A 242,490-nucleotide genomic window follows, 5' to 3' on the forward strand; every position below is an offset into this window, starting at 1 on the left:
GAATCGGACCCTACTAATTTTTCCCGAGAACCAAAACTTAAGATCGCATGTAAAGGCAGCTCTGCGTCTGCTATTTGGGCGTGACTCAGCAGCTCCAATTACCATCCAGCAGGCGGAATCTGCCCGGGGCCTCACCATCTGCTGGCGCGCCAAGTTTCACTAATCACGATCGATCCGGGCCGTCCGCAAGCGGAGCTCTCGCTGATCCCACGGACGGGGGTCCCCTGAGTGCTCAGACAAAACGGCTTTTGGTTCCTGTGACCGTGTGTGGTGGAATCAGTTCGGTGGAGCAATCGAGTGCGTCAGAGCAAGTGCCCGGCGTTATTGGCTACAGTATAGTAGCAGAATATTTAAATTTTTTTCGACAATGGCTAGTAGGAGAGAATATATGAAAATATGAATCTGCAGCCTGGTTTAGATTTTTTTTTTGGTTGGGAGGATCAGGTTCGAGTGCAGTGGTGCACCAAACCCCGCCCCGGACCGGATCGGACCGGCCCGGCGGCGGCGCGCGCGACCGCATGCAACTGCGGGGGTGTTCACACCGCGCCCCGCGCCCCGCGAGGTCAGTAGTGGCCCGTGGCCGCGCGCGACCGGGGAGGAGAGCACGGAAAGCGGCCGGGCGTTCCATTCCGTGCCATGCCCATGATCACCTTTTCTCTTCTTTTTTTTTCCTTTTTTTTCCCTGAGGTTCGGTGCATCGCGTCGCGTCGCGTCGCACGCGCATTATTGCGAGAGAAGACCAGACCCGGCCGCCGGGCGGTCCCAGCTGGCGTGCCGGTGGCCGGTAAAGAATTATTAGCGCTACCAGCAAGCCCGTGGCTGGCAGGTCGCGCCATGCCGCCATGGATAAAGCAGCGACCTGGACGGTGGCGGCTGCGGATCTCCGGCGAGGCCAACGTGTTCAACGTTGGCACATGGCTCGTGACACATGGCGTGCGGCGCTGTCACGTGTCACCGAGATCCGGTCTTCTCCGCCTCTCGGGTCACGTGACGTGACACATGGTCCGAGGCTCCGAGCCGGGAAGGGAACACGTCGTGTTTGTCCCGGCTGCTTGGAGTGAAGTCAGGCACGCTGCTGCTGCTCTCTCTCTCTCCCTCTCCCTCTCTGGTCACCGTGGGATTCAGGATTTCAGGTGCTCGATCCGAAACGGAAAAAAAATTATGATCGCGAGCTAAAGCAACCCTTATAGATGTGCCGGCAGCGGACGAAATGAAAGGCCAGTGTGGCCTGCAATAAATGCAGCGGCGGCGGCAAGTGGGCAGCGCATGCAGCCAATTACCTGCAAGCGACAGCAGCAGCGTAGTAAATGGGAGCGCGCGTGCGCACATCCGCCGGCTCAGCCGGCGGGTCGCGAGATGTCCGCTTTTCTCTCTTGATTTCTCTCCCCGCCACGTAGGATTTCTCCGGCTCCCCGCCGGTTATAAGGCTTTCTCCAATAGCGCACCGTAAAGCGCCCCCAACCCTACGAAGGCGGGCTTGGGGGAGCGAGCGGTCCAACGGCTCCCCCACAGCTCCCTCTATATTTTTAATCACACCATTTCTTCATGATATTAATCTCGTTTGAGCCCCGTAACATGATGATAATACGTATCATGACAGTAGAAATATTACATGATTTTTTTAAAATTAAAAAATGATAAATAAATAGTTAGTTAATTAGTGATATAGAGGGAATAGATATGGGGGGAATGGTTGAAGAGAAGGAGTTATAGGGGGAGGAATCTTTTGGAGGGAGATAGTAAAATATAGTAAATAGTACGTTTGGGGGGAGTTGGATGGGGGAATGGTTGGAGATAGCCTAACAGCTGCTCTAAGGCTTGCTCCAACGGCACACCCTAAACCGCCCCCCACCCTACGTAGGGGGGCTTTCGGGGGAGCGAGCGCTCCAACGGCTCCCCCCACAGCTCCCCCTATATGTGGGGGGAGTTGAAACTCCCCCCACATATAGAGTGAGTTCCAACTCCCTCTATATCTTTAATCACACCGTTTCTTCGCGATATTAATCCCGTTTGAGCCCCGTAACATAATGATAATGTGTATTATGACAGTACAAATACTGTATGATTTTTTTAAAATTCAAAAACGTTAAATAAATAGTTAGTTAATGAGTGATAGTATATAGAGGGAATAGATATGGGGGAACGGTTGGAGAGAAGGAGTTATAGGGGGAGGAATCTTTTGGAAGGAGGTAGTAAAATATAGTAAATAGTACGTTTGGGGGGAGTTGGATGGGGGAATGGTTGGAGATAGCCTAATGGGTAACCTGAGTGCCGGATTGACTTTGGCGCAGAATTTTGAGTTCCGGGCTTCCGGCTGAAAGCGCTTGGACTGCTTTACAGGTCCGCCTCTGTTTCTCCTCCTTTTCCTTCGCTGGACAGGTCACCATGTGCAGGCTCTCTTTCTTTTTTATTATTTACTTGTATACTTCCTTTGCTCTACCGAAAATTAGACCTACAGAAAGAAGAAGAAAAATCTGGTCCCTGCAATCGCATTCCGCGATCGTGTGAAACGTACGGGCGCATATTAAACTGCGGCGGGCCCCCACTCAACTCGCCGGAATTGCAATGCAGCGCTGGTGGTCACTACTACTACTAACCACAAGCAGCAACAGCAGTAGTTTTTTTTTAAAAAAAAAAAAGAAGCAGCAGCAGTGCAGCACAAGGCACAAGCAGTGACTGAATGCTGCAGTGCAGTAGCCCTGGCCCAGCATTGTTTCGGCCCGCCCCCTTTTTTTCCTAGGTGGTCCCTCCCTCTCACTCCCCCCGCCTCCGAGGTGGGAGACTGGGCCCACCAAAACCCCGCTCCCCGTCCCGAAATTGGCGAGAGGGCCCATCAGCCCATCGCACCACCAGCGTCCAGCGTGCCATGCATCCACCCACTGGGGGGTCGCATCCAATTCGCGAGGCGCCGTCGCCAGTCGCCACCCTCGCGCACGCATCGAGCCATCGACCCAAGAAGCTAGTGCAAGTGAAGAGCAAGGCTCGGCGCGTCGGCCACGACGTTTCCATTTTCTGACCGCACCATCATCCTCTGCAGCGCGCGTCAGGTGACGACGATCCACATGCTGCGGCCGGCAATGTAGTTGCAGACTAGTCGCTAGTGGAGGCGGCATCAGCGATCGGCGTCGCCGCCCCTGTGCCACCGAGCCGGACGGCGACCGGTCGAGCGGGGTAGCCAAGAGTCAGGTCGCCGGCGACAGGCCGGAGGCACACCATGGCACACCATGCCTTACGCGCAAAGCAAAGCACAGCACTACCCGTAGGCCATAGCCAACGCGACACTGAAGAAAAGTGAGAGAGAGAGAGAAAAAAAAAACAAGCTTTGGCACGTCGAGGCCACCTGAGAGGCCGGCGGCAGATATTATACCCGGCGCCTCGCTCTCGCTGGCTGCTGTGTCCCGCCGGGACGAATCGGAGCAGCGAGGGGAGCGAGGCTGAAAAAGAGGGAGCAGGGGGGGCCACGATCCTACGCCAAGCCGGCCAGGATTCGGCCGCTTTATTCGGTCCGGCCCACCGCCAAAAGGAGGGCGGAACAACTTGCCGCGGAATCTAACGGCTCTCTCGCTCGGATCACTCCGGAGTCAGAACCAGCCGAGCACGTCAGATTCCTTGGAGGAGGGCGCGGAAAAGGAGAGGAAGGCCAAGGGTGACACTGTGACAGAATCCACTCCGGCGCGCGGAGATTCTCTCACACAGAGGCCGCCCCCACCCGAATACTATTCTCTTCCCCAGGCAGGTAGGCGGCAGTGGCGCCGGTGCTCCCGCAACTATGGATGGCTCTGGCCGCTCTTCCTCCCCGGCCCCGGCAACTTGCTCGCCCCCGCAGCTACGGAGGCAGGCGATCCGATCCGCCGAGGCGGGAGCTCTGCCGATTCCATATCTGCGTAAAGGGAGGGGCGGCAAGATCGATTCCGTTGCGGTGTTTATCCGTCACTGCCGTATCGTATTCTCTTCCTCGTTCCTCCCTAACGAATAACATAGGAGATTTACTCGGCATCAGTCGCTTGAAATTTGGTGCCGCATCAATCGAAGTATTAGTAATAGCTATAGGGCCTGCAGCAAACCTTTTTATTTTGCCCGTTGTGCACTATCGGATCCCAATGCTGGTAATTGGATCCATTTTATTTTTCATGTGAACCGCGGCTCTGTAATTGATGATCACTCTGTTCGGCAGCTCCAGCAGCCTCCAGTCCAACAGTGTTTTCCTCTCACACCGCTCCAGCACCAGCTTCCAGCCACTAGCCAACCAACAGTATTTTTCTCTCACACCACTCCAGCCACCAGTTCCAGCTCCAGCCCAGCGAACAGAGTAGATGGCTGCTGTGTGGGACCCACCACTTCCTCCTTTTTCAATTTTCACTTCTTCCCTACCCACTCTACCGATAGAAGCGGAGGGGTCGAGGCCCATCCACTCGAGCGAGGAGACGAAGGGGTCGAGTGGAGGGCGATTGCCTAGGGGTCGCTGATCTCAGTGATTTTTCGGCGACGCACTCCATCGGCTTGTCCCAGTGACGCACCAGTAACTCCAACCGGTGAGAGGTGGTGGCATCGGCATTTTTGCTGTATGTTCCCTTTCTTATTTGTTAGTATTTTTAGATCTGTTAGTGTTTGATCTGTTAATGTTGTCCGTTGTTGTTGGTGGTGGTGTGTGTGGGGAAGGGGGCCTGCGGTGGGGTGGAGGAGCAGAGTGCACGGTCGGGGTCAGCAGCGTGTTGTCTTTTTTCCCTCCATTTCATTCCACGAACGGATTTGTGCTTTCTGTTGGGGGTTTCAACCATGAGGGAGATGGGTAGTGGGTGGTAACACCATGTTAAATACATCTTTTGATTTTGTGAGGCTGAAGCGTGGGTGTAAGTGGTGTGATATTTTTAGTTGATTTTTTTGTCTTTTCTCTTTGGAATTTTTTTTGTCTTGATCCAACCCCATTTAATTGTAGTTTTTGTTGAGAGTGTGTATGTGTGTTTAGGGTTAGTGGCTTGCAGTGCAGATTAGCATCTTCGTTGATGTATCATAAGCAGTGTCTAGGGTTAGTTTGCTCATGGATCCTTGCCATGGATGTATTCGATTTGTTATCTGGTCAGATTTGAATTGGGGATTCCAGTTTGGCTTTCATCTCCGCATGTCATCTAGCCTTGGGCCTAAAAGTTTCTGTCAAAAGTTTGGTCCATTTCTTCACTAAGCAAGACAGTAGCAGTAGTTTCTTTTCATATCAACTGCTTGACTGGGTTTGTAGGTTTTGTTTTCCAATTTCCTTTGTGTCATTGTGTGTGCCATTCTGCAACTTTTACCGACACTGTTGGACTGGAGGCTGCTGGAGCTGCCGAACAGAGTGATCATCAATTACAGAGCCGCGATTCACATGAAAAAATAAAATGGATCCAATTACCAACATTGGGATCCGATAGTGCACAACGGGCAAAATAAAAAGGTTTGCTGCAGGCCCTATAGCTATTACTAATACATCGATTGATGCGGCACCAAATTTCAATCGACTGATGCCGAGTAAATCTCCTCTGTTATTCGTTAGGGAGGAACGAGGAAGAGAATACGATACGGCAGTGATGGATAAACACTGCAACGGAATCGATCTTGCCGCCCCTCCCTTTACGCAGATATGGAATCGGCAGAGCTCCCGCCTCGGCGGATCGGATCGCCTGCCTCCGTAGCTACGGGGGCGAGCAAGTTGCCGGGGCCGGGGAGGAAGAGCGGCCAGAGCCATCCATAGTTGCGGGAGCACCGGCGCCACTGCCGCCTACCTGCCGGGGGAAGAGAATAGTATCCGGGTGGGGGCGGCCTCTGTGTGAGAGAATCTCCGCGCGCCGGAGTGGATTCTGTCACGGTGTCACCCTTGGCCTTCCTCTCCTTTTCCGCGCCCTCCTCCAAGGAATCTGACGTGCTCGGCTAGTTCTGGCTCCGGGAGTGATCCGAGCGAGAGAGCCGTTAGATTCCGCGGCAAGTTGTTCCGCCCTCCTTTTGGCATAAAAAATTACATATATTTTTTTTGGAACACAACAAATAAAAGAATTACATGTAATTTTTTTTGAACACAGAAAGAGAAGTTACATGTAAATTTTTTTAAAAAATATTACATTTGAATCTTTTAGGAACACAACAAAGGGGAAAATGTAAAATTTTTAGGTTTACATTCTTCCAAGAAAAACCAACAAATACAATTCAATTACTATAGCTATCCAAAGATGCAATTGATGTACAAGTTATCCTATTATCCACTATTCACTCACAAGTGAGGCTTCCAAGGGCATAGTGGAAGGATTTTGCACCTGCAACATTATTCCTGGAGAGATTCATGAGATCTGCAAAATTTTGCAATGGGATTGGTGCAATTATATTATTCTGCAGCATACTGAAACACTAAATCCTATCTAAAGCTCTATTCTTGTATATGGTAAAATAATCTAAAATCATTGCAAAGCTACCGGAAACAAATACATCAGCTATGCCTACAACAAATTAGTACACAAATATGCTTACAAGAGAAAACAAAAGCTCAGAGCGGGAGAACTAGCATCGCGCTTGATTTGAGGCGTATATTGTTGATAAGAACCTAAGATGTAAGAGAGGACACATGGTCAGAATAAGAGCAATTGAACAATTCTATTTGCAGTAAGCACTAAAGCAATTTAGTGAAGTGTCTAAAATGTGATGCATCACAATGAAACCAATAATATAGTTGTTGGGTAACAATGATATAGCTAGCACCATTTCTAGCCTGATAACAATTAATACAATCACTAGCCAACTGCGAAATGATACAATAAATTCCTAATATGAACCTGGTTCACTAAACATTTAGCTAACACAATTACCTGACAAGAATACCAGAATCTGTGCACTTGGTAGAGCCTTCTAGCCCCCTGAACCAAAAGAAACATGAAAGTAGAACAAGGCAAAGGGGGCACTTTACAATACAGATAATGATAAAGGGGTGCATCCATTTTCATTAGAAATTGCAGAAATGAAAAATATAACACTATAAAATACTCTAAAATATAGAGATATAGCTACTTATACTTTGCCTTATGCACAAATTATCATTAGCAAAATGACTAGCTAACGGCAGTACTGAACCACTAAAAATATACTGCTAAACTAATAACATAAGTTTAAAACCAAGCATTCATTAGAATGTTGTAACCAATCTCAAAAATAAGTAAATGACATTATCACAAACTCAAGCATTCCACAGGTATGATACAGATTCTTACAAGAAAATTAGTTTTGTGAAAAAATATTATGTTTGCTAGAGCCTGTGACAACTATTGCCTTGCCTATGTGCAGTATTGATAAAAAGTGCATATGCGAATGCTTTCTCTCCCTCCCTCCACAACAAACACAAGTGCAAAGCTGGAGATTTATGCATGTTTTACGGATATATTTTTTCTCTATTAGATTTTCTGCACATTAGAAGTAATTAATAGAATGATCATGCAAGTTTATTATAGGAATATGCAAGAAGAATATACGCAAGTTTACTTGATAAAATAATTCAAAGGCACAAAAAATCTAATAAATGAAGTAAATTTACATAGGAAGAATATTGAAAATTAACAAATTTCTCTCGTTGTAAGTTTAGTATAATGACCATTCAAGTTTTCTGTAACACAAAGTGACTAGTCAATTGCTACCTATATTAGAGATTTGTTGGTTAGCCTACTGCTACCAAGAAATTACAAAAAAAGTCTTCCAATAATAAATAAAATGTAGCATAGCTAATATGGTCCTTGTACACTGTTGGCCGCCAATTGGTCCTGAAAATTGGACCCTCATCTATTCACAATTATGGAAAGAGCTATAATTGGAACACACAAGTGGTAGTGATGCAAAGTACAAGTGAGGAATCTACACTAAAGAGGCACAAACAGGCGACCAGAGAGAGTATGCAATGGTAGGTTAAATTTGGGAGAAAGGAGAGGCAGACATGGACATATGAGCTTCTCACAGAAAAATTCAATAGGTATTGAATCTAAGTATAACATGAAAAGTCTCATGTTAGCTGGTACCCTACAACCTGTCCTCCTTGATATGGAACAAACTTCACACATAAATCAAGTAAATCTTTTCGACATTATAATATAAAGAAAAGATTTAGGGACAGATTAGTCTATATTGTCACCTATGCATCTTACTCTATGCACAAGGCACTTTACACAAAAAAAGGTATATGACGAGATTCCAAAACAAATTGGAGCTCTTATGCAAAAATTAAGGGATACACAAGTGCTCACTACAAATGGAAAACTATCAAAAACCCAGTTACCTTATATGCCTTAAAAAATCTAGTCAAGTTATGCAAATATTAAAAACCGAGCCCAGATCAAACTAAATTGCAAATAAAAAAAGTCCATGATGGAACTGAATGGTCATCATCTTAAAGTGGAGATAATGTTGCCGGCAATTGATCAAGGTTGCCGGCCAGAGAACAAATTTTGGAATCTATATCTATTTATGTATACATAAGGATTAGTAGGAAATGGAGATTAACCTGAGCTCTCGCGTCTCTGCCTTTATCTGCGCGCTTTATCAGACATGCTGCTAGCACACAACAAAAAGAGGAATGCTCATTTAAGGCTCTACGCAAAGAACCACCTCAAAAATCTTCCTATATGTAAGATTCTTACCGCTAACTCACAAAACACAGAATGTCACTGATATTAGGGGTGGGGGACAAGCTAGTATTTTTTTATATTTCAAGGAACTCAACGAGAGAATGGGGATAGAATTGCTATGTCCAACTAATGACCATGACCGAGATTGGGGGTGATACAAAAAATGAGTTTGATGATATGCAAAGAAAAAAAAATCTGATTCAACTCACCTTGGTGATGATTTTTCAGCGAGCGCGATGAATGTAGATCCAAATAGCAGTAGGGGGTGTGAGTTTGTTCTTGCAGAAAAATAAGAATTAAAAAACACATTTTAAATAATTCGATCCATAAAAGAAGTATAAATTAACATCCAAAAAACAACTATCATATTTGCTACAACGCACTCAAAAAGAGGAATATGCCAAAAAAAAGTAGGAAAAGTGGTCCCACAATTTTGTCCAAAAGACCACCACGCCGGGATTACAGGGCCACAGGAGAGGAAGGCCGCGAAGAAAACCCAAATAGAAGTGCAATTTCGGTTTTCGCTTCCACCCCTCCCATGGCCACAAGCCACTCGGTGGATTTTTGTGGCCTCCCAAACTCAGCGTTTGGACCAAAAAGGAAAAAAACAATGTTGTTTTTTATCATTAAAAGTGGGAAAAAGTTGCAGAATATAGAACCAACGTTAATGATGTGCAAATAAGATACATCAAAATGAAAACACAAATATCATTGCTTTTTTATGGAGAAATCAGATAGAGTTGTTGTGGTGCTTTTCGTTTTGATTTATGTACAAATATCATTTTTTGAATTTTAGGACACATCAAGTCAATGACACAAATGGACACATAGCTGTAGATCTACTTTCCACGTGACATATCATACACTTTACATAGGACACACAATCTATTTGTTCATAAGCTAAAATACTTGAACGAAACATTCTTAAAGGATGAAGTAGAGAGACCTGAAACTTCCAATTTCTGGTGGAATTTTTCTCTAACTTTGTTCTCCACTTCTTTCCAAAAATCTCAATCGCAAATTCTATGAAGTTCCTAAAGCTGAAAAAAGAAAAGAGAAATTAAATTAGATCATAAGCACTGAGAAAAGGGCCACTGAGAAAAGTAGTAATGAAGCTACAAAATATAATTTGTAGTAATTACACAATGTAGTGATGGTAAAAGTTGCAGAAATGGCACACACAATGTGTGGCAGAACCGCCCAAATTAATCAGGCTCAAGTGCGCTAACCATCACCCTAAAGGTAATCCCGGTTAACACGCACTTCAAACGGAGTAATCCGGCAGTGCTGTCGGGTAAAGTCCCGAAGAATCCACCTGAGCGTCGATCGAACACAAAGCTTACATGCAACTCACACGAAGGCGAGTCCAGAGAGTACAACATTTCACAAATATATTACATTACTGAGTCTTAACTTAATTATTACAAACCAAGTTCGAAATCTCAGAAAGGTACTTGAAATTCAAAAATTTAAAGTAGTTCAGAGTTCAACTGCAGTGGAAATAAAGCGAGTTCTAAACGACGATACAAGATGTCATGATGAAGCCCGTACATGACATCAATCACATCCTCAGATGTACCACCTGAAAAACAAAGCCACAAGTAAGGCTGAGTATACTAATACTCAGCAAGGCTTACCCGACTAAGGGTATACTTAGCCCTGTATCTAGACATGCAAGGCTTTTGGCTTGAGAGGTTTGTTTTGCCGAAAAGCAGTAAAGAGTAGATCCTTAATTTTAGGTTTTAGCTTTCAGGTTCTAGTTCAATTAACCATTCTAGGTGAGCATCTATCCAATAGCATACATGGTGGAAAACAATTATCTTTCATCATCCAACCAACCATATTCATCATCATCATCTTTCACTTCTTACTCTATGTGGCAAAAGGGTTAAGCAGTCCCAAACCGTGAGAAGCAGACGATTCGAATCGAATTTGTTAACCTGGCCAGGCAGACCTAACACACACGCATGGGGATCGACATCTCGCTTCGCCTACGCGACTTTTCCCTTCAATTCCCGCTGCACGGAACAGGCCCACCGCCCTCGACTACAAGAACCCCCGCCACGGTACGGCGCCGGGTCATGAGCCTTCTTGCACCCGCATGTGGTCGTATGAGAACAACGTTCAAAGACGGTGGGGAGTATGTTTCGGCCTCGGTGCAATCCAGTACTTAAGCTTACCGATTACCATATTTCTCGGTATGTGGTTAGTCAAAAGCTTAACCACCACTACCACACACTGCGGCCTTATCCATTTTCACTAAACAGACGGGGTATCACAAGTACCACAACCCCATCCGTGAACCTTATAGTTGCAGTATGTAGTAAACATTCAACTCCTATAATTCTCGCGAGTGACAGAAAATCACTCGACTTCTACCGAACCATTAGCCTAGCCAACTACCGACCTACACATACTAGTGTTCAAGTATAGGTACCTAGGATCATGCAGCTAAGGTTCCAAGCAGCTCCTGTAAACTTAAATGCACAAGTAGATAGGAAAAAAATAATAAGTTGCATAAATTTAAAGTATATAGGACATGCTCTGGGGCTTGCCTTGCTAAGCAAAGTTAGCCTTGGGCTCTTCCGAACTTTGGTTCGGGTCTTCGGCGGCTTCAGTTAGATTAGCTTGGGCTTCACGCTGCTCACTCTCGGACTCCGGCACCAGCTCGTACGTACCGTCGGCGAGAGTAGGCGTATCTATATGAAATGTGCATACATGAGTTGTGTGACCGTAACAACTTTTATATACTTCACTATAAAGCTGTAAAATATTTCATTTACATCTACTTGGGCAATCGTTTATAGAGTATTATCTAGATTAACTATTTCTCATTAAGTGAGTATTTTGCCTTTTCGTAAAAGCTATTTTTCAATAGCATACATGGATTATTCATAACTGCTGTTAAATATAGTTTCCGGTGCTGAGATTTTTATACAGAGTACTTTGCTTAGACACAAACCTACTGTCAAAATTTCAGACATTTTCATCAAGCAGATTAATCACTAAAAAATAGCGTAAGCTGCTACTACTAGAATCAAGATTAATTTGTACAGGCGAAACATGCGAGTACTAGTAACGAAACTTTAACTAAGTGTTGAGGATCTGATGATGAACCTACTATAAATTTTTTCAGCTTTAAAAGAGAAACATACAAGACATGAAAAAAGAAAAAAAATAAAGCAATGTATGGTGGCATAGATCAAGATTAATTTATACAGACCATTATACTGAGATAATGAGCCTCAATTTTTTACAGAGTAATTAGGTGAACATAATAGACCTATGGTCAAAATATCATGTTTTTCCAGGCATAGGAACTATTTTCCTTGATTTAATGTATTTCTCCTTTTCAAAAATCATTTGGTCCAGTTGGGTTTAACTAAAAATTCTCACACTTTTTATGTAGAATCTGGGAACCAAACTAAAAGTACTGTAAAATTTTGAACCCATGAAGCATACCATAACAACTAGGATAAATAAAATTATTTATTCTAGGCATACATTAAGTCATAAATAAAACCTATATCTAGGTATGTCAAATGGACCTCAAATTTTTACAGAGTCCTACACTTGCAGTCTACAACAATCTGTCCAAAAATCACCTATAGACCATGGCTAGAACTTGAGATCTAAATAAAAGACTAATAAATTTGTATTTAATCAAGAACAAAAACCAGTGAGCAAATGAAAAAGTGCATGTAATGAAAGTTGTAGATCTAGTAACAAAGAAATCAGATCAATTGAGTTTGAATTTTTCCCATTTTTTACGAATTTATATTGATTTTACAAGTTTGCTGTTTTTGAAAACAAAAAGAAAATAATATGAGATCTTGCATCTAGGCCCCTGGAAAGATTTGGGCGATTACAAATAGGTCCCTGGCCGGACTTGGAGCAGGGGAGACGTCGGGCGACCTAAATCCGACGAGGTCGCTCACCAGCGGCGTGGGGTAGGTGGGGGAAAAGGAAGAGGACGTCGAGGCGCACCGGTGGGTGGTCTCGGAGCTCGCGGGGATGGCCGGACGGGGCTCGCCGGTGTGAAGCAAGGTGTGGCGGCGGGTCTGGCCGGCGGCGACGGCGCTCCGGTGGCCATGGGCGGAGGTGGCTGGGCTTGGGAGCTCCGTTGGGGCGAGGTGAAGCCTTTCCCGAGGTCGGTTGGAGCCGAGGGAGGGCAGAGGAGGGGTCTCCACGGCGGGGTGGCATTCGGCGGCGGCAATGGCGGGCGGCGAGCGGTGTTCTGGGCAGGGGAGCGGCGGTCGAGCTTGAGGAGGAGAGGAGAGTGGAGAGGGAAGGTGATGGCGCTTCCTCGCGATGTAAATGGGGAGCGGATGGGTTCTGCAGGGGGAGCGCGGGTGGAGGGGCGCTCGACGGCGGCAATGGCGGCGGCTGTGGCTCGCGGGCGCGCGAGCAGAGGCCTGCCTTGGCTTTTATAGGCGGCATGGTGAAGGAGGAGGGGATGGGCATGGGCAGGGAGGCCGGGGTAGCTCGGGCAGCGCGGGCAGCGGCCGCGGCGCTCGGCCGGACGTGGCTGTCGCCGAGCGGCGTGCAGCAGCGCGGCATCGCTGAGCGGCGCACTCATGGTGGGGTGCCGTGTGGGCGGGCGGCGCAGCGAGGGCGGGTGGGCGCGCTCGAGTGGGGTGGTGATGGAGCTCAGCAGGGCGGCAGCAGGGCAGCGAGCGTGGGCGGTGCAGCAGCGCGCACGCAGGGAGGAGGAAAGGGGGAGAGAGAGTAAGGGTTGAAAAGTCAACTGTTTGACTCGATTTAAATTTAAAATTTTCAATTGAAACTCGAAAAACTTTGAATATGAAAATTGTTCAAAATGTCGAAATCTACAACTTTTGTTTCAGGCATTTTCCCATTTGAGGTTTGGTTTGAAAGTTACAAATTCAAATTTTAATGTAAAAGAAATTACCCTATACACATTGTTTTTCGAATTTTTCTCCAAATTTTGTGTGCTAACTTGAAAAACTTTAAACATGAAAGTTGTTTATTATATGAAACTCTACAACTTTTGTTTTGGGCAAAAATTAATTTAAGCTATGGTTTGCACTTTGTATTTTCGGATCTTTTCAGCATTTTCTGAAATTAATTATGGGAGAAAATGTAATGTGGATCGACTTATCATTTCATGTGCAAAAACTCACTTTCTTCCCATGGCTTCAACTAGACTTTGGTTTATTATGATTTTAGTGAGGTGCCTATGAAATTTCACAAGCAAACTTGCATCAGTTTAAAAACTATTTAAAGTTTTCGACCTATGCACATATACACCTGGACACACAGACATTCAGGCATTTATTTCAAAGTTTTCTGATTAATAATGCATGATTTGGTGCTAACAACCTTAGATTAGCTAATTAAAAACCTGGGCTGTCACACAATGACACAAAGAAAATTGGAAAACAAAACCTACAAACCCAGGCAAGCAGTTGATATGAAAAGAAACTACTGCTACTGTCTTGCTTAGTGAAGAAATGGACCAAACTTTTGACAAAAACTTTTAGGCCCAAGGCTAGATGGCATGCGGAAATAAAAGCCAAACTGGAATCCCCAATTCAAATCTAACCAGATAACAAATCGAATACATCCATGGCAAGGATCCATGAGCAAACTAATCATAGACACTACTTATGATACATCAACGAATATGCTAATCTGCACTGCAAGCCACTAACCCTAAACACACATACACACTCTCAACAAAAACTACAAATAAATGGGGTTGGATCAAGAAAAAAAAATTCAAAAGACAAAAGACAAAAAAATCAACTAAAAAAATCACACCACTTACACCCACGCTTCAGCCTCACAAAATCAAAAGATGTATTTAACATGGTGTTACCACCCACTACCCATCTCCCTCATGGTTGAACCCCCAACAGAAAGCACAAATCCATTCGTGGAATGAAATGGAGGGGAAAAAAGACAACACGCTGCTAACCCCCGACCGTGCACTCTGCTCCTCCACCCCACCGCAGGGCCACCCTTCCCCACACACACCACCACCAACAACAACGGACAACACTAACAGTTCAAACACTAACATATCTAAAAATCCTAACAAATAAGAAAAGAGAACATACAGCAAAAATGCCGATGCCACCACCTCTCACCGGTTGGAGTTACTGGTGTGTCACTGGGACAAGCCGATGGAGTGCGTCGCCGCAAAATCACTGAGATCAGCGACCCCTAGGCAATCGCCCTCCACTCGACCCCTTCGTCTCCTCGCTCGAGTGGATGGGCCTCGACCCCTCTGCTTCTATCGGTAGAGTGGGTAGGAAAGAAGTGAAAATTGAAAAAGGAGGAAGTGGTGGGTCCCACACAGCAGCCATCTACCTTGTTCACTGGGCTGGAGCTGGAACTGGTGGCTGGAGTGGTGTGAGAGAAAAATACTGTTGGCTGGCTGGTGGCTGGAAGCTGGTGCTGGAGCAGTGTGAGAGGAAAACACTGTTGGACTGGAGGCTGCTGGAGCTGCCGAACAGAGTGATCATCAATTACAGAGCCGCGGTTCACATGAAAAAATAAAATGGATCCAATTATCAACATTAGGATCCGATAGTGCACAACGGGCAAAATAAAAAAGTTTGTTGCAGGCCCTATAGCTATTACTAATACATCGATTGATGCGGCACCAAATTTCAATCGACTGATGCAGAGTAAATCTCTTTTTCTATTTGTTATATTCCAAAAAAGTTACTGGCCTAAGTGCCATGTAATAGGCCGGTAACAACATCAAATTGTGCCAAACATCGCATGGGCCGGTAACAACGTCGAAATGCGCCAGACATCGCTGCGTCCAGTCTCTTAACGGGGTGTCATAGTAAATTGCGGGCCCAATAACAACTGAGGTTTGAGGTTGCTGAACAATTATTGGCACCAGGAATAACTGTTGGCTAAAGATCCAATGGACTAGAAAGGTGATTGACGGTTAATAAAATTTCAATCGATTGATGAAGAGACAGATCCTAGAGAGAGCTCTTGCGCTTATCCGGAAAATGGAGGCCAGCTGGTTCCCTGGAGCCCTAGGCGTTTGAGGCCAGTTGATGCATGCATGCTCCTCGCGCAGGTCCGGAGAACAGAGGCCCGTCCACAAGCCGCGAGATGCCCTTTCCTTTCCTGTGCGCCGTGGTGGGCGACGCCGACGCCCGAGCAATTTGGGCACTGCCGCGCGACCCCATTGGGCGGGAGAGGCATCGGGCTCGTCGCTACCGGCCACCCCGGGCGCACCTCGCTTTCCCCCTCTGCAGTCGCTGAGCGGTAAAGGAGCTCGAGCCCATGGCACGCTTGCACGGATGCAGTGCAGTACACAGGGAATGAAAAGCCTAATCATGGAGCGGAGAAAGCGTAGGAGAATGGTGGGAGGCGCCAGGGCCCAGGGGAGCGTACCATGAGTGAAGAGGGCACTTAGAAGCGACTGGAATTGAAGGTGTACTAGGATTCTCGCGCTGATAAAAGTCCTGACACCTGACACTCTGACAGAGAGCAAACATGATACAAGTCAACTATTCAAGCACCGGGGTTCTAGTTCTAAGCAGCACACCAGGTCCAGTTTTCCATTGCCAGGCAGCGATGGAGCACCTGGAATCCTTTTATTTCAAAAAAGAAGCACATGGAATCCTGGACACACAAATTCTCAGATCCTACGCACCTGGATACACCACACTTTGTTACGGAGATTCAGACTGGCTTAGCATACCACCACCGCCCTGAATAGTGCATGCAACTACAGGCCAAAGGATTTGGCGCCATACGCGTGTGTATACAAAGCAAAAGAATACGGTACCTTTTTTGGAAAAAAAAAGAGAATACAGTACCAACCATAAAATAGCGCCACTTTTTTTCAAAAAGAATACGGATACCTACCATGGGTTCATTTCTGGGATTTCTTTTCCATCTGAGATTGTAAAATACATATGAGAAATGGGCCAAATTACAAAAAAAAAAAGATATACCGAGACTAATCGGCCTCAGAAGGATTTCAATTTATCTGGCTGGAAACTATGGGCTTCTTCGCGTTTTGGGGGGGTGCAATCTTTTTTTCTCGGTCCGGCTAGCATTCTCGCGGGCCAAGCGGCCCAACATGGCGATGGAAAGTTCTTAGAAATTGAGATGCAAGTTAGTAGCAAATTTAAAGGTCCCCCCGGTAGTTAGGAACTGCCGCTACGTTATCGAATCCCACTTCTGATTTTCGCAAAAAAAAGAAAAACAAGAATCCCATTTCTGATCCAGAATTTTTGAAAAGAGATTTCTGATCCAGAATAAGTGGATTTATTCATTGAATGTGACCCATAATTTGTTTAACTCGGAGTTCAAAAAGTTCCTTTATCCTTTAACTCGGAGTTTGTTTATTCTTGAAGTTCAAAAAGTCTTAGAGCTGGGCGCTTAGTGTTGGTGATATGCCCAAGAGCCTATCATCACAATACGGTTTAAAGGCCCAAGAGGATATTGATCCAAGAGGAATTAGGGTTACTAATGGGCCTATGAGATAGAAGTCCATTAGTACGCCCTATATATACGAGGGAGGGGCTAGGGGGGCGATACCCTGTGAGCCGCGCCACCTCCTAGCCGCCGTCCCTCCCTCTCTCTCTCGGCCGCCGCCCTTGCCGTGCGTGCGGTGCTAGCACACCGACGCCCGGCGTTTCATCCCCGTACGTGTGGACTCCGTGGAGGCGCTGCTGCGACTGTTGCGCTGATCGGCTGCTGGGATCAAGTACGAGGAGCTCGATTCGTGGGACGTGATCGACTACTTCCTCTACATCGACGCGCGACTTCTTCCGCTGCGCTGCGCGTCTAGTGGTAACGATCTATGATCTTCTACTCGCAAGTATCTTGGGTATATGCGGTAGTGATGCTAGCGTAGCCCACCCGTTTCCCTACAGTGGTACCAGAGCCATTTTGCTTAGTTTTTGGTCTGGATCTTTTGCATATAGGTGATATGTTGTTGTAGTAGATTGGATCTATTACTTTTGCACGGTTTGATTAGATCAATTGGTCATAAGGGGTTAAAACTGGAGCGAGTTGATTGCGCAGCATGTGACAAAAGATTAGTTTGTGTTCTTTCTCTGTTATGCATACGGCATGTCCCTACCGGCTGGAATCACCATCGGGACTAACTGTGTGCATAGTCAGCAGATTGAACCAACAGATCGAGGTCATGTGTAGATGCAGTCTTCTCAAGTGCAAAGCTTGCACGGTCAATGTGATTGACCTAGTGAAAATTGAGGCATTATGAATGGCTCGGATTTGAGGTGATGCGATCACTCTGATGAGATTTTCATAGAGATTCCATAGATGCGATCTGTGTAATACCGTGAGGTTTTCAGGGCGCCGTTGCTTTCTCGCTGTAGCGGCTTCCTAAGCGCTACTTTGGTAGAACACGTCGTACGCCTAACTTGTTTTTGCAGGGTGTGATGTGAATGGTATGGCCTCAATGTCATGTGATGATGTATGTGATGATTTGTGCGGCCTGCGTGTCGCAAGTTAACACAACCGGGTTGAGGTTGCACCATTATTGTATAACGACCTGCGTGTCGACTTGTGATGTTTGAATCCTCATGTAATTATTTCACTAGCTATTAGATGTAGTAGCTTAGTATATTTTCATGGAGACTTCAATCATGATGGCGATGATGATCACCACAAGACAGGACGGATGGCAATGGAGGTCACCTTGGAGCCATGGCGATGGAGCCATTGTGATGCAAGAGGCCATACTATTCACAATATAATATGATTATATGTCTGTGATGTTTATTTTCCTGTTATACTATTCTTTCATGCTTTTACATATGGTGGATGCTTTAATCATGATAGAATAGCTTCCCTCAGAAAAGGTTGAGTTTTTTATGCCTTTTACCAATAGCTGCACCTATAAATTTTGATCGTTGTGTGGTAGGTTTACCAAAGTAGAGTACCCTCAGCTATCACTTTTGTATAGGGTGGATGTCGGACATTCACAAGCATAGTATTGGTTTACTCAGCAAAGCTATCAAAACAGTTTTGGGCTTTAAGACATAGGGTTGGGGCCGGGGCATTGGATGCCACCCAACAAACAAGAGTCGCATAGAGATGTGATTAGTAATTTGTTACTTACCTATATCACTACTTTTCTAGCCGTGATGCTAAAGCTCACTAGAATTTTAGTGATTATGGATCTTGAACCACTATATGTCATTAGAGGGAAGATGACATTGATATAGTAGGTTGTCTTTTGTTAAATCAGTTAATGAAAGTCTTTACATAAACTTAGTGCTGAAATCTTATTTTACTTTAATGTTGTAGATCATGTCTGCTAGTAACAATTCCGCTTTCAATTTGCGTTCTGTTCTTGAGAAAGAAAAGTTGAATGGAACAAACTTTATTGATTGGTACCGCAACCTGAGAATTGTTCTCAGGCAAGAGAAAAAGGAGTATGTTCTTGAGCAGCCATATCCTGATGATCTCCCTGACAATGCAACTGCTGCTGATCGCAGAGTTTATGAGAAGCACTGCAATGACTCACTTGATGTCAGCTGTCTGATGCTCGCCACCATGTCCCCTGATCTGCAGAAGCAGTATGAGCATGCGGATGCTCATACCATGATCGAGGGGCTGCGTGGGATATTTCAGAACCAAGCCAGGACTGAGAGGTTCAATATCTCAAAGTCTTTGTTTGCGTGCAAGCTGCAAGAAGGTAGCCCAGTCAGTCCTCATGTGATCAAAATGATTGGTTACATTGAGACTTTGGACAGACTTGGTTCTGAACTTCACCAAGACTTGGCTACTGATGTTATTCTCCAGTCGCTCCCGGCGAGCTATGAGCCTTTTATCATTAACTTTCAGATGAATGGCTTGGATAAAACATTGAGTGAGTTGCATGGGATGCTAAAGACAGCAGAGGAGAGCGTTAAGAAGAATCCCAATCATGTGATGCTGATTCAGAAGGGGAACAAAAAGAGGAAGCGTTGGACGCCTCCTAATCCCAAAGGTAAAGGCAAGGAAAAGAGTTCCAGTGGTGAGTCCTCGGGCTCTAAGCTAAAGCCAGCACCTAAGGCCAAATCTGGCCCTACTTCTGAGGATGAATGCTTCCACTGTCATGAAAAGAGACATTGGTCTAGGAACTGCAAGAAGTACTTGGAAGAAAAGAAGAAGAAGAAGAAGGGAAGTGAGACTTCCACTTCAGGTATAAATGTTATAGAAATAAATATTGCATTATCTTCTAGTGAATCATGGGTATTTGATACTGGATCGATGATTCACACTTGCAAATCGTTGCAGGGTCTAAGTGAGACTAGAAGATTTGCAAGAGGCGAGTTGGACGTTCGTGTCGGCAATGGCGCAAAGGTTGCGGTGTTGGCAGTCAGCACCTACCACTTGTCTCTACCCTCCGGATTAGTTTTGGAAAGATGACAGTGAACTCACCAGTTATGTTGAAGCCCTCTAATAAATATAAAAGGGTTCTGTCTGGCTGATCTGTTAGTTGTACCTATCAGACTGGATATGTACTACTTGTCAATTAAAAAAAAACCCTATTGGATACGGTGATGTCATCTCAGGCGCAGGTGAGAATAGCATCAATATCACATTATCACTTTCTCTATATTGGCATATAAAATAAAGGATGGTACAATACCACATTGTAGGAGCCTCTTTAAACTATTATAACACACCTGCAAACGCTAGCAATTTGCAATTGCTTTTCATTTGTAATATCTTTCCATATCCTTTCTCTCTTGGGACACTATCGTTTTCTCTACGCAACTTGTTGTTTCTTTTTCCTCTAACCCTGATATATTTTGTCACTGTTCAGAAATGAGAAATTTGTATGACGGCCTTATACTGATATTCTTGGGGTAACATCATGGGTGAAGAATGAAAGCCTAGTTTTGTTGGAATTAAAGTGTACGTCATTAGTTGGGCAATTATTGTTGGTCCCTGATGAACAAGCTAAGGCAGAATTGGACTAGTGACCTAACAAGATCTGTCATCTGGAATTTTAAGTGTGTGGCACATCAATACGCAAGCATGCAAATCTAGTACAAGATCCTTTGAAAATGGATCACTACCTCTAAAGTTCATAAAAAACGATTGTGTCCAAATTGTGCTGACCAGGATCGATCAGCCATCATATGACCACCATGCCTGACTTTCTATAGAATGAAGTAGACTCCAGAGCTGGTGAAAGATGGCTAAGTGACCAAATAAGTTACGTAACAGTGTATCAAACTTTTTAAGCAAAGTATATATACTAGCCAGTAGTAAGACAAGGTGACAAAACAATCAACGCACAAAGAGCAAGGAAACGTGCATGTTGCAACCAAGGACGCACGAATTCCTAAGACAAATTCAGTTCCCCATGTTGCAATTTTTTTTCTGTATGTGTAAAAAAAACTATTTGTAATTGTTGCAGACGGTTTGTGCCAAAGAACTACCAGTTTTGTAAAGGAATTTCTTTCTCATATACAGTCCTCTCTATAGCTAGCAGGTGCGTGTGTGTGGTGCAGCGGTTCGTTTTTCAGTAGCAGCAAAGGAACATCTAGATGACTAGATTAATTGATACCTCCTTATTGAACACACAAGCAGCAAGTAGCCAATCCAAATTGCAAGTAAAGCCGATTTCACAATACAAATGTATGCAACAGATGGTACGATATCATCCAAAGTGATGATCACCTCTGTCGAAGCTATACTGATATAGTAAGAAATTCCCCCTGTGGTCTGATGTGCTAATCCTTCAGTAAGACGTCATACACTTTTTTTTCATTTTTTTAAGCAAAGAAGGCCTGCATATTATATTCTACGTAGTCTTTCTCTTTTGCAAGCCAATCTGACCAAGCAATCGAGCATATGCCAAGAATATTACTAGTACCTCTTAGCAGGCTTACACTAGGATGAGGCTAGAGTACAAAGATTTGTATGTTGGCAGGCACTACTGACATGCATGACAAAGCTAGAAAATTTCGTGCTTCCGATCAACTACCGCCCGGTCGATGGAGGACCAAACATGCATCTTTTGTCTACCAGCGTCCAGCTACAATCATCAGACACCAAAACAGTGTCACGGATCAACATCAGGGTGACGATACACGGCGCCATCAACCTTCCAGCATAGCATGAGCTCATGAGCATGCATGTGGACGGACGCGGGAGAGAGACGACGAGGAGATGGGCCAATGCGGCGGCATGAACATGGGCGGGCGCCTTTGTTTTGCACACGCTACGCCACTAAACTCGGCGGCTTCTACCAACTCGTGGGTCCGGACTCCCCGCAGAGGCAGGGGGCGCGGCGCCGTCCCAATGCCCCGCGCAGAGATCGATCGCGAGCCCCATGGGCGCGTGTCTGCTTGCTGTGCTAGCTCCAGATGGAGGTCCATGGAATCCTGCGGTGTTCCAGCGGGCAAGCGAGCGAGAGAGGGGTGGTGACAGCCTGCGACGACGACGAGTCCACGATAGATGCAGTCATGCAACAGGGTGCCATCGCCAGCGCGAACGCGGTCGTTGTCGTCAGCGAGGTCATTGACCCGGCTCTGATGGCCGCCGGCCGGCCTCCCCATGCATGCCAACCAGACCAAGAAATCTAGCACAGCCATTCATACTGCTGGCCGCCCCCAGCTTGCTTTGTCCTGCATGTCACGTAAAACTTAAGACAACGGAAGAGAGGACTGGCACCAGCAGGCACCGTACCAATGCGGAGACATGCGTGTGTGGCGCGGCCGTGCGGGTCCTGGGCAGCCGGGCAGATGAACTGCTCAAGACTCATGATCGAGAGTGCCGAGCGGTGGCTGCTGCGCCTGCGTATCCTCGCTGCATGTGACTGCGTGAGGTCCCGTCCCGTGTGGCCGTGTCTAGATTTCCTCTGATCTTGCCGGATCTTGAGCACGTCGCACGGGCGGAGGTGTCTCGTCTGCCCGAACTCAGGGGCGCCAGATCTGACGACGCGAAGGGGGTTCGCTACGGCACCCGCGCTCCGTGTGCCGTCGCTTCAATTCGCCGCGCTTGCAGTGCCAGCACGTACGGTCGGAGGAGTGGTCGTCGGTCGGCACGGTGCCGGCGGATGTTGCGCGCCCCGTGCCGCCACGCGCGTGCACGGCATGATCGTGCGGCCTGTTGATACGGTGTGAGGGGCAGCCGGGCAGGGGCCGAGACTTCACAGGCTGTGAGTGCAGCCGCGGGGATGCTGTGTGCGTGCCTGCATCGTGCGCTAGAGTGAGGGGGCGCCATGAAAACAGCCAGCTTGACGCATGCGCCGCCGACTTGCCGAGCGAGCGAGAGAGAGCTCCGCCGACCGCCGGCCGTTCGTTGTGCAGAACCGGATCGCCGTCCGTGGGGGCGCGGGCCCACCGGAGCGGGTGGGGTCATCTCACCCACCTTTCAATCAGTCGAGGTAGACACGGATAGAGAGAGAGGTGATGAGAGGGCAGACCGCCAACTTGCAAGATCGCGCTGGGCTGGGCTGAAGATTTGCCGTGTATCCAGCGTTTTGTTTGCGTCTGCGCGGGCAGCTACAGCTTGGGCAGGAACAGAAGCGAGAGCAGCGAATACGACGAGGACCAGGCGTAGGGCAGCGACAGGCTATGCATACAAGTTGATCGCCTCTCTTGTTCTTGCAGTCTTGTCCGCTCAAAGACCTGGACTACTGTGGCCAGGATCTCCTCGAGGCCCATGCGGCCATGCCTGAAAAAAAGGGTAAGCCACCGCTGCGGCTGTTCCTCAACAATGGCGGTTTTATGCACATCCTGTGCTGTGATTACTGTATAAACTTTGAGCTAAACAGGATGCATTTTCGTACTAGACTTTTTAATGCATGTAGCTTGATAGGAATAAGAATAACTCCTTTTTTTCTAGCGGATAGGAAAAACTCGATCATTGCGGTTAACCTATATATGCCGCTCTGCTGATCCACTCCTGTGGAGGACCCAGATTTAAGCTTCGGTCTTGATCTTGGAGATTAGTTGATTCTATTGCAGGCCACCATGCGGAAAACTTTCACATTTCTCTCTTTCCAAACCTCCCAAGTGACCAGTGCAAAGAGCGTATCAAAACCGTAGTAGTTATAGTGATTCTAAAAAAAACGTAGTAGTTATAGAATACACAACAGACTCATCATTAGTATTAATTATAACTAGCAAGGTGGCCCGCGCAAATAGCACGGGTACCTAGTTCTTGCTTTCAATATTTAAGATTTTTATTCAAAATAATAGATGCAAATAGTTTGTTTAGACATATAATTATAATTCCTTTGTACTAAAATTACAGACACAGGTGTGGTGTTTTTACATGACTTTAGAGAGAAATGAACCTTATTTATAGAAATATGTCTTTTGGGTATTTACTGAAAGTAACTAAATATTTACTTTTTCAAGATTACATAATACAACTCAAACACTCACAAACGCATACACACTCACTCTTATGACCGCACGAATGCAAACCCTACCCCTATGAGCATCTTTGAAGACCAAGCTTGCAAATATTTTTGACATGAGTAAAATGTTTTAGTGCATGATAAATTATCTCTAGATTTTTATAAAAAGATTTAGGTATTTTGTGCTAAAAATAAAAATATAATTTATTTTCTTTGTCCTTCAATCACCCATTAATATAGCCCCATATATGCATACTCCTATGTTATCTTAGGTATAGCTATACCATGGTCATGGAAGATGCACCATTATAGTGCAGCACATCGTTTCCTTTAGTTGAATCCTACCCGTGGCTTGCTACAGACTGCATGCATGTTAAACATCAATTTCCTTACATGTTTTGCTCTAGATCGCATTGGCCCTCTACCATGATTGCATCAATTTTTTTTCTCTCCTAAATTTTTTAATCTCAGCTATCAACTAATCACCATGCTTCTCATTGTCGCTAGTGGTGATATCATACTTTTATAATAGCAACAGTGCAGTTTGCGTAAGGTAATGCTCAACCTAGTGAATGGGTTGAGATCATATTGTGGGTCACCGTCATGCTATCATTGCCATGCTCTAATTTTCATACTCTTATTATTGTTGTGCTTTTCAAGTCTAGACACTCTTGTTAGTTCATTGCTTTCCATGTTGAAATCGATTCTGAATAGTGTGCTTCTTTTTTCTATCTTCTGATTGTACAGTTAATTCGCTATATGTTGCTATCTGCGTAAACTTACTTTTTGTAACAAAATACTATTTTTCTCCATGATAATAATCACCCGGCCACCTTGTGTTTGGACCCATGCTGAATTTTTTCTCTATTTAATTTCTTTTTATCATAGTTCCGTATAAACTGTTGCTACTAAGTTGTGCTTCTCTGTAGCATCCTTACTAACATAGACATACCCCAAATTTTATTTCACAATGCACATTGTCCAACTTGGCAATTATTTTCCTCCATTACACATCCATAACATAGTGAGCATGGTAATGTGCAGGGCAAACAACCTAAATAAACTCTAGTGTTAAAAAATAATTTATAAATTTTAATTTGAAGGTAAGGCAGTCAACAAATTTTGACCATGTTTAAGTTTCAATTCCAAAAATTATATACCCTTGGGGTGTTCCTCTAGGTCAACGAAGGCTATAATTAAATTGTTTTATCGTAGGAAGCACATACATGTGCTATAAGCATCAGCTAAGATCATAGCTCGAGTATGTGAACCATCATTGCATCGTGTGATCTGCATTGCAGCTATCCATATAATCAGCTAGTACATTTTTAAGTTACACACCGGTACGTACAAAATGATTTGTTGCCTTTCCATCAGCGATGCTAGCGTTTGATTGGTCTCGTATGCTATGGCAAAAAATGCTAGATGTATTCTAGTTTTCTCTTAGGAATACGGTGCCGATTCAATCCATCTAGGATAAAAGTCTGGTTTTCTCTCGATTAGTTGGATCCTTGGTTGAGGGCAGCTTTACAGGTGAGTGTTTGCTAGTCACATCCCGCAATTGCTTTCTGGTACCATGACAATGCTATGTCTAATCGAACACGGAGCACTTGTTACACCATCACCATAAATTAACATGAAAGCATCATTCGGCAAATTATTATGTCAAACCGTTATTTGTAATTCAGGTTTGCTGAATTACTATCTATTAGTGAAAATGTATAAATATGAGGTTATCGTGTGGTAACTTTTAGCTCAAGGCTGAGCCATTGAAGCGACAATTTAGCTCGGGTGCTTTGTCTTTTGTGCAAGCTGGCTGCAAAATTTGAGTTCAATTATTTGGCGTGGTTTGTTTTTGCAATCAAATGCATATGCTTTTTCTCTGGCCTGACTCTTCTCTTTCCTTTCAACTTTCAATCCATATAGTGGATGCTTATAATGCATGTACTTTCTTTTTTGTTGTTTTGGTGCACCAGCAAGATGAGGCGACTGAATTAAACTATATAATGCATCTATTTAAATCTTGATCACACGATTAAAAAAATTCTAAAATAGATGGTCATATTTTTTATTAATGTAGGAACTTCCAGGTTGATCAGGACACCAATTAAGTTGGGAAGAGAAAGAATATTTGTTAAATTTTGAATTTATATATGTATTTATTAGATGTATCAGATATAGGTTAGTTGAGTAGACCCGATAGATTTTCATAAAAATCCAATAGTGTAACTCGTCCGTTTTCTTTGATTGACATGGTAATTTCTAGACCGAGCTAATTTGTAGACCCACTCGGTGAACATAGTGGCTTCTTAATCTTTTAATTTCAAATGTGTTAAGTTCTAAATTTTCTTATTTTTCTAGTTCCAAATTTAGTTATCTACTAATCATATCTGACATGGATTCTTTGATCATGTCTTATGTTTTCCTAATATTTTTAATTTTTAAGTTAGCTATTTACTAATCATTGTATTAAATCCTAATTTTCTTATTTTTCTAGCTCCAAGTTTATCTATCTACTAATCATATTTGGTACGGACTTTTTGATCATGTTCTAATTATTCTTAATTTTTTAATTTTGAAATTAGTTATCTACTAATCATTGTGTTAATGTCTAATTTTCTTATTATCCTAATTTTGAATTTAGCTATCTACTAATCATATCAATAGGGAATCCTTTGTATTGTAATAATTTTAATTAATTTTTTAATTCCAAAATTAACTATTTACGAATTAAGTTGTATGGACTCTTGAGTTAGTTTAGACTGTTAGATCATAATAAAATCTAAAGGTGTAAATTTTTTTTTAGATATGTGAAAATTTCTAGACCCTCTCGACGAATGTGGTGCATTATTTTAACACACTTTTATTAATATAATAGATAGATTATACTATTTCTTTAGCTATTTTCATGCATATTTTGCTTCTTAATCACTATACAATTTAACTACTAATTTTTTTGTTTTTTTAATTTATCTAGTTATTAGTCATATTTAATGTGGACTCTTTAGCCAACTGTTAAATTATTTATATAATTATAGATATATATCATATAAATGTAAGTAAAAAACTAATAGAGTCCATATTTCTCTTTTTCTTAATACAATCATATATCTTTGTTTCTAAAGAAAAAAAACAACTGTTGGGTCTGGTTTACTACTACCTCCGTCTTGAAAAGATACTAAATTTATACAAAACAATGTTGTAATTTAATCTACTTTGTAAGTATGTCATGTATATATCCTTTTTTATCTTTTTAATATAAATGAAAATTGAAGTGTTGTAGGGAACTCCTCCATAGTTTGCCCTTCAAAAAAATTATATGATATAGTATACCATTTAGATTTATATCCTATAATCCTACTAAAATAAGTATCATTAGATCTATCTGACGATACAAATGTTAGTAATTTTTAATATAAATTTAATCAAATTTAAAATTATTTGAATTTTTAGGAAGCGAGAGTTGCATTTTTTTGGAACGGAGGGAGTACATTGCACGGAAATTCACATACAATAGACATCTTATCCTAACCTGCACTAATCGAGCCTAAGACAATATATAGCTAGTACTCCATTGGATCCGTTCGCATCCATCCAACGATGTACTTTCGGAAGACGTTAATCGGATGGAGGATGGATTTATTAGCATGAGGCTGGTGCTGCTACATGGGTGATGGATGATATGTGAGGTTGATGGAGCCTGCTGCTGTAGGACCGGCCGGCCGCGGCGTAATGATCCGTGGCACAATGCGTTGGTTGGTGTTGGCGAGCGACGGGAGATGATGCATGGGCGTGGAAAGCAGGAGAGAAGTGGGCGGCACGTATTTGCTTCGGCGGCTTTTATTTCTGCCTGCGCTAAGCCAAGCAACGCCTGCATATTTCGACTGATCATATTCACGGTAGACTCTTTGGTCATATTCTTATTTTTCTTATTCTTTTAATTTTAAAATCAGCTATTTAGTAATCGTATTTGATATAGATTTTTCTCTTTTTTAGATTAATGTGGGAATTTTTAGACCCTATCGGCGAATGTGGTGGCTTCTTTTAACACTCCTTTAATAATATAATAGATAATCCCATAAAAAGAGCCCATAATTGTGAAATTAAATATTTCAAAAATAAATATATCCAAGGTACAAGAATAAATAACTTGGTGGAGCAAGAAGAAACGAATAGAACGATGGCCTTTCATCTAGAAAAGTGGGAGAATTTCTATTGGATCTTTCCTTATTTTTTAATTTGGTAAAGAAGATGAAAGATAGAGGAAAACATGTGGATTAAGCCAAGTGGCACACGCCTGAGGTGCTAGTTTTTGGTAGAGATGTAAATAAGGACCAGAGAAAATTGTAGTGATACCAGGACATGATGAATTCGATGGATCCCCGTAGCCACAATATTTATTGTGGAATATGCAAGAGGATCCTCTATCTTTGTATTTAAGATAGAACGAGATCTCTGTGTTGCCGGAGCAGTGTTTTTCACGATGCAATGCTCACTCGTCCGCAAAAAAAACCTAAACTCGATGCAGCTATGCCGAGCTTCACTACGATGCTCGCACGCAGCGGGTCTAAGGGGGCTAGGGGGGCTCAAGCCGCCCTACATCCCCAAGATCAATTATATCCCCTAAGCACCTCCCTTTATTTTTAGGAAGAAAAAAATGAATAAGAGGGGAAGGAAGAAAAAAAAAGAAAGGAGATGAGCCCCTATGTTGAGCGGATTCGTCATTACTCGTACACCTATGATATTTCTGTTGCATTCGTTGTTGCTTCTTGGCTCATGTTCGGGGAAGGATATTACATGACTAGCTAAGGAACATGCATGCTGTGTGTTGTTGTACTACCATATTTCTTCATGAGGTCACGTCGTGTTTTTTTTTTGCGTGGACGACGACAATCGACAGGGAAAGACGGAGGCGATAAACGGTCAAAGCTCGCGGTCGCATGTCACGCACAGGTGAGGTCGCGGTCCGGCGCTGGATGGAGCTCATCAATGCCTGTTCTGCGCAGGAGCGGGTCCAATCGCCGGGATCTCGTGGGATTCTCCGATGCCAGCGCAAGCGCAAGCGCCGCCCCGCTCGGCGCCAGGCAGCGCGCGCCCGGCGTGTGCGTGTCTGCTCCGCTCCGCTCCACCTCTACCCCTGCGCCTCGACCTCAGCTGAAAACCACGTGCGGATTTTGTACGCCTCACGTCTACGGCCGTCCCGTGCGCTCGTCTTCGTTTCGAGCACTTGCACAAGCAGATACGCTCGCGACCACTTGTGCTTGGATCATTTCGCGCGCGCGTCGTCGTGAACCCCGTCGTCTCGCTGCTGGCAAGGCGCGGCGCCAGATGGCAGAGCGCACTTGGGGCTCTCTCGACGGTGTCCGTTTCCGGGCGCCGTGCGTATCTGATGCCTTGCTTGGGCACGGCAACACGGGCCGCGTGTGCCGCATGCAACACGACGCCGCAGCCATGCGCACATGGCGTGGCAGGCAGCGGGCACGGTATGTTTGTACGCGACGCGACGTGCCTACGGATCGATCGTACGCTCGCCCCACGCGGCCAAAGGCTAGCTAGCTGCTATCCTGGCGCGCGGCGACGCCGGCCGCCGAGCGCTCCATGGACGAACCGCCGCCCTAGCTTTCTAGCTGCTGAAGGCGCGAGTGCAATGCGCGCCTGGCTCTGGCTGGTCACGGCGCCACCACCTGTCGGGGCGATTGAGAAGCCAGCCGGCGGGCGGCGTCGAAGCGCACGGGCGTGTTTGCGTAGTAGTGCCCCACGTTTGATCGGTGATCGATCGCGAGCTCGTCCCTTCCGCGCTCGAAGTCCAACGCTCAAGATACTGGCGCAGATCGGATGGCGATCGATCGACGCAGCCTTCGTCAGAATTCAGAAACATCGCATTCATCCCTCGATTCAAGTCCAAAAGGTAGCACGCCGCGCGCCCATGCGCCATTAATGTCGCCAGCATCAGCGGCAGCGAGCGGCGACCGGAGATCCTCTCTCGACTCCGTTCGTCGCCCCTGCTGTGAGTACTTTCTCCGATCAGCATCGGCCATTAAAAACATGAACTGTGTTGTAGCAGCAGCAGGCTAGCAGCCAGGCAGCACCACGACGAAGCGGAGCAGACGTTGCACGAGTGGTCTGCGCCGCGCACTTGACTGAGAGACCGGAGGACCGGGGCGTCCGGGAAGTGGAGACAGGGAGGTCCCAACTGCATCCTCTTGGGAGGGCGGGGGAGATCCCAACTGCATCCTCTTGGGTGGGCGGGGGCCAATCGGCTTCCTGCCGTGGAGGCGTCAGCCGAGCTGCTTTTTCGCGGCCGGAATCAGCACGACAGACATTTGTAGCCACCTGTAAAGAGAGTTCATCTTCATCCCATGAACGCATTTACTGGAGCACTACGGTCTCTGGTCTCCCAAGGTTAGAACACTAGGACCCACAGTGTCATTTTCAACTTCTCTAGTAAGGGCTTGTTTGGTTTCCAGACTTTTTTCATAAGTCCCTATCACATCAAAAAGAATCTTACTATTTTATAATATTAAATAAAATCTGTTTACAAATGTTTTTTTGACAGCTGAGTGCTAATTCGCGAGACGAATCTAATGAACCTAATTAATTCATAATTTGCTACAGTAGTGCTACAGTAAACATTCGCTAATCATAGATTAATATAGCTCGTTAGATTCGTCTCGCAGTTTAGCCCCAGGGTTCTGCAATTAGTTTTATAATTAACTTTTATTTAATACTTCTAAATACTAAAAAGTTCTAGGGACTTAAAAGAAGTCACTGGAGCCAAACAAGCCCTAAGGGCGTCTGCAATGGGTAGCTATTTAGTTAGCTAGATCTGATGTGGTAATGAAAAAGTAGGAGAGAGAGTAGTCACTAACGAGGAGCAAATAGCTTATCTATTTCACGTAGTCCAAGAACATGTGAGAGGAGCGTGTGGATCCAATAATATAAAATAGTTTTTTTATCTCTCACCTCCACATCAGCAGACTACATAGCTAGTACTAGCTATTATCATTGAGGCCACCCTTAGTGGCCAATGAATCCCTCTTACTGTTATCTACTATCTTACTATTACTAATTAAAAACTTCTTTTAAATCTTCACATGAAGCCAGCTAGAATCCCATGCTCTACATAAATAGATAACTTCTAAAATTCTCACGAAAATTAGAAATATCTAGCCATTAATTTGACAACTCTAATCATAATGGTCAATGGATTTGTATCTTTTCTAATAAATTAAACATCTCTGTCATATAAAATATAAAGTAACTCCCCTAATATTCGTGTAAATTACCCACCTACATCATTGTAAAATAATACAAATAACAACCTAAATTTGCATATAAATTATCCAATTATATTATTATTTAAATTTATAGTGACCTCTAAGTCTAAATCTAAATTATATAATTACATCAAAATATTAAAGTGTACCAATATAAAACAGTAAACTAGTATTTCTATCATTATTAATATATCAATTATATAGAAATACTACCCACAGTATGTGTCGGTGTTTTACCGTCGGGTTCTCCGAGGGATATCCCGAGGAGAGTGGTTGTAGGCAGAGACTTGCTGGAATCAGAACGCGATGGTGCAAGAAATACAAAGATTTAGACAGGTTCAGGCCGCCGGAGCGTAATACCCTACGTCCTGTGTGGTGGTTTGTATTCCCTTAGGTGTTGTTCGATGTGTCTCGTCCCCTCTGGAGGGATCTCTGCTCACTCTTATATAATCTAGGGGAACATGGTTACATGGAAAGTCCTAGTCGAGTTCTGTTTGGACCCTAGTCCGAGGAGTTCGGCTAGTTTCCGTATACACCGACTAGTTCTACTACTATTCGGGTAGATACAATAGAGGTATTACATATCCATGTACTACTCTCTAGTCTAGAATATTCCGCGCCGGTGAGCAGTCCCGCTGGCCCGGGTCTGACAGTATGTGTCAACATGTATTCATATATGATAAAAGAGATAAGAATACCAGCTCACAAATAAATGGCTCAATTAAATACATATCAAACACGTATGGAGGTATAATAAAAAATAATTTCCATTGCAACTAGATAATGATAAATATAGATTTCAGAGTATGTATTAGAATATTTAATAGATAAAAGAGGGTGTGAGATATATAATTATAATTATTAGCTATAAACTTTATGTTTATATTTACTCTAATTAGCCCATGCAGGAGTATGAGTTATTAGGCTAATATTTTCTAAAAACTTAACGCCATGTTTCCATACAATTTTTTTTTGAAACAAGTACAAAAATATATTGCAACATTTACATAAAAATGTTTTAGCATCCCTATTTAGACCACCATATTAAATAAACTAGCCTATCAACGAGCAGGTAATTTATAGTTATATGTGTTAACGCTCTCTCTATTTTAAATTATAGTTTATTTTATCTTTGTTCCAAATAAAATTCATCTAATTTTAATAAGTTTATGGAAAATATAGATCAAGATATATTTTAGTCTATCAAGTGAATCTTGTCAATATTTATTAATACAGTAGAAAAGTTTAACTTAGAATAAAACTAAAATACTTATGGTGTGGAATGAAGGGATTAGACAACTAGAGTTTTTATTTATACACCATTTGTAACACCCCAGGTGTTAATTTCATGCTTACTCGCTAATCTCGAGCCTAAACTTGTCATTACCGTTAACTGAGTTTGCATAGTATATTCCACTTTAGCTGAGTTTAATCGTGTTTTTCTCTCTAATTCAAGCCTCAAATCAAGTTTTGCTCATATCAAAGTTGTAGATCTTTCCTTCTTCTACAACTTTTGTTTTGGCCGAATTTCAAGTTTCTATATGAAATTTTGAGTTTTAGACGGTCAAAAGTGAGCCAAATTCGTTCAAACTCGTCACTGTGCTCTACTGTGCCCGTACGCCGCCCATACCACGACCCACCGCCGGAGACTCCACGCGTCGCCGCACCGGCGATCCTCACCCTCCACGCCGTGCTCGGCCTTATCCCTCGCGCACGACCTTATCCCCTCCTCCCCGGGCACCTTCTCTTCTTCTTCCTTCCTTTCTCTTCCTCCTCCGGTTCATGCCGAGCAGAGCCCCGCTGCCGGTGCTGCGCCGGCCAGCTCTCGCCGTCCCGCGCCTCGATTCCTCGCGCCCCAAGCCTCCTACCTTGCCCTCCACCTCCGTCTGCCGTCCCCGAGCCCGGCTGCGCCCTACCCCGGCCGGAATTGACACCCCCGCACCACCGGCCCCATTAAAGTTTCATCGAAACTCAGACCGCCGTCGAACTCCACCTCCCGACCACCGTTTCCACCAACCAACGGCTTAAATCGAACCTCGGTGATTCCCTAAAGGTTAGACTCGCCTCGTTCCATTGCGTTCACGTCGTTTCTGCGCTCGTTCCCGAGCCATGCCGCCGCCGGCATGCTGCTGCACACCATGGAGCCGCCCCTCCACCTCATCCCGGCCCGATTTGATTCCCAAGTCAGCTCTACCTCGCCTCCCTGAACCTCCCAGACCCGGCCACCGCCTCCTAGCGCCGCCGGACTGCCGCCGCCGGCCGCCTGCTGCCGCGGCCCTGCCTCCTCCGACCGTCCCGCGCCCAACCGAAGCCACCCCGAGGTAGCTCTCGAGTCCCTCTAGCTTTTCCCCAACTTTCCCCACGCCGCTGGCAAGCCCCTTCGCCGGAAACGGCCGGCGCCGCCCTCCCTGTGCGCCTCCTCTGTTTTATTTCTGCCCAAGGGCCTCGTGCAAGAATAGATAAAAGTCCAGGGGTCTTTTTGTGAAGTCAAAGACTCAGATGAATAGTGTCATGAAGGGCCTTTTCAATATTTTAACTGTAAACTTTGAAAATCTGTAGAAAATAGTAGAAAGATGCTAAAAATGCAAAACCAGTTTTGTTAGCTTCATCTTTTAATGCTCTATATGATAGAACTATTAAATGTGTTGTTTGACAAATATTTCTGTGCAGTTTTATTTATGTTAAATAAATGCTTTTATAGATTGTTAAATGCCTAAATGGAGTTAGGAGCATGAGAAAAATACAAAACTAGTTGGGTTAGCTTTGTTTTGACATGTAGTGCTTAGGAAAAATATTAAACCTGTTGTTTGGTTAATGTTTCTATGATGTATTGATTTAATCATGGTTAATGCTTGTTTTAGCTTGTTTATTTAATATTTGTAGTTCTGAATGTCCAAAAATCATGAAATTTATGAAGTAGCTTACTCTTTAAATGCTTAGTTCACTGTAAAAATTTCATATCCATAAGCTGTGTGCATGTTTGTAAATCTGTTTTTATTCTATTTGTCTTGTTGAGGCTAAAATAAATGTTTTCTATTAGCAATAATTGTTGGCAAAATATTGTTGCATGCTTGTCAATAGCTCATCATGCTGGTAAATTTTGGTTCTTAGATCATGTCCTCAAGTTAAGTTTTTGTATTTGTTTAGTTCCCAGCTATTGCTTTCACTTTCCAAAAGTATTGCTAAGCAATTCTTTTCTGCATGGTTCAATACAGCAGGTTATGTTATTTTTGGGTGAACCATGTTAACTTTTGTTGGCTAGAAGGTTTGGCTAATTCCTGATTGGTGAATGCTTGCAATGGTTTAAATTTTAAGTTAATTTGTATGGCATGCTTGATGTGCTTGCCATCTCCTATGAGATGCATGAGTGATGGTTAAATTAAATAGCTATATGTGCTTATGCTAGTAGGTTGTACTTTTATGAATGCCTTGCATGTTGCATTTCCATGCATTCATACATATGCGTTGTTGCATCTCATTTAGGTACGATAGATGAACCATATGCAGAATGTGTTGTTGGAGCCGAACCCGAAGACGATGTTTGGTGGACATATCCAGAAGACGGATGGATGGATCCCGACGTGCCTAACCGAAGGCCGATGCTCGCCAAGCGAGTATCATCTAACTAACACTGACTTAGTGTTACCCCAGACAAGCCCCGGAGCATAACCCCTAATTTGAGTAATCAATGGTTTATTTATGTATTTGTGTATTAAGTTTTGTAGGAGTTGAATGAAACTATAGATGCATGATCACTAGGGTTCCTCAGTCACTCTACTAGTGTGCAGGTCGTTAGTACTGCAATGCTTAACTAGGATTCGGTAGAAGTCGAGTGATTCCTGTCACTTGCGAGTTATAGGTTGTTGTTACTTATGGTAACGTGGCTTGAGAATGAATCAATGAGGAAAGAGAAATGAAGACCGGGCGGAGATGAGTTGGATTACGGATATGAAATGAATGGAAAGTAAATCTCCGCCTGTGTCGGTTGAGGATCGTACCGTTGTTGGCACATTGATCGATACTTGAACAGTACTGACCACATGCCGGGAGTAGGAGGTAGTCGAAACCGATAAACTAATTACCTGAATTGCAACGATACTTTGAATCGCGACCTGCTACTCTGGGAGTGGGATGATGGCAGGTGTTGGAGTGTATGTCGCCTCCGAGTTCTCTGGGAGTTCACCGTGAGGGACCCTTCACCCGGGTTTTGGCAGGCGTAATTCAGACGTCGGGGCGAGGATGGGAACAGTTGGCCTGTGTGGCTCGACGGGGTTTTCATGTGTCGTGTGAGTTAGGTCCACCTTGCAAGGTTAAATCGGATCGATTCGCCGTCTCTCTCGGTTAAGAGAACCTTGATCTCTCTGTCACATCATAGTAAAGGATGGAAATGAGAGTGGAATGAAGATGTTTGATTGTGTTTTACCAGAGGATTTCTCTGTTCTACCTTGTGTGCTCTAGAAATTCAGGGGAACCTAGTTGGTACGGTTATACTAAACCTAAGCTAAAATTTGAAAGTAAGGATCCATTGTTAGTAGCCTTTTCAGCAAAATAAACTCCAGAGCCGAAAAGCTTTGCATGTCTAGATAGTGGGCTAAGTATACCCATAGTCGGGTAAGCCTTGCTGAGTATTAGTATACTCAGGGTTTGTTGTTATCCTGTTTTTAGGTGTTTGTTGCTGGTTGGAGCTAACCAGGATTCACACCGATGGGCTCGATGTGGCATCCTCACGTCTTCGTAATATCGTGATTTTTTAAATCAAACTTCTATTTAAATTTCGCTGTATTTTTTGAACTCTGATATTTTAGGTAAACTTGTTTGTAAAACTCCGCATGTAAATTAAATTTGAGAACTTTTATCTGCTTGTAATCATCTGTGCTCGTCTTCGTGCGAGACTTTCAGTGTTTTTTGATCCTTAACCCGACAGACGTCCGGATTACACCATTTTAAGTGCGTGGTAACTTGATTAACCATTAAAGTGATAGTTAGCGCACTTAAGCTGGTTTAATTTGGACAGTTCTGTTACACCATCATACACAGAATTAGAATATATTTAACTCTTTTATGAGTAAATATACTTTAATTATACACCACAGTCATGGTTAATGCGCTGGTAGTTAAGCTCAACTCCATCTTAGTGCCAGTCATCTATGTCAACACCACGGCATGCTCTGCTCATTACAAAAGCACTGAATTTTGTTTTTGGAAAGAACAGTAGCTCTCTTTAAACATAGACAGGTGTAAATGTTTATCTGATTAGTCCTTTGGGATAGACTCTGTGAATTAAATAAGGAAAATAGATTAAGATGGATAGTTATGGTAGATGAGACTGATACTGTTTTATAGACTTAAATTTTTTAAGGTTCTAAATTATTTTTTCAATGGTCGATGTTGGTTATTAAGATATAGATATATTATCTAATTTAGGTTAGGTCTTTTTTCTTTATAACTAGCCTATCAACCCGTGCTCCCGCACGGGCCAACAACAACAACAACATAGCCTTTTTTCCCAAGCAAGTTGGGGTAGGCTAGAGATAAAACCCGATTAGAATTAATATAAAAATAAAATTTATAACTAATAATTATAATTTTCTACCATACGTGCTTTTCCTTCTATTAAATATTCTAGTAGATACTCTAAAATACATACTTACCATTATCAAATTGCAATAGATTTTATTTTTGCATCGCACCCCATATATGTTTGATACATACTATTTAATTGATGTTTTTATAAATTAATATTCTTATCACTTTTTTATATATATGAATATTTGGTGACTGGATAGTATTTTATATAAATAATATAATAATAATAATAATAATAATAATAATTTAAAATTTTATATTGGTGTTCATTGATTGCATGGCAATCACCCAAGATGGAGAGACACGTTTCGTGTTTATCCCCTGATTGATCACCAAAATCCAATGGCGAGCAGACGCAGGCAGGCGCGGGCCCGCGTGGATCCCCGTACCCCGATCCCGGTTTCGATTAGATCCTCGGGGCCCGCCCCGGCCGTGGCAGCGACGAGCCGGTGACACCAGCGGCTATATATAAACGCGCACCGCCCCTGAACACCTCAGCGGGCTTCGTGCCTTGGCCCTGTCACTCCTCTTATCTCCGGCGCCTTTCGCTGCTTCTCCCTTCCCGTTCCATCCATCCACAGTTCCTGTGGGAACCCAGGGATCGACCTTGACGGAGACGTTGCGAGGCGTCAATCACCGATCAGGACAGCACGACGCTAAATGCGCTTGTTTCCGTGAGCTGAGCTCTCCCGGCTTGGTGCTCTGCTAGGTATCAACAATCGAGCAAGAAGCTAGCCGAGCCATGGCGCTCAAGGCGGTGTACCTGTACGCCGCCGTCGTGGCGCTGCTGCTCTGCTCCTCCGCGAACTTCATCCAGAGCCCGAGCGACGTGCTGGGCCCCGTGGCGCTCCTGGAGCCCACGCCGTCCGCGGCGCGCGACTTCGGCGCCATGGTCTCCAAGGCGCCCGTCGCGGTGATGCGGCCCGGGTCCGCCGCCGACATCGCGCGGCTCCTGGGCGCGCTGTCCTCGGCGCCGCCGGGCACCCCCGCCGTGGCGGCGCGCGGCGCGGGGCACTCGCTCCACGGCCAGGCGCAGGCGCGCGGCGGCATTGTGGTGGAGACGCGCGCCCTCCCGCGCGCCGTGGAGGTGGTGGCGCGGCGCGGCGACGGGGACGGCGGCGCGTACGCGGACGTGGGCGCCGGCGCGCTGTGGGTGGAGGTGCTGGAGGAGTGCCTCAGGGCCGGGCTCGCGCCGCGGTCGTGGACGGACTACCTGCACCTCACCGTGGGCGGCACGCTGTCCAACGGCGGCATCAGCGGGCAGGCGTTCAAGCACGGCCCGCAGATCAGCAACGTCCTGGAGCTCGAGGTCGTCACAGGTACGCCACGCCCGTACGCACGGCCCCCGCATGCAGCTTCTGCATCTAATTTTGTTCCCTCCCTTTTGTTTGGTGGAAGAAGAAGACGAGGAAGAAAGCAAGGATACGAGCGATCATTGAGCTTTGTTCTTTCCGTTTGTTTTTGAGCTCTCTGTCCCTCCCGTCGGTTGCAGGCACAGGCGAGGTGGTGACATGCTCACCCACCCGGAGCCCGGAGCTTTTCTTCGCCGTCCTTGGTGGCCTCGGCCAGTTCGGCATCATAACCAGGGCAAGGATTCCGCTGCAAGCTGCTCCTCCCAAGGTACATGCACACGCCCTCCCTCTAGAAATAGAAAGAAATCTGGAAAGCTTCTCCCTCGATCCTGCTCGCCTTTCGTAGATCTTAAGCAGCAGCAGCAGCTCCGGTCGATAATTTTCTATGGTTGCGGTCCTGATCGGTCGATCATTAGGTGAGATGGGTGAGGGCCTTCTACGACAGCTTCGAGACCTTCACCCGGGACCAGGAGCTCCTGGTCTCAATGCCGGAGCTGGTGGACTACGTGGAGGGGTTCATGGTCCTGAACGAGCACTCCCTCCGCAGCTCCTCCGTCGCCTTCCCCGCCGAGGTCAACTTCGCCCCGGACTTCGGCTCCGACGGCGGCGGCGGCGGCGGCGGAGGAAAGAAGAAGGTCTACTACTGCGTCGAGTTCGCCGTGCACGACTTCCAGCGGCAGGACTCCGCCGCCGACCATGTCAGTGTCTCCCTCTCCCGGCAGCTACCACGCCAGCCACCCAGCACACGCCATGTTAACGTCCTTCACCAGTAGCCGCGAGAAGGACCCCCGGTCGATTGCTGAGCACTGACCCGGCCGGCCTTGTGGCTCTCGAAAATCTTCTCTGTGTGTGTGTGTGCAGGTCGTGGAGCTGGTCTCCGGGAAGCTGAGCTTTCTGAGGCCCCACGCGTACAGCGTGGAGGTGGCCTACTTCGACTTCCTCAACAGGGTGAGGATGGAGGAGGAGAGCCTCAGGAGCCGGGGCCTCTGGGACGTGCCGCACCCGTGGCTCAACGTGTTCGTGCCCAGGCACGGCGCCGCGGGGTTCAAGGACCTGCTCATGGACACCGTCATCGCGCGGGGGGACTTCGAGGGGCCCGTCCTCATCTACCCGCTCCTCACTGACAGGTGCGGCCCGCATCCCCTCTCTGCAAAAAAGAAAGTCCCGGCCAGTTCCATGCTAAATTAAGCAAGATAGCTTAAGCCGTTCGAGAGGAAAATAAAAAGATAGCTTAGACATGAATAAAAGCTGCTCGTATTTGCAAAGAGGAGGATTCACCAACAATTAACAAAACTGATGGCCACGACCACGAGGGTAGATATAAAGGGGTCCCTTTCACAATATTAGTTTGCAAGATGCACACAAAAATAAACTCGTTTGGATGAGGTGGCGTGATCGCCCTTTCACCCACAGGGAATCTCAAAGTATTCCAAAAAAACAGAAAACAAAACGCATGCCTTTTTCTGGGTGATTTGTATACAGGACAGGCTGCACATCATTCATCAAAGTGCAGTCTAGTAGCTTGCTTGAGGCTTTTGGTTTAGCTAGGTCTCTCTCTCTCTCTCTCTCTCTCTCTCTCTCTCTCTCTCTCTCTCTCTCTCGTGATGCTTGGCCTGTTGATATCGTCCCAGAAATGGGTTGCCAACCCTAGGCGCAGCATGTTGGCCCAATTGTGACAACGCCATGGCATCTCGCTCTCCCTCACAGGGGCCCTGCTAGCCGTCACCTCATGCCCCCTCCTTTCTCAGCAGCCATCAACAACTCACCGTGCAGCTTTGCATCGCCTGGGTCACGCTGCGCTGCTGCGTCTTCACTCTTCAGTCAATCAGGCTATGTTTAGATCCAAAAATTTTATCCCAAGAATCATCAAATCAAATATTTAGACACATGCATGGAGTACTAAATAAAGTGTATTTACAAAACTTTTTACATGGATGGGATGGATTGTAAATCACGAGACGAATTTAATGAGCCTACTTAATTCATGATTTGCAGCAGTGATGCTATAGTAATCGTCCACTAATTATGAATTAATCATGAATTAATTAGACTCATTAGATTTATCTCACGATTTACAATCCATCCGTGTAAAGATTTTATAAATAGACTTCATTTAGTACTCCGAAAAAACAAGATTTTGTTTCAAATTTTTTTGGCAAAATGAACTAAACACGGCCTCAGGCACAGTAAAAACTAGTTGGCTTTTACCTGCAGGCCTGTGGTGTAGTGTAGCCCGCGGGGCGTCTTGGCTTATAGCTGTCTACAGAATACAGGAGTCGACACCCCCACAGAATTCCTCTCCACAGCTATCTTGCCCTTACCTTGGGGTCTCAATCTCATGAATCTTTACGTTCAAAAATGAATCTCATGAATCTCTCTGTAGTGTGAGAAAGACAAACACAAGGGGGCAGCAGGAGGGAGGTGGAGGTTCCATGAGATGAGCGGACGTGCCTTTCGCAAGTTGCAGCGCTCGATTGCCGCAGCTGGTGTGGCGTAAACAGAGCACTGAGCGCAGCACAGCAGTTCCCTTTTTTTCCCCAAAAAAAATGTTACCAGTCGCTTGGGCTTGTAGTACTGAACTTTTGCGAGGCAAGTCCCGACTCGCGTGGGTATTCAGTGCAGTGCAGTCCCGACTCGCGTGAGTAGCAGCGACAGTGTCCGGTATGGCGCATTGGCCATTGGTGGCCCCTGGCCCCCTTCCTTCTCCCCCGGTCATGGTCATTGGTCAAGCACTCCCTCATTGTCAGGCCTCCGGCTCATAGAATTTTTAAGTCCATGAACAGTGTCAAATAGAATTTTTAGTCGATAAACAGTGTTAAAAACGACAGCTCATAGTATTTTTTAGTCAATGAACAGTGCCAAAAGTTTACAAGAGGATGGCGTGTGGAGTCAGATATGCAGACTAGCTACTGTAGCACGGTAGCTAAGAGGAATGCTGTGGTATCCATGGTGTTGTTTCTTCTATTATTTCCTCAGTTTCTTTTTCGAGAACTTGCAAGCATTTTGTTAAGAAGTATTTCTTCAGTTTCTGAAATCATGGTTCTTTCAATTTTTTTTCCTTGTTCGGAGCATGTGTTTAGGGCACCAGCAATGGGGTAAAAAAAGTAGTAAGCAATAAATGCACCCCTATTATTTGGTAGCAAACATTGTGAAAGCAGGCAATAACTAATATCCGGTAGTAGCCCTATGACCTGGTAGTATTCACTATGTTTGTTGTATTCAGTCAACAGTATTTTTCTCTAACACCAAAACAACACCAGCCAGCAGCCAACAGCAAGCCAGCAGTACTTTTCTCTCACAATAAATCAGCACCAGCCACCGGTCACAGCTCAACGAACAGAGTGAATAAAAAACAAATTAACCCCTCTCCTCTCGAGCTCTCGCCTGCCACTTGGGCATGGAGAATCAAAGATACACAGTAACGTGAGACCCATCTTATTTACTGGTTGGTAAAGATACACTGTGAAATTTTGAACAACTGTTATTTGCTTTTATTGAGTCTCACCTTACTTACTTGTAAGTATTAATATATTGCTGGTGCCTTAAGGACTCCGAACATACCTGCTCGTGAGTTTCTTTTTTTGTTTGAAAAACTTCTCGTGGGATTCAGAACTGGGGATTAGCAGACCAGCGCCAGGGGGTTGACATGCCCGCAGGCTCTGCTCCCGCTCTGCTCCCGGCAGAGAGGTTGGGCCAAATAGATTTTCTGCTGGTCAAATAGATTCTCTGCTCCATTCTGCTCCATTTATTTCCACACTCAAAGCCCTTCAGTCTTCAGAGCTGACATGATCCAGGCTCTGAAAAACTGTTCTGCCTTTCCCGGACATGCCGCCAGGCTCCACCCTGTCGCCGTGTCACGGGCCTCCTCCAGTCCTCCTTTGCCATTTTAGGAAGGAGTCCCAGGGCGCCACCACCGTCTAAAAACATATTAACACCGGATCTAGCTACCGCATCAATGCCGTGTCCACCACTGTCGGACCCTGCCTGATCCCTGAACGTCTTTGATGACTCTTCTGATTCTCGTCACATGCCAGGTCGTGCCACGGTGTTGTGATGTGATGCTCCGGACTGACCGTTCGTCTTCGCTGCTGCGGCGTTTCAGGTGGGACGGCAACACGTCGGCGGTGGTGCCGGCGGCGCCGGACGGGGTGGCGTACGTCTTCAGCGTGCTGCGGTCGACGGACCCGTCCCGGTGCGGCGGCGCCTGCGTCGACGCGATCCTGGAGGAGCACCGCCGGGTGGCCGACGAGGCCTGCCGCCGCCTCGGCGCCAAGCAGTACCTGGCCCGGCAGCCGTCGCGGGCGCACTGGCGCGACCACTTCGGGGCGGGCTGGGACCGGTTCGTGGCCCGCAAGGCCCGCTTCGACCCGATGCACGTGCTTGGGCCGGGCCAGGGGATCTTCCCCAGGGCGACGACGGACTCTGCCGCCGCGAGCTCGTCGTCGATGTGACCGACGGTGTTGGTGGCGGGCCCACCGCCCACTCACTCACGTAGTTAGCTGAGGACGGCATACTAGGCTGATGAGTAGTTGATGCTAGTTCAGACGAGATTATCATTGGTTCAGGTTGCTAGGTACTTTGTTGGCAAAGGCTCAAGGGAGAGTGTTTATTCCTTCTTTGTTTTTGGCACTGTTTAGAGTACTTGTGGATGGTGGGGTTGATGAGCAAGGGGGAAAAGAATTCTTCGCCTAGTATTCTATTATTGTTATTTTTATCGTGAAAATGAATGTTCATCGTTTTGGCCATATACTGCGTTGTAGTACTGTATTTGATGCATATAGTATGTTTTTAAGCAACGTAGTTAAAATAAATCTGTCACTTCGTTATTTTGCATAGGTGTCATGGTCTGCATCCCGCTGTAGTATATAGAGATTTTGATCAGCAACTATTAGGATTGCTAAATTTTCGGTGTGCGGCATCTCATATTGTATTGGATCTCTTTTTTTAGAACATAATATACGTATATTTATATCTATTTCATTATGTTCTTCTTGTAAGTCACGGGCATGGCGAAATATTTTTACCAATATGTTACATTTGTCAAGCATGTTTTTAAGCTCATGTACTATATTTGGGTCTATATCTGCTTCTTGTTGATCTTGTGTAATGCTTTTATCCTATTTTCAATTTTGTTCTTTGTATCAAAAATATATAGTTCAACGTATTGTATCTGGCCGTTGATACGGAATATATATGTTGCTTCTCCTTTGTTAATGTCTCTTATTATATTTGCTCCCACTGAAGTGAATGCAAAAATGCTATTGTATTGTCTTATTTGTTATAAGAAATGTTTTGATTCTGTGCTTTCTCTATCGTTAATTAATCGTGATAGAAATTCAGGAGGGTCTTTATATGGTGATATCTTTAGTTTCCCATTTTTACAACAGTTTGTGCATATAACTTCCTTCTTGCGTCAGCTCTCTGTTTGGTTACGTTCATTGTATCAGAATATAGCTTCACAATATCTACACTGGTAATTTGATTCACCTAAGTATGATCGTTTATCATATGACTCTTTTAATTTTTTGTAGATTGGTCAATAGGAGAGCCACCGGACATTGATTGTTCGTTTGGTACAGACCACATTTTGGAAGTCCAGGGTTGTGCATGATATGGTGTATCAGGAAGCAAGATCTGCAGGCATGAGAAATAGGGACGAAGGCAGCATAATTGTTGGAAGGAGGTGGTGATAACGGGCAGTGCACATGAACGATGCTGAGCTAGAGCTCGTCGGCCAGCAGCCCAGTACTGTGGCTCTGACTGCCAGCTACTCCAGCTTAGCTAGTCCAGTACCAAGCAGAGGTCGTTCAGTGGGAGCCTGAGAGGAGCATAACGCCAGTGCCGTTACCATGCCCGTCGCTTGGCCGCCGATCATCCGCCACCCCACCGCGCCTCACCGCTTGTCCCGTGCACCAGCTCTCCGCGCTCCCGCAGCTCCTTGCGCTGCCCCGCGGCTTGCTACCTGAGGGACAATGCGCCGCTCCCACTGCCCCTCGCGCCGCCGCAGCCTACGCGACCTCCGTGCTCCACCGGCCCTCCGCTGCCCCTCGCGCCTCCGCGCTCCACCGGCCCTCTGTTACCCCTTGCGCCGCCGCGGTCTTCGTGAGCCCGCCGGCCTCCTTGTCCTCGGCGGCGATGGTCGTGGATGCAGAGTTGCCGCACAAGGATGCCACGTAGCCAGCAGATAAGAAGCACGGATTTCTTCAGCCTGAAAATTGTCCAAGGCTTCAGGAAGGCTTTGGAACCGCCCAAATCTAGGAGCCACATTGAAGCGCTTGACGACGTCAGTTGGTAATCCAACGCTAGAGAAAAACGCAGGTGATGTGGCCCAATGAGATGCCCTCTTTTGATGCAAGAATCGTAGTTAGAGATTGACAGGGCTTAATGTTCGGTGCGAAATATATGAAAAGGATCAATTCGAGGACTAATTTCTGAAGAAAAACATTGAGGACTAAATATATTTGTTTTAAATAAGTTTAGGACCAGTTAAAACAAGGGCCTTTGTGGAGAAAATCAAAAGGGCACAAGAAGATTGTGATTGCAGAGGACTAAAAATAAATGCAGATATCCATTGATTTACTAACACAAACCTAATCTGGATTCAAGCTGCAAAGTGAATCTGGTTCATACATGATGATCCCACGTTCTCCAAGCCAGCTTTTGCCTTGGCCTTCAGCTCCTGAGCCTTGCTCCGACGATTCTCCCCATCGACTCCTCCGTCCTCCAGCTTGTTCAGGGCTCTCTTCACCTCATCTGTTCCCACCTTGGACACCGTTCGGAAGCTCTTTGTGGGTTTTGTCCTACCAATGGACACGCCGGTACCTAGCATGTCGACGATCAATTTCTTGTTCAGGAATTGTACGGCGAAGAACGGCCAGGTGGCCATGGGCATGCCAGGGACCAAGCGTCGAGCCCCACCCTCAGTGCGTGAGAAATCCACCGATGGCGTGGAGTGCCAGGATGGGAACATGCAGCGCCCACCCGGGAACTGCGAGGCGTCGGCTCCCAAGGAGGCCGTCAACGTCGATGTTGAGCTACAGCCACTCGTTGACATCGCCGGTCAGCAAGTCGGTGCTCTTGATGACCCACAAATATAAAGGATAAAGGGTCGTGGCCGATTTAAAAGTATCCAATCAATTAATGTATCTTTCTATCATTTTTACCTTTACCTCTCTAAATTCTAACTTTTTCAAACCGATATGCTATTCTTCCTTCATCTCTATGGCGTTTTAGGATGCTATAGGTGACCTGCCTATCCTACAGCAACCCAAGGTGTGGTTGCCTCGATGGGGTCCCTTCCTCCTGAGCGTTCATTGGATCTTCATTGGAATCTTGAAGAAAAACAGAAGTTCTGGTTTTCACAGAGGTGCTGCACATGCAATGCTCAAGTATTTGGCACGACATTTTCACATCAAAATCATTATTGCCTTGGATCAGAAAGGGCAGACCACTTTACTTGCTAGGCAAAAGGAGACTCTGAAGCTCTCTGCAGCACTTGTGCGCGCTAAGGACCAATGCCTGCAGCCCTGACCGCATGATGGAAATGACTCTAAGTCAAACTCTAGTTCAACTCGATGTAAGTTCGAAACAGTACTCTCACTCTGTCTCCACAAGCACTTCTCTCAACCCAATCCCCCACCTCAACCCAATCCCCCCTCCGCCTCCACTCTCCACCATGGAGGAAACCTCTCCCTGCCACCAGGCCACCATCAACTAGTCCATGCTGCCGCAAGTGGTGGCTCCCGCACTCTCCTTACCGTTACTACCCACAACCTTCCCTCCTAGTCGCACCGTGGTCAGGCGGCGGAGAGAGGCCAATGCTAATGCCCCATGGAGGGTGCGTGCCTGGTGGTGGATTTTGGACCATGTTATGCGTATCGTCAACAATAGGCTGTGGGTGGACATGACCGCCCACGATGAGTGCAAGACAGACCCAGAGTGGTGGAGCAGCTGCTGCCGATGGTAAGGGAGCACAGAAGGAGCGAAGAGGCATCTGAACTAGCCCACTTGGTAGCAGATGAAAAGTAGCCGGTATCGATTAGGAGCTGGGAGGAAGAAGGCCCTGGTGGATGCTTCGACCCTTCCCTCAACAACTCCCGACTCCATCTGCAAGCACATTGTCCGCTACCGTGCCCATGGCCACTACGTCTGTTGCGTTGGATCAGCAACAGGATGATGGTCCGCAAGGGTGAGCTTGGGTCGTACATTTGCATCAGCACCATCACTCATTAGGAAGAGGCGAGGGTCTCCCTCCGTTCATAGGAGAATGAAATTATCATTTTTTGATAAGTCAAACATATTTAACTTTGATTAAAGTTATATAAAAAAGTAGTGATACAAATAAGTACCATTAGATTAGTTATAGAATATATTTTTGTAATAAATTTATTTAGAGACAAAATTGCTAATACTATTTATTATAAATTTGGTTAAACTTGAACTAGTTTGATTGGCACGAATTTCATAGTTATATTCATTTGTGGATGGAGGAAGTAGATCGGAGGTGCTAATCAGCGAGTTTTTTTTTGCAAGAGTTTTTTTGCAACTACTAATTTTCATTTGGCATACTATGAAAGTAATATATCGAGAAATCAGTGCCTCTAACCTTGATACCGACTACTGAGAAGCGGTATCAAAGTAGTACAATACTACTTCTACGGACCATATATCTACAGTACACCGACGAGATCTTTGACCTAAACACCAGCACAAAAGATTAATTCTATACCAGAAAACTTAACTATTTATTCATTATAACTTAGTATAATATAATACTCTTGCACTCTTTATGTGTCTACCCTACCAGGACACAACTACACTTTATAGCTATCAATGCACCTCCTGCATGATACCTCTTGTGCTATGGTATGGCAAGAGAGGGGAGCACCTCTATTTGTAGGTGCTCATGGGTGTTGCCATATTGCCATGTGGTAACTTCCACACTCTTCTTTACAAAATGTCTAATTCTAAAATCTCTTTGTACTTATTCAACTATGCAAAATATCTAATGCTAGAGAATTCTTGTCTTGCCATGAAGCATGAGCATAGTAACTTCTCTCTTGCTATTTCCAAATGATTCTAGAATATTCTTAAATATACGTTGTTATTTCAACAATATATAACTAGAGTAGGTGTGACATTCTCCCTCTATCATAAAATAAATGCACTTCTAGAGTTTGGGCACAGATATCAATGCTAGTGTGAAATTACACACACAGATATATATATATATATAAAGATATAATTATTGCACCTTAGGAGGAGAGAAAGTACAAAAAGACAACTAGAGCTAGGTTGTTCTATTCATAGAAGTACATTTATTTTAGGATGGGGGAGTATGCTGTAGTAGGTGTGCTGCTCTTTTTGTTTGAGTGGGTAGTACTGTTTTTATGTCTATAATCCTTCACTATGACGGTGCGCGCGCAGTTCTTGAGCTTGTCTGTGGGGCTAGATTATTTTGCTGCTGGGTTGCCAGTTTTCTATGTAAGCGCTGAACATGTTGCGTTTCGATGAAATGGGGCAGGGCAAATGTTGCCTATTTTTCTAAAAGAAGTTATCGAACTAGTGTCTTATGCATTCCATATCAGTGCTCTATCCTAGCAAAGCAGACCGTAGACACTAGCATTTTGAGAGAGCTTCATTCCTGAGGCCAACCAGCTTGCACGCGGCTGCATTTTCTGACATTGTCTCCGACATGACAAAGACAGTGCTCACAGTGTCAGCCCCTGGCCGGCCGGCCCTGGTTCATGTTCTGGGCTGCGATAGCCCAGAGCTCGCCCAGTCTGGCTAGGTGAGGAGTTTGGCCCCCACCCCGTCCTCTCTCCACTTTTTTACTACTTGCACTACACTACTCTAGATGCATTAGGACAAGCTAGGGAGGGTGGGCGTCTGCTCCGGCCTCTAAAAACAAAGGACCCAAAAATTTTAACAGCATAGTGCCATATACTCAGTCACTCGATGCTCGTCTGGTAAATCCACGGTGACGATCAGCGTGGGGGCTAGCGCTAGCGGGCTAGCGGCCAAGACTCAAGAAGACATACGAGAGTTCGAGCGCATCGACCGCCCGGTCGTGCCATAAAGCATCTCCAAGAAATTTCATAAGATAAATTAAATAGCTAAAAGTAGCAAAATTAGAGTAAAACCGGACCCAACAGCCTTTCTATTTTCCTCTCCTCACTATCCACCAGGTATCCACTCCCCTTTGCTAGGAAATGTACCAAGCCACTCCCACTCGCTTTGCTAGGAAATGTACCAAGCCACTCCCACTCGCTATCGGCTCCCGCGTCCTCTGCCCGCACTCGTTGCTCGCCGGAGCCCTGCCCTGCCAGATCCCTGCTCGTCGGTGGAGGAAGCGAGGGAGGAGAGCAAAGGAGGTCTGGGAGAGAGAGGAGAGGTCCTACATGTCAGGTATATAGACAGGCGAATTGGCTAGTCTGTTGGAGTGCACTGAAATATAGAGAGGAAATCTTGGCTAAATGGATAGTTAAATGGAAACATGGGGAGTGAGATTTAGATAGGTTTTGGAGATGCTCTAACCACTCTCTTTGCTCCCATTTCTTTGTTCATCGAAATAAAAATGCCAGCCGCCGACATGGCTGGCCTTGCAAGGTGGTCCGGAAAGTCTGTATAGGCTCTACATAGCTCATATAAGACCGATCTAAATGGAAATGTTATAGAAGTATAATGACCTTTAAATTTTATGTCACATCAGCAAATTTATTGATGTGGGAGAGTTATTATAAGGAACGACAAGAGGAAATTTATGGGATGAGAGAGGAGTTTTATCACCATGATACTCCTTCGACTTGGTTATAAAGTTTTCAATTTTGGTACATGTGCGATGACAATTGTCGTTGATAGTGGCGTGAGGAAAAGAGAGAGAGAATGATTTTGGTATAAAAACTAAAGACCTTTAAATAAAAGTTGGATGATCATCACAGATTAAAAGAAGACCACTCTGATGTCTAATGTCTTAGGAAGTAGGCAAGTGTTGTAGATGGCAATGGTAAGTGGGTGGTTGTGCTATGTTGCCTTTTTAGTCTTGCAGATGAATGCTGAACGACGCAACTTTGAGTTATTTTTGGATGTGACAAGCCACGAGAACGATGCCTCATTTGTGCAGGAATGCTTGTGCTGTGTGTCCCTGAACTTTATACCAAATTGAAAATTGCAATATCTGCTTGTTTCAGGTATTTTATAATTCTTCCTTCCCAGCCGGACAGGCACATAAGCATAGTTCAAGCAAAAGCTAATCACTAGTACATTTAAGATCCAAATAGTGTAAACTATTACGCTGAAACCAACTGATTAATGAGCTGAAACTAATCCATTTTCAACCAGCAAACTGTATCAACTTCTGCAGATTTATAAATGACGAGCCCCCATGCTGCAACGCAGCCTTTGCTTTGGCCTTCAGCTCCACAGCTTTCGTCCTCCTAGCCTCCCCATCCACTCCTCCATCCATCAGCATATCCAATACTTGCTTCACCTGTTCCGTTCCCACATCTGCCTTCGCCTTGCCGCCACCGCTTTTGACACCGGTCAGCACACCCTCTGTGGGCTTCGTCACGCTGACAGACACACCGACCCGAAGCACATCGACGATCAGCTTCTCGTTCAGGAACTGCTCCGCGGTGGACGGCCAGGTGGCCATGGGCACACCCGCGGCGACGCTCTCCAGGGTCGATCCCCACCCGCAATGCGTCAGAAATCCGCCGACGGCCTGGTGCTCCAGGATGGCCACCTGCGGCGCCCACCCGCGAACTGTGAGGTACCGAAAAGGCGAACAGAGGAAGGGTGAATGGGAGCCGATTAAAATTTATCGCAATCGGAAAGATCGGCTTAGTCCCGAAGTACACACCCAATCCTAAAGTCCTAGGTACAGTGTGGAGTAGCTATGGTGGAGCTACACCAACACAAGAAAGCCCTAGGAACAAACAAGATCCAACGCAGAAGCAAGCATCGAAAAACAGCACAAGAACCAGCACGGTATAACTCAGCGGTTGATCCGACGCACAGTTTTGAACAGCGTCGGTTCAACCGATGAGCAGAGCCGGCAGCAGAGAGAAACGAGCACCGGTTGATCCGGCGTGGAGATTGACACGGCGTCGGTTCAACCGGTGTTAGCACACACCGGATAATCCAACAAAATCTAATCCAATCGCCGGTGCAGTTGTCCAGAGGGACTGCAAAAAGACTTAGTGGTCACCGATTTAATCGACGTTAAGAAAAACCTATACGCCGGTGCAACGGGCCAAACAGCAAAACCCTAGCAGCTGAAAAACATACTCACCGATTGATCCGACGCATCCTCTTACAAGCGCCGGTTTAACCGGTGATAGGAGAAAATCTGCCCGTGCCTAGAAACGATTTTTCAGTTCGTGACTCTTGGAAAACTTGATGATTGACGGATCAAATCAAGTCCAAAGGAGCTCAAATTTTGGGAAGATGAAGATGATGACTTCAAGAGCACATCTCCAAAAGATCTCAACGAGAGTCCTCACGGATTAAGAGGAATCGACGAGAATTGGAGCAAAAGCGGAGTTTTCTCTAGAAACGCGAAAGGCACAAGAACTCCGATCCTGAAGGGCTCGCGATTCCTAGAGGTTTTGCACTAGCCAAAATGGATTAGAATCACTTCAAAGAGCTCAAAGAACCACCATGATCTCATGCACACAAAGAATCAAAGCGGAATCAAAATTCAACGCAAACAAGGGTGCGCGGAGTATTGAATCGATTCGAAATCGAAAAGCCCCGATGGCACAAGGAGGATAGGGCCTCCTTTCCCAATCAAATTCAATACATGGTCTCAAAAATCCATCTCCATAATCCTACCCTAGAGAGGAGAAGAGAGGAAGAACAAGAGAGAGGGAGGTGGCGCACGGGAGAGAGAGCGCTACTGCTCTGGGCGCCAGGCAAGGGGAAAAAAAGAGAGGAAGGGAGAGAGGGGGTGAGGGGTTTTTTAATACCCCAACAACTCTCAACCAAAAAGACTAAACTACCCCTAGAGCTGAAAATAAACTAGAAGGCCCGTAGGGGCAAAACCGGAAAAGATACATGGACTCATCCGACAGCCGAGGTTCTTTCTTCGACTCGAAGCCTTCTCTGCGATGCCGCCATGTCGATGAAGATCCGGTTCGCGGTTTTGGGGGTCCGCGAAACCCGGGTAGGTGGCCGGTTTTGAGAAAACCGCCAAAACTCGCTGGAGGCGGGAAGATTCCCGCTGGACGCCTCCAGCGAGGCCTTCTGACGGCCCTAGACGCCGCCCGACGCCCGTCACCTCCTCGCCTACAGCGAGGCCCTAGACACCGTCGACGCCTGTCGCCTCCGTCAGTCCCGAGACCGACGTCCGTGCCTCCACGACTTGGCGTCTTCAACCGCCATCAGCCTCCTTGGTTTTGTGGCGCAAACCAAGAAACCCGCCTTCCGTCGCCGCTTGTGCCCTCGATCCAGGAGTGGACGCCACAGCTGCCGCCCGGCCTGAGCTCCTCCACGGCAACTCTCCATCGACACTTGACGCTAATGTACCTACAACCAAAGACCAATCGCACTATCACACCGCACGATTGTCAATTCACTCATCACAAACATGATAGAGTACTCAATATTCCTCAAACTGCGAGGCACTGGCTCTCCGGGAGGCCATTGGCATCGGTGTTGTCCTGTAACCACACGTTGACGTCGTCCGGCAATGAGTCTGCGCCCTTGATGACCAGAGGACAGACCAGGGGCACGACACGAGCGCCTTCCCGAGCTGGATCACCTGAGCTGGTGGCATGCGCCCGACGCTGCCGAAGCTGACGTAGAGCACGGACCTGGCTTTCTTGGCGTCCAGCCACGCCATGCACTGCCTGGCGTCATCCGAGTCGGCCCGCGGGTCGAGGAGGCCAGGCGCGCCGCAGAGCGAGACCGGGCCAACGGCGAACACGGCCTTGCCGCCCGTGACCGCCGCGAGGCCCGCGGCCGAGCCGTGTTCCAGCTCCTCGAAGCTGTTCACGACGATGCCGTCCACGGCCATCTCGAATTCCCGGAGCTCCCGGAGGCGGACCTCCGGGATGGAGCACGAAGGCAGGAACTGCAGCGGCAGCTGCCTCCTGGCGAACCTGAACTCGAAAGGCGGCAGGACCGGGACGTCGAAGAGCTCGTCCAGCGACGCGGCCGCCTCGTGGGGCTTGTGCGTGTTCAGGTACTCGCAGCACAGCAGCGCGAAGGCGCCGAACCCGTGGAAGATGAAGCAGGGCGTGCCGAGCTCGCGCGCCAGACCGTGCGCCCACGTGTTGCACATCCCGGCGACGATGCAGCCCGGCCGGCGCGCCGGCGTCGCCGTCGCCATGAGGAGGCGGCAGTGCCGCGCCACGGCGTCGCCGAATCGCGTGGTGGCGTCGAAGAAGTTGGGCACGAGGTCGACCGAGGGGGTGTGGTCGAGCCTCTCGCAGCCATCCGGCAGGCCGGCCTCGGCCGCCGGGAACGGTATCGCGGTGACCGTGAGTCCCGATGAGCCTGGCCCGGCGCGTTCCACGCGGCCCTGGACGAGCTGCGCGCTGGCGGGAGTGGTGATGACGGTGACCGGCGCGCCGTACCCGGCGAGGAGGCAGGCGATGTCGACGATAGGGATAATGTGGCTAGTGGCTGGCCATGGGATGACCACGAAGTGAGGCTTCGGGCACAGGCTGGCTGCCATTTCCAGTATCCCTGTCGGAACTTTGTGCACTTGTGGCTTGTTGCAAGGAATCCAAAGATGTGTTCGATACTAGCTACTAGCAGATCTTATGTAGGATTGCTGCCTCATCAGGCTTGCAGAGTTGCAGTGCACAAAGCCAGGCAAAACAAGAACAAGATTGGTGGCGACACATGCATTGTCGTTTTTGCATAGCCTGAACAACTGATAGGGACTGCCGGACTGGCTGGATCAGTCCAGGGTCCAGAGTATGGAAGAACAAGATTCGCATCGGAAGGTAGATGAAAGAATTAATTTTGGCATTGAAGGTATTTAATTTGACATTGATGAGGAATTAATAGGGAATTCGGAAGGTGCTTATTAATTTTGGAGAAGGATGCAATTCCACGGCACGGGAGAGACACGTTCTATTTGCATCTCTGGGCTATTTTTTTAGTCCTCTCTCAAATAGGCCAGATCCTATTTGGTTCCTAAAAGTCTTTGGACTAATTTTAGTCCTGGACTAAAACAAAAAGTCTCCTCCTATTTAGTTTGAGGGACTAGAGATCATTATTTGTAGTGGTAAAAGGACCCTAATACCCCTTCTTCTTCATAGGCTTCTTCTCTGTGTACATCCGCCGGTGCGGGCGCCTCCTCGAGCGAGCCGGCCATCCCGGCCGCCGCGCTGCTCGCGCTGTCGCGGCAGGAGCAACGGGACCAGTAGCAACAACAACGCGGGCTCGACCCCGCCATGCTCGCGTCGTTCCTGACGATGAGGTACACGGAGGCTAAGGAGCTCCGGGTCGGCGGCAAGGACGCCGCGCTCGAGTGCGCGGTGTGCCTCAGCGTTCGCCGGCGACGAAGAGCTACGGCTGCTGCCCCCGTGCAGCCACGCCTTCCACACGGACTGCATCGGGGAGTGGCTCGACAGCCACATCACCTGCCCCGCCTGCCGCTGCAACCTCGACCCCGACCAGGAGCTCGCCACGGCGGAGGGCGAGGTGGCCGCGGAGCAGGTGGCCATCGGCGTGGCCCCCGAGGGCGCCGAGGATGAGGAGGAGGAAACGAGGAGGGAGGAGGCCATGGAGCTGGAGTGGATCGGGCGCCAGCACGCCTCGACGGCTGCCGGCGCCGGCGGCGGGGGTGAGCCCTCCTCCTCCTCCTCCTCGCTGGAGGCGCTGGCGGGAGGTGGCTGGGTCTCGCCGCCGCAGGGGGATCCGGCGGGGACGAAAGGGAGCGCGCGGCGCCGGCGGAAGCGGCGGCGCCCGGATCCGCCTCGCCGCCCACAAGAGCCACGCGGGCGGCAAGGCGTAGGCGAAGTTTCGGTGTACGGCAGCAGCGAGCGGGATGCAACGGGGGAGCAGGCGCAGAGGAGGGGGAGACGGGTGGGGGTGGGGCCCGCAGGGGTAAACTGGAATCCTAGAAAAAAAGTCCAATAAGCTCCTCTTGAGAGTCTTTTTTATTTTAAACTCTAAGGGACTTTTAGCCCAAAAATAATCCCATTAGTTTGTTTTTTTAGACCTATAACTCCCTGGGACTTTTGCATAAGTCCCTCGAAACAAACAAGGCCTAAATAGTTCTAGAGGAGCCAAATAATAGGGTTGTTTCTTGGCTATTTGCAAATAGCCCATCCAAAAAACTATCATGCTATTTGGGGCTATTTCAAATAGGACCTACCGATTCTCTTACTCTCTCCTGAAAAAGTGGCAGCCAAATAATTGAAAAAATGTTTTATAAGTCAAATAGTCTTTGGTTCAAACACCTCAAGAGCTTTTTTTTATCAAACTTTAACCCTCAAAATAACTTTTGGCTATTTCTCCTAACAGAGGCAATTGACTACCTTTCTATTGGGGTCTATCTGCGTGCCCATGGTGGTAACTAATTATAGCTAGTGTGTTTAGCTAGTGTACAGCTCCTGGACTTACTGTCTTAGAACTTACGTAATCGGTGACGCTAGAACTTGCTAGAGGCATATACATTTTCAAATTTGGTTTTTAGAAAAAGACATCAGCATCAACATCAACTAGTCCCGAAAAAAGTACAGTGATCCATCACATCGCTAGCAATGTTTTATAAAATACTTTGAGAAACGACTATGTGCAAAGCAGTTTCTTCTATTTCACATCATGATCGTAGTGGTTTTGACTCGTTATGTATTTGTGAGTTGTGACCATCCATGCCTTTTTTTTCTTTTAGTTATTTGGTCTCCCAACTTCACCACGTAACCAAGAGATTCAAATTAAAACATTAAAAATATATAATGGAGCCATGCACTAATGCTTTGTGTAAATTTGGAAGCAGACATTGGAGTTATTTGAGTAAGCTTTTTTCTTAATGTAAATTTTAGGTTCTTTATTGGCAATGGTAAAGTAGGTAATTTAGAAACAAATATATAATTTTATGGCTATTTTTCAATGAGAACTCGCCCATTAAATAAGTGGATGGGTGCTCTATTCTTAGTCTCTAACAATAATAGTAAGATAGTCCCTTAATACCAATTCCAGCTACATTTTTCTTCATTGGAACTTGTCTAAGTGGCATTATAAGGGTTGTAAAGGCCTTCAAATTTTATCATAGATAATCTTAAGGTTCGGTCCTAAAAGTGCAGGCTCTTATCTCATACAATTGCGAGTTAAAAATATATAAAAACTAACTTAGATTGTGAAAAAATCGCTAGGACCATAATCCGTTACTTCCTCTATCCCCTCCACCTTTTTTTTGGCACATACGTACAACACAAGTACAACGTGTATTCAAGAATCCAAACACACACCTATAACAGATACAACGACTTTATCCGACAGAAAAATGACATGACATAATTTTAAGAAAACACTAAATGTCTGACGGTACGGTGAGGCAGGCACGTGTGCTAAAAAAAGATCATGTGTCAGTGAGAGGTATCCAGCTTCAAACGAAAGAATAGATCAAATTCTCCAAATTAACGTAGGATGATCCTCCCTTCTCCAAAGCGCCTTTCGCCTTCAACTTCAGCTCCCGAGCCTTCCTCCTCCTCTCCTCCCCTTCCGCTCCCTGATCCATCAGCCTCTCCAAGGCCTCCATCACCTGTTCCATCCCCACCTCCGCTTCCGCCTCGGCTTCGCTGCCATAGGTTTTACTAGCAGTGAGGATGTTTTCCGTTGGCTTCGTCACGCCTACGGACACCCCCACGCCGAGCACGTCCACGATGAGCCTCTCGTTGACGAACTGCTCGGCGAACAGCGGCCAGGTGGCCATAGGCATGCCGGCGGCGACGGCCTCCAGAGTCGAGCCCCACCCGCAGTGCGTGAGGAAGCCGCCGACGGCCGAGTGGGCAAGGATGGCCACCTGGGGCGCCCACCCGCGCACCACCAGGCACTTGGTGTCCGCGACGCCGTCGGCGTCGGTGTTCTCGCGCAGCCACTTCTTAGCGTCGTCGGGCAGCGAGTCGGCGCCCTTGACAACCCAGAGGACGGGCCAGGGGCACGACACCAGGGCCATGCCGAGCTGCACGAGCTGCGCGGCCGGCATGCACCCGGCGCTGCCGAAGCTGGCGTACACCACGGACCCGGACGCCTTGGTGTCCAGCCACGCCATGCACCGCCTCGCATCGTCGTCGGACATGGTCCGCGCATCGAGACCCGGCGAGTGGTTCAGCGAGACGGGCCCGACGGCGAGCACCCTTTTGCCCGTGGCCGCCGCGAGAAGCGCCGTGGAGCCGCGCTCCAGCTCCTCGAACGTGTTCACCACGACGCCGTCCGCGGCCACGTCAAACTCCCGCATCTCCTGCAGCAGCCCTCCGCCCATCGAGTTCGATGGCAGGAAATGCGGCGGCAGCTGCCTGCGCGAGACCCTGCACTCGAACGGCGGGAGGACGGGGATGTCGAAGAGCTCGTCGGGGGACGCCACAGCCTCGTGCGGCCTGTGCTTGAAGAGGTGCTCGAGGCAGAGCAGCGCGAACGCTCCGAAACCGTGGAAGGTGTAGCAGGGCACGGCGAGCTCGCGCGCCAGGCCTAGCGTCCACGGGTGGCACATCCCGGCGACGATGCAGGTCGGCCGGCAGGGCAACAACGAGGCGCCGCCGCGGCAGTGCCGCTCCACCGCCTCGCCGAACCGTTTGTTGGCGGCGAAGAAGCGCGGCACGTCGGCGGGGGAGCGGAGGAGGTCCAGCCTCTCGCAGCCCTCGGGCAGGCCGGCCTCCGCGGCCGGGAAAGGGATCGCAGCGACCGTGATCCCCGCGCCGCCGCACGGCGGCGGCGCGGCGCTGTCGACGCGGCTCTGCACGAGCGGCGCGTTGGCCGGCGTGGTGATGATGGTGACCGCCGCGCCGTGGGAGGCGAGGAGGCAGCCGATGTCGGTCATGGGGATGATGTGGCTGATGCCACCTTGCCATGGGATGAGCACGAGGTGAGGCTTCGTGGTTCGCTCCATCTCCGGTAGCACTCTTTGCAATCGGTGTGTAGCTTGCTTTCTTCTTGAGGTGCCAGATTGCTGGGCACTATATATGTGGTCTTACGGCCGGTGTGCTTTGGATGCGTTTGAGATATCCAAATGTCGACATGCTAGGTTCATGTCAGAGTTAGGGGCCGGGTCATGGTTGACAACTCTACTTTTCTAGGTGTTTTCTGCCTGTTAGCCAGTAACCTCGCGCCAGGAAGGGCACACAAAATGGAGAAGTCCAAGCTCCTGAAGAAAGATCCAGACTTTTTATATAAGCTGGACTTGGATGCGTTTGAGATATTCAAATGTCGACATGCTATTGTACGATGATTTCGTTTGTTGGGCAGCATTGCTGCACGTGTTTATACATTTTTTAGCTTTCTATGCATCTCTCGAGCGAGTTTTCTCTGCACGGGGTGTGTTTGACTATGCATAGATTTGTGAGGACATCATGGAAACATACATCATCAGCCCAGTCTATCTTTGACTTTGAGAAAAGTCGGCACTCAAAACTGATGGTGAGCCCAACAAACAGTAAGTGGCGTAAGTGGCCAATCTAGCAAACACATCTAGAGGGGGCTCATCTCCCTTCTCATCTTCTTCCTCCCCTTCTTTTCTTCTTCTCCCCTTCTTCTTCATAATTTCTTCCTAAAAATGAAGGGAGGGAGCTTAGGGGGTATCCATTGATGTTGGGGAGGTAGGGGGGCTTGATCCCCCTAGCCCCCCTGTGGCGTGTCGACTTGAAGAAGGAAAGACAGGAGTCATGTACGGACGTATGATGGTGTCATCAACAACTGGAAAGGAACTGAAGAATTGTACTTGCGCACACGCCGTACTGCATCGAGGCAGTTTACAAAACCAAACCACGGCCGTGTTTAGTTGCGCGTTGTAAAGTTTTTGAAAAGGCATCTTTCTACATTTGAAGTACTAAACATAGACTAATCACAAAAATAATTTCAAAACTTGTCTGTAAATCGCGAGACGAATCTAATGAGTCTAATTAATCCGTCATTAAAGGTTATTTACTGTAGTATTACTGTAGCAATTTAGCATCTAATTACAGTCTAATTAGATTCATTAGATTCGTCTCGCCATTTACAGACAGCAGTCGCAATACGTTTTTTATTTCGTCTAGATTTAAATCTCCATGCAGGTGCCGGAAATTTTTTTTAGAATTTTGATTTTTTTAACTAAACACGGCCCGCGTCGTGGGGCTCTCTGATCTCGTGGCCTGCATCTTGTTTCCCTTCAAACATACGTCATCGATGACGCCAACGACCAAAGTGCGTGGCCTTTTTATAGTGGAACAAAGTTCGATTAACCATGGGACAGCGATGCCGATGCGATATAGATCGCTCTGACCACCAGACATCCTATATTGGCTCCGAAATTTGTTGCCTGGGTTAGTCCGCGCCAGGAGTCAGTAATGAGTATTTCTTTTAAAAAATGCAACTTTTTATTTTTGAAAACTATAACACATTCACACGACATTATATTATTTGCTTATGTTGTGGAGAGAGAGAGAGAGAGCAGTAAACCCCAAGACCATCCCGTGTCATAATATGCAAACATATATTTTTTTGAGACAACTGCAAATATGTTTTTTATATTATAAATTCAGTTTTATTCTTAGTCGCGCGTTAGGAAGAGCCCTGGATAGATCCGGCCTCAACACATCTTTTAGTTAAAACCACCCCTAGGATCCGGCAAAAAAAAGAAGAAGAAAAAGTGGGTTCACCGGCTCCTAGTTTATTTGGCCACCGGAGAGCAAATTTCTTTACGTGCTACAGTGAATGAACAGTACATGTCGAAGGTTGCCAGTCGTCATTGCATGAGAATTCTCAAGCTGGCGGCAGCTGACAGTAGTTCACTGAATATTTTAACAACCTACCATTGTCAAGTAACACACACATCATTTTCCCTCCCTCAAGAGTCAAGACAACGGTTCTGATTCAGTTTTTAAAGCAGATTCAACAAAGCAGCTAAAATAGGGATGCAAATTAGATAATTTTTTGGTTTTGGGTCCACCCAACCCAAAAAAATGATAAAATAAATTAGAATAACATTTTGCGTAAATAATTTGGGAGGATAAATAAAATAGAATGACATGCCACCGTAATTAATTAGCTGACAAAAAAAATACCCTTAAATACCCACTTGCATCTTAAGCTCAAACATCAACACAGCTTGAATCTTTCTTCTAAAATGCAATGCTTGAACATTATTCAGCAAAAAGAAAGAGACCAAATAACTAAAGCGGCAAATCTCCATCACGGTGAGAAAGATAAGTGTGATGGGCCCACGCGTCATACGCCGAGCTTTTCAAACAAAAGATTGGACCAAAGTCTCCAAATTATTGTAGGACGATCCTCCCTTCTCCAAAGCACCCTTCGCGGCTTCGCCTTCAGTTTCAGCTCCTGAGCCTTCTTCCTCCTCTCCTCTCCTTTAGGTCCTCGATCCATCAGCATCTCCATGGCCTTCTTCACCTGTTCCGTCCCCACCTCTGCCTCCGCTTCCATGTCGCTGCCACCAGCACTACCGGCGGTCAAGACATTTTCTGTTGCCTTCGACACACCCACGGACACCCCAATGCCAAGCACGTCCACGATGAGGCGCTCGTTGATAAACTGCTCGGCGAAAAAAGGCCAAGTGGCCATGGGAACGCCGGCGGCGATAGCCTCCAGAGTCGAGCCCCAGCCACAGTGCGTCATGAAGCCGCCGATGGCCGGGTGGGCCAGGATGGCCACCTGGGGCGCCCACCCGCGCACCACCAGGCACTTGCTGCTCGCCTCGCCGTCAGCGTCGGTGTTCTCGCCGAGCCACCTCTTGACGTCGCCGGGCAGCGAGTCGGCGCCCTTGATGAGCCAGAGGACCGGCGAGGGGCACGACACCAGAGCCATGCTGAGCTCCATGAGCTGCGCCGGCGGCATGCGCCCGGCGCTGCCGAAGCTTACGTACACCACGGACTTGGGCTCCTTGGCGTCCAGCCACGCCAGGCACCGCCTCGCGGTGGCGTCGCCCGACATGGATTGAGGGTCGAGGCTCGGCGAGCGGCACAGCGAGACGGGCCCGACGGCGACCACTTTCTTGCCGGTGGCCTCGGCGAGAAGCGCCGCCGAGCCGCGCTCCAGCTCCTCGAAGGTGTTCACGACGACGCCGTCCGCCGCCACGTCGAACTCCCGCATCCCCCGCAGCGCCTCGCCGCCGACGGAGGCGGGCGGCAGGAAATGCGGCGGCAGCTGCCTGCTCGACAGCCGGCACCGGAGCAACGGCGGCAGGGCGGGGACGTCGAACGGCTCGTCGGTCGACGCGGCCGCCTCGTGCGGCCGGTGCGCGTACAGGCGCTCGATGCACAGCAGCGCGAACGCGCCGAACCCGTGGAAGACGTAGCAGGGCACGCCGAGCTCGCGCGCCAGGCCCAGAGTCCACGTCTGGCACATCCCGGAGACGACGCAGCTCGGCCGGCGGCGGCGCGACTCGCGGAGGCAGTGCCGCGACGCGGCCTCGCCGTGCCCCCTGTTGGCCTCGAAGAAGCGGGGCACCTCGGCGGGAGACCGGAGCAGGTCCAGCCTCTCGCAGCCCTCGGGCAGGCCGGCGTCCGCGGCCGGGAACGGTACCGCGGTGACCGTGACCGCGGCGCCGGCGCGGCCGACGCGGCCCTGAGCGATCGCTGCGTTGACGGGCGTCGTGACGATGGTGACCTCCGCGCCGTGGGAGGCGAGGAGGCAGCCGAGGTCGGTCATGGGGATGATGTGGCTGATGGTTCCTGTCCACGGGAAGAGCACGAAGTGAGGCTCGGTGGCTCTGCTCTCCATTTCTCGCGGCCAAGAGTTGGGCTGGAGAGTTAAAAAAAAAAGTTGGGCTGGATCAGTGGAGAGTCTGATGGTTCTCTGCCAAAGTCTAGCTAGCTTGCTGGGTTGCTGTGTGGCAGTGGTGTGCTGTCTGCTGTGGCAACCTGCTGAGCTCTTGGCACTATATATGCAGGTCCAGTGGCCCTGCAGTGGGTATGCATACAGTACACAAGTCCATGAGACCACCATGGCATCATCACTGATGCACGCCAATGGGGAGAAGAAGGAACACGATTTGGCAAGTGCCAACACTACGCGTTAAACTCATCAGAAAGAGTGAAAGACCATAGACCAGTCGTTCTTTCGTGTAGCAGAGCCGAAGTGAGCAAGTCCATCCTGGACGAAGACAATGCTGATGACCAGGGCACAAAAGAGGACGCCCTGGACTAAGCATCGGATCACAGTTTTTTTTAAAGAAAAAAAAGAAATCAAGAGCGCGGCTGAAACGCCCTGCCCCAGCTCCAAATTTGCTGCAGCTGGTGCAACCCGAACTTATTTTCAGCTATTTTGGTTCGTAGATTTCACCGGCCTCCTCCTCAAACAACACAGGCACTGGCAGAGCTACATGTAGATAAAAGTGGGCCGTGGGCCCCCCTTGTTCAAATGAAATCACATAGTCATGCAAAATTAAAGTCTTGAAGGTCCATTTCGTGTACAACTCACCTAGTCTGACAGAAGTTGCAGACAACACTGCATCCCTGCAAACGCTGAAAAACTGAGCTTCGACTGATTCATTTCTAGCTCCGCCATTGTGTCCTTGCGAATGCTGAAAATAGCCCCCCTACCGTTCATTTCTAGCTCCGCCACTAAACACAGGCGATTCAGTCCAGAACATTTTGCCGACACATCACTTGGAGAAAAGGTGAGCAGCCGTTACGACTCATTTCCATTGCAGTGGACGTGTTCCGGGGAATTTTCAGCAAATGAACGTTGATTGCCAGCACAAGAGACGTTTAGTGTGTGTGGACTTCTCCTTAGTTTTTTCCATTGCGAGCAGTTGCAAGCTGTCGTCTTGCATCGCAGGAGGTCCGAGCTGTCGCATGACGCAAGGACTTGCAAGTTGCATCGACAGGGAGTCGCGCCATGTCATCAGTGACGCTAAAATGGTTTACGCGATACGTTAATGTGGGGCCCATTTATGGTTGCTGCCTCTATTAAACAGAACCGCTCTTGGGCCCGATATACATACAGGCGCTCAGCTCAGGATGTAAGCGGGCCGGTCTGCAGACTGCCTGCAGGCCGCCGCAACTGCCGCATGCACAGATTCTCATCCTGCACGGGCCCGTGTGCTACATATAATCATCCTGCATTGACCCGCTAGGCCCGGCCGGAGCATGCAAGCAGACTTGCAGGCCGCCGCAGCCGCCGCATGCAATACTCCAATGTGCACTCACGTATCACATATCACTATATAAAAACTGCAGGACGATGACAGTTCAGACTTAATAAAAGGATACCACAAAATGATTGACGCATGTTGAGTTACCATCTACACTAAAAACAAACATCATTGACATCGTCTACACAACCTTAATTCATCGTCACAATGCTTGATGAATCCAAAATTCTACTGTGGATGGACCGTCACTTGACAAATACCACAACAGATGCTATCCCAATCACTTGACACTATTTTTTCCCTAGCATTGAGCTGGTCAGATATGAAGCCAGCAAGAATCCCACCAATGATTCCATCTCCATCAAACAAAACTGAAAGATATTCAGCAGATGCAGCTGATATGTGCTCGCCTCCAATAGCTGGGAAAAATAAAGTGAAGAAATATGTCAAGGATTACTCGAATCATGGCAAGATGAAAATAGCAAACGAAGTTCACAAGTCGTGCACAAGATAAGTAATTTCTGGAAAAAAGTGACAAAAGGCAAGACAATGAGACACCACTAGGCAGTATGACCAGGAGAGAGCTGAAATCAGTTAAACAGAACAGAACAATAGCGTCAAAATAAACTGGTAACTAGCAGAGCGTAAGAGCATAATATTGTTGAATTATGGTTTGTTCATTCTGAACCAGAACCAGGCAAAAACAGGACCAATACAAGGGTGGCTTATTCCCTGTAGCAACATGTAAATTTAAAATTTTAATGCATGTTGTATTCAGAAGCCAAGAGCCCAAGATACTAACCTCACAAACTGCGGTGCCAACAAAATCACCTTTTTCATCATCTAGCATCCCAGCTGGAAGCTCCAACAAGAATTTCCCAATAGGAACCCTTACCTGGAATTTTGATAGCAGCTATAGGTGAATTTGCTTACTGAATATCAAACCATGCGCTATAAATCATGCAGCTATAGAGACTGACCTTGTCTTTCAAGTCATCATGCAACTCCAAGATCTTCAATGCTGCTACCGGAGCTATTAATCTTTATGATGTCCAAGTAAGATGAACCTGCAGAATTTAAAAGTTAGTATGTTTTTAATTTGAAATGAACAAACCAATTAAAAAAGGTAGTAAATTATAACCTGATTCTCTAAGCCAATCCTGAAAGCAAATCAAACCTTCCACAGTGTTGCCTGACAGCCTAGTTCTATGGTCAGAGATGATTCGGCCTCCTGTACTGAACGCAGATTCAGAAGGTACCGTTGATGCAGGAGCAGCCAATACATCTCGGGCCATACGTGCTACAATCGGGTACTTTGTTGTGTGCATCTTCCACCAGTGCAAGATATCGAAGCTGTCATCGTCACATGGAAATAGATCATCATGAAGATATCTGTCGAGTTCCCCGGTGACTTGATTGCTTTCAGCACTCACATGTGTACTCCAATCAGCCCAGTGACCTTTTAGTGAAGATGCAGTGCCATTTCCTTGAGTAGAAGACTGCAATGACTCTCCCGTTTCAGATGAGTAACCACTGAACAAACTTCTTATAGCTCTATCTACTTTAGCAATATGAACACTGGCGTTGTCTCCAAAAGCTTGCTTTAAGCAAAAATCAACAAACCGAAACTTGAACCGTGGATCAAGTATTACTGGTATGCAATTAGATAAGTATGATATCATCCAATATTTAGCAAATTTGTTCTTCATTCGATGAACCATCGATGCAACAGTTTTGTTTCCACTTGATTCTTTCGATTCCAATGCTACTTTCACACTCCAAATTTCATGAAAGTATAGATTAGATGTAGGATACCTTGTACCAGAAACAACTCTAGTTGCTAACTCGAATACCTTCAAAAACTTATAAACTGCACAAGCTCTTTGCCACTCTTCAGCTGTTGGACAGTATAGGTAGTCTTTATCTTTCTCTGCTAACTCATGAAAAGCCTCTTGAAATGGGAAAGCTGACTCTAACATATCACACGTTGAGTTCCAACGCGTTGGAACATCTAGTGAAGGCCGACTCCTACAATATATGCCCATCTCTGCAATTATCTCCTCAAATTTTTCCTTTCTAGATTGAGAACTCTTGATGTACTTCACACTCTCTCTAATATTATCAATGACAAGTTCAATCACTTGCAGCCCAGCTTGTACTATAAGGTTGAGAACATGGGCGGCACATCTAACATGAAACAGGTCTCCTTTGCAATGCAACAAAGACTTTTTCACCAAATTAAGCTGTAGCAAATCCATCATTGACTTGTTTGCGCTTGCATTGTCAAGTGTAATGCTATAAAGTTTGTCCTCGATGTTGTAATACCTAAGTGTCTTTAGCATCACACTGTAGAGGTTAAAACCATCATGCGGCGTATTCACCGCACAAAACCTAATTATCTTCTTTTGAACTCGCCATTCATCATCAATATAATGGCACGTAACTACCATGTATCCACTATTCTGATTGGAAGTCCACAAATCAGCTGTTAACGAGACTCTAAAATTATAATCCTTAAACATATCTCTTAGTGATGCCCTTTGATTCTTATAAGCCTCCATGCAATTTTCTTTTATTGTTACCCTAGATACTTTTTCAGCAAGGGGATTCAAGCTGAGTGAATAGCTACGGAACCCATCGTATTCAACAAATGAGAAAGGCAATTCATGAAGAAAAATCAGTCTAACAAGTTCACACCTAGTGATTGTGCGATCAAATTTCCAATTTGTTAGAATTGTTGTCTCCGTTGACAATTCTGAAGACTTCAATTGTTCAACCATATCATGCATTTTAAGCCTTGGTTCACACACAACCAAATGTCTATGCATGTGACTAGTTCCTGAGTTACGGGCAGCAGCAAATACCTCATTGCAATGCTTGCATCGTGCTTGCATAAGTTTTCCACCATTGTAAATAGGATCCATATCATTCCATATTTCTGATCTCAATTTGCATGGTTTGCTTCTGGAGGAAGTGGAATTATCTGCAGCATTGGTGTAAGAGAGATGTCAGTGAAAAGAATGGCATGAAAGCTAGACAATCACATTGATTAGATAGTGATAAAGCATGGCATGGAAGCTAGTCTAGTTATTATTACCAGGATTATCCATTGATATTGTTTGATCATCCAAGTTTGGCGATGGCGATGTGGAACAGGATGGGGATCTCTCTGGAGCATGTGGTTCCAATACAGGACTTGTCGGACTGCGTGATGTCGACCTTGGCCGCATGACCACAGGTGACACAACCAACCTCATCATTGGAGAACTTGTCACTAGCGGAGACCTCATCACCAGCGGAGACACTTGTTTGTTTCCCACCATTGGAGGCTTGAACCGCTTTGTAGGCCTCTGTTTACTTATTTATGCACGCCTCTTTAATGGAGAGCCTGTAGGAGACTTTTGTTGATTTCCCATTGCAGGAGACTTCACTCGTTTTTGAGCCGATTGCTTCTTTTGACTCGTTTCTGCCCGCTTTGCAACCATGTGCCTTTTCTGATTTCCCACCGCTGGAGGCTTTTTAAGCTTCGTTGCTGAAGAGCTGATCAAAGGTGCGCCACATGAGCCCCAACTTCTTCAGGTAAAGATTGTGAAGCCAACTCCATCTGCAAAGAAGAAAATGCAACATTATTTCAAGATAATGATGCAATTACCAAAAACAAAATTCACCACTTCAGCAAATGATGCAAAAAAGACTCCCCTTTCATGCATCTGCATCTCAAATTGAATAGTTAAATGTACTAGCAAGTATGAAGCTATATTTTTATTAAAAAAATCTAACACTTCTGTAAATCAACAATGCTCTCAAACAAAACAAGCAAAAACAGATTGCCCAGAAACCTCTGGGAGCATAACAGAGCTACCATTTCCATTAGCATGCTGAACTTTATCTGAAGCTGCTGTCAGAGAATAATAAATAATCACTAATCTGAAGCTGCTGTCGACAATAGCATGCCACAAGAACAGAAAGATGCCGATCAGTAACTGCAGATACCATTTCCATTAGACTAATGTAATTTTGCTCTAGTCTTCTCTTTCAATACTAATGTAATTTTGCTCTACTACTTTTGCCTCTGATCCACAGCATCTCTATGTGCCTCCTAACTAAACTAAGATACTACTTTTGCTCTACTACTTTTCGCTGGATTAGCCAGGCTTCCTCTCTGGACTCTGCAGTAGTCCTCTCTGGAATAGTTCTTCTCTACTATTTTTCAACCAGCTGCATCAACAATCAAACAAAGTCGTACATGACCCAAAAAAAAAGAAAGGAAGTCGTATATTGTTGCAACTCTGTAGGACTGCATTGCAGTCTGAAAGTCTCAAAGGCGATATATAGGTCCTCTGAACGAAACTCTTCCTTCTCTGTTGTATTCATTCAAATCAATCTGATGCATGTAACCCTATTCAAATCAAGATATCTGCAATCAGTTATTCAAGAAGCAATCTGTTGCTTGCTGATTTACAGCGACCTATTTCCTATCTAATAGTTACCCTAGCCTCTTTCTGATGCATGTAACCCTAGGTAGGGATGAAAACGGTCGGGAACGGTCGGGAAAACCCCTTAACCGTTCCCGCAACTGTATTTTTTGGTGGGGAAAGGGAACGGGAACGGAAAAATCGGACGGGAAAACGAAATCGGTATTACGGGATATCGGGAACGGAATCAATCGGTCGGGAGCATGCCGGTTACGATCGGGAATCGATAACTCAAAACAGGAAAATACATACAACCACTTCAAACATTTAACTCGATAAAATAATTACAACTATGCATAAATAACATGGAAACAAGACTCGTATAACTAAGAAACAGAGGTAAAGTGAATCACGAATTCACAATTCACGTTGTAACACATGCAAACAACAATTCACGTTTCCAACACAGGTAACACAGCCGACTACGACAAATACGGGAATTCCCGCGGGAATTTTTCCGGCTGAAAACGGGAACCGTGAAAACGGTCGGGAAAACACCCCAACCGTTTCCGTTCCCGTTCCTGCCCGTTTTCCCGTTTTGTTTTCCCATTTTCCTATTTTTTCCGCGGAAACGGTTTACGGTCGTTTTAGACGGTAAATGGAGCCGGTCGGGATGGGATTTTCCCGTCCCATTTTCAACCCTAACCCTAGGCATCCAACTAAATGACTAATGAGTCAAGTACAGGTGAATAAGGCTGAATGCTTTCAGTCATCTAGAGAAAAAAAATCCACCCATCTAAGAACCCACGCATGACGCATCCACAAATTGTTTACCTGTTCTTGAACCGTGCAGGTAGAGGGAAGCCGGGAAGGAGAAGATTCGGTGGCCTGGCGCAACAAGAACTGTGCGGGTCCGGAGGGCATGGTGGCGCCATGAATTAGAGGCGGCCGTGCTTCGGCCTGCTGCGCACGAGACGGCGCGGGCACAGATGCAAGGGTAGCCGCACGGGCTGCTGGGGACGGAGGGAGGGAGGGCGGCGCCGGGGATTTTGCGGAGTTCTGCATCGCCGGAGTGAGGGAGGAGGCGGCGCGGACTGCAGGAGGGAGGGAGGAGGCGGCGCGGACTGCAGCAGGAGGGAGGCGGCGGCGGCGGCGGCGCGCAAGGCGCGATGCCGATGCGTCTGCGCCCCGAGCCCCCGATGCAAAGGGAAGGGAAAAGGAAGGTGGGCTGGCCTGCAGAACCCACTAGGCTTAGCGGGCTATACATTTGAGGCCCATTTGCAAAATGCAGGCTGTGGCAGGTGTTTGGAAATGTGTTTTTGCAGGGTGGCGGTTGCAGGCAACCAGGCCGGCCCGCACCTGCCTACATCCTAACGCTCAGCTCTAAAAATATTTCGCCCTTGGGCTTCATAGGTCGTCCGTCAAGGCTTAGAGGCCCATTAACAAAATCATAACGCATGCCAATAACTGGTGGTGTGTGACACGCGTGCCGGCCCGGGAACGGCCCGTTAAGGGCCTCCCAGGCTCACATGCCTATCCCATTAAAAGGTTGCTCCGCCGCCGCGCGCTCCAAACCTCCGGCCCTCCCACCTCCATTGCCCCAAGTGGCGGACCCAGAACTTTAATCTACGGTAGTCGTAGTCAATACTATAGTAATTTATATATAAATATAAAATAACTAAAAATGATTTATGTTTATTTAAAAGGTCACATAATATCTTGAATGCAATATTTTAAGTATAAAACTTACATAAAATGTAATAATGAGTGAAAATGCAATTGCCTACAACATTTTTTTAGAACTATCTTATTAACATCTTCCTGAAGTCTAAATGCTATGTGACGAACAATAGCAAAAATAATTTGTTGGTTCCACCGACATATGTAGTGCTTCCCACAGATGCTCACAATTATGAAGCAAGTCGAAAGTCTTAATCATACAAGCCGAACGGAGAAGAGTAAATTCAGATATGGAGGAAGCAAACAGATGTGCTCAAAATGTCCAAAATCATTAGTTAACCCTTGGGCTTTTGCGGAACCATATTCAATGCAAAAAGAAAAAGTAACAGATGAGGGACTGTGGGCAGGCTAGGCAGCTACAGAGTGGCAACAAGCCTGAACACGCCGCGGGGGTGGGGTGTTTAGTTGGTGAAAATTTTTGGTCCAAGTGTCACGTCAATAGTTTGACCAGATGTCGGGAGGGTTTTTCGGACACTAATTAAAAAATTAATTTCAGAACTCACTTGGAAACCGCGAGACGAATCTTTTGAGGCCTTTGACCGCAACATTAGCTAACGTTAGTTACTGTAGCACTTATGGCTAATCATGCAATAATTAGGCTTAAAAGATTCGTCTCGTCGTGTACATCCAAACTGTGTAATTAGTTTTGTTATTTAGTTACATCTAGTGCTTCATACATGTGTTTAAAGCGGAGGTGAAAATTTTTGGGTGAAAATTTTTTGGAACTAAACGGCCCCTATATGTCGCCAGAGGTGATAATAACGGGAACCACCGTATCAAGGTTAATAAATTAGCATGGTATTCAATGGGTCAACAGTCCACAAATCTATATAGATTGTTTATACATATACATGCATCGTTGCCAACAAAAGGAGAACATAGATTCCGTAGTATATGCGTGCATGCAAAAAAGACAGCAATGATGATGTCGTCACTCATATGCCCGCTACAAATTTGAAACTAAAAAAAGTGATATCTATTAACAAGATCTTCAAAATAAGACCACACTTGACTATGTTTATACGATATTTTTTATAATAATATTTTTTAATACTAAATAATTATTTTCATCTCATACGAACAAATATTTTAACTACACGAACAACTGATTATTTTACAAGAACAAAAAAGTTAAACATAACGAATAAATAATAATGTACAACAAACAAAATATAATATATCACAAACATTTGTTTGTATAGAATAAATAATAAAAATTAACAACACGAACAAATGAGTCAACATCACGGAACAATTTAATCCACTAAACGAACAAATAATTTGACCTTGCGAACAAATTAGTTATACACAGATAAATAATTTTACATGACAACAAATGCATCGACATTGTAAAAAATATTTTTATAAACACATATACACATGCTAAACAAGTTAGTGTATAAAAAATAAATTATTTCACACACACCAATTTTTTAATAATTTTTGTTGCTTGAATTTTTATGTACCGAAAAGAAATATCCTCAAACTATAAAGAAAAGAATAAGGAAAGGAAGAGATATAAGAGAAATAATAGAGAAAAACATAGACCAAGAGGAGCAGATAATGGAAGATTTATCTATGTTTAGATTAGAAATAAAATAATATAAAGAAGGAAGAAAGAAATAAGAAAGACAAAACATAGAAAAGAAAAAGAAAAAAATGTAAAGAGAAAAAAACTAAAGCAGCATGCAGCATGCATGCGTAGTGCAGCCAGACTACAACTAATAGGCTACAGCTACCTACGAGCATGTACAGCACCGACCGCAGGATCTATAAAGCTGGCGGTTTCTAATTTATTGGGCCGATTTCCTATGGTGGCCCATCTAATCCCTTCAGGCGATGGCAACTAACTTTCCAGGGCGCGCAATATACAGTCGCAGCGGGCCGGGGGTCACACGTCTGACCCCAGCAGACTTGTTACTCACTCCAGATTTTATTCTTTTAGGTCTAGATTGGTCGTGGTTTATAGTCAAATTTATTGTAAAACAAATTTATTTTGTTTTGAAATAATTTTTTAATTATTCTAGTAATACAAAAATTTATTTGAAAAAAAATTGTTCGAAAACAAAAAATAATTATTTGACTTTGTGCGATGGTTTCACTGCAAGCAATTCCTAACATTTGCCGGCGCGGGAGCCCGTGCGCCTCAATCAGGGGCTCGCAGTCCGGCAGCTCTCTTGAAGACTGCTTATTGGGCCTTTCGTTGTCTAAGCCGAAGTTAGCTGACCAGTAAAGAAAATACGGCCCAAAATTTAGGATAGTCGTGGGCCTATCTGAACTATTTGCCACCGCCGCTCCCCTCGGCCGAGCTCGACGGCGGCCGGCGGTCCTTCTCTCCCATCCCGACCCCTGTCCTCCCTTTCTCCGCCGGGCGCCGTCATCACCTCCGCGACCACCCGAACAGCGCAGCGCGTGCCTGCTGGGCGCTTGCGGTTCACCTCCTCCCCCTCGTATCTTTTCTTTTTCGAGCAAAGCATCTGTTGAGGTGTCACATGTTTGCATCGTGGTCAAAATTATACATTGATGTTCCCAAGCCCTCATGCAGTCAGGCATGCTAGAGCGGAGTCGCAAGCTCGATGCATCGGATCGTGTGCCGGCTCGCCTATGGCCTCACTGTCGCCGCCGTGTACTCGCTCCGTCCACAAATAAGTGGACATCTCATACTTCGAGGAGTCAAACGTTCTCAAGTTTGACTATATTTTTAGAAAATAGTATTATCATTTGTACCTTTAAATTGATTTACTATGAAAATATATGATGTGATTTATCTAGTGATGTTTGTTTGATATTATAAACGGTAATATTTTTCTATATATACATAGTCATACTTAGAAGTAGTTGACTTCTCGGAGTGCCAGTGCAATTATTTGTGGACGGAGGGAGTAGGGCTTTGTAGGCGTGGCTAAACAGGGGGACAATCCGGGCCCAATCTCTGACGCAGTGATACGTTGCGTGTGCTGACCACTGAACAGAGAGCGCGTCTAGTCAGACTGCAGACATTGCAGTGGCAACAGAGATAGTACAGTAGTCGCTGCAGTATCCAACAAACGGATCTTGCAGGCTGCTGCCGCCGCGCAGCATGCAGTCGGCGTCAAAAGATCTGCTCCCTGCGTAGGGCGCCTGCCACTGGCCAGGCCATCATTTCCAAATTCCAATTGGCTATGGCCGCAGGTGAGTCAAACCTCTAGTAGTACAGCATGCCTGCATGTGTAAACCCTAGCATACCGCGGTAGTTACTGCGGCCGCTGACTGGAGAAGACATCTATTTTTTGAGATATTTGGAGCGAGTAATCTTTCCTAACATATTTTTACCTATAGATAGAAGCAGCATTTTTGAGGATTTCATTTTGTTTTACATATTTTGACCTATGACCAGGAGGAAGAACGAAGGAAGAAGAAAGCCACGGTTCTTAGATTCTGATCTAAAGCTACAAAATCTAAGTGCTGCTAATGGTAAAAGAAGAAGAAAAACTTTTAGCACGAAAACGATGCCCCATGTTTAATCAAATCCCAGCATGCAAGTACTTATTTGCTCGTGCTTATGGAATGACCAAATGTTTTTATCCTCGGCCCTGGCCTGATGGCAGCGGAAACGCTGCACGATCAGCATTCCAATCTTTTGCTCACTGCAAGCTAGGCGCCTAGGCCTGCCAAAGATCTTCCACCCAACATATGCATCGTTGCCAATCCATGTTCAAACAAAAAAAAAACAAAAGCTGTCAACATTATCCTCGCTCAGTTCAATTCCAGTAAAAGAATTTGGGTCAACCATGTCCATCAAAGACCATAGACAGATTCAGATACCCTCCAACAGTGGCCTTGTTTGGTTGTGCTGGAATTGTAGCGCTAGTAATAGTAAATAACTTTGACAACAAATTATGGTGTCAAACAAAATCAGTTTACAAAAACAACTTCAGAACCCCCGCGCTAGTGACCCTGAAGAATCTAATGAGGCATTTGACCGCGCGATTAGACGATGGTACTGTAGCATCACTGTAGCTAATTATCGAATAATTACCGTCATTAGATTCGTCGTGAAAAGTTACGCCCATCCCTAAAAAAATTTTACAAATTGACTTCATTTAATACAATATGCATACGAGATTATCTTCTCAGAAAATGTGCGCGCTAGTATTCTTGCAAAACCAAACAAGGCCAGTCCAACGTCAGTATTTCGATCAGGTTCCAGCATACTACTGCATACCCACCAGTTTCGCCTCCCATCACTGACCCCAGAGACCAGAGTCACGAGTCAAAGGGAAAGCAGTTTCATGGCTCCATGGGCAGCAGCTCAGCGTCAGCTGACACGCCATGATGTCACGAGCGCGACGGCATGCAGCGTGCAGGGCACGGGAGATTTCTCTCGGAACTCGAGCTGCAAGATCCGCGCCCATGGCAGAGCGGAGACAGGCGCCTTGCAGGTCTCTCACCGCCGTGCTCGCCTTGCAGCGGGCGAGCTCGGCGCAGGACGGCAGGAGTGCCGCAGCAACCATAAATGGGCCGCCCAAATCGGTGCAAGGAGCTTCAAGTCAATGGCGTCCAGCCGCGGAGCTATTCTCCGACGGGATAGAAGGCGGCCTGGCGTGGGTGACAGCGTCAGCAGAGCACGAGGCAGCATGACACCCGGAAAAGCCTATGCAGGCCGCTGGCTGCAGGCATTGATCCTGTGAGCTTGGTGGCTTGGCTTCCATGGCGGGACTTCCGGTAGCTGTGTATAGCTGTGTGATCATCTCGGTTTGGTTCAGGTGGGACAGGTGCAGTCAACATTTGTTACGGTAAAGTGTACAGTGCTTTTATCCTTGGCAGTTGCATCCTATATACAATAAAAAGATAGAAAAAATGCAGCATTTGTTCCTATGCTCAACCTTTTTCCTGGAGACAAAGCGACCTGAAAAAGACAGGAGAGAGGGAGAGAGAGAGAGATTACTTGTTTATTTCTTAAGATGAACAGTAAGTTAAAGGTTGGCCACAAGAAATTTTTTCCAATGATCTCCTCACACAATGTCTGTGGTGCACCATAAAAGGGTTATTAATTGCTTAAAGCTACCTTTTCTCTGAACATTGTGGCTGCCCTAAATCAGCTCTTGGACAGCTGCACTTCACTCTCCACTGTTAATGGCGGGGAAGATGGATGGATGGATATGGGGAGAGTCGGAGAGAGAGAGAAAGAGCATCAATGAGTACTTCAAAGTATACTAATCCCAGAGTACACGTACCCGTGATCACCGAGATTGCGAGCTTAAACGTGCCCATCAATGCATCACGGCGCGTGTACATGGTATGATGGTATCCTCACCCGCTGTAGTTTGTCTTGGAGCCTTGGCAGCACACGTACTACTCCCATCTGTACAGTCCATACTCAACTGAACTGGCCAGTACAACATTTATACGGACAGAGAGATGCAGATGGAGGTGTAGAGAGTAGAGACGGAGCACAGTGTATGCTGGTGCTGCGATGGAACGCATTCAAGAGGCAAGATCAGATCCCTCGGGTCCGCGCTCCTGTTTGCAGCGACAAGAGATTTCGTCCCGGGGGGCGGACCGCCCGGGATGTGCACGCGCCGCGCCAGCTTTTGCCCGGGCGCCCCGGAGTGATCCACTGTGCCGGCGCGGCGCGGCGCGGCGTCATGCCTTGGCTAGCTGAGATGCAGGGGGCAGCCCCGGATCCGGTCGTATCCGATCAGCGGCGCCGGCCGTGTGCGTATCCATCAGATTGACTCGTAGCTGCTAGCCAGCCTGCTCGCTCGGCTACTCGCAGACAAGGATGGATCTGGATGGCTGAACATCTGAATTATCCGTATTCGTATCCGTTTAAAACGTAAATATGGATATCCGTATTCGTATTCGATTTTAATATGGATGTCATATGGATGCATCCGAATCCGATTTTAAGAATTTTTCTCTATCCGATTCCATATTCGTATTCGAGAAATATCCGATCACATCCGTATCCGTCCGTATCCGCAAAGAAAAAGTGACTAGGAAGACAATCTTAAACTTATCTTTATACCTAATTACTTAATGATGTACACTATTTAAATTATTTAGAAAGCTGGATAACTAATAATATATTTATTAAAATTAGTAATTATTAAAAATTAACTTTAACTATTTAATATATTTATTTCATGATTAAAATTATTTAATATGAGTCAAATTAACTATTTATTTAATGATAAATATTTTTTATATATTAATTATTATGTATTTAAATATTTATTTATTTTATATTTATAATTAGTATTATATATTTATAAAAGCTATGCATAAATAATTATATATTTTTTTATTAGCTATCTTCTAATCCTTTACTCTCTGCTTGTATAATAATTTTGATCTACTATAAAATTGTTGACAAAATAAACTGATACTTATGATAGCTCTATGTTTCAAATTGAGAAGGTATCCGGATCCGAATCCGGATTCGAACTATCCGTTTTATATTTGTATCCGATAAGATCCGCATTCGCATTCGTATCCGAATTAAAATATGATAAAAAGTGACATCCGGATCCGATTTCATCCGTATCGGATCCGAATCCATCCTTACTCGCAGAGACACCTGCCGCCGCCGCGCTCGATATCTCTCGGTCGCCGCACCGCCATGAATACGCGATCTCCTCCTTGTCCTTGGCTTCCAGTCTCCTCGGCTCCTCGGCTCTTTCTGCTAGCCTCCCCCTGTAGCCTCCACCTCCCAACCGTCCCGTGTGAGCGAGGGGTAACCTCACCTCTGGCTCTATATAAACGCACCCCGCCGAGAGGCTCTGACGTGCTCACATCGACCAGTGTCCTACTAGTGTCATCGTCATCGTCCTAGCTCTCGCAGTCCAGATCCCATTTTGAGGAGAGTTACTAGGTAGAGGTGAACCACCGATGGCGGCGAGGTGCAAGGGTATCGCCGGGGAGGGCAGCGCGGCGGCGGCGGCGGCGCCGCACGTCCTCGCGGTGGACGACAGCTCGGTCGACCGCGCCGTCATCGCCAGCATCCTCAGGAGCTCGCAGTTCCGCGGTGCGCAATCTGCTAATCTACCGCTCGTTTCTTCAATTCTTCTCTGAGTCTGCTGCGGTTTTTCTTCTGTATAAAGTTAAACTGATCGAAGCCGTGTCGCGTCTTGCGTGCAGTGACGGCCGTGGACAGCGGGAAGAAGGCGCTGGAGCTGCTGGGCTCGGTACGTGTCTCTTTAGACTCAACTCAATCTGTTGCTCTTTCTGTTTCAGATCCTCCCTTTTCTTGTACGCGTTTTCCATGAGAGGATGGCGTAACGTTGTTGATGTTGTTGTGTTTTCAGGAGCCCAACGTGAGCATGATCATCACCGACTACTGGATGCCGGAGATGACCGGGTTCGAGCTCCTCAAGAAGGTCAAGGTGTGTGCACGCATCGTTCGACTGCATTCAGCAGCAGCAGCAGCAGCAGCAGCAGCAGTACAACCGTAGATGCAGATCCCTCCGATCGAGATCTCAACCGGATGTATTGTCTCATTGTGTGCATGCAGGAGTCGTCCAGGCTGAAGGAGATCCCCGTGGTGATCATGTCCTCAGAGAACGTGCCAACCAGGATCAGCAGGTTACCTCGCTCCCATGCCCAACCACTGAATCTGTTCATATCTTTTCAGTGTTTCTAGTTGCATTGCTTTGTGCTGCTGCTTGTTGACATTGTTTATGTATGGCTTGTGATGTCAGGTGCCTGGAGGAAGGCGCCGAGGATTTCCTGCTGAAGCCCGTCCGCCCGGCCGACGTGTCGCGCCTGTGCCGCCGCGTCCTCCGATGAGCGGCGGCGATGGCGGCACGGCGTCTTTTGGAGGCATGGGCTGATGGTGGACTGGTTGTAGCCGCAGCGTTCCAAGTAGTGTGCTAGAAGAACTTGTAGGGCCTAGTTTCTCTTAGTCTTTTGTCGTCCTAGTTTCTCTTCTTAGTCTTTTGTCACCCTAGTGTAGTAGTGTGCTAGAAGAACTTGTAGAAGTTATGGCAAGGCACCATGTTTAGTGATGTTTCTGTAACCCTGAATGTTCAGTTAATCTCGGTTCGGTAGAAGATGCTGTGTTTCCCTTTCATTTGTTCAGTTGGCATGGGTTTATGCGGTTAGGCTGTAACAGCTTTATTTGTCTGGCATCGGCACGAGGTTTGCATGTTTCGTTTGCCAGGAGCAGCAGTGTCGAGCAGATGCTGTCCTACCAAGGCCATGTTTAGATCCCCACCACTCCTCCAAACTTTCCATCACATCGAAGTATTAAATATAGTAAATGACTATAGTAAATGACTCATGCATGGAGTACTACATGTAGTTAAATAAAAAAATTAATTGTATAGTTTTGATGTATATTGCTAGACGAATCTTTTGAGTCTAGTTAAGTCATGGTAGAACAATATTTACCACAAACGAAAAGTGATATAGTATGTGCATTTTCAGCGCTACAGTGTTTCCCCGCGAGGGAACTAAACACAGCCCAAGTAAATAAAGTAATGGCATGAGCATGGCGCATTCAATCAAGCGTGTACTGTGATCTCAATCTCACGTGCGAGCACTACGTCACTACGTCAGGGACTAGCAAGATCTGCTGCCGCGGAATAGGATTTCAGACTGTACTTTTGGTTAGTACATAGTGAGTTCCTAGAGCTTTTGGTGAGTACTCCGTACTGGAGGGTGCTACTGTCACTACAATAAATTTGTTGATCTATCAAAGATCAACAAGTTTATTGTAGTGTGTACTAGTATCTTGTACTATTCGCTCATTATGGTACTAGCTTTCGGTTCAATTCAAGGTCTAGAACTTTCAGTTATCATCTGATTCCTCTGCATGCGAAATAAAAGAACATGGACTTAATGCAGCTAAGCGTTGTTTGGAAGATCGCTCTATTTGATCTGCTCAGGTGTGCCTCTTCAACCACACAGTGTGAAAACTTCCTAGTGTTTTTTTTTCAAATCAAAAGTTTATAGCACTGGGAGTAGATTCGACTGTTCAACTTTCTTTGGCTTAGTTTGAAGTTAGAGCAACCTGTATCTAAGCTTGTGAATTTGTGATGCGTAGTTGTAAACTGACTTCTGGCCCATTCACATTTCAAAACCGAAGCACATTGCTGGCCTCCTCGTATGCCCTACCCTGGCCCAATGACTGGAAGAAACGAAAAGTGTCCATTGCTCCGGCCTGCAAGGGGCAGTCTAGGAGAAATAATCGGTTTTACTCAAATTTAGGCTACCAATTTACTAACCTGCTACCATTGTTGAACTACAGAGTTCATTTGATGTTGTTTCCATGAAATAGAAAGAAAAGAAACAGTGCGTATGATGAAGTGATGCAAATGAACTTTTTCACTCAAATCGCGAAAATTTACTCTTTTATTAGTTATTACTATTTCTTTCGTTTTAAATTATAGATCGTTTAACTTTTTTAATCCTAAATTTATCACTGTCTTATTCAAAAATTTGTACAAAGTATCTTTTTATCGCTTGCTTTACCTATATGAGTTCTTCGAGAATGACATAATTTAACTATATTTGCATATTTTTTTCGAACAAAATAAGCAATCAAACTTGATATTAAAAAATTAAATGATTTGTAATTTGGAACCAACGAACAAGCACCACGCATGTTCCACAGGACGAGTCGCCATCGATCGGACAAACAGAACGCAGCTCATCGTGACATGAACGCCAAAACAAATCTGTTAAAAAATTGTCTGGACTCGAGTTTGGTTCATGCCATCATCATCATTTCTAAAAGGAAAACAAAAGAAGAAGGTTAAAGTTCCTTTTCAAAACAGAATGAGAGAGAGAAAGGCCAGAACAGTCAAATCTCAAAAACCTAAACCCTTCCGCGCAGTACGCCACTGCCGTCTGTCCCTCCCTCCCACCATGGCCTTCGCCGCCTCCCCCTCCCTCTCCTCCCTCGCTTCCTCCTCATCTTCCGCCGCCGCCGTGGTCTCCTCTTCCACCTCCTCCTGCAACGCCTTTCGCGAGCCGAGGCCTCTCCACCTCTCGCTCAAGCCCGTCTCGCCGCTCCCCAAACCCCAGCCGCTGTCCTGCTCCGCGCCTCACGTCCCCCGCGCCGCCGCCGGCGACGGATCGGGCGCCGGGAACCGCGGGGACGTCTCCGGAGGGAACGGAGGCAAGGATGGAGGCGGAGGTGGGGGCGGCGAGGATGACGATGACTACGAGGAGGCGGAGTTCGGCCCGTTGCTCGGCTTCGACGAGGTGCTGCGCCTCGCGGCGGCGCGCGGCGTTGCGCTCCCGGGCGACATGATGGAGGCGGCCAAGGACGCCGGCATCCGTGAAGTCCTGTTGCTCCGCTACTTCGATCTGCAGGTAGCGGAATTGCTGGGAATTTGTATATGGAAGGTGTGAGTGTGGCCGTTTTTCCTCATTGCTTTTGATATTGATGATGATCTGCGCAGGCTGCGCCGTGGCCGCTGGGTGCGATGATCCGCGCCTTCTCGATGCTCCGCAACCGGATGCTTGCTGATCCGTCGTTCCTCTTCAAAGTTGGAACAGAGGTGGGTGCCATTGCTCTTGCTCATTTATTTCCCAATCGATCAGAGTATGAGAGGCTTCAGTTACAGTTTTGTAGTTGCTAAATTGAGTTTTGGTTTCGGCGCAGATTGTAATTGACTCTTGCTGCGCCACATTTGCGGAGGTGCAGAAGAGGGGGAAGGATTTCTGGGCAGAGTTTGAGCTGTACGCTGCTGATCTTTTGGTCGGTGTGGCTGTAGATATTGCGCTTGTGGGGCTTTTGGCTCCTTATGTGAGATTTGGGAAGCCGTCTGCTTCAACGGGGCTCTTGGGAAGGTTCAACAGGATGGCTGTGTCTTTGCCAAGCAGGTGAGATTTCATTTCAGTTGTTTTCTATGGATATTAGTAGCATCACCATGAGAATGGATCGAGCTTGACAGTCTATTCACTATTGTATTGTTCTCATGACCATTTCTTGATCGAAGAAACTGAAAGAGATGGTGTAGAATGGAAATGTTGCTGAATCAGTAATATAGCTTGACTTCAAAAATTCATTCCTGTATGACACTATGATTCTAAAACTGCAGTGTTTTTGAAGCTGAAAGGCCAGGCTGCAGATTTACAGTTCAGCAAAGAATTGGAACATATTTTTACAAGGTAACCAACCTTACTATGGGAAGTTTGCTCTCAACACGGAGACACAGTTGATGTTTAGTTCTAATTGCTGGGCCACTGCCTTTTTTTTTTCTTTTGCTGCCATGTTGTTTGGACTGGCTTTAAGACAAAACTGTTTAAATTGTAGGGTGTCTTGTATGGTTCGGTTGGATTTTTCTGTGGTATAATAGGCCAAGGAATCGCCAATATGATAATGACTGCCAAGAGGTAATGCCCAATTGTTATTAGTACTTTTGACCATAAAATCTAGAAGTTTTACAATTGAATGGCTAATTTTGTAGTTGCTTCTCAATTCTTTCGCGTGCTGAATGCTGTTGAACAACTGTATTGTTTGTGCATACATTTGTATATTCTTATTGATATTATGTTTATATGTTTTGTTCTCTCCCTCACTAATGTTAATTATTCTTATATTATCTGATTTTATCCCTACTTGTGTGTTGATGCTTGTTCCCTGCTCAGGAGTGTAAAGAAATCAGATGAAGATATTCCTGTTCCACCTCTTGTTAAAAGTGCTGCACTTTGGGGTATGCTTTTGTTTCCTTTTATTATCACCTTTACCTGGTCTGAGATACAAATTTTTTTGCAATTGCAATTAGCGAAGTGTTGGTTTGATGTATACCGAGACATGCGGCAATTAAAGTACAGCAGGGCATATTTCAATATTGAATTGCTGGCGCTTTGCTAATCTTGTAAATATTTTGTTCATATGACTGTATTAGATCAGATAATCTCAGACAATGAAAGTTACTTTTAATTATGTCACACTTCTTCTGGAATCCTTGCTTATACTATTTTTATGTAGCTAGCTGTGTCATTTGTATGTTCAGCTAGGATATAGTTTGTGTTCTTACTTTTCAACTGACAAAATGTGCTGGCATGTAGGTGTTTTCCTTGCAGTATCATCAAACACGCGCTACCAGATTATCAATGGTCTGGAGCGGGTAGTGGAGGCGTCGCCTGTCGCAAAACGTGTTCCACCTGTTGCTATGGCTTTCACAGTTGGTGTTCGTTTTGCCAATAATATCTATGGTGGAATGCAGTTTGTGGACTGGGCTCGGTGGAGTGGTGTTCAGTAATGGTGGGTATTCTTAGTTGTTGAAGTCACCAGAACATCATTAGATTTAGGTGGTGGAGAGCTTTATTGTTTGATTCTTAACATTTCCTGATAAGCAGCGGTGGGAGCTGGAGCTCTGTGAAAGTTAGGAACTCATTTGCTAGGAAAATCCAGGAAGCACTCATGGCATCATATGGTTGGCATGCATGAAGTGAAACAAATTCCATTTCTGTTGCTGTTGGGGCAAATGTTGTATGCGCTTTGATCATCTGCACTTTTGCCAGACTGAATGAATAAAGGCAACATGAATTACCCTAGACAACTGCTTCCTGTTGTGTTCAGCTCCAAGCTGATATCCCCGCAGAAATGTTTTGAAAAATGTTTACTGCTGTCTGCTGAATGTTTTCCTTTTCACATTTTCAGTTAATACCAGAGTGCTGCACCCTGGGGAAATGCAAAGCTTAGTGCCTTCTATAGATAATTCATTCAGCCAGCTATGGATTAGCTAATTCACAGTCATGTTTCGTAACATGTAAGGCGACTTTCACAATTAGCTGGTCTAGATAACAGAAGTATCCTGATGGACTGACCTGTTCAGTCAAAATTGTATGCTGACCAGATGTGCAGCACAAGTGAAGTCCATAAGCTGAAAACGACGTGTCTAAAATGATTCTGTGAAATGTTTAGTCATAACATGTATTCATGTAACATGATGACTTGGTGAGTACAAGGTAGCAGCCTAGCAGGTAGCGTGTTGGGGAAAAGTAATGCGATGTGAGGCGGTCCAATTTGAATTCTCCAAAGACTAAAAATTGCCCATGTTGAACAATGCAGCAGGGGAAAATGCAAAGGATGAGCTGAGCTGAGGCTCTCGACCATGGCAGTCCTCCGCCTCCTGCCGCTGGTGGTGCCGTTTCTGGCCGCGACGGCGGTCGCTCAGGGGGGCCGCTCCTGCCCGACGAGCTGCGGCGCGATCGACATCTCGTACCCTTTCGGTGTCGGCCCGGCGTGCTCCCGGCCGGGGTTCAATCTCACCTGCGACGCCACCACGTACAGCAACGACCTCCGGCTCGGCAGCCCCAACGCGACGGTCGACTACATGATCACCTCCGCGAGCGGTTCCGTCACCGCGGTCGCCGTCCGCATCGTGCGGTCCGTGAGCATGCCCGCCGGCGCCGGCGCCTACTCGGCCTCGTGGGAGGGCCCCGGCAGGCCGTTCGCCATCTCTAGCTCGTCGAACATGTCGCTGTTCGTCCTCGGCTGCGGCGTGGCGGCCACGCTGATCGACCGCGGCACGGGGGCCGCCGTCGGGAACTGCTCCGTCGTCTGCGGCGGGGAGCAGGTCATGGAGAGGCTCCCGGACGGGCTCTGCGGCGGCGTGGGATGCTGCCGCGTCGACGTGCGGGTGCCCCTGCGGGCGTTCACCCTGAACCTCTCGCGCGCCGGCGGGGGTGTCAGCCGGGACGGCGTGACGTTCCTGGTCGCCGGCCCGGACAGGTACGCGTTCCGGCCGAGCGACCTGGAGGAAGGCGTCGGCGCGGACACCGTCGCTCCGGCTCTGCTGGACTGGGCCATCCCCGACCGCGCCAGCTGCGCGCGAGCCGTGGCGGACAGGGCGACCTACGCCTGCGTCAGTAACCACAGCGAGTGCCAGGACTCGCCCATCGGTGCGTACGTCTGCCACTGCTCCCAGGGCTTCTTTGGCAACGCCTACGTTGTTGACGGCTGCGTGCCAAACCAGGGTAATCCTCGGCATCCATGCCTCGCTGCGCTACTCGAGTCTCTTGCACATTGAGTGTGACCGTCTGAAATTCTGCCTCATCTCCAACAGTTTATGGTTCAAACCAGCCGAAGGCGAACTGCCCGACGACGTGCGGGAACGTGCGCATCCCGTTCCCGTTCGGCATGGAGCTGGGCTGCTTCGCGAGGCTCCATCTTTACCTGACATGCAACCCGGGGCCTATTCCTCCCATCCTCCAGATGACCAAGAATTCGGTGGTCACCGACATATCCATCGACGAAGGCATCTTGAGGATTCAGAAGCATTCTGACTCAGGCGATTTCCTGGACGATCGGGATAGCACATTCTACGCCTTCTCTGGTGATTCAGGTGTGGTGAAATGGGCTGTGGATAACTCCACCTGCGAGGTGGCAGTGGCGAACAAGGACCTGTACATGTGCGTCAGCGCTCACAGCGAATGCATAGGCGTCACTGACGACAGAACGAGCCGGCATGTGGGCTACAGGTGTAGATGCTCGTCTGGTTTCGAAGGGAATCCTTACATGGAAGATGGTTGCACGGGTAAGTTTCAGGAGTGCTTAATTGTCATGTTCCTGGGTTGATCGTGGAAGAAAGTTATTTACCTTCCCTGTCTCCTGTCGTCGCACAATCTGCAGATATCGACGAGTGCTCGCAGCCAGATAAGTACATTTGCCATGGCATCTGTCAGAATAGCCTTGGAAGCTTTTCTTGCAATCGCTGTCCGCATGGAACTGAGTTTGACACTGCTGCAAGAAAATGCAAAGCATCCAGCACTATTTTAGGTAAAGCTATTTTTGAGCTATTTGGTTGCTGCAACTAGTAAGATCACCTAGTTAACTTCAGTTAACTCTTTTAGATGTGAAGAACTACTTACAAGTTGCAATTGCAACCAATGCAGGTGTCACCATTGGAATCAGTTCTGGAGGTGGCCTCCTATTTCTTGCAGTGATTGCGGGTATTCTTAGCCGGAGATGGAAGAAAGGTGTCCAAAAGCGGCTCCGGAGGAGGCACTTCCGGAAGAACAAAGGCATTCTCCTTGAGCAGCTCATCTCCTCTGACCAGGACACGAACGACAGCACAAAGATATTTTCCCTGGCCGAGCTAGAGAAGGCAACCGACAACTTCGACCGATCTCGCGTGGTTGGCCGCGGCGGCCATGGTACAGTCTACAAGGGCATCCTGACGGACCAGCGCGTTGTGGCCATCAAGAGGTCGAAGCTGGTGGCCGACGCCGAGATCGACCAGTTCATCAACGAGGTCGCCATCCTGTCCCGGATCAACCACCGGAACGTGGTGGCGCTCCACGGGTGCTGCCTGGAGTCAGAGGTTCCTCTGCTCGTCTACGAGTTCGTCTCCAGCGGCACGCTCCATGACCTCCTGCACGGCCAGCGAGACGGCGGTCTGTTGCCGCTGTCATGGGGGGAGCGCCTCAGGATCGCCACCGAGGTTGCCGGCGCGCTCGCGTACCTGCACTCGGCGGCGTCGATGTCGGTACTTCACAGGGACGTCAAGTCGACGAACGTGCTTCTGAACGAGAGCTACACGGCGAAGGTATCGGACTTCGGGGCGTCGAGGTCGATCCCCATCGACCAGACGCACCTGGTCACCGCCGTGCAGGGCACCTTCGGCTACCTGGATCCGGAGTACTACCACACGGGGCTGTTGACTGACAAGAGCGACGTCTACAGCTTCGGGGTGATGCTCGTCGAGCTCCTGACGAGGAAGAAGCCGATCGTCGAGAACGAGAACGGCGAGAAGCAGAACCTGTCGAACTACTTCTTGTCGGTGATGGGGGAGAGGCCCCTCGAGGAGATTGTGGACGATGAGGTTTCAGTGGAAGCGAGCAGTGGAGAGGTCATGAGCTTTGCTCGCCTGGCGCAGGAGTGCCTGAACCTGAGGCGAGAGGCGAGGCCAACCATGAAAGACGTGGAGGTGAGGCTGCAGATCCTGAACCTGAAGGGACACCCTGCTGGTCCGGAAAAAGACGAGGTGGTCCGGCCTGCCTGTGAAGCAGAACAAGGTGGGGTTGGGCGTCGGGGCGATGTTCCGGTGGCTGGTCAGGATGGCACGCGCCAGTACAGCCTAGAGCTGGAGTTCGCGTCGTCTCTGCGCTTGCCGCGCTAGGATGAAGCCGTCGTTGCCGCTGACAGTCTCTTGATTACTTGTGCACCTCAGCGCTATCTTTTTTAGGTGAGGCTTAGAGAGGCCGCCTTTAATTGAGCCTAACTAGCGTATCAACACGGGTTTCCCTACGGATTAATTAGAATTAATATAAAAATAATACTTATAGGTAATAATTATAATTATCTATTTCACATCTTCTTTCATCTATTAAACTAGTAAGGTGGCCTGCGCAAATAGCGCGGGTAGCTAGCATCTTTTATTTTAAAAATTAATTTTTTAATTCATCATATTTTTTAATATTTTAATATAATTATAGTTTTAAAATTTTTGACCTGCAATGTATATATTTTTGAGTTTTCGTTATGGTCAGTGATAAATTATCCTTGGACTTATAGAAGAAGATTTAGGTGAATGCCTATCATAGATAATAATCAAAAGTTATTTTTGAAATTGAATCGAAACCATTATGAGAATTGGATGCACCCTCTTTAGTGCTCAATCTCCTTTTCTTTTCTTTATTCTCTGATTTACAATTGCTACATCTCCATACCGTTCCTACCTTTGTCTGTTACTACCTTTATCTCGAAGCTCATGCACCTTTAAATTTTGCACCCGGAATCATGCGCCAATATCAAGAGATTAATTGTTGTGCTCGCAAAACAAACTCCTCTTTTGTAGCCACTTCAAGTTTTTTTTTTTTGAAGTAAACTCACTTCACGTTTTTAAGGTCCATGCTATGGATTACCTCACAAATATTCCACCTCTACCGAACGTTTTGGGGATGGAGACTTCCGATCCTCTAGTGCAATTTTATTGGATTTGGCAGATATAGCAGGTAAAAGGGTGCTTCAGCGCAGCTTCTCCACCATAGAGTTTTCTGAGTGAAGTAAAAAGTATAGAGTGGAGCAGAACACGCCATGTGCTCCCGTCCCCTCTCTTCTAGCTCTGCTTCTCCCAGAAATTTTGCCCACTATGCTACAATCATTGAGGATGTGCATCCTCGTCTCTCATTAAACATGACATGCATCTTGCTATGGATGGGCATGCATGCCAAATATTGATTTGAATTGATTGTTTAGACCACATCGCCAATACGCCATGACTACACTGTCATTCTTCTCTCCTAATTTTTTTTCATCCCTCGGCCAGACGGGCATCCACCAATGACAATGCTTATTAACGGCGAGATATATATCACCACCTCGGTGCTTTATAATCATCGCTAGTGGTGATTGCCATGCCTCGGCGGCAATAGTGGTACTAAGCTGTGTTAGGGTGATACTTGACCTCCCGACTAAGTTAGGATCCACGTCTCTGATTTCGAAATGACTATACAAATACAATGGAGCTTGTCGTTGTTGTGCCCTCATTCCCTTGCATTCATTATCATTGCACTCACCAAGCTGAGCACTCTTCAATCGCTTTCTAGATCTCTTAGCCCTTGTTGATCCCCTCTTCTATCTTTTGACCGTGGTGGTCTTCTCCGAATGTTGATGTATTCCAGCTGCACTTCTTCATGGCCAATGCACTGTTTTTATCCATGGTCATCAACCTCTTATAATTTTTAGAACTTAACATTCCTTATTGTGCATACACGCAGATGTTTTTCCTTTTTTTCCCCTTTCTATTATGTTTTTTTACTTGCTAAATATATATATGAGTTATATGGTGGAATCAGCATGTGCGTCATATAGATGTAGAAGCATGGACTTGTATCAGATACGTATACGGACTCACGTTCCTCTTTCCAATCATGAAATTATTTACTAATTTTCTTATTTTATTTATTAGTTGTATTTGATATAGACTTTTTTAGTTAGTCTAGAATGGTAGATCTTCATAAAATCCTACAGTGGATATTCTTCTCTTTTTTTATTAACGTAATAATTTTTAGATCTTATCGGCGAATTTGGTAGCTTTTTTTAATACTATATTATATTAAAATAATAGATAGATGCACATCGATCGAACCCATGTGAACTGAACCGGTCGATTCACCTTAGAGGCTTAGACTACTCTTAGGTAGCACAGTTTCTTTGGTCGCTTCTTTTTTCTTCTAAAGGACAAGGATGGCTCCTAAACTGGTCCCAACATATTTTCCACCATCCGAGTGGAGGGAGTCTTCGGTCTACGTCTGCTTTCGCTTAGTTTCCTCTGCGTCGTCCATGTTGCGTTAGTCGTTGATTAGTGAATGCTTTGCCTCCTCTCTTCGTTGGTGAATACTTTGCCGTTGTGCTATTCTAGTGGATGCTTTGCCGCCGCCGCTGGTTGGAGTTCACTTCGGGCGGATGCTTTGCCATCATTGTTGGTTGATTGGGTGGATGTTTTGCCACCTTGCTTGTGTTGTAGACCTTCGCACCTTTGATGGTGTAGATTCTTTTTTTTAGCGTATGGTGGTGTAGATTCTTTTAGCAGGTTCGGTTGTGTGGTTTTGGCTAGGTTCGTGGGTCCGGATGAGTCTTCTTCCCCGTTGTTTGCTGTTCTTGTTTGTTGTTGTGATCACCCGTCACTTACTTGGTGGTACTCTGTATCCGTCTTAATAACCTCTGACTATTAAGGTTTGTAGTTGTCGTATTGCTTTACTTTTAATGAAATACGTGCTCAGGCACGTTCGCGGAAAAAATAGCTATACTTGCCCTATATTTCAGCAGGAAAAATAAGTCTTGGGCCACTTTAACATGCGTACAAGTACGTGCTAAACTCTTGAGAAATTTCTGATCAGCAAAAGATTGGTTAAGTGCAATTCCAGAAATTTCCCCAACACAACTGGACCCAGCTGGCTACATACCACGCCGATCGTGAAACTTGGTTTTTGGCCATTTGTGAATATGTGATACACGCTGTAGCTTCCTGCTTTAGTTGACGCCCAACTTGGACGCGCGGAACCGGAATTCATCCGAAAATGACATGCATGACCACAATTCCCTTTCTTCCAATTAACTAGGCGATACCCCGCGTGTTGCTGTGGGATTTCTTAAATAAAATTTTAATATGAAATTTGAAAGTAGAAAAGTTAAGATGATTGCATAGCAACATTCACAAAAAAATCGATGAAAAACATAAACAGATGGCCCTAGTGGACGTTGATGTGGCATTTGATATAATGTATTCCTATATGATGCGGATAACTTGCATGCTAAGAGAAATAGAGTTAATGACTTTAGTGGGTGTCATCTATATAGGCTATATAGATTATATGAATTTTATTTGCATGTTTTTTTTTTCAGTATTGGGTAGAAATCGATAAACTAACAGAAGTAACATCAATAGAATATTTGATCACATTATAAAAGAATAGGTGCTCAAAGAAATAGAGTATGTATATGAGTCTTTACGTTAATAGATTAAAGATTAAAAGTATTGCAAAAATAGAGTATGTATATGACTTGACATTAATAGATTAAAGATTAAAAGTATTGCACATAGTAGAGGTCATATGAATATTTTCTTGTTTATTGAATCTTGTAAAAATCGATAAGCTAAAAGGAAAAACACCAATAGAATATTTGATCACATTATAGAAGAATAGGTGATGAAAAAATAGCGTATGTGTATGATTTTACTTTAGTTAATTAAAGATTAAAAGTATTGCATATTGTAGAGATGACATGAACATTTTTTGTAATTAATAAGGTAGTTGAAAGTTAGTGGGATATTTAGTGGAGAATGGGTGGACATTTTGTATGAAGAGAGAAATAGTTAGTTGGTGCTAGTGCGATTGCAGAAAATTGGGTCGTCTCGCCGGTCAATACAGGGCTAGTAGGTTGTATTGTATTAATATGAAGTAAATAAAGTCAGAGCACTGGTATCGTCTCAATTTATGGCAGATATGCATTCTCCGAAGATGATGAGCTGCGCCGCCATGGCAACGCTCGTGCTCGCACTGCTCGCTGCGCCGTCTCCGGCAGCTGCCGCGGCGAAGAGGGGCGGAAGGAACTGCTCTGCCAGCCGGCTGTGGTGAACTGGAGATCCCGCCGTATCCGTTCGGGATAGGCACAGAGTGCTCCCTGCCGGGCTTCAACCTCACCTGTGGGAACAGTAGTTACCTCCTGCTAGGCAAACCAAGCATCCAGGTGAGCGCAGTCGTCGATGCAAACTATTATTCTCACCTTATTACAAGCATCGGGTACTTGGTGAAGATGGCTCCTGGTGTCCGGGACAAATCCATCCACTGGGAGGCTCCAGGCAGACCCTTCGCCATCTGTGCCTCGTCTGGCACGTCGCTCTTCGTCGTTGGCTGCGGGGTCAAGGCCTCGTTGTTCGTCGGCGATACTGATGCTTTGATCGGTAGCTGCTCCGTGGTCTGCGCAGAAGACGAAATCATGAAGTGGCTGCCCCAAGGGCTAAGCGACGGCATAGGATGCTGTAACATCAGCATTACGGTGGACCTAAGAGCGTTCACCCTCAACATCTCGCTCGCCGCCGCCGGTCAATCTGCGAAGCTGCTGGAACAAGTTAACGCCTTGAAAGGGATGGTGGCCAAGAAGAGGGGTTGAAATATGATTTTTTTCAAATTTCTACCTAATCTTTAATCTAGACTAGTATTGTCCAAACTACAAATTTGAAACCTAGTCACTAGAGCACGCTAGCAAAAGGTCTTTAGGTAGGTAAACATACTATCATGATCATTTTGTCTAGATGGTTGCACACTACCAAGATCAAAACCTAAGCAAGAGTTCACACTACCATACAAGTTGTCTTAGTCAATCTACAAGCAATCAAAAATAAGAAAAACAACAAATGGATTTAATTGCTTGAAATAAAAATAAGGGACACGAGACAACCGGATTTTTTTTTCCGTGGTATCGAGGAGTTGATGCTCCCCCTAATCCACGTTGGAGCACCCACACAAGGGTATATCTCTCTTGCTTCACCAAAAAGCAAGTGATCACTAAGAATGCTCATTCTCCATCTCCAAAACAGGGAGCTTCACACAGTGTACAATCTTCTTGTCTTGGAGCCCCCACAAACTCCAAGAGCTCACCAAGAACCTCCCGATCACCAAGACCGGCTAGGTGCCGTCAAACACCAAGAGTAACAAGCTCTTAAGCCTTCACTTGACCTACACTCAGCTGGCCCTAGCTCAAGCACACTTGCTACACTTGCAAAGGTTGAATTCTTCAAGGTTGAAGCACAAACAATGTACTAGATCTTCTCTCTTTTGCTCAAAACACTTTCTATTCTTCTCAAGGGTGGCCTCAGGTATTCAAGGTGTCAAAGTCACTTCAAATGAGTCAGGGGGTGCCCTTATATAGAGTGGAGAGCGTCACATAGCCGTTGGAAGTCCACTGCAGAAAAATCGTGACCATCGGAAGAATCGACGGATGACAAATTTGAGGCATCGGTTCAACCGGTCTCTCTGTGTCCAATTAGTAGCCGTTGGGGTTTCTGATACAGTATTCAGGCTTGCGTCATTGCACCGGTGCATACTCCGTAGAGGCATCGGTTCAACCGGTGCTGAAGAGATTCACTGATCAATTCAAACAAGCTCTCTGGAACATATTACATCCAATGCACCGGCAGTTGATTCTGAGGTGTCGGTTCAACCGGTGCTGAAGACAAGTTGGTGCGGTAGCTTTCCCTTCATGTGAGTGCCAATGAACTTTGCCTCAACCTTGCCATTTTTAAGCTTGCTTAACAAGAAATGATGTTCATTGAATTGAGACTTGTAATTAGGAGGCAAGGTAGGAGGTGGACGAGTAGGAATTGGACACTCCCTTGTGTGATGCCCGGTGATTTGACAATGTTGACAATATGAGCCAACTTCCTTGTTGAAGCATGCCTTGAGCTCCGGCGACTTGGGACAATTTTCCGGAGGCTTGGGAAATGATCCAAGTCCATTTGTCCCAAAGTGCCTTGCATTGTGAAAGAGGATTTCCTTGTGCAAGTATTCTCCTCTTGTCACATTGAACATGCATTTGGTCATGCTTTCAAGTTCCTCCTCAAATTGTTTCTCCCTGTCATGGTTAATCTTTGAACAAGAAGGAGAAGTATGATGACAAGTAGTAGGGTGTGACAACTCCACAAGATCATCACAAGAAGTAGCTATATTGACTTTGATGACTTTCTTTTGAGTTTCTTTTAATTCTTCATCCAAGGCATCAAAGGCAAGGTCAAATTCTTGATACATCATACTTAAGTTAGCATAATCAAGTTTAAGATTCTTGTTGCATAAAGTAAGTGACTTGTTAAGCACAACTATTTCCTCATATTTAACATTCAATTCATCATACTTAACAAGTAGTTTGTCATGCTCCTCTCTAAGTTGCTTGCTAGGAACAATGCATGTATCATGAGTTTCTATTACCTCATTGTGCCTAACAATCAACTCATCATTTGAGGCCTTAAACTTGACATATTTAATTTCAAGAACTTTACATTTCTGATACAATTAGTAGCCGTTGGGGTTTCTGATACAGTATTCAGGCTTGCGTCATTGCACCGGTGCATACTCCGTAGAGGCATCAGTTCAACCGGTGCTGAAGAGATTCACTGATCAATTCAAACAAGCTCTCTGGAACATATTACATCCAATGCACCGGTAGTTGATTCTGATGTGTCGGTTCAACCGGTGCTGAAGACAAGTTGGTGTGGTAGCTTTCCCTTCATGTGAGTGCCAATGAACTTTGCCTCAACTTTGCCATTTTTAAGCTTGCTTAACAAGAAATGATGTTCATTGAATTGAGACTTGTAATTAGGAGGCAAGGTAGGAGGTGGACGAGTAGGAATTGGACACTCCCTTGTGTGATGCCCGGTGATTTGACAATGTTGACAATATGAGCCAACTTCCTTGTTGAAGCATGCCTTGAGCTCCGGCGACTTGGGACAATTTTCCGGAGGCTTGGGAAATGATCCAAGTCCATTTGTCCCAAAGTGCCCTGCATTGTGAAAGAGGATTTCCTTATGCAAGTATTCTCCTCTTATCACATTGAACATGCATTTGATCATGCTTTCAAGTTCCTCCTCAAATTGTTTCTCCCTGTCATGGTTAGTCTTTGAACAAGAAGGAAAAGTATGATGACAAGTAGTAGGGTGTGACAACTCCACAAGATCATCACAAGAAGTAGCTATATTGACTTTGATGACTTTCTTTTGAGTTTTTTTAGTTCTTCATTCAAGGCATCAAAGGCAAGGTCAAATTTTTGATACATCATACTTAAGTTAGCATATTCAAGTTTAAGATTCTTGTTGCATAAAGTAAGTGACTTGTTAAGCACAACTACTTCCTCATATTTAACATTCAATTCATCATACTTAACAACTAGTTTGTCATGCTCCTCTCTAAGTTGCTTGCTAGGAACAATGCATGTATCATGAGTTTCTATTACCTCATTGTGCCTAACAATCAACTCATCATTTGAGGCCTTAAGTTTGACATATTCAATTTCAAGAACTTTACATTTTGATTTGTACTTCTTGATCACTTATTGGTACTTATCTAGAATGTTTTGCACTTCATTAGGAGATAAACAATGTTTACTTTCATCACTAGAGGAGTCGTCGTCATCACTCATCTTGGAGTTACCTCTTACCATGAAGCACATGGGTGGTAGAGGTAGAGCTGCCTCATCACAATCATCATCATCATTATGCATAGCAATATCCACAATCTTTTTCTTAAATTCTTCATCACTTGAGTCATCACTTGAGAATTCACCATCCGTGATCCATTCTCCAAAGAAAGCCTTGACCTTCTCTTTTCTTGTGAAAGACCCTTTCTTCTTGTGGTCCTTCGTTTCGGACAATCATATGAGAGGTGGCCATATTTTCCACAATTGTAACAAATTTTCTTGACATTGTCCTTGCTTATCCGGGTACGAAACTTGTTTTTCTTGGGGTCATAGTTGTACCCTCTCTTGTTCAACCTTGACATCATCTTGGAGGTCTTTCTCATGAGAAGTGCTAGCTCAAGATCACCATCTTCATCACTTGAATCTTCGTTAGCTTCATCTTCGCTTGAGTTTGGTGATGGAACTTTGCACTTGTTCTTTTTCTTGGACTTATGATCACTCTTAGCTTTGAGTGCAAGATCTCTCTTGTCTTGCGGTGGATCAACTTCTCCCAAGAGGAACATCTCATGAGACCGAATCTTCCCAACAACATCACTCACTTCAAGTGTTTCAAAATCCTTCTCATAGAGCAATGAGGTGACGATGTTGTACTTAGGCTTGTGTAGACAATGAAGGATCTTCCGGATGATGTCACTAGTAGACAAAGGAGAAATTTCAAGAGCATTAATGTCCTCAATAAGCACATTCAATCGAGCATACATTTGTTCAACCAACTCATTTGAAAGCATTTTGAATTCATTAAGTTTTTTCTTAAGCACTTGATATTTTTCTTCACGAAGCTTTTTAGAACCAACATAGATAGCTTCAAGTGCTTCCCAAATTTCTTGAGACGTCTTTTTGCTGTGAACACGAGCAAAAATCTCCTCACTAAGAGCATCAAACAAAACATTCTTCGCTCTAGCACCATATTTGACTTGATCTTCGTTCCAAGGACCAACAATAGGTTTTTCCGTGACCGCCCAAGCAATGAGATTAATAGCCTCAAGGTAACCCGCCATGTGAGCTTTCCAATAAGCATAGTTTCTCCCATCGAGTTTGGGTGGACCACCACTTCCCTCGGCCATTCTCTAGGATTTTAAACCTAACAAGAGAGCCCTCGCTCTGATACCAATTGAAAGGATCGTGGCCCAAGAAGGAGGGGTTGAATTGGGACTTTTTCAAATTTCTACCTAGTCCTTAACCTAGACTAGTATTGCCCAAACTACAAATTTGAAACCTAGTCACTAGAGCACGCTAGCAAAAGGTCCTTAGGTAGGTAAACATACTATCATGATCATTTTGTCTAGATGGTTGCACACTAGCAAGATCAAAACCTAAGCAAGAGTTCACACTACCATGCAAGATGTCTTAGTCAATCTACAAGCAATAAAAAACAAGAATAACAACAAATGGATTTAATTACTTGAAATAAAAGTAAGGGACACGAGACAACCGGATTTTTTTCCCGTGGTATCGAGGAGTTGACGCTCCCTCCTAATCCACGTTGGAGCACCCACACAAGGGTATAGCTCCCTTGCTTCACTAAAAAGCAAGTGATCACTAAGAATGCTCTTTCTCCATCTCCGAAATGGCAAGCTTCACACCGTGTATAATCTTCTTGTCTTGGGGCTCCCACAAACTCCAAGAGCTCACCAAGAACCTCCCGATCACCATGACCGGCTAGGTGCCGTCAAACACCAAGAGTAACAAGCTCCTAAGCCTTCACTTGACCTACATTCAGCTGGCCCTAGCTCAAGCACACTTGCTACACTTGCAAATGTTGAATTCTTCAAAGTTGAACCACAAACAATGTACTAGATCTTCTTTCTTTTGCTCAAAGCACTTTCTATTCTTCTCAAGGGTGGCCTCAGATATTCAAGGTGTCGAAGGCACTTCAAATGAGTCAGGGGTGCCCTTATATAGAGTGGAGAGCGTCACATAGCCGTTGGAAGTCCACTGCAGAAAAATCGTGACCATCGGAAGAAGCAATATATGACAAATTTGAGGCATCGGTTCAACCGGTCTCTCTGTGTCCAATTAGTTGCCGTTGGGGTTTCTGACACACTATCCAGGCTTGTGTCATTGCACCGGTGCATGCTCCGTAGAGGCATCGGTTCAACCGTGCTGAAGAGGTTCACTGATCAACTCAAACAAGCTCTCTGGAATATAGTACATCCAATGCACCGGTGGTTGATTCTGAAGCGTCGGTTCAACCGGTGCTGAAGAGGAGTTGAGGTCCACCAAAACATGCACTCTGGAACATAGTACATCTAATACACCGGTGGTTGATTCTGAAGCGTCGGTTCAACCGGTGCTGAAGAGGAGTTAAGGTCCATCAAAACATGCTCTCTGGAATATAGTACATCTAATGCACCGGTGCTTTGCTTGGTACCATCGGTTCAACCGGTGCTATAGAGATTGTTGATTTGATTTCTGTTTGCATCCAGAGAGATAGACCGACAGGGGCGTCGGAACTTTCGCCAAGCGTCGGATGCACCGATGCTAAGGCATCGGTTAAACCGATGCTGCTATTTTTCTTCGTTTTCAACTGAATTGACTTGGATTTGAATGTAACTTCGATTGTTTCTTCTTCCAAGCGTTGTGTTAACTTCTATTGACCATCTTGGACTGTTTTTGAGCGAGTGTGCAAGATTTCTAAGGCCAACTCAATTTTGGTCAAGCTACTAACTCATGAACCCCTCTTAATAGTACGGTCAAGAACTAAAAACTATAAACCCTAACTAAATCAAGTGATCTTCATCTCCTTGTGACACTTGAGACTAGAAAGGTCCTTAATCTTTAAAATTGAGTCCTTGGCACGCATGATTGTTCCGAATTGAGAGGTCTCATTTCACATTTCATATGAGACTAGACTAATAACTAATTTTTCCTTCAAAACACACGTTAGTCGCATATGGTTGTCATTAATCACCGTAATTTACTATTAACGTCTATTGGCCTAGATGAGCTTCAGCATCGCCTATAAAGACGGGTATTCGTTCCAGTTATCTGATCTCGAATCTGATCTAACTAGGAATGAGTATCCAGTCGACCTGACCTGGGCTATCCCCTACCAGCGGGACTGTAAACGCGCCATGGAGGACAGAGCCAACTATGCGCGCGTTAGTAACCACAGCGAATGCCGGGATTCGCAGATCGGTGGATATGTTTGCTACTGCAGGGAAGGATTCGATGGCAATCCTTATGTCGTCAACAGCTGTGCAGGAGAAGCCGAAGCCTCAGGTCAGTTTTCTGTACCGCAACACCACACCCCCAACCCACGCACACCCACTTGCATACACCAACCCACGCACACCCACTTGCATACAGTTTCATAGTTGAAGGTTCAAAATCAAATTTTTACGGTAGTTTGAGAGTGAAAAATAGACTTTTATCCCTATCTTTCGTTCGAGGGTCAAATTTGTTTTTTGATTATCAGATTGGTCAGTTTATTTATCAAACTTTTAATCTAATAATATGCATGGCACACCTACAAATTATGCAGAATATGCCAAGAGTGCATATAAAGTTTTTGACAGGCATCCATATGAATTCAAATGGTACACCGATACAGAGTTTGCTAGCATAGCGAAAAATGTGAGAGGCGGAGTGTCTGATGTTATTTATTTGTGCATTCATCTTGACTATTGAACAACATGTTTTATCATATAATTCTTAGAAAGGTATAAAGATGTATCAAAAATGGAATTCAGAAGGTGCTGTCCCTTTTGTCTTTGCAACGAGCCAAAAACCATTAGAGTAAGTATAATAAGAAGGGTTAGATTTGTGATGGGGTGGGAGGAGCGGGAGGGAGGGGGCCGGGGGAGACAGAGGAGAAAAACGGACTGCAAGTATACCGTGTCTGCAACACAAGCTCCAATAAATTCAGTGAGAAAATGAGATAAGGGATTTAGATTCTATAATAATGGTGGAGTCCATGTATATAGCCAATTGTTATATAAATTGGCTATTAAATTGGTTCAAAATGATAATCAATAACATATATATAGTCAACAGCTAGTTAAATTATTAGCCATTCTTTTAAAATAACTACTAGTACTAGTCTAGTCTAGGATGCACCTTCTGCTAAATCTCGGACCGTCTGATGTGTGCACAGTTGCCCCCTGAATCTTTTAGCGTGAAAGTTTATTATTTCTTTCATTTGATTGTGGCATTTTTTTTCATTAGCTAAATTCATTTGGAGTGATACACTGTTTTTCTTCTTCTCGGAACACAGTTTACGACTTTGTGCAGCCAAAGGCGAATTGCGCGACATCGTGTGGGAACGTGAGCTTCGCATTTCCCTTCGGAACAGAAGTAGGCTGCTTTGCAAATCTCCAACTGTACCTGACATGTAGTAACCCGAGGTCTTCTGCTCCCTTCCTCCAAATGTCAGATGGTTCAGTGGTCACTAGTATTTCCATCGACGAAGGTATACTGAATGTTCTCAAGCCATCTGACCCGAGCCATTTCGTGGAAACTCCTCTGTACGCCTTCTCTGAAGAATGGGGCGTGGTGAAGTGGGCCGTGGACAGCACGACCTGTAAGAATGCTACGGCGATCAAGAAGGGTTACAGATGCTTCTCTAATAATAGTGACTGTGTGGATGTTAGGGACGATAAAACATACAGAGAGGTCGGTTACCGGTGCAAGTGCTCTCGAGGGTTTCAAGGGAATCCTTACCTTAAAGATGGATGCACAGGTACGATCTTCTCGAGCTTTGGAGAGAACGCCAATTTAACACTTTGAAAGGATTTACAGAGTGAGCCTGCACATTGCAGATATTAACGAGTGTCTGCACTCTGCAGCCGGATAAATACATCTGTAATGGTATTTGCCAAAATACTTTTGGGAGCTATACATGCACTCATTGTCCACATGGAACAGATTTCACTGCCAACACAAGAAAATGCCGGCCAGCTACTATAATATTAGGTAGGCTATTTGTATATGCTTTTTTTTTTTGGAAAAAGTCCAATTTACACCCTCGAACTATTATAAAAGTTCAATTTTCAACTTTCAACTACAAAATCGGACAAAAGCCATCCAACTGTTGGAACCGGACAAATTTGGCCCTTTAGGTGGTTTTGAAGTTGGTTTTCCATTTTGTGAGAATTTAAAATATTCAATTTTAAACTAAAAAGTTCATAAGTATTTATTTGAAATAAAAAAATAAAATGGGTATCAAAAGTTTTCTAAAAATGTAACCTATCTATTGGCATGATACTTTTCAGTTATTCATATCTATTTTTTATTTTCATAATATTTGTTTGATTGTAGTTATGTGTATTATTTTTAAATAACCAAAATTCAAACAGAGTAATAATATGTACTACCTCCGTCCCAAAATATAACAACTTTTTGACTTTTCAAAGTCAAACATTTTTATATTTGACCAATAATATCTAAAAAATAATTACTTTTAAATAGAAAAGATTACACATTAGGATAGTTGGTTTCATTATGAATAAAGTAATATCACTTTTCTATTGTCAATCTTTATATATTTTTTACCATCTATGGTCAAAGATAAAAAGGTTTGACTTTAAAAAGTCAAAAAGTTGTTATGTTTTGGGACAGAGGTAGTAGGTTATATTTTAGAAAAAAAATTATACTAGTTTCAATTTTTTTTATTTAAAATGAATTAGTTTTGATTTTTTAGATCTAATTAGAATTTTTATTTTTTTAAAAAATACATAACTACCTTGGAAACCACCATAAGGGCCAAATTCGCCGATTTTGATAGTTGGATGGCCTATTTTATCCGGTTTTGTAGTTGAAGGTTAAAAATCAGACTTCTGCAATAGTTCGATGGTGTAATTCGAACTTTTCCCTTTTTTTGGAAAGTAACATCCAAACTGCCTATACTAGAGAAAGAGTATTTCATCCACCACAAAAATATCCATGAGAACTAGATCTATTTCTATGGTGGATTGAAGGCCCTAGAGGTCTGTAGTACTTGTTTTTTAGATGGCGAGGTCTTTAGTATTTGCCAACACCAAAAGATACTAAAGGGCCCTTTAGTATCAGGTCATGCAACCAAGTCTTAGATTCATGGTATTGGTTGCGAATCTACTATTGAAAGTAAACCGGTATTAAAAGCATGTTTTCCAGTAGTTATATGATCATGTCTCAAACTGTATAATTAACTAGTTGGGTTATTGATTCTATTTCTCAGTAGTTAAAGTTGTTCACAAAATGCAGGTGTTTCCATTGGACTGAGCAGTGGAGGTACCATTCTATTTGTTGCTGCAATTTTTGTTGTTCTTACACGGAAATGGAAGAGAAGCGTTCAAAAACGGCTGAGAAAGAGATTTTTTCGCAAGAACAAAGGCATTCTCCTAGAACAATTAATCTCCTCGGACCAAAATGCAAGTGATGGCATGGAGATATTCTCACTTGAAGAGTTAGAAAAGGCAACCAACAATTTTGATCATGCCCGTGTGGTCGGTCGTGGCGGCTACGGCACAGTGTACAAGGGCATTTTAACTGACCAGCGTGTGGTGGCTATCAAGAGATCAATGCTTGAAGCAAGCACCGACATCGAGCAGTTCATCAACGAGGTGTCTATCCTATTGCAAATCAACCACAGTCGTGAAGCTCCATGGGTGCTGCCTTGAGGCTGAGGTCCCTCTGCTTGTGTATGAGTTCATCTCCAATGGCACATTGTATGATCTCTTGCACTGCGAGCAAAATGGCACCTTAGTACCATTGTCTTGGGAGGAGCGCCTAAGGATTGCTGTTGAGATCGCCGGCGCTCTCACGTACCTGCACTCGGCGGCTTCAGTGTCAATTCTCCACAGAGATGTCAAGTGCATGAACATTCTTCTGAATGAAAGCTACACGGCAAAGGTTTCAGATTTCGGGGCGTCAAGATCCATCCCAGTTGATCAGACTCATCTGGTCACAGCCGTGCAAGGAACATTTGGGTACTTGGGCCCAGAATACTACCACACAGGCCAGCTCAACGAGAAGAGCGACGTTTACAGTTTCGGAGTGATACTTCTCGAGCTATTAGTAAGGAAGAAGCCAATCTTCGAGAACGAGAACGACGAGAAGCAGAACCTGTCGAACTACTTCCAATGGGCGACAGGTGAAAGGCCCCTCGAGGAGATGGTGGATGAGCAGATCCTAGGGGAAGCAAGTGAGGAAGCGATCGCGGGCACAGCTCGGCAGGCGCAGGAGTGCCTCAGCCTGACGCGAGGGGAGAGGCCTACAATGAAAGACGTGGAGATGAGGCTGCAGATGCTGAGGAGCCGTGGTCGCAGTGAAGCAGCGGAAGCCAATGGGATCAGTGGCGCCGTTCCTGTGCCGGCCAGCCACCACGGCACATGCCAATACAGCCTAGAGCAGGAGTTCGTGTCGTCCGCGCGTGTGCCCCGGTAGGCTGCTGGCACCGCGCCTCTGTGTTATATTTACTAGTCTATCAACCCGTGTTTCTGCACGGGCTAGTTAGAGATATCTAATAGTTATCTATCTCACGTTTTTTTAGCTAATTAAATATTCTAATTCAATACTATAAAGTTATATATTTATCATTATATAATTGTAATAGATGTGATAGGTTTATTTACAAATATTTTTTTCTCACTTTGTATCGCACATCCATATATGTTTGATATGTATTTAACTTAACACTTTGTTTGAGCTATGTGAACAACATAAAAATTAGTATTCTTATCTTCTCTTATACATGAATATATGGTGACACACATCATGGTTAATAGTTTTATATAAATAATAACATAAATAATATATTAATAATGATAGAAATAGTAATTTAGAATTTATATTGATATGCTTTAATATTTTATTATAATAATTTTTATTCAGATTTTGGGTTTATTTTAAATTTTTATTATGTTATCATTGGATTATATATATAAATACTATATATATATATATATAAGTTAGGGAGTTATTTGATATTATTTTATAATGGCGGAGGTGGGTAATTTAGATACATATTTAGGGGGTTACTTTAGTTTATTTTCATAATGCCATAGGTGGGTAATTTATTAGAAAAAAATTACAGATTCAATGGCTATTATGATTAGAGTTGCCGAATTGATGGCTAGATGTTTTTTATTTTTGTGAGAATTTTTAGAATTTCTCTATTTTTTTAGACTGTCCACTTAGGATCCTAGGTGGCTTTACCTGGAGACTTTAAAAAGAACCTCCAATTAGTAATAGTAAGATTTTTAATTTTTAATTGCTTGTTGTTGTGCTCCTATTATTTTGTACTACAAAACTCATACTGAGGAACGCATGTACCATCTTCAGGATTGTTATGATCAATCTCAAATAAGAGGGCTTTACCTCTTCACCTACTGTAAAGGCCATACACACTAAGGAAAAGTAAGAACAGATCAGCAGGTGAGTTTCCTACTGACAGAGTGATGACACACATAAGAAACACATGACTTAATCATATTTTTTTAGAAAGGTCACCGGAAGAGGAGAATAATCATATTTAGTAAATCAACCTGTACATCACTTCTTTTATCTGAACACCTATCTTCTTGCTGCCCCGGATTTACTGAAGCAGAAGATGACTACCACTTATCTTGGCTTTATTAGTCATAACTGACACATTTCATTTCCACCAAACGTTCTACTACGGCGTTGTAAGGAAAGCATCCACCTTGTCATTCATCGCCCTCGACAGGAACTTCATGCAGATCGGAGGCTTCACCTTGGCGAGGGCCAGCACCGACTGAGGGAGGACCCATATCCTATCACCGCAGATCATGCCGGACGCAACCGCCGGCGCGAACGCGTCCGCCTTGGCTCTGTCCAGTCTCTGCCACACGAACAGTATCGCTGTCCCGATGAACATGTCCACCGCGAAGTAGGCATGTAGAACGGGATGGCCATCGCCATCGGGATCGGGATGAACCGTGACACCTTCTTGGGCACCAGGTCTCTGATCAGGTTGATGACGATCGCCGCAGGGAAGAACACGTAGCAGAGGGTGAGGCAGTGCTTCGGGAGCGAGGAGAAGCCGTCCACACCCAGTATCGCCATGCTCCGGAAGACGGCGGCGTTCGGCGCGGGGTACTCGCTGCCGTCGACGCCAATGTTGCCGAAGGCCTTGTAGAAGAGCCAGAACACGCAGGGAGCGATGACGCAGCCCATTGCCGTGCCTATGACCTGACTGATGAACATTGACCTTGGTGATGCCAGTGGCAGGTATCCTGTTTTGAAGTCCCCCATCAGGTCAGCAGCAGTGCCCACGATGTTCATCATCACGCCACAGGCAGCCAGGCCAGCAAGAACACCACCATGTGAGGCGCCTACTCATGCACCGAATGCGAAGATCGCCGTAGGTGGTAACTAGAGACCAGTCAGTGAGGCCAGCTCCATAGGCATTGCAGAAGGCAAGTACAGGAGCAAAAATGTAGGCTACCAGGATGTGGTACCACTTGAGCTGTGAGAATATCTGTGGGACAGTACCGATAGATATGGCAGCAATAACAACATAGCCTCCAAGTGCAACATACCAAGGAATTTGGTCTTTGAGGAAGAGTTCGTTTCTTCGCTCTTCGTCGTATGAGATAGGTGCGATGTCAGTAACTGTGCCATCATCAGAGATTGGAAGTGTACTAGCGTTACTTTTCTTGAGTTGAGATCTTAACGAGACCACTGTAAGAATGAATATCTTTAAGAAGTTGTATATACCATCCCCAAGAATCAAGGCAATGGCTATGAAGACCTGTAATACCGGCAGAATTTAGTAGCTGAAAGGAAAACTGAATCCCCAAGGAAAGAACACATAACATAGTCTTACCCGGTAACCTTGCATTCCGTGAAGACTAGTGTCCGCGAGATCAGCAGAGAACCAAATTCCCCTTTTCTTGGTTAGGAGGGGCCACATATTATTCCCCATGAGAGGATGGCTCCCAGGAGAATAGATATGTTGACAATATGTGAGCAAATCATTCCCACTCCAACATATGTAGGAGAGAAATCAAAGTAAAACCTTGAAAATAAAAAAATAAAATGTTTGATTATGAAGAACATAAAAAAGAATATGTACCATGGAACTGAAAGAAACATCAATTTTGGGATTGATGGAAAATACCCCTTACCGGTTTTTGTAAGCTTGCAGGCCTAGTGATGGAAACTTTTGGAATCCACATTCATCTGCATTAGCAGTATAGAACCACTGAAAGAAACCCCAAACAAAGCTAAGGACAAAGAATGTACCCAATTTCTTCACTTGCTTCCTGTAAACGACAAGAAACACCAATGAACTTCTCATCTTTTGGGTCCTACTAGAATATAAATGGAAACTACTGTATATCCACCTTGCAAGCTTGGCACCCTGGGGCGTATGGAAGCCATTTCTATCTATCCATTAAAGCACGAAGTTTTCTTTGCTACGGCCACCCACTAAATCTACCCCCACTGAGATGCTCCAACTGTTCACCCATCCAAATGTACCCAGAAAAAGTAACTCCATTGAAATGTACGGCGGAGATCTTCTCCTACCCGACTTCCACGCGATCGAGCGACTGATGTTGGCCCCGTTTGGGAGGGCTTCACCAGCGGCTTCACGAGCAGCTCCAGGTGAAGCCCTCCCAAACGTTTGTTTTGTAACCGGCTTCACGTGTGAAGCCGGTCCTGAAGCCATCGGCGGCTTACACAGGGTGAAGCTGTTTTGCCAAATATTTTCTAAAACGGCTCCAACTCCACCAGAGAAGCCGCTCCATCTGAGGAGCCAGAACAGGAGCTGTTTTTGGAAGAGCCGGAGCCCTGCCAAACACGCCCGTTATATGGATCCGCGGCTTCAACGCACCGCTTCACCCCGCCACCCGCGCGTCCGTCCCTGCCGGCCCCCTCCCCCACCCCCCCCACCGGCGCACCCCACCCCCCACACCCCGCCCCCACCCCCCGCGCTCCCCTCTCCCTCTGGCGTCTGCCCCCCCTCTCTCTCCCCCCGCCGCCTCGCCCTCCTCAGCTCCGGCCTCCGGCCGCCTCCTTCCCTCCTCCCCCTCCAGATCCGGCGAGGGAAAGGGGTGGGGGCCACCCTGTCCACGCTCGCGACGCCTCTCTCGAGCTCCTCCCGACCCTAACCCTAGGCGCCGCCTCCGCACTGGCGCCGTGCTTGTCGGCTAGATCCACGCCGGCGCGGCCTTCTCCGACCTCGGTACAGAGTCAGAGTGGATCTACTCCGACGCCGCCTCCTCCTTTGGTCCCCCGCCGCCTCCTCCGCCGCCGGCCGGCCACACCGCCGTAAGGGCCGGCCTCCGCCCGCCGGACACGCCGCCGTCGGGGGCGGCTCAAGGGGCTCCTGCGCCCGCCGGGAACGCCGGCGTCCGGCCGTGCCGGCGGGGCGCGCGTGCGTGCCCCGTGCCCGGCGCTGGTGGCCGAGGCTGCTGCGGGCGGGGCGCGAAGCCGGCGGCAGAGGCCGCCGTCGCTGGTGGGCGAGGCCGTGCGGGACCACCGTATGCTTCTCTTATATTTTCCATGTTCCATCATGCAAACATAAACTATTACAGTTGTATTCCATCATCTGTGGGCTCGCTTTCTTGCAATTGCCTTTGGTTTGTCTCTGCTATCACTGCAGATGGATGACTTCCTGGTGTGATGCTTTGAAGATTGTATGGTGACGGGTGAGTTCCTGTATCTTGGCTTTTGGATGATGGCTCTGCAATATTATAATATCTTAGCTTTTGCATAATGACTCTGTCAATATTAGAGTATCCTGGCTTTTGGATAATGGCTCCGTCAACTTTTGCAATAGCTCTGGTCATTAAAATTTGTGGATGCACTTGATCAGTTGTTCAGATGAATAAATTTTGTTAGGAAATTTACTGCACCTCTTCTCGAAAGTGTCAGATGAGTTCTTTATGGTCCCCATGCCACCAACCACATAGCTGGAGTTCTTAATAATTTTGTTTGAGTTAACTATATCTGGTGCTTGACGTATATAGTCCTGATCTTTGTGGGGGAAAAAGCATATGGATGTTGCTTTGTATTTGCATAACTCTAGCAATTTAGTTTCTACAACTAAAAATAGCAGCTGATGTTTGTATTCTCTTATTGGGTGGACTCAAGACTGTAATTCTCTTAGATGGCAGGCAAATTCTTGTGATATTATTGTTAAATGAACATAGCAGGTGATATCACCTCATCTCTTTCCCTTTCTTTTGATTTGATGTCAATCTGATTAGTGTAAGTTGTCATGCTTGTTTGTTTCTAAGCATGACTCAATCTTTAGTGGCCATATGCAGTGATGATTAAATCAGTGGACTGATGGTTTCATGGTTCAATCAAATGATGATAATATTTTTGTGAGACCCCTAAGACCTGTTCTTTGTCTTGTTATGTTAACAAGACATGGTGGATAACTGGATTTGCTCTGATGATCAAATATCTTGTGATGTACTAGGCATGGTCCTTTTTTTTCTCTTTACTGGACTTCCTACCATGCCGTGATGCTCCAAGTTTACGATCATATGATGACTCATAAAATTTCTGAAACATGATGTTCTACCTGTTCCTTGTCTCAATCTCAACTTTCATGTACCATCTTATGCCTATGATGAAAATGTACAACTGTACATCTAAGTTGTTGCCTTTTTGTTGTGCCATCTTCTTTTCCGTGTGATAGTTTTGTTCCAGATCCTTACCTTACAAGGTATATGAACTGATGATGAAGATGTTGTGAGGTACTGGGCGCCGATTATTCCAACTTTTTCACTCTCTTTGTGCCCTTAGGCTTCAACATCATGATCAAATGATGATAATATTTTTCTGAGACCCCTAAGACCTCTTCTTTGTCTTGTTATGTTAACAAGTCATGGTGGATATGCTCTGATGATCAAATATCTTGTGAGGTACTAGGCATGGTCCTTTTTTCCTCTTTACTGGACTTCCTACCATGCCGTGATGCTCCAAGTTTATGATCATATGATGACTCATAAAATTTCTGAAACATTATGTTCTACCTGTTCCTTGTCTCAATCACAACTTTCATGTACCATCTTATGCCTGCTTTTTTTATTGACAGGACCATGCGGATGCATGATATGTGCAGAGTTAGCGCATCTTCATATAGCACTTATAGTTTTTTAGTTTGAACAGTTCTATTCTACTTTATTCTTTCAGCTTCGATAGATCAGTCACCCTCCATCAGGAACAGGTGGATTGAGTCCAATCTTTTACTGGTAAGAAAATGAATTCCTGCATATATTTTTCTTGAATTTTGCAGATATATAGTGGTTCTTTCATTTTGCAGTGATCAAGACATGCTTAATTCTTGAAACTGGATAGCTGCATGTATTAACCAGCTAATCTTTGCTGTTTAGGTCCCAGGTGAACTTGATAAACATATGGTCCATTGTGAAGGGATCTTGTTTTGCGGTAAGATAACTTCTATATTGTGCTATTTTTTTAATGCTCTGTGAGCAAATGCTCTTTGAACAGAGATAAGCTTGCTGATTGGATAAGATTAGCTGATGGACTGATAGATGCTTGTTTCAGATATCTGATTGTGTTTGTAATGGCTTCTTCACCTAGCTGTTTGCCTGTTCCAGTGGCCATTACAAAGAATTATGCTGAGTGTCATTTTTGGTTTTTGGAGTTGACAGAAGCCATGGCTCAAAATTTCAAGCTCCTGTGGCAATGCAGGTTAGCATATTTCCCTCCTATTCTTCTGTGTTTGAATTTTCTTTTTGTTTCTTAAGTCCTATACACATGATCAAATAACATGCTCTGAGGATTGCAGAATTACTGAATGGCAGATTATAGAATGCATGTGAGTGCTTGGTCCCAGCCTTTGGGACGTGTGGAATTCAATGGGGTAGGCATAAGTGTCTTCCATTCTTGAGAAGCTCCATTCTAAAGGGTGAGCTGAAATTATCTATACTCAACCGAACATCCTTAATAGATATATTCTACTTCCTGTTGCTCGGTTCATCCTGAACGCCACCCGTGGCAAAACCATGGTCATTTCCTTTGAGAAATATTTATCTTGCTAGGCATCGATGATCTTCAGGCTTTTTGTAGCTTTATGTCTGCGTGTTTTTAAGGAAACAATGCCAATTAAAGTTTTAGACTTTAGAAACTTCCAGGAGTGCATTATAGGAATGAAAATTGAAAAATGAAAATAAATGAATGCTTGTATAAAAATTTTATGAGGTGCATTGTATTGGTAATCACTGAATCGCCATTTATTTGGTGCTCTCTTGCACAGCGGCACAGCTCAGTTGTCATGATAATGAAAGACCCTAATCTCATTGACAATATTTTTATTTGCTCTGATTGCTAATTTTGTCTACAGCTTGATATGAAACTTTACTGATGGCACTGTCAGGGCTGGAGGTACATTACTGTTGGTCAGCTCTCCATCGCAAGAAAAAACATGCAGAGGTTAGTTCCATATTGGTCAGCACTGACAATATTTTTTTTGTTTCTGCATATTTCTTCCATGCATGTGATGTTAGTTCTATTTAATTTATCAACAAATCCCATTGACATCTAAATTAAAACACATTCAATATGTGGAATTGTATAGATGGATTTTTAAGAGAAGAGATGCAACATATTTGCTCGAGCTCCTGGTCTTTTTTTTTTTGGAAGTTAGACTCCTGACCATCACAGCCCTGTATGCATTCTTTCTGAGTATAATTATATGATGCTGCACTTAAATATGTTTATTTTTTTTAATCCGTAACGTTAGCACGGGCCAACTTACTTAGTATGAGGTAGGCTGTTGCAGTGCCACTGGGATACGTCAGCTTGTAGTCAACGATCATAATCTGAATAAATCATAGTAATTTTGTTAAAATTGTGTTGATGGGATTGACTGGCAAAGAGAGTTGGTCGGTTGGACATAGAATTTGACCTTTCTCAGTGGCACAAGGCCGAATAGCCCGATGAAGCTGACAAGGAACAGGAAACCAATTATCCATCCAAGTTGCGGATTTTTTATATTTTAAGCGTCATTTGCCTCAGTTGACATGGCGGCAATTTTATCACTCATAGCTAATAGGTAGCTACCAAAGCCCCCTGGAAAGTCAGCAAGTTAAAACTAAGAATGCCAACCTATAACTACTTTCATTTGGCATTTTGCAATAAAATCTGCAAATAATTTATTGGTGGACAACTAGCACATGTTAAACATAACTAGCATGCACCATGCAGTCCCTTATTTGCGAAAATAATAAGGTTTTAAGGTTACATTTTTCCACTGAAGGGTCTGTAGAAGAAAACAGTTTTCACTATGCTACCAACTTTCCACTACTTACGAATAGTAAAGCAACATGTTTGACAGCAAAAGTTCTGTTAAGATTTTTAGATTTTTTCTGATCTTTCCGCAAGATGGTTTTGTGAAAAGCACAATCAGGGCCCTTCTCCATATCACAGCAGAAAATACATAGGAGGTTCACATGTTAGTAAAAAGTTAATGCAATAAACAAATACTGCACCATTAGAAACAGGTGGTGAATTAGGTGCTACTGAAAAACAAAAATGAATATAAAAATTGATCCATACACAGGTCTACAACTTTTTGAACCAAATGCATACCATGGTATATTGAGGTTCTATATTTGGTATCGCAGAAGTGTAAATGAGTTATTCAAAATCCTAACCGATAAGCCGTGTTGATATCTATCTAACTTTTTTTATTATAAAAGATAGGAAGTCTTTACAGCAAAACAGCTTGGTTGTTCTAAGATTGTGACAGCTAGAAGGGAGCTTGATGGTCTAGAATTTGCCGATCATTGTCATGAGCAATTGCTTACGGAGTCCAGCAAACTGTTTAGAATTATCAATTGCACGAGCAAATTAAATAAGCATTCGTATTATAATAATAATAGCTGCAAACCAGACGCTTCCTCTCATCCTCTTGAGTAATTAGTAAAGCAAGAAAATGCAATGCTCCTTTCAAATTGTCCTAATACGGACAGCTACCCAGGTATACTTCTGAATTGTATCACTTCCAAGCACATTCTTCCAACTTTGCGCTGTACTATGCTTCCACACTATTTTCTTTATTCAGACATTGACAGATTCTATGGGTCAAGGACCATTGTTTGTATCTATGGGTCATCAGATATGGTGCAAGGAAAGCAGCAGCCTTGACAAGAATCAGCCTTATTTGTATCTCTTATTTAATGCAGAAAATAACTACTATAATCTGCCTATTGCTGAGATTATTCTACGCTGAAAATCAGCTAGCTCTAAAGACTCTGCGTGTATAGCCACTGGCACGGACCTGGACACAAAGTACAAGATTATTTTCCAACAATTTCGTTGCAATTGCTTTGTTCGCTGGGCTGGAGTGTTGTGAGAGAAAAATACTGTTGGCTGGCTGGTGGCTGGAAGCTGATGCTGGAGCGGTGTGAGAGAAAAATACTGTTGGGCTGGAGACTGCTGGAGCTGCCGAACAGAGTGAATATAAGACACACAAAGTACAGTGCACGTGGACAATAATACGAAACCCCAAGCAAAGCAGCAAAAAATCAGTAGTATACTGACTTTGGTACCCTGCAATAATCTTAGCCAGAACAAAGTAACAAACACAGAGAAGGAAACCAGGCAAACTGACAGCTGTGAATTATCGAGGAAGGCTTCTATAAACGAAATCACAACCATAAATACTAGTAGAAGCACGCATGTAAATGGACTCTGACAGCTGTGAAATGGTAGTAGATGCCTAGATTGGAAATGGGTTGTTGGTTACCGCTGAAGGCGATGCCGTAGGAGGCGACGACGCAGGTCTGGATGACGGTGTTCTCCTGGCGCGTGAAGGGCTGCTTGAGCAGGCCGCAGCTCTCGATGGCCTTGGTCCAGAGCCGGACGAAGAAGAAGCCGAGGAGCCCCGCGGAGATGTTGAGCGAGGGGATGATCCCCGTGGTGAGGTTGAGCTTCATGACGATGACGCTGAACAGGACGGCCAGGAAGAAGCTGACCACGAAGGCGCGCACCGTCACTCGGTCAGCTGCTCCCGCCACGACGGCACGGGCTGGTCCGCGAACGCGCGCTCCACGGACGGCGCCGCCGCCACCTCGTCCTCCGACGCGGCCGGCGGCGGCGACGCCGCGCGGTCGTCGCTGGCGGGCTTGCCCCGCCGCCGGAGGTCGTTCGCCTCCACCATCTCGACGCCCCCGGCGCTGTTCGAGCCCGGGGGCCCGTCGTCGTGCGTCGCGGCGGCCATCTGGTCGGGGACCCGCGGCTGCAGGCCTGCGGCGGAGCTCGGGAGAGGCGGAGGTGCGCACGTGCTCGAACTGATCAGCTGCACGCCGCGGGCTGGGGAATTTATGGTGGGTTCTGCTGCCGTTGCGGCGTGCTTTTTTTTTTGAAAAAAAAAACTAGGGCTCCGGCCTGCTACTGGTTGGGGTTGGGGGCGAGGCGACGGCGGGGCCGAGGTGACGTGGCTGGAAGTTTGAGTGTTTGACTGGTGCGGCAGGGCGGTGTCTGACGTCGGAGCCAGACTGTGCATGGAGCTGGCAACGGGCATGGTGAACTGTCAGCCTGTCACCAGCATACAGAACTTGTACAGGCCCGGCCGGCGGTGAGCTGTCTCCGGCGAGCCGTTGCGCGGTGAACTTGAACAATTCAATTATTTTGGAGCTAGTCCAAAAGAATTTTATGAAAATATATTTTGTTTGGACTTCAGACAACATAAGAGCATCTCCAAAAATTTGATATCTCTACTTCGCATCTATTTGTTTTTGGTAAATGAAAAAAAATCTCTAATAATTTCGCATTCAACTTGACAAGTTTGAGAAGTTGGCAAATCTCACCCTCTCCCCGCACAAATATACGCGCTCGGAGAGGACTTGGCATCGGCGTCTCGGCGCGCGCGAAGCCTGTTGATCTCCTTCTCCCCCGCGCGAGAAGCCCGTCAATCTCCTTCTCCCGCGCGCGAAGAAGCCCGTCGGTCTCCTTCTCCTTACTCCGCCGCTGCCGCGTGCAAGACCAAGGGCCGCGGATTCCGCGATGAGCCATCCTCCTCACGCGGTCGCGCCCCCTAGCCGGCCGCGCCGATTTCGATTCCCTTGGCTCCGACGACGGCCCTGGACTCAGATGTAAGATTCTTTGGGCCTTGCCCCCTTTCTCTCTCCAGCTTCGATCCCCTCGTAGCGTAGCTTCTTGATGTGGTTCTGGCGGCAGTTCCTCCTTTCTTGCCGGATTCGACTCTGGCTATGTTCGCTGTGCTGTGACTTGTGTTTGGTGGATTTGTTGTGAGAGAAAAATATTGTTGGCTGGTTGTTGGCTGGTGCTGATTTGGTGTGAGAGAAAAATACTTTTGGCTGGATGCAGCGAATAGAGTGTCTGACTGCTGGTGTCCTACGATCTTGCTATGGTTGAAATAGATGCTGCGATCTTGCGAGGTTTGTAGGTTTTGATTTTCTTGGGCGATTCGCCGATTGTAAGCTTACATGTTTCCTGCTGGTTGTGCTAGTTTGCCTTGCTCAGTCGTCATTTTTAGGAGCAATTCTTTGTATAGAACAATTGAAGCATGGCAACAGCAAGGAGCTTTGATCTTGGCTATTAAATTGTGATCTGGGAGGAGGTGATGGCCGGCCGGAGTAGATGATGGCCACCAGCGTTGGAGTCCGCGGCAGCTGATTAGGCGACGACGATGGGACGACGGCGTGGTGCGTGGCTGTATCACACGACGGATGGAACGTGCGACGGATGTGAAGCGGCACGGTCGGTAGTTGATCCTGTATTTTTTGTGGGTCTGTTTTTTAATTTTACCAAGCCCAAATGACATATTTTTGGAGATAGTCTTCTTTTTTAACTTGATATATATTTTAGTAAGTTGTCAAATCACAAGATTTTCCAAATTAATTTTGACAAACTCTTGGAGATGCTCTAAAAAAAGACCGGGCGTTTAGGTTTTATAAGTTCAGCAGCGTTTTAGAGTTTTTTTTCAAACCTCTGTTTCTGTCTTATTCACTTTTGTTACTTGTCTATGATTAGTTGTAAAGTAAATAAAATATCCAAACGATCCGGTTGACCACAATGCAGGAAGATGCAATCTTTCGCCAATTTATTGTGAAGATACGCATGTATATGGGCGGATCCAACGGTGGATCTAATCCACGAACAATGGAGCCCCCATCTTCATTTGTGAGGAGGAAGGAGGAAGAAGGGGAAGAAGAAAGAAAGGGAGGGAGGGAAAGAAGAAAAAAAAGAAGAAGAAAATAAAATGAGCCTCTCCTTAATTTCATGGCTAGCTCCACTACTGCATGCATGGCGATGGAGGGCAAGGTGCCCGTAGTATCTAGGATTATTACTTTTGCATGACACTGAATAAATCATAGGATTTGCTACATGATATAATAGCACGGCACCATGTATCCCTAGCTAGTAGTGGGCAGATGTTGTTGTGCCCATTCTAGACGTTATTTTTTTCTTTCTAATATAATTGGCAGTTCTTCTGCCTAATTTGTTTTTAGTAGTGGCGCTGGCATCTAATCGTCTATTGGTAGGCCGTGATGAATGAAATATATATATCATCATAATGGAACTAAGACGCTCCATGGAATATTATGATTTGACAATGTAATGACCATTATTTTTTTGAAAGAATTATAATACCAATACTACAATGAGAGATATGTGGAAAACATATTTATTGGTACAACTTCAGATGAGCATATAATTTTACCATGGCCAAAATTTATAAGTTAGAATTTTAAAAACTAACAAATACACTCGATGTAGAAAAAACATTCCAGTAGAGAAAGTGAAAGTAGACGACTCTGGAGAAAAAGTTTAACATGATAGAATGATTTTTTGATATTCTTCTTTCTTTCTTCCCACCAACCACCATGGTCGGAATTTTTGTTTTTTTTTCAAAAATCGTTAGGAACATTATTGTTGGGGGCTTGGGGCAATAAATACGGAGTATTTTGCTTGAACGCGCGATGGAAATGAGAGGTTCCAGCACAGCATGGGAAACAAGAGCTATATGCTTGTAGCCTTTTTAGGTCAACGGGGGGGTAGCCCCCCTGATTCATTTTTATTATGGTCTCTAACTGCCCGCATGATAATCAAATGTTTACATTATTTTCCATTTTGCTTGCGGTTCTTATATATTGCTAAACTAAAAGCTGCACTCGTGTTTGTGGTTACGTCATATGATTGTAGTTGGAATGGAATGGAAGCCCCTTTTCTCGTGGGATGCATTAGGAACGAATTAGCAACCTACGCAACCAACATTTTTCAACCAAAAAACCACAATGCAAACCACTCATAGTAAATAAAACTTCAAAAATGTCTTAATTAGGCTAGATATTCTAAAAAGACCAATAATTGTCGACCATTCAGGAAAAAAGAGCATCCAATTCATCGCAAAAAAAGAGCACCCAGTACACAAGGTTGTTAGGTCGATCAGACCGTAGAATGGTTTGTAGGTTGTGATCCTACCATTTTTTTTTGCAAATTTATACTTATTTCTAAAGCATATAATATTTTCACCAAATTTTTAGTTTGGCCCTCTGGTGTCATTGACAGGTGGGTCTTAGTCTAACTCTCTATTTAAAACTCGATCACGTTGATCCCTATAAATTAACACACGGGCAACTACATATCCGTATTTAGTACTTATACCAACTTTAATTTGTTTGTGGCAAGGCACGGACGTATTTGGCTAGTATAGGGTGAAAAGGAGATCATATAAACCAAGATCTCATATATCAATTATTACATTACTAGTAATGTATCACAACACGATAAAGGGTTTTATGGGATCCCATGGAATAGTTGGTGGGATCCTATATAAACAAAGGTGGATCTACGATAAAACTAGGATACACAATATAGGGGATTGTTCCGATTAAAGCAACTCCAGCAATAATCCCTATTTTAAGATTCTTATTTTTTAAATAGAGATTCTTCCTATTTTTAGGAGCTCTATTTTTTACACATAACTCCAGCAAGAATCCCTACTTTTCGGTCTCTACTTATTTCTCTCTTCTATTTTTATATAGCAGCATCTTGAGATGTGAACACCAACGCTAGCACCTAGTAGAAGCTCTAGCACAAATCCACCCACAACTACTAGCTCTCGCAATTGAGAAAAGGAAAAGATTCATCATTTTGGATTAGACAAAGAGGGCCATGCTGGTGACGGACTGCTGCTCGTGCTCATCGGGGTGGGTATGCACGGAGAGGGCTCGAGCAGCTTTGTGCGGCAATGGAGGATGGCCATTGGTGCTCAATCTGCAGCCGTGCCTCGATCTGTGGCGCGGGCGGTGGAGGTGTAGGGATGCGTCGAGCAGCTCTAGCTCGTGTGGGAAAAGACGCCTGCGAGGGAGGCACATCGTGCAGCTCGCGGCGGCGGTGGCTTTGGCTTCGGTTTTGGAGATGAGGAGGTCGGGCGGCGGCTTGTTCTGCGCTCCGAGGCAGTCGATGGAGCGGCGGCGCTCGCGGGGGAGCGAGGGGAACGGGTGGCCGCGTTGAGGAAAAGAGGGCCTCCTCCTAGAGGCTGATTGGTTCGCTGCATCTCGGCCAACCAAATCCGCTGGATGTAGGTAAGTCTTGATTGGTTGTCTAGAGAGGGTACGGGTCTGGTTTCGTGTAACGAACATGGCACTATTTATGTCATTTCGAGTGATTTTGGTGATCGTATGACAACGTAATCAATGTGACTAATGATTTTGTTAAGTGAACCTTTCTAGATCCCAAGGATGATGTACAAAGGCCATACAAACAAATACACGAAGAAAGAACTCAAAGAAACGTTGAATTGGACGAGTTCTACTGAAACCAGTAGCACCGGAAGAACCGATGCCTATAGCATCGGTGCATCCGATGGTTGTCGGAAGATCCGACGGCCTGGCTTTAGTGCAAGACTGAGCGCCTCTGGAGATCAAGTGAAGAAAGAATGAAACACCGGTTGAACCGACGGTGTCAAAAGAAGCGTCGGTGCAATCAACGTACTATGTTCCAGAGACGATCGGATGCCACACCTTCAGCACCGGTTGAACCGGTGGAGTGTCAGAGCAAGACGTCGGTGCAATGACGTCAGCAAGGACAACGGCTACATGGAGATCAAGAGGCACCGGTTGAACCGACACTAAGTCATCGGTTAAACCGGTGGTTGCCAACTCAGCTGCAGAAGTGTCAGAGAAGCCAACGGCTAGTTCAGAACGCAGAGTGACCAGAAGAACCGATGCACTATGCACCGAATGTTCCGATGCCTACGCAGAAAGCTGCTAGCGGCTAGTTCGACTTGGAGGCCTATATATATGAGCTCCCCCGGCCATTTGAAGATTGCTGGAGTTGCTGAACATCCCACACACACCCAAAAACATCTCCAAGCCATCCAATAGCATAAAGATCAAATCCTTAGTCCTTAGCACAAGTTTTGTGAGTATTAGTGCAAGGTTAGCTCTTGAGTGAGTGATCAAATAAGGTTTAGATCCTTGTGATATGGTTCTAGAGTGAACCATCCTTGTATCTTGGTGTGCCGGTTATCTTTGAAGTTTTGGTGGCTCGCCGGCAAGTCAACGACCCTCCGGTTTGGTGTGGAGCAACGTCGACGACATTGTGCGGGGGACGGAGACCCCTCCTTCGTGGACAATCTCCCTTAGCGAAGATCGGGATCAAGGTGACTATGATTGTGTTCACGAAAAAGACTTGATTGCCGGGAAGCGATACTCTTCGTGAATGCTTCAACAACGTGGATGTAGGGGCGCCTTTGTGGCAATCCGAACCACGAGATAAATCCTCGTGTCGAGAGTTCGCTTCCTCTCATCCCTTTCTTTAAATTTCCGCATTTCTTATTGCAATTTGTATGCCTTTACTTTCTTAGTGTAGTATCTTGTTAGGATTGACTATAAGTTGTAAAACTCTTTTGGGATGAGGGTTATACACTAAGGTGAACCGTAGTTGCACATCTAGATAATTTATTTTAGTTTAAGTTTTGTGCAAACTAGTTGGAGTCATAGATTAAATTTTTTAATAATGCCTAATTTACCCCTCCCCTTCTTAGACGGAGTACCCGATCGCTTTCACTCCGCTGGTGCAAAAGCAGCGCTGCGGCCTGGCTCCCGAGATACGCCAGATTTGCTCGTTTCTCCCGAGCCAGGCTGATGCGGTGCGAGGTGAATACTCGGTAAACATGCAGACAGAGTAAAAAGCAGTTGGGTGCGCTAGCTACGCAGCTAACCAAACAAAATCACTAGTGAGCCTGGCTGCGAAAGAACGGAAACCAACAATGGGCATCTGCACCCAGGGTTAACCTAACCGGTGGGAACCGGTCCGGTTTGACCGGTTACCGGTCAAACCGGTCCGGTCCGGTTCCGGTTCCGGCCGGTACCCAACCGGCCAAAATTCAAATTTTAAATTTGAATTCAAAAAATGAAAAATTCCTAAAAAATTCCTAAAAATACTTCAAGGTGTGATGAATCTAATGATGTCAAATTTTCTCAAAAATTCATTCATTTAGTATAGTTTGTGGGAATTTAAAGTTAAATCAAAAAAGAAAAAGAAAAAAAATGGGCCGGCCCATGAAGGCCCACCGATCAAACTGGTCAAACCGGCCGGTAAACCGGTCAAACCGGTCGGTAAACCGGTAAAACCGGCCGGTAAACCGGTTGCACGTGAGCTTTTGAATTTCAAACCGGCCAAACCGACCGGTAAACCGGTAAAACCGGCCGGTAAACCGGTCAAACCGGCCGGTAAACCGGTCGGAACCGGTTGCACGGGAAAATTTGAATTTATTTGAATTTGGATTTGAATTCAACCGGTTTCCACCGGTAACCGGTCAAACCGGTCCGGTAAACCGGAACCGGAGCCCGGCGGTTACCGGAAACCGGTTGGGAAGTAAAACCCTGTCTGCACCTCGAACGCCTGGCCGGCGGGGCCCTAGCTCTCCAATGCGAGTCAGGCTTACTCGAGAAGACAACCAATCAGCCTCCTACTGACCCGCGGGAGCACTGGAGAAGGCGCTTGGTGGGGAAATTAAAGTGGTAGCCTCTCCAGAGTAGGGCGAGTACAGACTCTGCCAGAGTGGATTTTTTTTCGCTCTCAGCCTTTACTCTATAAATAGAGATTTAAGTATGGACTTTATTGAAAATGCCCTTAAGTTTTTTGGATCGTATCGTCAGATCCTCCAATCGGGATCAGAATTATGGGAAAATATTGTACTGTGGTAAATCTAGGTAGGTTAACTCTTAAGAGCTAGACTAATAGCTGCGCCCGCTTGCCGACAAGAACGAGCGTTGTGATAGTGGTAGGGTCCACTAGATTTAATGCCCAGCAATGAACTCGGCCAATAGCAGGTGGGCACAGTGCCTCTCTCAGCTGGCTGCCCGCTCTCTCCTCCACGTCAGATCCAGCCGGCATACAACTACTTATAATATTTTCTCTAAGAAATAATCTTACTTGAAAAAAAGAAAAAAGTCCAATTTTCACCCTCAAACTATCGCAAAAGTCTGATTTTCAACCTTTAACTATGAAACCGGACAACATAGGCCATCCAACTGTCAAAACCGCACAAATTTGGCTCTTGGGGTGGTTTTGCATTTTTTTTTAAAAAAAAATAAATAAATCTAATTAGATCTTAAAAAATTAAAACTAATTCACTTTAAATTAGAAAAATATGAAACTAATACCAAAATTTTTCTAAAAATGTAACCTATATATTATTGCTCCATTTGAATTTTAGTTATTAAAAAAGAACAGGCATAATTGTAAGCAAACAAATATTATGAATATAAAAAAATTAAATCTGAATAGCTCACGGACAATAGATAGGTTACATTTTTAGAAAACTTTTGATACCCATTTTATAATTTTTTGACTTAAAATGAATTACTTATAATTTTTTAGTATAAAATTAAATATTTTTAATTCTCACAAAATGGAAAACCACCTTCAAAACTAGGGCTGGAATCGAGCCGAGCCTCGACTTTTTTCGAGCTTTCTTCGAAATCAATATATTCGTATTTATTATAGTCTCCCGCGTTGTTTGATGTTCAACTTCAAATCGAGCATAACGAGCCGAGCCGAGCCTGCAAAAATTGACTTTTGTTCCAAATCAACTAATCTTTATTTAAAAAAAAAAGAACGAACGTAATCGGAGTAATTTTGAAACGAGCCACCGAGCCAGCTTAACGAGCTTTTTTCCAGCCCTATTCAAAACTACTCCAGGAGCGAAATTTGCCCAGTTTTGACAGTTGGATGGACTATGTTGTCCAGTTTCGTAGTTGAAGGTTGAAAATCGGATTTTTTTTTATGATAGTTGGAGGGTGTAAACCGGATTTTTCTAAAAAAAATCGAGAATCTTAATCTGCGAGTGCTGTACGTACACGCAAGAAAGATTCTAGTCTAGATGAGTCTAAGATAGAGTTATCATAACGAAAAGAAATTTAATTAAACCTAAAATATGACGTGTAGCAGCTGCTAGTAGTCAAAGTCTTCGCATTAGAATCCAAGGAATCTCGGCAAGGATAAGAGATGCATGGTACGCCTTACCTAAGCGATGTCATCGCCGGCGTGTCCACGCACTTAATTTCAATAAGACGTCGCGAGCAGCAGCGGCGTAGCCGGCATGGCCAGATTGGAGATTTCCAATTATCGCGCTGCTGCTTTCACACGCCAGCCGGCCGGGTTGCCGTCGTGCGTGTGCACGCGAGCCTTCACACGGGGGGCGCAGGAGCAGGACAAGAACTCGAGAGAGGAACCCAGCGAAGGAAGCTAGCGGTGGTTTTCAGAGCTGTTGCGTGGATTAGTGGCGTTCCGTTCAGTATTAATTTAAGCCATTTTATTGTCGTATCTCGAGTCAACGCCGGCGTGTGATGCCCCCCCCCCCCCCATGCTCGTGATTTTGATCAACGAAGACGGCCTGATTATTGCTTGAACTCTTGTACTACGACCTTGGAACTTCGTTCTTGCGAGGTATGGACGCCGACTAGCCGTGCCGCTGCATGCCGAGGTTATTCAACTCTGACCGCGGATACTGATGCGATGGAATCCAAGCTCAGCTTGACTTTGAATGAAACTGCAGGGAGTGAACAGAGAAAAACAGTGCTAGCTAGGGAATAACGATCCAGGTTTTCTGCTGACGCGGAGGGATGATCCTGTGGTACGATCAGCAAATCCAGATCACGCTGCCTGCTGCAGGCGAGTGTGCTGATTCACGCAAACTAGTAGTACAACTTCAGTGCTAGCTGCTTGTCGACTGGGAATAATTGTTCTTCATGTCTGCTTCATATTGCTGAATGCTGAGGCAGCAATGCCACCACAGTGATTGAGCTGCCTTGTTATGCTACAGGTTTAGGTTAGGAGAAGGGAGCTCTCGTCTTAGTGAGAACTGAGATTGAGAACTCTGCCAGCACCAGTCGCCCAGTTGGACGATCAAACATAATGGCCGTCAACAGAAAACGACATCCAAATTCATCCGACTAAACGAAAATAAAACCACTTCTAGAATGGAATAATAATCGTGAACGGCCGCTAGACCGACTGACTAGCCGGCTCAATAGCGCCCCCTGCCTGCCGGTTGGGGTTGGATCCCCTCCGGAGCGGATTTTTCGGTGGGTAGTGCAGGAGTAAAAAAAATATCCCTCGTGCTTGCCGCAAGGTATGGTTCTTGTGAGCATGGTCAGAGTTCGAAGAATTTTTCCGCGACAGGAGAAGCTGTGGTCGCTTCGTCTTAATAAAATATGGTGGGGCCATTTCACCCTGGCCGCATTTTTTTAGAATGGAATAATAATCAAGGTTGAGAGAAAAAACAATGCAAGGCCGGGGAGTAACCTCTAATCCGAGCAGTCAGCAAGTCAACTGTCAACGGACGCCCAGCCAGCCTGTCTCCCACTCCAACGCCAGAATGCCATCCCCATCCTCGCCGTCCGATTCGAAAGCAAGGGCAGCGAGGTAGTCCCGCTGTGTGGGCCCTCCCCCGCACGCACGCGAGCGATGTTTTTTTTAAAAAATAAACCATCCCAACGTTCCAGCCACGATAAATACTCACGCCACCACCTCGAAGCCCACGCTCCAGTCAGTTCACAAAGAGACACAGCCTAGAACTCAGAACAGTGCGCGCGGCCAATCCGAGATTCCGACCGAGATGGCGACGCAGGCCACCGCAGTCGGCGGCGAGGAGGCGGTGGAGGACGCGAGCACGCTGCGCCACCGGCACAGCGCGGCCAAGAGCGGCGGCGGGGAGGAGGGGCGGGCCAACGGCGCCGGGGCCGCCCAGCAGGGGGAGGACGAGCCGGCGGCGCTGTCGGTGGAGCGGGCGTTCGCGGACCGGGCGGTGCCGTCGTGGCGGGAGCAGCTGACGGTGCGCGCCTTCGTGGTGAGCTTCTTCCTCGCCGTCATGTTCAGCATCATCGTCATGAAGCTCAACCTCACGACGGGGATCATCCCGTCGCTCAACGTCTCCGCGGGGCTCCTCGGCTTCTTCTTCGTCCGCCTCTGGACCGCCGCCATCGAGCGGGTGGGGCTCCTCAGGCAGCCCTTCACGCGCCAGGAGAACACCGTCATCCAGACCTGCGTCGTTGCCGCCTACGACATCGCCTTCAGCGGTATGCATGCCTAGCTTAGCTCTTCTCTGCAACCTTCTGTCTTGCTGCTGCTGCTGCAGAACAGCCCGTGCGGTTTCACTGCTCGAACTGTAGGAGCACCGCACGTTTGGTACACGTATTTGCGATTCTTTATGATCACTTTTTACATGGGTTTTGCAGCAGATTCTTCTTTTATCCTCAAAAGCCCCTTCCCAAACTGCAGAAGCTTCTTCTGAAACATACGGCTTTCTAGGCGTATATGACGATTCTTTGGTTAATACTACAACAGTATAACTGTATAAGGATGAAGTCACGAACACTACTACTAACAATTTAACTAGTGTATTGAAGTCAACTTGGAAAGGAAAATTCTCGCAATCAGTCATTAAGGAAACGTTTATGGAGTAGTACCTTGATTCTAATGTAACAACTAGCTGTCAAGATGGTACACGAAAGTTGCAACGCGTCTGAATTCAGACGACCTCGGAGCTGAAATCGATGATCTAGAAATCGGAAGGGCTAGATCCTGTATAACTTTGAATTATTCAGTACTTGCTTGCCATGATGAGATGTGGGCATGTGGCCCAGGGAATGTGACACGTCAACTTGATAGAGGCGTCTGCGCCTATTACTAACTCGATCCTAATTGCAATCGGTTGTTGGGGGTTGCTTTCTGCTTATCATGATTCGGAACAGTATATTGTTCAGTTGCATAATTAATTTCCTGTGGACAACTGCATAATGAATTTCAAGTAACAAGTACACTATTGCTTGTCACAAGGGGATAGTGATGCCTCGATTTTTCTTCTTCTTTTATTTTAGTAGTACATTTTTTAAAAAAAAAGTAGGCAGGACTACTGTTGTTATCACGTATCCCCATCTTTGTTTGAAAAGAAGCGCCTTGTTCGGCTGGCAGCTCCAGCCAGCCAGCAACAGTGTTTTTCCTCTCACACCAGATCAGCTCAGCCACCTGCCAGCCAGCCAGCCAGCAGTACTTTTTCCTCACAATAAACCAGCCACCAGCCAGCCGAACGAGGCGAAGATGTGCTAAATTGTGCACTAAGCCGTTCTGACTGATAGGTGGGTTTGGCACTTACTTGTTTGGGATGAGCGAAACCATCGCCAACCAGGCGACAGAGGCTAACGATCCTCAGAATGTCAAGAATCCTCACATCGGATGGATGATAGGGTTTCTCTTCCTTGCCAGTTTTATCGGCCTATTTGCTCTTGTGCCATTAAGAAAGGTAAATCTTCGACTTGTTTCTGCACTTAATACTCTGGCAGCACCACTAATAGTGTGCACCAACTAATAATCAGCAACTGTTATCATTGGTACAGATTATGATTATCGACTACAAGCTCACCTATCCAAGTGGCACGGCTACTGCTTATCTCATCAATGGTTTCCACACGCCAGAGGGTGCCAAGCTTGCAAAGTAATTGTCTGATTTTTGTTTTCTTCACAATTCTAGTTATTGTGTGTGGCACTAGGTGTAAAGCAATGTTATTGATTGCACTAAATTATATGTTTCAGGAAACAAGTAAAGACACTGGGAAAATTCTTCTTGTTTAGCTTCCTTTGGGGATTTTTCCAGTGGTTCTACACCGGTGGAGATAACTGTGGATTTCAAAGCTTCCCTTCATTGGGCCTCCAAGCTTATAAGAACAAGTCAGAGCTTTACATTGTCTTGATAATAGGATTATACATCTGAAAACAGTTTTTACTAGTTTATGACACTAAAAATCTAAAATTGCTTGGAGAATTACATGCCTTATATCTGAAAATAGCTTATTGTAAAATCATTTGTTTGGTTAGGAGAATGAAACGGCTTACATTACTGAACCTGAACTTCGCATTTCACCTTTCAGGTTTTACTTCGATTTCTCTCCTACCTATGTTGGAGTGGGGATGATTTGCCCACACATTGTGAACGTGTCTGTTCTACTGGGAGGCATCCTTTCCTGGGGAATAATGTGGCCTCTAATACGCAACAAGAAGGGGAGCTGGTATTCTGCCTCTCTATCAGAAACCAGTCTCCATGGGTTGCAGGGTTACAGGGTAAATACCGGCATGATCATCCCTCTTTTGTTTTACTGCTGATTAATGTTGCTACCTGCAACCCAGCAGCTAATCTGGAGTTTCTGATTACTGCAGGTTTTTATATCCATCGCTATAATTCTTGGGGACGGCCTGTACAACTTCGCGAAGGTGCTTGTTCGCACCACTGCAGGCTTTATATCCATGATGAAGAAAAACAGCACCCTTCCAGTTTCAAACGACAGCAGCCCCATTACCGAATCTGTTTCACTCGACGACGAACGCCGCACCGAGATGTTCCTGAAAGATCAGATCCCCAGATCAGTTGCCTATGGAGGGTACGTCGCGGTCGCCGCCATCTCCATCGGCACCCTTCCTCAGGTGTTCCCGCAGCTCAAGTGGTACTACATCCTGGTGGCGTACATCTTCGCCCCCGTGCTGGCCTTCTGCAATGCCTACGGGATGGGCCTCACGGACTGGTCCCTGGCGTCCACCTACGGCAAGCTCGCCATCTTCATCTTCGGCGCGTGGGCGGGCGCCTCCAACGGCGGCGTCCTCGTGGGACTCGCCGCCTGCGGCGTGATGATGAGCATCGTGTCGACGGCCGCCGACCTGATGCAGGACTTCAAGACCGGGTACCTGACGCTGGCGTCGCCGCGGTCCATGTTCATCAGCCAGGTGATCGGCACGGCGATGGGCTGCGTCATCGCGCCCTGCGTCTTCTGGCTCTTCTACAAGGCCTTCTCCGACATCGGCCTGAGCGGCAGTGAGTACCCGGCGCCCTACGCCATCGTGTACCGGAACATGGCCATCCTCGGCGTGGACGGCTTCTCCTCGCTCCCCAAGCACTGCCTCACGCTCTGCTACGTCTTCTTCGCTGCGGCGATCGCCGTGAACGTGGCCCGGGACCTGGCGCCCAAGAGGGTGGCCAGGTTCATCCCGCTCCCGATGGCGATGGCGATCCCGTTCTACCTCGGGCCCTACTTCGCCATCGACATGTTCATCGGCACCGTGATCCTGTTCGCGTGGGAGGTGATGAACGAGGCCGAGGCCCGCGCGTTCGCGCCGGCGGTCGCGTCGGGGCTGATCTGCGGCGACGGCATCTGGACGCTGCCGCAGTCGGTCCTCGCGCTCGCCAAGGTGAAGCCGCCCATCTGCATGAAGTTCCTGTCCAGGTCGGTGAACGCCCAGGTCGATGCCTTCCTGGGGAATTAGCTGCGGCCGCGGTGCGATCAGGAAGATTTCGAGCGCGATTTGTGTTGATGATGCTGTAACCAATGCTGTGCCACGTCGTCATCTTTTACTGTCTGCTTTGCTATGCTGTACTGATCGAAGTAAAGCATAACCACTTCGTAACCACTTGGATCTCGTCACCTCGCCTCTATCTGCAAGGGCAAAACCAGAGAGTTTTGACCCGAATCTGCCTTCCCACGCGAGAGAACATCTGGGCCGTGCAGTTCCGAATCGGAGGGCTCCCCTCCCCGCCTTGGTTAACAAACCAGGCCACCAGATCGTACCGTCCCGGATTCCCTGGCTCCCAATAAATACGCCGCTCCCAACCAACAAACTACCAAGTCACGATACTCGCGAGTAGAGAGAGTCACCATGGCGACGGACGCCGTGGCCGCCACCGCTCCCGGCGGGTCCGCCGTCCACGACGAGGCCGACGCCATGGAGCTGGGCTCCAACCTGCTCCGCCGCCGCCACGTTAGCGGCGGCGAGGGCGAGGCCAGCGCCGGCAATGCCAAGGAGGAGGCGGTCTCGGTGGAGCAGGCGTTCGCGGACAAGCCCGTGCCGTCGTGGCGGGAGCAGCTGACGGTGCGCGCCTTCGTGGTGGGGGCGCTCCTCTCCGTCCTGTTCAGCGTCATCGTCATGAAGCTCAACCTCACCACGGGGATCATCCCCTCGCTCAACGTCTCCGCCAGCCTCCTCAGCTACTTCCTCGTCCGCCTCTGGACCAAGGCCATCGAGAGCTGCGGCCTGCTCAAGCAGCCCTTCACGCGCCAGGAGAACACCGTCATCCAGACCTGCGTCGTCTCCGCCTACGGCATCGCCTTCAGTGGTAAAAGGCTTAAACCTCCTCCTCAGTGCTTCCGCCATTAGTTTCTCTTTCTGCGCTCTCTTGCTTGCATTATCAGATTTATTTTTTCTTTGAATAAACCATTGTCAGATTTATGAGACCAACGAGTTTGGTGCATCTCCCACACGCTCTCTGTTTATTTTTGTCTTATTCTAGATTAGATCTATGGCATGGTGCCTGGTGGTATTCACTGCATGTATTTATCAGAAAATATTTTTTTCACGAAACAGTCTTCAGATATCGATAAACCTGGTGCATGTTTCAGAAATTAATCGTGGGTGTGGGAAAGACATTGTTCCCTGTGAAAACTTCAGATTTTGCATTGCCTGATGATCCCGACAACTGTTCTTGTTACGTTTAGGACGGCATGATATTAAAACAATTTCGGATTCCTGATTCGCAAATTCCGATTTGCAGGTGGGTTTGGCAGCTATCTGTTTGGTATGAGTGGAACTATTGCTAAACAAGCAACAGAGGCCAATGATGCTCAGAATATCAAGGACCCTCACCTAGGATGGATGATAGGGTTTATGTTTCTCGTCAGTTTTGTTGGCCTGTTCGCTCTGGTTCCTCTGAGAAAGGTACGTGCTTTCCCTTTCCAACTCTAATTCTCAATGTTCAAACAAACTTTCTATGGTTATCAACTAAAAGTCTGAAATAAATGTTTTCAGATTATGATTGTGGATTACAAGCTGACTTACCCTAGTGGAACTGCGACCGCATACCTCATCAACGGATTCCACACGCCCGAGGGTGCCGAGCTTGCAAAGTAAGTGACGACATGAAGTCTGCTAGCCTGTCATTGTAAAAAAATCAGTATGTGTTTATTGATAATATCATCACCTATTTCAGGAAGCAAGTTCGGACGTTGGGCAAGTACTTCTCACTTAGTTTCCTTTGGGCCTTCTTCCAGTGGTTCTATACAGCTGGGGACGATTGCGGATTCAGCTCCTTCCCAACGCTCGGCCTTGAAGCTTACAAAAACAAGTCAGTATCACTACATCCTGGTTTTGAATTCAAATAGTGCTAAATTGACAAAAAAGGGTGGCTCCAAACTTATGTTAGACCACAAAGTTATGACTAATGCATTATTAATCTCTCTGAGCTTAGTAATCTGCTTTTGTTCGAAAAAAAAAACTTTGTAGTCTGCTGTTTATTCGATCTTTATAATAACGCTCTCCTGTTTTCCAGGTTCTATTTTGATTTCTCAGCTACTTATGTTGGTGTTGGAATGATATGCCCATATATCGTAAATGTGTCTCTTCTTCTTGGAGGCATCATCTCGTGGGGAGTAATGTGGCCACTGATCAGCACAAAAAAAGGAAGCTGGTACTCTGACTCTCTTCCAGATAGTAGTCTGCATGGACTAAATGGTTATAAGGTAAATACTTGCCCGTACTAGCATGCAAAGCTTTTCTTTTCACAACTGTCCAGAAACTGATGGCGTAAAACTGCAGGTGTTTATAACCATAGCAGTAATTCTTGGGGATGGACTGTACAACTTCTTGAAGGTATTTATCCGCTCAATATGTGCACTCATATCAGTGTACAGGAATAGAAATGCAAACACGCTTCCTGTGTCCGAGGATGGCACCCCCGTCACTCCCATTGAAGCTGAGTCATTTGATGACAAGCGTCGTGTTGAGCTATTCTTGAAGGATCAAATTCCCAAGACAGTTGCATTTGGAGGCTATGTCGCTCTGGCAGCTATAACCATATGTTGCCTCCCTCTCATCATCCCACAGCTCAAGTGGTACCATATTTTGGCTGCATACATCCTTGCTCCTGTACTGGCCTTCTGCAATGCCTATGGGTGTGGCCTGACAGATTGGTCCCTCGCCAGCACCTATGGCAAGCTCGCTATTTTTATCATTGGTGCATGGGCAGGTGCTTCCCATGGAGGAGTGCTTGTAGGATTAGCTGCATGCGGTGTCATGATGAGCATTGTGGGAACAGCCTCTGATCTGATGCAAGACTTCAAGACCGGGTACCTGACTCTGGCCTCGCCAAGGTCCATGTTCATCAGCCAGGTGATAGGCACTGCCATGGGCTGTGTTATTGCGCCCTGTGTCTTCTGGCTGTTTTACAAGTCCTTCGACATTGGTTCGAGTGGTGGCGCTTATCCAGCACCTTACACCATTATGTACCGCAACATGGCGATCCTTGGCGTGGATGGCCTGTCCTTGCTTCCAAAGAACTGCCTCACACTGTGCTACATTTTCTTCGCCATTTCCTTTGCCATCAATTTGATCAAGGATCAAGTGCCAGCGAAGGTTGCGAAGTTCATCCCCATCCCCATGGCAGCAGCAATTCCTTTCTACCTTGGGCCATACTTCGCGATTGACATGATCTTGGGCAGTGTGATACTCTTCTTTTGGCAGTGGAAGAACAAATCTGAAGCAGAATCGTTCGGACCAGCAGTTGCGTCGGGCTTGATGTGCGGTGATGGGCTGTGGGCGCTGCCCCAGGCTGTTCTGTCTCTTGCCAATGTGAATCCTCCGATTTGCATGAAGTTCTTGTCCAGGTCTGTGAATGCCAAAGTGGACTCCTTCCTTGGGAACTAGCTAGTGATCGTTTGATAGAGTAGAACTACATTTGTTTCGTAGTTGAAGTGGTTAAATAATTCTAGTCATGTAAATTTATTAGTATCATTGTGCAGTTATCGTATTTTTTTATTAGTCAAGCACAATTGGAGAAGCTGTCTGAGTTGTTTAGTGCTGCAGTTGACTGGTTGCTCTCTCTGAAATGAAATTTCCATGGTCAAGATTGTCTCCTGTGAAGCAAGATTGCTGTTTATACTGAACCTTACATTTTGTTGAGATACACATGTGAAGCAAGATTGCAATTTGTTTTTAAATATATATTTAGTTTTTGAGAAAAAATAGAAGTAATTTTGGAAAATCGAAAGTACTAAACATCTGTTGCATGAATTCTGAAATCGCAAAACATCGGTAAGTCAGTGGGACGGTGATAAAAGGTGGCCAGTATGCCTACATTCTACTCTGCTTTCTGTATCTAGTGTATCGTTGGCTGTTGCAGAATTGCTTGTCAGTGTTCGACAATAGATTCTCATTCTTAGTCAGAGCATTTTTTTTGGGCGAACGTAGATCGTCTGGGTTCTGCACGTTGAACCAATGAACCAAACATACGGTTGGCCGAAAACTAACATGAGGAGCGAGCCGATTCAAACCAATTCAGTAAAAGCACCCCAAAATTAGGCCAGCAATGCATCTGGGAAACAGAAATCATGCTTGGAATCTTGACCAAAATTTCCGAGCCCCCATGCATGAATCTTGACCAGAATCTCCCGAATCTCCAACATCTACCCGGCCACCAGATCATATCAAACGCTACCCGGCCCTCCACTGCACAGGAACACGGTCCCCTTTTGCCTTTTAGGATCCAGCAACCTCCACTGCCAACCACGACGCACAGTGTGAGACGGCATGGCGCCGGGCACCGCCACCGCCATCGCTTCCGGCGGCTCAGCCGTCCACGACAACGCCGACGCCCTGGAACAAAGCACCAACAACAGCCAGCTCCGCCGCCGCCACGCTGGCGGCCAACAGGCGGGCGAGGCCGGCGACGGGAGCGCGGGCAAGGAGGAGCCCGCGCCGCCGTCGGTGGAGCAGGCGTTCGTGGTGGGGTCCCTCCTCGCCGTCGTGTTCAACGTCATCCTCATGAAGATCGACCTCGCCACGGGCATCAACCCCTCGCTCAACGTCTGCGCCAGCCTCCTCAGCTACTTACTTCCTCGTCCGCGTCTCGACTCTCGACCAAGCCCATCGAGAGCTGCGGCTTGCTCAGGCAGCCCTTCACTCGCCAGCAGAATACCATGATCCAGAGTTCCAGCCAGACCTGCGTCGTATCCGCCTACGGCATCACCTTCACCGGTAAAACCCCAAACCCCAGCGCTTCCCTCATTATTAGTTTATGTTTACCGTGGGATCACCTTCACCGGTAAAACTAAAACCCCAAACCCCAGCGCTTCCCTCTTGCTCGTTAAATTTCTCAAAATAAAAAAATCTGATGTCTCGTGTACCGTGGAATCTTTAACGCCTAAAATCAGGTACTTGGGGAAAAAGACACCCATTGTTTTAAATCCATGTTTGTTCCTACTTGTGAGAGGAAAGAAAGAAGAATATTAAATTAGACTGAAGAAAAAGCAGAGTAACTAGAAGTGAAAATTTTAAAAATGAAAATCTAAAAGACAAGAAAATCACTTGAAGATATGAGATAGGTTAAAAAATATATAAACAAGACAAATAATCCTACTAGAGTCAACACAAACACCTGAAACAAAGGAATTACTACTTGGTAAAGTGCAGAAATTAAAATACAATTTTCAGAAGATAAAAGAATTGATATCCTGGAAATGTATAATATGAAAATTTAAGGAACCCATCATGAACCCTTTTCTCTTGCATATGTACATGGGAGCCTTAGGAATTTGCAGTCTTCTACAAATGTAACTTCTGAATAAAGTTAAAATATTTGATTGATCGAATAATTCAAATTGGTTTATGGTAGAAGTGGAGATCTTCTGCGTGGATGAAAAGCTGCATAGTTGGTACAGTTTGTCTGCTAAGTATTATAGCAGCATCTGCTTGCATGATGGACTTGGTTCGTCTTCCAATTTTGAGATGATTCCTAAAATTTATTTTGTGGTCCATTTAGCATGGTGAGATACCCATGACAATATAATCATAGCATACATTTGTGATTCACAAATTCTAATCAACAGGTGGATTTAGCAGTTATCTGTTTGGTATGGGTGGAACTATTGCTAAGAAAGTAATAGAGGCCAATGATGCTCAAAATATCAAGGAACCCCACCTCAGATGGATGATAGGGTTTATGTTCTTTGTCAGTTTTGTTAGCCTTTTCTCTCTGGTGCCTCTGAGAAAGGTAGATGCTTCTCTTTCCGACTCTATTCTTCAGAGACATTTTGCAAAAACAAACTTTCTAAGATTATCAATGGGGATGCATGTTTTCAGGTTATGATAGTGGATTACAAACCGACTCACCCAAGTGGCACTGCGACCGCTTATTACCTCATCAATGGATTCCACGCACCTCAGGGTACGTAGCGTGCAGAGGAGGCAAAATGAACTCTTGTCACTTGTGATTATTAAAAATCAAACATTGTTACTAATAAGATCATATTCTGTTTCAGGAAGCAAGTTCGTATGTTGGACAAATACTTCTCACTTAGCTTCCTTTTGGCATTCTTCCAGTGGTTCTACACAGCCAGGAAACACTGTGAATTCGAGCCCTTCCCAACACTTGGCCTTGAAGTATATAAAATTAGGTCAGTATATATGTGTCCTTCAACAACAAGGCAATAAGCAATTCTAATGCCAGAAAGATTTTATCCCAACTTATTTATATAGTGACTATAACGCAGTGATAGACTAATACGTGCAGTATTCATGGGCATCAACTAATCTCTTTGGCTGAGGAGATGTCTGGTGGCTATTCTAGATTTTATGATATTTCTCTCCTGTATGGTCGTACTCCAATTTTTCTCAACTTAGTTGGCATTTTTCAAGTTCTTTTTTGATTTCTCACCTACTTATGTTGGTGTTGGAATGAATGATCTGCTCATATATCGTAAATGTGTCTCTTCTTCTTGGAGGCATATCTCGTGGGGGAGTAATATGGCCATTGATCAGCACAAAGAAAGGAAGTTGGTACCCCGAGACTCCACCAGATAGTATTCTACATGGACTGCAAGGTTACAATGTTGCTGCTAAAGAATATGAAGAAGAAGAATGGGATGCATAAGTTGGTACTTAATAGAGGAAGATACTAGAGATGAGAAGAAAGAGTCTTATCTAAATGAAGAAGAGGAGCCACAAGAGCATGGTGAAGATAAAGATTGAACATCGGCAATTCATAAAGAACTAAGGGCACATGATGGGGATGTTTGGAGATCAAATATATTTGACCTCATGCATGTCGATCCTTCACCGGCTGAAGTTATTTTACCATCATACAAAGAAACGTTGAGAGAGAAAATACCAAGAAGATTGAAGATACAAAAAAGCATCAAGTCATCAGGGAAGCTCCAACTGAAGGTTGAGAAGTACCAGCTGAAGGAAGATCGGATCATGTCACTAGGACAAGAGAAGAAGAAGGCTTGGAGTGGCAAAGCTCACAAGATCCAAGGGCAGTGTCACACTGGCTGCCAGAGAAAAGTATGGAACATTCTAGAAGATTGTGGATAGCGGTGCAAATGGGTGCCCCTTAGGGTATCCACCGCCTCTCTTTAGTTCAAAATTTTATACTAGTTTCTCAAAATGAGTTTCCATTTTGGAAAACTAGTACAAACTTCTGAACTAAAGAAGGGCCGTGGATACCCTTAGGGGCACCTATTTGCACCCCTAATTGTGGAAATCACAAGAAACTAAATTTGCAATGCATGTGGATAGATCATGGCAATGTAAGAAGGTTCTAGAAGAGTGAAGAGCAAGTATGAGTAATAGTTGTCATGCTTCATGGTGAAGTATGTAACTTTTTAGAGAAAAAATATTTGTATAATAGGATAAAGATAGAGAAAACTCTAAAAATGTAAAAAAGTGTATAAGGTGGACACATAACAACACCATATAAGCCATGGAGTCACACTCCTCCCCCAAATAATGCCAAGTAGAAGCCGTTTGAAGATAGCATAGGTAGCCACCATAGAGAGTTGAGTGACATGACATTGGATGGCATAGGTAGAGAGTTGAGTGACATGACATTGGATGGCATGGGTAGAGTGTAGTAGGGTAGCCACATAAAAAGTGTAAGAGTTGTTGTGTTGTACTAAGCTCTAGTGAATAAAAAGTTGAGTCTCCATATAAAGTTGGTCTCTCATATTGGTGCCTAGGTGAAGATACCTTTGGTATAGTGTAGGTATAGATTCCACGGAAGAAGTGATATCACACTACTTTGGTATCACTTTTCGAAAGTCGGTGTCAAGGAGCACCGATTTCTCAACAACCAGAAAATCCCAAATAATACATAAACAATACAAATTTGGTTGGGAGAGAAACAAAAAGACACCAACCACTTGTTAAAAGCCAAGAAATATCGTTTAGCAATCATTTTCATATTAATATTCTAGATATCATGTGTCCAACCGATCTGTACTTCCAGTCATATAGGAAAACACACCAAGACTTCAGCTCTTTCAGATGAATGGCAGGCACGAGCGGCCACAATGATCAAGTAGCCACAACTCTAACACTCACAACAGTTCCAACTTGTGTTGCTATATGTGTAACTTGAGAACATTTGCAATGTTTCAGAGCATCTTCTTCCAAAATGACCTTTCCTTCTGCAGGCATACAAATAAAAGGGTCAAGAGATTGTGAGGGAATTGGACATGCTATATCTAAAGAACATAATATAAATATCGTGGATGAACCAGCCGACCTTTGCTTTGTGTAAGGTTGCTGATCAAATCTTCAAAGCTCTCCTCCGGACAAGCTACAACTTCTGCGACCTCCAACTGAAACTATTACAAAATAAGGGTCGAGCTGGATTACTGCATGATCTAGAAACCATTATAATGATTGCATTAGTGTGTTTAAATAGAAACAAATATGCACATGATCAGGCAAATCACCTAAACTCTTGAACGAGCAGAGCCATGGCCCCACCCCCTCTGCTCCACTTCCACCATTGCCGTTGCTGCCATCGTCGTTGCCACCACCCCAGTGGTGCCAGAGATACACTGCCCCTCCCACTACAATAATGATGACAATTAATGATGTCGATGATAATCCAACTACAACTCCAATTGTAGTGGGAAGTAGTATTCTCTCTGGCATGAGCCAGAGCCACACCCACAACCATCCAATCCTTTTGGAGTGATTCAATCTTCTTGCGCAACTTATGGATTCATTCGTCTTTCAAGACTCATGGGATAGTTCCTCTCCATCCTTATTGCTTCAACCATCAATGACCACGTTGTCTAGCAATGGCAAATGATACAGGTCGCCCTCTTCATCCTTCACTTCCTCTGTGCGCGGTTCGTAGGAGCAATTGTCGTGAAGGATGTTAAGGATGACTTTGTCAATGTCCTCCTTCACATACTCATTGGCATCCTCCATTGTCTTGTTGCTGCTGAATATGTCTACACAATGATCATTGCGGCCATCGCATCTTCCTAATCCTCTTACTTGGTGTCATTGAGCAAATACTTGAGAACCTACTGAGTGATCTCCTTCGCCAACTCCTCTACGAACTCAACCGCAACCTCTTTGTTGGTTGCTCTAGCCAACTCTTTTGCCACCTCCATGGCGACCTCCTTGACCTGCTCGGCAAAGCTACAATCAATCAAAAAATGAAGTCGGGATTAAGAATTGTTGATGCACAAAAATAAAAATGAGCAGTACTCGAGGAACACGATGAGTGTTTAGCGAAACATTTGAGTGCGGCGGCGAGTTCACTGCGGCACCGCGCGCATGGCAGAGGTGCGGGGGCGTAGCACAAAGGGTGCTCTGACCTCAAAGCGCGAATGACCACCGCAGCGCTCATCGTGTGTTCGCTTTCATCCCCCACCCCCCACCCCGCCCACCCACCCCGGCCTACTCCTTCAACCACGCTATGGCGCTCCGTGCTCAAATTGTTCCGCCAGAATCACATATTCAGCTCCATGAACACCCTCCTCCTCCTTGAACTCGCCATCCTCCTCCTTGAACTCGCTTCACTTCTCTCTCTCTCTCTCTCTCTCTCTCTCTCTCTCTCTCTCTCTCTCACACACACACACACACACACACACACACACACACACGAGGCTAGTCCAACCACGGAAGGCACGACAAGCTTTCTAGGCTCGAATTGCTGCAATGAGCTCGAGACAACGCAATTGAAAAGGGGCGAAGGGGGAGCGGGGATCGGAGGGAGGGAGGCCTCGGATAGCCACGATGAGCTCGGGACGACACAGATTGAAAGGGGGAGAGGGAGAGAGGGAGATGGAGATCGGCAGCATGGCATCACGGCGGCGGAGGAGGACGACAAGTCCACGAGGCATGGAGGAGGGAGACAAGGACGACGAGGTGGTGAAGTGGTGATTGAGGAGGAGGGGCAGCAGCAACTGCCTCTCTTTATAAATACCAGCCAGCCCGGGAGCATTGGTATTTGGCATAGACACGGTTCAAAATCGAAATGGGATGGTTGAGGCGGGCTGGGCTTGGGCCACGCAGCAGTCGATCGCCCGGCTCTCTGATGCATGAGCGCGTCGTCGGGCTGCACCTGAACGCTTCGATCGGTGATCATAAATCTATTTACAGGAGTCATGTGGGCACACTAATGACTGATCAAGTGCTCCATGACCAGCTTTCTTTGGGGCTTCTTCCCGTGGTTCTACAAGGTCATGAAGGGCTGTAGATTCAGGCAGTTCTCTGTACTAGGTCTGACAGCCTACAGAACTGGTATCTGAACATAACACATTCCTGTTCTCCTTATTTTCTTTTTGAAATAGTTCCTTTTTTATTCACTTCAAATGCCGAATGAAACTACCTCACTGTCTTCGTGGTGTTAGGTTTTACTTCAATTTCTCCATGACCTACATCGGTGCAGCCGTGTAGGAATGATCTTCCCGCACATTGTGAACATCTCAGTCCTGGTCAGAGCAATCGTGGATGCAAGAGGTGGAGCCAAAACGGGTCCGGAGATTCGCCACCCGGCCACCCTTCATCCGCACCCGTGCCAGTCGCCAGGCAAGCAGGCATCGCCGCTGCGGTGAGGCGGGCGGCGCCCGCCTGGGCGCCTAGCCGTCACGTGTGTGGTGGGCTGCTTTTTCATTGGACCTTACAAATGGCAGAAACAGAGGCCCAACCAATCATATTGGAGGCCTTGTGGGTTTAGATCTTGTTGCAGTCGCACAATGCTGGGCTTTGTTTGGTCCGATTGAAAACGGATCCCCAGTCTGCAGCAAACGATCTTTTCCTTTTTTTTTAGATAATGGAAATAGTACCCGGCTTTGACCTCGAGAGGCTACAGCCAAAACAAAGTTTGCAGCCCGAAAGACTGCAATCACTCACACATGACTAAGCAAGAATTTTGCAGCCAGCCAACAGTTTGCTGAAAACACTTATTAAGAGCAAATCCTATTACTAAATTTCCAACCATGGTTGGAAAAGATCTGCATGACCAGAACCTCCATGGTTCGACACGCCTCCTGTAGCTCCTCCTTGTCTTCATCACACCTTTGTAGCAGAGCCCATAGCCTGAGCCAGTGTGTGCCCCGATAAAGTACTTGCATATAAGTTTTAGATGGTGATCTGTTAAACACTATGTCATTCCTACTAAGCCAGATAGCCCAACATAAAGCAGATGCTCCTGTTAGCAGTTTTAGTTTTAACTTGGTTCCCACACTTCTAAGCCAATTACCAAATAAATGAGTAATACTTTGAGGTGGACTTAAATCAAAGGTATAGTGTACAACTCGCCACAGGAATTTGGCCACATGACAGTCAAAAAAGAGGTGTTGAATAGTTTCATCACTAGAGCAAAAGCAGCACAGTTTGTTACCATTCCAGATCCTTCTTATTAAATTATCTTTAGGAAGGATAACACCTCTTTTTAGGTACCACATAAAAATTTTAATCTTCAGGGACATCTTTAATTTCCACAGATGTTTGTCAAACTGTACATTACTATTGCTAATAAGTGCATTATACATTGAGCTAACGGTGAACGTACTGGCTTGAGTCAGATTCCAACGAAAAGCATCGGCATTATTATTTAACTGAACATGACTAATGCGAGCAACCAAATCATGCCATAAATATAGATTGTGACCTATCAACGTTCGTCTAAAGGACACGTTAAGAGGTACTCGATCGAAGACTGATGCTACCGTTGCATGTTTTTTCCGCACAATATTAAAAAGAGAAGGGTATTGCTGTCTAAGTGTATGACTGCCTATCCATTTATCTTCCCAAAAACGTATTTGATTGCCATCATTTAACTGAAATGACCCAAAAGTCAGGAAGGAATCTTTTACTTTCATGAGACCAGCCCAAAATTGAGAGTCCCTGGTTTCTTTTGAACTTGAGCAATAGTCTCGTTCTTTAAGTACTTCTTTCTTAATAAGCTCTGCCAAATACCCTCCTCATTAATGAGTTTAAACAACCATTTACTCAACAAGCATCAGTTTTGTATATCGAGGTTCTTAATGCCTAACCCCCCCGACTTCTTTAGGTTGACATAAGATATTCCATTTGGCTAATCTGTATTTCTTTTTATGTTCTTCTGATTGCCAAAAGAATCTTGACCGATAATAGTCTAGTCTTTCAAGTACCTGTTTCGGTACTTCGAAAAAGGATAACATAAACATCGCTAGGCTAGTTAAGACTGAATTTATCAGAACCAAACGTCCACCGATCGACATATGTTTTCCTTTCCAACTACTAAGTTTTTTCTCAAACTTTTCCTCCACGATCTGCCAATCTGCATTCCTTAGCTTCCTAAAATGCATTGGTATGCCAAGGTATCTAAAAGGATACATCCCAGATTGACAACCAAACAATTGCGAGTAATGGTGTTCCATCTCCTTAGCTTGTCTGAAACAAAAAATTTCGCTCTTGTGAAAGTTGATTTTAAGCCCAGATAATTGCTCAAAAGCACATAATATCATTTTCATATTAGTAGCTTTTTTCAATATCATGGTCCATAAACAGAATGGTGTCGTCAGCATACTGCAAAATAGACAAGCCACCATCTACGAGATGAGGAACAATCCCATTAACCAGACCCTCTTCCTTGGCTCGATTTATTAATATTGCTAACATATCTGCAACAATATTAAACAAAATAGGTGATAGCGGATCTCCTTGTCTCAAATCTTTCGAAGTTTGAAAATTTTGTCCTATCTGATCATTAATTTTTATGCCCACATGACCCCTTTGAATGAAAGTTTCAATCCATTCACACCATTTTTGTGAGAAACCTTTCATTCGCAACGCTTGTTGGACGAAACTCCACTTTACTTTGTCATATGCTTTCTCAAAATTTATTTTAAAGATGACTGCACTCTTTTTTTTCCTATGTAGTTCATGAATGGTCTCATGTAAAACGACGACCCCCTCCATGATATTCCTACCAGGAAGGAATGCCGTCTGTGTAGGACTAATAACTTTCTGTGCCACCAGCGAGATCCTATTAGTGGCCATTTTGGTGAAAATCTTGAAGCTTACATTAAGCAAACATATGGGTTTGTACTGTTGGATTCTAATGACGTCTTTACACTTTGGTAATAAAATATTTGTTCCAAAGTTGAGGCTATAAAGAGGTAGCTCCTGTTTATGAAACGATCTTTTCCTATCTCAAAAAAAAGAAGAAGCAAACGATCTTTTCAAAAAAAAAAAAGTCTGCAGCAAACGAAAAATCGCGAGCTCGCTGTAATCCTCGCCCTGGCGTCTCGGTTCCTCAGCTGCTTTGTTGGTTGCTCCTTGCGAGACCAAGAGCAGCAGCATTTTGTCCTCACGCAGCCATGGTTCGCTTTTCACGATGCCATAGCTCGCCGAAACTACTGGCTGCTACGGCCGGCTAATAATTCTCAAATCATCAGGCTTCAGCTGACAGAAAGATCATCAGCTCATAAGTTTCGAATCGTAGCTTGGTGGTAATCGCGAAGCCATGGCATCCGCCTACGAGCCGGCGCGAGGTGACGCCGCCTGTGCGGGCGGCGACGTGGACCTGAGCGAGGTGAGGCAGAGGAGCAGCAAGCCTTGGAAGAGGCCGCGGAGGCGGGCGACGGCGACGAGGGGAAGAGCGCCGCCGCGGCGGGCGGCGGCTGGGAGGTCACGGACTCCATCGAGCGGGTGTTCGAGTCGGAGCCCGTGCCGTCGTGGCGGGAGCAGGTGACGCCTCGGGCCCTGGCGGTGAGCCTCCTCCTGGCCGTCGTGTTCAGCCTCATCGTCATGAAGCTCAGCCTCACCACGGGCATCATCCCCTCGCTCAACGTCTCCGCCGGCCTGCTCGGCTTCTTCTTCCTCCGCGTATGGACGGCGCCCGCCAAGAACCCCCGGCGGCCCTTCACGCGCCAGGAGAACACCGTCGTCCAGACCTGCGTCGTCGCCGCCTACGGCATCGCCTTCAGCGGTAGCGATACGCCGCCAGCTTTGCTCTGCTGTTCGAAGCTTGAAATTTGGCTTTGACTGTTCCGCCATTGCTATGCTTGGGATCAGGTGGATTTGGGAGCTACCTGTTTGGCATGAGCGAGACGATCGCCGCCCAGGCAGCTGAAGCAAACAGTGCGGACAACGTCAAGGAACCCAGGCTGGGTTGGATGATAGGGTTCCTCTTCCTTGTCAGCTTCATCGGTCTCTTCGCTCTCGTTCCCCTGAGAAAGGTGACTATGAATCCATCCAGCTGACGGCTTGCCGAAACAAATATTTCCTGATCACAATTTTTGCTTCAGGTGATGATCGTTGACTACAAGCTCACGTACCCGAGCGGCACCGCGACTGCTCACCTGATCAACGGTTTCCACACACCCAGACGGCTCTGAACGCGCCAAGTAAGTAGTACTGCTAGTACGGCGACATGTTGCAGCCATCACCAGCTTCCATCCGTGATCACAAATCTATTACAGGAGCCAAGTGGCCACACTCATCAAGTGCTCCGTGGCCAGCTTCCTTTGGGGCTTCTTCCAGTGGTTCTACACGGCCAGGGAGGGCTGCGGGTTCGGCCAGTTCCCTGCACTAGGCCTGACAGCCTATCAGAACAGGTATCTGAACATTCACAGCAACCTACCCCTGTCTTCAGTTTCTTAACGTTCTGTTGTCAGTTGTCACATGGAACAGCTTCACTATCTTCGTGTCGTCAGGTTTTACTTCGATTTCTCGACGACCTACATCGGTGCAGGAATGATCTGCCCGCACATTGTGAACATCTCAGTCCTGCTCGGAGGAATCCTGTCGTGGGGAGTCATGTGGCCTCTAATAGCCGAGAAAAGAGGGAGCTGGTTTAGTGCGGAACTTTCAGACAGTTCACTTGAAGGAATGCAAGGCTATCGGGTATGTACTTCGGTGCCTGCAATTGAGATTTTATTATCTTCTGTTCAATATATCTGATTCCTGTTCACGTTAAAAAGGTGATATTTGAATCTGATTTAAGCCAGGCTATCTGAACTGTTGCAGGTGTTCATTGCCATTGCCATCATACTAGGAGATGGCCTCTACAAGTTCGCCATGGTGCTCCTGCGCAGTGTCGCCGCGATAGCAGAGTCAACCGAGAAGAAGAAATACTTCGGTGCCCTCCCCGTGAACAGCGACGAGCCAACGACACAACAATTTCCGGCAACGGCGCCGCCCCCGCGACGCCACCCTTGTTCGATGACGCTCGCAGGACCGAGTTCTTCCTCAAGGACCAGATCCCGACGCCGGTCGCGATCGGCGGCTACGTCGCCATCGCCGCCATCTCCATCACCGCCGTGCCTCACCTCATCTTCCCGCAGCTCAAGTGGCACCACGTCCTGGCGGTCTACCTGATGGCGCCCGTGCTGGCCTTCTGCAACGCCTACGGGATGGGCCTCATGGACTGGTCCCTCGCGTAGTCGCGTCCACCTACGGCAAGCTCGCCATCTTCGTCTTCGGCGCGTGGGCCGGCGAGTCCCACAGCGGCGTGCTGGTGGGGCTCGCCGAGCTCGCCGCGTGCGGCATCATGATGAACATCGTGTCCACCGCGGCGGACCTGATGCAGGATTTCAAGACCGGCTACATGACGCTGGCCTCGCCGCGGTCCATGTTCGTCAGCCAGGTGATCGGCACCGCCATGGGCTGCGTCGTCGGGCCCAGCGTCTTCTGGCTCTTCTACCGCGCGTTCGACGGCGTCGGCACGCCGAAGAGCGCGTACCCGGCGCCCTACGCGCTCATCTACCGCAACATGGCCATCCTCGGCGTCGACGGCTTCTCCAAGCTCCCGAGGCACTGCCTCACGCTCTGCTGCGTCTTCTTCGCCGGCGCCATCGTCCTCAACGTGGCCAAGGACCTGGCGCCGAGGAAAGTGGCGAGGCTCATACCGCTCCCTATGGCGATGGCGATCCCGTTCTACATCGGCTCGTACTTCACCATCGACATGTTCCTGGGGAGCGTGATACTGTTCGCGTGGGAATGGGTGGACAAGGCCCAGGCCGACGCGTTTAGCTATGCCGTCGCGTCCGGCTTGATCTGCGGCGACGGAGTATGGACTCTGCCGCAGGCAGTGCTGTCGCTTTTCAACGTGAAGCCGCCGATCTGCATGAAGTTTCTGTCGAGAGGTGTCAATTACAAAGTGGACGGCTTCATCGGAACATTGTCTTAGAAACCCGGGGAAGCAGCCACCTTTCCACCACACACACACACACTCTGCTCTGAATTGAGTGTCATACTCTGATTACGATTGAAACTGTTATACTACCTTGCATTGAGCACCATACTCTAGTTAAGGCTGAAAATGTTATATCCTGCACTGTGAAAACTGCAAATGAACAATTGTTATGGTGAGCCACTTAGCTGGAAACAATACTGAATAGTACATGATTGTGCCAACAAGTATTGGGTTCAACAAAAACTTGTTGAATTCATTTATTCTCCGAACTGACTAAAGAAAACTGTGTTACCCTGTATTTGAGTTCTGAAGCCTGAACATGACCAGTCAATGGCCAATCAAGCCCATTGATATTTATTCTTTACATTACAAATGGCTATCTAAGATTCACGTATATACCATTCAGATCAGATAGCCAGTAGGTTACAACCATCAATCTATCTGATTGAGACAGGTGGTCATAACTTTCAACTTGCATATCAGCATCATTTTGGCAGTAGTATCTGGCATATCGAATGCACTCTATGTAGCATTGCACGATGAAGCTCCATCTGTAATTCAATGATGCACAGTACTAATTCAGTTAGACGCTTTATCCAGGGTTTTCTTTAGATCAAGAAGTTTTGACCATCTTTGACTGGAACTCTTCTTCCTCCGGTTACTACCATCTGTGATTTTTAAAGATATACAATTATGACAAAGATCTCTACATTATCTGCATCACCAACTGAAATAAGTGCAGTAAATTTGAACAGGCACTTACATTGCCATACGACTGTAGACTTTTCACAGGTCTCTGAACAAGAACTCTGCATATAATGTAAATATACTAATCAGCAACATATATAGAAGGTAGCCTCATTCCAAAAAGTAAAGGAGTAGTATAGCAGTAGTGAACACTAATCAACATGGCATGCTGTAGCATGTAATTAGGGCAATTGTTTTCACCTTAGCTGATGCCGTTAATCGTACAGTCTCTTGGATTACCGAGTCAAGATCAACTTCCTCTCCTGGTCTCACATAGATGACCTGTTAGAGGTGGAAAGAAGCTGTAATAATATCGCCTCACACTGATGTGTGAATGCAGGTTCAGAAGTTGGGTAACATTGTATGTATCTGAGTAGTGCTACTTCAGAACTCATACCGACGGATCGCTGTCACCGAGATATGGCAGCCCGCTCTGATCTCTCCTTGATGAAGACAGAACTGTGAGATTGAATTTCTCATCGATCTGTGGAGTGCAGATTAGTGTCATCATGTCAGTGGTTCTGTTGACGTGATCCAATGCTGAACTGGCCTAAATGTAACATTTTAAATCGTATCATAAAACGGAGAGGATTTCAAGTGACAGTACAGTACGTTTGTACAGTAGGGAGAGGAGCAGGAGTCGCATATTTTTCTGAACGATGTGAGGACTCGCCCTTTTATTGACATCCCAAACTGAGTATGCTGAAATCAGGCAACACAAATACAGTATCAGTTCATCATCTGAATACTACTCGATCTCCCTGACGGCCTCATATCATGTTCTTCAGGCGCAGACACCGCAGGCTTCAGGTGAGAAACAGCACTCATGGCGCAACCGTAAGCCGAGGCGATTACCTGCTGAACTAGAAGGTGCACGAGCACATCGGCGTCCCTCTGCCCGTCCTCGATAAGATCGTCCAGGTGCAGCTGCCGCATCGTCAGGTCGAAGTCGCCGCTCCACTGATCCCCTCCGCCGCGCGCCGTTCCGACCGAGACCAGGCTCTGCCGCGCGCCGCCGGTTCCCTTCCGGCGGCTCCTCCGGACGCTCTGGGTCGAGACAAGCAGCACGGCACGGGATGAGCTGGCGCGGATCACCCGGACAAACTGCCGTGGATGAACGCTACGCTATGCACCTGTGTGACTTGCACTTTCCTCAATGGCTCCGTCGGGTAGGCGTCGTCTTCGGACGGAAGCTGCGCGCACACGGCGAGGGTTCGGCGCCGGGCGCCGCGGCGGCGTCGGCTGCCTGGGAGCGGCGTCGAGACAGGATTCGGCAGCAGCCTCAGCGCGTGGTTGCAAGCTCGCGCCATGATTTCGGGCTTCGCAGGGCAGCAGAGCTTGGTCCAGGCTGCACGGGCGCTCAAGTCCCGAAGCTCAAGATACTACTGTTACCTTATCAGCTTATCGTTTGCTCCACCGTGGCGACGTGACATGTGGCGCTGGTTCTTCTTTGCTGGGTTTAAATCACACGGCGTGACGCCCTATGTTTGAATAAATTACATGTATGCCCTCCATTTTGTAAGAGCATGATACACAGCGTAATAATAGCATGATGAATTCCCTCAAAAGTGAGAAAAGTGAGAAATGAGAGAGCGCCCTACAGAAAAATCACTTACAATTGCCGAAAAACATCTTATCTATGGCAGCCATTAATTGTCCTCTTGTAATTCTTTTGTACTTATAAATTGTATTCTTGCCTCTGCTGTAGAGCACAATTCTAAATTTACCCTTACTTTTTTAAATTTGTAATTTTACCTTTATATTCACAAGTCAATGCAATTTTGCTCCTAGTCAACAGTCAAAATAGGGGCAAAGTCGTGTTGAGTAGGGGCAACATCATGTTTATTTGTGAACAGTAAGAGCAAAATTATAAAGTCAAGGAAAATGAGGATGTATGTAATCACAATTGCACTGCAAAATAGCAGCAATAATGCAATTTCTCAATCTAAAACTCTAAAATTATGCCAAAACTCGCAATCATGTTGCTTTTCACTAACTGACCGTCTACTTTGATTCTAAAGGTACATCACTTCTTCTTTCCCAAAACAAATACATACATATATCCTCGATGGAGGATTAATTGATTGGATACCCAATCCGCATAATCTTTCAAAGTCATCGCTTCAACGACGATAAGCGTAAAGGCATGATTAGTTACACGAATCTCACTGCACTGACCATAGTAAACTCCTTCTCATTGTACCGAGATGGAGCTAAGATGTGAAAGACCAGGTATGACATCACATTTGACACCTGAGGAAGGTACAACTCAACTATGAGGTACATCAGCAGGTGTTACAATCCTTACTCCGAACCTTGTGTTAATAACAAGGATGCAGTTTCGGACGATCTGAACAGCGTTCAAGCCATTATTGAACAAGACGAAGTTTCAGACGATCCGAAAATCATTAATAATGAGGTCAAGGATAAGGTGGAAGTAGGAACCTGCGAAGGCCTTTTGACCCGAGTTTTAGTAGATTGTTCAGCATAAGTGGCACTTAACCACACTCAACCATGATTGGAACCGGATCTCAACCAACTTTACTTTTGAGCCCTAAACTTTATGCATCGAGTCTTCTTGTAGTAAAAGTGGACTGAGGTTCAGTCAGGAATTTGCGTATAGAAAGGAGCAAGAAAACGTATGCTTTTTAGCCTCATCCCTTGTTCTTACATACATATACTCGATATAAAATTTGATAATTTTAGGACGGAGGTTACTGCTAGCCGAGTTGGGCTAGCAAACAAAAGCAAGACATTTGTTAGCCATTGCCCATTGGAATCCGTGTGGCCAAGCCCGGCCAACAGGATGGCTACGAACCTATCTATCCACACAGAGGAGCACAGAGGGTTGGGGAATTATGCCGGTACTGTACGGCCCAGCCCAACCAGACAAGAATCGAGCACATGGGGCCGGGCTTCATCTCAAGTCTAATCCCGAGCAAAGTCTCGTCACTCAAACGGTGGGAGTGGCAGATCGTACGGCCATGATCCGTCTAGATTGGGATTCCTCTGATCGCTTCTGGCCGGCCGGCTGGGTTGGCTGCGACTGCGAGCACATGGAAAACGCCAGGCGCCCTCCTCACCGTCGTCGTGTCAGCGCAGCCGGCCGGTTCTGCTTCTGGCCCGGGTGCTCTCCTCCTCCGGTCTCCGCCACAACCTTCAAATCTATCTATTCGGAGCCCTTTACGCTTTTCGGCCTTCAGGGACAAACAACCAGCCCACTCCGGCGGCGAGCGAGCAATTCTTCCTCGCCACCATTTGGACGCGCCGGCCAATCATCTTCTCCCCGGAGCAAAGGATCATCATCATCTTCTCCTCGCGTAGCTGACTAGTTACGTGTACCGGCCGTGCCCCTATTTGTCGCCAAGACTTTGTAAAGGCGGCCGTGCGCAGAAAAAAAAATCACGTGGCGACACGCCCAGTTCCAGTTCGACCACGTCGGACCACGATCCTATCCCGCGCGCACTGGGACTGGGCGAGCTTCCACGGCCGGTTCTTTCTTATCCGGCTGCGAGCGTGGAGTGGGGAATGCACCCGCCGGCCATCGGCGGCCCCAACTTTCCTGTCGCCTGTCGGGGAGAAGACGGGTGCAGTGAATCTGAATCCAGTTGCAGCGATATACACGTTGCCGGAACCAGACACTCCAGATGCGGAGTGGAGGGAGAGCGAATCAGCGAGCCGAGAGCAGTTCTGCTGTTCGTGTTTAGGGACGAGTTGATGACCGTGCCGTCACTTGGCTTGGTGGTGCCGACAGGGGGAGTCAGGTTCAGAAAAGTGGCTTTTGTTTTGTCCAGCGTCGTCGTGATCCGCACCATACTTTTAGTTTAACAGGCACTGGATGGCCGAAACGTGGCGCTTTGAAACCTGCGTGCCTATGGTGCTTCTACGTGCATGCTTAATCGGATAGCGCACGTGCTAGCTCTCGATCAGCTTTCTGACGACTGCAAGCGCAATGCTGATCGAGTAGAACTTCCTTTCCCTAGCATGGATTCACGCTCACGCCCGTGAAAGGGGGAAAGAGGATAATGTACATGCACATCATAGTACGCGTAGATCATCGCTACAGCACGCTGTATATCTGCATCAGCAGCGGGTGGCTCTCCCGCCGGATCTCGTCCACGAACGACCCGACACTCCGGTCCGCCGCGCGCCTCGCCTCCGCCGCCACGACCCGCGCCCGCAGCGCCCCGACCTTCTCCAGCAGGCGCCTCCCCTCGCCGCCCTCGTCCTCGTCCATGACCCTCCCGATGCCGTCCCTCACGTCGCCCCGCGTCATGCCGGCGGCGAGCCGGAGCCCGATGCCCCACGGCCCCGTGATGTAGGCGCAGTTGATGAACTGGTCCCCAGACACCGGGTAGCACAGCAGCCGCACCCCGTGGCGGACCGCCTCCAGCGTGGAGTTCCAGCCGCAGTGCGTCAGGTAGCACCCGACGGCGGCGTGCCGGAGCACCTCCTCCTGCGGCGCCCAGTCCACCACCTTGCCCCGCCCGGCCGCCGCCGCGCGCTCCGCGAAGCCCTCGGGGAGCCCCGCGCGCCACGAGGGGTCCCGCCTAAGCGCCCACAGGAAGGGCCGCCCCGTGGCCTCCAGCCCCAGCGCCAGCTCCCGGACCTTGTCGGGGCCGATCGACCCCACCCAGCTGCCGAACGAGACGTACACCACCGACCCCGCGCGCTGCGCGTCCAGCCACGCGATGCACGTCGAGTCCGCGGGCCACATGATGGGGTTCTTGGCGTCGTCCTTGTTGCCGCCGCACGGCGGCGGCGGCGGCTGCTTCGTGCGCTCGGCGGCGGCGGCGCCGCCATCATTGAGACCGCCGGGGAGCAGCGCCGGCCCGACCGGGAGGACCTGCGGCGGGCCGTGCCGCGCGAGGCGGCTTATTACCACGTCGTCCGCGCCGGCCTCGCCCGGGAAGGAGTTGACGAGGACCCAGCGGAAGCCTCCGGCGCGGCGCAGGGTCTGGAGCCAGAAGGCGAACCGCGACCGCTGGGTGGCCGCGTCGCCGACGAGCCACGGCAGCTCCCCGGCGCGGAGCTCCACCTGCGCCGGCAGGATCTTGAGGCCCCGGATCACCGCGTCGCCGTCGGGCGACTCGCTCGACGGGATCGGTGTACCTTCACGTCAGGGGAAAAAAAAGGGCACCGAGCAGTTAGTTCAGGGGTACAGAAAAAAAAGTGGCAACAAGTACATGCATGGCAACCGTGCAAGATTCCTAGGCAGGCTCCACTCCATGTGGCCAAGCACGCTTCCGTATCGCGCATGCGCTACGCGACGGCGCGCTCGATCGCGACGATCCCCGCGCGTGTCGCGAGGCACCATGCACCACCGCCCGCCGGTCGCCGGAGCCAGTCCCGGTCACCTCGGCCCCGCACCGGAACCTGTTCAGATGCCATGGTGGGGACGAGAGCGTGCTCGGCTGTCGTCTTCCCCCATCCGGATGCCCAAGTGTACTCGCCATACTTGATAGAATGATAGTAGGAAGATCATGCATCCAGAACTCCCCCCCGTTTGGGGAAAATGCCATGTCGTGAGGCGCAGAGATCAGGACCACTTTGCTCCTCGTGCCAGTGTGCCACACGGGCTCCAATCCGTTTCTTACTTTCTTTCCCATGATGGCCACCGAAGCACCGAGAATTGTGCTACCTCGCCAAAAGGGCCGTGAAGGCATTATTTGGCATCTTTTTTCCCCCCTGCTGTGTCCGAATTATTCTTCGTTATCCACTGTGGATCAACGTGCGGATGCTCTCAGGCGCATTGCAGGAGCGAGATCGTGCCGGAACAGAATGGGTACTTTTCAAAAAAAAAACCCACACAGAAAAGAATTCTTTTCATTCCATCATCAGAATGGAAAAGCAAACAATCATCATGCTGGAGGCCTGGAGCTGTAAGGTCGAGGACTGGAGAGGTAGGAGCAGCACATCACGTGTCGAGCAGCGCCGATGGGGAGAAGTCAACTTTTTTCCGAGATGTGATCCTGCTGGGCCAAAACTGAGCCTGAGACGCTCGGCGAGGCGCACCTCAAAAATGGCAGGGAAGAACGTGGACCTGGCCCAGCCAGGCAGACGGATGGAGAACGCACGGAGGGCCCGGCGCCAAAAGAAGAACGGGAAAGGAAAGATCGGGGCCCTCCGCCCTCCTCGCGCTCGGCTCGCCCTCTCTCTCGGCAACGTTGAGCTCAAGGAAGAAGGTAACAAAGCTTGGCAAGTCTAATCATGCGACGTGCCACTCCACATAAGCAGCTACTCATACAAAGCTAGCTAGTGATTGGGTGATGCAGCTGGCAGGAACATATTGGAAGGGTTCCGGTTGGTACTCGTACTTCTGTTGTCACATGCTCCAACTGGACGTACCATTTTTTTTAACAAAATCAAGATGAAAAAAGCTACTCTTTATACTTTTCAATATACAGTGTATAGGACAAGGTTGTTTGAATTTTCTCTGCTTAAAGAATAAGTTTATTTTTGAACTAATAAGCTTGCCCTAGTGCCAGGTTGGAATGGCATGCATTGGCTTGCCTTATTCTTTTGCTTACATTACTTCGTTCTTTAGAACAAAACTGCAGGCTTGCATGAAAGCAAGATACTTTCCTCTGATCTTCATTGTTTTCACTAAAGCCAACACAATTCCCACTTTGTTCCGAGGTGGATATACACACTTCTGACTTCTTTATATTACTTTGTCATGGTGCCGGGTAGATTGCGTTAGTGAGTGGAAATCCCAGGTGAAAGAAAAGGAAAGATAGATGCAGCACTTTTATCTGAGGAAAATTATGTGGCAACTACCTGAGATAATGGGGAAGTTTAAAAGAGGGGGTTTTCTCGTAGACAATGCATGGCAACATCTTTACGTTCGTAGGAAGCCTTTGTATAGAACTACTAGTTGAGAGCCTACTCCCTCCGTCCCAAAATACAAGTCATTCTAGGAATTTTAGGACAAATTAATAAGAAGATAAAATGATCATATTTGCCCCTATTTATTATCCATATTTTGCACTAATTGATTCTTGCATGCACATGCGCTTTCTAAATAGGGTAGAGTGACATGTTTTTTTGGACAAAATTTGAATGCCAGGATAACTAGTATTTTGGGACGGAGGGAGTACGATTCAGGATCCTGCCTAGATTCCACAAGGATCTGGACCGAGAGTTTTTGCATGCACGAAACCCTGCGGCTGCTGCCATGCTGCCAAGCATATGCGCAGGTGAAGGGAGCTCCATTGTTTTTTGTTTCCCTCATCGCAAGGTCAACTCTACCATGTTACATGTCCGGTGCAACTCGGAACACGGAAGCTGCAGGGCGCGTGCGGATGTATCAGCAGGATGTGCGTCGTCAGTTCGTGTTACTATTAATTATATACGGAGTATATCGTCGTACCGGATTCCGAGATGAGGCCCCTCTCGATGAGCTCCGGGATGGCGGCGACGACGCGGTAGCTGGCGAGCATCGCGGGCCAGAACCCGGCCGCCGGGACGCCGCAGCGCGCGGCGACAGGGACGGCCCACGACGCCAGCACGTCGACGACGACGCAGGCGACGCGGCGCGACGGCTGCGGCCGCGGCGCCGCCAGCATGCGCTCCAGGTGGGCGGGCATGTGGTGCTCCATGGCGTGCGCGATGGCGGCGAACGCCGGGGCGGCGGCGTCGGGGCCGTCCTCCTCCTCGATGCCGCTGGGGATGGACGCGAGCGCCACGCCGGCGGTGGCGCCGGCGGCGGAGATGCGGCGGTGGATGAAGTCCGGGACGGCGACGGTGGCCGCGACGCCGTGCGCGGCGAGGGCGCGCGCCAGCTGCAGCATGGGCGTGACGTGGCCCTGCGCAGGGAACGGCACGAGGAGCACGGCCGGGTGGTGGGTCACCGCCTCGGCCCCCATACGGATGCGGACGTCACGATCAGCGTCGCCCGCGAACGGAGGCGAAGGCTATGTGCGCCCTGCGGAGGCTTTTCCTGGGCGGCTGGCGAGGCCCCCGAACGCAGCGTGCGCGAGGTTTTTTATAGCCGCGCGCCCCGCTGATGGCTCACCTCCCCCACGTTTGTTTATCGGAGGCGCTTCCATTCCACCCTCTCCCGAGGCACTTTACACTAACGATTCGGCATGCATATCTCAGTGGTAGTGGGGTAGTGTGTCGTATAGCGCGGCATCCGTGTGGCTCCGTATGGCTCCGAGGTGATTCGAAGATTCGTCGTGGGGTTCGGGGGCATTTTTTTCTTCCATTATCGTAATTGGGCATTTTTTTTCATTAAGAAGAAGAAAAAAACGTTACGAATAGAGGGTCTTAAACTCACAGTTTCTCAAAGCTATATAAAACGGCTAAACCTAGGCAACCAGCAACTCTTCCACACGTAGCGTGAAAGAACTAATCTGCTGAAAACGTGCAAGCTCCCAAGACAGCTCCATCTTCAGGACAAGACATGACATGAGCTTGCCAACATTTTGGGGGGGGGGGGGGGCATATAGAAAATGACAGTGGCAATTTCAGCAGACACTCTAAATAACCCTCTATATCAAGTTTAGAGGAAGTTATAAAAAGATGTACTCCAGCAGACCCTCTACTACTCCCTCTATTTTTTTAGAATGACCTTCAAATTTCCTCCACATCCTCCATTCCTAGCGGGGTCTAAAGGAGTTATTTATTACTAGTTAGAATTGAGGCATATTGCTGGACTAGAAGTAAATTTGGAGATCTCTAAAATTACAAGCAATGCTTATTTGGTATTTGGAGACTCTGATTTAGAGGCTCCTGCTGCCAGCTAGAACACATGGCCGGAGTCGCTCGGTCGCGCGTTCCCTCGACCACGGTGAGCGACTGGTCGTTGGCCGGCCAGTAGCTAAGGATGGAAACTGATGGAAAAAAAGTCTCGTCCCATCGCACTCGTATTTCTATATTTATTCTGCCTATTTTCATATTTACAAAAAAACATGGAAATGGGATGGTAAGTAGGAAGGGGTGTATCCCGCCAGTATTTGTGGGATCCATTTTTATCATGGACGATTCCGTATAAGTCCCCTATTTATACAATTCAAAAAAGATTAATAGGCATACCATATCGTCTCTTTTGTTCCTCAACATCAATCGGTGCACTTCACAGTTTAATCATAGGAAACATGAAACTTTAATTATATTTTTAGAAAATAGCTTGCATAAAAGAGTGTAGTGTTATATTCACGCGAGGTGAACGATGATTAAACAATAACGCATTCCGATAACTTTTTCAGTTCCTGTAATCCATATATTCTGTTTTCGCTACTGTTCCCAACTATTTTGCTTACGCTCCTGTTTCTCGTAATAAAATATACGGAAATAAAAATGGGGTTTTCCCGTTGTTCGCCTTCGTTTCATCCCTCGGCTGGCATGAGGCATGTGCAGTTCTTGCCGCGCAGTTCCTGTTTTTGTTATATTATAATAGTTAGTGTATACTTTATTATATGCTCACTTTTTTAAAAGCAATCTATGTAAGATAAATCCGTGATTTTGTTATTTCGTATAGGTGTCCAAGTTTGTATCTCGTAATTATGAAGGTATTATTTAAGTAAGATATTATTTTTGGTGTCGAAATATTATGTCTTGGCTATATTTATTATGGAGAAAGAAGGGGTAAAACTATTTATTTTGGAGAGAGGAGAATTAATAGCTTTCGATGCCATTTTGGATATTAGTATACATGTCGAGAATGTTGATGTTCTTAACACATAAATGCCACTATGCTTAGACTCGACTGCACTACATAGCAAATGAACTCTGGCCAGAAAATTTTATGGGTAAAGATATATAAGATATTTGAGCTACCTATCATAATGCCCAGTTAAAAAAAGGTAAGATAACTGCCTATTGGAGCCGGTGGGGCCTATAGGAAAAAAAATGTGAATTGTCTCTTGTGCGTGAGTTGTCCTTTTAATTGTGTTTGTGTTAGACTGTTGCGTGAAATCATCTTTGAATTTACGTTACTGAAGTATTGCAACTCAGCGGGCACTCACTCCACTTGACAGAGAAGAACGAAAACTGAATTGGAAGTATATTTCCCATTTTTACATACTCAAACTAATTGTAAACTATTTAACAAGTGTGAACCTAGTTAAATGACAACTTAGTTATAGATGCACCAATGAAGCTGAAATTTTTACCACAGATCAAGTATGACATGAATAGCTGTCGTAAAATCTTCATAGTAATTGGAGCAAGATAACTACAGATATGTAGAATAAAGATATGAATTTCACACTAAAATTCATAGCCAATTATCTACAACAAAAACTTTCTATTAAAACATGTCACATTATGTGCTTATTGCATAGATATACATATGTGGAGCTCAAAAGAACTGGATTTGTCATTTTTGGATTTATCTATGAATTACTACGCATTTATCAATTTCAGCCTATTTAAGGAATTAAAAAAAAAAGAGAACCGCTAAAGACAGAGACTTTGCAAATGGAACCCTAAATTTCTAATGAATTAACCAGCAGCACAGCACAGGAGCACTTATTCTTGATCTTTGCATTGGGAACCCTGGAGAACTTCCCTAATAATTTTTCTTCCTCTCTCTTCTCCCTCACGAACAGAGCAGGGAAGGGCTCGGCGGAGTAGATTCCGCGCAGTCGGCGGCCGCGCTGGAGTTAGCCGGGGACCCGTGGAGGAGCGAATCGAGGGCAACGGTGGCCTGGAGCAGTGCCGCTCAGTGGGGCCGGGGAAGGGCACGGCAGCGGCAGCTAGCCGGCCGTCCGCGTTGACCCGGGGCTAGTCTGCTGGCCATGCGGGCTACAGCGGCGCAGCAGGCCGCAACGTCAGCATGGCTGCGCGACGGCGGCGAGGATGGCAAGAGGGAGGCGGAAAGGGGAGGGGGGTTGGCGCCGGCCGCGCCGCGCGTGCGGGAGTCACGTGGGATTGGGTTAGCGAATTCTTGCGATGGCTCGGATTGACGGTTAAGCGGGTGAGACCCGCACCAAACTGGATTGGACGGATTAGATTGCCTGATTGATGGATCCGACGGTTAATGGGTTATCGGGTGATGTGGCGCGATGATTTGGCCGCTTTTGGTGCAAGAATCATATATTGAGATATGGGTATGCTCTTTCTTAAAGAATTCCGTGCGCATCATTTGGTCGCCCGATGGGAATTGCGCATCATATTCATTCATTCATAGGGCCCGATGGGATTGCGCTCGTGCCGGACGGGCCTTTTCCGCATTGCCGTCGCCGCCGGGTACGGGAAAATGCCAGATTATGTGTGGTCGGAGCTCGGTTTGTGCTCCCTTGCTCAGACGCCACTGTGCGCCGGCCACCGCTGGTTGCGACTTGCGACCGCGGCACTGCCACCATGCAAAAACCTGCTTATGCAAGTCGCTTTTGCCGTATGACTGGCCTGCCTGTTCTTTTTTTTTTGCAGAGAAAAAAATGGATGTAGCCTGAGCCTAGCAGTAGCAGCCTACATGTAGCCTTTGAGAAAAAGAACGAAACGTGCTTAAACGAAAGCGGGCCTTTTGAACTTGAGTATAGTGCAGATGTTGTTAAGCATGCACAGGGACAGATAAAAGGCTGTGTCCGGAAAACATAAGGCCCGTGCACGAAAACGCACGTGTGAACATGGCTGGCTCGCGGCCAATTGCAGAAAACTGGGCACTGCCGCACTGTGCACTTTGGCATGCGATTGAGTTCAAACCCGAGCTCGCGCATCCGCAAGGAATATGCTGTCACGTTCCTTTCTTCGTTTAAAGCGCTGAACCTGTACATGCGGACACACGAAGCCCTTCCTCCGTTCACGGCCGTTTCCATGTCCAATTCATTGAATTGGCGGATCCCATTATCAACAACCTTCGGTTGATCAGATTTCTCGTTAGATCGGTTAGTCATGGCCTACTCATCCAGAGTGGCATTCATAAGGAAATCAAATGAGTATTGGACTTACAGATCGAACAAAACACATACCTTCATGAAGTTGTACAGTTCATTGTCCGTATCACACATTTGTTTCAATACGCCCGGAGTCAGCATCAGGTCTTTCATGAGTACGGTCTTCGTGGCATATTGCCACTTTGGGGTGGCACTTTTGACGGTGATCTCCAGGGTTAGCTTCAATTCCTCTTGATGAAATCTCAGACGGTACACTGAAGATGTACTTAGTCGGATTCAATTTTCACCGGAACTTGTGCAAACTATCGAAGGTTTCCTCCAAATCCTTGATGGAGTTGTTGAGATTTCTGGTCTTCTGATTGACCACGATCGGGTTGGTCACCCTATTTCTTGATGGATGGGTGATGCAGCCTCCGGTCCGGCCACGGAACGAGGCGATATGTGCTGCAGTGCTGGCTACAAAACCAGCAAAAACTAACAGACTAGCCGTAGCTGATTACAGTATTAAGCATTTATTAGGCCGACGGTTCTGCTCATCTGTTTTATGAATTGATTGGACGACCAGCGTTCCCTTCCATAAAATGGCCCCTACTTTTATCATGGTGAGGGTATATAAGGCTAGTCTCAGTAGGAGTGTCATCGACACAATTATCTAGATTGGAATCTTAAGAACTGTGCTAGTGGAGTGTCATGGTGATGACACTTTTCTCACATTTCATGACATTTATCTCTTCTTTCTTCTCATACTATTATTATATGTTAGCAAATTTAATGTTCATGACACTCGTACTGAGATTGGCCAAACTATACATAAGAAACAGACCAATAGTACAAGGCGTCAAGAGGCCCTAACTTTTTTTCCTCAAGGGCTCAAGGAGAACCATGTTGGCCACTCGTTAGGAAACCACGTGCGCAAGACACCCTTGAGCTTGTGGAGCTGAGAAACCTTGCCTAAGGTGTCAGGTTCGCTCCATGGTCAGAAAACTTTGCCACATTTTCCTGTAGCAACTGTTTGGTTCACGCCATGGTTTTAGCGTGCCAAAATTTCTCAACTGTACATCCCGCATGTCACACACACCTTTTTAGCCAAAACTTCGCATAAGACGCGGCTGACGAATTGCTGGTCACGCCCCAGGGAAAAGTGCGGCAAGAGCTGTGGTAACTGGTACAACTACTAACTGTGGTAATAGGTCTACTATTTTTTGTAACCTCAAGTCGTGAGCAGCCAAGAGCACAGCTCTGACCTCTTTGAAAGTTGGGCAATACAGGCTGTGTTTAGGCTTTCTCCAACCATTCCCCCCATCCAACTCCCCCCAAACGTACTATTTACTATATTTTACTACCTCCCTCCAAAAGATTCCTCCCCCTATAACTCCTTCTCTCCAACCATTCCCTCCATATCTATTCCCCCTATATACTATCACTCATTAACTAACTATTTAATTAACGTTTTTGAATTTTAAAAAAATCATACAGTATTTGTACTGCCATAATACACATTATCATCGTGTTACGGGGCTCAAACGGGATTAATATCGCGAGGAAATGGTGTGATTAGAGATATAGGGGGAGTTGAAACTCCCCCCATACGTGGGGGGAGATTCATCTCTCCCCCTGCGTAGGGGGAGCTGTGGGGGGAGCCGTTGGAGCGCTCGCTCCCCCCAAAGCCCCCCTACGTAGGGTGGGGGCGGCTTACGGTGAGCCGTTGGAGCTCGCCTTGGGCTACTTCTAACCATTTCCCCATCCAACTCCCCTCAAACGTACTATTTATTATATTTTACTACCTCCTTCCAAAAGATTCCTCCCTCTATAACTTCTTCTCTCCAACCATTCCCCACATATCTATTCCCCTATATACTATCACTCATTAACTAACTATTTATTTAATATTTTTAATTTTAAAAAAATCATACAGTATTTATATTGTCATAATACACATTATCATCATGTTACGGGGCTCAAACAAGATTAATATCACGAAGAAACGGTGTGATTAGAGATATAGGGGGAGTTGGAACTCACCCCATATATAGGGGGAGCTTTGGGGGGAACCGTTGGATTGGATTTCCCCCCAAACCTCCCCCTACGTGGGGTGGGGGGACGTATAGAGGGCACCGTTGGAGGTAGCCTTAGTTCCAAAATTTCTCACTCCAAACTTCACTATTCACCTATCACATCAAATTTTTTACCTCATGCGTGGAGCATTAAATGTAGGTAAATAAAAAAACTAATTGCATAGTTTTGATGTACACGACGAGACGAATTTTTTGAACTTAGTTAGATCATGGTAGGACAACAATTACCACAAACAAACGAAAAGCGCTACAGTGTGCTACAGTGTCCGATGTGACCCTTTTTACCACCATTTTACGGATCTAAACACAGCCACACTTGTTTCACCAAAATCGTAGCGATCTTATTCTTGACTAATTTGGCAAGGTTTTTAATCTCACATCGTGATGTGGACATCTAAGTGCAGCATTAGTGAGCGCTCAGCACACATCACTCTGTTCGACCGGCTGCGGTTGGTGACTAGCACTGATTTGTTGTGAGAGAAAAGTACTGTTGGCTGGCTGGTGCTGATAGCTATTGCTGATTTGGTGTGAGAGAAAAACACTACTGGCTGGTTCCAACAAAATAGAAATGCATAATTGTAGGCCGAAATCATCTTTCTCCTCTCCTCTTTTTTCCCATATCAACAATTCATTTGAAAAAAAAAACTTCATTGTGATCGAAAGTCATTTATCACTTGTTCGCTAATTTCTTTAGGGGTGTGTCTTGTTCACTACTAGTCATGACAGAACAAATTTGCCACCTAAAATGCCACGCACCAAAACCGCTGGAAGAACAACCGAGGCCCCTAGGCCCTAGCCTTAAAAGCCCAGAACTCACCGAGAACTCCTTACTCTCTCTTTTTTTCCGAAGGGCCCAATATGCTCACCTAAGCCCAAATTGTGAACTGAAAAGGCCCAGCCCATGAGAAAACCCAAACCAATAACATCTCTCTTTCATTCTCTACCGTAGGCCGTAGTTTGCGGCTCCGGTTGACAGCAGGATTTGCTCCTCCTTCCTTCGCCAGCCGTCTACATGCCTCCCCCACTGGGCGCGACTATGCATCACTTCGGGTGATGATTTCACAACCTATCACCTGAAGGGCTTTAATATTAAATAATTAGTTTCGAATACTGAGAACAAATAATTTAACAACACGAACAAATAATTATTTTTACGAACAAATTTTTTACACATAACAAACAAATAATAATGTAGAATGAACAAAATATTAAACATCACGAACAAATGAGCTAACATGGCAGAACAATTTAATCTATAGAGTGAACAAATAAATTATACGCCTCGAACTTTTATATTATGACAGAGAGTAATAGAAATATATCAAAGAAATATAAGAAGAATAGGTAAAAAGAATGGAATAAAATCAAAGAAAGAAAATATAGAATAGAATAAGAATACACGAGAAGAAAAAAGTAAAAACTAGTTTAAAAGGAAAAGAATAAATTAAGATAAGAATACAAAAGGAAAATAAGTATAAATAAATGGAGAAAAAGACATAATTTTTATAAATGTGGGCTTAGAATAAAATAATAGAATGAGAAAAAAAAATAACGATGGAAAGAAAATTGTACATAAAAATCTAGTGGTATGAATATATAGTACAAAGAGTTGTACTGTCTCTCTGCCATCCTAGTTACTCACTAGTCCGCTAGCACAAACATTAGGAAGCAAACTCCGTAGCAACCTAGCAGGTTGTATTGGACCCACAACGTTAGTAACAAAAATCCCATCATCCAGCACCACATGAGCTACTGTGTTCAACTAAAAGAAGTTAATATACAAAAGAAAAAGAAAAAGAAAAATAAAATAGAAAGAAAAAAGAAAAAAAGGAAAATTAGAACCCAAAAGAAATAGACGAAAGAAAAGAAAAACAGTAATAAAAAGATGCACTTCAGCTTTTGGATAGCAAAGACCATGTGTGTTAATCACGTGGCCAGCGGCCACATACTGCTGCGGCTAATAGGTCGCTAGTTGCATATTGTCTAGCTCACGTATGTAATCACGATAGCCAGCCCACCTAGTATGTTGGAACTATAATTTCTATGTTGGGCCGATTCCCTCCACCGAGATTATTTTGCTCTTTCAAACGATTGATATAAAATTTGTAGCACGAGCGATGCATAGTCTTACCGTCCCCCACTCCCCCACCAATGGCTTCCTTTGGACCACCCTACCCCACCATGCGCCCCCCTGGACCCACTCGTCTGACTCTACCCACCACCTCCCCGTCCCAGCCTCGCCTCGCCGCTGCCGCGCCGAAACCCAATCCCCTAAACCCTAGCGCCGCCGCCGCCGCCATGCTGCGCCGCCTCGCCGCCGTTGCCCCGCGGGCCTTCTTCTCTTCCTCCTCCCCGCACGCGGCACCGCTGGCCGCGTCGGGGTACACCCCGCGCCGCGAGTATGGGCTGGTGCCCATGGTGATCGAGCACACCTCCCGCGGGGAGCGCGCCTACGACATCTTTTCGCGCCTGCTCAAGGAGCGCATCGTCTGCATCCACGGCCCCATCACCGACGACACGGCCTCGCTCGTCGTCGCGCAGCTGCTCTTCCTCGAGTCCGAGAACCCCGCCAAGCCCGTCCACCTCTACATCAATTCCCCCGGCGGGGTCGTCACCGCGGGCCTCGCCATCTACGACACCATGCAGTACATCCGCTCCCCCGTCACCACGCTCTGCATCGGCCAGGCGGCATCCATGGCCTCGCTCCTGCTCGCCGCCGGGGCGCGCGGGGAGAGGCGTGCGCTGCCGAACGCGCGGGTCATGATCCACCAGCCCTCCGGCGGCGCGTCGGGGCAGGCCTCCGATATCGCCATCCACGCCAAGGAGATCCTCAAGGTACGGGACCGGCTCAACAAGATCTACGCCAAGCACACGGGCCAGGCCATCGACCGCATCGAGCAGTGCATGGAGCGGGACATGTTCATGGACCCGGAGGAGGCGCACGATTGGGGGCTCATCGACGAGGTCATCGAGCACCGCCCTGTCTCGCTTGTGTCTGATGCCGTTGGCAGTGATCCGCCGAACCTCGGTGGAGGCGGAAATGGGGCGAATAAGAGGACTGAGGAGCCATCCTCGGCTTGATGGGTGGTAACAAGGTGCAATCCTTTTTGCGTTCCCCTTTGCTGTCCTGTTGGATTTAAGGTTCCATTCATATATGAGGTGAATAACTTATTTTTCTGGCTGATTGGTGTTATCCAGTAGCTACACTGTTGTCTCGCTACTTGGATTAATCTGTTGCTGATAACAAATGCCACCGGGTTTTAGCCTGCATCTGTGGTTAAAGGCTTAAAATGCTTGTCTGGAATCAATCAGTTCTGTTTAATTGATAAAAATCACAGCCTCGGAACATTGTGCTATATTTTCAGTACCATTCCCCAAATTTCAAATTGCTGATTACCGTTGCGTATTCTCTGGTGTATTTAGTTATGTTATGACTTATAGCTCTATATGATGTTAGTATGTCAAGTAATAAGTTCTATAATTCACCAGTACTCTGTCATTCTCTTACTGAGGGGCTGAGTTTAAATGCAGTTTTGTATCTATAACTGAGCGAGTTTTTCATTTCATTTCTTTTGGTGGTATACTCAATTTCTATATTGGAAACTTGAAGGGACCCTGGCATATAATAGTAGTCAACATTTTAACTGCATCTCGTATGTAAAAATATTTCTATATAGTCCTTGTGATGTGTCAATAGACATATGAAACTGAGCGTAGTCCTGCAATATAGATAGACCAAATTGTTAAAAGCATCCTATATTTTGATAAACTGAGCTAACAGATGTGTGTACTGTATAGCTTCTCTGTTGAAGCCTACAGTGCTTGTATTATTATAACAGATTAACAGGTTGTGCCAGTTTTGGGCTCAGTAGGACCGAACACTAGTAATGCTGCATATGGCCGAAAGAACAATCTGAGATGGTGGCAGCAATATTTGTTTCACTTAGGGCTTTAGATCGGATCCAATAGTTCCATCTAATCCATGTTCGTAGCAAGAGTGCAAGACCAAAGGAGATATCTAAGAGCTCTTTTAAAGAGCATCCTTTGGCACATTTATGGCTTTGTAGCAGAGTCTGCAGTTTAAACTACCTTTCCTTTCCCTAGTCTTCTCATTATAACTATTACCAGCTCCCTTATCATTTGGCTTGTGTATACCTTGGATTGGTGATACAGGGACACAATATCCTTTAACAATCTGAAATACCATCTACTAATATCATTGATGCCCCACCATCTTGTTTGCTTTTAGCTTTGCGTAAGGGCCAGACTACATGCTGTTCGGGAGGTATAACCATAGACCTAAAACACGTCAACTCCACGGTGTTATTGCAGTGCAGGAATATCTGAGTGCCATATCTGAGCAGCCAACTAGATGTTCAATTCGATCGATGATCTATGCCTAGAGTTCCAGACGGATGATGTGTGCTTGATTCTGGTTGATGTGCTCTTGATTTTGGTCCTATGAGCTGGATGTTTTAATGGAGTTTTCATCTGTCAATATAACATACAAGATTTATCATGAACACCGATAGGATATTGCATTTTAAACCTGTCATTGCTAATTTTAGTTTGAGCTCCAGGGCTTACATTACTGCTTGCTGCTTTGCTGTTCTTATGATAGTTTGGAGCCCATAGTCTTTTTCTTTTTCCTTTTCTAGCCTCCAATGCTTTGACTTTGTGGTACTTGATTGTTGTGTGTTACACAGCAAAGAACTTGAGAAACTTGTTTCTCAGTCTTCCAATGGTGCAGTTTTTCACACTCTTCTGTGGACGAGAAACATTTGTAGCTTGTGGTTCTGATTTAACACCGAGTATTTGTTTATAGTTGACACCCATCAAACAGGCTACATGCTGTTTGGCAGATAGAATAGTGGAACTAAAACACATCCACTTCACGATGTTATTGCAGGAATATCTGAGCACCCGACTAGATGTTCAATTCAACAAATGATCATAGCATGGAGTTCCAGATGGATGATGTGCTCTTGATTCTTTTCCTGTGAGCTGGAGATTTTACTGGGCTATTCGCCTTTTCCACCAGCCTTAACATAAATGATGAATCATGAACATTTTAATTCCTGTCAATTCTGATTGTAGTTTGAGCGCCTGAGTTTACATTCCCGCCTTGGTATTGTTGTTCTTAACAGTTTGGAGCACACAGTCTGAACGATCTTACTTTTTCTGTTCTAGACTTCTAGTTGCCAATGCTTTGGCTTTGACATTAGTGTTCATCAGTCCACAAAATCGGCAATTTTCCACACTTTGTTCTGTTGATGATGAAACATTTGCACTTATGTAACTTGTAGTTAAACAACCGAATTTAACAAGAGCAAGTGTTGGTTGATAATTGGTGCACAATTCTTGGTTCTGGGCTTCAGGCTTACGATGCTGGCTCTGGGGAGTGGTTTTCTGTGCTTATAACCGTATACCGCCCAAGTGTAATAAAGTCGCCAGAGGCGGCCACGGATTGTGTAACCGGGGTATACTTGGTACGCAGCCAGCTTGCAGTAGATTTCATCAACTAGATCTAGATGGGGCTTGTTGCATGTGTTAAGGGGTACACAATTTCCATTTCCACGGAACGTTTACATCTGCCTCCCAACGCAGGGAGTACATTCACGCAACACAGCGCAATAGCATCACCTACCCAGTCAAGCTCTAGCTTTTAGCTAAGCAAGCAAGCGAAACGATCAATTACTTCAGTAGCGAGCGAGGGAGAAGCAGAGCTCGGCCGGCTAGCTGGAGCGCTCGGCCGGCAGGGCCTGGCCCCGGAGGAAGTGGTAGAGCATGGCGAGCGAGCGGGCCGGCGCGAAGAGCGGCACCTGGTGGCCCGCACCGCGCACCGTCACCAGCGTGAGCCCCTCCTCGTACTCCACCGCCCACCCGGCCACCTGCTGCCGGTAGTACCACGCCCGCCACCCGCCCCACCGCTCCGTCGCCACGCCGGCCGCGGCGGCGGACCGGTTCGCCGCCCTCTGCCGCGGCCGCAGCCCCATGGCGTTGATGCTGTACCGCGTCGACGTCACCGGCACCCGCCCGTCCGTGTCGCCGCTGCAAAACGTGCCGTGTCATGCATGGTTCAGCATTTCAGCAAGCTAAGGCTGGAGAAAATGCTGGAGCCGGCGAGTCACCTGTAGACCCAGACGCGCAGCCCGGCGGCCATGAGCTTCTTGAGGATGGGCAGGATGGTGGCCGGCGAGTCGTTCCATTTCCTGATCACCTCGCTGCAGCAGGAACACGCAACAAACAACAGTCACGTTCCGTCAGAGAGGACGCTGAAACCGTGCCAGCTTCGCTCGCATCGCAGTCGCAGCAGAGGAAAATGTGGCGTGCCACGCAGAGGAGTCAATGCGCCGCGTGCAAGTTGCAACCGCGCCAGATCTGAGAAGGAACTGCACTGCTGCTGCTGCTGGTGTATTCATGGCGGCGGATGGATGATGGTCATGGATGAGTAATTGGGGAGGATCGCGGCGAGCACAGGGCACACCCGCTGGCCGTTCCACCGCTAGGCATGCAGGGAGAGACCGAGAGAGGAATGCTGGCGTGCGGACCTGCAGGGCGAGTACGGGTAGGGCAGGCCTGTCCGGTTGGCGTGGAGCGCGCGCTGCACGTCCTCGCGGTTGAAGTACTTGGTCACGTACGCCTCCGTGCATGGGTCGTATCCCGCCGGCACACGCTTCAGCCTGTGCCACGCCTCCTGCAGGTGCGTCACGGGCAGGCAGGCGGACGAAAGAAAACCAGTCAGCCGAGCCGGATCTTATGATCGAACTCGTGCGATCGTGTCGTGTTCGGAGAAGAGGCGCGTACGTGCTCGGAGAAGAGGCGCGGCGCGGCGACGAGCCTCGCGGCCGGGCGCCGAGGGGCGGCGCTGGTGCCGGCGCCGGTGGCGGGCAGGAGGCACGTCGGCGTGTAGATGCTGTAGATGTCGATGTCGTCGTAGGCGCCCAGGAAGGCGCGGAGCGCCGGGGAGCAGCCCTTGCCGGGGCGCCCGCCGTCGGCCTCCTCCTTGAAGGAGTCGCACTCGCGGCGCACCGCCGAGTAGAGCTCGTCGGAGATGATGGCGTGGCTCCACGCGTACTCCACCATGCCCAGCTGGTCCGTCGCGTCGTTGAGCACCGCGTTCCCGATCTGCATGCGCGAAATTATTTTTAATTCTTTTTAGAGCTATAGTATAATAAGGAGCATGCGTGAAATTATTACTGCCACGAGCAGGCAAAAAAGGGTTTGACGCAAACCACGCTTTTTTTACCATCCTGGTTGTTGGACGATTAAAAACTAAAGCGGTAAAAAGCTCGCGGGGGCGGGCATATCCGCATGCACGCTTATGTCTGTCCATCCTCTTTAGAATCATCTACTTTTACTACACAGAGCAGCAGCAGCAGCGCCGATTCATTTATCTACCTCTTTTCCTTTTCCCTCTTCACTTTATCTTTCTAGAACACTAACTAATGTCCGATTTGCTGAGCTAAAGCTGGTTAGCATGCAATCCTAACGGCATGATCGCGGGCATAAGGGGTCCCAGCTTTGCTGTCAAGTTTCCTGGCAAGGGTGTGCTCATGCAGGCTGCTTACCATGAAACCTTTGATGTTGATGACCCTGTCCCGGTTGGCTCCTTTGTTCCCGTCGTAGATGAGCTCCGCGAGCTGCGGGACATAATGCCCTACAAAAAAAAAAGCGTGTCACAGCAGCAGATGCAGCGGCGCGTTACAAATTTTCTCTTTTTTTTATCGCTGATTACAAATTTACAATGCAGCTTAAGAGCACAGAGATTTTGGGGCGTGTCGTCGTCGTACCAGCGTAGCTCTCTCCGGCGATGTAGAAGTCGCGGCTCTTGAACTCGGGGAACCTGTCGAGCCAGCTGAGGAGGAAGCCGTACGAGTCCTGCGCCGTCACGCGGTCGCCGAGCCGCCGCAGGTCCGCCGTCCGGTTCGCGTAGGAGAACCCCACGCCCACCGGCGCCTCCAGGAACAGCAGGTTGACGGCTGAGAGATCCGTTGCAAACGAGCGCCCAGTCACACAAAATTTGTGGAAAATTCAAAATTCAGAGTTTGAAAAATGTGCGTTGCTTTGCTTCCTTGCCTTTGTTCCACGCGTAGGCGTTGCGGGTGAGGTTGGCGCCGTAGCTCCTTACGAGGAACGGGCCCAGCTCCTGGGCGGCGCCGTAGGCGACAGAGGAGCACCCAGGACCTGCAACGGCACGTCCCGTAGAGATGAGGGGGAGATGGCACCATCAGATTCTTCAGACCATCAGGCATCAGTCGGTCGGAATGGAAATCATCGAGCACCCACTTGCTACAGTGCTTTTGTTTGCGACTAGCGATCTGTGTGAGCGTTTCGCCACTCGCCCACTCGGACTAGGCCAGCCCTATCCGGCTACCCGTTCCTCCATTGGCTGCTACTGCAGTTCCCAGATGCGCCTACGGGAATTGTTTACAGGCTAGACGCCTAGGCTTTTTCAGCACTGTCTATCGCGCCCTTGCTGGAGAAAACAAATGCAAAGGTGATCTGCCAAGCAGAAAGCCCCCTCTACCCTGCCCTTGCCCTTCCCTCACGGTTAAAGCGTCAAAGACTCGTCCTTCCATGTAATTAAACTGTCTTTTTTTTGGACTCACTTGTTACAAACAGTCACCGTGTTCTCCGGCTCCAGCATCCAGCCCTAAAGTATTTCTTTCTCACATCGCTCCAGCACTCGCCTCCAGCCACCAACCAGGTAATAGTGTTTTTGTCTCACACTACTCCAACTCCAGCCTCCAGCTCCAGCTCCAGCCTGCCGAACGCAGTGAGTAGTCTCTCCATGCGATTCACATTCTATTTTAGGTGAATATGACTGTGTGTTTAGTTACTCCAAACTTCCCAAATTTTCTGTCACATCAAAATCACATCGAAACATTAAATATAGTAAATGACGCATGCATGGAACACTAAATGTGGGTAAACAAAACAACTTATTGCACAGTTTAGATGTACGTTATGAGATGAATCTTTTGAGCCTAATTAGCCTATGGTAGAATAATATTTATCACATACAAACAAAAAAGTGCTACAATGCTTTTCAACTTCAATTTTTGCAAACTTTACGCTTCTAAACACAGCCTATAAAAAGATTATCACTCAAGTATGAAGATACACAAGTATCTCTGACTGACTGAGAACCCGATACACGTGAAGCGTCATGACAAAAGAGTACTACTTGCTCGGTTGCTCCTCCTGTGACCCCAACACTTGGATTCTCTAGTTTTGGTTTCAGAGGACCATATCCAGATATGCTCACATACTTACCCATGTACATTAGTATCTAATTTGTAATATAAGTCTAGGTTACTGCTCATGATCTCTCTTTATCTTTACTGTGGCGTCCCTTGGTGTGGTGCCCCATTGGCCCCCCTAGAGCCACGTGAAGGAATGCTAAAGGACAAGGCGAAAGAGAGAGAACAAATATCTGGTCGTCTGTCTGATGGCGCTCCCGCCTCCCAGTGTCGCCGGATGCCGCAGCGCAGGTGCGGGGCTGAGCAACTGCATCGCGCTCGCAGGTCGCCTGGTCCCTCCCTCCAGCTCTGTCCATGTCGCCGGCCGGCCCGGCCGGAACAGCGGGCTTGCTCTCTTCCAGGACCACGCGCGGAGGGCCTGCACACCCCGCTCGTACGGCGGCCTGGAGCCTTCTTTTGCCCTTTCGCTAGCGTCTTTTTTCCTGCGTCGGGAGGGAAGCCTTTGGTCTTTGCACACTCTCTGCAGCGTGTGCTGATCTGAGATCTGAACGCATGCTCTCGGGCTCTCGTCCTCCCCGCCTGTGCCCCTGTGGGTTCTGGTGCTCCGCTTTGGGGAGCTTTTGCTGCCGGAAAGCATCGCTCTTCCGCTGCGGCACAGCACGGTGACCGCCACACGGGGCCACGGCATGTCCGCTTGACCTTTCCGACTCACCGACGCATTTTTCGTTGGTGGAAAGAACAAAGAGGAACGCAAGAACATCACCACCGATTCCAATTGTACAGTTTGTCAGTTTTACTAGCGATTCGTGTCGCCTACAGCATACGTGACGGTCTATGCTTGTTCCTACCACGCTAGAATTGGAAGTGCAATGGCGTATTTTGGCAGAGCAGTTGATAGGAATGCCACAGCCTTCCCTTCGGGAGAACAGAAGCTAAATGCAAGAAGAATCGGAGATGGGCAGCAGTCACAGGATCTACAGAGAGCAAGGAAAGAAACAGAAGCAACCCAGTGGCTCAGAAATGGTGCGTGCGTACCTCCGTTGAGCCAGAGCAAGAGCGGCTTCTTCTCCGGCTCCCGCTCGGCCTCGAAGAACCAGTAGAAGAGCGCCTTGCCGCCGCCGCCCGAGCCGACGTCGACGTAGCCGGCGTAATGCCTGAACCCGACCGCCGGCTGCCCGGGCAGCCCGGTCACGAGGTCGGCCTCCGGCCGCGGGCTCCTCCGTGGCGCGCCGCTGGCCGCACCCGGCGCCATGGCCAGCGCGAGCATGAGCACCACCACGACCGCAGCCACCGCCATGGTCGTTTTCTACAGGCAAGCGCCGGCGTGATCTGCGCCGCTGCGCGTTCGAGGGATGAGGAGGAGGCGTAGGGAAATGGGGAGGGAAGGGGCGGTTTAAAAGCAGGGGGGGATAAAGTGGAGGTGAGGGGGTTTGGCAGTTAAATGTTTGCCGTAGTGGGGGCAGTTGAGAGAAATGAATTTGCTAGCCGCAGCATTGTGCCACTGCCACAGTGAGTGATTGGAGGGTCCCTTCTTGGTTTTCTGGCTCACATCCTTCTTTGACTAAAAAAAATTTGATGCCTGCAGTATTTCCTACTAAGAGCAAGTTTTATAGTCTCGGCCCCAAGCACGCCACCATCAGGGCACAGCGCCCGCATTGAATGTGTTGCAGTGAGAGCGGAGCGCTTGCTACCGGCTGCAGCGGGCGATTCAGCATCCGCCCGTTCTCGCTCTCTCTCCTCTCCACGTCGGATCCCAGCCGGTTCTCAGTCCCTTGTAATACCTGCTCTAAGTGCGCGTCAAAGCAGCTGTTATTTGCTTGGGCTTTTATGTGATTTCCAGGATTCTACCATGTGACCAGGTTCTGAATTCAAAGTTCAAGAGAATGCTACTTTGTTTTTGTCTTGCACTGAGCGCTCCCCCACATTTTGAAAACGTCAACTGAAACAGTGATTCGAGTTGGTTGGCAGTTCGTGCGTCAACTGGGATTGGGCGTACTAACTGCGAGGAACAGGCACGGACATGTCAGTGTGGCGCGACTTTTATGGCAAAAAAAAACTGAACGATTTCAGCGTTGAATAGCGTCTCCGTGATCATTCTGACGTGTTGTTTGGTTCCAGGGATTTTTTTTAAGTCTCTGGAACTTTTTAGTATTTAAAAATATTAAATAAATGTTAATTATAAAACTAACTGCAGAACTCTGGGGCTAAACTGCGAGACGAATTTAATGAGGTATCGTAATCTATAATTAGCGAATGGTTACTGTAGCATCACTGTAGCCAATCATCGATTAATTAGGCTCATTAGATTTGTCTCGCGAAAAAACACTCAGCTGTCAAAAAACATTTATAAACAGATTTTATTTAATACTATAAAATAGTAAGATGTCTTTTGATGTGATAGAGACTTTTGAAAAAAGTCCCGAGACAAACAAGGCCTGAAACTAGCAGATAATTCAGTTTAACACCGTGCACAAATTATTTGGAAAACTTTGGGTACCACATCGATGAGGCCTCCCCCAGCGGTTGCCGCTAGCATGGGCGATTTCGCCTGCCAGCACAGCAGCAACAGTATCTTAGAGTCTATGCGTGAGGGGGAGAGCACTCTCGCTAGACGGTTAGCGCAGCGCTAGCATGAATATTTTTACACTATTCATTGATTAAACAAATTCTTCCGCTGGCGACTTTGCTGGCCACTAGAGGAGGCCTAAACATAGGTGACTCAAGTCCTGGTGTTCAGAGATCAGAAAGGCAGAAACGCAAACGCACGAGTGAAGAGAGAAACAACCACCGCATCGAGAATGCCTCCTACGAAATCAATAAATCAGACTGCAGCACAGTTCGAACGCGGTCAGAACTTACTGATCCGACGTACAGTTAGCATAGCTGGAGTGACTGGTACGTACTACGTAGTAGTCGATACAGCCGGGAGCGACGCAACGCAATGTACGCAGATGGAGTCACAAGACCGGGCTCGAAACAAGCTCTCGAGCTTTAGCTCGTCCAAATCGCTAGTGGCATGCAGCACGGAGATATCGTTATACTAAGTTTAAAGACATGCGTGCAGGGTAGATCCTAGCAGACGATGACCAAATGGATTTGGGGAGATTTTGATATTTGACATCGAATTTCGAATTTGGACGCTTCACATCTTTGGACATTCAATTCGTGAGCCTTTCAAAATATAACTCTGCAGAAGCGAATTGTTTCGATTTTGGGAATTTCTCCTTCTTTTCTTAATTTTGTCATTTTCTCTTTTGTTTTCAATTAACTGGGGATTTTGACTTCCCATTTTACCCCTGGCCACTTCAATCAAAGTCGATTGGATCAAATGGATCCAACCACGGCCGGCCGGCCTCTCCTCAACCATTCTCTCCTCTGTTCGTCCCTCTCTTCTTCTCTTGAACTAGACGTATAGCCTGCGCATTTGCGCGGCTTGTATTGAAAATTCAAAAATTTGCATTACGTTGTATCCTTACTTAAAGGTTATATTATTTTTTTTACCATACATCATCCCGTTCATTATCGTTAAATATGTCTTATTATTGATTAAAACAATTCAACTATGATCTACCTATAATAAAAATTTAATTTGTTGAGCTTTAATAATATTATGCAGACATTTTATTTTGATTGATTGTTGTTAGCTTTAGTTTTTATTAATAGTATATATTTGTAACTGATACATAGCTAAATGATATTTTATATTTAATTTTACATAATTGCATTGGTGTGTGATTTTTAATTAGGCACAGGGGTATTTTAGGCTAATTTCTGTCGTAATGGCAGTGATGAGTATTTTTTATTTTTCTATTTTTCCTCTAATTAATGTGGGAATTTTTAGGTCTTGAAAGCGAAGGTAGAAGCTCCGTTTGTCGCCCTGTTCGGATGCCCTGATTCGACTAGGCTGGTGGCTGGGCTGGTTGCTAGCGCATCTTGTAGACCTCCCCCGGTCCCACCAGCCAGCCACACAAGCCCCCGGCAGCGCTGGCTGGAGCCAGCCAGCCGAATAGATAGATGGGGAGGTGGAACAGGAGCTCCATCTCCGGTCCATGCTGTCTCCCGGCGAGGTCCGAAAGCGATGGCAGTGACAGAGGAGCTGATGCCCCAACGGAGGCAGCAGATGCCATGAAAACGAGACCAGTGGCCGCACGCAGGTGAGGTGGATGAACGGCGCCGGCGTGCATCGACTGCGTGCGGGACTACCCGGCGGAGTTGCGGAGCCGGGCGCTGGAGCAGGTGAACAAGTCGCCAACAGGCTGTCGCCGGCGCTGCAACCGTTGCCGCGCCCGAGCCCGTGGATCAGGTTGTCGCCGCATGTGCAGTACATGGGCGCGGCCGCTGAAGCAGCAGTGCCTGGGTCTGCGGGCGCCGGTGATGCGCCATGCGCCTCACGCTGCTTCGCCATGCGCCTCACGCTGCCCAGCAGCAAGGCCAGCAACTCCAGAGGAGCACGGGACAGGGAGGAGAGACAGGCCGCGGGTAGGTTGGATCGATCCCATCCAATCCAATTGACTTTGATTGATTGGGTCAGGGTAAAATGGAAAATTCAAGTGCCCAGTAAATTGAAAACGAAAAAGAAAATTGCGAAATCAAAAAAAGGAGAAAAGAAAGAAAAAGAATTGTATTTTGAAAGACTTGCGAGTTGGATGTTAAAAGAAGTAAGACGTGCGAATTTGATGTCAAATATCAAAAATTTTCACGGATTTTTGTACCCCTTTTCCCATTTTCTGTTTATTTGTCCTCCGATACTACCGTTTTTTTTTGAGATTCCGATACTACCGTTTTCATTTACTGCGTACATCATTCTTTCCTTATTTAATCAAGTTCTCATATCTTACCCCAAATAGTACTCTATTACCAATTATTGATCCTTTTAGGCATCTATGTTAACCTTTTCCTTAGATGAGCTAGGAAATAAGAAAATCCTACAAATTTCCTACAAATCACCAAACATTTTCCTATACCACCCTACACAACCTTCTACATTACTAATTCTTGCCACTTTTGTTATGAAAAAAAAAGAGAACTAACTTCAAGTGTACTTGCTTGATGCATTCCGACAAGAAGTGAACAACCTAAAGTATAACATATGGGCTACGACAAGCAGAGCACACGCATGGGCCAAAATCACAAGGAAGGGTGCGCACGCATTCGACGCAACAAAACTGCTAGTAAAATGACACAGGCGTGGGCCGCACATCCCTCTCCACATATCATCAGCATCATTATTGGAGCAAAACAAAAGCACAAAATTAGCGATCTGAACAAGTTTTGTTGAAAAAAAGAAGAGAGATCCGAACAAGTAGGTAATATCAAACTAACACTACATGATCGGATTTGCAGCGAGAAGGAGAACACGTAGCATAATCAGTCGTCGATATATATGATTTTTTGCATACATAAGCTTTACGTATTTTACATCCAAGGAACACCTGATGTTTTTACATCCATAGTATAAGCTACATCCATCAGGTCAACAATACCTGTTGTTCACACAAGACAAAGAGCATAGCCCCGATCGACCACTAGGCGTGCTTCGGGCATACGCGCGAATGCGATGCAGAAGCATACACAGAGATACAGTCGCGGAGAGCATCCGGATCGCCTCACTGCTTGTCCGGCTTCCCGAGCGCCGCCTGGAGCCGCTCGCAGTCGACGATGTAGGCGAAGCCGTAGGCCATGTTGGCGAGCGTGGCCTCGTGCAGGTCCCGGGTGGCCGTGGCGGTGGCGTCGGCGGAGAAGAAGACCCGGAACCCCCTCACGAAGGCGTCCCGCGCGGTGGTCTCGCAGCACAGGTTGGTCATGACGCCCGCCACGACCACCTCCTCGGCGCCCGCCCGCCGCAGCGCCTCCTCCAGCCCCGTGCCGGCGAAGGCGCTGTACGTGCCCTTCTCCACCACGAGGTCCCCCTCGGCGCGCCCGGCGCCCGGGAGCAGCTCGGCCGCGGGCGTGCCGGCGTCGATGCGGTCGCGGCCCCACCACTCGCGGAGCGGGCGGCCGCGCGGGGCGTCCCGGTCGACGTGGCACGTGTACACGACGGGCATGCCCGCGGCGCGGCAGAGCGCGACGGTGGAGGCGATCGCCGGCATGATCGGAGCCGCCAGCGACGCAAAGTGGCCCTGCACGTCGATGACGAGCAGCGCGGCCCTGCGGGGGTCCGGGTCACGGCGGCGCGTCTCGTACCTGGTATACGTGGTGGCTGGAGGCGGCATGGCGTGCGGCGGAGGATCCTGTGGCTCTGCCTGGTGGCTGCGAGATCTCAAGGGAGACTTGGGATGAGGTGGAGACGAGACCCCGATGAGGGCTTGGGAGGCTTCCGGAATCCCGGACGCGACAGGTGTCAGCACGCCCAGCAGCGCACGGCCACATTTCTGAATTTTGAACGGCGCCGTGCAGAGGCCTCCAGCGTCTTCTTGTCTTGACCGGTTGACCCCGTCCGGCCCTGCCACGATCGATCGCTGCGTGCTAATTCAGGGTGTGTTCCGTTCCGCGTTGTATTTTGAAAAGGAATCTTTTCACATTCACAGTTAAAATATTAAATATAGATTAATCACAAAATTAATTATAAAATTTGTCTATAAACTACCAGACAAATTTAATAAGTCTAATTAATCCATCATTAGCATATGTTTAATGTACTTTTACTGTAGCAATTTAGCGTCTAATCACGATATAATTAGATTTATTATATTTCTCTCGCGATTTACAGTCCATTTGTGTAATGTGTTTTTTAACTACATTTAGTACAGTATGCAGACGATTTACAAATTTTTTGGAATTTTAAATTTTGAATCTAAATGAGGCCTCATCAAAAAGCTCCTCCGCCTAGCATCTCCACATATTTTTGCGTGACTTACGTTTTCCCTTTTCTGGTATGACTGCATCGTCTGCATAAGGCACGGTCCGATCATGAATCGAACTTCGAAACCCTGAGCGAGGGGCATTGGACGACTCCCAGTACATGTAGCAGGCTCTTATGCCAGCGTGTGCATCATCTCTCAAGATGTTACCTTTTTCTTCTTCAAGAAAATATCTCATCGTCTCCTGATGTTGTGGACGTCACGCGAGTGTGGTTTTATCTGCCACGTTATGCGCGGCTGCTCGCGTGCGTCGCGAACTTGCGTGCCAACCCGGGTAGGAACAGCTCTGAAATTCTTTCCCTCTGATCGCTTGCTACAGTGTTGTCCTATGCTCCAAAGGCATAGGACCAGAATTCGGCAGCACTGCAGGCTGCAGTAGATCGCGCGATGCAGGTTTTTTTTTTATGAGGGGTATATGCGATGCAGCTGATCGTCTTTATCAGAAAAGAAAACGAAGATGATAATATGATAGCACCAAAGAAAAACAGGCCTGGCCTGCAAGCTGCAGCAGGCTGCAGGCGGAAGTCCAGCTTCAACTGTCACGGGCCAGGCCGAAACAACACAGGCCTTTTCCTAGTGTAAGGCCCAAGTGTGGCCTGGCCCCGAAAGCTCCCCGACCCTGGCAATGAAAAGGATTCATGCCGATCATCAGCCATCAAACATGAACCGGACCATCACAAATTCTCAGCAAGTTAGGTCGGGAAAGCACACGATTTGGTGAAGTGGAGTGGAAGACAAAACAAGCCGGGGGGAAACAGCAAACAGGTAGCGTAGGTGACTTTGGCGTGACTCCTGGAGCACCGCGGCCAAAGCAATTCTACGTCGCCCCACTCCGTTACGGTGCGAGCGCATGGTTTTCTCAGGGAAGGAAGAACAGCAGCAGCAGCAGCAGCTTTCGTGTCCAGGGCACGTATCTTTCGTGCACCGATCCTATGCTGCTAAAGCAAACCCACACCACACCGGCGATAATCTTTGGAGACGCGCCCTCTTTTGCCTGCCCCCAATCCCCATCAAAGCGTGGCACGCCTTTCAAACTTTAATCCGAACATTGACGGCACGGTCCAGAGGCTAAGAACGTCCTGGCTAGGCACCGGCCGGAACGGAGGTGTGGCACGCCTTTCACCAAACTTTAAACTGAACAACATTGACGGCACGGGCTGCTCATACTTCAGAACGTTAGCAACTTCGAGTAGTGTACTGGCTCGGAGAACTGAATTAAAAGGCTGTGCCTCAGGTACTGCAGTTCTTCAGCCCAGCACCCTGAAAAAGGAGACAGTTGAACACGTCCGATTGACAGAGGAATCGCCCAAATGATCGGAACTTGGAAGACAGGGACTGAAGGACAAGCGGGAAAGGGACGGTCTGCTACTGTTTGGCAGCACGGATCCCCGATTGATGCCTGGAGGGATGGTTGGGATGGGAATAATTGTAGGATAGGGGCATGGCCGCGAGTGGCTGGCACTACGGCCTCGCCAAACAGCTAATCTCCCCTGTCGTTGGTACCATCAGGTAAATAAATAAATAATAAGTATAATAAAGCCCGGCGAAGAAAGGAAAAGCGACACATGGAGCGGTGGTTGTTTTTGCCCACCAAGCACCACCCTTTGCGAGCCAGGCCCACAGGCTGCGCTAAATGCTTCCAAAACACGAGCTCGAGGGCGGCGACTGCGTGTACAGTACCAGTCGACAGTCATTGCACCAACGCCTGGGAATGCAATGGAATCTATCTATCCTGGGCTCCTGGCCTAGGAATTATTCTCTTTTTGACCACTGTAAATCTGAATCCACAATGACACGCACACAGAATTGATTTTCTTGAAGAAAAAACACGCAATTTTTCAGAACCGACGGCTGCAAGTATTTGCGAGAGTACAGAGTAGATGAACTATTTAACTCCCAGCTACCCGCCAGAATAGCGCATTTAAAAAGCGTCCGAGTAGTCGAGCTCCCACGGCCAGGTAAGCCGGCGGTCCATGGGCCTGGTCCACGCGCCGCGCCGCGTGCCCCGCACGCCCACTAGCCCCTGTCTCCCTCGTCCCCCATCGCCACGCCGGCGGGGAGCCGAGGGCAGCGTGCGAACGGCGACGCGAAGCCGTGGAGAGGAGCACAGCTCGGGGAGAGGGAAGGAATCTCCTACCTGCCAACACCCAACACCCAGCGGCCACAGCATCCGTGCTCCCGCAACCTCCCGGCCTCCGCCTCCGCTTCCCCCAGGCAGCCCCACGGCCGTCGCCTTCCCCTCCGGGCCGAAACCACCCCGCGTCCTCTTCCTCGAACCAGGCAATATCCACCGAATATTCAGCTCGGCTGATCCGCTATAAAAACCAGGCCCAAACCAACCCGCCCGCCCGCCCGCCCGCTCAACGTGTTTATCCGTTTCGGGTTGGACCCATGAGATATTTCGCTGGGATCCCGGCGGCGCACGGGACGAATTCCTCCTCCGTGCGCTGGTGGTAACCGATGCTACAAACTCCCAAGTCAAAATTCAGCCCATAAAAATTTTATGGGCGGATCATCCGTCGCCGCCCAGGAAGCGAGCGACGACGCCGCCGCCGCCCGAGTCGTGGGATCCCACGTCGACTCCGCCTCCAATCCCCTCCCTCCGCCGGGCTCGGCGACTTCTGCAGCGGAGGGCGAGCAGGAGCACGCCAAGCCGGAGGCCCCAGCTGAGGCAGCGGCGGCGGCGGCTCCGGTAGAGGCTAAGCAGGAGGCGGCAGCAGCAGCAGCAGCAGCTGCAGCAGCAGGCGTGCAGGCCATGGCGGTCACCGTGGTGCGGGACGTGGAGGCGGGCCCGGACGCGAGCACCAGCGGCCAGGGCGGGGACAAGCCTTCCTGGTTCACGCCTAAGAGGTAACCCAGCCCGTAGCAGAGCTCGATCGATTACCATCGTCTCGTCCTCGACTCGGTTGTGGTGGGTTTGATCTGTTTTAGTCGCATCTTGTTTGCGGAGCTCGTGGGGGTGTTGAAATTCACCAGGGGTTGGGGCGATTCGCTTGCTTGCTCGCTCGCTCGCTCTCAGGACTTTGTTGGGTTCTCTGGAGGTCCAATTGAACGCGCTGGGATTTGGTTGTTTGCTTGTTCTGGGAAATTTGGCTTCTCCGGAGCTCCAATTGGACGTGTTGGGCCGTAGCTCGCGAGCGAGGTATTTGATTGCTGCCTGGCATTGTCTCGGATTGTGTTTGAACTCTCGAGCTTCTGGCGTTGTTCAAGTTGCGGTGGGATCTGAGCAGGGCAGCCGGAGAGAGCAATTCAGTAGTTCGATCGAGGAACCAATCATTTGGGACGGCGTGTGACGATGTATTAGTTTAATCAGAATTTGCTTGTCGCTCTGGTTGTTCCATCCGTGACTTGGAGTTTTCGAATTTCTCCTCGTTTGCTTGCTTCCGTGGTATGGATCTGCGTTTTTAATTCCGTGTTGGCGCGGTGCACTTTGTTTTTATTAGGCAACAGCTGGCGACCTTTTTCAGTGAGATAGATTGAATTTACTTTACTGTACATTGAAATTGGAACGGACCTGGAGTTTGGTTTGATCAGCTGTAGCCTGTATTCTGCTGGGGCATGGGAGCGCTTTTGATCTCAATGTCAGCGAGATGGAGCCTGGACAGTTGTTATTTGGCTGTCCTCTGGCCATGTGAACATCTAACATAAAAATGAAGTTCTGCTGTATGGTCACAGATTCACAGTGGATTCTTTTGTTACATCATCATGTGATCACCATGCGGCTGAATTTTACTCAAGTTTCAAGCTCCTTTTATCTCAATTTAGATTTAGAGTGGATGTGTTGTAGAGATCACATGATTTATTGCCACAATCAGCTGTTCTTTATTTATTACAAGATTCTTCTTTATGTAGATTGTATTAGCATGGTGTATTCGGGTATATATGAATCTTCAAGTTATATTGTTTGCATTCAGTTTGATTATTTTTTCTACTCAAGCAGATTACTTGTCATGTTCTGCATTATCAACATGCTAAACTATGTTGATCGAGGAGCAATAGCAAGTAATGGTGTCAATGGTAGCCGCACAAAATGTTCTGGTGGAACATGCTCCCCAGGCTCAGGAATTCAGTAAGTTTTTGTGAGAAACCTTTTTTGAACCATGGTTTTTATTTTTAAAAAAAATGGTCGCTAACATACTTGTTTATTTATCAAATGGAATGGAAGCTAGAATCCCTAGAAAATTTTTATGCAGTTTTCTTTTCCTTATGTGCCAAAGGGTGCTTAGCCTAGCGGTTAAGACACTCGAGCGGCACTCCACAGGTCCTGAGTTCGAATCCCCGTGTGAGCGAATTTCAGGCTGTGGTTAAAAAAATCCTCTCGCCGGTCCCGTGTGCCAAAGCACTGGTTTAGAGCCGGCCCAGGTCGGCCTGAGGACCGTGTATGGCCTAGGCAATTCCCATGGGTTACGGTTCCCAGTGTCAGGGCGGGGCTGGGGTTCGAGGATTTTCTCGGTCGGGGAAGCCGAGGCTTCTTCTTAGCTTAATACCGGTGGGGCGGTCTTTCCCCACCCGGCCGAGTTTTTTTCCTTATGTGATGCCCTCCCATCTTTTTTTTTGTTGCTAAGTGTCTAAGTCACAACTTATCTACTTTCTTAAGATGCAATATGTTGACCGTACTCTTTCCGTTTACTCATTATGTCTTACCATGCCTGGCCTCTACAGGGGAGACTTTGATCTTAATAATGCTGAAGATGGTGTGTTGTCCTCAGCATTTATGGTTGGACTGTTGGTGGCTTCGCTGATATTTGCATCCCTTGCAAAAAGGTTAGCTCTCTCTTTATTATTCTATTTATTGAATATATTTTCATATTCTTGAATGCTAAATTCAGTCTGTAACTTTGGTGGAATTACATGCGCATGTGCTCGCTTGCTACTACTTAAATGGATCTACAGTAATTTAAATCCAAACTTTATTAACTATACTCAACACTAAATCTTTGTTTGAATTTTTTATTTTTCTCTTTGATTTGTAATGTTTTTATTGTTGAGATTCCGGAGTATAGAATTTATATTTGAGGCTATGGGATTTTTTTGGCAATGGATCATTTTAGTAAGTAGTATCTGCCTCTAATGGGAAGATATTAGAGCTACCATTCTCTACGGTTCACATGCTGGCCAGAAACTTCATGATTACAGTTTTTACTAAATATAACCTCTATGTATTGAGCTATGTACTGCGATGACCATGCATGTGTAGTTGTGAATACGTTTAGGAATGTTGTCTGTGGCTAGTTTTTTAATGCATCAACCATCAACTGTATACCAGAAATTGTCGTGTGCTTGGTTTGAGGGTAAGGTTGAATTGGATATGGCCATCCATGTGTTTAAGGATATGGACATCCAAGTTGTCTGTTTGGTAGGGTGGATGGATGGGATGAACCAATTTTTTGTACGGTTGGAGGGATGAGCGGATGGAATATTAGAGTATAGTTAATTAAGCTATATATTCGTAGCTCTGTTTTAGAGGCTTCGATAGCAAGTTCTCAAAAGTAACAATATAGTACTAGAAACTGGATAGCGAAATGTAGTTATCAATGGAGCCCCTCATATTTCTTGATATAGTTATATTATGGAAAACCAATAAGCTATTATTACCATTAAGAAGAGGAATATTCAAATACATACTACAGATTAACAAGTAATAACAAGTATGTTTTGTGAATTGCTATGGCGGTGAATGCTGTAATTCATGTTTCATATCCCCCAACCTTTTGAAGTGCTATTCATTTTCCCTTGTGACCTCATTTCCCTGTCTTGCAGATATAATCCTTTCAGACTTATTGGTGTTGGCTTGTTAGTGTGGACAATAGCAACAGCTGGTTGTGGGGCCTCGTTTGATTTCTGGTCAATTACTATTTGCCGCATGTAAGTGCTTTTTCATCACTTTCTAGTAACTGTTAAGAAATATTCAATGCCAATCTTCTAATGCAGGGTCATTATCCAAATTTTGCTACAGGTTAGTTGGTGTCGGCGAAGCTTCGTTTATAAGTCTCGCAGCTCCATTCATAGATGACAATGCACCTGTAGCTCAGGTTCTGCTATCACACTCCTGCCTTTAAGATTGTTCTACTATATACATCCGTCCAAAAATTGTAGCTGTGGGGAGTTTGTCCCACGTTAGATAGTGCTAGCACACACTTGGGATCCAAGCATGGAAATTCTGATTAGCCCCTTTCGGGTGAAACAAGGACAAATGTCCAACGGAGCTAGTATGTATGCATAGACCTGCCCCACATCAGGATTGGGCTATAGCATATATGGATTCGTGGGGCATGGCATTTACATCATAACACCAAGCGGGTGCACATATTCAAACAATTCTTTGGTCAAGCTATGATATACATTGTTTTTAATGGTTGCTGCCATTTGTAGTTCTTCATGTCTTAACCAGCCAATAACTTCCTGCTACTTGTGCTACCAGAAAACAGCATGGCTTGCTATGTTCTACATGTGTATACCAACCGGGATAGCACTAGGCTATGTGTATGGAGGACTGGTAAGTCTTATCATAAGCTCCGTTTTTCTTACTATTCAGTTTTGACGCAAGTTTGAGTAATATGTGTTTTCAGCATTATTTACATGAAGCGCCTGATCCTGGCAATCTTATCTATGGCATCTCTGCCCACTACATACCAATCAAATGGCTATTGCTTTCCCTTTGCTAAGTCTTCTTTGTTTATGGCAGTGTAAATGAATATCCACTGTGGAATAGTTTTTGGAGACAATTGATACCATAAACTATCTTCTATTGATGATAAAAGAATGAAAACCCTTCATTATTTAGCTTATTTTTGTAAAAATGTGCTGTCGATTTGCATGAACAGGCTAACAAAAGTTATGTTATTCTCATCAGATCGGAAAAACACTGGGCTGGCGTGCTGCTTTCTGGGGAGAATCAATTTTGATGGTTCCTTTTGTGATTCTAGGATTTGTGATAAAGCCACTAGAAATGAAAGGTATGCCTTTCTTTTCGTACGGTTATTGTTACTAAGAAACACCACTACTTATGTGCATTGCATCATTTCGTGTTTGTCATCCTGTGTTACCTGACGTTTTTCACTTTTTGTGTCTCTTTGGGGGATGTGGATTTTGTTTACCAGGACTTTCTCACAGCGGAATAAAAGAATATGGCCAGATGCTTAATCCCGAGGTTCAAGACCAGATAAGTATGTGCATTGTATTAATTTTATCCTCCCATTGGACAACTAACAGTTTTTCCATAATGCAATTTAGCATTTTGGTAGAGCATATAAGCACCAGTCTCTGTTGGAGCCAATTGTTCTTTATGCTGAAATTCCTCTGGATTCCCATCTTTCCGTGCTCCTTCCCATCTTCTGAATTGCAGAGCTAATTTTGTGATTATTTGAACTTGCCTGGCATTTATAAGCATCTCAAATGATTCATAAGATAAACAATTGAAGGATAAGGCTGGTGCCAAGGACATTGACTTATTTTGACTTCCCTTACATTTAAAATTGAAAGCGGCGATTGAGTACTTTTTAGGCAAGTTAGCAACTAATTTATGTCTCTGGTGGCCTTTTCAATGTGCATAGAACTTGTTTGCTAATGCAGTAATGCCTAGTTTTATTGTCATGTCTAGATGCATCAAGATTCATGCTAATTGCAAGCTGCGTCCTCTTGGCTTATGGCAAATGATCCCTTATTTTTGCTTTTCTGTTTAATTTCATGTGTTCCAGATAATAATGGGCCAAAGCATGTTATGCCTGGTGGAATCAATGATCTTGCAGGAAAGGTCCCACAAAAGTTTTCCTTGTAAGCACTTCTAGTAATTTTTTTAGCACTTGTTAATTATTGGTTCGTTTTTATGTGTATTGCCTTTATATAATTTATTTAAATATTTAATTTGATGATTTATCTCAGTTCATGAGGGTAAAACTAAATGTTTTAGATATTTGAAGTGATTACAGCTATATAATATGATTACTGGGCCTTTTAATGATATAAAGGCTCACTGCACATCTCCTTTTTTGATCCTGCAGCTCCAGATTTGGCCGAAGGCTCATGACTGAAATTGGTCTTTTCAGCAAAGATATGAAAGAACTACTACAAGAGAAGGTTTTTGTCACCGTGGTCTTAGGTCAGATTGCCCCCTGAATGTCTTCTGTATTCCACAGTTTTGTACCTCTTCTATTGATTCTGGAGTTTCCTTTGCCTATATTGTTTCAGGTTATATCTCCTACAACTTTGTCATTGGTGCTTATTCCTACTGGGGCCCCAAGGCAGGCCAACAGATCTACAATATGGTGAAGTCCTGTCTTTTACTCACACGTGGCAATGTCTTAGCATGTATTTGGAGATATATTCGGTTGTAGTAATCCTTAGATGTGTGACCATTGGACGTTTCCTATTTAAAAAAGTATGCTCAAGCTCGATGAACTACAGTTTAAGCCCAGTTTAGAACTGATCTTCTTTGTTCACTATAGCCTTTCTCATTGGATTTTTTTTTTCATCAGACAAGTGCGGATCTTATGTTTGGTGGAATAACTATAGTGTGTGGAATCGTTGGAACTCTAGCCGGAGGTTTCACCCTTGACAAGATAGGGTCTACCATACCTAATGCTTTCAAGGTAAGAATATATTTATACTGTAACATGTTCATTAATTTTCTCCTTGGAAGATAGTACAGTCGAAATGTATGTTTGTTATTTTCGTAACCAAATTATCTGTTTTTTGTTTTTGTTTTTGTTTTTGTTTTTTGCTTCTGAAGTGAGCTGCAAGCTAGCACTCTCCACAGCCCTAAGTTGTAGTTGAGCAAAATACACCTGTAATCCTTAAACTTGTCTTACGGTGTCATCCAGGTCCCTAGATGAACTGCTAAAATACATATGATCCCCTAATTTTGTTTCTTTCTTTTTCCTATTTGGTTTCTTTTTTATTCCTTGAACATGCAGGGGAGTTGTGTGTAACTCCATTAAGAAGAAGAAAATATATTCTACGAAAAAGGGTGCAAACCCTACCAAAACACACCCACATGGGAAACTAGATTATGGCACTGGTGATTGCAAAAGTCCTCCTATTTGGTTTCCTATCATCATGATTACAATAAACTTGAGTATGCAGGGCCAGTATTGAAACCGGGCAGATAAGATAGGAATATATATGAGTCACTGAACGCCCAAAAAGTGTATATGTGAATAGTTTGGGGCAATAGAGCTTAACAAATTCATTTCATGTACCGCTTTCAACCGTCGTAACTAGTCATTATGTTGACTTCATGAGACTTCCCATTGCAGCTTCTTTCCGCCGCAACATTTCTAGGGGCAATATTCTGTTTTGGTGCCTTTTGTTTCAAGAGCCTTTATGGATTCATACCCTGTTTTTCAGTAGGGGAGATTTTGGTTTTTGCAACTCAGGTAATTCCTTCTCTTTTGTTCAACATTTTCATACTACTTCAAATGCAACAATTGAGTAAATAAGCATTTCTTCAGTGTATTTAAATGCATGCACCTCGCTAACTTCTGTGTATGCTTAATTATTTTGACTTTCAGGCACCAGTAAATTTTGTGTGCCTTCATTCTGTGATGCCACATTTGCGGCCACTGGCAATGGCCGTATCCACTGTTTCGATCCATATATTTGGTGATGTGCCTTCTTCACCTCTTGTTGGGCTTCTTCAGGTACTTGTTCGTTTTTGTTGTTGCGGGTGTATTCTAGTCAGTCAAAACCGACTGTCTCAGCAACTTGCCATTCTCCTATGCGATCAAAATATAGGCCCATCATCTGTATCGTTGAAATTTTTTATATATTGGATTCTATGTTGAATATGTTACTCGCATCTCAGTGCTTCTAAGCTTTGGTCTCATCTGGATGCATTTAAACTTGCATATAGGTTTTAGTGCTTTTTATTTATTTTTTCCCTGAAAGATGCTTTTTGAACCTTGATGCAGGACAAAATCAATAACTGGAGGTCCACAGCTCTTATATTGACATCCATCCTTTTCATTGCAGCTGTGTTTTGGTTTATTGGTGAGTTTCAAGTATAAACGTCTACAGTGTCGCAAAGTATATCTTTTTTTTTTTTTGCTTTCACATGCTGAAAAGCCTTCACTAAGCATATGAACTTGTAGGAGCATTTTGATGTTCTGGCCAACATCAAGTCACCCAAAAAAATTAATTGCATGCTTATGATCAGCATGTTTGGGTTGAATATTTAATTTCCATCAAGTAATTTTTAATCCTGGAAATTCATCTCATTTATACGAATCAAATAAAACTTCCCACGTAAAACGAGATTCTGATGCACCTTTTAGTTGCCCCCTTTCTTCTTGAAATGTGTTTAATATAAGCAGTAACTTTGCAGCCCCAGCTGATAGTTTAACATCATCGCCGCAGTGCTCATGAGTCAGTAGCATACTGCTATCTGGATTTGTATTCTGTGATAATTCAACTGAACTTGAGATGATCTTCTCTTTGCAGGCATATTTGTCCCCAGCGTGGATCGTTTCAATGAAGAGAGCGAGCATGGTGTTCCTGCCGCCGAGAGATCAAACCTCAGGCCACTGCTCGATGACAACGAGGAGGCACGGGCATCTGACTAAAATCCGTGCAAGTTAGATCACGTCATGGCCCTTTTCTTTTCTTTTTTTTCTTCTTTTTTGAGGGTAATCTTAGCCGGATTATTTCCCTTGTGCTAGCAACATGTGAAATGTAAATTTGCATGTCAGCTGGCTGTACTATGTATATATAATAGGTGCGTTTGGTTTCCGTTCTTTTCTACTATAGTGTACAGACTACAGAAACAGGCAATGTCAGGATTGTTTTTTTACAAATGCGAAACATTTCAGCTTTGCCACGTTTTTTTTTCTTTTGGCAATCTAAACTTGGCTGATTACAATCTGCTTTGGAACTGCTCTGCCCGTTGGAATTGTCTTGTCCACGCCACATTCCAGTCAGGAGGCTAGCTCTAGTGATGTGACGAATTGCCATAGATGGCTGTGCAACCACTCCCTTTCGTAAGTGGCAGCGTGGACAATGCCCAGCATAATAAAGGATTTGGCTTGTATAAAAAATAATGAGAAAATGAATTAGTTGATGCACGTCCAGAGCTCGACACCCAGCCATGGTCCCTATCATTTCAGTCCAGCTAGTACGTACATCCTGGTAGGCGGTAGGTCACCGGAATAAAAACGCGGCGTCAATTCCTGACTGGAATGCGGCGTGTACCCTACACAAACGCAAGCGGTGTTCTCGCAGGCGCGACGAGTCGCGGCGCAGCGCAGTGCCGCGGGAAATCGCAACAAGGTGGTCCAGGCTGGGGCTCAACTGCGATCTGTTGCGCTGCGTCAGGCCAGGAGGTGAGCCGTCAATCCTCCCGGTGATCCAGCCGCGCGCTCTTCCCCCCAGCCCGGGGCTCCACGCCACACGCAGCTCAGCTACAGAGCCTACGGGCCCCGTCCCGTAGCGACCAGCCAAACCAAACAGCGCAGGGCGAGACTCATGACCTTATTGTTCCATTTATTGTTCCATTCCAAAATTCTAGCACACGATTTTCGAAAAGAGAATTTTATATGTATATTTTAGCACACGATTTTAAAAAAGAGAATTTTTATTTGAAGTACTAAGGCCCTGTTTAGTTCCCACCCCGTAAACGCAAAAAAAACCGTAAACGCATTAAAGTAAAAAAGAATCTTGCTAATTTGAAGTACTAAATGAAGTCTATTTACAAATTTTTTTTGCATGGTTGGGCTGTAAATCGCGAGACGAATCTAATGAGCCTACTTAATCCATGATTTGCAACATTGATGCTACAGTAACCATCCGCTAATTATTGCTTAATCATGGATTAATTAGCATCATTAGATTCGTCTCGCGATTTACAACCCATCTGTGCAAAAAAATTTGTAAATAGACTTCATTTAGTACTTCAAATTGGCAAGATTCCCACACAAATTTTTTTTCGTTTACAGGTAAAACGAACTAAACAGGGCCTAAATGAAGTTTATTTGCAAAAATTTTTAGTGATGGGTGTAACTTTTCGCGATGAATCTAATGATAGTAATTAATTGATGATTGGCTACAGTGAAACTACAGTAACCATCCTCTGATCATGTGGTATCATGTGGTTAAAGATCTCATTAGATTCTTCAGATTTTCTAGCTCAAGTGTTCTGAAATTAGTTTAAAAACTATTTTAATTTCATATATCTAATTAACGATCAAAATTAATACAAATTTTAACATAGCACAAATCAAATAGTACTATGTCCGCGGCTCGGCTCTGAAGCTGCTACGACTACTAGGCCCCTAACTACTGCGACGAGCTCTGAGCTCAGTAAAAGTAGGGGCTCTTCTCGGATTATCGCCGGCAGCATCTCGCTCGTCGCTGCACGCGTATCCCAACCCTTTTCTGTTTGAAAATGACTAGGGAAGGTGCCTTCGTTCCGCGTATCAGGTCTGGCCCTTTCCGAGCGAAAATGACCGCTGCTCAGCTTGGTCGCCATCTGCATTCATCGATGCGAATCTTTGCTCTCGGTTTCCCTGCGGTAGAGCTAGACATGAGTCCAGCCTAAATTCAGACATCAAAAGGTTGGTCTCTGCGGCCGTGTTTAGTTTCTCTTTTTTGGAATTTTAAAAGAATTTTTTTTTCATATTTGAAGTACTAAATATAAACTAATTATAAAATTAATTATAGAACTCTTCTGTAAACTATGGGACAAATCTCATGAGTGTCTGATCACGATCTAATTAGATTCATTAGATTCGTCTCGCGATTTACAGTTTATTTGTGTAATGCGATTTTTTCCTGACTATATTTAATACACCATGTAAGTGATTTATAAATTTTTTGGAATTTTAAAATTTAAAACTAAACACGGCCGTCCAATTATCTAATATCTCTTCACTTATAATTATAGCTGCATGCCTGCATCCATAATGTTCAGTTCGAAATTTCCAACCCGCTAGGCTGCCAGCTGCGAGAGGCCTGCGGTTCACCGCAAAGTGAGGGCCACCAGGCGGAGGCGGACCCAGGCACCCAGCGTCCCCCCATGTGCCCTGCCCCCCCGGTGTGTACTGTGCACAGCGCTGGGCTGGGCACTGCTGCTGCTACAGCGCTGCAAGCCTGTCCCTGCATCGCCACTTTGTCAGGCTGAGGCGCCTGCAACTCTACTTCGCCCATCAATTATTGCGCAAAGGAAATCCTGAAAAGACCGGAACGAAATACTCTATCAGGATTCAGCGTAGAGTAAAAGAAATAGGAGTATTTTTTTTAAAAATAGAGTAATAGATCCAGCGTAGGTGCCGATATGCGTACCAGCAAAAAAATAAATTTAAAATCATAGTGTGGGATAACTGCAAGACCTGGTCTTCCTTTTCTGTAAATGAACTGAACTAGAATTTTTTTTGCAGATGTTCGACTGTGCACAATGCACAGGTTACTAGTGGCCTTGTCGGGATAATACTAGAATTTTAGCATGCATATTTCCCAAAAAAAAAACTCGCATATATGGAGTACTAAATGAAGTCTATTTATAAAAATTTTTCAGAAATGAGTGTAACTTTTCGCGACGAATCTAATGATGGTAGTTGATCGATGATTTGCTATAGTAATGCTCCAGTAATCATCCTCTAATCACGCGATAAAAGATCTCATTAGATTTTTCAAAATTCCTAGCACAGGAGTTCTAAAGTTAGTTTTACAAATTGATTTTATTTAATACCCCTAATTAGGGGTCAAAATGGATGCTAGAATCTTCCTAGCATGAACCAACAGAGCCATAACGCTCTCTCTATGCTAATGCTACAAAATATACGTTTTTCAGAAAAATGGAGCTCATTTCTATTTCGATAAATTTGCCAACCCGATTTGAAAATTGAATTTTTCAGGTAAATTCTGAATTTCTTCCACTCAAGTTCAGAAATACTCCTATGTCAGGGAAGCTCAGCTTCTCATTTACTCCTACTTGATATCCAATTATGAAGCAATATTATCATCAAAATGAAAACTATCCTTTTTAAGGATGAATACAATCACCGAGCATACGGGCAGCCAAAAAAGAGAGAGGAATGAATTAAATAAATTTGACGTAAAAAAACAGTCCGCTTTATAAATGGTTCTACCCCGGGGGCCAATGCCTGGCACGGCCCTATCCCTATCCGGCTATCCCCATCACTCCTCCCCACAAGCCCTGTCCTCCACCAACAAACTCTCTCGTACGAGGCTGGAGAGCGCCATGGCTTCCCGTGACGCCGCCACCTTCCAGGTCTACCGGCCCATGCCCGCGCCGACTCCGGCGCCGGCGCCGATGTCGCTGGCGGCCGCCGCCGACGCCGCTGCGCCCGCGCCCAAGAAGGCGAGCCCGGGCGCCGGCAAGGACCGGCACAGCAAGGTGAACGGGCGCGGGCGGCGCGTGCGGATGCCGATCGTGTGCGCGGCGCGCGTGTTCCAGCTCACGCGCGAGCTGGGGCTCAAGTCCGACGGCCAGACCATCGAGTGGCTGCTCCGCCAGGCCGAGCCCTCCATCCTCGCGGCCACGGGGTCCGGCACCACCCCCGCCGTTTTCTCCTGCTCCTCGGCGCCGTCCACCTCCTCCCCCACCGTCGCCGCCGCCGCGCACCCGGTCCTCGGCAAGCGCCCGCGCGAGGACCACGAGCCGGCGCCGGCGCCGGCACCGTTCTGGGCGACCCTGCAGGCGCGGCCCGTGGCGTGGGGCCTGTCGCCGGCGCAGGAGGCCGCGGCGCAGGCGTACGCGTCGGTGGCGGCGCAGCAGGGGCACCATCTCAACCTCCTCTCCGTCCTCTCCGGCGCCGCGAGGCCGTCGGAGGAGGAGTCCCGGTGACCGCCCGCCGCCGCAGCGTTGCTACGTTAATTGCATGCGTCGAAGCGTGGCATGCCTTTCCGTCTCGTTCCGTGCATCCCCGGGGCGCATTCCGTGTGTGTTTTTCCTGTGATCTACTGATCTGCGGTGCGAGGAGAAGAAGAAGAAAAGGCGAGCTCAAGGATCAAGAACTCGCTATCGGATCGTCGGGGGTAGCGGTAGTAGATAGCATTCGTCAGGTTTTGTGCTTGTGATCTTGTTCGTTGTCTGGGTTTGTGCTGTGGTGATGATCAAGGCTCTGCATGCCGAATTGTCAGCTGATCTGAAATTCTAGCACAATGCCGGTGTGTTATTCCTGTATGAGTATGACATTGCTTGCTTTTGCAATGGAAACCTTGAGAATTCGAAAGATATTCAGCTGTGATTTCTTTCCTTTTTTTTCGAAGAAATTCAGCTATGATTTCTCGGCTTCTCGCAGAGATCGATAATGGCTGGTGATATTGGCTTTCCAGTTCTCCTGGGACTGTGAAACCATGATGGATCACCATTCACTTCCCCCCGCATTATTTCACCATCTCACATTTTCATCTCATGGCAGCTTGTGCAAACCCAGGCCACATGCTGTTCAATCGTTGCCAGGGAACAGGGTAGCCCATGCTAGTATGCTACCGCACTCCTTTTTTCCTCTCGGCTAGGAGTACGTGAATTGCAGCAAAAGCTGCGGCTCCAGCGCTGCCCTGCCCTGCTCTGCGTCTGGGACGGCGTCTGCACTTTGCCTCTGAAAGGTTCAGGCTGTTTCGCCGGACATGATTCGTGTCAAGCTGTAGGCCAATGGCTCTGTGGAAAGGCGCACGACCTTGTTGTCCGGACCATGCTCGCAGACTTTTCGCGCTGTATCAAGTATCAAAGGGTCACTTTGTTCCAAATTCTCAGACTGATCACTTGATCTGTTACTGTTAGTACTAATAGTACCACTACAAGTATACAACTACTGCATTGCAGATTGTACTCGGTGTAGAAGTATTGAAGAAAAACGAAGCATTGGCGCCATTTACTTGCTCGGCGGATGAAGTACGTGCAGACTGATCGAGATTCAAGATGATGAATAATGGTCATGGCCATGTTGAGGGTGAGGCAGGCAAGCCGCTGCTGCACGGACCTCAGGCTCAGACTGGCCCATCTGGTAGTAGGTTGGTGGCGGCCAGCTAGCGCTGCATGGCCTGGCGGCCTGGCCTATGGATATTCCTTCCAGTGGCTGTTGGGCGCTGGTCCTACGCGACATGTCAGTAATGCGTACTGGGAGGGGGTCCTTTTGGTTCGAGGTGAAAAAGATCTGAGTCTGCATCGGTGTGCCACGCTGTGCGCTCCGCCGCTCCGTGCATTACGTATCGATTCGTGGTGAAAACACACTGTGCAATTATTTGTACTCTGTTTTTGAAGGCCGAAGGTATAGCCGGGGATAGCTCAGTTGGGAGAGCGTGAGACTGAAGGTCTGAAGGTCGCGTGTTCGATCCACGCTCACTGCATTTTTTTTATCCCTCACCACCTCCATCCTTGTCTGTCTGTTTGGATGCACAATACGGTTGTACGGCAACTTAAAAGGCGAAAAAGATCCTTCACCTTTAAAAAGAAAAAAAGAAAATTCTAGAAGGGGCAAAACCAAAGAGCCTTCACCCATAAAGAAACGCGGGTGAAAAACGAAAACAACACCATATGTTTTCTTCTGCATAAAGGATTTGTTAGCTTTGAAGGGGAAAGGGAAAAAGACGCTTCACTTTAAAAAGAGAGAAAAAGAAGAGAACTCCAGAATGGGGAAAAAAGACTGAAAATAGAGCCTTCCGAAGGGGAAAAAAAGGGAAAAACTGCCCCCATGCAGGATTGAACTACCTTCAGTTTACAAGACTGACGCTCTACCACTGAGCTATAAGGGCTAAGGTGTTCATTTTAGTTTTTTTACTAATATCGATTTCTGATTGGATCAGGATAGATAATATAATCACCGAGCTGATAAGCTGCCAATTTGCCCAGCCTGTCCGATTCCGCCTGTCCGACTGCCTAACCGCAACTAAAAAGATTTCCCTGTTCAGTTTTTAGAAGGCATGTTACAATAGAAAAAAAGTTCGGTTCCTGATTAACTTAAATCTTGCATTTTGTAATAGTATATTTAGTTTATATGGGATATATACATTGCAATTGCTATGTATCTCTTTTGTCAGATCGTTATTGTTCCATTCTCAATTACTATTCTTTAAAATAGAGAAAGAGTTGTTTAAATTTTCTATAGAATATGTATGTGTTCAAATTCTTGTTATTCTTTCATATTAATTTAGCGGTACAGCCTGCTTTTTTTTAGAAAAAAATTATAGCCCAAATCGAAGAAATAGCCCAGCAAGCGAATCCTAAGCCCAGTTCCGGCTCCTACGCGGTCACGCCTGACCTCCCGTCCGGCCCGCGACCGACCCTGACGGTCGCGCCTGCCACCTGCCCGCCTCCCCGACGGCCGCACTGCTCCGCTTCCGCCCTCCGCCCGTCGCCGCCGCCCGCCCTCCCATACCCGGCTCACCCGACGGCCGCCGCCCTGCCGCCCCTTCGCGCAGCGCGCCGCGCGCCTGCGGCCTGCGGCTTTGCTGGCGCGTCTGCTCGCTCGGTCCGGCCTGCGCCTTGCTGCGGCCGCCCGTCACCTCCCGCCGTCGTCGCCCACTGCAGCCCTCTGCCCGTCGCCACTGGTTCGTACAATCGTACGGCTGCCCTTCCCCTCTGCTCCAATTGCAGTCAGCAGTAGTGATTAATTGGTTGTTGTTGTTGTGTGTTACCAGAAAGTTTTTTGGCTCTAAATTTTTTGGCTAGTGATTTGAATTTTTTTGCTAGCTAGGGTCCGCCACGCCGCGGCCCTAGCAGCTCACGGCCCCCACCATCTGGCAGGTAGCCGGTGGCGGAGCAGCAGCGCCTTCTCCTTTGACGGGCGGCACGCCCACACGGCAACAAGGCCCGCTCCTTTCCTTCGGCACCTTCGCTCCCCCAGCGCCCGCCGCTCTCCACGCGGTCGGCCCGTGCGCCGCCCTCCACGCTCACCTGCCCAGCTGCAGCTCGAGTCCTGCTGGTGCGGCGGCACCCTCCCTTCCCTTCCCACGACTTCTCTGTACTTTCTCTCGGCCTCGGTCTTCCTTTCCTAGCGGCGACGACAGGGCGAGTTGCGCTGCCCGTTGTTCGTCGAGCGACGGGCGCTTCGCCGGCGACGAACATCCGACAGGGGTATGCCTGCCTAGTCCCCTCCCTTCCCATCCGGATCTGACCGTGATTTTAGCTACTAATTTCGACCTTTTTGCAACAGTTATTGGGTGTACATGTATAACTGGGTCCGCCCCTGATTACAGAGATGAACGTGGCAGCGCCACCACCCCCACCACCACATCTTCGCCTATATGAATTCGCCAAGACCGCTCTCGTCAAAATTTTTGCCTTTCCTTATGCCACGGTCCGTTATATTGCTCCTCTCTTTCATGGTTTTCAATTTGTTGCAAATCAGCGAGAAACTCTCGGCAGCAGAATCCTGAAACTAGTATTGCATTTTCTGGTTGCCAAATGTGTAAGGTCTGTGACTTGTATTGCGATGGTGGAGTTGATACGGACAAGTGGTGTGATGCCCAGGTTGGCCACTATATAGGAATCGGTACGCTGCCTCCACTAGCCTGAGCCCTCTATGGTCTGTTGCTTTGACTGTCAATAAGTTAATTTGACCTTGACCATCATACCAATTTCTACAACAGATGCCTCTGCATCGGGTGTCAGCGATGCCCGTGAGCTATGGGAGAACAAGAGGAAACCTTTCACTGCTGAGTTCATTGAGTTGGATCCTTCTGATGTACACCCTCCCTCCATACTTTCCTAGTTCCTACACACACAAATGCACTAGTGCTGGCAATTGGCATGAATCTTCAGTGCTGACAGTTAGTTTTTGTTACATTTGCATGGCAGGATGATTTCGAAGCTCAAGTGCAGGAAAAGGGCATCCAGGCAGATATTGTTTGTTGTATGCAGCACTTGCAGGCAAGTTGGCTGTTCTCTAGAGTTCTGGATCTGGAATATGTACTTGTGAGCTTTGCTAATCTTCATAATTTATCCTTTTCGAAAGATAGTTATGCTTTGAGAGTGAAGAACGGGCAAAGAAGCTTCTGAATAATGTATCATCACTTCTCAAACCTGGTGGCTACTTTTTCGGCATGACTCCTGATTCGTCAACGATATGGTACTGTCACTACGTGAATTTGTTCGTATATCCTAATTTCTTCTCTTTTTTGCTTTAAGCTATTATTCAAAATAAATTATCTTCTAAGCATGGGTGATCATCCACCAACCAAGCAAAATATGTATTGCTGGCATTTATGGCTTAGCTGCAAATAAAGCTTATTTTACCTTCTCTAGTACAAATTTAGTGTGCAATGTGCTTGAACAAACTCTGTTCTTTCTATTGCTAAGTTGATTGGTATTTTGTGTTCTGTAGGACAAAATATCAAAAGAATGTTGAGGCTTCGCATAATAAAGGTCTGAAGGCTGTTCCAAATAGCATTCGCTCGGAGAATTATACCATTACCTTTGAAGTTGAGGAAGAAAAGTATGAGCTGTTATTGTTTCGTGAATGCTGAAAATTTTTATTACATTAACTTCCTGAGGGGATCCTTTGGTATATGGTGCAGGTTTCCCTTCTTTGGAAAGAAGTACCAACTAAAATTTGCAAGTGAAGCAGTATCTGAAAATCACTGCCTGGTTCACTTTCCCAGCCTTATGAGGTGATTCTTTTCTCATTTATTTTCAACATTTTGCTCTATTGCTTCATTGTCATGAAATCATGATAACCTAAAACCTTTATAAATTCAAACAAATTGGGTGATAAGAGTTTTCACAATGCTAGGTTGTGTTGAAACAGATTAGCAAGGGAAGCTGGACTTGAATACGTGGAGATCCAGAATTTAACCGAATTTTATGATGATAACAGGTAGGAATTTCCATGTCAAGACCTATGTCATTTTCATGGAATTATTATCTGCTGTATTTAAGCTAACTCATCATCTGCTGTCCAAAGAAATGTAACATTGTGACTACAAAAAAAAATGTGGATGCCCGAACTCTATTTAACTTTTGATTCTGACTGATCCAGAACACAATTTGCTCCAATGCTTGGTGGTTACAGTGCAAGCTTTTTGGATGCTCGTGGAAAGCTTGTTACTCGTTCCTATGACATTTTAGGTAGTGTAGAAATTCATCATTTTGCTGCGTTGGATCATAAGGTCCCAGTTTACTCAATGTTTCCACTTGGTTTCTGCAGGCTTGTATTCAACTTTTGTATTCCAGAAGCCTGACCCAGATGCAATACCACCTATTGTAACACCCGACTTGCATGATACTGACAATGCTCAGGAAGAGGTCTGTTTCTTCTGCTTAGTAGCTAGCTGTAGGTTTTTCTTTTCTGTTTCATTGGAAAGTGTTGTTGGTCTCACACTTTGATTGAAACACTAGGATTGGCTCCGGCGGCAGCAGGCAGCCGATGACGGGAGGTGTCCGCATGCGGATGTGCTTCCCTTGGATCATGAGAAAGGCATCCTGGGTCCTGGACCTGCAGATATGAGACTTTAGCTGCTGGTAATTCAAATCCGGCTTGAACTAGGAGTAATGATGCTTTTATCGTTTTTTCCCTCCCACTTACGAAAATCTCTGGTGCTTCCACTAAGAGTTCACGAAAATATAAAACAACGTTACTGAGGGTAGCCAATCTTGGCAGAGACACGTTTTCTTTGTACGCTGGGTGTATTTTCCTACTCGTACGGTTAAGCTGGTGGACAAATACGGTTGAATTGTACCCAGACAGAAGTGTAGAGTGGCCGCAAGCTGACTTGAAACTAATCCAGTGCAAGCCCTCGTCCCCGCAGAGACAGCATATTCTGATTGCAAGAGGTTTATCAAGCGTAAGTTTATTACTAATGAGGCACAAGTGGAATCTATTCTTACATCAAATTCTTTTGCTTCCATACTTTGTTGCCACTCTACACTTCTGTCTGGGTACAATTCAACCGTATTTGTCCACCAGCTTAACCGTACGAGTAGGAAAATACACCCAGCGTAGATAGGAAGTATTCTCGTGAGCTCTTTGTCACCGCGATCATCGATGATCTGGCACTGAATTTAATTGCTGCCTAGTCCATTTGTCGCGGGATATGGCGCGGCGCATCAACGCTATCACCGAGGCCAAATTAAACCTTTAAAGGGCAGTCCCAATGGAAAGTTTCTAGTGCAGTTTCCAATGAAAATAAATTTCATTTTAGACTCTACCGCTCCAATGGATAGTTTCTTATAGTAATTATAAGTACTAACATTTAATGAGAAGCACCATGTATTAAAAACTGAGCATGATCAGTTGCGGCAAGCAATGAGAGCACACCGCACCTGTAACGCCTGCCTCGTGGACAGTCCGCCAAGCATCGCCCAGATATTTATCTGGATGGGCGTGGGATCAACCTGTCATTCCTCTCTTCCTCCTCTTTTCCTTCCAGAGCCGAGCAGAGCTCGTGCCCTCACCCCGACGGCGCCCCCTCCCCGTCGATCTCCCTCCTCCGGCCACCAAACCTCGATCCCTCGCGCGGGAACCTTCCTCGGCACCTCCTCCACCTTCCTAAACCTCTATATCGGCTTCTCCACGGCCGGAATCGCCCCACCCCCACCGGACACCATTGGAGGTGCTTGAAGCTTTATTCCACTGCCGATCCGCCTCTCCGGTCGTCCTCCGCTCGATCCGACTGCGGGAATGGGTTCGTGGTGAGTTCCTTGTGCTTCCCGGTCTTTTTCCCTTCCGTTGAGTGCCGCCAGCGTCGGTGAGCGGCCGCCGCCGCCGTCGCCGCGCTCGCTGCTGCCTGGTGTGCGGTGTCAAAGATTGGAGTCGCGGACGGTCCGCCCATGGGGGCCGGACAGTCCGCATGCCAAGTTAGGTTTTGTCTAGAGACGATGTTGTCTCTGGTAGTTTAGCAAAATTTACTGCGGACAGTCCGCTATAGGGCAGCGGACGGTCCGCCGTTGAGACTTGAAACTTGTCCAGAGACGATGTCTCTGGTGGGGTTCGCAGGATTTAACTGCGGACGGTCCGCCATTTGGGCGCGGACAGTCCGCAGTAGAGTTTAGGATGCTGTCCAGAGACGTTGCCGTCTCTGGTGGATTGATCACGTTAACTGCGGACAGTCCGCCAAGGGGGGCCGGACAGACCGCAGGTAGAATTAGAAATTGTTCCAGAGACGTTGTCTCTGGAGGGTCGGTCGATGTCGTGGGATTTCTAGGGTACCCACAGCCGGGTGGCGGAACGCACCCGCCTATTCCCAGAGAGGGAGTACTCGGGAAGGTACTAGGCGATTGACCTAATCTAACTCTGAGTCAAGCACACAAGAACACACGATCTAGAGTGGTTCGGGCCGCCGGAGCGTAATACCCTACATCCACTGTGAGAGGTATTGATTTTGGTTGTGTATGAACCTATCCTCTGACGGGTCTTGGCTTTCACCCAGCCTGAGTCTTTCTTCTAGCGGGCGCCCCCCTTTTATAGACCAAGGGGTGCGGATACATAGGACGTTGGGCCCCGACAAGTGGGCCCAACGTGACTGTGCAGCATACTGCGCAGAGTATTTAAATGGCTACAGTGGTTACGAATCTTTCTTCCGATACGCTTCCATGGCGCTGCTCACCATCTGACGAAGGGTGGGCTTCTCTTGTCCCGTCAGCAAGGTGCCCGTTGGGGAACGTAGCTTGCGGCGTGACTCATTTATTTCATATGCATACGTGTAGCATCCGCAACTGAGGGCGCCGTCTTTGAGGTGATCGCGGCACCGCAGGAGCAGCCGACGCAAGCCCAGGAGGAGAGGTGTGAGCACCCGGCCCAAGGCCCGGTTGATCCTAGTGTTGAGCAACAGGCGCAAGGCAAGTCCCGGTGCACATCCTATTAATTTAAATTATGACACCTATACATATGTATTTATTACTTATGCATTACGTATAGGAGTTGTTTGAAACCCTAGTTACATGAACCCTAGGTGTCCTTGAGTTGTACTAGTATGTATAGGACGTTAGCAATGCTATGCTAGATAGGGTTCGGTAGAAGACGAGTAATTCTTGGTTACTCGTGGGATGTAGGATAGTTTTATTTTTCCAGATATGAGTTACTAATTTTTGGTTGGAAGTCTTGAAATGAAAGAAAGGTTAGAACTTGAGACCGGACGGGAGAAGTGTAGTTCCGCCTGAGTCGGTTAAGGACCGAGCCGTTGTTGGCCCTGCTGATCATGTTTGAACTGTAATAACCGCATATCGGGAGTATGAGATAGTCGAAACCGGTAAGCTGAGTACTGCTTTGCTTCGAAAGTACAGGACCCCGCACCCAACTCCTGGGGCGAGTCGAGTAGTCGCGGAGAATTGTGATGCATATGTTTACTTTTGGTGGTCTCACGTTGAGCTCGGCTGACCATATGTCGTTGGGCTGGTTCCTGTAGTTCGAGGCGGGGAGGGGAAAGGTTGGTGCGTGGGGTCCGACGGGACTTTTGCGTGCCGTGTTGGTTAGGTCCACCTTGCAAGGTTAAATCGAATCGATTCGCCGTCAGTCGCTCTCGGATATGAGCACCTTGGTCACTGCGTCGCAGCGTAGTGTGTATTGGAGAAAAATGGTTATACTCATATTAATGAACTTATGAAATATCATTTATTGCTACATTATGTTTGCTTTAGATTTAGTTATGCAAATATTAGACTATGTTAATTTATATAGAACTTGGGCTAAAATAAGGAAAGTGAGGAATAACTTTAGTCGCTGTTTTCTGCAAAATAACCACCAGCCCAAAGCCTTGCATGTCTAGATATGTGGGCTAAGTTATACCCACTGGTCGGGTAAGCCTTGCTGAGTATTAGTATACTCAGGGTTTGTTGCCACAATTATTTCAGGGCACGCATACGTAGACTTCTGTCCCTGCTGCGCCAAGTTCATCCGCCGGGATGCTGATGGATGGGAAGTTGTGGAGCTAGACGTTTAGTTAGGGATCTCCCTAGGGCACACTTTTGTTAGTAGTAGGCCCCCTTTCCTCTAGTTGAACCCGGATTTCAGTAATACAAAGTTTGTAAATTAGATATTTATTCACACTTGGTTTGTAAAACTTAAAGTAAAATGTCGGTACCCTGTAACAGGGATACTCACTCTTACCGCGGCAAGACAGGACCCGCGTAGTTATCCGTAACTGCGCGCAGAGGACGGAGTAGTCAGGCCCCACGGGTCAGGCTCTTTCCTCACCAGGCCAATGGCCCCGGACCCGTTCCCCGCCTGGGATGGGTCCGGAGACGCCACATATCCCTAAGGAAGGAAAGCTCCGAGCTGACAGCCGAGGCCGCGGACCCCCATAGGGGTCCGGGACCTCCTACGCCCATCCGGACCTCCCTTACTGCGTGCGGGTCCCGGAGGCACGGGCGCGGGCTCGTGCGCGAGTCTTCCGCTGGAAGACTCGCCCGCCCACTGCAATTAATGCGGATGGTTGAGGCGTGCTCTGTCGTCGCAGCACGCGGGACAGCCTTTGCCAGACCTCACTCTGCACCGCGTATTACCAAGGTACACAGTGTAGCCGCATGTGCTGCACCCGCTCAAAGCTCGCCTGCCGTATTAATTGGATACGACGGTACGACACTTTTCCATCATGTCGCCTACGCCGCAAGCTACGCGGCCCGTTCAGCTACGTGGCGGGCAACGCCGCTGGCTATACCTGGCGCCGTTCCGACAAGACAGCGCCTGGACACGCTGAACGGGGAACTCCAGGAGCAGACAATGGGATCCAGGAGAGAGATCTCCTTCGCCTGCGACGCTATAATTATGAACAGTACCTTATCTTGTACTACATCGTTGGGTCCACCTGTCGGGGTCCCAACAGCCATGTACGCGTCCCCTTGAGATATAAAAGGGAGACGCTCGCTGTACACAACAGGCTCTCCAGACACACACAAGCTCTTGCGGACTCTCTCGAGGCAAGGCAATACAACACACAGTGGACGTAGGGTATTACGCTCCGGCGGCCCGAACCACTCTAATCCCGCTGTGTTCATCGTGTTCTTGAGCGAGATCGAACTAGGACTAGCTAACTCCCGAGTACACACCCTCTGGGCTTAGGCGGGTGCCTTCCGCCACCCGGCTGTGGTTTGCAGCACCACGACATAAAATATTATGTATATTTGTTGTATTTTCAAATATGTGTCGTGTTTGTACCATCTGCGCCCACCTTCGCGTGGGACTATCGGTGATGTTTCGATCGGGACGTGGGTTGAGAAAGGATCGCCAAATTAAGCCGTTAAGCTAATGAGCCCGATGTGTTCAAATGACAGCCATTACGCTTAATTAGAATTTTAATTTGGCGGTTCTGTGACAGCACCCTCCTCTTTCTCACTTGTTCTCTCTCCTCGTCCTCACCCACCTTGCCAAGAACAGAAAGAAAAATCCTCTTCTTGCTCTCCCAAATCCCACATTCAAATCTAGAAATCAGGTTATGCATGTCACACCACCGCATTCTCCATTGCAAGAGCTTTCCATTCTCCTACAGAACTATCGCTGGTGTGGAGTATCGGAGGAGATCGAAGAAGATTGACCTTCATGGCAGCCTCAGCAGTTTCCGCTAGCCTGCAGCAGCGACCCGCGCCGGAGCATCAGCGAGCGTCGGAGCAGCAAGCGAGCCGCGCTGGAAGCAAAAGCGCGCGGCAGCAGCAAGCGCCGGAGCAGCGAGCCGCGATGGAGCAGCAAGCGTGCGGCAATCGCGAATGCCAATGCAGCCGCACGGGGGAGCGAGGCCGCGACGACGCACAGGATCCACATAGAAGATGGAAACGAGTAGAGTCTTCCCAACGCTATTTTGCTGGTTTCTTCTCGTCTTGATCCGAGCGAAGACGCCGTGTCGTAGAGAAGAAACCGTTTCTTTGTTTTTCAATCTCTCTCCGTATTAACTATAGTGCCACGTCAGCAATTTGCTTAGATGTCACTGTAATTAAGATAGATAGAAACTACCATCAATGTCCCCATCAATGTCCCATTGGGACTGCCCTAAGAACTCCGGTCTCAACGGCTAATCCATAAACTATTGCATCCACTGTAATCAAACTTTGAATTGCAAAACTAGTAAACTACAGTTTCTCTTCTAAAGCTACTTTTTTAAAGAAGGAAGCCTTATTAAACATAAAGTCTTGTACACAGCCAATATAATCCTCTGTATAAAAGATACAGAACACAAAACTAATTTTTTAAGTCTTATACACACAGAAAAGATACAGGGAAAAGAGACTCTCTATTTCTATCCCAATTGTTTGGAATAGAGATTCTGATAGAAAAATATTCTCCAAGAGCTTTTAAGTGGTTACCCAAATATAAACATCATCTATTTCGGATTTTTCGCTAGCCAAAGATAGAAGGCGAAAATGGCTCTCTAGAGTGTAAACACGATATAGAAACACTGTTGGAGAGTGAACATGTATAGAAAACGATTTTTATGTAGATGACTCTCCAAATGATAATTTAGAGATTGAAATTTGGAAAGACTCTTGGAGATGCTCTTAATAATCTTTCATAGAGGTAAGACGCATCTTTCTAATACTAGCGTTGCAACTATAAAGAAGCGCTAGTTGCATCTCTATTTACGTGCACGCCATGTGCATCACATGGGGAGGATAGCGACCGTATAGTTCGTTGACTTCATCCCATATGTGATACCTACAAATTAAGATGCTGTTCCGCTACGGGTTCCCCAAACCCACCATCTGCGAAGCCGCCAATGGCGGCCATGTCTTCCTCTACGCAAACCTCTCCTCCCTTGCAGGCCGAGCAAGACGCCTGCGCGGAAGCGGAAACCAGCAACCCCGAACTCTACCGGCATTTCGCCAACCTGGTCTCCTCCTTGCCGAGCTCACAAGGCTTGTCCAACAGCCAATTCTACCGCCACGACCACGGTTGGCACTGCAGCATGGTGCCCATGGTCGGCGCCATGGTCGCCGACGCGTGCTTCACCGCGCGGCCATCGGACATCGTCGTCGCCACCCTGCCCAAGTCCGGCACCACGTGGATCAAGTCGCTCTTGTACGCCACCGTGCACCGGAGGGAGCACCACCCCGGCGCCGACGCCGCCGGCCACCCTCTAACCTCACTCGGCCCCCACGGGTGCATCAGGTTCTTCGAGTACCAGCTCTACACGAGGGAAAGGTCCCGGACCTCGGCAAGCTCCCGGACCCAAGGCTCTTCGCGACGCACCTCCCGTTCGCGTCGCTGCCGAGGACGATCGCCGCGTCGGGGAGCAGAGGTTGGCTCTGTCACCCGAAACCCAATTTCATCTGTTGATAGGCTCTGTTTCCCGGAAACAAAAGACGGCTCTGCCGTCAAAAGAACCCGGTACACTAAGTGACTAGAAACTGACCGACTCTGAAGTGAGTTGGTGTGTCATAGGGGTAGATCCTCAACTTAGTGGGTATTAAGACCACCTCAATTGCCAACAATCACTAAAATAAAACTTTGCAATTAAACTAGTAACGTAAAATAATACCAACGTTATATGAAGTATTACATAACTACTAGGCAAACTATTTTATACTCTTGCCTTGTGATAGTATATTCGTTCCCTTCAGTAACCAGCATACGCATGCTTGCACCTACGATAACAATTATCTCGTCTCTTTCCATAGAAGCCTCTCGAGTCACCGTACCACGCCATAATTCCCAGACAATCATGACAGCGCCTACCTCCTGCGCCATAACTTCATCATCCCCTGTAAGCCACAGAGTACCCACACCATTAACCTTGAAATGACCCGTCATGGCAGCACTCACTCCATTCCTGGAAGCCGGCAAGAGTGCTCACAATATTAAATAACCCGTCATGCAAATATGGCGGCACCCACCTCTCCATAAATCGGGGTCGTCGCGCACAGTACCGGTCGAGATTTTTTCTCCGCCGCGCGAACCGCCTCACCTCGTCTATAAAAGAAACCGACGCCCCCTCCCTGCCATCCTCACCCGCGCTCACTCTCGCTCGCGCACGCGCGACACGCTGGCCCCACGACGGGACCGCACACTGCCGTCGGCACCACGCCGTGCCCCCATCTCCGCATCCCCACCTTGCCCACACCGCTGCAGCATCCTCGCCGGCTTTGCCGCCTCGACGCTCGCGCCTTCAGCATTGCCACTGTTCGCGTTGACGACGAGCTGCCGCAGCCCACGCCGTCGCCCGTCCCTGTGCGACGCCGCTGCTGCTCTCCTCGCCTATAAAAGGAGCGAGGCCGTGACGAGCCCCATCATCAGCCCAAGCACACCGTGCCGCTTCGCTCCGCTTGCTGAACCACTCCTCACGAGCCCAGCTCACTCACGAGACGAAGCTCCAACAGTTGACCCTATTCCTCAAGCTGTTCCGCGCCAAGGTGAGATGACAGGCAGCTCCCCGACCATTAACTCCGCAATACTAATAAAGGCCCAAAACACCCACCAGTCCGTGAGCACTTAATCCAAATCATTATATTTTCGGAATTAAACACCAACCAATACTGTAAACTCAATATCTCCTTTATATCAACTCCTTTTCACGCAACTCTTTTTCCTAAACTCTCCTCAAATCATATACTATCTATTCCTCCTATTTTCATCTCTATTTGAGCTTATTTTATAGCATGCTTGTGTTTGTTTGCCGGCTGTGCCGTTTTCGCCCGTAGATCACGGAGTGACCGAGGAGGAGCATGCCAAGGAGTACGAAGGCCAGTACCGCGAGCCGGAGCCAGAAGACCCGTACCGCGAGCAGGAAGCCGCCGCCGCCGACGCGTACGTAAGCGAAGGCAAGTTTCATCGACCCCTACGTGAGCGGTTGCATCCATGTGAGGACGTCTAGTTGTAGCCCTAGTTTAGGATCGATTACATATACCGGAACTTAAGTGATTGAATGTGCTCCTACATGCATATGAGTAGTTATGCATATCCAGAGTTGAGACTAGGATATGAAGGGTTTTGGCTGAGACTAGTGCAGCTGGGTATGCTGGAGCCGGCGCTACTGTGGTGGTAGACTGGCAGGTGAGTGTCACCGTGGTGGTAGGCTCGAGTTGACATGTTGTGGGATAGTTGCTGCCCTGGTGAACCATAAGAACCGAGTTATTTTGACATCTCACCTATCTTACTTTAGCACGACCACAGGTTCCGGTATGGGCCGGACTTAGCCTAATCCCACTGGTTAGCCTGACGGTCGCAGGGATGGTTTATGGGTATAGACCATTGGGGTCAGGGCCCGAGGGTTTGTGCGGCCGGGCTGGGGCGTGACCACGGCTGGGTGTCGACTATGTCGGTTGTTCGTTCGGGCAGTTGAGCGTGTGGGTACAGTGTACGACCTCTGCAGAGTGTATAATCCATTCGAATGGTCTGTGTCCACGGTATGTACAGGCTACGGTGTGGTCCTGACAACTAGTGAATTACATACTGTGGGTTGTGTCGGGAAGAGTTGCATACCATGAGTTGCATTTGCTAATGCATTGTGCTTAATGTGTATCATGCATGTCATTCCCCTCCCGTAGGGCGAGGTGGAGCTTGCTGAGTACTTTTGTACTCACCCCTGTTGATTTTCTACAGAGGATTATGACTTTGTGCCGGAAGACTGCGAGTAGATCGTGTCCGTACCCAAGCTTTTCGAGTGGAGCCGTGATGGATGAAGGGGTAGTCCTGCATGTCTTTATGCTAGTTGTTATCCTATGGTTGTTCTGTGTAGCTTTGTGTTGTCGCTTTACTCCTTATGTACGTGTTAAATAAAGTTCTGTATGACTCTGGACTCCACTTGATGTAACAAGTATTGTGCCGGAAACTTAATTCGATAAATAATATATGGTTTAGCCATCATCTTCGGGTCGGGGCGCTTTAGGATCCTCCTCCACCGCCCCGGTGTCCTCCGCCTCGCCGTCGTTGAGGAAGCGGCGCCAAGAGAAGGTTCAGACCCAGCCCAAACAGCTCGTTCGGTGCTGCCCCGTGGCCCAGCTTCAACCCACACGATATTTGGCCTCCTCCAGTTCAGCAGTTTGTCTGCGACCTGATCTTGGGCTGCCAGCTTTTCCGCTACTAGCACGAGCCCACATAACTGGCAGCGTTGATATCCGTACTATTTTAAGTACAGTACCTCTGAAAATTATTTTATTTTCTCGCCAACAAACATGAACACGCAGATCGGCAAACGTGTGAAGAAATTCGTCTTGAATAATAGCTCCACAATATTTTCAGTTTTTAAATCTCGTACTACCAAAGCTCCGAGTCGGAGTTATATTTTCATCTTCTTACACACACTAGTAGTCTAGTACAAAGATCAGAAAGGCACAGCAGAAAACAATTCGGAAAGGTAAGCTCGCTCTTCCATTCAACAACAACATGCACAAATGGTTAATCACTGTAATCACTGGGTCGGTCCATGATTCACGCAACCGCTTCGAGCAACACAAAGTTGATCTAAAATCGTACGCGGAAGGAACTCAATTGCCCCGATCCGGATTTAGATTGGGGGCAATCTTTAGCTACTACGGCTACCTCGTCGCAACAAAAGATGGCGACGCATGCAGCCCGTAGCATCCTCTTCTCGTCGTGCCGACAGGGCCGCCATTGCACCGGACCTCCTCCTCACCACCCGGGCCGCGCGCTGTCACTGCGGCTCCGAGACGGCTTGCTCCATGCACCTCCACGACCGCTGGTAGCTGACGAACCCCATGAACCAGAACTCGAAGTTGTCCACCGTGGCGACGCGGATGTACTTCTCCTCGGGCCTGTCGGCGCTCTCGCTGCGCCGGACCTCGCGGATCCGCCGGAGCGGGACCGCCACCTTGTAGGTGACCCGCGCCGTGTCGCCCCTGGGCGAGCTCACCGTGATGGGGCGGTCGCTGCGGAAGGCGACCTTCCTGGTGGACACGAAGAGCATCCCGGCGATGGGGCCGCCCGTGGTGTAGAGGTAGCACTGCAGCGCCTTGACCAGACGCTCGCCCTTGTCGGCGGAGAAGGCCTGCCGGAACACGCGCTCGACGCCGCCGGCCTGCAGGATCCGCGCGCCCAGGCTCAGCTTCCCCTTCACCGTCTCCGACAGCTTCGGGCCCAGGGTCACTGCACCACGATCACGGATCAGGATTCTCATCAGGACTAAACGTTCACATGATCTTGATTGATCAACGGCGCTCGGGAAGAAGGAATGCTTTCTAACTCACCATGCTCCCTGAAGCCCTGCGCCCGCCTGCTCAGCTTGCTCACCCAGTGGGTCACCTGGCCCTTGCTGCCTGCACAAACGCATAGCCACAAAGCACATCAGCATCAAACGTTTTAACAGTAAGAACACATGCTTCCAATTGGAGAAGTGATCGAAGTAACTCATGCATGGCATGGCCACGATCGGTACTCACTGTGGTTGTAGCCGAAAGACGCGTACGGGCTGGGGTGCGTGAGCGAGACGGCGAGGTGGTCGCCGTCGCCCTTCCTGAACGACGACAGATCCCTGGTGGACGCCGCCTCCTCTGTCCCGAACGCCTTGGAGGTGACCGGGACCCCGATGACATGGCCGCAGCCGCCGCTGCTCGACTTCCTCATGTCTGCTAGGAGCAAACTCAGCTGAAAGAGCAGAGTGCTGGGCGCTGGTCTCGCCTGCGTCGCGCGGAAGGATGGAAGAAGAAGAAGAACCGGAGGTCGACGCCTTAGCGTGTAAGGAATCGTGGATTGGTACCGGAGCGCAGCCGCCGAGGGCGCCATTTATAGGCGCGGTGGTGGAAGCTTTGCTTGGGCAAAGGCGAGTGGATTTGCGGAGTCAGCAGCCGGGCCGGCCGAGTCACCAGCGGCTCAGAAAGGCGCGGTCCACGTTCGCCTAAAGCAGGCAAGGCGTAGACCCCTCCTCCTCTCCTCCGTCGGCGGCCTACTGGTTCGGTTCGGCCTCGCGTGCGGCCATGTGAAGGCCAGGTGCGCGCGGGATATTCATCTGCCCCCAAAGGCGAAACGATTCCGGATTTCTCTACGGGATCCGGAGGCCCGGCCGGCGGCTTTCCGAGAAGCGCCCCATGTGCCCGCACATTCTCGCCCGCGCCGGGCTGCATGGAGTCCATGGACAAAGGGGTGGCGCGGTGTCGGGGGGGGAGCAAGGGCCCCGGCGCACGCTTTTCGGGCGGGGGGCCACCGGAGCTCTCGTGGAGCAGAGGCCGTTCGTGCGTTGCACCGGGACGGTTGTGCTGTGGGCCTGTGGCTAGGAGTAACATGCGTGGCCGATCGGGTGATGTCGACGGCCTAGATCGCGCAGCAAAGAGGGGGAGCGACAGAAAACACTGTTCCCGAGATCGCGCTGGTCCGCAGCCGGCGATCGACCGGCGGCCGTGACCCCACCGGTGATGTGGCGGCAGGGTCCCGGACCCGACGTGTAAAACGGCCGGCCGGCCAGCTTTCCCGGCTCCGGAGGCGATGAATCCGGCGAGGCGACAACTAAGCTGCGTCCCCCTCCTCCCTCCCGGTCGAGGTCGCCATTCCCGGCTGCGCCCCCGCGAGTCCGGCCGGTCCCGGTCACCTCCCACGCAGCGCCGACTCGGACGAACCGCGACAGCCTCACCTAACCGGCGTAACCGTCTGGCACGCGCGCGGGCGCCCATCCGGCTGTGGCGCGCGGCGCGGCGGTAGGCGGGCACCGTGACATGGGCGCCGCGCCTTCCCCTGTCGCCCTCGCCGGCAATAAACCCGGCAACCGGGAGGGGGCGTTGCGTTGCCAGCGTCGGCGGCGCGAGGCCGGCGGGTTTGCCGTTCCTGGACGGGGACGGCGCGGGGCGTGTGGGCGCCCGTCGCCGTCCCGTGGGTTTGCGCGTTGTGTTGTCAGATGGAGGAGGGCGCGAGCCTTGCAGGGCTTGCATTGCAGCTGCCCACTCCGGAATCAGGAGCGGATTTGGGAGGGTGGCCAGTGGGCTCCTCCTCCTCCTCTTGTTCCGGCGTCGCCATCGGCGTATCTCCACCGTGCCATACGTGTCGACGCGGGGATGCCGGATGCATGGACATGTTGCCGGACCCGACGGGTGGAACGACGAAATCGCCTTCTGGCCGACCGTGCTGTCCTTCCAAGAAGAGAGGAATGGCGTCGGACTACAAGTGCGACGTCCCCAGTTTTGAAATCTTTTTTTTTTCGGTTGCTCTACATTACTAGTAGGAGCTAAGCAAAAACATTACGCCAATGCAAGACTGTAACTCAAGTGGTTCGAATTTTAGCACACTGTTGTGAACGCCTAAATAGACAGCATTGTTATTTATTCTGCTCCAGCTCCAATCGCCGAACCAGCTACAAAAGCGTAGCGTCATTCCTGAAGATCTAAACACAATATGCTTCTTTCGATTGTTGTCTCAAAAGCAAAATATTCCAATGACGAACGTGTTGGGATTGATCTCGCGGCCGAGTCGGGCCCCTTGACCGCGCCTGATCGAGGCGCCCAGCCTGTTATGGCTGGTGGGCCCCCGTTGCCAGCGCTATATAGAACAGGGGTGGGGCCCGGGGTGCGGCACCCGAAGTTCACCGCCGCCAGAACCCACCCCACGGTTCCCTACCGATCTAGGGTTGCGCTAGGCCGACGGGAAGCACCACCACCGCCGCCACGACGTCCTCCTCCGTCAACCCCATCGTCGGTCAGTGCCGGTGGAGGCGACGCCGGGATCTACGCCGTTCACCACCACCACCGGATCCGCGACTCGCCGACCCGGACTTGCTCGACTCCATCCTCGGCTCCATCGATGCCATGGCGCCCGCCGGGACAAGCTCCCCTGCGCCCCTCCTGCGGATGGTCTGCACCTCCCTCTCCACGCCTCCTTCTCTCTCTGTTGTACTAGAAGTAGGGTTGAACTACTTGTTTATGTGCCTAGAACTCGTACCCCATACCCGATCTGTCACCTAGAGTTCGATCTACTCAGAAATTCATGAACGTAGAATCTAACAATGGTATCAGATGCCCGATCTAGTGTGTAGATCGGATCTTTTGGAGTACACGCACCCAGAACACAGAAGGAGAGGAAATCGATCTCGAATTGATCAAGAATCGAATCCCAGAAATCCCGAGAAACCCAAACCTAGACAAAGAACAGAAAACCGGAAGGGGGGCACCTACCTCCTGACCGGGTCACCGCCGCTCGTCGGCGTGCGGGTCAGAGCCGCGGCCACCACTTGCCCACACGCGGGTCATGGCCGCGAGATAGAACCGGTGCGCGGACTCGGTCACCGCCGTCACGCCGCTCGACGGCGGCGCGCTCCCACTCGGGTGAGTGCGCGCGGCGGCGAGGGGGCCGGCGGCGGCGCCGCCGCTCGCTCTCTCCTCCGCCCGGCCAAAGGCGCCGCCGCTACACTGGTGAAGAGAAGGGGGAGAGGATCAGAATGATCTAGGGTTTGAAGGGGTGAACCGCCGGCTCCGGTTTTGTCCGTGCGAAGAGCGCGGCCAGCCGTCCGATCTCGCGCCGAGCAGATCGACGGCCAGGAACGGCCGGCGGCGCACGGGCTAGATGAGGCCCAAGAGGGGACGACGCGCGGGCCGCTTTCCCGACCCAGGCCCAGGTTGCGGCCTGGGCGCGGGGGCACGGGCTGTGGGCCAGAACTAGCCACGGGCCAAATGAACAATAACAGATTAGATTTTTCCTTTTTATTTCAGAAGCATTTTAGAATATGAATTTATTTAGAATTTGAATCTCTGGAAATAAATGCACCAACGTATATTATTTTTAGAATAGAATTTTATAGAATCATGCTTCTGAAATTTAGAATTTTTACATGTTTCCGCTACAAAGAATTTATTTTGTCTCTATGTTAATTTGAATCAACGAGATAATTGATATAGAGGCATATAGAATTTATTTTTTAGAATTTTCAGTATATTATGATATTGTAATTTCTGACCAAAGTTGATATTGCAATATTATGATTTTGTTCAGAATTTTATATACATTATATCTTTTTCTGCCCAACGGTGATTTAGATTTAATGTACATAATATCGCATGTTTTTAATTTGGACCAAAGTTAAATTGATACATGCATATTATTGTTGTCCCCACAAATTTTTGAATCTGAATTTCAGGTTCGAGTACTATGAACCTTTTGAATGGCATCTCAGAATTAGATGGCAGAAACTATGGGATGTGGTACCAGAAGCTAGAAATCGCTCTGGCGATGGCCAACATAGATTTGACCATCAATATGTCTCAGCCACAAGTACCAGAAAAGCCCGTGAGGGCTCAGAATGAAGCTGACGCGACATTCACTACTCGTCAGAAGAAATATGATGAAGCAAAGACCTTGTATGACAAGGAGATGGCACCATGGACGGATTCAAACCGCAAGTGCTTATTGATCATTAGAGATTCTATCTCAGAATACATCAGAATGGCAATCACTGCTTGCCCCACCACTGCCACCACTGCAGAATACCTCCAGAAAATAAAGAGTCAGTTCACTGGCTCTTCCAAGGCTTATGCTGCTACTCTTGCAGAGCAGCTAATTACAAAAAAATACACTGGTGGTGGAATCAGAGATCATATCCTAGAGATGAGCCACATGGCCAACAAGCTAGCGATAATGGATATGCCCTTACCAGAACCGTTCCTTGTCCAGCTTGTTTTCAAGTCTCTTCCAAAGGAGTTTGCGACTTTTCACGTCAATTACAACACCTTTCCAGAAAACTGGGACATTGAGAAGCTGATTGTCATGTGTGCTCAGGAAGAAGCAAGGCTGGAAAACGCCAATGGTGGTGGTGAACTTGTCTTTCAAGTTCAGCACAAAAAGAAAAAGAACCCCCAAAAGAATTACCAGAACTACAAGAGGCCCTTCCCGCCAAGCAAGAATCAGCATGAAAGTGGTCCTTCCAAACCACCTCCACGCGAAAAAGATTGGTCAGACTTCTCAGTTGATAAAGACCAGTGCCTCAAATGCAAGAAAAGAGGGCACTACAAGAGGCAATGCCCAGAATTTCTGATGGAGCTGTTAAAGAACGGTGAGGACACCATTACTTCTGTAGATGAATCCCTGTTTTGAATTATGATAAATCCACTTGGTGGATTGATTCTGGAGCAACTGTTCATATTGCTAATTCATTACAGGAGACAAGTATGAGACAGACCCTGCCAAGAGGAGGAAGAAGAAGTAAAGTGGCGAATGGAGAAGAAGCTGAAGTTGAAGCCATAGCAGATTTTCATTTAGAATTACATAATGGCTTTGTACTTCATTTGAAAGATGTTCTTTATGTACCTTCGCTACAAAGAAACTTAATTAGTGTGTCTAAGTTGGATGATGATTTGATTACTTGTCATTTTGGAGATGGTAAGTGCGAGATACACTTTAATAAAAAATGTGTTGGTCTTGCCTTCCGACAAGACAAGTTGTACTTACTTTCATTATCTGAGAATATTAATGTTGTAAGTTCTAAGAATGAGAATTCCTCCTCATGTGGGAATGGCACTAAGAAACGTAAAAGAATTGATGCAATCTCATCGAAATTATGGCATTGTCGATTAGGCCATATTTTGAGGGGGAGAATAGAGCGCTTAGTAAAAGTATCAATTCTTCCACCGTTAGAATTTTCAGATTTAGAACAATGTATCGATTGCATTAAAGAAAAATACGTCAAGAACATAAAGAAATACGCCAAACAAAGTGAGGGAATTTTAGAAATAATCCACACAGATATTTGTGGACTGTTCCCTGTCACTACTGTAGATGGCTATGATTCATTCATAATATTTACAGGAGATTATCCGCGTTATGGCTATATTTATCCAATCAAAGAACAATCAGAAGTGTTGGATAAATTTAAGATATTTAAAGCAGAAGTAGAAAATCAACATGATTTAAAGATCAAGATTGTCAGATCCGACCGTGGGGTAGAATACTACGGTCAGCATATCCCGTATGGCCAAGTTTCTGGACCTTTTGCAAGGTTCCTACAGAAAAATGGCATAGTTCTCCAGTATTCCACACCGAGCGAGCCTCAGCAGAACGGAGTGGCAGAAAGAAGAAACCGTACCCTTATGGATATGGTAAGAAGCATGATGAGCTACTCCACGCTACCGATTAACTTGTGGATGAAGGCGTTAAAAACCGCTATCTATATATTTAATCGTGTGCCAAGTAAATCGGTGCCGAAGACACCGTAGAACTGTGGACAGGATGAGAACCCTCGCTCAATCATTTTCGAGTGTGGGGCTGTCCGACTGAGGCCAAAGTGTTTAATCCAAACATTGGGAAACTATATCCCAAGACAGTCAGTTGTCATTTTATTGGCTATCCAGAAAAATCGAAAGGGTATCGTTTTTACTGCCCTGACAGACATAAGAAATTCGTAGAAATAAGACACACTGCTTTTCTAGAAGATTAGATGATCAGGGAGAGCATGGTAGCCAGAAAAATTGATCTTGAGGAAAAGCGAGTATTCATCTCTACTCCGATGACTCAAGAACTTTATTTCTGCTTACCTGTGGCTGTGGCACCAGCAGTACAGAATACTGCAGTACCAACGCCTGTTGTTAGTTCTCCTAATGTGGCAGCGAATGAGAATGAGGATTTCATTCCTCGTGCTCAACCAGAACCCGTTGTCGCGGATGAGGGGGAGCAACAGCAGCCTCCTGTACCAGAAATACCAGTTGCAGTGGCCCCACAAAGGCCACAAAGAACTAGAAAATCTGCTATTTCTGAAGATTACGAAGTCTATAATAGCGAAGAAATACAAATTGAGGGTGATCCCATCTCATTTGAAGAAGCCATGAAAAGCGCAAATTCATCCAAGTGGTTTGCAGCCATGAAAGATGAAATTGAATCAATGAGTACCAATAAAGTTTGGGACTTAGAAGAAATTCCCAAAAGAACCAAAACAGTAGGCTGCAAGTGGGTCTACAAAACGAAGTGTGACTCCAAAGGGAATATAGAAAGATATAAGGCGTGACTCATGGCAAAAGGCTTCACACAGAGAGAAGGAATAGATTATAATGAGACCTTTTCTCCGGTCTCATTCAGAATAATAATGGCCTTAGTGGCTCATTATGACCTAGAATTGCATCAGATGGATGTGAAGACGGCATTCCTAAATGGGGATCTATATGAAGACGTCTGCATGGCACAACCGAAAGGTTTTGTTGTGGAAGGCCAAGAAAATTTAGGGTGCCACCTAAAGAAATCAATTTATGGCTTGAAGCAAGCCTCAAGGCGTTGGTACTTGAAATTTGATGAAACAATCAGAAAGTTTGGATTTAAAGAAAATGAAGAGGACAATTGCATCTATGCAAAATTTAAGAATGGGAGATTTATCTTTTTTATCCTGTATGTGGATGACATCCTGTTGGCTAGCAGTGATGTTAATCTACTACTAGAGACAAAGAAATTTTTGTCCTCGAATTTTGATATGAAGGATCTTGGTGAAGCTTCATTCGTTTTAGGAATTGAAATTCACCGAGATAGAAGAAAAGGGGTATTAGGATTGCCACAGAAAGCATACCTAGAAAAAGTATTAAAGAAATACGGTATGCATGCGAGCAAGCCCACACATGCTCCAATAGTCAAGGGCGACAGTTTCGGGAACATCAGTGTCCCAAGAATCAATATGAGCTCGAGCAAACGAAGACAGTGCCTTATACTTCAGCTGTTGGAAGCTTACAGTATGCACAAGTGTGCACTCGCCCTGACTTAAGTTTTGTTACCGGGATACTTGGCAGATACCAAAGTAATCCAGGCATAGAGCACTGGAAGATGGTAAAGAAGGCTTTACGTTATGTGAGGGGCACTACTGGCCTCATGCTAACGTACAGAAAATCAGAATCTCTAGAAATAGAAGGATATTCAGATTCAGACTTTGCAGGAGATGTAGATGACAGAAAATCCACGTCTGGATACATCATCACTCTTGCAAAAGGAGCAATATCGTGGAAGAGCTCTAAACAGTCAGTAACAGCAGCTTCCACGATGTATGCAGAATTTGTAGCATATTACGAGGCATCCGGGCAGGTCACATGGCTTAAGAAATTCGTACCCGGTTTAAGAGTGGTCGACAGCATAGAAAAACCACTGAAGTTATACTGCGATAATGAACCAGCAGTATTTTACGCTCATAACAACAAGTCGAGTGGCGCTGCCAAACACATCGATATAAAGTTTTATGTTGTTAAGGAGCAAGTCCAGGATGAAACAATTTGTTTAGAACATATCAGAACAGACAAGATGTTAGCGGATCCGCTTACAAAAAGCCTACCACCCAATGTGTTCAGAGAACACTTAGCCGGCATGGGTTTAAGAGAAAGTCTATAATTCCTGGACGAAGAGTGGCCCAAAGAAAAGAATTTTGTTTCAGACCAGAAAGGTGATTGTGGTTGTTAATCTGACAGTAATAATTGTCATAACGAGGCACGCCCTATACACTGATCTGTGATGGGATGATTCAGATGAAGAACAAGAATAAGAAACAAGAAGAGATCAAGGGGGAGAATGTTGGGATTGATCTCGCGACTTGGCCCAAAGGCCGAGTCGAACCCCTTGACCGCGCTTGATTGGGGCGCCCAGCCCGTTATAGCTGGTGGGCCCCCGTCGCCAGCGCTATATAGAAGAGAGGTGGGGCCTGGGGCGCGGCACCCGAAGTTCACCGCCGCCAGAACCCACCCCACAGTTCCCTACCGATCTAGGGTTGCGCTAGGCCGACGGGAAGCACCACCGCCGCCGCCACGACGTCCTCCTCCGTCAACCCCGTCGTCGGTCAGTGCCGGTGGAGGCTTGAAGGACGCCAGGATCTACGCCATTCACCACCACCACCAGATCCGCGACTCGCCGACCCAGACTTCCTCGCCTCCATCCTCGGCTCCATCGACGCCATGGCACCCACCGGGACGAGCTCCCCCTGCGCCTCCTCCTGCGGATGGTCTGCACCTCCCTTTCCACGCCTCCTTCTCTCTCTGTTGTACTAGAAGTAGGGTTGAACTACTTGTTTATGTGCCTAGAACTCGTACCCCATACCCGATCTGTCACCTAGAGTTCGATCTACTCAGAAATTCATGAACGTAGAATCTAACAGAACGGCCTAGAACAAAAGAGTATGTTTATGCCAAATGATAGAAATCTTGGTGCAAAGGCACCAAACTAACAAAGTAGCATCAGCCAATTAACATGGCTGGTGCTTCGCTGTTAAGGCCAAGCTCTGTGCTGTCTGTGCGTTATTGATTAGATTCCGAGGTTCACTTTCTACTAGCTAGTGAGACTGCTTAAGAGTGCCAAAAGAAAAGGGCACCAGTTATACTTCTCGCGGAATCATATATAGATTGCATCGTAATGGTACTTCCAACAAAACATTGTTAGTGTCTCATGAAACTTAATCATAGATTGTCGTGTGTTATACCCGCAAGATCTCGGTAGTTTAGGCACGACAGCGCGCCGCCGGCAGGCTGCGTTTGATTTTGATCCCCATCAGTGAAGGCACTCTTTAGAGTAAAACAAACTCACTCCATTTTAAATTATAACATGCGTCGTAAGTGAACTTGATGTTATTAAACTTATATTACAAAAATACTTACTTACGAATATGATCTTTGTATCACATAAATTACATTATTATATCAGTATATCATGGGCCGAATTCTTATCCTAATATGTAGGTGTCAGGCAATCTACTGATCTTTGATCTTAGCATCTCATGCCATCTGCGGCAGTAGTCAACAACACTTTAACAGACCCAACATAAATACGTGACATGCTGAGGTGATGAGTTGAAGAATGTGATTAGAGCTGAATTTTGACCATACCTGGCCCAAAACAGAGCACAACCAATTTTCATCCATATGCATGTGCTATTCGAATTAATTCAAAATACTCTTGTTTGGTTTATGAAATTAATTATGAAGATTGCTAATTTTTTTATTAATTGAGTTATATAATTATTCAAAAATATGTTTGTTAGATGAACGGCTCTTATTTTTTCAATTATTGTAAAAATTCTCATTAAACATATAGTACTTTAATATTTTAAGGCCCCATATTCTATTTCGCTTTGGGGTCTAAATTCCTGAAGATGGCCCTAGCCCAACCATTCCATGCGTTGGTTAGCGCCACGGCTTAGGCGCGTCGTCCTAGCGATGCTATTCGTGTTTACCGCAGTGCAACGACTATGGGGATCATTTCCTTCGCCGCAAGTTAAGTGTGGCCGGTGGTGCCACATGGCTGCATGTGTCTATAAAATTTATTACAAAACTAATCGCTGATTCCAGAACATGAATATTTACATGAGCAAGCAAACTTAAGGTCACTGCTTTCGGGGGAAACCAAGATGACAAAATAAATAAAGAAATCACTTCACTGATAGAAAATCAGAATGTTTGGTAGTACTAAATTTCTGCAGTCTTGCGCTGAAACATAGCCCCACCTGTATGACTTCCTCACTCGTAATAACTGTTCAGGGATAAATTCCACCTTGGTAATAACATAAGAAACGGGGATTAAACATTTATCTGTTCGTTGCTTGAACAGGTAAATGTTTAATCCCTAAACCGCCAAGCGTCGATGTCTCGGCAAACACGGTTGACGATGTCGCAGGGACTCGAGTCAACATGATCAAAGACCATGGAGTTCCTGACCTTCCACAGGTGCCAGAGGAGCAGGAGGACGATGTCGAGACGCACCACGTACGGGAGGGGGATACCAGAACCAACGTCCCAAGGACGATGCACGAGATCGCCGGGCACAGGAATGCCAAGGCGGGCCCAAACTTGTCTTGCCCTATGGCATTCAGAGAATATATGGACTGCCGTTTCCAACACTCCAGGGCAGTGGGCGCACCAGGAGTCATCCAGGGGAGTGATGTTCCTGTGGTGAAGGTAGGCATGGGTGTTTAAACGGCCCTGGCTAAGCAGCCATGCGAAGAACTTAACCTTGGTGAGGAGTCTAGTTGTCCAGATTGTTGACGCGTCATCGGCAAGGGCCTCGCCCTGAATGACACGATACGCCCCGCGCGAGAATTCAGTTCATACTCCAGGAGTTGCACAAACAGTTTCCTTTTTGTTTTTTCATTGTAATAAAACCGCATAAGAGCCACTTTTGCCGTGGCACCGAAGCAGGATTACCCGACACCACAAATCTCTTGACCTAAATTTCTCCTATCATGTATATCGGACTTGCTCCACTGCCAAAAACGCCAAGCAATCCACCAAGAGTTTTTAAGCCTACTGCACATGAACACGAGATGAACCAGACGACCACAACGAAACACGACGCCCGACGACCAAACTGAGCCGATCGACGGGGCCCCGAACACGACTCGGGTCATTGCGACCGTGCGAATGGTGCGATGGCCTTCTCCAGCTCCTGCAGGGACACCTGGTACCTGACGAAGCCCATGAACCAGAACTCGAAGCCGTCGTCGGTGACGACCTGCACGTACTTCTGCTCCGGCCGGTGCCTGTTCTCGCTGGGCTTGGCCGTCTTGACCCTCCGCAGCGGGATGGCGACCTTGTACGGCACCCGCGCCGTGTCGCCGCTGGGGGAGGTCAGCGCCAGCGCCCGGTCGCTCCGGAAGGCGATCTTCTCGGTGGATATGAAGAGCATGCCGGCGATGGGGCCGGCGGTGGTGGACAAGTAGCACTGCGACGCCTTGAGGAGCTTCTCGCCCTTCTCGACGGGGAACCACCGCCGGAAGACTTTCTCCACGCCGCCCGCCTGGAGGATCCTCGCCCCCAGCGACAGCTTGCCCTTCACGGTCTCGTACAGCTTCGGGCCGAGAGTCACTGCAGCAAATCAGGCAAAGAACACGTTCAGAGCTGAATCCATCCATGAACAGTAAAAAGATGGCGAAGGATGAAATAAAGGAGCCATCAGCCACCCAGATCCAAAATTGGTTGGGGATCGAACTCACCATGTTCTTTCAGGCCCTGGGCAACCCTGTCTCCGTTCCTGCCGAATTTTCCAGCCCGCCCCGCGGTGGCTGCTGGGTTCCTGGCGCCGCCGTGGTAGGCACCCCCTTTGGCTTTGCTCGGGAAATCCGGCTCCTCGATGCCGAACGCCCTGTTGCTCACGGGGATGCCGATCACATGCTCGCGCCGTGCCTTCTCCATCCCGTGTCGATCGACGCGACGACCGAGGAACCGAAGACTTCTCGTCTCTTTGGCTCTTTGCTCGCTGAATCCTCGGTTGAGCTCTCCCGGACTCTGCGGCGAACGAGGTGGTTGCTGGTGAGCGGTGGGTGGCCTGCTGAATGTGCGCGGGTTGTTGCTGCTCGAGCTCCGTGCTCCAAATGGGAAGAGGCGGGGTGTCTTTTATAAGCCTGGAACCTGTCAATTAGCGAGATTTTTTTTTCTGCCGTTCGCGACGATCAAAAACTGGGTGTGCCTATCTAACTCGCTTTTGAATGGAACAGTCATCATCTATCCCCCATGGAGAGCTGAGAGCCCGTTTAGTTAAAAAAAAATTTCACCCAAAATTTTTTGCCTCACCTTTAGACATATGTAAGGTGCATTAAATGTAGTTAAAAAATAAAAAAATTGCACAGTTTATATGTACACGACGAGACGAATCTTTTGAGCCTAATTAGTGCATGATTAGCCATAAGTGCTACAGTAACCCACATATGCTAATGATGCGGTCAAAGACCTCAAAAGATTTGTCTCGCGGTTTCCAAGCGAGTTCTGAAATTAGTTTTTTAATTAGTGCCCGAAAATCTCTCCCGACATCTGGTCAAACATTTGATGTGACATTTATATCAGAAATTTTCATCAACTAAACTGATGCGCAGTTGGACCCCTACCTAATGCATGTGCAAGTGCAACTGCAAGGGGCCCCCTGCTGCTCTCTGTTCATGTGCCATGAGTGGCAACTACGCATGCACCGGGCCGTGGTATATTCATCCAACCTGTTACGTGCATGCATGCAGTTCGGGCCCCGAAATATCCGTGCCATTATCTGACCTAAAATATTTGGCATGGTTCCGAATGGGTCATTCAAAAGAGAGGGAGAAAAAAAATCAAGTGCTATCTGACGCAGAGGAAATCGTTCGCTCGGATTAGTAGCTTGCGATTACTTTGCATTGTTGTTGTTTTTTGTTTCGAAACGACGATTACTTTGCATTGTTGAGCCACGGAAAGCTACTGAATGACAGACAACAGACATGAAACGCACCCTGCAGTACTAGTAGGCCATTAAGCGACCGGCGATCACGATTCACGTACTTGCGCGTTGCAGGAGCTCATTTGACGCCGGGGGTGACGTGGAACCAGATGGAAGGATCCGTGGAGCAGCGGAACGAAGCAAGCAAGCATGCCCCCACTACGGCGTACCGACCGATGGATGGCCACGAACGAAGAAGGTTCGCGCGCGGGTGTGGATGGATGGAACGAGAAGACGCTGTCACTCGTTCGGTCACAAGGGTGCCTGCCCCCCCCCCCCCCCCCCCCCCTCCTCTTTTCGCGCTTGCTTTTCCTGGCGCCCACGGCGGCCCTGAGTCAGCGTCGCGTCGCGTCCGACTCGGCGCCGAGTCACGCCCGCAACTCCGCCTCCGCGAGCCGAGGCCCCACCCGCCGGCAGGCCGGGCGCCAGGTCGGCAGCACCGATCCGGCCGTGGGTTGGTCGCCGGTGCCGATCGGGCCGGCCGGCCGCCGGGCGAGAGGCACAGCTCGACGGCCCGGGGCGCCTGTCATTTTCTATGATAAAACCGCGAGCTCGGCCACAGCTCCTCCTCCATGTGCCTCCATGCGCTGGCTGGTTCGAGCGCGTGCGCGTGCGCGTGCGGTGAGACTAGCGGATCGGAGGAGCCTTTCTTCTTCAACCTTGCCTCGTCAGCGGTGATGCGGCCCGGCGGCACGGACGCCCAGTAGCTTTCATCGGGCTCTGGTCTCTGCGTGTCGAGGTGGTTGGGGTTCCGGAAGGTCAAAACGGATAAGCTCGGTGTACTGACTCCGCATTGACCCCAGCCAAAGCTGTTGCGCTGCGACGAAAAGGCCGTGTGCGCACCAGGAAAAGGCCGAGAAATCTCGGGGGGTGTGTACTCGAGAGCACAACGAATATTCTGGCTGCTACACGTTGAGTACCTGGATATATATAGATAATGATCCGGATATATGGAAAACGTGCTTGCACATATAAGTGCCGTAGTGTTCGGTGCTTTATTGGTGTCGGAGCTGAAAGCAGCGTGTGCGTATGGTGCCGAATTGGAGCACGCAGGCGGCGGCGACGACTCAGATGAACACAAAACTGTCGATCGAAACAGTGCTCCGTTCAGCGGGGCTAGATGAAGCACATTGGCTAGTACTCTCATTAAGAAAACAACAAAAGAAAATGTATGTGATGGTGTAAATAATTAAGTAACCAAGCTAATGCTAACTGCCTAAGTTTTCTTCATTAAAACTTGGATTTTTTTTAAAACATTGTTTGTGTGTGCTACGTACAATGAGGTAATACAAAAAAGATTTTAAAATATATAAGCGGACGTTATACAGAGGTCATTAATCGCAATGAACTATTTTAAATGTTACCTTTATCATTGATAGTGCTGAAGTTGCTATTGTAGGGGGGCTATTGCGGCGGCTAGCTCTTCAGCGCCTTTAGTTAAGGTCTCAAGGAATGGATAACCTTTTCACTATTACCAGGACTCATCCGATGATCAATATGGCTGCACACACGAAGTGTATTCAGCTTGTGCCTAGCCGCAAGTGCGAGTGCTCTGCGATTTTGTTTTTCTGTGTGAAGCAATTAGTTTATGTGCTATGTACGTGTTGATAAACTCCGATCAGGGTCCACTAGTTCTTTTTCCCACTACATATAAGAGCATCTCCAAGAGCTTTTTTATATTGGGTGAATTGGCTAAAAAAAGAAAAGAAGACTAAAAAACCTCATCCAACAGAAACTGTATCCACATGGTCTTCTATTCTCGTTTTGTATCCCGGGAACTCCGCTAGGCAAAGATGCAGGACGCTGGCGCTCGCTATCTGCCGTCCCGAGCCCCGCCCACTGCTCCCCCATCCGCCGCTGCTCCTCCATCCACCGCCCCCGCCGCCCCGCCGAGCAGCCCCTGGAGTTTTGCGGCGAGGCATAGTAGTCGAAGGGGTGGAGGCGTAGCTCGATTCGCCGCCACCGCCCCTCCTCCTTCTCCGGCGAGGGCCGCTGCCCCTCGCCTTGTCCACCGCCGCCGTTTGCTATTGCTGCGGCGGCTTCTTCGCGGGAGCCACAGAGGTCACCTTGAGGACCCAGCCCTGGCGCCACTGCCCCCTTAACGCCACGCCGGCGAGCGCCGTCACCGTCCCCGCCGTCCCGGCCCACTGCTCCTCCCATCCGGCGCGGCCACAACAGCGCCGCCGAGCTCGTTGTCACGCCACCCTGCCCCATGGCGTCGTCAACCAATCCCGCGCAGCACTGTGGAGCTCGCCATCATGCCATGGCTCGCCGTCCCGCGCAGCCCCATGGCGTTGGACGACCTTGCTCCAGTGAGCTGCTACCCGGCGCCGGCGCCGGCGCCGGCACTCCTCGCCGGAACCTCGCCCGCTGGTGAGAAATCACCAATTTTGACCGTGTCGCTGGGAGGCAGAGGAAGAAGAGAGATGTGCTCGTGGTTGGATTTAGATAAGCTGTTGAATTTCATCATTTTTTGGCTAGCTATTTTGTTTTATATAATAGCTAAATTAGGATTTTAGCTACTCATAAATACAAGAGCTCTTGGAGATTCTCTAAGGTGGGCACCAAAATGAATCAACCCAGCTTGGATGTGTATTAAACTTCTTACATGTGGAGCTGACGAGTGACGACAGGGCGCACACGATCGACTCTTGTTGTCGATTCAAACACTGACGAGCTCTCTTTTCCTAATCTGCGACCTCAGGCAGCAGGCTTTAGAGCCACCACGAACCCGAAACAGCCACTGCGTTTTTTTTTTCTTTTTTACCTCCACCTTTCTGAATACCGTCACGTCTTTGCCTCTTTGCTTAACGGGGGCGCATGATAAAGATAGGGTCAGCAACGGGGCAGTGTGTAAACAAAGTCCTAATAATAAAAAGGGCAATACTCCAATGGGCCCGATCGTCTCGTCAGACGGCAAGTTTTTACAACCACAAAAAGCAATGGAGCAGTATAGATTATGACATGATGACCGTAAGCGAGAGGAGTTGGAAGGATGGGCCTCCACCATGTGGCAGATGATCAGGAGCGACAACTGCACGAACCATGCTGCAAATACTGGCTTAATTGCGCGCATTACGAGCGAATGAAGAAGCTTTTCGTTTAAGTTGATGTAATTAAATTAAGAAGAGGGCTTTTTGTTAGGTTATGCTATGCGTGTTTGCTTCTCAATCAAAATGAAAGTTTAATTGATAGTGACGCCTAAAACAAATCAGATCAAATTGATCAAGGTGAAAGGGTGTTTTGCGCGGCGGACGACACAGCCTGGCCTGGTGGTTCGGGTTGCAGTGTTGTGTCACCGTCTTTGGTTTGCCCTCGCTGTCTTCTCGCATCGGTGGCCCTGTGGTGTGGGATCTTCTCTGGATGACAGGATCACGTATGCAGGGTGTGCCGTGCGTATGTTCACGAAGACATGAAGCATGATTTTGTTTGTTCCTTTTTCATATTTCTTTTGTGCCTTCTGATATGGGCCTGAAATAGTCCATCCTGCACTTTATCACGTTCAGTGCAAATTCGGAGTCTCAGGAAAACACGAGCAACTGAAATAGCAAATGTAACTGGAAAAAGGTTTATTAATAATTCACCTAATTATCTAAGAGCGTTTCCAAAGCTCTAGTTGTAACTAGAACGTTACATGTTTAAAAAAACGGAGGGAGTACAGAACTAGAACATACGTGTGAAGATATACATTAGTATCACAGGTGCTAAGACGCAACGTTTTTCCTTTTTGTGTGTGTGTGTGTGTGTGCGTGGATAGTATGGGCGACGGTACTGATAAAGACCAGCGTGACAGCAAATTCCAACCAAAAAGACCCTTCCTCACACTTTGGAGTACAAAGACCACGACTAATAAATTAAGTAAAAACAACAAGACAAAGGCCAATCAGTCATCAGCCGAGCTGTCACAACGATGATTATCGTTCCAAATCAATAAAAGTCGCAAATCCCGTGCACCGACTGTGGCTGACGCAGCGTAGCGTGTTAATGGCGATTAGCTAGAAAGCTGCCAACTAAACCGTGCCCCCCTAATTCTGTTCCGGCCGGTGGCCGGTCATCATGGGCCTCGCGGTGCACCGCCGTGGCGACACTTGTGGCTCTCTCCGGCTTCGCTGCACGGTGGTGGGAGTAGGACGAGGAGAAAGGATCGGCGGTGAGGTTGATCGCGGAAATCTTCGCTCCATTACAAGGAATCTGCAGAGTTCGTTCCGTGGTCAGTGAACAAAGACCAGGGGTCCTACTGTCTTGGAAGAATCGAGATGGATTGGCTCTTTCCTGGAAGCAAATTGTGGCACTGCAGATGAACGAATCATGAAGCTAAGTCAGTGTTTAGGCCGATGAATCATGAGTTCTGTCCATTTCCTCATCTTATTACTATTACCCAAAAAAGAGATTTCAAGCTAGTGGTAGTGAATATAGTTTCAACAATTGTAGCATGGTTTTCAAAACTTATATGCTATTTTAGACTCGGAGGGAGTTTTTCTTTCCCGGATAGGTTTCGACCAGAAAATCGACTCGGAGGGAGTTTTTTTTTCACCGAAACTTCGAAGGCCTTTTTAGATGAATGCACAAAGAATTTCCTTGGGGGAGAGACCGAGAGAGGGAGGGCATATGGCCCATCATTTGGCTACAGAAAGCAGGGAATCATCATTCGGCCCAATGTGAATCGACAGAATACCCACCATTAGAAAACATGATGATTAGGCATTGAAGCCCATTTGAGTTTGTTTCCAATCGATAATTAATGGTTTAGATTCTGCTAACCATAGGTGGGGATGTAGCTCAAATGGTAGAGCGCTCGCTTTGCATGCGAGAGGCACGGGGTTCGATCCCCCGCATCTCCAAACTTTAATTTTTGTCTTGGTGTTTTTTTGAGCCACTGGTTTTTTTTTTTGAAATGGCCACTGGGTACTTTGAGGCTCTGGGCTGGACGGCCGGTCATTTTGCCAGTACTAGTCGTCACTCCGAGGCTCCTAAAAGTTATCTTCGCTGCGTGTCTCGAATGAAAAGCACAGCCAAATGCATGAGTTCATTACCTGTCTCATCAGATGAAAAGGCCCCGAAAGTTCGTTGCCTGTCTCGGATAACCGCTAAACCAGACGTGAAAGAAAAAGAAAAAGGTCCGTACATGCGTGGGTCGTGAGAAATCGATTGCTGATTTCCTTTCTGGCGAGCGCTCGCCAATTAGAGTATGGTTAATAATAGAGTTAAGTGTTTGGCTATAAGTCAAGTGTTAATAGTCAAGTCATACAATAGTTGTCTAATATTTGTCTTTTATAAAAAAATTATTATTATGTGATATTTTTCTCTTTATTACTCTTCCTCACATTCACTTATATTTTGTTGGTGTTTTACCGGCAAGCTCTCCGAGGTATACCCCATCAGCATAGGTATTTGGGCCCACAAATACCTATGCTTCCGTGCCAAACTTGGTGCTAGAACAAGAGTCAAGTTTTCTTCTCTATCCTCTCTTCTCTCTTCCACATCAGCACTGCTGACTAGCTTGGCTTTAAGCCCATTATTATACTTGCTCTTAGAGCAACGCTTATAGATGCGCCGGTAGTGGACAAAATGAAACGCCAGCGTGGCATGTATTTATTGCAGCGGCGGCAGCGGCCGGCGCATCCGGCCAATCACCTGCAAGCGTAGCAGCAGCGTAGCAAATGGAAGCGCGCAGCGCGCGCATTCGCTAGCTGAGAGTGAAAGAGCATCTAGGCCCCTAGTGGGTTTTGGTGTATTGATTGACAACACGATTAAAGGACTAACTTATTTGCATGAGATGATGAGCAGATATTTAATTTGTGGAATGATATAGCTCATGTATTGCAAGCAAACGTGTATGTCCCATTGGCAATCATTGTATGTGACAAGCTAGAATGAGAAAGAAAAATGGAAGAGCATGATAGTCATATATGATATAAAAGCTCTAATATTGTGTTGAAATTTGTTAATTTATGTGGGACTCAAAGTGGTAAGCAAAGTTATAAAAGAAAAATTATGAGCAATGTATTTATGGTTGATATGAGTGCTCAAATATCTATAAAAGACTTCAACTTGTGATGGGATTCATATGACAAGTAAAAGTTATGAGAATGAGACATGATATGTTTTTGCATAGTCTCAAATTGGAAAGACTTGTCATATGAGAAGAATATTATTGTCGAGGGAAGCAAGTAAGAGAAAAGTGAATGAGACATGAGTTGATGTGCATATGTTGTCTCAAAATTGGAAAGGTTGCATATGAAATTAAATGGTGAATTCATATTGATAAAGAAGATTTCATGCATGACACAAATTAATATAAAGTTCAAAATGGACGGCTAGGATAAAGGTAGAGAGGACCAAGAGGCGTGTTTCAAGAGGCTACGCAACCGTCGGCTTGGAGGGAGCAAGAAAACCGATACGGGTCAAAATACCAGAGATTCTAGAGTCATGGAGAGCCCTATTTTGAAGAGTGTCATTATTTAGAAAATAGAAGTGACTTGAGAATTAAAGATGAATTTCATTCTTATATGAAGGAAGATTCAAAGTCACTAGTTCAAGCAGGCATGCTCACTGAATTTAAAGATGTTGACAATCTCAAGATATTGACTGAAGAAGTTCGGCTTCATCAAGACATAAAAAAAACTCAAGTGTTGTGTGTGTCATTTTATGTGAACTTGAGTATAGGATGCCGTACTATTAAGGAGAATGCAACATCAGTGGTTTGACATAACAAAAAATGCTCATAGCTATCCCATGTGAGAAAAATCAGAGAGAAACACTTGGGAGAAGAATACCTAGTGTGACCGATCTGACCGGTCTAGCCGACCGGTCTGACCGGTCGGGTCCAACAGCTAGTTTATTTGAACCGACCGGTCTGTGGGACCGGTCTGACTGGTCTAACACTGACAAAGCAATAGCTAGTTTTTGAGATAGGGGTATTTATACCCCACACCCTCACCCAGTCGTGGGTGCTGATGCCATTGTGATTCTAAGCCATCTCTGAGCCGTGAGAGCACTAGAGAAGTCCTCCCCAACCTCTCTTTGTGAGATTTGAGTGAATCAAGATTAGATCTTTAAGTTGGGTTGAGTGAAACCTTTGCTAAGAGAGCATTTGAGCAGTGAGAGCATAATCCCTAGCTTAAGCATTTGTGGTTGCGTCGCCCAACTTGTTGAAGCATTTGTTATCCTTGGAGGTGAAGCCTCCTAGACGGCTAGGCATCACCGGCTACCTCCCAAACTTGTGGTGAGCAGCGGCAAGTTTGTTGCAGCAGCGATCGTGTGTCACGAGGACACATGGTCATATAGTGGAAAGGAAGAGATAGCTTGACCTTGTAGTCGCCATAAGCTTCCTCAACAGAGAGTAGGATTCACACGTGGTGAACGTGGTGAATCTGAATTTCGATGAAACAAATCTCTGTGTCTCCTTTGCATTATCTTTATTTGGTTTGCCTCACACTTGTGCTCTAGCTTTATTTGTGCTTCCGCTTCGATCTACTTGATTTTGTTATTTCTGTGTGTGCAGGGTTAAGAAATATATTTGTAAGCACCTACAGAAGCACCACACCAAATTGTATTTGTGCTAGAACTGGTAAAGGGGAGAACTAACTCAGTTTGTGCAGGTTCTGCGTAGGACCGGTCTGATCGGTTGGTGTTTTAGTTTTCTGTTCTAAGTGTAAGACCGGTCTGATCGGTTGTTAACTGACATTTGTGTTAAGTGTTTTAATTTATATGATTTATTTTAAATACATATTCAATCCCCTCTAGGCAACATGACGCGATTAAGATTTTTTCAGAGAGCCGGCGCGTCGCGAGATGCCGCTCTTTCTCTTTCTTGATTTCTCTCCCCGCCACTGGGATCTCACCGGCTCCCCGCCAGCTATAGTAGGCCCCGTCTTCAAGGCAGATGCATGGTGTGATCAACCCCCCTTCAACGGACAAGTATTTGTATATGTGATAGTATTTAAGGCAATTTGATTTTGACCAACCCTAAAATCATCTATTTTTTATTAAAAACTACTCCCTCCATTTCAAATTATAATACATTCCAATAATTTTATAGAGTCAAAGATTTTTATGTTTGACCAAATTTATATAATAAAATAATAATATTTATTATATAAACTAAGTATCATTAGATTCTTTATTAGTTATATTTTCATAGTACATCAATTTGATATCATAAATTTTTATATTCTCTCTATAATTTTAGTTAAATTTAAAATTGGTTTGACTTTTCAAAATTCTTAGGATGTCTTATAATTCATTAGATTCTCAAGATTCTTAGGACGTTTTATATTGGTTGTATACGTGATGAGTTGACTGACCGTTGACGTCAAGTCAACTGAGTAGTCGTGCATGTGATAGATATAAATGCAGCGGCCCACGAAGAAGCACAGCGGTTGGCCGGTTGCTCAGAATCATTTATGTTCTCCTTGTCCTTGTGCTGCACTACCCAACTACAGATGATTCTATTCATCTCCACTCCAGCCCAGCCTCCAGCTCCAGCCAGCCCAACAGTATTTTTCTCTCACACCACTCCAGCTCCAGCCTCCAGCTCCAGCCAGCCCAACAATATTTTTCTCTCACACCACTGCAGCTCCAGCCTGCCGAACGCAGTATAGGCAAGTGCGTTCTTCTCGATACCTCAGCATCCCCCGTCGAAGCCATCTTTGATTTGCCTAGCTGCAAGCCTGCAAAATGGCTCGCAAAAGCACTCATCACGCCTCATGGTTGCATTTGCATCTAGCTGTCTGTCTCAGCTTCCTCCTTTTGGCAAGCAACCAGCTCCCACGTTGCTCCCTTGCGCTGTCAGCAAATAGCAGCAGATCAAGCGGCGGCGGCACCTCACGAGTCCCAGCACTATGCCGCTCGCAGGAGGCTGCATCGCTCCTCCAGCTGAAGGGGTCCTTCGCGCTCCCCACAGACGGCAGCTGCGATGACAATACGGCGTTGCCGTCGTGGAGATCGGGCTCTGACTGTTGCCGCTGGGAGGGCGTCAGCTGCGACGGTATCACAGGGAGAGTTACTGCCCTCCACCCCAGCAACCCGACCTGCGACGGCCGCCTGAAGGCCTGCGGCGGCCTTCACCCTGCTCTCTTCAACCTCACCTCCCTCCGGAGGCTCAACCTGGGGGGCCTCGACTTTTGCGGCTCACAACTTCCAGAGTCGGGTCTTGAGAGATTGACCAATCTTCGAGTCCTCATGTTAGAGAGCTGCAACCTTTCTGGTTCGATCCCACCTTCCTTTACAGGCCTTCATTCCCTGCAAAAGATTCATCTCAGTGACAACACTTTAAACGGCAATATTTCCAATCTGTTCTCTGCTCATAGCTTCCCGCATTTGAGAGTCCTTGACCTTTCTTATAATATGTTCGAGGGAACGTTTCCGCTTGGGATCACTCAACTAAAAAATCTCAGGGTTCTGGATCTCAGATCCACGAACCTCTCTGGTGGTATTCCAAACTCCATAGGGAATCTCTCGTTACTGAGGGAATTAGACCTTCATGGTAACAGACTCTCCGGGGGCCTGCCTCGGGAGCTCAGCAATTTGACGTACTTGACCGAACTGGATTGTTCAAATTCTAGTTTGTCTGGACAACTTCCGTCTCTTACAAGTTTAATACGGCTGGAATATATCGGGGTTTCCTACAACAGCCTCATGGGTAAGCTTTCAGCATGCTGGAACATTTTCGTTCCACTTCTCCTACATATTCCAGGTGTCTGTTTTTTTTCTTTTCTTTTTCTAGCGATAGGCAATTTTGTCGTTGTTTGAGTATAGAAAAAAATTGTGGATTGTTTCTTGCAAGTTGTCCTTTTTAATTGTACTAGTTGATTGTATAAGATGGTTATCTAAAAATCATGTTACAATTCAGACACCTGATTGAGTACAGCAAATCTCGTAATATTCTATATAAAGCATTGCCAAAGATTGTTATAGCAAATGGTCTAATAATCATGGCTCTCTATATATATGCACAGGGACAGTACCCGCAACCATATTCACCCTGCCAGCATTGGTTGAACTACATCTGCAGGTGAACAACTTTTCGGGTCCGATTGAGGAGTTCCATAATGCATCCGGCACGTTGACTGAAGTTTACTTGAGTCGCAATCAGCTGACTGGTACAATTTCAACCTCATTCTTGGAGCTCACTGCTCTTTCTACCATTGCTCTCGACTACAATCATTTCACAGGGACGGTGAATCTAAGCAGCTACTCTAGGCTAAGAAGCCTCTTTGAATTTACAGCCTCCGGTAACAGCTTGGTATCTATTGTCGGAGACGACCGCTGGACTAGTGGTAGTAGTAATAGTAGTATTTCTGAGTTGGCGTTTGCATCCTGCGGCCTAACTAGGTTACCTAGTGTCATAAGACATCTACCATCCCTTAACTGGCTGGATCTCTCTTATAATGGCATCGGTGGCAAGATACCTGACTGGATCTGGAGAAACCATAGCAGGTGGTTGGACCTTTCTCACAACATGTTCACCGAGGTGGCACGGCCCCCTGCTTACACTGTCATATCGTACATTGATCTTAGCTTCAATAGGCTCCGCGGTGCGGTGCCTTCGCCTTCGCTTCTCTCTGCGTCTCACCTTGATTACTCCAACAACAAATTCTCTTCCATGCTGCCCGGCGATTTCCTCATGCTTTATGGCACTGCCGCCTCCATCAACTTGGCAAACAACCAACTAGGTGGGACTATTCCGTATGCAGGGTGTGACCAGTTTCACTACGAGGAGGAGGGGGGCCGTAAGCCTCTTCGAGATCTCGACCTATCTGGTAACAACTTCAGCGGGCAGGTGCCACCTTATGTGCTTAGAGGCTGCAATAACAATACCCTGCGGGTGCTAAATCTGAGGGGCAATCGCCTCGAGGGAACATGGCCCCAGGAGATGGGCGGGCTATGTAGGCTGGAGGCCGTAGATTTACATGGAAATCAGATCCGAGGGCGCTTGCCAAGATGGCTAGCTAACTGCAAAGAGTTGAATGGGCTCGATGTCGGCGGCAACAATTTAGTGGATTCTTTCCCATCATGGCTAGGAAACCTCCCTCACCTTCGTGTGCTTATCCTGAGATCCAACCAGTTTTACGGCCCAGTGACGACAGTGAGCATGGACCCTCATAGGAAGAATCATCATCACTCGAGGTCTGCTCAGGGTTCAACTTTCCGGCGGAAAACCGCCGGAAAACCGGAAAATTTTCCGTTTCCGCTAGTAGCCGGGAAATGGAATTCCGGTATTTTTCGCCATTTTTCGTTTTCAAATTTAAAAATTCAAAAATATTTGTAAAAAATTAGGAAAAAATATGATAAAAAACTAGGTGTTCTTCTAAGCAAATAGGACTAGAACACACTCAAATCTAAGATCATTTGCTAGGCTAAAATTGCATTTTAGTTGAAAAACAAGATTATTTATAGTCTAATGAGGTAGGATTTATAGCTTTTTAATATCCGTACTATCAATGGGTTAAAAGAATATACCTTTTGAATGGAATGAGAGGTCTCCTTTATTTATCCTTACACTTTCATCATATCTTCATTAATTATTAAGTACTACGTGATATACATAAACATTGTTTATTGGATTGAACTTGGGTTTTTATATAGACTATGCAATTTATGTATTATAAACTTATATTATGGTCTATGCAATTTAAGTTATTTGTGATTTCATGTAACAATATACTTTTGTTATGAATAATTTGTGTGTAATATATTTAATATGCATTGTACATTGCAATATACAATAGATACAAAAAAATATTCTATTAAATTATTTAATTCTTCATATGTTTGGAGCATTTGTAGTCAAAAAATGACATTTTCCATCAAAAAGTCCGGAATTCCGCCGGAAAGTAGCGGAATTCCGCCGGAAAGTAGCGGAATTTCGCCCGGAATTTCCGGAATTCCGTTTTTTAAATTTGAATTCACATTCCGTTCGGAAAATACGGTTTTCGGCGGAATTTCGTCCGGAATTTCGTTTCCGGTGATCGGCGGGATTCGTAAAAAAAACGAAAAGGTGACCCCTGGGTCTGCTTACTTCTCCAGTCTCCAAATCATTGACCTTGCGGAAAATGGCTTCACTGGAGTGCTACCATCGGGACTCTTCTACAGTTTCAAGACCATGGCTCAGGCCAACACAATGCACAAAATACGTAAGGTAATAATGATCGGCTACCGGGGTGAGACTGACATACATCAGGAGGGACGACTAACGCAGGTCGAGGTCGCCATGAAGCATCGATACATGATGATGCTCGAAGACCAACAACTCGACCTCGTGCTGATTGACCTGTCCAACAACAGATTTAGCGGCTCCATTCCCAGGTCAGTGGGCAACCTGACTGGCCTTCTCGTGCTCAACCTGTCGCGCAACGCCTTCACCGGGGAAATCCCGGCCGAGCTCGGCCGCCTGTCGCAGGTCGAGTCGCTGGACCTCTCGTGGAACAATCTCACGGGGGAGATCCCGCAGTCGCTGGCCTCGCTGACAGCCCTCGAGTGGCTCAACCTCTCCTACAACGACCTCAGCGGGAGCATACCTCCGGGTACCCAGTTCTCGACCTTCCCCAGCAGCTCCTTCCAGGGAGGCAACCGAGGGCTATACGGATGCCCGCTTCCCGTGCGGTGCAACCTGACGCGTCCGCCGTCAGCCACCAAGGCTCCGCCGCCGTTGCATATGCCCGGTGGAGAATCTGCTCACCACAGCTTCCAAGTTGTCGTGCTGTGCCTCTTCGTTGGTGCTGGATTTGGGCTGGGCTTCGCGCTGGCCATTGTTTTGCAGGTGGTCTGCAGCAGGAGAGGCGCCAGGAAATGGCTGTGCAGAGCCAACTAGTAGTTGTATAGATAAGTGGTCGTTTCGCTGAATGGAGCTTGTATAATTGTATTAGTAGTTCGATAATAATCTTTTGGAAAATGTGTACTTTTGACCATGTTTAGTAGATAAGATACTGCAATGGTAATTGCATTATATTCACCCAATCATTTGCTGTAATACTTTAGCTAGTCCTTGCCAAAAGACTCCCCCTGTAAGAGTTGTGACTCCAATACAGCTGGAGTACTACGTCCTATTAATCGAGGCGGTTGTCTTAGGCTGCCTGCCTCAGTTAATGTATTAACGGAGGCGGTTGCTAGGCCGGCAACCCTGTCACCATCGACGGAGGCGGGCTGCCGGCCTGCCCTCCTCCAACGCATTTTCAAAGCGTCTCGGTTAATCCCTTTTGTACTGTAGCTTCTCACGCGTGGACTCGTACGGAGTCATCCGACGATCTTAAGAAGGACCCCATATTTGGGTGTGAGACCTACATGTGTAGGGTGGGTGTGCATGTACATACTCTCGTTCTATTTTCTAAATCGTGAAATGAGCTAAATAAATAATAAAAAATGAAAGAAACAAGCTCCTAACCTCACCAACAGGGACAAATAAGAAATCTTTGGTCTCGGTTGGTTGGTCCCAGTTGGAGCCACCAACCGGAATAAAATAATATACCTTTGGTTCCAATTGGTGGCTCCTCGGGACCAATGGTCTGAGGGGCCTTTAATCCCAGTTGGAGCCACCAACCAGGACAAATAAAGAATCTTTGGTGCCATTTGGGCCCTGTTTAGTTTCCGAAAATTTTTGACTTTTGACACTATAGCACTTTTGTTGTTATTTGGCAATTAATATTTAATTATAGACTAATTAAGCTTAAAATATTCATCTCGTGCTAATCAGTTAGACTATGTCATTAATTATTTTTTCAACTATATTTAATATTCCACACATTATGTCCGAATATTTGATGTGACAAGTGCTGTAAAAAAATTTGGAAACTAAACAGGGCCCTAGGACAACCGGGACAAAAATGAAAAGGGGAGTGGGAACAGAGAGGAGAGCTTTTCACTTTTGACTCCTTTTGGTCCTTTGTCAGATGAATTCCCTAGATTCAACTATCACCTGAGATTTGCCCGCGCCCCGAAGAGATCACGATTCGTATCGTGGTCGTCACCTTTGACTAGGGTGCGAACGCATGAACTCACCCGAAGATGGGCGAACTCGCTGCAATCGGCACTGTCGTTTCCCACGAAAGCGATAGGCAGGCAGTGGGCAGGCCAAAAAATTTCAGACGGATGATAGTAGTATGTACTTGACCCTCACTCTTCAGTCTTGTGTCTTTCGCTGGAACTTGTTGCTATCGTGTACGGTGTATCGTCTACCGAGACTCGAGAGTAACGGGCCTTTGTATAAGCTTAGCGTGTTCTCTATTTCTCCCATAAGCACCCTAGCATGCAAAATGCAACAGTGAAATGACCGGACCAGCTTGAATGTACAGCACGGCGTAACAGAAAGTCAGATGCTACAGGAATCAAGAACAGACGCATCGTTTGGCATCGCCGACTCGAACGAAAGAAATTCCCTCCTGTTAAGCAGCTAGCTAGAAACGGCGACACACCTCCTCCATTCTTCGATCGGCTTTTTGGCCACGAAATCCAGCGCCGCAAGCGTTAGTACAACCCGGGGAGCTAGTACTCCGCCGCAAGGCCAGTCGCCGTCGTCACCGCAGGAAGTCGGCGGAGACGCGGCCGTCGTCGAAGTTGAGCGCGTAGCTGAGGGCGTCGTAGTGGAAGCTGAGCCGCCGCCCGCCCGCCCGCCCCGAGTGCAGCCTCCGCATCCCCGCGCGCAGCCTCCAGTAGAGGCTCCTCACCAGGTACGACCTGCCCCTGCAGGCGCCGCCCGCCGCCGCCGCCGCCGCGGCCTCGACGGCGACCACCACCGCAGCCATCCTGGTTCCTGGAGCTCACGGGGACCGCAGCCGAGCACAACCGGGGCGCAGCCACTGGTGTCCGTCTGCGCGCGATGCCTCTCGACTGGGCTCCCTTTTGCTGGGTGGGTGGTGCAGCGCGTTGCGTTGGTTTGTGTGGGTGTGCAGATCGCGACGCGGGCAAAGTGTGCAGCGAGGGCCGTGGAAATGGAATATATAACTCGCCCCTCCGTCCGATCGGGCGGAGCTACGTGCTCATCCCCGTCCGGTCACGCCCGGGGCAGGTTTTAACAGCGCCGCGTGCGCTCACGAGCAACAGAGGCTTTGCTTCGTCGCTTGCTATCCTGGACGGATCAGGGATTCCAGGGTTCAAGGTCACTAGAGCTGTGTTTAGTTGCCCGTGAAAAAATTTTCACAAAAATTTTTCGTCCCTTTGACCACTAAATAGAGATATTAAATGAAGTCTAACTACAAAATCATCGTCACTTAGTGGTTGCTGTAGCTAATGAAGCATTTGACTGTATGATTAGAGAAAAGTAACTGTAACATTACAGTTGCAAATTATGAATTACATTAAATTCAACTCGTAAAATTGTACATATCCTCGCAAATAAATTTAATTTAGTACTTTGTACATGTGTTCATCTTTTTTTAAAAAAAAATTTAAGAGGCAACCAACACGGCCGAGGTCAGGTGGAACTGCTCGCTCGATCGGCGAGGCGATGAGGTGTCTGGGCCGTTTGGATGGAGCGATGATGGGTCGCGATGCTGCGCACTGGCCACATGCCACTCAAGCTGTTAATGATCTGGTATCCAGACCAAAGCCACACCAATCCGACTGCTAAATATGCTCACCATTCAAATCGCACCACACCAACCCATATTCCTCAAAAGCCGAACCAAATTAATCTGCTAGTGATTTGAAACCAAAACCGAACTGAACGGCACCACACCAAACCATATTCCTCTAGCCAAACAAACGAGCTACCTCGGACTTTTGGGGCATCGATGGACCGTATGGATGGCAACGGGCACATTACCCGCGGGTAAGAAGCCTACAGACCCGTACCCGCGAGGCAATTCTCAAACCCGTACCCGCACCCACAACCCGCGACGGGTGAAAAACTATGCCCGTACCCGCTACCCGCGGGTACTGTATGCCCGCGGGTACACCCGCGTACCCGCCAGAACCATGCAAGCAACAATAGCATCGACACCTACTGAGTTCAGAAATCAAAACCAATAGAGAAGGCAATACCTTGGAGATCCGTAGGGGCAGTGGACAGCGGACGCCGGTCGTTGGGGCTCGGGCTCCGGCACTCCCTGTCCCTGCTCGGCTGCTCGCCTCCTCCTCGCGAGTCGTGACCGAGCCTTGCTAGGGGGCCTGGGGATGGGCGAGCCGGCGAGTGGGACCCGTTCGAGGGAGGGCTGGCAGTGCCGCGGCTTGGAGGAGTGGGCTCGCGACGGCGGCTTGGAGGAGCGCGGGAGCGGGTTGGCTGGCGGCGGGGGGGGGGGGGGGGGGGTCGGGGCGGCGGGGTCTCGCCGTCTCGGGGACTTGGGGGACGGGAGCAGGGGGTACTAGGGTGGCGGTGGCTGTGAAGGGGAGGCAGGGAGGGGAACGGGGGTCAGGGGATGGATTCGATGGAATGAGTGGAAATCCTATAGAACAAGTGATTATATATGAAAACCCTAGAACGAGTGGGGGTCCACGTGTCAGTTGATTTTGCGGGTTCGCGGGTTCGCGGGCACGGGTACAACTTTTTCGAACCCGCGAAATTTTACCCATCGGGTTCAAGTGCAAACCCGCACCCGTACCCGCGGGTATAAATCCAAACCCGGATCCTCGCCCTAGCGGGTTTTTGCCCACGGGCACACGGGTAATTTGTACCCGTTGCCATCCATAATGGACCGGACAGCGCGCGGTGCCAGCAGCTGCTCGCCCTCGCCGTCGTTCTGCTCGTACAGAGAAAGGATAGGAAGTAGCGGATTGAAGACTAGACCAAGCCGACCCAATCTGATTTTCCAGTAAAACCAAACCAAATTAGACCACTTTAGAATGTTAAACCATTTCCCACTGAACCACAGCCAACCACAACGAGAACCAGACTGTTAGAACCGGTTGCAGTCCAAACCATTACCAGCTTGACATGCCACATGAGTGGGCACGCCGCGCATTCCGTCGTCATGTCGTCTGGGCGGTTGGGAATTTTTTCGGCATGCCTACTTCTTTTTTTTTTTGAACGATTGCGCGCCTACTTCTTCGGGCGCGGAATGTTGAGCGAGCGAGCGCGGATCTCCGTCCCTGCCGGTCACACGCCGGCGCCGGCGAACCGCTGGACGCGCTCCGTGGGCTGTGTGCCTTCGGTTCCGGCTCTTAGATTTTCAAAATCTTAGCCCTTTGCCACCCACACGAGACAGTGGAAAGGCGCTAGCGGCCATGCGATTCTTTTTTTTTTAGCATCGGCCATGCGATTCTTCGAGCGAGTGGCGCACAGTTTCGCCATGTTTCGCGTTGTGCCCGCGGCCTTGGTGGCTTGCAGCTGCAGCTGCGAGCGAGCGGCTGAACGCCGTCTCGTTTGCGTCTATCGCGAGCGCTGCCGGTCAAGATGGGAACGGGCTGGGTCGACTCATGATTAGTTGACCTGACTCATAAAAATAAGACCAATGAGCCACATGCGTTGGTCTCAAGTCTGATGAGTCTATAGAAATCGGAGTCTACCGACCCAATGGGCCGGATGGGTCGACCCAAAACAACTCTATCATCCCACTTAATCCCCCTAGTTCTATTCTACCATTCCACCTGATATCTAGTTCTATCTGACGCATGGGAGAGAGACAAACATAGAGGCGAGCAAGCTGTATGGTGATTGAACCAGAATCAAATCTTTGCATGTCCTATCTAGCTAACCCAAGTGCAAAGGAGCAGCTGGCCACCGAGCAACTGCGAAGAACGATTCTTCTTCTTCCTCCTGGACACACAGCTTGCCTGGTCATAGTTGGTATACTGACAAGCCTGCACCAGATCTAACATTCTGATGATCTAATCCCATTTCACCTTTGTTCGATCCTAGCTAGCTTGCTAGTGCTAGTTCTAAAGAATTCACCTACTAGTTTTATGCAGCTAATACTCAGCATCGTATGATCGGTTCATAATATTATCGCGACTTTGAAAATATTGTTGTTTGTAGAATTTTCAGTTAGCACTAGATGATATTATATTAATTTTTATAATTTTACTCTCTACTTTGTTCTTATTTACACTGATTGATTTGTTGTATGCATGTATAATTTTATTTATATTATATGTTATGTCTGAATAGGTCGATCTATTATACTCATTAAGTCAATAAAACCATATATAAATAATAGATTGAGTCGGCTTATGACCTCACAAATTGACCCTGAGACCATAGAAGCCAGGTCCCAGGCCAGGTTCGGGTCGACCCATTCCCATCTTGAGCTGCCGTTGCGAGAGCGAGATCGCACGCACAGTCCCGGAGAACGGAGAGCACGTCGGCATTGGTCCAAGCACGCGGGGCGAGGTTGAGCACGGACATGGACTAGCACTTGTGTACTGCCGTACTGGGAGGTCCATTTTTTTAGAATAATAGGTTTCCCCGCTTTATTTCAAGGAAACAAAGCACAAAATGTTGTGTTCAAACAGTAGGTTCAGCGTATTTTTTTTAGGCGCGCCCGCCTGACAGATTAGCTACAAAAGGTTCGACATTCAACAAGTGAAGGGCAAGATCTTCAGAGATCGATTCCGTAGTTGCAGGGCTGGACACCCTCCCAGCTGATAGCACCAAATTGGATGATGCCGACTCCTGGAATCCAAGTAGTTGTAGAGGTTGACGCAGCTTGAACTCTAGCACTCCCAGAGCATGCATCAAGCCCGGCAGATGTTCCTCCTTGCACAGCACTTGCCAGTTCCTCAGCGTCTCCAAGATCTTGTGGAGCAGCATCCTCTCGTCGCGCCATTTTTTTTGCCTGAAAACAAATATCATTACGAAGTTTCCACAAGCACCACATAAGCGCAGCACAGCTTATATTCAAAACACAATGATTGTTGTTACTCAACCACCATCTAGCTATAGACTCATAATTAGAGCCCAAAGCAATGTCAAAGATGTCTGAAAGATGTTTCCACATTATATTGTCTACAATACATTCAAAGAAGAGGGGATGAGTAGTTTCAGGTTCATTGCAGAAGAGGCACCTTAAGTCCTCAACATATCTTCTTTTAGCCAAATTAATTCTAGTTAGAATTTTATTATGGGACAAGAGCCAAAGGAAGATATGAATTCTTGGAGGCACAGAGAGCTGCCAAACAGCAGGAGTATGTACTGGAAGAATCCCTCTAAAAGTAATGGTTTTGTACATACTTTGTACAGAGAACTTGCTGCTGCCATCAAAGGCCCAGCAAATGGAATCACAATCCTCACTGAAGGAAATGGATTCAGCAATGGATACTAGGTCCAACCAGAATAGCATAAGTCTGTTGGAAACCCTTCTCCTAAAGGTGATCATAAGATCACTCCCATCCTATCACAGAACAGTCCAAATAATACCGATCAAGTGCACTAATTATCCATTTAACTTAATCCTCCGATACTGCACTTCACCAGTACACCCAAACTGCCTGCTATAACCAGGATCGATTACACGGGAACTCTCGCCAAAAGACGAGCACAGGTGATTACAAGCAACAAAAGTTTTCAAACTTAACTTACAACCAGAGTTAAACAAAAGTCTTCAAATTATTTTACAATAAAGTTTTATAAGCCAGGGTTACATATTGCATACAGAGTTCAAACGCAGCGGAAAAATACAACTAGTTTGAAACAAGCTTCAAAAATATCATACGATAGATAGCGTCGATGACAAAAGACGAGCTTCACATCTTGCCCACTGATGTGAGGCTCACCTGCTTGCACTTCACGGAGAAGACGGAACCCACTCGACCGTCCAACCTGGAGGAAGAGGCTGACCAATCCAGGACGCACCGATTTCCTCGAAGTCTTCAGGAATACAGCCTGCTCAGAAGGGTTACAACCAAACCCTGAGTACTCTAATACTCAGCAAGGCTTACCCGTCTATAGGTATACTTAGCCCATTATCTAGACATGCACAGCTCTTTGGCTCTGGAGTTATTTTGCTGAAAAGCTACTAATACTGGATCCTTACTTTCAATATTTTACTTCCAATTGTGTTGATAGCTAGAAACTAGGTTTGCCTAGTTCTCTAGAGCATACATGGTTAATCATATTATCTTTTCAAGAACATCCACATAAATCCATCTTTTCTCTTTCTGTCCTTTCAATCCTTACTACGATGCGACGCATTGACCAAGGCTCTCATATCCGCGAGTCACGGCGAATCGATCTGATTTAACCTTGCAAGGTGGACCTAACTCACACGCCAAGTGCGACCCCGGCGGGTCATACCGAGCAACTGTTCCCACGATTACCCAGAAACCTGAATCAAGCCCGCCAGCACCCGGATGATGAGCCCCGCACGTGCGAACACCCGGTGAACCCGTGGGCCACTTCACCATCCGTCATCCCTACCCAGCACCGCAGGTCGAGACTCAGATTCCAACGCAATTTAGGTAATTAGCTTACCGGTTTCGACTACCTCCTACTCCCGGCATGCGGTTAATACTGTTCAATCCTCAGTCAAAGGGCCAACAACGGAACGGTCCTCAATCGACACAGGCGGAGACTCAACTTTCCTTTATTCCATAGTCATGTCCAGCTTTCCCTCCGCCCGGTATTCATTTCCATTCTCATAGTATTATTTCTTACTTTCTTACTGAAGTATCAAACCTATATCTTACGGGTGACAGGAAATCACCCGTCTTCTACCGAGTTTACTTAAGCATAGCGGTGCTAGCGATAACTGCACTAGTAAAGACACTGGGTATTCAAGATTATGCATCTATGGTTCCAATCAATTCCTTGAACGTAAATGCACAATATTTTAAATATAACATGGAGTAATTTAAAATAAGGGATATGCTCTGTGGCTTGGCTTGCAGGTCAGCAGGGTTAGTGGCTTCTTCGGGAGCTTGATCAACGACTTCTCCTGGTTGCGGTTCTTCTGCGGAAGGCTCCTGGACCGGCTCGGCAATCAGCTCGTATGCGACTTCGGTTTCCGCATCTATACGATTAAAATATGCCATGCATGAGACTCATGAAATGATGCAATGCAATGCAGTACCCGCAACTAGAATTATAGACAAAACCGATAAACTGCACTCTCAAAACTACGGTCCAAAGGAATGGTGTAGTGCTGAGATGGGGTTTCGGTTGCTAATTCCTTTTAGCATGAAGTGTTTCCTAACAAGCCAAAGTTACTAAACTCGCTTCGAAGGATTAAATACAACCCTAGAACAACATGGATCAAATTATCCAGGGGCTTGTTTTGTTGCAAAAACACATGCATGCATGAAAGAATTAATTATAACAATTATAAAAGAAAAGAGCCTAGCTAGGAACAAATTAAAAGCAAGGACTTGACTTGTAGATATGATCTAGCAACAAGAATTTATCAGAAAACATGATTTTGATAAAGCATGCCACATAAATTTTCCAACATTTACTGACGATCGAAAGTATTTATTTTAACCCTAGAAAAGAAATCAAACAACAATAGATCCACAAACATGCACATAGGTTATGCACCTGAAATTTTTTAAGTGAACTACACATGCAAAGAGTAGGTTACCATAAATTTTTTAGGATTTTTAGACAAATAAAACAACCGATATAAAATGAATTAGCTTAAACGCAAACCATAAATTTAGCAGGGGCAAAAGTGACATTTCACCTACAAGAATATTTTTCCTCTGAAGATCTTGATTTAAGAAAACTAACAAAATTTAGTTTGTATTTTTATGATTTTTTTGTATTTTTCTACAAATTACCAAACTTCCACTCAATCAAACAAAAAGAAAAACAACACTACCAATAATTGGAGCGGTGGGTCCCACCCGTCAGCGAAATAAAGAGAGAGGGGGGGGGGCTCTGTTCTGCCTGCCTGCCTCGGCCGCGCGCGCCGGCGGCGCGCCTGCGCGAGCGCGGCGGCCGTGGGTCGGCCGGCCAGCGGGGCAGCGCGGGCGAGCCCACGCGCAGGAGCCAGCGCGCCCGCGGCCCACGCAGGGGGCGGCACGAGGCAGAGCGTGGCGGCGCGCAAGGCCAGGGGCGGCGACGGCTTGCGGCGGTGGCGGTGGCCGGGCCGTTCCGGCCACGGCGGAGCAAGGCAGCTGCGGGAGGGAGCGGCGCGACGCTGAGGGGAGCTCGGCGGCCTCGAGGCGCGCGGCGGTGGCCCGCGAACTCGCGCCAAGGTAGCCCGCGGCGTGCGCGCGTGGCGGCGCAGAGCGCCCACGGCGGCGCGGCGATGCTCCGGCGGCGGCAGCGCCAGAACCAAGGGGAAAAGGGGTGGAGAAGGTAGAGGAGAGAGCGGGGAAGCTCACCGGGGGTTCGATTTGAGCGGAGGAATGCGGGAAGGTGGAGCTCGACGGAAGGGGCGAAGCTTCGACGGAGACGGCAATGGCGGCCGGTGGCGCAGGGCCGATTCGGCCGGGGAAACGGCACGAACGGCACGGAATGGGGCGGAGGAGGTGGAGGGCGAGGTTGTGCGGCTTGGGGCACGGAGAATCGAGCGGGGGTGGCGAGGATGGCCGGAATCGGCACCGGCGGCAGCTCTGCGCAAGCTCAGCTCCGCTGCGTGCTCCGCACGGGCGAGGAAAGGGGATCGGGGGAGGTGAAACTGGACTTGGCGTCCGACTCGGCAGCGGGGGCGCTTAAGCGGCGATGGGCTCGCCGGCGTGACGCGTGGCGACGCCGACGTCGAGATCGGCGCGGTACTGTCAAAACAGGGGAGGCACAGTGACCATTTCAAATGTATTTGAGCTGTTTTTGACTGTCCAAAACTCAAAATTTCATATGGGCACTTGAAATTTGGCCTAAATAGAAGTTGTAGAGGACAAGATGATCTACAACTTTGTTTTTGGGCACAAGTTGATTTGAAGATCGGATTAGAGACAAAAACACGATCGAACCCGGCTAAATCGACGTTTACCGCGCGAACTCGATTAACGCTAATGACAAGATTAAACTCCTAATTAGCGAATCTAAGCTCATAATTAGTGCTCAGTAATACTGGGGGTGTTACACATCCCAGACATCGGCGATGCTAACATTCTTTTGATTTGAAATAACATAAAGTTCCCAAAACTGGGTAGCAAGGCTGCAGTCACCAAACCAATGATCTTCCCAAAATCTTATAGATTTGCCATCACCTATCTTCCATCTAACCCCAAGCATAGCTGCTTTGCTAGCCCATAAAACTCCTTTTCAAAAAGGGGAAGCACCAATTTCAGGGCAACAAAAAATGTTGGGTTTATTTGTCTTATACTTAGAATCTACAATTTTCCTCCAGATCAAACTATTACTAAGGTGATATCTGTTGATCCAGAAAGCTAGGAGGCAGAGGTTCAAATCCCTCAGGTCTGAAATACCCCAGCCACCAAACTCCTTTTTCTGAGCCAAGCTATGCCAATTGGACAAATGATATTTACTTTTGTTATCAGCATCATTACAAAGAAAATTAGCCATTTGGGAGTTAATAGTCTCAATCGCTCATTATGGAATTTAATCACTGAAAGTAAGTAAATGGGAATACTTCCGAGGCAAGATTTTAGGAGAGTTAGTTTCCCAGCAGAAGAAGAGATGAGCTTTCCTCTCCAGCCTGCAATTATTTTGATCATCTTATCCACAACTGGTTGTATATCCTCTCTATTCAGCTTAGTGTAGTGGAGAGGAACTCCAAGATACTTGATTGGAAAGTGGCCAAGATTACAGCAGAAGAGTTTAGCAAATGTGTTAGCTTCCTCTTCCGAGGTGCCTAAAGTCAGCAGGTCGCTTTTGTTGTAATTGACCTTCATTCCTGATAGATTCTCAAAACATGCTAAGAGCCGTTTAAAGTGTGCAGCTTTAGTCACCTCCTTCTTAAGGAAAAAAAGAGTGTCATCTACATATTGGAGACTAATTATTCCACCTTCAAAAACATTTGTCAAAAGACCTTCAATAAATCCTTTTTTGGCAGCTTTATTTAGGATTCTAGTAAAGACATCAACCACAAGGTTGAAGAGAATGGGGGGACTGGGAGGTCCATTGTGGCTGGGTCATGGCCTTGTTTGGTTATGTCAGTGATTAGCACACGCGTTCTCCAAAAAAAGAATTTCGCATGCATAAAATACTAAATGAAGTCTATTTGTAAAACTTTTTTAAGAATGTGAGTAATTTTTCACGACGAATCTACTGACGGTAATTAATTCATGATTGACTACAATGATGCTACAGTAATATTCTCTAATCATGCAGTCAAAGAACACATTAGATTTTTTATGGTTCCTAGCGCAGGGGTTCTAAAGTTGATTTTGTAAAATAGTTTTGTTTGACACCGTAATTAGTGGTCAAAGTTTTCTAGTAGCTCTAGCTCAGTGAACCAAACAGGACCCATGTCCTTATCTGTCAGCAGACAGCAGTCCTTCGTGTCCATCATGGTGCTATCCCACGTCAGTTCGTGGTGTAACCTTTTTGTTGGATGCGGCATGCGGGTCTCTGAACTTTTGTGATTGTTCGGCACCGCCACTGCGATGCGGAGTCGCGTCACATACTCCCGTCCATCGCCCACGGACCCCCGCCGCCTGGCATGAAGGCATGGCCTCCTCCTCTCAAGCACGGCCGGGGGCCATACGTACGCCCATACGCGCAGGACGGCCGCGGCTGGCGCTGTTGATACTTGGCCGTACAGTGGTAGTACTTGTGGTAACCCACAGTAAAGCACTGGCGCGACGTTGGCTCTGGAAATTTCTCTGCTGGCTTCACGGGACAGCTCGGCCCCTTCTTCTCCGGCAGTACAGAGGCCAGCAGTGCATTCCTGGCAGGAAATCAAAGAACGTGGGGTTTCCATTGAGAACGGGACAGACCGTTCGTCGTATTGGAATGAAGCTACGGTTACACTGTCGCAACGTCACCCGCAGACCTGGTTAGTACGCGTGGTTGGGCCGTATCTGACCTACTCGAAGCCCCAGCACCAAGCCTCGGTTTGCTGAAGGCCCAAAGGGTTTTCGGAAATAACAGAATGTCCTGGCGAAAGCCCACCTTATGTCTTCCGTTCGCACGGCCCAAGCGAAGCGGGGTTTCCTCATCTTTTCGTCCCCTCGTCGGATCCCGTGGGCCACGCCGTATCTGGATTCCAGAAACGACCGCCGTTCCGAGATGCCTCCTAATTCCTCGTGGGCCGGAGAGCGCTGCTCCTCCACGGCCACAGGAAGAAGAGAAACCACCAACACGGCGATCTGCAAACTGGTCATAGATCAGTAGTTGGTTAGGTTTCTTGAGGTGGAACCTACCCACTCAGATTCAAGTTCTCCATTTGGCATGAGTGCTCATATTTTTTTAATTTATTTCAAAAAATTTCGGCGTTATGCTTTGCTTTAACTGGTAAGCAACGAGGGCTCCGTTTGATTTCTCCATGCTACTTGCTAGCACGAATTTTTTTACATGCATAAAGTATTAAACAAAGTTTGTTTGCAAAATTTTTTTAGAGATGGATGTAACTCTTTACAACAAATCTAATGACGGTAATTAATTCATGATTGGCTACAGTGATGCTACAGTAACCATGCTCTAATTGCGCGATCAAAAATCTCATTAGATTCTTCAGGGTTCTTAGCGCAGGGGTTCTGAAATTGATTTTGCAAACTATTTTTATTTAATATCCTTAATTAGCGGTTAAAATTACTATAATTTTTAGCGTAGCGCAAACCAAACAGGGCCGAGGTGGTTTCAGCATACAACCGAATAGTATCTGTCAAACTGGATCTGTACCCACGTCCTTCAAGTCGAATTGATATCTTATTTTCACTTCAATTCTATTTCCCGGGAATCAGCCTGCTGCATGCCTGCTAGTGCCATGCATGACATCAAACTCACGTCACGCCTTCTCGCAATAAACAGTTTACTTACGTCACTCTGCCAAATATCGGCAGCAACTTTCCAACAGCCCGGCCAAAAAGCCTGTGGCCCTCCGCTCTCGGGGCTCCGCGGTACCCCATGCGCAGGAAGAGCTCGCCCCAAACACGTTGCCATCCTTGACTCCTCGAGGCCAGCGGCCAGCGTCGCCACGGGATGCCACAGCGGCACAGCCTGAGAACGCTCGTCCTATCGTGCCCGCCGTGCATCCTGCCCGGAGTCTGTCTCAAAACCGGTACCACGCGGGCCGGCAGCGACGAGTCGTACCACAGTACTTGTAAAAAAATCGTACTAGTACCAAGACTCCAGGCTCACGGCGGCGCGCCATCCGTTTGGCCAGGGCGCGCGCACGAGAAAACGGCTGCCCTGGGCACGCGCGCACGGCCAGGGTTCAAGCCCCGTTCGTTGCCAGCCGACCGACCTGACGTCCTGACCTGGTCCTGGCGGTCCATTGCCAGCCGCCCCAGGGCACCGCGAGGACGGCGTCGCGCCACGGCCGCACGCGCGCGGCCATCAATGCAGTGCGCGATGTCACGGCGCGCGGTTAGCTACGTGGCCCGCGGCGCGCCGGCGGTTACCGGGGCTAGCGGCGACAGCTACGGACGGGGGCGGGCGGGGGAGGGACCTGCTTTTGGGCGGTAACGACCCGCTGGCCAGACGCGGCGCTGCCCTGCCGCCGAGGGAACGCCGGCGAGCGCTGCGCCGCTCACACGTGCTGCGCTGCGCCCCGGCGGGGGTGGATCGACCTGGGCTAGCGGACAAACGCTTGCTTTTTTCCCCCGATATTTTTTGACGTGGGATTCGGCGGTGGCCCAGCGGCTGAGAGCTCGGCAAGGTTCACAATTTCGGCGGAATTTCGGCAAAATTCTGGTAAAAATTCCGTTTCCGCTAGTTACCGGGAAGAGAAATTTCGCTACTTTTCGGTGAATTTCGTTTCGAAATTCAAAAATTCAAAAAAATTTGTAAAAAAAATATGAAAAAAATATGATAAAAAACTAGGTGCTTTTTTGAGCGAGTAGCACTTGAAATCGTTCAAATATAAGTTGATTTGGTTGGTTAAAATCACTAAATGAGTTCGGACCCGTTAACGATGAGTGGACCCGTTAACCCGTTAACACGGTAAACCTTATCTGGTCGTCAGCGTCACCCCTCACGGTCGCCCGAGCCTTTTTTTTCCCCTCCACGGTCTCCTCTCTGGTCTCCTCCGCCGCCGCCGGCGATTTTCGCCTCCCCACACCGAAATTTCGGCGGAAAGGCGGCGAAATCCGGGCGCGGTGTAGCGGATTCCGTTCCCTGGATGCGCTGTTGGAAGGGATCCGTAATCCGGGCGGATTTCGGTGCGGTTTCGGCGGAAAACCGGTGAAACCGACCGGATTTCGCCTCGGCTCCGGGAACTAAGGTATGAGAAGGTTTTTTTTATGTTGATGCTTGTTGATGTCGATCTAAGTTAGTTGATTTGAGATTCTAGAGACCATGTGACATAGAAAGCATAGAAAAAATCAGTTAGTTGATATGTATGAATTTTTTCATGTTAGTCTCAATGTATGAATTGGTAGTTTTAATGAATTGTTAGTTTATGTGATATTCATGGGTTGTTAGTAGGTATTCATAAAAAAGAACATGAGTTGCTACTTCATGTGTTATTCATGAACTTACACCTTACTATTTTTCTGTAATTGTAGGACAATGCCAGACCTAGTGTGGGAGCATGGCCAAAAGATCAGGGGTGGTTTCAAATGCAAGTATTGCAGGGAGGAGAAGAGTGGGGGAGGAGCAACAAGGTTCAAAGAGCATTTGGCACATAGGGGGAAAGATGTGAAGGAATGCCCTTCGGTTCCAGCCGAAGTTAAGGCCTTCTTTAGTGAGCAGTTGGACAGGAACAAGGCTAGAGCTAAAGCAAGGGCCCGAGAAAAGCTGCTGAGGGACCAATCTGCAAGGGGGCCGCACATTGATCTAGAGAAAGAGGAAGGCCAGGGGCTCGACGAGGATGCAGAACTACAAGCGGCCTTACACCAGTCCCGCCAAGAGTATGAATTTATGCAGCAAGCTGGGCCACGATATGATAAGGGTGGCGGATCGGGATGTAGTAGTCGTCCTGATCGAGGGAGTGGTGGTGTAGGAGCAGGTGGTGGTGTTGGAGGCAGTGGTGGACCGCTGCCTTCGATGTTCAGAAGGAGCCAGTCACAAGTCCCCGAGAGGGTTAGGGACTACCATCTAGGGTTGAGCAGTGGTCCATGGCAGCAAAGGATTGATACCGGCCCATGGACTGTTAAGGGGAGGACATCAAGAGAGCTTCAAGATTGGATGAAGCAATCAAGGTCCAATGGAGACCCAGCATTTGATGAAGACTCTGACTTCACTGACACTCCATTGCCGAGCCAGATATTCACTGACATAGGCTCTTCTCATGGTCACGATGAAGATGTGGAGACATGGGCCGAAGAAACAATTGGGGACACACATCTGGGAAAAAGGAAGACTAAGATTGGTCCCGAAATGAGAAAAGGGAAGAAACCACGCATTGAGGAGGAGTTAGGTAGTGACGATACCACACCTGAGCCTAGTGGTGGTGAGGACATTGGTGATGATGATGATGATGATGATGATGATGATTCCAGTAGCAGTGAAGGTGATGGCAATGATGGCAACGAAAGTTGTGGTTATCGTATATCTCCTACTATAAGGTTCACTGGAGAGGAGGACTTCACCCATGCAACACAAGATACAGATCATGGAGCACCTACTTCACAACGACAAACAACATCGACACATCGACATGGTCGACAGGCCCCACTTGCATATGATGAAGATAGCTCCAACTCTGCCTCCAGTGGTCAGTACTACAACCCTTATAGTACTTCTCCCCCTGCAGGGGGCTTTCTGTGGCCACCACCAGGGGTGGTGAACCCGCCACTTCCGCAGGCAGTTGCAGCATTGCCTT

General features: G+C 47.1%; 21 protein-coding genes, 1 long non-coding RNA gene, 2 other non-coding genes and 5 pseudogenes across 28 annotated transcripts; 16 read left to right on the top strand and 13 right to left on the bottom strand.

The window, feature by feature from the left end:
* Nucleotides 1-37,344: 37,344 nt before the first annotated feature.
* LOC120642423 (cytokinin dehydrogenase 8-like) lies at nt 37,345-42,930 on the top strand. Of its 3 annotated transcripts, none has more exons than XM_039918931.1 (5): nt 37,345-38,152; nt 38,326-38,453; nt 38,602-38,883; nt 39,047-39,312; nt 42,288-42,930. In XM_039918931.1, exons 1-5 carry the CDS (start codon nt 37,576-37,578, stop codon nt 42,634-42,636), a joined length of 1,602 nt encoding a protein of 533 aa, XP_039774865.1. In that variant the 5' UTR covers nt 37,345-37,575; the 3' UTR covers nt 42,637-42,930. The 3 variants fall into 3 exon arrangements, with proteins under 3 accessions (XP_039774865.1, XP_039774866.1, XP_039774867.1); XM_039918932.1 differs by lacking the exon at nt 42,288-42,930 and adding an exon at nt 40,569-42,281; XM_039918933.1 differs by lacking the exon at nt 42,288-42,930 and adding an exon at nt 40,400-40,561.
* Nucleotides 42,931-49,345: 6,415 nt separating this feature from the next.
* On the bottom strand, nt 49,346-50,494 carry LOC120640247 (anthocyanidin 3-O-glucosyltransferase 4-like). Its single transcript, XM_039916104.1, has 3 exons — nt 50,478-50,494; nt 50,068-50,090; nt 49,346-49,948 (listed from the first exon to the last, which is right to left on the bottom strand). Exons 1-3 carry the CDS (start codon nt 50,492-50,494, stop codon nt 49,518-49,520), a joined length of 471 nt encoding a protein of 156 aa, XP_039772038.1. The 3' UTR covers nt 49,346-49,517.
* Nucleotides 50,495-50,912: 418 nt separating this feature from the next.
* LOC120642486 (UDP-glycosyltransferase 73D1-like) lies at nt 50,913-54,203 on the bottom strand. Of its 2 annotated transcripts, none has more exons than XM_039919038.1 (2): nt 52,000-54,203; nt 50,913-51,712 (listed from the first exon to the last, which is right to left on the bottom strand). In XM_039919038.1, exons 1-2 carry the CDS (start codon nt 52,863-52,865, stop codon nt 51,568-51,570), a joined length of 1,011 nt encoding a protein of 336 aa, XP_039774972.1. In that variant the 5' UTR covers nt 52,866-54,203; the 3' UTR covers nt 50,913-51,567. The 2 variants fall into 2 exon arrangements, with proteins under 2 accessions (XP_039774972.1, XP_039774973.1); XM_039919039.1 differs by having other exon boundaries at nt 51,948-54,203.
* LOC120640248 (RING-H2 finger protein ATL29-like) lies at nt 53,593-55,214 on the top strand. Its single transcript, XM_039916105.1, has 3 exons — nt 53,593-53,669; nt 53,731-53,984; nt 55,189-55,214. The coding sequence occupies exons 1-3, from the start codon at nt 53,593-53,595 to the stop codon at nt 55,212-55,214; spliced, it is 357 nt and encodes a 118-aa protein (XP_039772039.1).
* Nucleotides 55,215-55,482: 268 nt separating this feature from the next.
* Nucleotides 55,483-57,471, bottom strand: LOC120642436 (UDP-glycosyltransferase 73C4-like). Its single transcript, XM_039918951.1, has one exon. It carries the CDS (start codon nt 57,249-57,251, stop codon nt 55,752-55,754), a length of 1,500 nt encoding a protein of 499 aa, XP_039774885.1. The 5' UTR covers nt 57,252-57,471; the 3' UTR covers nt 55,483-55,751.
* Nucleotides 57,472-59,353: 1,882 nt separating this feature from the next.
* On the bottom strand, nt 59,354-61,220 carry LOC120642410 (annotated as a pseudogene).
* Nucleotides 61,221-75,478: 14,258 nt separating this feature from the next.
* Nucleotides 75,479-76,638, top strand: LOC120642574 (two-component response regulator ORR5-like). Its single transcript, XM_039919159.1, has 5 exons — nt 75,479-75,614; nt 75,728-75,774; nt 75,895-75,972; nt 76,101-76,171; nt 76,288-76,638. The coding sequence occupies exons 1-5, from the start codon at nt 75,479-75,481 to the stop codon at nt 76,373-76,375; spliced, it is 420 nt and encodes a 139-aa protein (XP_039775093.1). The 3' UTR covers nt 76,376-76,638.
* A 1,745-nt stretch (nt 76,639-78,383) lies between these two features.
* Nucleotides 78,384-84,797, top strand: LOC120642601 (annotated as a pseudogene).
* Nucleotides 84,798-88,516: 3,719 nt separating this feature from the next.
* LOC120642376 lies at nt 88,517-99,757 on the top strand (annotated as a pseudogene).
* Nucleotides 99,758-100,639: 882 nt separating this feature from the next.
* Nucleotides 100,640-109,389, bottom strand: LOC120640249 (annotated as a pseudogene).
* Nucleotides 105,371-106,769, top strand: LOC120642623. Its single transcript, XR_005662659.1, has 3 exons — nt 105,371-105,394; nt 105,536-105,590; nt 106,510-106,769. It is a non-coding gene; the product is annotated as an uncharacterized LOC120642623 (long non-coding RNA).
* A 9,793-nt stretch (nt 109,390-119,182) lies between the features above and the next one.
* Nucleotides 119,183-123,101, top strand: LOC120642389 (probable metal-nicotianamine transporter YSL12). The gene is made up of 6 exons (XM_039918896.1): nt 119,183-119,725; nt 120,785-120,948; nt 121,043-121,140; nt 121,239-121,373; nt 121,574-121,763; nt 121,860-123,101. The coding sequence occupies exons 1-6, from the start codon at nt 119,266-119,268 to the stop codon at nt 122,955-122,957; spliced, it is 2,145 nt and encodes a 714-aa protein (XP_039774830.1). The 5' UTR covers nt 119,183-119,265; the 3' UTR covers nt 122,958-123,101.
* Nucleotides 123,102-123,215: 114 nt separating this feature from the next.
* LOC120642388 (probable metal-nicotianamine transporter YSL11) lies at nt 123,216-126,547 on the top strand. The gene is made up of 6 exons (XM_039918895.1): nt 123,216-123,804; nt 124,240-124,403; nt 124,494-124,591; nt 124,675-124,809; nt 125,014-125,203; nt 125,280-126,547. Exons 1-6 carry the CDS (start codon nt 123,348-123,350, stop codon nt 126,384-126,386), a joined length of 2,151 nt encoding a protein of 716 aa, XP_039774829.1. The 5' UTR covers nt 123,216-123,347; the 3' UTR covers nt 126,387-126,547.
* A 10,195-nt stretch (nt 126,548-136,742) lies between these two features.
* LOC120642402 lies at nt 136,743-139,341 on the top strand (annotated as a pseudogene).
* Nucleotides 139,296-141,307, bottom strand: LOC120642536 (large ribosomal RNA subunit accumulation protein YCED homolog 2, chloroplastic-like). The gene is made up of 7 exons (XM_039919109.1): nt 141,012-141,307; nt 140,734-140,925; nt 140,491-140,580; nt 140,276-140,362; nt 140,080-140,160; nt 139,895-139,940; nt 139,296-139,799 (listed from the first exon to the last, which is right to left on the bottom strand). The coding sequence occupies exons 1-7, from the start codon at nt 141,186-141,188 to the stop codon at nt 139,711-139,713; spliced, it is 762 nt and encodes a 253-aa protein (XP_039775043.1). The 5' UTR covers nt 141,189-141,307; the 3' UTR covers nt 139,296-139,710.
* A 2,451-nt stretch (nt 141,308-143,758) lies between these two features.
* LOC120642429 (UDP-glycosyltransferase 82A1-like) lies at nt 143,759-147,815 on the bottom strand. The gene is made up of 2 exons (XM_039918943.1): nt 147,251-147,815; nt 143,759-144,990 (listed from the first exon to the last, which is right to left on the bottom strand). Exons 1-2 carry the CDS (start codon nt 147,744-147,746, stop codon nt 143,939-143,941), a joined length of 1,548 nt encoding a protein of 515 aa, XP_039774877.1. The 5' UTR covers nt 147,747-147,815; the 3' UTR covers nt 143,759-143,938.
* Nucleotides 147,816-155,942: 8,127 nt separating this feature from the next.
* Nucleotides 155,943-159,015, top strand: LOC120642512 (ATP-dependent Clp protease proteolytic subunit-like). Its single transcript, XM_039919073.1, has 2 exons — nt 155,943-156,891; nt 158,706-159,015. The coding sequence occupies exon 1, from the start codon at nt 155,948-155,950 to the stop codon at nt 156,875-156,877; it is 930 nt and encodes a 309-aa protein (XP_039775007.1). The 5' UTR covers nt 155,943-155,947; the 3' UTR covers nt 156,878-156,891; nt 158,706-159,015.
* Nucleotides 159,016-159,307: 292 nt separating this feature from the next.
* LOC120642431 (serine carboxypeptidase-like 35) lies at nt 159,308-164,420 on the bottom strand. The gene is made up of 8 exons (XM_039918944.1): nt 164,038-164,420; nt 161,876-161,983; nt 161,590-161,778; nt 161,368-161,456; nt 160,604-160,924; nt 160,348-160,493; nt 159,928-160,020; nt 159,308-159,847 (listed from the first exon to the last, which is right to left on the bottom strand). The coding sequence occupies exons 1-8, from the start codon at nt 164,297-164,299 to the stop codon at nt 159,532-159,534; spliced, it is 1,524 nt and encodes a 507-aa protein (XP_039774878.1). The 5' UTR covers nt 164,300-164,420; the 3' UTR covers nt 159,308-159,531.
* Nucleotides 164,421-168,361: 3,941 nt separating this feature from the next.
* LOC120642553 (nicotinamidase 2-like) lies at nt 168,362-169,586 on the bottom strand. Its single transcript, XM_039919133.1, has one exon. The coding sequence runs from the start codon at nt 169,212-169,214 to the stop codon at nt 168,609-168,611; it is 606 nt and encodes a 201-aa protein (XP_039775067.1). The 5' UTR covers nt 169,215-169,586; the 3' UTR covers nt 168,362-168,608.
* Nucleotides 169,587-171,864: 2,278 nt separating this feature from the next.
* Nucleotides 171,865-180,675, top strand: LOC120642404 (probable sphingolipid transporter spinster homolog 2). Its single transcript, XM_039918911.1, has 16 exons — nt 171,865-172,712; nt 173,803-173,931; nt 174,525-174,626; nt 175,623-175,727; nt 175,819-175,894; nt 176,284-176,358; nt 176,716-176,818; nt 176,963-177,028; nt 177,560-177,635; nt 177,863-177,960; nt 178,050-178,126; nt 178,337-178,450; nt 179,117-179,236; nt 179,372-179,500; nt 179,771-179,849; nt 180,300-180,675. Exons 1-16 carry the CDS (start codon nt 172,366-172,368, stop codon nt 180,419-180,421), a joined length of 1,818 nt encoding a protein of 605 aa, XP_039774845.1. The 5' UTR covers nt 171,865-172,365; the 3' UTR covers nt 180,422-180,675.
* Nucleotides 180,676-183,961: 3,286 nt separating this feature from the next.
* On the top strand, nt 183,962-185,070 carry LOC120642552 (transcription factor TCP7-like). The gene has a single exon (XM_039919132.1). It carries the CDS (start codon nt 184,054-184,056, stop codon nt 184,657-184,659), a length of 606 nt encoding a protein of 201 aa, XP_039775066.1. The 5' UTR covers nt 183,962-184,053; the 3' UTR covers nt 184,660-185,070.
* A 1,431-nt stretch (nt 185,071-186,501) lies between these two features.
* Nucleotides 186,502-186,569, bottom strand: TRNAT-UGU. The gene has a single exon. It is a non-coding gene; the product is annotated as a tRNA-Thr (tRNA).
* A 647-nt stretch (nt 186,570-187,216) lies between these two features.
* On the top strand, nt 187,217-190,546 carry LOC120642493 (mRNA cap guanine-N7 methyltransferase 2). 2 transcript variants are annotated; one of them, XM_039919050.1, is made up of 12 exons: nt 187,217-187,890; nt 188,013-188,113; nt 188,230-188,308; nt 188,406-188,500; nt 188,614-188,685; nt 188,775-188,884; nt 189,140-189,250; nt 189,333-189,425; nt 189,563-189,631; nt 189,794-189,882; nt 189,962-190,059; nt 190,153-190,546. In XM_039919050.1, exons 2-12 carry the CDS (start codon nt 188,015-188,017, stop codon nt 190,267-190,269), a joined length of 1,032 nt encoding a protein of 343 aa, XP_039774984.1. In that variant the 5' UTR covers nt 187,217-187,890; nt 188,013-188,014; the 3' UTR covers nt 190,270-190,546. The 2 variants fall into 2 exon arrangements, with proteins under 2 accessions (XP_039774984.1, XP_039774983.1); XM_039919049.1 differs by having other exon boundaries at nt 187,219-187,890; nt 187,970-188,113.
* A 5,908-nt stretch (nt 190,547-196,454) lies between these two features.
* LOC120640250 (cytosolic sulfotransferase 15-like) lies at nt 196,455-197,078 on the top strand. The gene is made up of 2 exons (XM_039916106.1): nt 196,455-196,879; nt 197,018-197,078. Exons 1-2 carry the CDS (start codon nt 196,455-196,457, stop codon nt 197,076-197,078), a joined length of 486 nt encoding a protein of 161 aa, XP_039772040.1.
* A 2,850-nt stretch (nt 197,079-199,928) lies between these two features.
* On the bottom strand, nt 199,929-201,448 carry LOC120642522 (GEM-like protein 7). Its single transcript, XM_039919087.1, has 3 exons — nt 201,073-201,448; nt 200,881-200,949; nt 199,929-200,779 (listed from the first exon to the last, which is right to left on the bottom strand). The coding sequence occupies exons 1-3, from the start codon at nt 201,413-201,415 to the stop codon at nt 200,328-200,330; spliced, it is 864 nt and encodes a 287-aa protein (XP_039775021.1). The 5' UTR covers nt 201,416-201,448; the 3' UTR covers nt 199,929-200,327.
* A 10,219-nt stretch (nt 201,449-211,667) lies between these two features.
* On the bottom strand, nt 211,668-212,925 carry LOC120642546 (putative GEM-like protein 8). The gene is made up of 2 exons (XM_039919123.1): nt 212,541-212,925; nt 211,668-212,412 (listed from the first exon to the last, which is right to left on the bottom strand). Exons 1-2 carry the CDS (start codon nt 212,737-212,739, stop codon nt 211,952-211,954), a joined length of 660 nt encoding a protein of 219 aa, XP_039775057.1. The 5' UTR covers nt 212,740-212,925; the 3' UTR covers nt 211,668-211,951.
* Nucleotides 212,926-218,555: 5,630 nt separating this feature from the next.
* Nucleotides 218,556-218,628, top strand: TRNAA-UGC. The gene has a single exon. It is a non-coding gene; the product is annotated as a tRNA-Ala (tRNA).
* Nucleotides 218,629-222,369: 3,741 nt separating this feature from the next.
* Nucleotides 222,370-226,707, top strand: LOC120642603 (receptor-like protein 39). The gene is made up of 3 exons (XM_039919195.1): nt 222,370-223,430; nt 223,747-224,876; nt 225,789-226,707. The coding sequence occupies exons 1-3, from the start codon at nt 222,467-222,469 to the stop codon at nt 226,599-226,601; spliced, it is 2,907 nt and encodes a 968-aa protein (XP_039775129.1). The 5' UTR covers nt 222,370-222,466; the 3' UTR covers nt 226,602-226,707.
* A 1,341-nt stretch (nt 226,708-228,048) lies between these two features.
* Nucleotides 228,049-228,673, bottom strand: LOC120642597. The gene has a single exon (XM_039919191.1). It carries the CDS (start codon nt 228,526-228,528, stop codon nt 228,301-228,303), a length of 228 nt encoding a protein of 75 aa, XP_039775125.1. The 5' UTR covers nt 228,529-228,673; the 3' UTR covers nt 228,049-228,300.
* Nucleotides 228,674-242,490: the final 13,817 nt, after the last annotated feature.

The sequence above is a fragment of the Panicum virgatum genome, chromosome 7K (genome assembly GCF_016808335.1).
Source record: "Panicum virgatum strain AP13 chromosome 7K, P.virgatum_v5, whole genome shotgun sequence".
Taxonomy (NCBI): domain Eukaryota; kingdom Viridiplantae; phylum Streptophyta; class Magnoliopsida; order Poales; family Poaceae; genus Panicum; species Panicum virgatum.

Excerpts from the sequence above, each read along its gene's own strand:
- LOC120642546 (XM_039919123.1), bottom strand. The coding sequence starts at position 212,739 with ATGGAGAAGGCACGGCGCGAGCATGTGATCGGCATCCCCGTGAGCAAC. Across the intron at positions 212,413-212,540 it reads CCAGGGCCTGAAAGAACATG|TGACTCTCGGCCCGAAGCTG; the intron begins GTGAGTTCGATC and ends GATTTGCTGCAG.
- LOC120642388 (XM_039918895.1), top strand. The coding sequence starts at position 123,348 with ATGGCGACGGACGCCGTGGCCGCCACCGCTCCCGGCGGGTCCGCCGTC. Across the intron at positions 124,404-124,493 it reads CTCTGGTTCCTCTGAGAAAG|ATTATGATTGTGGATTACAA; the intron begins GTACGTGCTTTC and ends AAATGTTTTCAG. Across the intron at positions 125,204-125,279 it reads ATGGACTAAATGGTTATAAG|GTGTTTATAACCATAGCAGT; the intron begins GTAAATACTTGC and ends GTAAAACTGCAG.
- LOC120642404 (XM_039918911.1), top strand. The coding sequence starts at position 172,366 with ATGGGCGGATCATCCGTCGCCGCCCAGGAAGCGAGCGACGACGCCGCC. Across the intron at positions 174,627-175,622 it reads TTTGCATCCCTTGCAAAAAG|ATATAATCCTTTCAGACTTA; the intron begins GTTAGCTCTCTC and ends CCTGTCTTGCAG. Across the intron at positions 176,359-176,715 it reads GCTATGTGTATGGAGGACTG|ATCGGAAAAACACTGGGCTG; the intron begins GTAAGTCTTATC and ends TATTCTCATCAG.
- LOC120642493 (XM_039919050.1), top strand. The coding sequence starts at position 188,015 with ATGAACGTGGCAGCGCCACCACCCCCACCACCACATCTTCGCCTATAT. Across the intron at positions 188,309-188,405 it reads TGGCCACTATATAGGAATCG|ATGCCTCTGCATCGGGTGTC; the intron begins GTACGCTGCCTC and ends TTTCTACAACAG. Across the intron at positions 188,885-189,139 it reads CCTGATTCGTCAACGATATG|GACAAAATATCAAAAGAATG; the intron begins GTACTGTCACTA and ends TGTGTTCTGTAG.
- LOC120642429 (XM_039918943.1), bottom strand. The coding sequence starts at position 147,746 with ATGGGGGCCGAGGCGGTGACCCACCACCCGGCCGTGCTCCTCGTGCCG. Across the intron at positions 144,991-147,250 it reads GGGCCTCATCTCGGAATCCG|GTACACCGATCCCGTCGAGC; the intron begins GTACGACGATAT and ends CCTGACGTGAAG.
- LOC120642389 (XM_039918896.1), top strand. The coding sequence starts at position 119,266 with ATGGCGACGCAGGCCACCGCAGTCGGCGGCGAGGAGGCGGTGGAGGAC. Across the intron at positions 119,726-120,784 it reads CTACGACATCGCCTTCAGCG|GTGGGTTTGGCACTTACTTG; the intron begins GTATGCATGCCT and ends TCTGACTGATAG. Across the intron at positions 121,141-121,238 it reads GAGGGTGCCAAGCTTGCAAA|GAAACAAGTAAAGACACTGG; the intron begins GTAATTGTCTGA and ends TATATGTTTCAG.
- LOC120642574 (XM_039919159.1), top strand. The coding sequence starts at position 75,479 with ATGGCGGCGAGGTGCAAGGGTATCGCCGGGGAGGGCAGCGCGGCGGCG. Across the intron at positions 75,615-75,727 it reads CAGGAGCTCGCAGTTCCGCG|TGACGGCCGTGGACAGCGGG; the intron begins GTGCGCAATCTG and ends TCTTGCGTGCAG. Across the intron at positions 75,973-76,100 it reads AGCTCCTCAAGAAGGTCAAG|GAGTCGTCCAGGCTGAAGGA; the intron begins GTGTGTGCACGC and ends GTGTGCATGCAG.
- LOC120640250 (XM_039916106.1), top strand. The coding sequence starts at position 196,455 with ATGGCGGCCATGTCTTCCTCTACGCAAACCTCTCCTCCCTTGCAGGCC. Across the intron at positions 196,880-197,017 it reads CAGCTCTACACGAGGGAAAG|GCTCTGTTTCCCGGAAACAA; the intron begins GTCCCGGACCTC and ends ATCTGTTGATAG.
- LOC120642552 (XM_039919132.1), top strand. The coding sequence starts at position 184,054 with ATGGCTTCCCGTGACGCCGCCACCTTCCAGGTCTACCGGCCCATGCCC.
- LOC120642522 (XM_039919087.1), bottom strand. The coding sequence starts at position 201,415 with ATGGCGCCCTCGGCGGCTGCGCTCCGGTACCAATCCACGATTCCTTAC. Across the intron at positions 200,950-201,072 it reads GTCTTTCGGCTACAACCACA|GCAGCAAGGGCCAGGTGACC; the intron begins GTGAGTACCGAT and ends GCGTTTGTGCAG. Across the intron at positions 200,780-200,880 it reads GCAGGGCTTCAGGGAGCATG|TGACCCTGGGCCCGAAGCTG; the intron begins GTGAGTTAGAAA and ends ATCGTGGTGCAG.
- LOC120642486 (XM_039919038.1), bottom strand. The coding sequence starts at position 52,865 with ATGGCAGCCAGCCTGTGCCCGAAGCCTCACTTCGTGGTCATCCCATGG. Across the intron at positions 51,713-51,999 it reads CTGGACGCCAAGAAAGCCAG|GTACATTAGCGTCAAGTGTC; the intron begins GTCCGTGCTCTA and ends CTTTGGTTGTAG.
- LOC120642431 (XM_039918944.1), bottom strand. The coding sequence starts at position 164,299 with ATGGCGGTGGCTGCGGTCGTGGTGGTGCTCATGCTCGCGCTGGCCATG. Across the intron at positions 160,925-161,367 it reads TCAACATCAAAGGTTTCATG|ATCGGGAACGCGGTGCTCAA; the intron begins GTAAGCAGCCTG and ends TCGCGCATGCAG. Across the intron at positions 159,848-159,927 it reads CTGCGCGTCTGGGTCTACAG|CGGCGACACGGACGGGCGGG; the intron begins GTGACTCGCCGG and ends CACGTTTTGCAG.
- LOC120642512 (XM_039919073.1), top strand. The coding sequence starts at position 155,948 with ATGGCTTCCTTTGGACCACCCTACCCCACCATGCGCCCCCCTGGACCC.
- LOC120642536 (XM_039919109.1), bottom strand. The coding sequence starts at position 141,188 with ATGGCGCGAGCTTGCAACCACGCGCTGAGGCTGCTGCCGAATCCTGTC. Across the intron at positions 140,363-140,490 it reads CCTCTCCCTACTGTACAAAC|ATCGATGAGAAATTCAATCT; the intron begins GTACTGTACTGT and ends TGCACTCCACAG. Across the intron at positions 139,800-139,894 it reads GTCTACAGTCGTATGGCAAT|ATGGTAGTAACCGGAGGAAG; the intron begins GTAAGTGCCTGT and ends TAAAAATCACAG.
- LOC120642436 (XM_039918951.1), bottom strand. The coding sequence starts at position 57,251 with ATGGAGCGAACCACGAAGCCTCACCTCGTGCTCATCCCATGGCAAGGT.
- LOC120642603 (XM_039919195.1), top strand. The coding sequence starts at position 222,467 with ATGGCTCGCAAAAGCACTCATCACGCCTCATGGTTGCATTTGCATCTA. Across the intron at positions 223,431-223,746 it reads TTCCTACAACAGCCTCATGG|GGACAGTACCCGCAACCATA; the intron begins GTAAGCTTTCAG and ends ATATATGCACAG. Across the intron at positions 224,877-225,788 it reads TTTACGGCCCAGTGACGACA|GTGACCCCTGGGTCTGCTTA; the intron begins GTGAGCATGGAC and ends AAAAACGAAAAG.
- LOC120642423 (XM_039918931.1), top strand. The coding sequence starts at position 37,576 with ATGGCGCTCAAGGCGGTGTACCTGTACGCCGCCGTCGTGGCGCTGCTG. Across the intron at positions 38,153-38,325 it reads GGAGCTCGAGGTCGTCACAG|GCACAGGCGAGGTGGTGACA; the intron begins GTACGCCACGCC and ends CGTCGGTTGCAG. Across the intron at positions 39,313-42,287 it reads TACCCGCTCCTCACTGACAG|GTGGGACGGCAACACGTCGG; the intron begins GTGCGGCCCGCA and ends GCGGCGTTTCAG.
- LOC120642553 (XM_039919133.1), bottom strand. The coding sequence starts at position 169,214 with ATGCCGCCTCCAGCCACCACGTATACCAGGTACGAGACGCGCCGCCGT.
- LOC120642597 (XM_039919191.1), bottom strand. The coding sequence starts at position 228,528 with ATGGCTGCGGTGGTGGTCGCCGTCGAGGCCGCGGCGGCGGCGGCGGCG.
- LOC120640247 (XM_039916104.1), bottom strand. Across the intron at positions 49,949-50,067 it reads CACCATAGCTACTCCACACT|TTCGCGGGTGGGCGCCGCAG; the intron begins GTACCTAGGACT and ends GGTACCTCACAG.
- LOC120640248 (XM_039916105.1), top strand. The coding sequence starts at position 53,593 with ATGCTCGCGTCGTTCCTGACGATGAGGTACACGGAGGCTAAGGAGCTC. Across the intron at positions 53,670-53,730 it reads GGCAAGGACGCCGCGCTCGA|CCACGCCTTCCACACGGACT; the intron begins GTGCGCGGTGTG and ends GCCCCCGTGCAG. Across the intron at positions 53,985-55,188 it reads TGCCGGCGCCGGCGGCGGGG|GTTCTTTATTGGCAATGGTA; the intron begins GTGAGCCCTCCT and ends TGTAAATTTTAG.